Raw genomic sequence first — 288,358 nt, forward strand, 5'->3', positions numbered from 1 at the left:
GATGGAACCCAGAGCAAACATGAAATTCTTGTTTCTTAAGCACACTCCTCATTATAGTAACCTCCCAGTCATGTCTCTGACGTATCCACTTACCTGATGTGCAAGCCTAGGAAGCTTTTTGAAGATCTAAGTGTCCCTCTAGGTCCCAGCTCTCAGCCACAACAGCTAGTACGTGGCTGGTGAGGGCTGAGACTTGACGGCGTTCAGGGTGGTCAGCAGCACCAGGTACATACAGTCCTTTCCAATGAGGCTCGAATGTCTGGGCTCAGTGTCGTCATATGTAGCTGAGTCTCTGACCTGGAACTGGTGAGATGTCTCAGGGGTCCCCAGGCACAGGCTGCTGTCAGCTGTGACCAGATTTCTTTTTTTTTTTTTATTTTTTATTTATTTATTTATTTATTATATATTGAGTACACTGTAGCTGTCTTCAGATACACCAGAAGAGGGCATTGGATCCCTTTACAGATGGTTGTGAGCCACCATGTGGTTGCTGGGAATTGAACTCATGACCTCTTGAAGAGCAGTCGGGTGCTCTTAACCGCTGAGCCATCTCTCCAGCCCGTGACCAGATTTCTTTCTGTATCACCTGTAGGTCTTTTTGCCTGGCATATAAATCATTATTACTATGACATGTTGGTTCAATAACATCATCTAATACAGTCAGAGGAGCTGAGGTTCCATATAAGATCTCAAAGTGGGTAAGGCTGAATCCGGAATGGGTATTTCTTGCTCTAAAGAGAGCAAGAGGGAAGGAGTGCCACCCAGTCTGTGCCAGTCTCCATGGTTCATTTGGTCAGGGTCTCTTTTAGAGTTCTATTTATTCACTCTACCATCCTGAACATTGAGGTCTGTAGATACAATGTAATTTCTAATCAACCTCTAAATACCTGGTCACACCCTGGTTTACCTTGGCAATGAAAGCAGGGCCATTGTCTGACCCAATTACCTTGTGCACTCCAAATAGGGGGAAGATTTCTTCCATTATCTTCTTGATAACTACGGAGGCTGTCTCTCGCTTTGGAGTAAAGCTTCTATCTATTTCTGAAGAGGTACCTACAAGCACTAGGAGATACTTTTAACCATGTTTTCTCAGTGAAGTTTACTTCGACTTCTCACTAAACTTGCTAGGTCTCTTTGCCCTGTTGGCTTGCTAAGCATTCACTTATTGACATATCTTACACATTTTTACTGCCTCTCTGGCTAAAATCTTAAAGTCTATTACATATACCTTAACTATTTGGACAAGCTTCTTATCTCCTAAATGAGTCCAGTTGTGTATTTGGCAAAGTGAGTCTTTTGTTTCTCTGGGGAGCACAGCTTTCCCTCAAGTGTGCCATTGTCTTTTCTTTTTTTCTAAGCAATTTGGGCCTTTTGTTCTGTTGTACATTCTAAGTGAGGCCATCCCTTAGTCCAATCTCAGTTCCCAGTGGCTGTCTCTTGCAGGCCTGTAACCAGGATAGACTCCTGCATAGCCATTTTTCAAGCCACTTGATCTGATTTGTTATTGCCCCATGCCACTGAATCTCTTCCCTCCTGATGCCCTGGGCAATGAATAATACTCACATTTGCTGGCTTCATCAGGGCATCCAAGAGATGGAAAAGGCATCTGCGCTGTTGTGCTTGTGGGTAGAGGTTCAGCCATCCCAGATGACATTTGTATTGTCCAGCAAGGCAGCAGCACCCAGTCATCTCTGACCTTCATGAAGAGAACTGTTCCTGTCTGTAGACAAGGTAGCCTTGGTTTTCAACAGTGGTCAGTTGGTCAGTCTCAGAGGTCTTTCCTCCACCCATGGGCTTCTGCCAGAACTTGACGCTCGTGCTGTGGTGGCTCCAGGTGAGGATTGGGCAGCAAGGTGACCAGATTGCCCCAATTGCTCCAATTGGAGAATCTAGTCCATGTCATCTGACCAGTGGTCCCATCCTCTGGGACATTCCATTCAAAGGCAAAACATCAGCCATTCTACCACAGTTTTAAGTCCTGGATTGGGTAATAATTGTTAGTGCCCGGCTGGCAGGAGTGGTGTGTTCCAGGCAGAATGGCACTAAGCCACACATCTCCCAGCATCAGATACTGGTGCACTGAGACAGGTCTTAAGCTCCACATACACAGTCTGCAGATATGCATACACATGGCATCACACAGCCATTTCAGCACATGCAAGCCATTTTGGATAGCAGATTTCTCATGAGCAAGGGATAGGGACAGTCAGGGATGGCCATGAACTAGTGGGTTACCCGGCCCACGCCAAGGTCCACTGTTCTTCGGGTAGTCCATAAGTATTGTTTGTTGTCGGTAGCCCCTTGTACCCAAGGTCTTTGATGGATACTGGCCCACTGGGGCATAGGAGCACTGAGCGTTGGGTCCCTGTATCCACAAACACTGATTGTGCTTTCCGTCTATCCTGGGGCAGTCCCTGACCCAATGCCCTTTTTCCTTGCAATAGGCACACTGATCTTTAGCCAGGAATTCTCTTCTGTTACCAGGTACTGTCTTCTTAGTCTCTCTAACTACTGTGGCCAGTATACGTTTTTTTTCCTGCCTTTTATCTCTCTTTAGCTCTCTAGCTTCCTCTTCTTTCTGTCTTTTTAACTCTTTCTCTTCCTCAGTCTCTCTGTTATGCACAGACAGTGAACCACACATCAACCTTACTTTCTCTGCAACTTATACTAACTCTCTCAGCAACTTAGCTTAACCCCTCAAGTTTCTTTATATCTTTTTCTTACCTTAGCCAAATTGGTGGGGCGTTTTCCAGCCCCTCAGAAACCCACCATTGGAGTCTGGTGAAAGACTTGTAGCATTCCCTACCTTCAGGTGTATTGAAGTCAACAGGCAGAAGTGAGGGCCTTCCATCCATGTCTGGAACATTCTTTCTGGCATCTAGTAGGATTCTGTATTTCCTCAGTAATAAAGAGGACCTGTAACAGCTAGTAACAAGCATCTCAAGTGGGATGGTGAGAAAACAAGAACAGAGTCCAGAAAATAAAGGTTCACCAAGAGGACAAATAGCATTCAGTCACACAGAAAGACAATCAAAAGATTAACAGACAAAAAACAAAAAACAAGTGGCCACCGCGAGATCACCACAAAACTGAACTGATTCAGACAGGAGTTTCTGTGAGCTCACCAAAGACAGATGAAGAGGAGCAGATTCCACATCACTCTTCCTTCCCAACAAGACTGATGAACAAGAGCAGATCAAAAATAATGGTTAAGTCAAAGATGCCCTCTGGAGACATCAGCCGACATCAATCGCCGGGCACTCTGAGGAGCAAAAAGTCTGCCACAGTCCTTTCTTAATCTTAACTGACAAATTGTGTGTTCTAGTCCTAACTTTAGTCCAGTGGTCTAAAGTCAAACTCAGAGGAGTCCCATCGTCAAAGTCACAAGTAACACAAAACAAAGACCTAAGACACACAGACAAGGACCACTCTGGAAATACAGACGGCCGGGAGGGCGGGTCGTTTCTCCAATCCAGGAGAATCACCGAATCCTCACCAGTACTCAGATGGGAACCTCCCAGGCATCCCTGGGGTCCCTCCTTGCTTCCTGGGACGTCTCCCAGGGCAGCATAGTTGGTGAACCCCTGGCACGTCTACCAATACTCACACTCCCCATCTCCTCCCGAGATGTAAGCCTCTGCTCCACCCAAGACAGAGTGACTACAAACACAGTACTCGCAAGAGTAACTACAAACCCAGAGTTCAGCCTGCACGGATACATGAAGACACAACACAAAGACACAGACGCTATCTCACCTCCAAGTCGGTCTTCGGATATGAGGGTGGTCACCGATCCTGGACGAGCCCCCAAATGAAAGACCTCCAGAGTGGGGAGACCCTCACTCAAATCTTGGGATGACAAGACCCCCCAAGAACTCACACAAGACCGTCCTTGCTGTAATTTACACGAGTTTTATCGATAGGAACCAGTGCACTGTGGTCAAGACTCATATTCCACGCAGGGGCAGAGGAGTTTGACCGTCCAGTAGCTAAGAGAAGGGGAATTTAAAGGAAGAAACCACAACCCAAGATTGTAGGGAGGGTGTCATTGGAAAATGTTGAGAATATCAGTGAAAAAATCACAAGGAGGAGCTTCCTGTTTCTCAAGATTGTTGAACTTTATGGTCCGCCAGTTCCTGGGAGAAGCTTCCTATTTCTCAAGATTGCTCTCTAAGATTTTAATTTAACTTTATGATCAGCTAGTTCCTGGGAGAGTGTTGTCAAACCGGCTGGTGTAATTGTAGTTCCAGGGCCCAACCAGTTTCTTTCTTCTGCTCTAAACTTTTGTCTAGGGGGACAACCTCAAAACTTCTACCTTTCAATGTAAATGGCCTTCATTTTCCTTGTGGTGATTAGTGTAAACATTGAGTTCAGTCCTGATCAAAGTAGTCCTGGAATGTACATCCTGTATAGCCACCGATACCAAAAGGAGCAATTGCTATGTTGTCAGAGGGTAAGATATCACAGTTCTCCAATCTCCAAGGGGCAAGGAAAATCAGTTTGGCCTAAGCATTAAGGATCTTTAGCACCAGCTCCTGGGGGTGGGAATTGGGGATCTAACCTGGTTGTAGTTTACCCTTAGACAGGCTGAGCTCTGGTCTGGGCTTCTATCTCCACTTCTGGATTCTGAAGGTCTTTCTAGTTCTGCACATTCTTTAACATCTGGGGTATCATATCATAGAATATGCAGTCTTCGATGAAGAGTGTTGAGCCATCAGCTTGTGTGTCTTAGTAGAATTTTAGGGGAGAAAAAGGCTAACAGTTTTATGAATGCTTGAGGAGAAGAAAAGTCAAGAACAGGAGAGAAGGTGAAAGAGTAGGAGAAAGAGGAAGCCTACGGCAGACTTTTGACATACTAGGGATCCAAACAGGTCCTCATGTTTCCTTAGCTCCAATCCTAGAATTAGCCTGCCAGCTCCCAGTCCCTACCCCCAACCCTCATGCCCATCACCCACTCCCCCACTCTCCATTCCCTCCACCCCACCCCACCCCCACCTCAACCCCTGCTGCTTCTGCTTAAGAGTAAGACCAGCAGTACTGGTCTGTATCAGATTCTCTGCACACAACGCCTTCCAGGTCCACTGATGTTATAGATTATAGAAATAACCCCTCAGGCTCATATTTTGAATGCTTGGTCCCTAGATACTAGTGCTATATTTATTGAAACTGGCTGGGTGTGGTGGCACATGCCTCTAGTCCCAGCACTTTGGAGACAGAGGCTGGAGAAGCTCTATGAAGTCCTGGCCAGCATGATCTACATGTGAGTTCCAAGCCACCCAAGGCTCACTACCCAGTAAGACCATGTCTAAAAATAATAATAAAAGTAATTTATTATTTTCTAAGTAAATTAAGTAATTAATTAATTTTTCTAAAATTGAGATTTGAGGAGGTGAAGCTGTACTGAAGGAAATAGGTTACCAGGAAAGGACCATCCCAGGCATAGTACCCCTGTTCTATGTTCACTTTTGAATGAGCCCTCTGAAGACCTGAGCTAAAATAAACCCTTCAGGGCTGGAGAGATGGTTCAGTGGGTAAGGGTATCAGCTGCTCTTCCAGAGTTCCTGGGTTCAATTCCCAGCTCCCACGTAGTGGCTAACAACCATCTAATGGTAGTTCCAGGGGATCAGAAGCCCTTTTCTGACTTCTGTGGGCACCAAGCACTCATGCAGTACACAGTATATACATTCATATAATGAAAATAAATCTAAAAATAAGTCTTTCTCCTCTGTTGTTTCTATCAGGTAGTTTTGTTGCAAAAGAAAAAGAAAAAGCACATGCATGATCATAAGTGACAAGATCTCATTCTTTTTATGGATGATTATTTTACCATGTATACACACTGTATTTTCTTTATTTATTCATCCACTAATGGGCACCCAGTCTGATTCTATATCTTGAAGTAGGACAGCAATGGATGCAGGAAGCCTGATGCCTCTTTCATATCTAGTTTCTTTTTCTAAACCCATAGTAGTATACAGGGAAGTAGTACCTCATTAGGGGAAAGCTGAACTAAATGGATTAATGTTTTGTTTTTTAATTTTTTTTTTCAGAGCTGGGGACCGAACCCAGGGCCTTGCGCTTGCTAGGCAAGCGCTCTACCACTGAGCTAAATCCCCAACCCCTGGATTAATGTTTTTAATGGCTGGGGCTGAAACCAAGTGAAGTATAGGCACAGTATAAGTTTTAATAGAGACTGCCAAACCACCCTTACAAAAGAGACTATTAATTCTCTCACTCTCTGAGGGCTCGTGAAGGATTGATGAAGTTGGGGTGGAGACTAGGGAAATGGCGCCATAAATAAAGTGTCTGTTGTTCAGTGACAGAACATGAGTTTGAATCCCCAGCACATACATAAAGCTGGGTATGGTGGCGCACACTGCTTATCCACACATTCTTATGAAGATATGGGGCAGGAGACTCCCAGGAATATAGGAGCTAGGTAGCCTGGTGTTTGAGGAAATGAAGAACAAAGACACCTTGCTTGTAATGGCATGGACAGTGAGAACAAATCCTGCTATGGTACTCAAGCATATGTGCACTCGTGCATACATGCAAACAACACACACCCACATAAACATACACATGGGGAACAAAGATAAAATAAAATAAGAAACCAGTAAGCATGGGGAGGGGTCCCACTCTTCCATGCTGCTGAAACACTGATGTTCAGATTGGCTCTTCCTGTTGTTAAAAGTCCGATTTCCCATCCAACTTCTTCCACAAGGCTGCAGCCCTCTATAATGAAACTCATTTTGAGTTCTTGTCATGTCAGGGGTTCAGGTAAAATTTCCCATCTCTATTTTTTCATAAGAAAACACCATCAAGTGCATCAAGGATGTGGCTGTTATAGAGTACTTGGCAATTATGCAGAAGGCCCTGGGTTCTATCCTTAGCAGCACAAAGATTCCAATTCTTTTTCTCATGATAGCTCTGCAGACACATTTGCAGCTGTAGCAGATGTCATCTGAAGATGCTCCTTCTGACAACACCCCAGGCACCCCACTCACAACCTGGCTGTGAAAACAGTGTTCTTGAGGCCCTCTGAGCTCAACACTCCACCATGAGAACTTTAGGGTCTCATGGGCTTGGGTTCAATTTTCTATTATCTCCTTTCCTAGTTGTCACAGCTTAGCCCAGTCTCTGTGGAATGTGGGTGAGGGGGTGAGGGGTGGAAAGGGTTGGGGGCTATGCTATTGTTCAGTTGTTTTCTTGTTGCTGTGATGAAATTGCATTACTGAAATCAATTGACAGAGTTTGTTTTGGTTTGTGGTTCCAGAGGGTAAGAGTCCATCATGAGAGAAGCCATAGTAGTAAGTAGCAGTGTGGCTCCAGGAGCAAGAAGAGAAGAATCACGTCATCCACGAAAAGGAATCAGAAAAGATCAACAGGGAGTGAGGCAATAAACTCTTAGTGTCTGGCCTCAGTGGCATACTTCCTCTATCTCCTAAAGGTTCCATAACTTCTCCAAATCTAACAAGGAACCAAGTGCTCAAAAATAAGAATCTATTTTTATGTGTATTTTGCCTGAGTACATGTCTAAGTATTACATGCCTATCTGTTGCACAAGGAACTAGAAAAGAATGTCACATCCCTTGGCATTAGAATCCCAGATGGACATTGTTATGTCTATGTGGCAGAATCCATAAAGTCATTTCATCCGCCAGATCCCATGTAGGAGGTTTACTCAGGGAACTGACTCTCACAGTTTTCATGGATTGGCTAATCTTAACAAAGAGATTCAAGAAATGGGGCTCTTGTCAGGTTAAGTATTCTTTATAAGAAAAAAAAAAGGTTTTTTACCATTAAAATAAGAAACATACTAGTGAGAGGTAATTATAGGAGTTTGTGGAAAAGCTTACTAAACACAGTTGCCTCTGAGAAAGACTGCTTACTATTATTCAGGTGGGTCCCACTTTGTACCACTAACTAGCTCAATATGTCTACAGCTCAGAGATTCAGCTGCCTCTGCCTCCCACATGGTGGGATAAAGGTTTATACCACCACTTCTGGCATCAGATTGTCATGGATAGATAGCATAAAGAGAAAAGGGACAGGACTGGGAAAACAACCCAGTTGATAAAATGCTTCCTATGTAAGCAAGATGATCTGAGTTTGGATCCCCAACACCCACATAAAAAACCAAGTCCTGCTTATAATCCCAATGCTGGGGACTAAGACAAGAAGACTCCTAGGGGCTGGAGAGATGGCTCAGCGGTTAAGAGCCCCGACTGCTCTTCCAGAGGTCCTGAGTTCAATTCCCAGCAACCACATGGTGGCTCCCAACCATCTGTAATGAGATCTGATGCCCTCTTCTGGTGTGTCTGAAGACAGCTACAGTGTACTTATATAATAATAAATGAATAAATCTTTAAAAAAAAAAAAAAAAAAAAAAGAAGACTCCTAGAGCTTGCTGGCAAGGAGTCTAGCTAAACTGGCAAGCTCCAGTTTCAGTGAGAGACTCTGTCTCAAAGATATGGTTATGGGGCTGGACAGATGGCTCATCAGTTAAGAGCATTAGATGCTCTGCCATAGGACCCAGGTTCAATTCCCAGGACCTACACAGCAGCCCACAACTGTCTAACTCCATTTCCATGGGATCCAACACCCTCACACAGACACAGGCAAAACCCCACTGTGTTGATGTGTTGGGGACGGGGACCAGACTGCCGGACTAGGCAAAGCTAGAGCCCTGCGCTGAGCAGATTCCTGAGAAGAGCTTGACCTTTTCAAAGAAAGAACATGTCCCTGGAAGACTGTTGCCTCATTGTCTAAGGAGAACATCTTGGGGTTTAATGATTCACCTTCTGTCCTTGGGCATTTCCCAGTACTCCCCCACTCCCCACCCCTCACCTCCCACCACCACCACCACCACCACCACCACCACCACCACCACCCCCGCCTAAGCTTCAGTTCCTGCTTCAATTCCTGCTTCAGAGTTTTAAATGCTGTACACTCCTCTCAATAAACAGACCTTGACAAGGACACTGCTTGGTCTCACTCCTCTTTCTCACCCATTCTCCCCCAGATCTGGGTCCCCCTCGACCCCCACGAATAACTGACTCCCCGCTGGCGGGAGACAAGTGGCACCCAACGTGAGGCTCGAGGTACCGACCCTCACTGGACAGAAAAAGAAGTTGAGGACCGGGGTTGGGGATTTAGCTCAGTGGTAGAGCGCTTGCCTAGGAAGCGCAAGGCCCTAGGTTGATCCCCAGCTCTGATAAAAAAAAAGGAAAAAAAAAAAAAAAAAGAAGAAGTTGAGGACCCAGTATTTGTCCAGAAACCGATGCAGATAAAATGAAAGTAGCTGTGCCGATCTGGTGTTCATCGCCACGCATTCTCACCGCTCATGAGAGAAAGACGTAGTGAAAGAATAAAAAATGCAGCTAAGAAGTCAGAAGTTTAAAAATGCTATCTCACCCCTAAGAAGCCCTAAATACCTCAAATTCCAGTCCCTGCCCCCTATCTGTAAGTAGGTAAAAGGTCACATTTCTTGAGCCTGCTCTCCCTGGAACTAGATAAAAGGACTTAAGATAAGGCCCTTAGATATGCGATTCCTGACCTAGTAAAGATAATAGAAAGCTTCTCCAAGGAACTAACTAACCATAAAGTTAAATTAGAATCTTAAGAGAACAACCTCGAGAAGCAGGAAGCTTCTCCTAGGAACTAAAGGGAACACAAAGTTAAGCAATCTTGAGAGACAGGAAGCTTCTTGTGATTTTCCAATGACACCACCCCTGCCCCCTGGGGTTGTGGTTTCTCCTTTCTCCCAGCCTCTCAGGGTCGAACTCCACTGCCACTGCGTGGGATATGAGTCTCGACCCCAGTGCAAGGGGTCAATATCATGTGATTACAGCAAGGATGGTTTTGTGTGAGTTCTTGAGGGGTTGCGTCATCCCCGAGACTTGAGTGAGGGACTCCCACGCATTAGCAGGTAAGAGTTTTCTGTCTAATTGAGAATGAGCTAAAGATGTCTGAGGAAGAGGTCTTTATCAAAGACCTTAAGGCTTCTCTCAGGGAAAGGGGAGTAAGAGTTAAGAAAAAGGATCTCGTTAAATTTTTTTTGTCTTTGTGTCAGAAACTTGTCCTTGGTTTATTAGTGAAGGACCAGAAATTAGCTCCTATAGTTGAGACAAGATTGGAAAGTGTTTAAATGACTTATTGTAAGAAAAAGGATCTGAGGCGGTTCCGATTTAGGAGATAGCATCTGTGTCTTTGTGTCTTTATGTTTTGTGCCGGCTAAACTCTGGGTCTGTATTTGCTACTCTGGGTCTGTATTTGCTCGAGAGTTCGGGAGTTCTGGTTTTGCAGTTGCTCCCATCTCGGGCTGAGAGGGAGGCTCGTGTCTCAGGACAGACTCGAGTGTTAGCGGTAGACGTGCCAGGGGCTCACCGATTTTGCTGCCCTGGGAGACATCCCAGGAGGTGAGAAGGGACTGCAGAGATGCCTGGGAGATTCTCGTCTGGGTGCTGGTGAGGATTCGGTGATTCTCCTGGATTGGAAAAAAGACCCGCCCTCCCGGCCATCTGTATTTCCAGAGTGGTCCTTGTCTGTGTATCTTACGGTCTTTGTTTTGTGTTACTTGTGACTTTGACAATGGGAAGATTCTGGTTGGGAAGGAGGAGTGATGTGGAATCCGCTCCCCTTCATCTGTCTTTGGTGAGCTCATGGAAGCTCCCATCTGAATCAGTTCAGTTTTGTGGCAATCTTGCAGCGGCCGCTTGTTGTTTTTGTGCGCACTTCTGGTTTTTTGTCTGTTAATCTTTGGATTGTCTTTCTGTGTGACTGAATGAATGCTTTTGTCCTTTTCAGCAGACCTCTATTTTCTGGACTCTCTTCTTGTTTTTTCACCATCCCACTTGAGATGCTTGCTATTAGAAATCTATAATGCTCACTTGAGGAGTGTGCTTTAGAAATAAGAATTTAATGTTTGCCCTGGGTTCCGTCGGGATAGGTGTGGGGATAGGCTTGATTTCTATTGCAAATGATGTAACATTGCATATGTTAGTACTCCTAATACTTCTTGGGACTGTGCCTCAGGGATCACAACCTGTATAAGTTTAGAAGTTCTAAAAGGCAGTCATGACCTTTGTGTGTAGGTTCAGAGAGTGTCCCAATTGGAATCCTGATGCTAAAGACTTAGTAAGACACGAAAGAGAGTTGAGAATTACTTAGGGCTATCTTAAGGCTGAGTTTAGGTGCTGCAAGGGCAGCTACAAGGACATCTGCTGTTGTCCTGCAACACAAGGCTTATGGAGAATTCAGAACTGCCATTGACTTAGATATAAAAAGACTTTTTAGCTGACCTACAAGAATCCCTAACCTCCCTCTCAGAGATAGTCCTTCAGAATAAAAGAAGATTAGACCTGATATTCCTTAAAAAGGAGGTCTGTGTACTACACTAAAAGAAAAATGTTGCTTCTATATAGACCATTCAGGAATAATTAAAGACTCCATGAGTAAATTTAGAAAAAGGTTAGACAAAAGACAGAGAGACCAAGAAGCACATCAGGGATGGTTCAAGAGCTGGTTTAGTAGATCTTCTTCGATGACTACTCTGATATCTTCCCTTATGGGACCCTTCTTAATTTTGCTTCTGTTTCTGATTATAAGTCCATGTGTGTTAAATGAGCTGGTTACCTTCATTGGAGAAAGAGTAAGTGCTGTTCAGATTTTGATGTTACATCAACAATATCATGTTTTAATTTAGTTCTATGATTAGAACTGGCCACTGGAGGAAGTGAGGAATAAAAGGTAAAAGTTTTTGTGTCTAGAGGGGCAACTTTAAGTTTAGAGCAGAAGAAAGAAACCAGTTAGGTCCTGAGATTGTATGTTCCAGGAAGCTTCTCCTAGGACTATAGAATGGGTAATCACATCAGTGGGTTCCGCAACTCTCTCCCAGGAACTAGCGGACCATAAAGTTAAACAATCTTGAGAAACCCAGAAGCTCCTCCTTGTGATTTTTCACTGGTTTTCTTGACATTTTCCAATGATGTCCTTTCTACCCCCTTTTCCCCAACAGCAGTTTTTTGGCAGCAATATCCTCTTTACTGGATACATTTACCCACCTCCTCAACTAGGATCCTTCCCACCTATCCCTTGCTGGTGGCACAAATCATACGTCTTGGAAGAGAACAGTCCCATAAGCTCTTTGGAAGGGACCCTGATGCTTTAATCTTACCCTATAGCCCCTCCTAGGTCTCTTGGCTCAGTCAACATGTAGACGCATTGCCTTTCAGGGAAGATAGATAATCTTTTTTTTTTTTTTTTTTTTTTTTTTTTTTTTTTTTTTTTGGAGCTGGGGACCGAACCCAGGGGCCTTGCGCTTCCTAGGTGGCGCTCTACCACTGAGCTAAACCCCAGCCCGAAGATAGATAATCTTTACCCCTCAGATAAGTTGATAGAGTTTTTCACAAAATTATAGTCCTAGTGGTCTCTCCAAAGATAACACGTGATCACCCTATGTCGGGAGTCTACTTTGTCTTTACAGACGGCTCCTCTAATGGACAAGCCACATTTTCCATTGATGGTCAAATACAACAGTTTTCTACCCCTTTAGATTCCGTTCAGCTGTTAGAGCTTCAAGCTATCCTCGCAGTATTTTGTGCACTGCCCAATGCACCCTTTAACCTTTATACAGATAGTTCATATCTTGCATTTTCTATCCCCCTGTTAGAAACAGTGCCCTATATTTGGCCTACCACCAATGCTGACCCCTGTTTGCCACCTTACAAAAGTATATTCAGAGGCGTTCTTGCCCCTTCTTTGTGGGACACATCTGAGCTCATACCAGATTGTCAGGCCCCTTGGCCGATGGTAGTGATGCCATTGATCGCCTCACCTGGCTGGTGGCCTTGGCCCAGGGGGCCTTTTCTATGCCCTTTACACTTGCCCAAAAAGCACATGACTTACATCACCTTAATGCGCAAACCCTTAGGATTAAATATAAGATCACCCGTGAAGAGGCTCGCCAAATAGTCTGTAATTGCAAAGGCTACGTGACCCTACAGCCTGACCCCCACCTAGGGGTCAACCCCTGTGGGCTGGTTCCTGGAGAGCTCTGGCAAATGGATGTCACCTATCTTCCCTCCTTTGGTAAATTAAAATATATTCATGTCACCATTGATACCCTTAGTGGCTATAAAGCTTAGGGCTATGCATCCCTGCAGACAGGGGAGGCCACCAAACATGTTATAAGTCATGTTCTGGCTTGCCTCACAGTTTTACCTCAACCTAAGATTGTTAAAACAGATAATGGACCTGGATATACTAGCTCTAATTTTAAAGACTTTTGTTCCCAACTCAGAATTAAACATGTCACGGGCATTCCCTATAATCCTCAGGGACAGGGATAGTTTAAAGAGCTCACCAAACCCTTAAAAATATGATCCATAAATTACAGTCAAATGCGGGAATATTATTCCCCCTCCCCGGTAATCGCAAAAATTTAATAAATCATGCACTCTTTGTTCTTAACTACCTTGTCATAGACAAGGATGGAAAAACTGCAGCAGACCGCCTGTGGCACCCCCATACTTCTTATGATTACGCACGAGTCCTATGGAAGGACCCGTTAACATCCCAATGGTATGGCCCTGATCCAGTCCTCATTTGGGGACGTGGATCAGCCTGCATTTATGATTCAAAGACTGGGGACACCCGTTGGCTACCCGAGTGCCTTGTTAAGACCTTTAACCCACCCAGGGACAACCCTGAGGAAAAGTCTAACTATGCTTAATTACAGATCATGCTGACCATGTTCCCCTTCATCTGGATCCCTGGAAGCATCATCACGTCTGCCCTTGCTACATCGCCTCACCAGATCTTCAACTATACCTGGGTGATTCTTAATGGCACCAGAGATGTGGTGTCTGCCAACTCCACCACTGCTGCACGAGTTCCCTGGCCCAATCTTGAGTTCCTGCAGTTCTGGGAAAGAGGCACCTCCATGCATACAAAGAGAGAACCCATCACTGCTGTGACTCTTGCAGTACTCCTAGGCCTGTCAGCTGTGGGGACAGGAAAGGGGGTTGCCTCCCTGATCACCTCCCAACAGAGTTATCATCAGCTCAGTGCCGCCATAGACAGGGACATCAGTGAGCTTCAACAAGGAATAACCTATCTTAAAGATTCAATCGCTTCCTTGGCTGAGGTTGTTCTACAAAATAGAAGGGGATTAGATCTTCTCTTTCTCCAACAGGGAGGGCTCTGTGCAGACCTCAAGGAGGAATGTTGCTTTTATGCTGATAAGACAGGATTAGTAGAAAACAGCCTAAAAAGTTAGAGAAAGTCTATAAAAGAGACAAAGAGAAAGAGAAAAGAGTGAAGCCTGGTATAAAAATTGGTTTTCTGCCTCTCCCCTGCTCACCACTCTTCTACCCAGTATCCTGGGTCCCTTTATAGGACTCCTGCTGCTCGTCTCCTTTGGTCCATGGGTGCTTAGAATGTTAACTGATTTTATCAAGGCCCAGGTAGATTCAGCTACCAAGCAGGTCTCAGTCCATTACTACTGCCTCCATTGTGAGGAGGCTGAGACAACCGGGGATGTGATACGCCCCTTGGGTTGCCCACGGCTGGCCTTGACTTCTCCACCCTAAATACAGCCTAACTCAGGCTGGAAAATCAGTCACTGGTGGAAGCGTCAATGACGGGAATAATATGGTGCCACATACCAGACGCACACCTCACCACTGTGAAGTAACCCTATGAGGGGATTAGCACGGGTCCATGATCTGGGTTACCCACTCTCACAAAACACACACGTATAGCCCAGAACGGTGTGTTAAAGCATAAGATCATTCCTAGCCATTGGGGTGCAGTCCTAACTGCAAGAGTGGCTCGCCATGGCCGAGCTGGGCACTCTGTGAAGCATGTTTGATCTCTCTCAGACCACTACTTCCACCCTGGCAAGAATAATAAAACCTAGTGAGAGTGCCAGACATGGTGAAAGAGCATACCCCAAAACGGGGGACGTGTCTCTCGCTCCAATTGTGGGATGGGGTGCCCCCAGGAACCACGAGTAGCCATTCTTGATGTAAAAGCACGAGGTAGCTTTATTAACGAGATCCTGGGTCTTAGCGGGATCCCGGGTCAACACGTATCTCACACAGGAGACAGAGGAATGGGCCCGAGCCCCAAACTCAGGGGGTTTATATAGGAAGGCTAGGGGGTTGGCGCGGTTACACACAATTGGCTAATTTCTGGCGCGGCTATAAGTGATTGGCTCATTTAAACATGGCAGTGAGATTACAGCACAGCTGGAGAGTGCGTATTGACTGGGCGTACAGGATTTTTAGGAGCTAGAGGCGTATCAGGGTTTGAAGGACATCTGGTTAAGGTGTGACTCTGAGTAAGCTGGGGGAGGTGCCCTTCTGCCAGATGGTTTGGGTCAGTCCTGATAACTCCAGCTGGTTCCTGCATTCCTTTTCTTTATCTTTATGGTCTGTTAGTCCTAGCGGCAGGGCGGGGCTGCCTGGACTTGCTTTTCACAGTGTTTAGTCCTGAGTCTGAATTTTGAAACTTATTCTTTTAACTTCATATTTTTAAACCTTAAATCTGAATAATTTTCCTTTCCGTGGGGGCAACCTGTGTAGCCTAAGACTCCTTATAGGTGCTGGTCGTGGATGCACACCATATAGCCCAAACCTTCCTCCTACTGATAGTTAAAGAAAGGGGGAGATGTTGGCGACCAGACCGGACTGCCGGACTAGGCAAAGCTACAGCCCTGCCCTGAGCAGATTCCTGAGAAGGGCTTGACCTTTTCAAAGAAAGAACATGTCCCTGGAAGACTGTTGCCTCAGTGTCTAAGGAGAACATCTTGCAGTTTAATGATTCACCTTCTGTCCTTGGGCACTTCCCAGTACTCCCCCACTCTCCACCCCCCACCCCCACCCCCCACCCCCGGCCTAAGCTTCAGTTCCTGCTTCAATTCCTGCTTCAGAGTTTTAAATGCTGTACACTCCTCAATAAACAGACCTTGACAAGGACACTGCTTAGTCTCGCTCCTCTTTCTCGCCCATTCTTCCGCAGGTATGGGTCCCCCTGGACCCCCACGAGTAACTGACTCCCCGCTGCCGAGGGCATTGATGATGATGGTGGTGGTGGTGGTGGTAAGAGAAGCTGTCAAAAGCAATTGCTGTTCTTAGCATGTGTGTTTGGTTCTCAGCACCAACTACAGGCAGTCCACAACAACCTGTAACTCCAGCTCCAGGGTAATTCTTCTGGCCTCTAAGGGACCTAAGCTCACATGCACATTTTCCCCTAAACAAATATAACCATAATTTAAAAGAAATCTATTAAAAAGTAATGGGACAAAATCATTGCAGAAGACACCTAAAGATGGCTTCCAGTTTCCACACGCATAAACACAACTTCACACTTAATACATGTGAACACAAAAACATGCATGAGGAATGGGAGTTGTTAAGCTCACAGTTTTGGAAGCCCAAGATAAGGTGGTTGGTCCTATTGGTTTATTCCTGAAATTAACAAGAGTTCCCACAAATAAGGGCTGTCCTAAGGAAGATAACTTACAGTTGGGGGTATGTAAATGAGGCACTTGTAAATGCCTCCCAGGAAGGAACACAAGCTTCTCAGCCTTAAGGAAACTTCCTGTGTGTCCCACAGCCTGCCTTGCTCTCCAAATGCCCCTTGTGCTCCCACCCTGTGACTGAAAGCAGGAGAGAAGCTTCTCAGCACCTGTCCTTGATTAAGTCCAACAGGCTTAGAATTAGGCAGAAGTGTAGCTAGGAAGAGGCGGCAGTTCCTCCCATTCATCCCTAGTAGACCATTTATGCTGAGTCATGGCTATACAGCAATAGGGAGATTCCAAAGGGTTTAGTCACGTATTTGCCCTAACTCAAGCCAGGGTCTTTAAGTTCCTTCTAAAAAATGGCCCTGACTTCTTCAGGGCAAACAGAGTCCTCTTTTTTTTTTTTTTTTTTTTTTTTTCAGAGCTGGGGTTTGAACCCAGGGCCTTGCCCTTGCTAGAAAAGCGCTCTACCACGAGGCTAAATCCCCAACCCCCAGAGTCCTCTTAAGCTCAGAAATTCCTTAAATGAGAGAGAAATGTTTTTTAACACAAACCCAGAAAGCAGCAGGCCTGGGAGGCCAAGGAAGGAAGATCACAAGGCCAAGGGTAGCCTGGACTCCAGAATGAGTTCAAGGCCAGTCTGGGCAAATGTGACTTCTCAAAATAGTGAAAAGAAGACTTGAGCTATGGCTCAGTGGCAGAGCAATTGGGGGAGAAAAAGTATCAGCAGGTTGGCTCAGTGACTCAAAGCACTTGCCCACAAAGCTGAGCTCAATCTCTGGAAATCACAGTGAAAGGAGAAAAATTGTTTCTGTCTGCTGACTTCATATGGCTAACTTGTCATTTTGTGCTCTTATTAATATAAGGAAACCTTTTCATATGTTGTTTCTGATGTTACTAGGTAACTTTCTCATGCCCAAGTTAATTACATTTTCTCTTATGTTCTTTCTGTGCCCTTAGAAACCAATCATGATAGAAGTCAGTAGAACTGCTTTGTGTAGTGATCCGCAATAAGCTTGGAACTGAATCAATCCCCCAGAGGCACTTCCTGCACCTGTGTATAAGCTTTTATTGTATTTGCCTGACACAGTTGAATACCCCAACCAACAGGAACAGGATAAATGTACAGCAAAGACATATTCCTAAGGGAGCCCCTATCCCTCAATTGGTAGAAAAACTTGACACAGATGTTTATGGATTTTAGGCTTAAAAATCCTGTAGGATCTTAACCTAATGTCAAGGTTCAGTTCTGTATCTGGACTGTGGCCCTTATCAATCAGTTCTGGGGCATATGCTCAATAAACTATCCCTGTATGACTGAGATGGGTGTCCCTGTGGTTTGTGAGGCAATTCCTGGACCCCAACACATGCATACACAAATACATGCATGTATGCATACATACATACACACACATAATATATGAATACATTTAATTATGATGATGGTTTGATTAAAATAGTCATAAAAGGGGCTGGAGAAGTGGCTCAGGGGTTAAGAGCACCCGACTAGTCTTCCAGAGGTCCTAAGTTCAATTCCCAGCAACCACATGGTAGCTCACAACCATCTGTAAAGAGATCTGATGCCCTCTTCTGGTGTGTCTGAAGACAGCTACAGTGTACTTATATATAATAAATGAATAAATCTTTAAAAAAAATAGTCATAAAAGAAAATATATTCCATAAACCCAAATTTTTGGAAACATTCAGAGACAGAAAGTTGGGGTATGCTACAAAAGACTGCAGTCATTAATAGGAACAAAGTTACTATAGGGCGTGATGAAAAAGTTCTGGAGGTGATAGTGTGGAATTCTGTTCTCTGGGCATGGAATGGCTGTTGTCCATTTAAAATCAGAGCAGCTGTGACCACCAGGGAAGACATCCATCAGTCTGAACACACTGATTCCATCATGGAATGAGTCAGAACTCAGTAGCTGCAAGAGTTTGTCACAAGTCCTCACCCCTTCCCATAACATACAAATAGTTACAGTTGTAGCACATGGGGAAGGGTGTCATGAGGCTCTGGCCTTCATTGGGATATACAGGTGATTAATGGTTACTTGAGGAGAGGGCCTCTTCAGTAGCATAGCTACCTGCTCATGGTCCTGTAAGTAACTCTAATCCATGCACTGTTCACTAAGCTAGATTCATGTGTAATAGTTTCTTTGGTCTATCTTCAGTGTCCAGTTAAGGAGGAATAGGTATGTGCTCACACACTGCCAGGAAATTGTATAACATATGGTGGCAATATGAATTTACTTAAGGACATTTGAATTGGTTAAAATGATAAATTGTCCATATATCTATGTCACCACAATAAACTAATACAATAAGGAGGCAGAAAAGAAAGTTGGAAAGAACTGATAGGGTATGGGAGGGGAGACTCTCACCTCTAGGACCTAGTTTCCATTTTGCACTGACTAGAATTTGCAATTTGACTAGAATTGCCACACAACCAACAAAACCCACTGTGTAGATTGCCTGCATAGAGAAGGTACTTTCTTCTCTGAGAGACAGCTAAGTGTTAAAACATCTAGAGAACCTCACCCACAAAGCTTATGCAGCCTCTAAGTTCAACTTTGCCAGCATCCCTTCCTCATAGTAAACCTATTCATTGAGAATGCCATGGTCCTTTAACCTGTTTTCTGTAGCTGCCAGTATTGTGAACCTATTATGTATTAGGTTCCCCCCAAAACTGTTTGCACACGTCGTTTCTGGGAACCCCCCCCCTGTTGGTTCTGATTGGTAAAGATGCCAGCAGCCAATAGCTGGGAAAGACAGACAGAGGTGGGATTTTAGGATTCCCAGGCTTGGGACCAGGAAGAGGAGAAGAGGGCAATCAGCATGTTTTAGGAGAGTCTGGATAGGGGAGAGACAGAGGTTGCCATGGGGTAGAGTAGCAAGGATAGCGCCCCAGGCTCTGGACTAAGAGCAGCCAAAATGGAACACAGAAATTAGTAACTTGTAACTCAGAAGTATTGGTGGGAAGTAGATACTAGCAGCATGGAGACTAGGCAGTGTCCCAGCGATTGTACTGCTTAAGGCATACTATGTTTCACTTGGGAACATAAACTACTGAAACAGGTAACAACCCACACTGGGCATAACTATAAATAGTTCAACACTTTTATCAGGGTTCCTTTTGTAGCTATAAACCAGAACACCTGCACCTCATAAAAGGTCTCGCTGTCTCACCTGCTAGAGAAACAGAAAACAAACAGCTATACCAAACACTTTTCCTTAGTCTTGTCAACCTGGACAGAGAGAACATCCTCTGAACAAGGCAATTTTAAAAGCCACCAAAATCACATATATAGATATTGCTGAGATACCTCAGTGGGACTTTCTTTCCAAGGGCTCACATTTGTTCAAATGTGTACAACTGTCTCTCTTGTTTATATGTGTGTGTATGTATATGTGTGTGGGTAGATTGTGTGTGTGGTGCAGACACGAATGCATATGCATGCACATACCTGTATATACACACATGTGGCATCCAGAGCACAAGTGTCTTATATCAGCCAGGTGGTGGTGACACATGCTAGCACTTGGGGGCAGAGGCAGGTGAACCTGAGTTCAAGGCTAGCCTGGTCTACAGAGTGAGTTCCAGGACAGCCAGAATACACAGAGAAACCCTGTCCCGAAAACCCAAAACAAACAAACGAAAACAAATGTCTTCTATTATTCTCTACCCTATTGACTTGAGACAAGCCTCTCATTGAATATGAAGCTTACTATTTGGGTTAGTGATTTTGGCTGGCCAGAAAGCTCTGGCCAAAAGATCTGCCTGTTTTCCATCCACCAGTGTTGGTGCTATAAAGGACACATGGACATATTCACATTTTTACATTTCTAGTGTGGATTCAAAATAAGGTCTTCATGCAAAAATGTTCTTAGCTGCTGAACTTCCTCCTGAATCTCTCTCCTTCCTTTCCTCTCCTTCTCCCTTCTTCTCTCTTTCTCCCCAATCCCCTTAAACTTAGATTCTCACCCAAGCTAGGTAAACTCTTCACCAGTGCTCTTAACTATTGCACCATTTCTCCAGCCCCTTGGGGTTTTTTGTTTGTTTGTTTTTTTGTTTATGATTTTGCAACAGCATTTTACCATGTAGCTGATACAGCTAAGACTGGTCTGGAACTCTCTATAGCCTAGGCTGGTATGGAATGTGTTATCCTCTTGCCCCTCCCTCCTGAGTGCTGGAATTACTGGCATGAGTCACCCTGCCATTTAAATAAATCTGTATGGTTTAAATGTGAAATGTTCCTTATAGGCTGTGTTTGAGTACTTGGTCCACAGCTGGTGGTAGGCACTGTTTTGAGAGGCTATCGAATCTTTAGAATCTGGGACCTAGGTGGAGGAAGTAAAAAGACACCATGACCATGACGACTCTTTTTTTTTTTTTTTTTTTGGTTCTTTTTTTTTTGGAGCTGGGGACCGAACCCAGGGCCTTGCGCTTCCTAGGCAAGCGCTCTACCACTGAGCTAAATCCCCAACCCCGACCATGACGACTCTTATAAAGGAAAGTATTTAATTTGGGTCTGGTTACAGTTTCAGAGGTTTAGTCCATTACCATCTGTAGGATGTCATAAATGTAAGGCAGTTTTTTAAAATTATTTTACAGCAATAGATAGCAAACCAACATGTGGGCAAGAATCCACTAGTAATCCTAAGAGTTGAGAGAAAGTTTTAATTTCTAAGAGGGGGCCAGCATCATGTTGAATCACATGATCACCCAAGCACAGAAACCTTAAACAAAGGCTTTGGGCTGTAGGTCCCCTGCTGTGTGATAAATAGTGACAGCTCAGAGAGTTAGAGATTAAAGCTGCTTTTTTTTTTTTTAGATTTATTTATTTATTTATATGAGTACACTGTAGCTGTCTTCAGACACACCAGAAGAGGGCATCAGATCACATTACAGATGGTTGTGAGCCACCATGTGGTTGCTGGGATTTGAACTCAGGACCTCTGGAAGAGCAGTCGGTGCTCTTAACCGCTGAGCCATCTCTCCAGCCCTAAAGCTGCTTTTTAAAGAAAGTTATTTAGAAAGTCAGGATACTCATATTCCTTCTAACGTGGGCTCCACGGGAATTTTGTGTTGAAATCCTAGTTAGACAAACTACTTCCTAATGACAGGCATATTAGAAGCTGATTAAGTTTGTTTTAAGGAGAGTACAGAGATTACCCAAATCATGTGATGATTTTCATCCACAGTTTGGAACTTAGGGAAAAATTAGTCACTGACTCCAAGTAGAGAATTGTGGTATTTACAAGTTATTAAGGTTAAATAAAATTCTATGGCTCTGGGTAGAGAGCTTAACAGATCAATATATTTTGGGTATTAAGGTTAAATAAAAATCTGTGGCTCTGGGTAGAGAGCTTGACAGATTGATATATTTTGGGCTAAAGTCTTGGTTTTATAATAAGTTGCTTATTGGTACTTGAATTGATAAAAGGTGTTTGTTTTATAAATAACCCCACTAAAGGCCATATGGCTCGTTGACGCTGGCTAGCAAGGGTTTGTGGTTGTTTTTGATATTTACCACAACAGGAAGCTCAGATTCTCTTAACATGGGCTTCACAGGAATTTTGGGTAAATTTCCTGATATGACAGATTAGAAAAGCCTATCAGGCTCATTGTTTGACACTACAGTTTAGTTTACTTCCTTTTTTAAATTTGTTTAATCTTCATAATGGGTGTGACTTTGAGTTTTATGGTTATATGCTTTCCTGATTACAGACGAAGTATCACAGTATTCTGGGGAAAACTTTTTATTTTTGTGTTTTTAAAAAGTGTGACTAGGCTCTGGAAACCTCACAGAATCATACTGATCAGATTTGAGAGAGGGCGACTGCCTGAAAAACTAGATTCAAGAGAATCAAACAAAAAGATCTCTATTCTAAACTTTTGTCTTGAGAATTATATTTTACAGAATGTACCTACTTGGATTCCTGGTCTCAAGGACTTTAAGCTGGGTCCAGTCAAAAAACACATCTGGCTAAAACATTTACTTCATTCTTCCTACCTACTACATTCAAGGATATCTCAACACCCATGTACAGCTTGAAGAAGTTATAGAAGAGTTGTCACACCAATTCCTTGGACTTTTAGGGGTTATTCTAAGGTTGTTTTTATGAGGAATTTAGAAATGGTTGTAATTTAACAGGGAGGAATTAGCTAAATTGAGTTGTACAGCCATGATCTCATTTGGTAACTAAGCTAAAAGCATATCTTTGCTTTGGTATAGAATTTATTTGTTAAAAAAGTTTAAAAGTACAAGGTCGAGAGCCAGTCCTTCTTTTGATGCCATTACTAACTTCCGAGTTGATTATACCTGTGAGTTAAGGAACAAATAGCAAATTCATGGCTCTGAGTTTGTGAGAGGACTTTCAAGATAATATATTAAGATATAAGGACAACAGTACAGATTACCTTACATAGATAAATGTTTTTCAAAAATGTCAGAAATCCACAAAATATGAAATTTAAAGTTATTTATCTTTTGTTGAGACATATCTGCTTCTAACAGTTCCCCTTTGGCAAACTTAACAAAAAAAAATTGAGCATCTCTACCTCCAGGTGAGGTAATACTTTGTGGTTAGGCAGTCACTGGGCAGAATCTGCCTGTTTCATCTGCATTTGATACTATCCAAAAAGGGACACTTGATTAAGAATAGTTGTTGACTGATAATCTCTACTGAGCCAAAATTATCAGCCCTTCAGGTTTCTGCATTTCAAGATTCTGTCAGTTGATTTTGGGCAAGAAGGCTGAAGACTTCTGTTGCTGACAGAGGACTGTGTTTGTAGAGATTTGTCTCCTCAACCTCTCAGTTCTGGAAGCCATGTTAGACTTCCTACATTTATAGATATTTGGCCATTCTCAGATTTCTGAAGGAGTTGAAGACTGATTATAGTCTCACAGCCTATCAGGCTGTTTAACTCTGAAAATACATATTTTATTAGACTATTACTAATAAAGTAAGTATAGTATACAAGCTAAACAGGATATAACATAGATTTTAAGCCTTTCTTAAGCTGGAATAGATAACTAAATGTTTTGTTTAACTGATAAAGTGTTGGACTGGGTGTTACATATATTTTATGCTTTTAATTACAAAATAATAATAGTTGTGCTCAGCTTATATTTGAGAGAAAAGTTTTTTTTAATTAGACAAAAAAGGGTGAAATGTAGGATGATGTCATACAAGTGAAGACAGGTACAAGATAGAATGAGGCCTGTCATTGGAGGAGAAGGAAGAATGGGCAGGAGAAAAGTTTGAGGGAAGAGGAGGAGACTGGAATGGAGAGAGACAGGAGAGAGAAGCCACCAAGAGGACATGGAGACTGACGTTAAGATTCCACTCTGTACCTTTACAGGCTGTTATGAATATTCTTAAAGGATGGATGTGTATAGGGTTTTGTATGTTTAGGTGGGCAATTATATCTTATCAATTGGATCAGTGTTGTGTGTTCCTTCATATGATGATTTAAGTTTAAGAGAGTTTATGGTGGTGGAGACACTGGGCCGCCATGGAATTGAGATGTGTGTTTCTGGCATGGTAGCATTCTGTCTTGGGAACTAGATAGGTAGAGAGATTGCTGCCAGGCTCAAAGAAAAGCCTTCGGCAGTGTGATATGGAATGGAGCAGAGCGGGTGAGAGACTTTGCTGATTGAGATTAATATCTATCAGGTATCTTGGGCCACTGCTGTGCCAGACCTAGTGGGGGGATAAGAGCATTTTATATAATTTTACAGCAACCATCATGTGGGAAACATGGCAGCATCCAGGCAGACATGATACTGAAGAAGAAGCTCAGAGTTCTCCATCTTGATCCGGAGGCAGCTGAAGGTAACTATGTACCACATTGGGCATAGCTTAAGCGTTCCTGATCTCAAAGCCCACCCCCACAGGGTCACACTTCCTCTAACAAGGCCACACCTCCTAGTAGTGCCACTCTGTATGGACCAAGTTTTCAAACACACAAGTCTATTGGGGCTACACCAATTCAAAGCCCCACTAGGTGCTGAGGATCCAAACTCAGATTCTCATACTTGTAATATTACCACTATGCACACCGAGCCATCTCCTCAATTACTAAGGTTCATTTTCTAGGTAACATAGCAATGAGGTAAATAATCAAGATTCTGGGCTTAATTCTCTACTAATCATGTTCTGACTGGGCAAGTTGTTCAACTTCTCTTTGCTCTAGTTTTTCTAAGTACAAAGCAGAAATGACAACAGTAATTGCTACATTGGGTTGTGATAAACATTAAATGAATATATTCAAGGAAAATGTTACATCTGTGTGTGACATAGTACTAGGTAAGTAGTGGATACTACAGTCACTGAGTCGAGTGTAAATTCCTGGACTGTGTCACTACCCTCTAAGCTGAGAGAGAATACATCATCATGGCAGCCGAAACAAAAGAGACCCTGCTCAGCCACACCAAGTGCTGGCAGTGCAGAGCTGCTCCAGCACACTTACCAAAAGTATTAACAACTAAGTTGGACCTCATCCAAATTCAAAACTTTCGTTCATTGAAGAATATTATCAAGAGAATACAGTAGTAACCCGCAGAATGGGAGGAATTATTTATAAATTATTGATAAAGTGGGCATAGTAGCACATGATTGTGATTCCACCATATGGGAGATTGAGGGCAGGAGGATCAAGAATTTGAGGCCACACTTGACTAGGAGTTTGAGACCAGCCTGGCCTATGTAAGACTTGTCCCAATAAACAAACAGGTAAATAAAATCTGATAGTCATATTTTCAATCCTTTTAAAAGGGGTGCCCATCTCTCCAGCAAGTGATAAGTGGATATTTACATGCAGTTAGTTCTGTGAATAAATGCTCCATTGGATAGGAAGGCTGAAGTCCCTTCTGTGTGTTGTTATAGCACTGGGACTGTCTTCTCAGGAAGGGAGATGTGTGTTTAAAATTGAATGTCTAGAGGGGCCTGTTCCCTTGCTCTGCTCAGTGACCCCATAGAGACAAGCTGAGGCAGGCTATGAAATGCAAAGAGAAATAACTGTGGGCACAGGCAGACATCAAGTCCTGAACCCACCAAATATCTGGGCACCCAATGATGACCAATATGAACTGGTTTTAACAAAAAAGACTATTCTAGAAAGAAAGAAGAACATAAGAAAGGAAGGAGGGAGGAGAGAGAAAGAAAGAGAGAGAGAGAGAGAGAGAGAGAGAGAGAGAGAGAGAGAGAGAGAGGGAGAGAGAGAGAGAGAAGAAAGGAAGGAGGGAAGGACAGTTGGTCTAACCAAAATTATGTTTTGTTTTAGTGGAGGAATAAAAAATAGAATGAGATGCACATGGTACATGCCTCTAATCCCAGTACTTTGAAGGTGGAGGCAGAAGGATCAGGAGGGAAAAAAATGAAGATAAATCACACAATTAAGTGCAGATTTGGCATGATCATCTTGCCTACTTTTAGGCAAAACCTGCCCAGATATGCCCAAGATCTGTCCATCCTCTATGTGGAGGTCAGAAAACAATTTTCAGGAGATACTTCTCTCCTTCCACCATGTGGGTCCAGGGATCAAACTCCAGTTGTATGGTTCAGTGACCACCTCACCAGTCCTAATCATATATAAAATACCTCCAGAAACTGTTACTTATTTTCTACTAATGTTTAGCTCATCATTAGAATCCATGTTAGTACTTGCCACATTTGCCTGGGGAATGGCTAGTGCTTATGAATGTGCTGTTCAGTTATACTTGAGCCTCAAATTTAATTTAACATCTGTTCAAGAGAATCAATAAACAGACAATACTGAACACACAGAAAGAGGAAAGGAAGGAAGAACATAGAAAGGCCCAGTGACATGCTGGAGGCACTCAAATGACAACCAATGATAAGAATCTTAGCTGCAGCTGGGCATGGTGGTGCACCCCTTGAATCGCAGCAATTGGAAGGCAGAGGCAGGAGAATCTTTAAGTTTAAGGGCAGCCTGGACGACAGTGTGCATTCTAGGACAGCCAGTGTTATAGAGAAAAACATTGTTAGAAAAAAAAGAAAGGAAGGAAGGAAGGAAGGAAGGAAGGAAGGAAGGAAGGAAGGAAGGAGGAATCTTGGAGGCTAGAAACAAATTCAAATCAACATGATTTGTTTCCTGAATCTAACATATGCAGTGGCAGACTTGGCTTTAATTGGATGAATTCTTGAGAAGTTTTTGGTTTTGTTTCTGTGTTGGTGTTGGTGTTGGTGTTGGTGTTGGTGGTGGTGGTGGTGGTGGTGGTGTTTTGAGCTGCCCAGTGTAGGTGCTAGGCACTGAATGACGATCTTTTACAAGAGAAACAACTGTTCTTAATCACAGGGGGCCCCACTCCCCAGCCCTGATTATTGTATGCATGTATGCCTGTATGTATGTGTGTATATATGATGTATGTATATATGTATGATGCATATATGTATGCATGCATGTATGTATGTTCCTGATTAAGGAAGTCAGGACCTTAAAGGAATCAAGCTACATTTCCAATTCCTCAAAAGTTTATTAATACATTGGTTTAGATTTAATATATTGGCTTCATTTCCACCTTCCCCATTGGCCTGTGTGCTAACCATTTTATACCAACTTAAATAGCTATAGTCATTTGAAGAAAAACAAAAAGCAAGGGAACAAAACCCAATTGAGAAATTTCCTACACCAATTTGGCCATGAGCAAGCCTATGGAGGAGTTTCTTGATTGATAATTGATGTGGGGACCCAGCTCACTATGCATTCCTAGGCAGGTGGTTTGTCCTGTGTGCTATAAAAAAGCAGCTGACAACCATAACTGTCCCAACTTGAGACCCATGCCATGAGAGAGAACCCATCCCCAATAGTATTAATGTTATTCTGCCCTATTTTCAGACAGGAACCTAGCATAACTGTCCTCTGAGAGGGTTTACCCAGCAGCATCTGAAAACAGATGCAGAGACCCACAGCCAAATATTAGGAGCCCAGGGAATCTTACGGAAGAGGGAGAAGAAGTATTGAAGGAACCAGAGGAGTTAAGGAAACCTCAAGAAAATCTATAGAATCAACTAACCCATGCCCATAGGGGTTCACAGAGAGTAAGAATTTTTAATAAGAAGAAGAAAGAAAGAAAAAAGAAAGAAAGAAAGAAAGAAAGAAAGAAAGAAAGAAAAAGGAAAAGGAGGAAAAGGGAGAGAGAGAGAGAGAGAGAGAGAGAGAGAGAGAGAGAGAGAGGCTGAGCACCCTGCATTCCTCCATTGCCACTGAATCAGTTCTTGCCTCTAGAATCCTGCCTTGAGGTTCTGCGCTGACTTTCCTCAGTGATGGACTGTTATTTGGAAGTGTAGGATGAAATAAATCTTCTCCCTAAGGTGCTTTCGGTTATGGTCTTTTTGTAATAGCAGTAGAAACCCTGACTAAGCCAGCCTGTAAGCTCTAAGTGAGTAGATACCCTGGCTGTTCATTCCAGCATTCTTGGTATTGAGAGATAAAATTTTAAATTAACTCAAAACACAGTAACAAGATCGGACTCAGGAAGACAGATGGTTGAAATTGCAGAAGAACCGATACTGACACATTCGCTTAATCACCAGTGTGAGTAGCTGTTCTGTCCCTGTGATGTTTGTTTAAGCCCCATTGTGCCTTGCAGAGAGCATTCCAGGAAACCAGCCGGCCCCAAAGCCTAACCAGATGTGTTTCAGATGCAGAGATGTGTTTCAGACACAGATGCTTCATCAACTCTGACAAACATTTACTCTGACAGGACAAGAGATAAGATTTGCTCTCAGAATAATGAGGACCTGAGGACCCGACCCTTCTCCTGATTTAGTAGCTCTGTTCCAGGAACGGGGGTCATAAAACCTTTTGGCATTCCCCTCATCTCCTGGGGCCATAAAATCTTTTGGCGCCTTGGTGCCCCCTTATCTTCTGGAGTCATAAAACAATTGGACAATCTTGTAACTTGTGGTATCTTTGGCATTCCTCTCTGATATCCCCTCATTCCCTGGGGCTCACAGCCTCTCCCTTTAAAAAGCCCCTCTCCCAGCCACTCAGGGTGGACATCCCTGTCTCCTGCGTGAGATACATGTTGATCCAGAGATCTCTGTAATAAACCTCACCTTCTGTGTTAATTCAAGATCGGTCTCTCGTGTGTCTGGGGTCCGCGACTTCTCAATACTTGAGGGAGGGTCTCCCTACGGAGATCTTTCATTATCTAACACTCTGCTAATCTAGGAAGATTTTGGTTCCAGGGACAGGGAGAGGGACAGTAGAGAAGAAGCATAGGATGAGGCATGCTGTCACTTACTGTGTGTCCTGGGTACCATGCTAAGTGCTGTTCATGCATTGACCAACTTGATACCATATCATCATCCCAAGAGATAGGTACCATTCAAGGGGCCTATCTCCATCTGAGACCCAGTCTAGCTATTATCTAGTGTAGGCTGATCTCAAAGTCAGTCTTCCAGACTGCCCCCTACCAGTGCTAGGATTAGAGGCATGCACTTCATTCGTGACTCCAAATTTTGATAGTTGCTGATATCAAAGTTCAATGGAAAGACCATTTTGCCAAAAGCCACAGGATTATCAGGATTGTCACCCAGTCTTTTATGATTACAGAGTTTGTACAGAGAAAAAGGGCTCTGCAGCTGGGCAGCTGGGTTCTAGTGGGAAGCCAGGGCTCCATGGGGATCAGGAATGTATTTGTTCAGAGACAGAGTCTTGCATAACCCATCCAGATGGGCCCTTTGCTGGCTGAAGTTCTGGTCCTCCAACTTCCACTTGTGAAGTGGAAGATATGACATCCCAGGCATCTCCACTACCCCATTTTTAGGGAGGGCTGAGGATCAAACCAAGGACCTCTTGTATGCTAAAGCAGTTTTTCTTCACTGAGCTACACACCCAGTACAAGAAAAGAAAATTCTTGCTGGGTCACAGGTCAGGAAAGTTTGAAGAAACTTTAAAGAAGGGTAAATCAACTCTACCTAACATGGAAAAGTCCTTATTCTGTTCATTCCAATCACTATACTGTTAGAAGTTAATGATAGCTTACATGAAATGAACCAATTCAAACCAGATTAATATAGTAAAGGCAGGCTTATTGGGATGCTATTCTTGAGTAGAAGAGTTCACTGGCCCCAAGGAAAGAAGCCAGGGAAGTTGCCATGGGGAGATGTGGAAGTGGGAGTGGGACACCTATGCAGAGAAAAAAGAAAGAAGAGGAGAGTGTTGTTGTAAAAATATATAAAATAGAAAAGAGTATGTTTGTCTTTTACCCCGCTAGGTCCGACCACCCTGCCCCAAGATATCTGCTAGATATCTTGACGGAAACACATCCCAGCCACACACTTTCCTACACTCAAACCCTCACATAAAAGAACACACAACACAATAATCTTTGACCCAATTGGTAAGATATAATTGCCCACTTAAACATACAAAGCCCAGTACCATCCATCCCTTGAGAACATTAATAACAACCTGTAAATACACAGAGCAGAATCTTAACATCACCTGCCATGGCTTCTCACCCTCTCCTCTCCTGTCTCCTCCTCTCTCTTCTAGTCTCCTCCTCTTCCTTCAAACTTCTCTCCCGCCCATCCTTCCTTCTCCTCCAATGACAGGCCTCCTTCTATCCTGTACCTGCCCCTCACCTGTACTTTACAAATTCAATGGCAAGGTTCCGGTGAAGTCACCTGATTCCTGAGTATGTGACTAGGAAGCTGTCCTTGGGGCAGTGGAATTAGCATCAAAACACAGATAACTTCAGGGCAAAAACCACAACGGAGGAGGTGGAAGAGGAGGGGAGGGGAGAGGGAGAGGGGAGGGGGAGAGGGGAGGGGAAGGGGAGAGGGAGAATGAGAGGGGAGAGGGAGAGGGGAGGGAGGGGAGAGGGAGAGGGAGGGAGAGTCTGGATTATATAGGGAAAAGCCCTATATAACAATGGGGAAGGGCAGATCAGCCCCTGGGCTGTAAAGTTCAAGGTTGGGAACAGGGTATGCCCGGGAGGGACTGAGGGATGCTGGGAGAATCTGGAGGCCGGGTCTGCTTTGGTATGTAAAATATGTATCTCAGTCCCTTGTCCTAACAGTTAATGTATGCATGTAGAAAGGAGCCCAAGGGAAATTGCCTGTCCTGTGAGCTTTATGAGGAGAGCTTATCATAGACAGTCTTGATTGAGGTCTTAGGGTGTACTAATGTTGACATGTACAATGTCATAGGAGGTCCTGAAAAGAGTTTCCAGAATATCAAGAAAGAAATCACACCATGACCACACTGGCTGGGGTTTTGAAGAGAGAGTAACTTCCCTTCAATTCTAGAGAACAAAAGGAGTTTCTGAGTCTTAAAGTTTTTGAGGGAAGCAAGGACAAACTTTGCACCATGTGATCTAGCCTGGCTTATGTGCTAGGAGTCACAAGGCAGGAAGCCATTAGATAAAACTGAAGTTATAACTCAAGGCTGTTCTTGTTCTAACAATTAGGGAGGTTGGGCATGCTCACAGCTGCCAGTGGGAGGGTGCGAACTGAACTTTTTTGTAAGAGTCATAAGGACACAGCACACTTTATCAACTCCATCCAGAAAAAGAGGTTCCAGGGGTAGCCCGGCCTGATTTCTGGGAGTGTCTGTGATCGTTTAACACATGGCTTAGATATGTGTAGCCTAGCTGGCATCATCAAACTGTTTGGGTCCAACTGTGTGGCCTTGAGTGGGTTCTCCCACTCTCCTGAAGCTTGTTATCCTTTTCTTTCCACCAGTCTCCTTGGTTCCTGTGAGAATGAAATGGAATGATCCACATGACATGTTTCCTATGAGCTGTCTGAAACTAACAGCCACTCCTTTTCCAACATTGCAAATAAAGACAGAGGTTATTTTCTTGGTTACTAAAACCAGGAAGAATGTGGACCCCTCAGGATTCTGATGATGCCTTTGAATCAGCAGGCACTTTACCTATAGAGTCATCTCCCCAGCCTCTGCACTGTGTTACCTTTGCGCAAGTTACCTTGGCTTGTCTTCAAAGAAATTGCTATTTCCCAAAGCTGCTGCCCAAATTTGTAAATTTCCACCTACAGGAGGATTTTTCCAGTTCTCTCCGGCCTCTCATAGCAGCTTCACTCCTGGAAGGAAACCACTAAGTCTTGGTGAGAGGATGTTAAACTCCTCTGAGCCCAGACCACAGCTTTGTTAATCTGTTTTCCTCTAACAGCTTGCATTTCAACAAAAATTACCACAAGAATTTCTTAATCTCTAAATCACTTGGTAAACAAGGCTTTAATTGAATTTCTTGCTCGGTATCATTTTACCAGAAGGACCCATTTTGTTTGCTCTAAAGGATTAACATAAATATCCACATTTAAAAACAAAGAAATAAAATCAAATACCTAAGCAGAACAAAACTAAATTGTACTCTAAAACTTTCTTCTTGACAACATTTAAATGTTTTTATTCTTTGTGAATTCCATGGTCTCATTGGGAGAACTGACCTTTAGGCTCATTAAAATCTGAATATAAATGTCACCCTCCCTAGTGCTCTGATTGCTTTGAGTCGGTGACTTCATATTCTATAAAATGTTTTATCTGTGGGGTAAAATGCCTAGTGAGAATGCAGTCAATCATTCTGCAAATACCTGCTCTCAGAGACACAGGTGAGATAGTCAGGGTTTCTGTCACTCAATGCAACTGACCTGGGCACCTGCTGTAGAGCAGAGAGATAGCAGGCAGCACACTACCCAGGCAGCCCTCCATGGCATGGTGCTGGTGAGTTCAGCCTGTCTGTTGGTTCCAGGTATAATGCAAGCCACCCTCTGCTGTGACATGACTGATCCATGAGTCACCTGACACACCTTGGGGAGTAGACCCAGATGGGGATCAGAGGCAACTGACATGTCACTGGAATAGAGTGCCAGATTCTTTGAGAAGTTCCAGAGGAGGCCTCGTGTGTGCTAAAGACTTGAAGGAGGACTCTTGGAATCAATACTGCAGGGTGGTCTTCTAAGAAGCCTCAACATAGCCTCCATCATCCTTGGGTCCATGTTAAGGGAATTCTACATGACTGACCCAAGCTCCAACTGACTCCAAGAGGGACCAGGCACTGAGAGATCTTGTCCCTAAAATGCTGATATAACCTTGGCATTAGGGGTGGGTCAGTGTGATGTAGATCTACATGGAAACTGTCTTTTAATTTGTGCCTTTCCCCATTCTCGACCCTACTCACTCCCAAGATAGAGGAGGAGCCCACTTTGACCCTAGAAGGTTTAGGAAGAAATGACTGTGTAGCCATGAACTAGAACTAAAGACACTGTCCAGACAAAGGGCTGTACCAAGAACTGAAAGGAAATGAGAGAAAGGGAGGGAGTGTGATGTGGAAGAGGTAGACATAAAAGACAATTTGGGAGAGGGAAAAGGGGGGAAGAAAGAGAGGGAGGAAGGGAGGGAGGGAAGGAAGTGAAGAGAGAAATAGAGCAGAAAGGTAACTGGGCAGCTGCCTACCCTCCATGCTGTTAGAATCTACTTTCCTATCAATAACCCCAAATTTTACTTACGATTTACTATGTCCCATCTGGGCTACTCTTTGCTCCAATTGGGCAGCCCTAATGGCCATGCTCTCTTGACTCTTAACCCTTAACCTATAGCAGTTTCTTCTTTCTCCTCTCCTGCACCTTTTTCTTCTTCTATGGCCCTCCTCTCCCCCCAAGCCTATGAAACCTACCCGCCACCCATGTCTCTTCTGCCCAGCTATTGGTTATTGGCATCTTTATTACCAATCAGAAATAATTTCGGGGGAAGGGTCTCATGGACTATGTGCAGACCCCAGGTCTTGGGGGCCCGCATTTAGCATTACAATAGCTAGCATGGCACATCCTGCTAGCTCTCTATCAAGGCAATGCATGTGATTAGTTAAAAATATCAGTCATGGCTCAGAAGGTAAAGATAGTTGGTACACAATCCTAGAGATCTGAGTGTGATCCCCAGAAAACCTATGTAAAGGTGGAAGGAGACAACTGACTTTATTTATTATCTGATTTATTTCCACATATTCGCCATGGCATACCAGTGGTTCTCAGACTGTGGGTGGCAACCCCTTTGAGGGTCACCATATCATATCCTGCAGCTCAGATATTTACATTATGATTCATAACAGTAACAAGATTACAGTATGAAGTAACAATTACATAATTTTATGGTTGGGTTTACCACCTGAGGAACTGTATTAAAGGGTCACAGCATTAGGAAGGTTGAGAACCACTCATATCATGTACACACATATAAATACTAATCTTTAAAAATATAAATCAACTTAACACTAGGGAATGGAGGCAGAGGTAGAAGTTCAAGGTCATCCTCAGCTACATAGTAAGTTTCAGGCCAGCCTAAGATCTTGAGATACAAGAAACCTCATTCCTGCAACCCAAGGAAATCAAAATGTATGGGTGGACCAAGTAACTCTATTCTGACAATTGACCCTTAGTCACTCAGTCCTCCTCTGGAACAAGGTTTTATATTTTCCTGTGTGTATTTTCAGAAGAAGCCAAAGCATATTCAGGCAAATAAATACTTTGTTATCTCCTGTGTTAAACCTGTGGTACCTTTCACAACTCTCGTGTTTGCATTTTGATGGTGATAAGTGTTTGGAGATCCTTCTGTGGAGAAATGCAGAGCCCAGCGTGGCCCTTGTGGGGACAGAGTGACATGGTTCCTGCCCCTGGAACAGGACCCCGGTGTGAGCCTCCAGGAGTGTTGATGGCTGCAGTGGGCATAAGACTTGTTTGTGTAATACTGTACATCTTTTCTGGACTTACTAGCACTGAAGGACTCTTTCCTTCCGAGGAATGTCCTCCCTGTTAATGACTCCATGATAATTAGAAGTAGCACAAATCCAAAAGTCAGGGTATGACTACATCTTAGAAAAATGGTAAATTCTGGGGGTTGGGGATTTAGCTCAGTGGTAGAACGCTTGCCTAGGAAGCGCAAGGCCCTGGGTTCGGTCCCCAGCTCCAAAAAAAAAGAACCAAAAAAAAAAAAAAAAATGGTAAATTCTGGACCCTGCAGGACAGCCCTTAAGGATGTGTATGACTACAGCTTAGAAAAATGGTAAATTCTGGGACCTGCAGGACAGCCTTTAAGGATGTGGGAAAGAGCTCTAAATACATGAGTTCAAAAAATATAATTTCTCAACTATGCAAAAAATAAAGATGCAGTATGAATTATATGAGGAGTTTCACGAATCTAAAGGAACAGAGTAGCTACACAATGAGCCAGCTTATCAAAAAGAAAGACAGGCAGATACAAATGCTGAAAGGATCAGTCTAGGACAGAACAAAGTTAGGCTCAGGCATGGTAGAAATGGTCATTTCAGGGCAGGGTCCCACCCAACTAGCTTATCATCTGTGCTTAATGAAGGCAGACAGTTCTCTGAATTCTTTTGCAATGTTAAGGGAAAAAGAAGTTTGCTGTCTCCTAAGAATCAAAGGGCAAGGAATCACAGTTTGTTGGCTGATTTATAAGATAATCAAAAGAAAACCTGGAATAAATGATTAAATGATATGTTAATAATATAATATGTAAAATAAAAGAGTGGACCTGTGCTCTGCAGGAGATGAGCTATGTAGAGAACTTTTTAGGATAGAGAGAACTGCTTGGAGAACACACACACACACACACACACACACACACACACACAAGCAACTAGGGCATGGACAAAGAGATCTCTTAGAATAGCAAGCAAGGAGAATATAGACAGAGATTTCCGATTTCCATAGAGAAAGAAGAACATAGAAGCAGACTGGAAAGGCTGTATCAAGCAGAACACAGGTTTTTAGCTTGGATCCCTGATTTGACTTTGCTGCTCTCAGTCACCCCTTCTCTCAGAAACCCTCTCCAAGCCAAGGCTGGTTTTTGGCAAAGAAGGTGCTTCTGATGTGGTTTAGCAAAATCCACTAACCCAGTTCCTGCGCTGATCTGGTATTTTTTTTTTTTTTTTTTTTTTTTTGACACAGGTTTCCTATTAGCCCAGGATAGCCTAAAACTCATGATCCTCCCATCTCCACTTCTGTAAAGCTCACCCTTTTAATTACTGGAATCAAAGCTCACCATTGATTCCAGTAAGCATATTCGATGGTTTAATTATGTTAAAGACACGGAGCAGACTTATCACTCTCCCAGAGTTCCCTAGAGAATTCTGAAAAACTAATCCTGAACAACTGGTGATTGCTGATGGCCTCTGTGGTGTGCCTTTTCTTAAATACCACATAGAATGCAGTAGTTTGACTCTAGCTTCTTTCACTGAGCATGTGTGTTTGAGCATCAGACATGTCTCACAATCTCAGCTCCTTTTCATCAATACCCTATGGAACACGCCATGGTTCATTTATCTGTTCAGCAGTTGTAAGACAGGCTATTTCCAAACTGGGGCAATTGTTGTAAACAGGCTTTTACATGAACATGTTTTCACTAGTCTTGAATAAACTCCTAGTACTGGGAATATAGCATTGGCAATACATGACTGATAAGCATTTGTAGAGCTGTGTTCCAAAGTAACCCCTATCATGCCACTCATATAGTATCCTGGACAACACTTAGGATTGTCAGTCTTTCTTCATTGATATTTATTCTTGGGGGGGCGGGGAAGATGTCACAGTGTACATATGGAAGTCAAAGAACGACATTTGAGAATCTGCCGTATGGGTGGAATCCAGGGTCCAAGCTCAGGTTGTCAGGCTTAGCAGCACCATTACACATGAGCCTCTTACCAGTCTCATCAGATGCTTTTATTTGAATCTTCCTGATTCTGTGCACTATTCTTATAGATACGTCCTTTTCTATTAGCTGTTAATAAAATACATTGAAAATAAGAGCAAGTAAACTAAAGGGTGAGAAATCTTGGTGCCAATATGTTCACTTACCAGTTAGCATCAGTAGTGTCTGCCTTCCCCATCCTCACCAACAGCGTTCAATGGGAATGGATGTTTTATTTTTAAATTCTATTTAAAGAGCTAGTAGCTTTTATGTTACTGTTGTGTGATTTTTCTAAGGAGGTGTAAAAAAATATCTATTCATCCCAAATAGTGAAGACCAGAGAAAGATTTTATTGAGTTCAGCTTTGTGAGTAAATGAGTTTAGGATTCCTCACAAGAATATGGGTGATTCAAGGCAGGTGCACCACTGCAGAGTCCCACTCCTCTGTCATTTTTTTTAACCTTTGATATATTTTAGCATTTCCAAGATTCACTATAGCTGGAGCAGATATAACTGTTTATTTTGTTGCCATGGCTGAAGTCTTCTGTAAATCACCATAGCACTCTGCTTCATGATGGTGTTAATCATGTCATGCCCACAGAAAACACCACCATGATTGCCCTGAGTGACTGAGCGCCTGGCTCAAGCAATCATCTTGTCAGCACACAGAGTAACTGATCCTGTAGATATGCTACACATCCAGGAAAACCATTATTTTTTTTTTCAAGTTCTGTCAATTTGCCTGCGAATTTCATGAAATCATTGTTTGTTTGTTTTTGGTGTTTTTTGGGGGGTTCTTTCTTTTCTTTCTTTATTAACTTGAGTATTTCTTATATACATTTTGAGTGTTATTCCCTTTCCCTGCTTTCGGGCAAACATCCCCTCCCTCCCCTTCTTTATGGGTGTTCCCTCCATCCTCCTCATTGCCGCCTCCCCCCCAACAATCTAGTTCACTGGGGGTTCAGTCGGAAAACCATTATTTTAAAGGAAAAATTTGAGATGACTGCAGTGTATCAATTTTTGGTGAGCAGAGTGATAAAAATCAGTCACATTCTGCTTTGCCTCTGGAATTCCTCATCAATGTATTCAGTAATGCTGTTCTCGCCTGTAGAATTTGGTTAATCCTTCTAATTTTCTGAGTTGCTGACCAGGTATTCATGCACCATGGATTCACAAAATAGAGAAGCCTAACTGAATAAGATCATTCTAAGGTTACAGGTTTCTAAGGCTACTCAGGTCTTCAAATTTATGCAGCAAGAACTTTCAAACTTTAAATTTTAAAATGGCTTTCAAACTTTAAAATTGCTACCCACTTTAAGAAATATCTCAGGAGCCAGGCATGGTGATCATTGCAGCACTTGGGAGGCTAAAGAAAGGAGGGCTAATTCAAAGCTATCCTATGCACTTCAGAAAGAAAAAAAAAAAGACAAAGCTAACCTTAGGAAGAATAAACATCTATCTTCCCGAGGCAAATTTAAAAACAAAAACAAGTTGTGCCAGTATGGGGGCAGTTATCACTTTATGAGACTGAGGCAGGAAGACTGTTGTTAGTTCAATGACAGTCTGAGCTACAGAGTGAATGCCAGTGGACTATATGATAAGGCAGACAAACAAAAACCACCACCACCAACAACAACAACAAAACCAAAACAACGCAAAACAAGTCTATATTTTTTTATTTCTTACAGTTCATTTCCTTGAAAATTTGCTCACTGGCATCCACTCATAGACTTCTACTATTGGGCTGTCCAGAATTTTAAGGGTCCAGTGTCTGAGCTTCCCTGGAGAGACAACTGCCATTATACTGCCTCACATCGTTTTTAATGTATCATTCCCATGTTCTCTCTTCTCGAAATGCTATATCTTAATCTTTTATCCGTTATTTCCACAAATAACTCGAGGATTCCAAATGTACTCGGTGTTAACCCTAGTGTAGAGAGCAGGCTTTAAAGAGACACAGGGGCTGGGTTATCACTTCCTCCACCATTTGGTGGTGATCTTCCTTTAGAAAACTCAAGTTCCTCCTCTGTAAAACGGGCATCATTGACTGAGGCGTGTAAAACCTTCCTAGTGTTCACCTTAGAGTGGGTGCCGTGTAAGACGATTTTTTTTTTTTTTTTTTTTTTTTTTGGTTCTTTTTTTCGGAGCTGGGGACCGAACCCAGGTGTAAGACGATTCTTAAGGTGGTATTTTGCAGACTAACAATCTCCATCCATAGCATTCTGGAACTTGACAGCAAAACCAACTCTTGGTCCTCGCCTCAGAAAGACCCAAGGGTGGGCCAGAGCAGTCTGTTCTAACCAGTCTTTCAGGTAATTCTGACTCTGGATTGAGTCTGGGACTCGTGCTGAGCACGTAGTACCATCCACAAATTCTGTCAAACTGAGGTGAAGTGAGCAGTGAGCAGTGAGCAGTGAGCAGTGAGCAGTGAGCAGTGAGCACTAAGACTTCAGCGGCTACAACAGGCAAACCCAGTTCTACACGGATTCGGGTGTGGCTCCGATCCCTTTCCCGCATGTTGGCCCGCCTCACACGCTTGCTGATTGGTGGAATCTCTTGTGGCGGCTAGCCAATCACCGGAGTGCAGACACAGACATGGTCTGGGCAGAGCCTGGTGAGAGCAGTACTCCTATTGGTTGGAGACGGCGCCGCAGAGCGGCACATACACACTGGAGAGGCGTGGCACCAGCGGCCGTTGAAAAATGGCGACTGTTACTGAGCTGAAAGCTGGTGAGTGCATTGGGATGCTCGCCTGTGGGAAGCGTCGGGCCTTCCGTATATAATAGAGATGGGACGGAAGGAGAGCTCACGGAGTCCCGACTTGTCTTTTTCCCGGGTCGTGCTGGGGTAGCAGGGGGCCGCCGGGAGCAGCCTTTGCGCATGCGCTTTGTTAGGGCCAAACTTGGAACTGGAGGGACTGTTATCTGTGGTCCCCTCAGGACCTCTGGGCATCTCTTAGGAACCCCCCCTCCCCCAGTCCGACAGCGCCTAAAGGTCTGCGTTTTCTGAGCTGACCATGACAACACCACAGCCACGACTTGGTAACAGACACACTTCTCAATGATTTGCGCGGCTAGATAGGTCTACTTTGTCCTTTGGGAAAAACCTGAGACAAAGTTGTCCATCCCGGCTGCTCTTCAGGATTTTTCGGAAGAGTTTTTCTAAAATGGTTGGTTGAAGGGTGCGTGCAGGTTCCATCCCCAGGACTACAAAAACAAGGAGTAGACATAAATGATACGTGTATACTGTTAACTCTGAATTAGACTTAATGCTTGAGTCGTAATTGGAATTAGTTAAGGTTCAGTGTGTGATTGTATCAGACACTTCACAACTCATCTAACAAGTACTTGATTCTGTGTCCATTTCATACATGAGGTGCTGAGAGGTGGAATATTTCACCCGAGATAATTTAGATAGAAATAGACTCATGTAGAAACCCCATAAGGTACAGTGGTGCACCAGGTCTTAATCATGCCATTCTGCTTCCCGTATAATAAAAAAGAGTTCTGAGTTTCAAAGAATTCAGAGACTAAGCGAATGGAAATGGTAATGGAAATCTGGAGAGGACCAAGTAGGATAGTTTGGAGACTAAAATTTAGTAACTATTAACTGCATATGTATGTACTAGGGACACTGTGCTGGTGAGCATTCCAAAAACAGACATGTCAGTCCCCATGAGGGACTTCACATGAGTCAATGAGCTCTTCTGGAGGTGGGAGTATACATAGTACATGTATATTATGTAAACTTTCCATAGAACTTCAAGGTAAATTTTGTGGGAAATAAGTTGGGTTAAGACCAATTCCTGAAGACATTTTTATAATAGCAGCATTGTAAGCATAAGACTACAAGTAGTAAAATGATAAAGATCCCAGGGGTTATCCCTATAAATTTAGGGGATCTCCTTATGTTTGTTTTTCTGCATTCTCTGGTTCTTGATATGCTTTGTGTCTAAGAGAAAAGTAATAAAAACTTGTTAACTAATCAACGGTCTTATATTTTATGGGCTTTTACTCATTTAAAACATTCTTCCGGGCTGGGGATTTAGCTCAGCGGTAGAGCGCTTACCTAGGAAGCACAAGGCCCTGGGTTCGGTCCCCAGCTCTGAAAAAAAGAACCAAAAAAAAAAAAACAAAAAAAAACATTCTTCCATTTCACCTAGATCTTTCTCTGAGAGGTAGAATTCATTACCTCAGAGAAGGCAACTGAGGTATGGGTTAAGAATCTGCCACCAAGTATGAAGGACATGCTACATTTCCCAATACCAGCTTCATTACTTTTCATTTTCTGCTAAGTTTGTGAAGTACTGTGTGTACTTCATAGTAATTGGGACAGGATGCTCGCCAGTAGAAAAGAATCTCTCAGTTTCCAAAGATGGAACTAGAGAACAAGGATTGTGTTATGATCCTAAGTATGATAAAGCTTTCCTTTTATGGACCTGTTACAAAGTATAATTGATTGACAACTGTAATTAGTATACCTGCAGAAAGGTTGAAGGAATGCTTTAGAAATAAAGAAGAAAAATGAAAAGTCTAAGAGTGTGTATCCGTAATCACATGGCCAAGGATTATTGCTATTTACCAAAGATTAGAAACTTTGCTGTATGTAACTAAATGTATGCAAGCTGATTTGTGGATTTTAATTACTGTGGCATTTTGATGCTTTTGCCATTGACAGAGCAAAGTGCACTGTTAAATTACATTTTTTTTATTATTATTTTTTTATGTATATGAGTAGTACACTGTAGCTATCTTCAGACATACCAGAAGAGGGCATCAGATCCCATTACAGATGGCTGTGAGCCACCATGTGGTTGCTGGGATTTGAGCTCAGGACTTCTGGAAGAGCAGTCAGAGCTCTTAACCACTGAGCTATCTCTCCAGCCCTAAACTACATTTTTCATCAATAATGTAAGGTACTATATTATAAATATGTTATATTTAGTGAGCTCTTACTGTATTCTAGGCATTATATTGGTTTTCTAAAGTTGCTGTTTAGCCACAAAGAACTATTTGAAATAGGAAGGTTCCATATTACTGTTAAGGGATGATGACAGCTCAACCCAAGCCCATCATGTATACTAAGTCTGTACACTTAAAGCCTATTAGCTCAACTTCTGATGTTTGTCACAGTATAACTTTTCAAGACATAAGGTCACATTTCACATGCATACTCCTGACTCCTTAAGTTAACAGTGGTATAGTCCCTTATTAGAGTCTCATTAAGATTTATTTTTGCATTTGTCTCTCTCTTCTCTGTCTTCCTTTCTCAGCCTGTGTGTGTGTGTGTGTGTGTGTGTGTGTGTGTGTGTGTGTGTGTGTACCTACATGCGTACAAGAGTGTAGTTGCCTAAGGAGGCCAGAAGAGGGTCTAGAGTTCCCCAGGAATTACAGATGGTTGTGAGCTGCCCATGTAGGTGCCAGGGAGCAAACTGAGGTCCTCTGCAAGAACAATATGCATTCCTCACTAAGTCATTTCTTCAGCCCTTTGTGTTACATTTCTAATTAGGCTGGACATTTCATAATTCTACTGTTGGGCTAGATGTACCTTACCTGTCATGCATGAGGCCCTGGGTTTCAATCCTCAGTAACACAAGCATTGGGGGTGGTAGTGAACACCTATAATCCTATCATAGCCTACCTGTGAGATAGAGACAGGAGGATTAGAAGTTCAGGGTCACATTCAACCTACATAAGGAGTTTAAAGCTAGCTTGGGATACAGCCTAGGTATGAGGCCCAAGCTGTTCTGATTTCCCAGCCTCCCAAGTACTGGGGGGAAAAAAAAGCTTTGGATCTCAAAGTTTCTCTGCATTAATAGTGATAATGACACATAACTTCTTTTGTGGAGGGCAGGTGGTTTTCTGTAATCATCCTGGATTAAAGTGCTGTCTAAATCCATGTGGGAACTAACTGTAATTGTGTTCATCCTTTTCTCCCATCAAACTATCGTCCCTAACTAGAGATCCAGCATTGACAAACTTGAATTTACACAGATATATTGAGGGGATCTTTACTAATGTCATTGTTCAGCTTGTCTCTGAATCAAGAACTGTATTTGTGTCATTCTCCCCTTTTTTTTTTTTTATATTTTTTTATTCAAGTACACTGTAGCTGTTTTCAGACACACCAGAAGAGGGCATCAGATCTCATTACAGATGGTTGTGAGCCACCATGTGGTTGCTGGGATTTGAACTCAGGACCTCTAGAAGAGCAGTCAGTGCTCTTAACCATTGAGCCATCTCTCCAGCCCGTCATTCTCCTTTTAAACATTATTCTTTAGCACATATCTGAAATATCAACATACTAACAGAAGCATTTATATTTTATATTTATTTAACAGTTTTAAAGGACACCTTGGAAAAAAGGGGAGTGTTAAGACATTTAAAAGCAAGGATCCGTGCTGAAGTTTTCAATGCTCTGGATGATGATCATGAACCCCGACCATTGTTGTCTCATGAGAACCTTCTAATTAATGAATTAATTAGGGAGTATTTGGAATTCAACAAATATAAATACACAGCCTCTGTCCTCATAGCAGGTAAGTAGTTATTCATCACTGGGGAAAAGATCTCCTTTTTCCCCCTAATTCTTAGAAAGCATTTAGCCTGAATATGTAGTTTCATTGCTGTGTCATGCAGGTGACTGAACACTTAGTATCCCATAGGCTCTTGTCATTGCATGAACAAATTCTGGTGAGCTTTATGCTGTCAAGGAAAGTTAAGAACTAGGGCCTTTTACTGCAGGTTCTTTGTAGTGGTGGGAGCTTTGGCTCCCAGCAGGTTGTGCTTCCAGCCACCAGCCCAAGAGCTCTCTGGATTCTCAAAGAACACACACACACACACACACACACACTCACACACATTTGAAATCTATATTTCATCTTTGCTGCTCTATTACCTTCTGGGAAGGCCCCCCTCTCCAATAGGGCCCACATCCCTTTCCATCTACATTACTGGATGGTTTCTCTCTTGCAGCTCTTAAATCTGATCCTTCTCTCTCCTAGTCATGGTGACATGATGATTCTCCACCACCACCACCTTACCCCCTCTCAGTCTCTTGTCTAAGCAATCTAAAAGTCCCACCCCATCTCCCTGGCCAGCCAATGACAATTCTTTATTAACAATTGAAGCCAGATGAGAGCAAGGATTGAAGCCAACTGGGGGCAAGGACCCCTCAGTCTGGAAGCGTGGCTTTTGGGAGCTGAAATAAGACAAAGTTCTTCACGTGATGTTAAGCATACATTCTCATAAAGGATAATGATTCTGCTATGTTGAAGGAGCTCTAAAGATGAGTACTCTGTCTGCATTTACACTTGCATTCCAGAGGAGGGCATCAGATCCCTGAGCCATCATGTGGTTGCTGGGAATAGAACTTAGGACCTCTGTACGAGCAGCCAGTACTCTTAACCTCTAAGTCATCTCACTAGCACTAAATGGATATATTTTTAAAATGAGTTATTTAGTATTACCATGTGTTTATGGTCTATAGACGTCTCAGAAAACATACTGAAGTCCAGCATTGTAGTTGCAGAAACCATATTACCAATCACAAATTAGAGATATAAAAACTAGGTGTGTGTTAAGCTGTAATTAAGTTCCACATTTAATTGTTTGGGTATATATTGACATCATAAACTCATGTGTATGTTAGATCTGTCTTGAATGTGCTGTCAGCATTCTTCCAAAATCTGAGAAATGAGAAATGTGTCACCTGGAAGATATGGTTGTTATTATCAAAATTGAATTTACCTTTTAGATTAATAGACTCAGTGTTTTCCTGAATTTTTCCCTCCAGAATCTGGTCAACCTGTAGTTCCATTGGACAGACAGTTTCTCATCCGTGAACTAAATGCCTTTGAAGAATCAAAGGATAACTCAATGTAAGAAGTTTTTAAAAAGAGGTTTGCACATGTTGTAATTAGATCCTAATGTCATAGTGCTGGCTATGATTTATTTTAACCCAACAGGAACTTATTTAGGTTTATTGTATATTACACATTGTATGAGATCGAACAAGTGTAGTGCAGACATCTGAGGTCTCTGGTGCAGCTGAGCTTGCTGTGGCTTCAGGCGACTCAACACTTAGCCAACCATCTGCTTCCCTGCTCCCTCCCTTACTTTTCCTCCCTCCCCTCTTCCTTCCCTTGGGGACTTCCCTCAATCTGTTTCTTTCAATGGTGGTAATTGAACCAGGGCCTTGAGTGTGTACAACAAGTCCTTTATCCTGAGCAGTGTCCCTGGCCCAGCTCTCTACTTCTTTCTTTTTTAAACTTTATTTTCTTTCGATTTTTTTTTTTTTTTTAAATAGTCCCAGTTGTCTTGGAACTCTAGCTCTGTTCTAGCTTGGCCTCGAACTCACAGACATCCATTTGCCTCTACCTCCTGAGCGCTGGGATTAAAGGCATACACCACCACCAACTGGCTTTTTTAAACTTAAAAAGTTTTTTGTTTATGTGTATAGATGTTTTGTCTGCACGTATGTCTATACACCACATACATGCCTATACACCACGTACATGCCTGGTTCCCTCAAAGGGAATCATGCCTATACACCACATACATGCCTGGTTCCCTAAGAGGCCTTGGAGCTGGAGTTACAGGTGATCATGATCCAACATATGGTCCTCCAGAAGAACAGCTTGTGCTCTTAATGGCTCTGAGCCTTCTCTCCAACTCCTCCCCCTTCCTTCTTTCTAAAAATGACTCCTCTTGGCCTCTAGATCTTTTTGTCTTCTTTCTGAAGCTTTGTTCTCTGAGTTGTTTCTTCTTCATATTTAACTCTTCCTCCTCACTGCTTTCTTCACTTCAATGTAAGAACAAACTCAGATCGCCTCTCTAAAAGGGCCCTCCAATCAGCTTCCTCTTACCTCACCACTGCTTTATAGTTTTTTATTGCCAGACCTGTTTTTATTGCCTAGCATCAAGTATGTGTCCAGTTTTTGCAGTTGTAATGCTGACTTCTTTTCTCCACGTGGCTTCCTGTCCAGTGTTTCTTGTGGTTCTTCACTGTTGTAGGAGTCCCCCAGTCTTATTTAGTCTCGCTTTCTTCATTGACTCCTTTAAATTTAAATGGGGACTCCATAGGTTCTGTCTTCTGTTTTCATTTCTTTTCACATACCCCATACTCTCGAGTCTCTAGGGAGGTCTGTATGGGGCAGATGTGCTCAGACCACTTTTCTGGTTGGGCCATATTTCTGTGGCATCCCAAATGTAGTATGCTCTACTACATTTGCTCTTTTTGCTGACTCACATGTTCCTCACAGGCTTTTCTTGTGGCAGCTCAGGTTTTTAAAGGCAGAGCCAACAGGCAGTTTAAAGACAGGTTTTCCCTGCCAGTCCTTCACCAGCACTGTTGATTCTGCCTCTGGTTATCTCTCCAGTCTCAGTGCCCTGTGCCATGCTGTTCACACTATTTAGGAGTTAGGAGACTCATTTTATCCTGCCCTCTGTCTTTCTGAGGCAGCTATTGTATTGTTTAAAAACATTCAATAAATTTCCATGGTGCACATGAGCGAGTCAAGCTCCAGTGGCTTGACCCACCTCTTAGTGGCACACAGTTGATTACATGGTCCTTTGCCTTTGCACCAAATGTTCCCTCTCCTGGAAGCCTGAGATCACTCTTCTTCAAACTTCTGTGGGTTTACCCTTTATCTTCTTGGCCCTGTTTAGATGTTCCCACAGGAATTGGAAGGGAGAAAACTATCCACAGGTTCATGGCTATGAGCAGTTTGTGCTCACTGCATTGAATTTCAGCTACCAAGAAAACTGATTATCTGCATACAATTCAGGTGATATGGAGAAGAAAAAAAGAAAGCATTTCTTAGTTCCATAGTTTCATGTTCTCTTTATATTTGTCTTTGTGCTAACATGACAAGACTGTGGCAGATTTTAACAGCAATCTAAACAGACTACAAAGGATTATAATGGCTATTATGCTAGATTTTTAATAAATAAAATGATTCAAATGAGTGCTGAGTACAGCAGTTGACTGTTATTATAGCACTGTATATTTATCTGTTTCTTACTGCACTTGGTCATTGATTTGCATGGGGTATCCAGATTGTTCAGCTTTGTGTTAGTCAGCTGAGGAGCTGAAGGAAAAGCTTTGAAGCACTAGGTGTGAGAGAGTACAGCGAGCTGACTGCTTGCCTACACTAAATTTGACTTTGTATTAACATAGTGTTTGACTTATGCATTAACATGGTTTGAACCCTTAGATAGGGAACAATGGCCTGAATGAGAAGTCTTTTGAGGGGTCATAATGAGAGTATTGGTTTTTTGCTGCAAAACATCTAGGCGATATAGAAAAGTGTAAGGTGGTCACCAGTTGCTGCCCACTGACACCTCTCACTTCCCAAAGATGACCCAGTGAACATTTTCCACTTGCATTATTCAGACACAAGCACATAAAGTACAACTGTGTGTTTTTTTCTTCCACATATGCGGGAATTGTTTGTATACATCTCTTTTTCAACACTTTAGTATCTCTTATTTGGGGGTCACTGTAGTTTGTCTCAGAGTTTTGGGTGTCTATTGAAGGCTGTCTCTGCTTCCTTTCCTTCCCATGCAGAGTCACATCTTCCCCTTTAATTGCATTCTTGTGTTGTGGATTTCCAGCATTTTACTGTTTTGCCAACATTTATCTGACACTTGCTACAATGTGGGGCACTGTAGACACTGAAGATGTGGCAGCATGGTTTTCTTGTCATCTGACTTGGGGTATCCATATTTATTTGGTGAAAAAATTTTAAGGGGGGTGTTATCACTCTTTTACAGAGCTAGAGGTCATGAGTATACTAATCACTACATTTGAGTGTTAAGCAAAACAGTAGGTAATAGTTTAAACATTTGGACAGTTTTTGAAATGTGTGAAGATTCTCAGAGTAGCTGTCTTAGTGTTCTATGGCTGTGAACAGACACCATGACCACAACAACTCTTAGAAAGAAAAACATGTAATTGGGGCTTGCTTGTAGTTTCAGAGGTTTAGTTCATTCTCTTTTTGGTGGGAAGCATGACACCGCATAGATAAGCATAGTGCTGGAAAAGTAGCTGAGAGATCTCCATTTAGAACTACAGGCAAGAAGAAGAGAGAAGACACTGATACTAGCTTGACTTTTGAAACCCCAAAGCCCATCCCCAGTGACATACTTCTTCCAACAAGGCCACACCTCTTAAATCCCTCTCCAGTAGCACCACTCCAATTCAAATATATGAGTCTCAGGGGTTCATTTTTATTCAGACTACTGCAGTAGCTAAGAAGGTATAGTCATTCTAGAAGAAGACATTAGTTTTTTATTTGAAGATGTTAGGAGCAAGTAGCTATTAGATTTTTTTTTTCCCCTAGCCCTTTGGTAGCATTTTGCAGCAGTTGAACAAGTTAAAAAAAGAAACTAATAACCAGCTTTATTTCTAGAAAGTGAGGGAGCTTCTTGTAGCCCTTTAGGAATGTGTGTGTGCTGGGGCTGGGAGTGTGGGGGTGGAGATCAAGCTTGGGGCTTTGCACATGCTAGGTGAGTGTGTGTCCACTGAGCAACACCCCTAGCTATACCTTTTAATTTTTTTTTTTAAACATGGCCTTTTAAAACTTATTTTTGGAAATAAAGTTTACTGTCTATTAAATTGTACATTAAATGTGCTAATTATGTATCATCTAAAGCAGTTTAAGATATCTGACATGTAGATTTTTCTAAATCTGAAGCAGATTCTATCCTAGGTCAGAAGTAAAACTTTTTATCAGTCTCAGACAAGCTGACTGGAAGGGGCAGAGACATGGAGCCTGTCCTGAGAGTTTTCTAAGGCATCTGTCTCACTGAGAGCCTGCAGGTGCTCTGGCCTGGAGGAGCTGCTGCAGAACACACGTGCTCCTGCCCCACACATTACTCCAGAACTCACTGTGTGCTGGGTATTGGTAACTGGGTTTACCTGACTGTACTTCCAGATATCTTTAGAGGTTTCAGGCTTCTGGAGGTTCAACTGAAGCCATGGGATCTGCTTTAGACTTCCTCAGCTCCTCATATATGTGCCTGTGTGTGGGACTGCTTGGATGTTTGCAGGCTGTGCCTCCCCCAGAGAGTGATCCAAGAAAGCAAGTAATTGCTCCTTGACACCTTGTCCCATTGGTAGAAATGAGTGTGGCTCAGTCAAGCATAAGATGTTTAGACTCTGTTCTTGATAGGAGTGTCATACTTTGAACCATTTTATCAGCTGGGCAGGAGATGGATATCTCAAAAATAAATGCATTTACTTCTGTTTTCAGGGGTAAGATTGGAAGCGAGGGAACACTTCTGTGCTGTCAGTAGAGTAGCCTTCAGGGTCAAGGGACCACCTAACAGGACTTTGGGTGGCATATTTTAAGAAAGAGCACATAGGAGTTGGTTATGAGTGTAAGTGTTGTTTGTTTACTCCTGAGAAGCTCTAGCACACTCCTGAGCTGTGGTTTTCTCAGTCATGAGTTGGTAGTGCAGTGATGGGAGAGAGGAAACTACAGAGTGACCTTGTAGATATTGGTTACTACCCAGTTTGCCTGTTAACTTATGTGCTGTTCACTATGCACAAGGTACACAGCTAGAGACTCGACATTATCAACAGCAAACCAAACATGTGACCTGGGGATTGCTTACACCCTTTAAGGAAAAGAAACATCAGGGAACTTTAGGAACCAGATCTTCAGGGTCCACAAAAGCAGGATATGAAGGCAGACCACGAGGGTTTTGTTTTTTTTTTTTAATTTATTTTTTTCTCCATCTTTATTAAATTGGGTATTTCTTATTTACATTTCAATTGTTATTACCTTTCCCGGTTTCCAGGCAAACATCCCCCCCAACCCCTCCCTCTCCCCTTCTATATGGTTGTTCCCCTCTCCATCCTCCCCCCATTACCGCTCTCCCCACAACAATCATGTTCACTGGGGGTTCAGTCTTGGCAGGACCAAGGGCTTCCCCTTCCACTGGTGCCCCTACTAGGCTATTCATTGCTACCTATGAGGTTGGAGCCCAGGGTCAGTCCATGTATAGTCTTGACCACGTGGTTTTTAAGCATAACCTTGGCAGGACAGTGGGTACTGAACCAGTTTTAGGTTCTAGAAAGGTTTTAGGATGGCCTTGGAGTTGACAAGCTGAATTCCAGTGTGTTATTTGAAATTCCATTTTAGTTTAGATGATTTTAATGGTGGTAGTGTGTTTTCAGAGGATTTAAAAAAAAATCTCATTCAAGTTAATTGGTACTTTTAAATTAAATGAGCAGTTGCCACTTGGATAATCTATTTTTCTTCCCTATCTATTGAGTTAGATGGCCATTTCTGTGTCAGAGTTTACCTTTAAAGTGAATGTCTTAAGCTTTTCCTACTTATGAGAAGTGAATTGATTTTGGTTTTGCCTTCTTCCTGAAATAGTCCTCTGTTATATGGAATTTTAGCCCATTTCTTGCGTGGTCCTCCAGATGGAGCCCAGAATGTGCTTCTGACAGAATCAACACTGCACCCTGCAAACAAGCATGTCAACTGGAAGCCCAGCAGAAGACCAGATGGTAGGAGCTTTTACTACTTCTCCTTAACTTCTTTGAGTTTGTTCTCTGGAGCTTGTCTAGTTCAGCATTAGCCTGTACTATTTAACTCCAGAAAGCCAGTGCTTTGGAGAAAGAAAATGTCGACTGGGTTAAAGTACTTAGATACAATGTTAAAGCAAGGTCTTGAAAGACACCTCATTTCCACATCAGCATGGTCTTTGGAGCAGCCTGGCTCAGCACACTGTACAGTTTTCTTTGAAATGAAGAAGTCACTTGCCCTCTCCTCCCAACCCCCTTTCCTCCCATCTTTCCCAGACTGAAAAATACAAGATTTCTACTGTACAGAGAAGCCATGTCTCTGTACCCATTACATTTTCAGGATACTTTCTGTGGTAGATGACAGTTAACTACAGATAATAGATTTCTTTTTCCAAAATGCTTTTGAGATAGGCTCTCACTCTTGTTCAGATTGACCTTGAGTTTACCATCAGTCTTCTTTCCTCAACCTGACAGTACCAGGATTAAATGTGTGAACAGCCATGTCCTTCTCACCTTTAAAATGAGCTTTCAGAGCAAAGCCTGACGACTCAGGCTTGTGATCCAGGCAGTGAAGACTGAGGCAGGAATAACACAAAGCTGAAGTTAAGTAAATAAAGTAGAAATGAGAAAGTGAAATGAGCTTTATGTTGATTTGGTTATGTTGGCAGCAGGTCCTGAGTTTGCTCGTGTGAGCTGGGTGTTTCCCCATGTAGCAGACTTGGTGTTTTTTTCTCAGAAGGGTGTTTACAAGTGGGGTTCAGGCAGCTGATATGGGATTTGAAGTAAATTCCTAAGAAATGTCCAACATGCAGATTGCTCTGTATAGTTTTTCTAAGCTGCTACAACCAATGCTGCCTCTTTTGAGTTACTTGCTGCTTCTTAAGTTCTGAAAGCAACATACTTGTGCTTTAGGATAAGCCCTCAAGATATTTGTGACTTGTTTTATTCTCTTTTTGTTGGAATGCTGAGCTGACTGGGTTAAACTAATGTTCTACTAACTTGTACTAACTTTCTAGAGAGCGAAGACTGGGAGAAAAGTGACTCAGTGCAGGCCAAAGTTTAGCACAAGGCCACTGTTCAGACACACCAGAGCACGAGTGTAGGAACTTTCCAAGTTCATGCCAGAAATCGCTAAGGCTCTGACACTAGTGTAGAATACTAACCCACTAACCCTGCTAATGCATGCAGAAACCTCTGAAAGTCTCAAGGAATGTACAGTTGCCTTTAGCCTTCTTTGCCCTGACCTTCTTGACTCCTCAGACCCACCTCTGGAAGATGCTCCTATTGGCCTTTTACTAGTCATTCGGGACTAATTCTATGTGTTCAAGGATCCAAATATGTGTTACCTTAGAATGTGCTTATGGATCAGTGGGTCTGGGTCTCTACAGTGTGGTATTGCCACAGCTGTTTTTTGTTTTTTGTTTTTTTTTTTTTTTATTGATGAACTAAGGCTAAGGTTTCGGTTTTATAATTGTGTAAGGTTGTATCTTTGTCTGTATATAACATCATCTCTCCTGTGGCAGTACCTAAGGCAGAATTGCTGGTTCACAGACAGCATGGGATATTTAAGTATATATAATTTCATATTATTTAGTTCCCTACAAAGGCTTTACTAGTTTGTACACTTAGGAAGAATGCATGACAGTCCTAAGTTCCTGTGCCTGGTGGATGGTGATGAACCATAAATACTCGTTAACACAGCAACCACAAGACTCTTTAGTGTTATGAAGAAAAAATAGTGTTTTGGGATCTAACTTTTGGTTTTTTTTTTTTTTTTTTTTTTCGGAGCTGGGGACCGAACAGGGCCTTTGCGCTTCCTAGGCAAGCGCTCTACCACTGAGCTAAATCCCCAACCCGGGATCTAACTTTTGTACTGTGTTAGAATCTCTTTAATATTAGTGTAACGGCAGTAGAATGCTGAAAATGAGAAAATTGATCATAATCCAGGGTCAGTTCTTCTAAGGTAAAGGTTTTCAGATTAGCTCTGATAACCTTCCACTGCAGGGAGAAAGGAAGAGGAGGAGGAAAGGAGGAAGCAGGCAAGCTGGGGAGAGAATCCCCCTTATATGCTCAGTGCTACAAGCAGTATGAGGCCACTCAGTAAAATGGGTTTGGGCACCGCCTCTGTAGAAAGCCTAGAGAAAGTTTATGAATGAGGGTGGCTGTGGAGCTAAGAGACAGGGACAGTGATTTTACAGATACTTTATTCTTGTTTTTGTTTGTTTGTTTGTTTGTGACAGAGGTTCTCTATAGTCCTGGCTAGCCCAGTACTAGCTAGCTATGTAGACCAGGCTAGCCTCGAATTGAGAGATCCACCTGGTTCTGCCTCCCTAGTGTTGGGATTAAAGGCTTGGATCTCTATGCCTGGCTTACAAGTTATTTTCTTGATCATCATATATTTTTCTTGACACACAGTGACCTCTTTGTAATGCCTTGAGAAAAGCCTCAGTCATAAGTCATCATCTGGTACATGGTTCTCTGGGTCCACCTACTACAAAAGCTGCATGACTCCTGCCTGGCAGCTCTTCTAGCTTTAGTGGAAGGTGTGAAATGCTGGAAAGAATTGCATAGGCACCCACCTTTAGCAGGATAGCCTTTCACTTAACTCCTGCACTGAGCAGATGTGATCTTTGAGGCAGGGTGGATTTTGTTCTAAATAAAAGTTAAGGCTTTTATGATCAGTATACTTTAAAGTGCAGAAATAACACCATTTGGGCCAACAAGCTGGCTCAGTGGATGTAGATACTTGCTGCCAAACCCAGCAACCCAACAGCCTCAGGACCCTCACAACAGATGGGAGGAACCAACTTCTAAAAGTTGTCCTTTGATTTCCATGTACACCTGCTATGACCTGTGTATACATGTGTGTGCACATGCATATATACACACAGAGAGAAAAATAAATTTATAGGCTTTCATTTTGAATTTTATGTTTGTGCTTTCTTTCTTTCTTTTTTTTTTTTTAAAGATACAGGAAGGTATAGGGTCTTATCATGTACCCTAGGCTGGCCTCACTGGTGGCAATCCTCTTGCCTCCATTCCTTCAGCTGGGATTAGAGGCATATGACTCAGACATCCTTTTTTTGTTGTTGTTGTTTTTTCTCCATCTTTATTAAATTGGGTGTTTCTTATTTACATTTCAATTGTTATTACCTTTCCCGGTTTCCAGGCCAACATCCCCCTAACCCCTCCCCCTCCCCTTCTATATGGGTGTTCCCCTCCCCATCCTCCCCCCATTACCCGCCCTCCCCCCAACAATCTGTTCACTGGGGGTTCAGTCTTTGGCAGGACCCAGGGCTTCCCCTTCCACTGGTGCTCTTACTAGGATATTCATTGCTACCTATGCGGTTGGAGCCCAGGGTCAGTCCATGTATAGTCTTTGGGTAGTGGCTTAGTCCCTGGAAGCTCTGGTTGGTTGGTATTGTTGTTCATATGGGGTCTCGAGCCCCTTCAAGCTCTTTCAGTTCTTTCTCTGATTCCTTCAACGGGGGTCCTGTTCTTAGTTCTGTGGTTTGCTGACATCTTGTTTTTTGTTTTTTTTTTAATAAAGTTTTATATTTGTTTTTTGTGGCAGTGGTAGGGGGTGGTATTTACCTGCATGTATGTCTGTGTACCATATACATGTCTGGAAGGAAGCCAGAAGATGGCATCAGATTTCCAGAGACTAGACTTACAGAGCATTGTGAGCTGCCATGTGTGTGGTGGGAACTGAACGTGGGTTCTCTAAAAGAGCATCAAGTGCTGTGAGCCAGCATGGCATGTGCACCTATAGCCCCAGCATTGGTGGAGCAGAGACAGGTAGATCTCATTGTGGGTTCCTTCCCTAGTGATGGCATTAAAGGTATATCTCCCCATGCCCAATTTATCTTTGGATTTTATTTAGTTATCATTTTTATTATACTTACATGTATTTGTGCATTTGTGGACTATAGGAGTCAGTTCTGTCCTTCCATGTAAATTTTAGGGATCGAAGTTGGGGTCAAACTTTGTGGCAAACATCTTTACTCCCTGAGCCATCTTGCAGGCTTTAAAAGCACTTTTCACTGTTTCCTGGATAGTGTTATAGCTTTGATAGAAAGATACAAACTACCCCTCTTTTTTTGTGTTCCACAGGAAGGCTCAGCTAACAGGCAGTCATGGTGGTTTTATTGGTCCTCCAATGCTGATTGTACACTTGTCCTTTCTCTGAGCTCATTCCTTATATCTGAGATAGTGGCTCACAAAGTTCTATGCTGCACTTCACTCAGAAAAAAAGAAAAAAGGAAAATCAAGCTGAGTATGTGCTGGAAGCCTGTGACATCAGCACTCAAACTGAGGCAGAAGGCCAGCCTGGGCTAAATAGTGAGACTCTGTTGCTCCTCTGCCCTCCAAATGAAGAAACATTTGAATTATTACAGTTAGTCTCTAATAATAAATATTTATTATGTCCTCAATGATGTTTAGGAAATGAGAATTCACAAAGTAGAGTCAATAAGATATTTCAACAGGTTTGCTGCCAAGCCTATAATGACCTGACTTCAACTGATTCCCTCAAGTTGTGCTCTGACTTCCACATGCATGTCAATACATGTTATAAGAAAAACTCATAAATTGCTAGTATAATGCCTTATAATGTGTACAGGTATGCTTGCCTGTCTGCCTGTTTTGATTTGGAGTGAATATTAACACCTGCATATTTTCCCTAGATGACCACCTGAAGAAGGACACAGGGCCAAGAACCATGACTGAAGAGCTTCATGCTGCTGCACAAGCAGTCATTAGATGATGTGTACACCAGGCTTTTCACCTCGGCTGTGTGTGGAGTAACTAACTTATTCCCAATGCCATCAATTAGACCACCACTGTCTGTAAATGTTTGAATGTCTACAAACATTCAGCCACTCGTGGTTTACTGCATCTGTAGAATACTGATCTGTCATCTAGTTTGCTGGATGCCACTGGGGGAATTTATTGTTTTCAGGATGTATTTTTAAAGTTCTCATTTGTGAAATCTGAAAGGTCTTTTTAGTACTTTGCATAGTTTGTTTTTTTTAAGGCCAGCTCTAAGTGCTGTTGACGTGCCACTGGTAAAGCACTCACCTCCCATGTGCAAGGGCCTGGGTTCAGTCCTAGCACCGAAAAAAGAAAACACAAGAACAGCTCTTTGTCCATATGCTCTAATCATTAAACTTTTTCTAGCTAGAATTATATGGACCTATAGGGAAAGTCATTCATGTTTTTGAAAAAATATTTAAAGGGGCATTAAAACCAGAACTTAATTCCTACAAAGTTTGATTTTTTTTTTTTTTTTAAATCTGAATTACTGTCTGCCCTGGCTAGTTTTTTTTTTTTTTTTTTTTTCGGAGCTGGGGACCGAACCCAGGGCCTTGCGCTTCCTAGGTAAGCGCTCTACCCCTGGGCTAAATCCCCAGCCTGCCCTGGCTAGTTTTATGTCAACTTGATACAAGCTAGATTCATTTGGGAAGAGGGACTCTAAATTGAGAAAATCACTCCATCAGATTGGCTTATGGGCAAACCTATAGTACATTTTTTTTTAAATTAATGATCAATGTGGAAGGATCCACCCCACTGTGGGTGGTGTCACCCTTGGGGAGGCAATCCTGGGTTCAGTAAGACTGAGCAAGCCGTGGGGAGCAAGTCAATACATAGCACTCCTCTGTGACCCCAGCATTAGCTTCTGCCCTGTTTTCTCTCAGTGATGAACTGTGATGTTGAATTGTAAGCTGAAATAAACCCTCTCCTGCCCAAGTTGCTTATGGTCATGGTCTTTATAACAACAAGGAACCCTAAGACACCGTCTAATGCTGATCTTTAAACTAGATAACAATACTTGATTCCCCAAGAACAGTTTAGCTCTATTAGGGGATTTAATGAAAAGGTGAGGGGGGAAATAATTACTTTTATTTTGCTTTAAGTAAACAAAGAGTTTATTATATAAAGAATGTAAAATTAAAGTATGTGCTGGGATCTCAGCATTGGAAACAGGTGCAGGTTTCTAGACTCAGGGTACTCCTCACAGCCTAGGTTCAGAGTAGTCTCTCAGCTTCTAGCACTGTGGACTCACTCATTCAGGAACCAATGTTTAAGGCTGCACACATCCCCATTTCCATTTTTAAATCTGCACTGACTAGAGTTATAAATTCTATTGTGTTCCCTGTTCAAATATAAATATCAGCTTTTCCCAGAGGGCTTGGGTAATGTTCAGAAGTGTCAGCTATGGAAGCTGTGCTATCTTAGGAATTGCAGTTATGTAGGGCCAGATGAAGGGAAAATGCTGGTGTTATAATTTTGGATATGGATGTAAAATCATCAAAGTGGAAGGTACAAATTGTCAAATGTAGCCTTATGCATTCCTGAGTCTTGATTCTAACCTGTCTATGCGTAGGCCATGTTTTACTCTCAATAATCATTTACTGCATCTCAGCTCAGTTCTGTGTAGATTGTCATCTGAAGAGGGGCTGACTGGAGCAGGATCACTGGGCAGGTGGGGACTGCGAAGGCAGGACTGGTACGTGTGTGCACTTGATACCTATTGTTCTTACAGGATGCCACAACCTGGGGAACCAGGTATGTATGAAGAGCTTATTTGAATAGAAACCATCTATTTTTAAAATGTGTTACCATTTTTGTTTTTTTTTAAATTATCCAAATAAAGAAACATTTTGTATTTTTAAAAGCTGAGGAAGAGCCAGGTTGTGGTGAATGCCTGTAATCCAGTTAAGTACCTGAGGTTTAGGCAGGAAGATTAGTAGTTCTAAGCTAGCCCTAATCTGTAGCCAGACCCTGTGTCCAAAGAAAGAATCAAGGGGCTGAAGAGATGGCTTAGTGCTTAACACTTTTGCTCCTTCAGAGGATCTGATGCCCTCTACTGACCTCTCTGAGCTTCTGCTCTCACATGTTCCTATACATACATAAATATACATAATTAAACATAAAAGAAACCATAAGGATCTCTTCTTTTTTTTTTTTTTTTTTTTTTTTTTTTTTTTTTTTTTTTTTTGTATTTAGGGACCGAACCCAGGGCCTTGCGCTTTCTAGGCAAGCGCTCTACCGCTGAGCTAAATCCCCAACCCCCGTAAGGATCTCTTAAACAACAACAAAACAAAGAGTTGAGACAGTCTACTATAGCTGTCTCTTCATCTAGGATTTATGAACACTGTCAGCTGATTTACTTCCTATGGCTTCTTAAAAAAGGTTTGTAGACTGGAACATTATTTGTTTTCAAGATAAGTTGTCACTGTATATACCAGATGATCTAAAACTCTTAGATCTCTGTGCCTCTGTCAGAGAGCTGTAATTAAAGGTATGCACCACGGCTAAGCTGAGATTAAAAAGACTACCAAGAAAGGAAAAACAGGCCCAGAAGACTATCCCCACAAACAGTATTGATATCTCACTGTGTTAGTCTTGAGATTGGGGGAAGTTACCTACTAGAAATGCAAGAGAAGTTTATGGGAAAACTTGAATTCACACAAAACATAGGATGGGAATAGGACCAGATGGCTATAGGAGACTTGATTTTTCAAAACTTGGGCAAAGAAAAAATGCCTATCAAGCCTAGGGCTGGCTTCTCAAGATGACAAGTTTAAGCCTAGTGTATATGTTTCTGTAGAGTAAACAGGTAGCTCTATAATTATGTGCAAGAACACATTTGTATATGATTTGCATGCCTGACTGATTATGTAAACCTGAGTGCTCCTTTAGCAAAAGCCAAGTGTCTGGAGGACTGATGGTTAAGAATGTGCCTTTAAAGGCATCTGGGACACTGCTTTCCAGATACTTGGCATTCAATGTTTGTGGCAACCACCATATGAGGACTGTGGTCTGGGTGGAATATTTCAAATAAAAGTAAGACCAAATTTCCTGGAGGTGGCTCAGTCTGGGAAAGTGCTTGCCATGCAAATATGATCAAATCCCTAGACACCCAAGCACCTAAGAAACTGGGCACAGCTGTAGGTTCCTACTGTCATAGAGCTGGGAAGGTGGCAACAGGATGACCCTCCAACATTGTTGGCCAATTTATCCAGCCATTTTCATGATCTCTGGGTTCAGTGAGGGAACTTGTCTCAAAAAGTGAAATTTTGGTATGGTAGCCTATACTTTTGTGTCAGTACTCTGGAAGCAGACACAGTAGATTTTGGAGTTTGAGTCCAGCCTGGTCTACATAGCAAATTGCAGGCCTGCTAGGGCTATATAGTGATGCCTTGTCTCAAAAAGAAAAAAGTCATGTTCTTCAACACACACACACACACACACACACACACACACACACACACACACACACACACACACACACACAGTCTGTCTGATGTGAAAACTTTTCAATTGCCTGACTAACAAGAGAAGTGTGAAGCACTAAGTACCCTCACTCTCCTCCCACAGGTCCTGTCTTCTCTCACTGTCTGAATCTGTTTGAGAGCTGCAGTTGTTAAAGCTGCATGTCTGTCACCTGACAAAGCATGGTGATGGGAGTTCACGGTGGCAGCATGACACACTGCCCACCTTTCCCAGGACATCGTGTGACTTGAACTATTTCAGCCTTCTAGGATTGGCAGTGTGCCATGAAGGGTCTCCCTCTCCCATATCTTTGTGGTTTGTTAGCTTTCTAGAAAGTGCAGAGTTCTGACTTTTTATAAGTTATCTGTACACCTATTAGAAAAATGGCCCGACTGCCTCCAGGTGCCTGCAGTTAGTAAAGCTGCTCAGCTGGAGTTTTGATGTTCACTTTTAAAGGTCTGGGCTACTTGGTGAGATGATGTCTTTAAAAATACACTGCTATAAATGCCCCTGTACAGAACTGCATGGAGATCAGTTCATCTCCTTTGGGTAAATTCCTGATAGAGTGTCTTAGTTACTTTTCTATTGCTATGGCAAAGTATTATTACCAAGATATTACTAACTTATATAAGAAAGGATTTATTGGGGCCTTACCGTTTCAGAGCCCATCTGGAATCTATGACCATCCTGGTGGCAATATGGTAGCAGATAGGCAAACATGGTAATGGAGCTGGATCTGGGAGCTCACATGCTGATCCACAAGCATGAGGCAGAGAACACTAGTTGGAATGGCATGAGTTTTAGAAACTAAGAGCCTACCGAAGTGACATACTTCCTCCAAAAGACCACAGCTCCAACAAGGCTACAGCTCCTAAACCTTCCCAGTTCTACTGTGTGCCTATGGGGACATTCTCATTCAAGCCACCACACAGAATATGTTTAGTTTTATAAAAATATTAAGGCTCCTGATCAATTCCTATGGAACTTATCTATAGTTACAAGAAGACTAGAATTGGACAAGAGTGAAGAGGAAACAGCACAACAGGTGTAATCTCCTACCTTGAAACTCAGTGGTGACGAGTGTTTGTGCTTGTAACAGTTCCCACTGATCTGTGCTTGTGAGGAAAGATTATTCTTCATGATGAGGCAGATCTTAAAACACATCAACCTGGGCTGAGGGGATGTGTGTCTCTGTGTCTGTGTATGCACATGCATTTGAGGCCAGATGAAAATGCCAGATGTCCTCTCACTGCTTTATTCCCTTGAGACAGGGTCCCTCACTGAACTTGTTGGAGCTAGGCTGGTAGCCAGCAAGCCCCAGTGGCCTTCCTGTCTCTATCTCACACAGCACAGTATGTGTGGCCATGCTCCACTTTTTTACATGGAAATTGGGGTCTTCCAACTGGGGTTCTCATTTGTGCAGTGAGCACTCTTCCCCACTGAGCCATCTCCTCAGGCCAGCTGATATATTTTTAAATAATTAAATATTTAGCACATGCCTTTAGAAGCCAATAGCTATTTAAAGCTGTTTGCTTTAAAAAAAAAAAAGACTTCATTATCCCAACACTTATGAGGCAGAGGCAATAGTTCCAAAACCAGAACCAGCCAGGGCTACACAGTGAGACTTTATTTAAAAAAAAAAAAAAAAAAGAAAGAAAGAAAAAAAAAAAAAAAAAAAAGGCTCCAAAGAGAAATTTCCCCTTCATCATCTAATCACAGAAAAACAATTTATTTATTTGACATCACTCAGTCAAAGGAGCTTTTGTAAAGTGACTTTTCTTCTCTTCTTAAAATAAGTGACCTTTCCAACCACAAAAAAACAAAACAGAAACCTCTGCCCTGTTCTAGAGTCCTTTTGAAGACTTCAGATACCTGAACAGTGGACAGATATTTACCGAGTGACTTAAATGAACATACTGTCCCTGGGTACTGCTCAAGCATGCCGGGAGAGCATGGATGGTTTATGCAAGGCTGGCACTGTCATTAACAACTCAGCAAGGCGGAGAAGACAGAGAGCCTATCCTAAGACAATGGCACATAAGGACATGGGTAACCCCAGAGGTTCCCGGCTAGTACTTAGCAGAGCTGAGATCAGACTTGGGCCTCTGTGCTCGCTTGCCTAGTGGGCAACACTCAAGACTGGGGTAAACAATAAGTTGATCTGGGAATATGGCTCAGTAATCACACCGAGAATTCAACACTGGGAAGGCAGAGGAGGATCCCTGGGATTGCTGCCTGGCTCTCTAGTCTAGCAGCCTAGCAGAATCAACAAACTCCAGGTTCAGTGAGAGATGCTCACAAAATAAAATGGAGGAGCAACTGAACACACTCAGTGTTGACCCCCACACACACTAAAGAACACGTGTACACACACAGACACAGACACACCATAACCTACCCATGTTGTGTATGGACTCAGCCAGCCCAGGTTGGAAACTCAGTTCCTCTGTTAACTCTTTCAAACCTGGGTCCTCAGCAGTATGTGCTGGGGAACCTACTTCACAGCATTATTCTGGGCATTAGATGTAAAGAAAGCAGTAAAGTTTCCCTTTTCTTGACTGAGGTGATGCGAGAATGAGGGCCTGAATTCCATCTCTAGGACTCACATAAAGACACCCAGACTGCACTGGCCAGTAAGCCTCACCTATGCCTCCAAGCCTGAGAGACTGTCTCAAAAACAAAGTAAAAATAACAAAATCAATGTCAGATGTGCACACATCGAATCCCAGCATGTGTACGGCATGCTTGCAGTCAGCCTTGTTTACAGAGAGTTCTAGGCCAACCAGCTATACACAGTGAGACCCTGTGGTAGACAGCTCCTAAGAACTGACATTTGTGACTGACAGATGTGCACATCTACCATATGCACATCACAGTTTCCATTTTACAAAAAGGTTAACACTAATTGATTAGGGAGTGGGGCGCCCCACTGCTACATGTGAAAGCCAGAGAATGATGTGTTCCAGTCGGTTAGTTTTGTCCTTCCACCATGTAGGTCCTAAGAATGGAACTCAAGGCAGTCTTGGGCAGCAAGTGCTTTATCCATAGTGCCATCTTATTGGCCCAGTCTCTCCTTATAATGAAATTATTTTTGTTTCAAAGTTGATGTAATTCTTTAAAAATCAGCTGTGCTCCTTGGAATTGACTTCACTGAAGCCTGCTATGGGAGTGCCCTTCCTTCCTAACACTAGGATGGCCAGCTCTGGGCTGGTTTCAGACTAGGGTAGGTGCAGGTGGGCCCTGGGCTTCCCTCCTTCATTCCTCCTGGGCTCAATGCCAAGCCGGTTTCCATTCCTTTTACGTGCAGCTGAGAAGAGGCTTTGGGGAAGCGGCCTCATCCATCATGCAGAGGGCTCCTCCCCCACCTCTACAGAGAGCCAGCCAAGCTGCTGTCCTTGGCTCTGCTCTGTGCCACCCTGTGAGGAGGCTGGGATGAGGTTGGGGATGGGGAGGATCAGGATTCAGATGTTTTCAAGTCTGAGAAGCAGGTGAGCTTGGTCCTAGAAGAATATGGAAGGGGTCTACTGGGGTTGAGATATAGATCACTGTATGCAAAGTCAACAGGGGGGCTGTGTGGCTTTTCATATCCCAAAGTCAGCTTGGTGCTGGTTTCCTAGGCTTCCTGAGTCCACAAAACTGCAGTGTGTTAATCTCACACCACTTCAAGGACTGTTACAAAAAAAAAATAGGAAGGAGCTGGTATTCGCCCCTTTTTACAGGCAGGGTAACTAAGAGCCGGTACTTGCCCATGGTCCTGCTGTTATAAAGAGGCTCAGTAGACTCCCATTCAAACAACTGTGCTCAGAGGCCTTCTGTCGTCCTGTGGCCAATTCCCCTATTGCTCTCTGGAGTGAATATTGAGATATTAAACAGTACTGAGCTTGCTGAGGACCCTCAGGGTACTCAGTCTTCTGGCCTGCAAAATGGGGCTGGGACAGGTTTGGCCAGGGTCATCCTCCGGTTGGGAGAACCAGCTGCACGTGGGTCTGGAGCTCTTGTTCGTACTGGGGTCCCCATAACGCTCCATGGGCTCAGCGGGAGGCTGCACGGGACCATATTTAGTCAGGGGGAGCCAGAGCCCTGCTGGTATGCCAAGCTGGGAATTCTTGTTTCGAGAATTGCGCCTGGCCTTTTTGGGTTGTTTCCCGCCCAGGCCCAGGAGGGAGGACCAGCTCAGGACCTCGAGGGTCCGTGCGCGGGGAGCGAGGCGTCCCCGGCCTGGCATGAGGCCAACTCTGCCTCGACTTCCTTTTATGGCCTGAGTGTGAGTGCATGGAGAGAGGGAGGGAGGGAGGGAGAGAGGGAGGAAAGAAAGCGGGGATGGGGTGGTGGGGGGGGTGCGGAGAGCAGAGACAGAGACAGAGAGACACACAGAGACAGAGACAGAGAGACAGACAGACAGACAAAAAGAGAAGAGAGACAGAGACTTTAGGGACGTAATCATCACAGGGAAATCAAAGCTAAGAGTGTGATGAAAAGAGTGTCAGGTCAGACGAAAGAGACAGGGGCCAAGATCCGTACAGGGCTAAGGGACAGAGATTGAGAACACCGAGTGGTAAGGGGGACAGCTGACAGCAGGTCCCCCACATTCTCTTAGAGTCTTAGCATGCATCCTCCAAGTGCCATAACGCACTCTTCCCAGTAGCAATCCGCTTTTCAACGATGCTCAGAGAAACCATGTTATTGGTCCCAGGCACCCCGGTTGTAGGGTGAAAGGAGCTGCAGAGAACAAGTTGGAAAAACAAGTTTCCCAGCAGTCACAGAGGATATGCAGTGACTGTGCCGACTTGTTTGTTTTTTTTTTTAAGTCCCCTTCCCCCCCCCCGCCCCGCCCCCGGTTGCTAAGCACAACCGGCTTCGAATCTTAGGAAGTGGCAGGCGAATGAAGAGGGGATGAGGGAGAGAGGGTGGCATCAAGTCTCCAGTATGTATGAACAGAAAGAGGTTAAAATCCAGCTGGAATGGACCTAGGGGAAGAAATTCTCAAGTTTCCCTACAGACTCTGAACACCGAATCCCTTTTCTCTAAGGACGCAGGATCTGGGTGGCTGCAGGGAGCGAGGCCTGAGGCTGTGGGTCAACTTGCCAGCAGCCCCCCTGCGCCTGCGCTAGGTGGTTCCCAGAGGCTCTGTTCCTCACCTGCAGGGGGCGCTGGGAAGGGCAGAGGACCCTCCCACCCCGCCCGGCAGTCACCTCCCCTTCCCACCCTCGGGTAGCGCTGACTCTATAAAGCCAGATGTCCGAAGCATACAGAGAGATTTGGACCATCCCAGCCTGGGATCAGTGTCAGATCCGAGCTCTCCATCCGGTGTTCTCCTGCTAGTCCACCCCAGTAGCAGATCTGTAAGTAGAGTTGATCCCTTAGGGGCAAGCCTGGGCGGTGAGCTTGAGCAGCTTCTAAAACATCCTCCAGGGAGTGGGGACCCCAAGGGGTCCAGATTGTCATCTCTTATAAGGACAGTGGGAAGAAGCCCGGTACAGGACCACCCTAGACCTCCCGTGATTACTCCCATTCTCCACACCAAACCAGCATCCTCAGGTTGCCTATGAACAGAACCACCTGGGAAAGTGGGGTAGGTAATTAAAGGTTCTGGCCACTGGGCCCAATTCCAGGTATTTTAAGACTACAGTCTAAAAAGCAAACAAAATGGCCTACTTAAAAACTAACTAGTGACACAGTGGACAAGTGAGCTGTGGTGGAACACTGTGGGTCCTGAGTTCAAATACCAGTATTGAGAATAGTAGGAGGTCATGGGATAGATAATCCACTGACCATCGCACAAAGTAACTCAGAAGCATGGGTGAATGTGTTAATAACTCTGAGCACAGGCTGTGTGTACTTGTTTTCCATCTGCTTAGTGGATTGTGCTGTTGATAGTTACTGGTAGACAAGACTGCTTATTGTAAGATAAGGTCCGTTTCTTTCACTCTGTTACCTTCGAGACCACAGATTCTGCGAATTAACAAAGGAGCTCTATTCCAGGTTGGTTAGGGCCCCAGATGCCCAGGTGGGTGCTGAGGCTCCATTTGCATCCCCCACACTGAGTGAGCAGACGATGGGTTTTGGGGCTCCTCAGTGGGAAGGTTACTCTCAGGTCAGGGAGAGGAGCTAGCAGGAGAAATTTCTGCTATTCCAGTTCAGAATTGGAGAGGTCTTGCCATGTCCAGAAAGCACCCTTCAAAGTTATGTCTGTCAGAGAACAGAAGAAATTTTTTTTGAAAGCCAGGACAAGGCTGCTTTGGTTCTACTACTAGGAACTGAGAAGCTGCCGAGCTTGCTGGGAAAGAAGGGAAGTCCGGTTGTATTTGGTAAACTACTCTGCTTCGTTCTGTTTCCTCTGGTGAAGGTTCTTCTCTAGTTCAGTTTACTTCAAGATGCTATTTTAGACTCAGAGAAAGACAGGTCTGAAAGTCTCTCATAACAAGAAACACTTTCTCTTCTATGATGTTGTTGATGGCACACTTAACAAGCCAGGTACTTTAACAGCATTTAGATGGAATTGAGTTCTTTTAATCATCATATACACCTCACCTTGTCTTGACATCTCTGTCTTTCCCAAAACCAAAATTTGTTGGACTCCTGTTTCTGATGGATTCAGTGTTTCCAGCTTCCATCACTTTTTGAAGAAGATTGAAACTGATCTTTTACCAATTTAAAATGACAGAGACTGTCTTTTAAATTTTGTTGATGTTGTTGTTGTTTCCCTGTGGATGTGGTAGGGTTCCAGGAGGCTGGCGTGATCTCAAACATGCCTGGGCCAAGCCACCCTGGAGAAACCTGGACTTTTATTATCAGATCTGAAATAGAGCCTCTTCCGTACAAGGTAGTCACTATGGATTTATCATTACTTTTCTGTGGGAGGCTGGGCTGGAGGCAGACATGCCCTTGTATGGTAGTGTTTTCTATGAGGCCATCCCCAGTCCCCCTTGGCCAATCACCCAGCCTTTCGATGCAGCCTGACTGGCTTGAGTTCTGGGTACTTCTCTGTCTTTCCCTGTAGAGATGGACAGTGAAGTTCTTTTTTTCCTCTCTTTTCTTGTTTGGAAGTTCTATTTGTATTTTTTTGGTGGAAATTATATTCCACATATCTAATAAGAACGGGTGGTGTTTACATCTAATAAACCATTGAATAATTTTGAAACAGGATAAAGACGATCCTTTTAGAAAACTATATCCCGTTTCAAATACTCAGAATCAGAAGGTCTTAACCACATTATTTTGCCAGGTATGGTGGCTTGTGTCTAAAATACTAGCACTTGGGAGGCTAAAGCAAGAGAGTTTGAGGCTAACCTGGACTGTATAGCAAGTTCAGGCCATCCTGGACTACAGTGGGAAACACTATCTTGGAAAAAATAAAAAATCAAAATCAAAACCCAGCCTAATGGTACATAACTTCAATTCCAGCATCTGAGAGGTAAACCAGGAAGCACAGCTGATTAATGAACCCAAAGTCAGCCTGGGCTACCTAGGAATCCTATCTTTTACAATTTGTTGATGCTGTTGTCATTTTCCTGATCACTTTCCCATCTGCAGAATGGGACTGTTGAGAACAGCCAGCGTGTTAATGTTTCTGTAGCACTTGCTTAGTCTTCTGAGAAGTAGAAGATCACTTAGCTAGGGTTTGATCTCCATGACTGCAACAAAAGAGGAAGACTCATTAATTGGAGTCTTCACAGTAGCCCTTGGAACCAATACTAATAGCCTTCACTCCATTTCATAAATGTGGGCTTTGAAAACTTTGTTCTATCTATAAAAGATGGGGGCTCTTACAAACTAAGCTTCTTCTAACTCCAGAGCCTAATGCCCTTTTGGGAGCTTTCAATAGATAACCCATGTGAAGGGTCTGACACAAGGCTGGCACCAGCAAAGTTCAGCAGATGGTAATTTATAGTAGTATGACTAGGGACGTTTAAGAGCATGTTCTGTGTGACACAGCTGATATCAAGAAACCAGAAAACCCAAACGGTGGCCTTTCCCTAAAGCAGAAACTCACCCCTAATTTTCCTTTAGTGTAAATCTCACAGTGGATTCTTTGCTCCCTGGTTCTCTTTCTGTCACTAGTGACCTTTTAGTTACATTGATCTATAGGCTTCAAGGACCAGGAGGCACAGAGTCGGAGAAAGGCAAGCAAGAATTTGAAGTGAGAAGGAATTTGAAGGCTCAGCACTGTAGCAAGGGGAGGTCAGGCAACCATGATGCACCTGCCCTTCAGGGAATTATCCTCATCAGAATGGCCAACAGGGTAGGGACCTGGCCTGTTCCACTCAGGCCCATTTGAACTTTCTTTCTGTTGTATGGGTCCCTACAGATGAATTCAGCCCACTGTAAACTGGAAGTTCATTTTTAACAGCATCCAAACTGAACACATACAGACCTTCTTTCTTGTCACTGTCCCTGAGTCAAGCAGCATAAGAACTATGTTTGCCAACCTGCAAGGGGAAGTTGCTCAAGATGCTATGCAAACACTACAGCTTTTCATGGAAGGGACTTCAGCATCTATGGATGGTGGTAGACAAAGCACTCTTCAAGCTGATCAAAGAATAACTGTCCCTTCCTGCCCCTCCCCTAATGAAGCATGCAGTCAGTGACAGAGAACCTCAGAAGTGTCTGAGGTCACCAAAGGTCATTCTTGCCATCCCACTGGCTCCAGATTAGCATTTTCTCCCTTTTTATTTCCCTCCATTTTGCCTGTCTGCATATGCACTACTAACAAACATTCTTTCATTCTTTCTTTCTTTTTTTTTTTTTTTCTTGGAGCTGGGGACTGAACCCAGGGCCTTACGCTTGCTAGGCAAGTGCTCTACCACTGAGCTAAATCCCCAACCCCTAACAAACATTCTTAAATAGAATTCTAAATTTTTTAAAGTCAAATTTCCCTTTTACTCAAACCCTGGCATTTTACAAAACATTTTTCACCTTATCACAAATCTTCACTATCTTTTCTATATCTTTATATCATTGTATGTTACTTTTTATCTGCTACATAGTATTCTGTTACGTATTTAATAAAATATACTTGGTGCATGATGCCATGTATAAATGGCGCTTGGGGAAGTACCTGTGTATTAGTTAACTGTTGCCTATCAGAAATGCCTAGGACCAGAAATGTTCCAGAGTTTTCTTTTCTTTTAAATTCTTTTTGATTTTGGGATATTTGCATATAAATAATGATATATCCTGGAAATGAGCCCCAACTCTGAGCACTAATTCTTTTTTTTTTTTTTTTTTTTTGAAACATGGGGATTTTATTTGCGGAGTTTATACAGCTTTATATATGAAACCAATTTAGGACACATGTTTTGGGCATGCTCAGTTTAAGCAGTATTTTACTGAGCATGTTCTTAAGGTTATAATTCAAAAGGTACAGATGACTGATACAGTTTTGGGCATGCTTACATCAAGTTCATACAACTGATGTGCAAAATACCAAGTGATTGACAGGAGCAGGTCTAAGCATCTGTGTCACAAAGACTTTAGAAAAGGATATTTTTGGACATATCTGAGCACTAATTCTTTTGTTGCCTGTCTTCTGGGTTTTTTTTTTTTTCTTTCCTTCTTTCTTTTTGTTCTTGGCCATCCTGGAGCTCTCTGTAGACCAGGTTGTGCTTGAACTATAGAGATCCTCCTGCCTCTGCTTCCCACATGCTAAGACCAAAGGCAAGAGCCATCACACCCATCTGTGAGCACAAATCTTGATATTTCACCTTTGCTTTATACAGATGGTTGTATAGTCAGTCGTTGTATTCGATGTTTTTAATTCTACATTTTCACTGTGACCTGCTACATGAAGTCAAATACAAACTTGTCCACTCACACAATATTGGCCCTCAAAAAGCTGTGAGCCTTTGAACTTTTGGGGTTAAGAATGTTTAGCTTGTATCCGTATTCTTCGCTTGTAAACTCTCTTCCCGTAATCACATGAGTTCCTAGCAAAGAGGTGAATAGATAGCACATTGGGAATCAGCATCTGTCTCTAAATGGTCTTTGAAAGAAACTGTAGATACCTGCCTGGACCAGCCAGACCTGTGTCTTAGCACCTATTTTAAACATTGTTCTACCTGAGTTGTAAGATGCAAAACATAGTGGGGCTCTGAGGGCCCAAAGGCCCTGAACAGGGGTGACCTCAGTTGTGTGGAATAGGGAGAAAGACAGCAGAAGGAAGGGAGGAAAGACGGGCAAGGAAGGGAGGAAAGACGGGCAAGGAAGGGAGGAAAGACGGGCAAGGAAGGGAGGGTGTTCATGTGTATGGGTGCATCTAAATAGAAGCCATGAAGACTAGCTATTTTTTCTCAGGTCCTTCCAACTTGCTTTTGGAGACAGGAACCCTCACCAGCCTGGAACTTGCCAAGTAGGCTAAATTGGCTAGCTCTTGAGCCCCTAGGATCCCTTTCCCCTCCACTCTAACGTCACAACATACAGCTCTCTCTCTCTCTCTCTCTCTCTCTCTCTCTCTCTCTCTCTCTCCTCTCTCTCTCTCTCTCTTTTATTTTTTTAAAAAGATTTATTTATTTATTTATTTATTTATTTATTTATTTATTTCATGGATGTGAGTACACTGTCGCTGTCTTCAGACACACCAGAAGAGGGCATCAGATCCCATAACAGATGGTTGTGAGCCACCATGTGGTTGCTGGGAATTGAACTCAGGACCTCTGGGAGAGCAGTCAGTACTCTTAATGCTGAGCCATCTCTCCAGCCCTTTTCCCCTCTTTTAAAACACAGTTTTTGAAGATCTAGCGCAGATCTTCAAGTGTCTGTATGGCAAGCACTTTGCTGACTCACCAGCCCATGACCTTCTCCCTTAATCTCCAAATCCTTTTAGTGGGAGAGACACAATCGTTTTACTTTAGCCATTGGAAAGAGCTTCCTTCTAAAGCAGCTTGAAAAGCCATTGGGATTTCCAGTGTGTGTGTGGCAGTGTTACCAGGTTATTGTGATGGGACAAGTTCTTATTCTCTTTCTTCTGAGGAGGTACCCTGGAGACGTTGGGGAAGTGGGGGTGGTAGGGAGGTTTATGGCATTGGGGCAGGGAGTGAAGAAGAGATTTACTGCTGAGAGCAAAAGGATTGTTAGATCCAACAATCTAACAAAAAAGGTCAAACTTTTTTTTCTTTTATGACCTTAGTTGTGATAACAGAAAAATAGTAATGTAAGTGATGTCCACTTCACAGAATCCTCATAAGATATTCAAGATCATAAATGTGGGCCACTCCTACTTTGATGCCCAGTAGGGGGCCCCTGAGCAGATGCAGCTTAGTTAATAGGATGCTTGCCCACCGTGTTTTGTACATGTGTTCCACCCTCAGTACACAGCCAGGCATCGTAGGAAACACTTGTAGCCCCTAGCATTTGGCGGGAGGACCAAGAGTTCAAGTCCATTTTTGATTATGTAGTGAGTTCAGGGTTAGCATGGGCTATAGGAGACTGTAGAGGGCTATGTGATTAAGAACAGATTTGAGCCCCAAAGGGCTCCTGGTGCAGCATGAGTTTGAGGAACTAGTGTGTATAGCATGCTTTTCCCTCTCCTGGTATGTCAAGTGACTTTCCAGACCCAGATGTGGCATCGAACTAGAACTAACATTATTGGGGCCTTTTTGGATTGCTTACTGAGCTGCAGCTTTGGCTCCAAGAACTTATTATGGAGATGGGCATGGTGGTAACAACTACACTACAGAAGACTACTACTTTGAGACCAGCCTGTACCAGAGCCTGGTGGATACAGCTCAATGGGAGAACACATATTGAGCATGTACACGTCCTGAGTTCGATCTTCAGTACCTCGAATATTGGCCAACTAAAAGGAATGAATTTAGGGGTGGGAATAAAGTTCAGATAGTAGAGTGTCTGGCTAGCATTCACAAAGCCCCAAGTTTGACCTCCAGCACTCCAGAACCTGGATGTGGTAGAGTACATCTATGATCCCAGCACTCAGGAGAACTTCAAAGTTATTCCAAGCTACATAATAATACGAGACCAGCCTGGGCTACACAAGATCTTATCTCAAAAAGCTTTGGTTTCAAACTGGGGACAGTTTTCCCTCTGGGAGTGATATCTGGCAGTGTCTGGACCTCCTTTTGATGTCATGACTAGGAAATGGTGGATACTGGCATAGAGTGGGCTGAACTCACACTGAACAGCACCAGAGAACCAGCCAGCGCCAAGGCCAATAGTACAGGGGCTGAGAAAATCCACTGTAAATCAGGAGTCAGAACAGGACCAGGAGTTAGAAAACCAAATGTTACTTCAGTCTGTCTTGTGGGTCTTTAATGGCATTGTGATTTTGGTTCTAGCCATCATTTCTTTTTGGTATTGAAATTTGAACTAGGGTCTTGTGCATGCTAAGTAAGAACTCTGCCACTGTGCCATATCCCAACCTATGTGATTGTTTTGTATCAGGGTCTCTCTTTGTAACCCAATACTCAAACCCATCATCTCCTTCATCATGGGAGTACACATGTGAGCAGTTTTACTGTTTTTCCTTCTTCCTGTGTTTTACGCAATACCTGTCCTGATATTTCTTGCTGTATTGTCACTGTCCCCATCTTTTGAAAATTTCAGGCTCTGAACAGAGGTGAGGCAAATTCTTCTGACAGTAAACGGAGTTTCCCTGAACTTCCAAACTGCCAGACAGAAGCAGAATGTGTCCTCTGTATGCCTGTAATTTTTTCTGTCCTTGAGTTCTCTGCCTGCCTCCTCTAAATTCTAAAAAAAGAAAGAGCAAAAACAGACGATAAAAAAACCTTGCAGCTTCCTTCAGAAGCCACAAGACCTGCTAAAAGGACCAACAAACTGCTTTGCCTCTGTGTGCCTTGGTTTCCTCATTGGTAACGGAATGGTAACATCTCTCCTGGGTTGTTTTGCAATGCTGGGGATAGAATCCAGGGCCTAGAGTATATTAGGTTCCCTGCCTCTAAACTATATTCTCTAGTCTTAAAAGTATTGTTTGCATTGTTACTGTGTTTTATGGTAGGGGGATGGGAACCCAGGGACTGGAGCTTACTAAGTAAGTGTTCTGCCTCTAGGCTATACCCCCTAGCCACCTCCTAGGACTTTGCTGTTTAGTTAGTTAGTTAGTTTAGGGCTTTGTTATTGATTTATTAGTTAGTTAATTTAGGGGATTAAATGAGAGAGTAATTTTTTTTTTTTTTTGGTTCTTTTTTTCCGGAGCTGGGGACCGAACCCAGGGCCTTGCGCTTCCTAGGCAAGCGCTCTACCACTGAGCTAAATCCCCAACCCAAATGAGAGAGTAATTATTACCTCATATGGTTTAGCAACTATTACAACCACTGCTAGTATCATTAATTTGTGGGACTCTGAATTCTTTCCAAGGCAAGTGTGTGTCCAGTATTGTTCTGGGAACTCCTCCTTCCCTGCAGGTTCATAGGAGCAGAGTGGTTTTCTGGTTGTAAAATCTGCCAAGAACTGGAATGTCCTGTCTAGGCTCTGCATCTTAGTGATGGGCAAAAAAGATGTAGTGTGTGTGACATTCATGTGGTGGTGCATGCATGTGTGTACATGAGTGTACATGCTTTAGCCCTGAAACAGGATTTCTCACTCAATTGCCATCAAGCTTTGATGTCCCTAATCCTTCTCCAATACTAGGTTGTAATAGTATACATGGCAAGGCTAGCTTTTTATGTCAGCTACTGGAATTCAAACTCAGGTCTGGACAGCTGTTATTGTCAGCTGAGCCTTATCTGCTGTCTTTGTCATTATCAGCTGGGTTTAAAAAGTATCCTTGATCCTATTCTCACCATTCCCCAAACCCAAACATTCCTGGGCACCAGGGTTCCAAAGCATTCAGTGTGGAACCAAAGTTTCAGCTTGCTTGGCTTTGACCAAAGCAGTCTTGTGCTTCACAACTGTCATAACTGTTGTCAAGGGCAGCAAAGCCTCAGGGAGCAGCCAGATGACCTCACTCCTTTTTTGGCCAGAGATACAAACTTTGCACTTGATCTTGTTTGTGCTTTTAAGCCCCGTTTTAGATGAGGTTCCTGGAAAAGCTAATCTCCACGTCTTTTCATTTTTCTGTTGAACCTTTCGTGATGCTTTCTAACTTAATTGCAATTTAAAAAGAGGCAGCTTGCTGTCCAGGAGGAATGACACAAACACTAGGCCTCTGAGTGACCAAAGACCATTTGAAATGGGTCGTCATCTATTACAGAAAATGTAAAATATACTTTACACTTCTTAACTATGTGCCTAAAGTATGTTTTATTTTGTTTTCCTCTAAAAAAAGATTTATTTATTTTACGTATTTGAGTACACTGTAGCTGACTTCAGATCCACCAGAAGAGGGCCTTAGATTCCATTACAGATGGTTGTGAGCTACCGTGTGATGGGAATTGAACTCAGGACCTCTGGAAAAGCAGTCAGTGCTCTTAACCACTGAGCCATCTTTCCGGCCTTTATTTTCCTTTTAAAAAAAAAAATAAATGAAAAATTAACTTTTATTTCATGGGTGTATATATGTGTGGGCTCAAACATGATATATGTGCATGGGCTCACACATGCAGTGGTGCATGTATAAAAGTCAGACACAACTTGCAGAAGATGGTTTGCTCTTTTCATCATATGGGCCCTGAGGATTAAACTCAAGTCATCAGTTTTTGTGCCAACCCCCTTTGCTCCCCGAGCCTTCTCTCAACAGCTCCTCGCTTTATCTTTTTATTTAAAAAACAAACAAACAAACACTAACAAACAAACACCAACCCAGCCTCCCACACAACAACGAAAAGATCTCATGTAGCCCCAGGGTGGCTTTGAACTCCCCATATAGCTTAGGATGACTTTGAATTCCTAATGTTCTTGCCTCTACCTCCTAGTTACTATGCCTGGCTTCTTACCATAGAATTTAAGAAATTATCTAAGGTAAAGTGGTGTTATGTGCTTATAAGCCAGGCACTCAGGAAGAAGCTAAGGCATGATGATTGTGAGTTTGAAGCCAACCCAGGTTACAGAGGATCTCATCAAGAAATCAACATTCAATTTTCAATTCTTAAATTTTTTGAGGTTGGGGCTGGAGGGGTTGGTTAAGAGCACTGGTTGGTCTTCCAGAGGACATGAGTTTGATTCCCTGTACCCCACATGGTGGCTCACAACCATCTGTAATTTTAATTCTAGGGATCTAACGCCCTCTTCAAGCCTTCTCAGGCAGGTACATAAGTACACAGACATACATGCACAGAAAACACATAAACATAAAATAAATAAATTAAAATTTTGAAAGTTTTTTTTGGGTGGAAGGTCCTTTTAAGTAACATTCTATGTTATGGAACAAGTGCATTCAATTTTACTAAGTTTTTAATTTTAGGCTTTTTGTTTGTTTGTTTTCTGTTTGGAACAAGGTCTTGTGTATCCCAAGCATCCTCAAAGTTGTTGTGTAGCGAAGGATGACCTTGAATTTTTTTATACTACTGCCTTCTTGAGGGCAAGCATTTTAATATAGGCAAAATAAACTTTAAACTTTGTTTGCTGTGCAGGTATATATGGTGTGCAAGTGTATCTGTGTGTGTGTGTGTGTGTGTGTGTGTATGTGTGTGTGTGTGTGTGTATGTGTGTGTGTGTGTGTGTGTGTGTGTGTGTGTGTGTGTGTGTGTGTGTGTGTGTGTGTGTGTGTGTATGTGTGTGTGTGTGTGTGTGTGTGTGTGTGTGTGTGTGTGTGTGTGTGTGTGTGTGTGTGTGTGTGTGTGTGTGTGTGTGTGTGTGTGTGTGTGTGTGTGTGTGTGTGTGTGTGTGTGTGTGTGTGTGTGTGTGTGTGTGTGTGTGTGGTGTGTGTGTGTGTGTGTGTGTGTGTATATGTGTGTGTGTGTGTGTGTGTGTGTGTATGTGTGTGTGTGTGTGTGTGTGTGTGTGTATGTGTGTGTGTGTGTGTGTGTGTGTGTGTGTGTGTGTGTGTGTGTGTGTGTGTGTGTGTGTGTGTGTGTGTGTGTGTGTGTGTGTGTGTGTGTGTGTATGTGTGTGTGTGTGTGTGTGTGTGTGTGTGTGTGTGTGTGTGTGTGTGTGTGTGTGTGTGTGTGTGTGTGTGTGTGTGTGTGTGTGTGTGTGTGTGTGTGTGTGTGTGTGTGTGTGTGTGTGTGTGAGAGAGAGAGAAAGAGAGAGAGAGAGAGAGAGAGAGAGAGAGAGAGAGAGAGATTAGAGAATAACTTGTGGAAGTTCTCTCCTTCTACCCTGTGGGTCCCAAGGGTAGAACTCGGGTTATAAGGCTTTGCAGCCCTTTTTCCCACTGAGAACTTCTTGCTGGCCTCACTCCCTATTTTAGTTTATTGGTGGCAGTACTATTGCTTTTGAATCCCATCTGAAGGCTTGTTTTTGTTGTTTGGTTTTTAAGGCAGGTCTTAACTGTGACCTAAGCTGGTTTAGAACTCACAGGAATTATTCCACCTCCTTCTCCCAAGTGTTGGGGTTACAGATGTGAGCCCCCAAGCCTGAGTGCTTCTGAAAGCTGCTTTTTTTTTTTTATTTCAAAACTATCTTTTCTCTGTGTGTAGGTCTGATTAGTTGTGGGGTTAGGTGGTGTCAGCCTGATCCATCACTCTCCAGCTAGTAGTCTTAAAATAAAGGGTCTGGTGGCTGAGGAAAAAGCTCAGTTGCAAAGAAAACATGAAAACCTGAGTTCAGATCTGTAAAACCCACATAAAGAGCCAGGCATGGCGGCATGCACCCATAACCCCAGCACTGGGGAAACAGAGACAGGAGAATACCAAGAACTTGCTGGTCAGTCAGTCTAGTTTAATTGGTGAGCTCCAAGCTCAGTGAGACCCTGTCTCAAAAATAAGATGGAGATGATCTGTCATCAAGACCTGGCCTCCATACATATATGCACACATGTGAGCTCCCTCACATGAACATATTTATAAACAAACATATGCACACACTTGTGCATACATGAACAGATATCTATACTGGCATACACATTAAAACACACACACACATATATATATATATATATACAAAAGTGTGTACAAACATATGCATAGTATACAACCATGCATAAATGCACAGTCACACATATGAATGCATTCATATTCACACATGGACACATGGACACATACATATATGCTATATCTTATATTATACTCCATTACTATCCCCCAGTCCAGGTTTCAAATATTTACAAACAGAAAAGCGGGCTACTACCTGTACTTTTTCCCAATTGCCTTTGAACAGAGATCTCTCGACACCTGATCCCCGCAGCGCTCCCTGCGGCAGAGCTTCATCCGGAAACAACCCCCATGCACTCTATTGATTTTAATACTGGGGATTACCTGGAGCTTTGTAAAGCTAAACACACTGTCTACTGCTAAACACTTCATTCTTTGCCCCTTTCCCATGGGGCGTTTTCAATCCAGTTATTTTTAGTGTGTTCTTAGATTTACGCATCCACTAGTACAGACTCAAGAATATTTTTATCATCCCCCAAATAACTGTATCTGTTAGCTGTAACCTTGTAGTTCTTCCCCAGTTGCTAATTTACATTGTTTTCATGACTTGCCTATTCTGGACATTTCTTATAAATGTCACTATGCTGTATGTGGCCTTTCAGCATTGCAGCACTTTGGTTCCTTTTTATGGCTCAATACTGCTCTACTTATGGATCTACCACACTATCTATCCATTCATCTCAACATAGTCATGGGTGGTATTTCTACTTTGGGGCTATTATAAGCTTGCTAGGAGTATTTATGACCACATCTTTAGATGCACTGATGCATTCATTTATCCTAAGAACAGATCCTGGATCATATGGTGGTTCTGTGTTCAAACATCAGAGGCACCACCATTTATTTTATAATAGGCATTTAAGATTTGGGTATCTTCTAACTGGGTGGTGGTGGTACACGCCTGTAGTCCCAGCTCCTGGGAGGCAGAGGCAAGTAGATCTCTGTGAATTAGAGTGAGCTCCAGGACAGACAAGAAAGCCTATTTTGAAAAAACAAAAAGCAAAACCTAACAAAACAACATCAAAAAAAAAAAAAAAAAGATCTAGGCATCTCCCTGTGTCAAAGTTTGCAGACGAACGTCTTAAGTACCAAGTAGTAGTTCACTGTAAGAAACTGTCTGTTTTATACTTTGTCCCACAAATGCACCCATTACTTTGGATTGCCTGGGTTTCATTCTGAGTCTCTCATGTCATTCCTTACCTGAAGGATCTCAGGGTTACTGCCCTCTTTGATAATATAAGCCAAACTGCAAGGACCATTCTTTTTTTTTTTAATTTTTTGTATTTATTTATTATATATAAGTACACTGTAGCTGTCTTCAGACACATCAGAAGAGGGCACCAGATCTCATTACAGATGGCTGTGAGCCACCATGTGGTTACTGGGAATTGAACTCATGACCTCTGGGAGAGCAGACAGTGCTCTTAACCTCTGAGCCATCTCTCCAGCCCTGCAAGGACCATTCTTATTCTTTTGTGTTTGTACTCTACATCCCAAGATGCAGAGAGTGAGGTGAGGGCCTACTTGTCTTTGGTTTTACTCTGTCCCTGTCTTTTCACTCCACAGGGGACCACCAAGCACAATGGCACAGAAAGGGCAGCTCAGTGATGATGAGAAGTTCCTCTTTGTGGATAAAAACTTCATAAACAGCCCAATGGCCCAGGCCGACTGGGTAGCCAAGAAGCTAGTATGGGTCCCTTCAGAGAAGCAGGGCTTCGAAGCAGCCAGCATCAAGGAGGAGAAGGGTGATGAGGTGGTTGTAGAGCTGGTGGAAAACGGAAAGAAGGTCACAGTGGGCAAAGATGACATCCAAAAAATGAACCCACCCAAGTTCTCCAAGGTGGAAGACATGGCCGAGCTGACATGCCTCAATGAGGCTTCTGTGCTGCACAACCTGAGGGAACGGTACTTCTCAGGCCTCATCTATGTGAGTATCTTGGGGTGATGAACTTCTTTCAGCCTCCTTGTGGAAGAAACGGTGATTAGAAATGTGTTTGTGTGACCTGGTATGGTGCATGTTTGTAATCGCAGCATTCAGGATGTTGATGTGGAAGATGAAGAGTTCAAGGCTAGCCCGGGCTACATAGTGAGACCCTGTCTCCAAAAAACGTGCTTCTTATGTATATAAGAGGACCTGAGTTTGGATCCCTAGCACCCAATTAGAAAGGACATGACAACATGTCCTATAACCCCTGTCCTAGGAGATACAGAGAGTAGGCTAGCTGAACTGATGAATTCTGCATTTAGTCTCAAAAAATAAGGCAATGAATGAGGACGACATCCATTATCAACCTCTGGTGTGAACATACATCTTCATGCATAAATCTCACACACACAAACATGCACCACATATACACAAACAAAATTGTGTTTAGGTTGTAGGTCAAAATTCTGCATATCTGACTACAAGTTGGGGTCACACTTCAAGGTGGAGTCACGCAGACCTGAATCACAGCTCTATCCTGCCCTGCCTGGTTCAAGGTGTAGAACAGGCTATTGTATTCTTCAGCCCTCTTGTTTGTAAAATAGGCATACTCAGAATCTACACCATCATCCACTCAGCTTTCGAGCACATGACAGGGTACAATGAGTGTTGATGTCATTCCTGGCCCTTCCTCCATCTCAGTATTAGGAAAAGCTCCTCAGAGAGGCTGGTGCCTTCCTGTTCCTGGAGAATAGGTCACATAAGGATCTAAATAGGTTTTCTGGAGGGCCTCTATGCCACATAGAAATAACCACGTTGGACCTAAGACTCTGTGGGTCCACTCCAAGTATGACTTGGAGTCATACTTTCCAACATGGCTACCTCTGAATACTTGCCTCTTGACTAATTGAGATGTGAGTCTGTTTGTTTATTTGCTTTTGTTTGTTTGCTTTAAACGTGATTATTTATGAGGTCATTTCTTCAGCTATATCTTGGCCACACGTCATGAGTATGCTATACTAGATGTGCAGCTGCTATACTAGATGGCATAATTTGAACGCATTCTCACCATCGAGTTCTGTTTCTCAGCCTGACCTACCTGAGGATGGTTTAACTAGAGGACACAGGTTCCTTGTGGATTGGACCAGCTCCTCAGAACACAAAGGACACAGATGCTCCCAGTGTTCCTGGAGCAGAGGCCATGTCGGCAGGTGCTGCTGAGTCCTTTCGAAGGTTTCCTTTTTCCCCAGCATGGTCTTCCCTTCTCTGAACCATGAGGAGCGATGTCAATCTTATGTACTGAGGCTCTTTCTAGAAAGAGATCAGAGATACTTCCTGGCCGTTGGACCCTTGAGAATGCCAGGGTTCTTGTTCTTGCTTTTGTGTCTGCTGTGATTGGCTGTTACTGGTGGCTTGTTGGGTTCCTTGCATATCCTCTGAAAAAGGATGCTCTATGGCCACAGCATCGTTTTTCAACCCTTCAAGGTATCCAGCCTTTAACAATGTGGCACAGTATAGTCACTTATAGATGTGTTTAGCCAAGTTTATTCTGGGACTTACAGGGCCCGTGGGCTGCAAGTTAGACACACACTCCTGTTAACAGTTTGCCTTTTGAAAATGATAAGAAGGACTTCCCCCTACCCCATGGGGGTGTAAAATGCTCTGCAGATAATTTTTTTCCAAATTAGGAAAAGTAGTAGTACTTGCTGAAGAGAGCACTGCTTTCTAGGACTCTAATCTCCCCTCAAGATGCAGTGCATGTGTGGGGACAGAGATGGGCCTATGTGCTCATTTCACCTAACAATTCTATGACATGGTGGAAATCAGGAACTATAGGGGCTTGGGAAGTTCCCAAGACCAGAGATCATTAGAAGCAGATTAAAGTGTATGGAGGCTTCAGATCCCTGCCCTGCTTCTCTGGATTAGATCAATCCTCTTGGCCTCAGGACTACGTGCCCACTGCTACCTAGTATCATTCTGCTCAAATGAATCACTTCACAGAAACTTCTGCCCACCGTGAAAATTAAAGCTGTACAAGTTTGGGAGCCAGAAGTGAACTCCAGCCTACAACAACATAACATAGGGTTTCTGTTGACTGAGTGTGTCAGAGAATTCTGAACCCTTGACTCAGGAGGCTAGCCAGCTGATATTTTTTCCCTTAATGATAGACTCCTTCCACTGGACTCATCTTAAACAAAGAGCCTTTCAGAAAGTTGTGGCAGACCTTTTGCCGTCTGACATCTAGAAGGTTCTGTCTAAGACAGAGGGCTTGCTTCCTCTTTTGACCACAGGTTCGTAGTTGCTTCAGCGTTTAGGACACACCTGGCACACAGCTCGGATCCCTGGTCTCAGGCTCTTCCTGCACTGTCATTGGCTAAGACATCTCTGTCTATAATTTATTACAAAGGACATTAGCAGTTAGCAGTGTTCCAGGCATCGTGCTAGAGTTGGGGTGGAGATAGCTAGGGGAGAGGAGAAGGCTCAACTTTGGGTCTGTCATATGCCAGGGACTTTCCTGAACAGGGACACTGTGGAATCAGTCACTCTACAGGGCCTCAGAGTACAGAAAGAAAGAGTAGAGCTGCAGGCTACCTCTTGGGAAACCTCATAAATTATTTCTTATAATCTTACTACTTCAAAGATAAAGCACGGCTGTCTGCTCAAAAATTATTTTTATAAAATATATTGAGGCTTGGCAGGTAGCTTAGTAGAGAAAGTGCTTGCTGAGCACACATGAGGACCTGAGTTTAGAAACTCAGTGCCCATGTAAAAAGCCAGGTGGTGGTGTACCTCTCTAATCCTAGCACTGGGTAGAGACAGATGGGTTCCAGGACATCTCTGGGTGCCAGCCTAGGCAGTCAGTGAATGCCAGAATCAGTGAGATGCCACTAAATGATAGTGGAAGATACTCTATGTTGACCTTTGGCTCCTACACACATGCACATATGTGCACACATGTACTGATTCACATACAATGCATACACTCCCAAAAGAAAGTCATATGTCTCAAGAGGTAGGAGTCCCTCCCTCCCTTTTGTCTTAAGGACAAATGTGGCTGACAGGGTCATTGTGCAGGTCTGAGACCTAACATCACATCACTCCCTCCCTGTTCCTTGTGCAGCTCATTCCCTTTGCTCAGCTGTGCTGTGGCCTTCCACCTCTCTGTGTCAGTACCTAGTTAGATCAAGGCCTATTGAATAGCTAGGGGATGCAGAACTTCCCCTTTTATCCCAGCCCTTATCCTTCCCAGCCTTTCCATTGCCTTCCACCCCCATCCGCCACCCCCCACCCACCACTCCTCAGAGACTAGCCCCCCACCGCCCACCCACTGCACCTCAGAGAGACTAGCCCACCGTTTGCTCAGAGATGAGAATATCACTATTTAGCTCAAGCTAAACTTGAGGTCCTCCTACCTCAGCTTTCCCAGTGCTCCTTTCTTTCTCACCAAACCCCAGACAATATTTTATACATATATAAATTCAAAATACTTTCTGCTTCCTTTAAGTGGCAGCTTGGGCCATGTTCTATTCTTATGTTCTTTCTCTCTTTCTCTCCCTGTCCCTGTCCCTGTCTTCCCCCCACTCCACCTCTCTTTCTCTCCCATCTTAACATGTACTTTTCACAGCAGAGCAGAATCTCCTGCTACAGCCATGAACCATACCAGCAAGGCTATCCCCCACTGTCAGGCACTTTGGTTGTCACTGGCCCCCTAGTCACAGCAGAAGTACATCCTTCATGGTTTGTCAGTCTCCAGCACAAAAAGTGCCGGATGCCATAGACAGCCTTGTAGAGAATGCAGGGTTGTGATTATTCTCTAGAGGAGAGAGGGGTCTCAGGGTTGGGTCATGTACACATCTAGTGGGTTGTGAGGCAAAGCTGAGATTGCCCCTGGCATGTGGCTTTCACTCAACTTCTTCCTCATTACTACCAATCCTCTTCCTGAGGCCAAGGTCTTGGGAGCAGCTCCTGCTTGGTGCTCTGAGCTGACCATATAAAGCATGAGTGAACAACCAGGCCTGCTTCCTAATACGGTCAAAAAAGGGAGATCCTACTCCAGCTGGGACCTGCTGGTGGCACTGGGCCTTGAGATGCCTTGCTAGAACAGGAGGAGGGATCTTGGGACTTCTAAATTCAAGCATCAGGAGAGGGACTATCCTGGGCATGAGACCCTGGTTTCCTCCAGAGGATTTGCCAGCTGAGCAGACTCGGATCTGCCTGAAGCATGGATTAAGTATGTGCTATGTGGTTCCAAAGGAAAAGTAAGCAGGCAGGAGGACAGTACTTCTCTCCCTGGGAAACTGGAGGTTATTAAGTCTCAAACTCAGGAAAAATGGCTGACCAAGGGGCCTATTTAACATATCAAAGCTGATACTGAGCCCAGGTTCTCCCAGCATCTTTCATGTACCCATTAAAGAGTCATTCTAGTACACAGCTATTTTGGCTACATGGCCCCTTTCTTTGCCTTGTGGTCTCTTGGCTTCTTGTGGTCTCCTGACTCAGCCCTGGCCTCTTAGCTCCTAGTTCCTTTCTCTTCCTCTCTTGCCTGCACCAACCCCAAACCTTTTCAGTCCAGGCCCTTTCAGGTGCTTCTGGTTTGTCTACCACAAACCTTTTGCTTAGCCCTTATCTAGGGGTGTAAGGTCCTCGTTTTTTTTCCCTTTTCAGACGTGGAATCAGGAGGACTTCTTTCTTTTACAGATTTTACTCAGCAAATATTTACTGGATAAGTGTTTACCCTGTGCTGGGTGCTGTGCTGGGTACTAGAGATGCACTAGTATAAAGTTCAGTCTGGGAGAGTAACATTGAAGCTGAGCCCTGACAGCTGAGATGGAAATGGGTCTGGAAAGACCAGGGGAAAGGAATTCCATGCAGTGGGAACAGCATATATAGAGGCTCCAGATTTGTCCAGAGGCTCCCAGCTAGAAGATAGCAAGGTGAGGGTTCAAATTGAAGTCCCCAGTATCCTTAACTACTGATTGGGTTAATTATTACCTACTATATGCCAAGATTTGGGGCTGAAAAAGACAATAGGAGCTCAGGTGGTGTGGGTGACTGTAGTTGGCCCTTTCAGGTCAGAGAATGACCTGGGAAACACCAGGCAGATCTCCCACCAAGCTGGAGCTTCTCCTGGCCCCTGCTGACCTTGAAAGATAGCTCTTCCTCTGACTGTTCTAGCTGCCTGTACCTAGCCCACATCCCACTTTTCTGCCTCCCCCTCTGCCTCCGAGCTTTCTCTCTTTTCATCTGGATTGCCGTCATTGTCCTTTAAGATTTAGCACCCCAGCAGTCCCTACGGTCACCCCAACACTGTTTAGGGGTTCTCTTGTTCCTGTTCCGGTTGCTTGATGTGTCTCCTGTTATCCTCTCTTCCCTCACTGGTAGCCTATCAAGCTTGGATATTTGGGGTTCAGTGGCCCCGAGAGTCCTTCTCTTCAACCCTGAACTCTGCAGCTGTCAGGAGCAGAGGGCATGGCCTTGTTTCTCCACCACCATCCCTTTTTTTAAGACAGGATTTCATGCAGCCCAGGTTGGCCACACACTTGCTTTGTAGCTGAGGATGACTTTGAACTCCTGATGCTCTGAGTCCTGGGATTACAAATGTGCACTACAATAGCTAGTTTATGTGGTACTTGGGATGGAACCCAGGGCTTTGTGCATTCTAGACAAGTACTCTACTCACTGAGCCACATTACCAACCTTTGTTCCCTTTACACCTTTGAACATGCAGTATGTCAACTCCTCTCCACTGGGAGTTGGTTCCCTATGTTACTTTATTTCAGTGACATCTCTAGTTTGTGATATGCATGTCTCACTTCTCAGCATTTACATTCCTAAATTATTAAATTATGACTATGCGGCTGGGCATGGTGGTGCACACCTTTAATCCTAGCATTCAGGAGGCAGAGGCTGGCAGATCTCTGTACATTCCAGACTAACCTGGTCTACAAAGAAAGTTCCAGAATAGCCAGGGCTAAACAGAGAAACTCTGTCTCAAAATAACCAAAACAAACCAAAAAATTACTTCTGAGGCCTCTTCAATAAAATAATAGCACATTTCCTCCTTCTACATAAGGTTAGGACCATCCTGCTGTCCACCCCCTCCTCTTCAGGGTCTTGTGTTATACTTTTCATTGCTGTTTTTGTTACAAATTAAAAACTACATTGTTATTGGTATTATTTTGGCTTGTGTTGTTTTTTGAGACACAGTTTCTTTTTGTAGCCCTGGCTGTCCTTGAACTCACTCTGTAGACAACCTGGTATGTTCTCAGAGATCTGTTTGCCTCTATGCTAGGATTAAAGGTAGGTGCCACCACCACCCATTGGTATTCTTTAAGTAGCATTCTATCTTTTAATCAAATAAAAATGAGATAAATAACAAAAGGAATTTTAGGAGAGCTGGGGAGATGGCCCAGTTGCTAAGGTACTTGCTGCTCGAGCATGAGAACCTGAGTTGATTTCCCAGCACCCACAGGGAGAAGCTGGGTGTAATGAGCCACACTCCTGGCATTCCAGTGCTGGGGAGTGAGAGATGGGAATTCTTGGAGTTTATGCTTACCCACCTAGCCTGGTGAGTTCCAGATTCAGTGAGGGAGCCCATCTTAAACAACAAAGAGTAGACAATTGGAGAAGATGCCCCATGCTGATCCCTGTTCTCCACGTGTCTTCAAAATGTGCATGTATACCCTACATATAAACATGTGCACAGAGACATACAAGTTATCCCCCAGGCTTAGTGAGGTAGAAGGCAGAGGTAGCTTGGGAGCTTAGAAGTGAGTTCAGAACTGGTTAAGTCTTAACCACAGGTTGTTTGGGAACCCAATCTTGCTTTTTTCTTTCGTGTGTGTGTGTGTGTGTGTGTGTGTGTGTGTCCTGAATACAAGGCTCTTTGCTTAGCTGCTGAGGAAACCCTTAGTTTCCACACCATGATATGAGGCTGCTGATTGTGGGTGTGGGAGTTCCCCCACCCATCATAAGGAAACTGAGCCTGGTTCTCTCTTGCAGACCTACTCGGGCCTCTTCTGTGTGGTGGTCAACCCCTACAAGCACCTACCCATCTACTCAGAAAAGATTGTGGACATGTACAAGGGCAAGAAGAGGCATGAGATGCCGCCTCACATCTATGCCATTGCTGATACGGCCTACAGAAGCATGCTACAAGGTGAGCTGCCAGGCCCCCAGAACCACCTCAGGCCTCAGTACCCACCCCCACCTGCCTAAGTCCCCAGCAGGAATGTGGAGTTTGGCAGGCAAAGCCTTGACTAAAAAAGGGCAAAAAGCAAAAAGAACATCAGTCTGCAGCAAGGAGAGGGGCAGGGAACTCAGGGCTTGAGCAAATATGGGCATCGTCCTCTCTGACTTCTGCCATCCCCGTGGCTGTTCCAGAGCCCTGACCATATATGCATGATGAGCATTTGTGGGGTTGAAACTCAAATCTAAACAATGTTTATGTTTTTATCTCTATTTTACACAGTTCTAAGGTAATTTTTGACAATGTTTCAAACAATTTTGTTTATGAAGTAACGTTTTGTCAAATGGAATTTTCCCATTGTGGTTTCATGTTTGGACTAAAAAATGTTTCAGATTTTGGATTTTAGGATTCTCAACCCAAGTGACTGCTATTTTGAATGAGCATTCCTATTGGGATAAAATGGCAGATACATAAATGAAATAATAGGGAAAGTGTTAATTTAAGAGTCCCACTGAAATTAATTCTTATTCCTGATACAGTAGAATAATTACCATTGAGATGAAGATATGAATGAAGTATTCTAGAAAGTTCCCATGACTTTTTCCAGCCAGTACCTCTTCAGTGCATGCCTCCTACCTGCTAAGGTCACTGCTGTTCTAATTTCTGTCACCATCAGCTTAGCTTTAGTGAAAGATACACTTATGTTTCTTACTTAGTACTTTCTAGAGGAGCTGCTTTTCCTCAAACCTCCTCAGAAGAAGCAGTAACATGTCAGTCATAGCATGAATTCTAGGGTCATGCCATGCTATGTGACTGTGAATGATTCTAAAACATCCTCTACCTCTGCTTTTCCTCTGTAAAAAGAGATAGACAACTGGGTCTTGATCAGTGTGGTACACCAGGCCATAGGACACAGACACAGGATGATTGCAAGTTTGAGACTATCCTGGGCTACACACTGAGTTTGAGGTTAGCGGGGGCTACAAAATGAGATCCTGTCTCAGACAATCAATGCACCTTCTAGGGCTAACATGAGCATTAGATGAACTATTACATCTTATGTTTTCAAAACAGTGGCTGGTACTTAACAATCAAAATCCTTTCTAAGCCTAAGACACTACAGGTCAAACATCCCTAATTCTAAAATCTAAAAACTACAATGATCCAAGATCTGGGATAATTTCATTGCAAATTCTAGGAAGTGTAAATTCTAGGTTGTGAAATTTTGTTTATGAGCAAAGTTATTTAAAACATCCCATAAGGCAAGCAAAACAGTGCATGAGTAAAATCCAAACTCTGGAGAGGCAGAGGCAGGCAGAGCTCTGAGACTTTGAGGCTAGCCTGATCTACAGACAGAGCTCCAAGGCAGCCAGAGCTACATAGAAATGTTCTGTTTACAAACAAACACATAAAACACATGGAATGACCTCCAGATGGGCTGGAGAGATGGCCCAGTAGTTAAGAACACCTACTGCTATTCCAGAGAACTTAAGTTTAGTTTCCAGTACCTAGGTTAGGCAGCTCACAAATTCTTGTAACTACAGCTTCAAGAGATCCAATGCACTCTTCTGGTCCTATGAGCATCTGCTTTGGGTGGAAACTCCCTAGGCTTCCATGACTAAAGAAACAAAATCTTTAAAAATTCAGATAATATCTAGAAGACATATGTGAGACTTGCCTCCCATCTGCAGACTTATCACCTCGCCAAAGGGAGAGAAATCAAGGGTGGAGATTTGGAGGGAGACACATTTGCTCAGACCATGGTACCTTCTAATAATTAGAAGGAGGTTGATCATGGCTATGTTCTCTACCTTCCTGATTCAGTCATTACTGCCCATTAACATTTCTCTGGGTTACTAGTTTCATTCAGTCTTCATTCATTCACTCACTCATGCATGCATTCATGACAGAGTTATACTATGCAGCCCAGAATGCCCTGGAATGTGAAGTCTCCCTGCTCTGGCCTCTCAGGAACTAGAATTACAGGCATATATGGCTACATCTGGCCCCAGATCCTTGTTTTCAGTGGTGAAGATAGAGGACTGGGATAGCTCAGTAGGTAAAGTGGGGGTCTAAGTTTGATTCCCAGAACCCAGTGTGAAAAACCTGAGTGTGGCAGCACCTGCTTGTAATTCCAGAACTGAAGAGGTGGAAACAGGTGGATTCTCACCAGTCTAGCTTGATCAGTGAGTTCGTGAGAGCTTGTGAGAAACCCTGAGAGAGGTAGCACCTGAGGTTGACCTTTGATCTCCACATGCATGTGCATGTATGTATGTATGTATGTATGTATGTATGTATGTATGTATGTATATAAATAAAAGCACACACCAACATGCTACTGACAGTTAATACAGTACTCACAGCTCTGAGCTGTGTCATAGGGATCTTCAAGCCACTTGTCAGAGCCCTCTGGATTCAAGAATGAAAGGCACACACAGGCCAGTAAATTTTTCTTCTTCCCTGTCATGGAGATCCCACCCTTCTTCTCTCCCAGTTCCTAGCCTGAGTTAATCTCCAAGTTCTGCCTCAGTCTACCTGCCTAGCCATTGGCCATCTCTTTGTTTCTCAATGTCTTTGTGGTCTGTTCCAGGTTATATGAGGATCACTCTGAGCCATGCCTGAGCCTTAGCTGACATCTGCCCTGGTGTCAGAAGAGGACCCAGGATTGACAACTTTGCATTAGCCTCACACAGTGTGTAGAACCTTCTGGAAGCTAACTTCTTGGGGGATATAAAGTAGGGAGTTGTTTGCTTTGGGCTTGGGATCCTCCCTGCCCCTGTCCCTGCCCCTGCTCCCACTCTGTCATATCTACAGCTGGCTGGTACCAGAAGGAAGAGAGGCGTGGAGTCTGGGATGCATTCCCAGCTCCACTTTCCTTTTTCCTCTTATGGGTAGCCTACAGGTAGTCTCAGCAGCCAGCAGCAAGAACTCCCGGAGGAATCAACCAAAATAGCCAGCCCATGAGACTCTGAGAGGCTGGACACCTCCAAGGAGTTCTTGCCTGCTGTGCCTCAATGTGACCCTGGGCCCATTATCCTACCCCTCAAGCACATCACAAGACCCAAATTTCCAAAGATAAGTCCCCATGCCAGGTAGGAAGGGTAGATAGGGGTAGATAAGTGGTGGAGGTGAGTCCCAGGACCCAAGCTAGAAGCTGAGCCACAGGAAGGCTGTCACTACCCATAGGTGCACAGGGTACATTCTTCCTGCCTCTGATCTGCTCTGGTCAGCTTGGGGTTTTCTGCCTACCACCACCCCTCCTGCACATAGTTCATTACAGGCATAGCATGAAAGGCTTATTGTTACTCTGGGAAGCCTGGGAAGCCACAGAGGTATACAGAGGTCTGTGGACTGGTGCATGCCCTGGTTACAAGTGTGGCTACAGCCCTCAGACATTTTCTTACATGTTTGACTCCTGTCTTAGTATTCTTTTGTTGTGAAGAGAGCATGCCAAAGCAACTCTGATAAAACACGGCACTTGGCAACTGAAAAGATGGCTCAGCAGTTAAAATCACTGACTGCTCTTCCAGAGGACCAAGGTTCAAATCCCAGCCCCCACATGGCAGCTCACACTGTCTGTAACTCTAAGATCTGACACCCCCACACATACATACAGGCAAACACCAATGGACATAAGATAATATAAAATAATTTTAAAAAATAAGGCAAAACAACAGGGGCCTGGCTTACAGTTTCAGATGGTCAGTTCATGATCATCATGATGGAAAACAGGCAGGCATGACATTGGAGTAGCTGAGAGCTTTACATCCTGATCTGCAGGCAGAGAGAGGTACTCAGAGAAACCTCAGATCCCATCCATCATGACACACCTCCTCAAACAAGGCTCTATCACCTCCAGTGAGGCCACATCCAAAAGGCCTCGCCTCCTAATCCTTCTCAAACAGTTCTAACTGGAGACTAAGCATTCAGACATATGAGTCTATGGGGGCCATTTTCATTCAATCCACCACAACTCCCATACTTCACCATTTGTGACACAGAAACAAGAACAGTGGCTCTTGTTGGCTTATGTTTCCAGGCCCTGGTGCACAGCAGAGCTTACCCATGATGGTATAAGCCAAGTATGATAGCAATGCCTGAAATCCCAGTTCCCAGGAGGCAAAAACAGGATGATTGTGAATTTGAGGTCAGGGCTACATAATTGTTTTAAAAACAGACATAGAAGGAAGTACAAATTTAATTGTCTTTTTAAAAAGTCTCTATCTATCTATCTATCTATCTATCTATCTATCTATCTTTCTATCTATTGTATGAGTGCTCTGTTGCATGTACACAACTGTTGTAGCAGGTGTCAGCACTTTTTCCTTTTCATGGCTGAATGAGCATACAACATTTTCAAGTCCATTTGTTGGTTGATGGATATTTCCTTTCCTTCTCTGAGGTGAATGTGAACATAATACTGCACAGTCTTTTGTTTGTATATTTTTTTTACCAACTTGGAAAAGAAAACAAGAACAAAACTGTATGTTATATATATATATATATATTCTTCCAAAAATATATTGAAAAGCTAACAAGTTAAATAATGACTGTGGGGAAGTTAATTGCTACAATACAGAGAATCTTTGGTCTAAGGGAACCAGGGAGAACATGAAGCCTTTACAGATATAAGGAAAGACATGCCTTTCTCAATATACTTTCTTCAATCTTCAGATAAGTTGTTTTCATGAAAATACAAATCTCCCAAGAATCTCCCCTAGAGTTAAACAGTGTGCGACTTGTGCCACTATCCAGAGCAGCACAACAGGCAAGGTGTCCAGTAGATAGGTGTGGATTCTCAGCCTGTCTCAGCCATAGAGAGGTGTGGAGTCAGAGACAGTATCACCAAGGCATTGGCTCTCAGATAATATAACAAGTACTCAAAGAAAAACCTATATGTGCAACTCCACAGCAGTACAATTCACAAAAGTCCTAAAGTAGCAACCACCCAAATGTCTATCCATGGATGAATAAGATGTGGTCTATTATACAATGGAAGATTACTTGACTGTGAACACGAATAAAACAGTAATATATACTATAATTCAGATAATCCTCCCTGTGAAATACCCAGGACAGGTGAACATGTGCACACAGATGCAGCTAGGGCATACAGTTGCCAAGGGTTAGTGGGACAATTCCCTGGTGGACAGGGATGGCCTAATAGGTATAGGGTTTTACTTGGGAGTGACAGAATATTCTGGAATTAGATAGAGAAGGTGCTCATGTGATGTGAATATCCTTAGTGAGCTCGTTCATGTGATGTTAATTTCACAGCCATGAATAACAGAAGGACCTGAATAGACAAGGAGATGTGTGCTGGGGCAGAAGGCCTTGCTCTCTCTTTTTTAAAAAAATGATAAATTACATTTATTGGTTTTGCATGTGTGCAGTGGCATGTGCACACATGTGGAGGTCCAACTATAGTTTGTGGAAGTCAGTTCTCTCCTTCCACCAGGTGGATCCCAAGTTGTTATTTAGGTCTTCAGGTTGACCACACGACCTTTTATCCACAAAGCCTGGCTCATCCCCTGGCTCTCTCCAAGACTGGGCTCAGTGAGGAAGCAGAAAGTCCCAGCCATGGAAAGTTTAGGCAAACTCCCCTGGGTCAGGTTGACAACTGACCTAGAGAAATACTTATTTTGCCCAGAGTTGTTCTTCCCATGATTGTGTTTCTGATGGGAACATCCTGGGCCAGGGAGCTGCCAATGGCCCTCAGCACAGAGCCTGCTCCTCCTCCTGGGAGGCCTGGGAGCCTCTGACCCTATAAATCTCTGCTGCTCAGGAACCAGCTCTTGCCAGGTTGCTGAAAAAAAAAAAAAAAGCCTGGTGCCCTCCCCAAGTCAGATGAAAGAACAGAACCCATGATCTGCCAGTGTCCAAGCCTTTCCTTAAAATAATGGAAGCCAGGGCTGGGAATACAGCTTAGAGAACAAAGTGCCTGCTTAACCGACATGAGGCATCCGTCCCCAGAGCTGCATCAACGGTGAGTGCTAGAGACCCGGAATCATAGAACTGAGAAGGTAGAGGCCAAGGCATCAGACATTCAGAGTCATCCTAGCCTACATAGTGAGTTTGAAGTTAACCTGAGCTATGTGAGACCCTGTCGGGGCCTCAGGCTGCAGAGACAGTTTTGCTGCCTGTGTTCTAGTCACAGGGCACTTGTTCCTCTAGCCCTCACCTCAAACAGTTAGTATGTATTGGGTTTCTTTTCTCTTCCTCCTTCCTTCCTTCCTTCCTTCCTTCCTTCCTTCCTTCCTTTTTTCCTTTTCTTCTTCCTTCCTTTCTTTCAAGATAGGGTCTCACTGTGTAGCCTTAGCTACTTACTGTATAGCCAAGGATGACCTTTAATTCCTGATTTCCTGATTCCATTATCCATCTATCCATTCTCCTGTTTCTCCTTTGATCTGTGTCCATCTATCCTATAAATTATTAAAAATAGATAACAGTGCTCCCAACCACGTGCTGGGCAGTAGAGGTACAGTATTCTGCGGTGAACTGAGGCTGAAGGCATGGAACTAAGAATAGATGGTGCCACCTCTGGCATTGCCCATTGGATGTGGCACTCTGGTATCTCTGCTCTTGGCTGCTGGTTGGAATGTTGGTCACTGTTCCCATGTTCCTCAGAGGTTCCTGGCTGGCCCTCTGGGGCACTTCCTGAGTAGAAAGCTGTCAATGATGCCTGATTGACCCTTGCTCTTATGATGTACTCTGTATGGGGGGGATGATGTCTCTGGTACCATCAGGCACTGAACTGTCACCTTCCAGAGAGAAAGAGACTACCTAGGAGCTTGCAGATTGTGGAAACAGTGGCATGGGTCAGAGGAGGTTGAATAGTAGACACCAAGTGCCTGGAGGGAAGCAAGAGAGGCCTCTGTGGTACTCTATCTATAACCAAGTACTAATTCTAAGTCAGATGATCCAGTCAACCTAGCTCTGGGCATATTCTTAACTCTTCCCTTGGAACAAAAGGAACCACCCCAAGGCTTCTATTTCAGTTAGAGCAATTATTGCTGTGACAAAACACCATAATCAAAACAACTTGGGGGAGGAAAGTGTTTATTTGCTTATACTTCCATGTCACTGAAGTCAGGGCAGAAACTCTTTAACAGGGCAGGATCCTGGAAGCAGGAGCTGATGCAGAGGCCATGGAGGGTGCAGCTTACTGGCTTGCTCCCTGTGGTTTGCTCAGCCTGCTTCTTTTAGAGCCCAGGACCACAAGCCCAGGAATGGCCTCACCCACAATGGGCTGAGCTTCCCCACATCATTAATTAAGAAAATGTTTTACATCCGGATGTTATGGAAGTATATTGTAAATTGAGATTTCCTCCTTTCAGATGACTCTAGTTTGTGTCGCAGTGACATAAAATATCTAGCACAGCTTTCTAGAATGATGGGAGTGGTGTAGGGACAGATCTAAAAAAAGCAGCATTGCTCTCCTCAGAAGAGAGATGAGTGCTGGTCACAACCCAAGGTTGTTCACGATAATACATCACAGCTGATGGAGCTGACACAGCAAGCTAGAGCACTTACTTCAGACCTCAGAGCAGAGAGACCTACAGCCACAGGGTACCTGGTTAGCCTACACCCAGAGTGTGCCCAGTCTATTACCTAATCAGGAGGGGTGAGCTCTTGGAGACCCCCAGAGCTGGTGTGGCTGGAGGCCTGCACTCCTTCCCCCGAGTGCATCATGCTCAAAACTCTTTCGAGAGACATCTCAGGGACTGCTGTTGTCCTTGTGAATTTGCTTTGGCCTCCTATGTCCTGGGTATCCAGTACAGCTGGCCCCTGGCCACTTCCCAGTCTGGCTAGCATGTGGGAACTTGAGAATACAGCCTTGTTTGAGCCAGGTCCAGACCCTTGGATTCAGGGCTCAATGTAATTCACACTCTGTTTTTTTTCTCTATTTGCAGATCGTGAAGACCAGTCCATTCTGTGCACGTAAGTGATACTATTTTTCTTTTGTTGTCGACTGAAGCCAAAGATATCCAGGATGGGATCTTTGATGTGTTCATCATTGTAATTGCCTAATCTTGTCCCTGGGACAGGGTACATGTGATGGAAACCAGCATACTTGAATGCCTAAGGATGCTGGCGCTGTTCTATTTTTGATTACCTTTTTAAAAATGTATCATGCAAGTGTGTATGATGGTTTGTATATGCTTAGCCCAGGGAATGGCACTATTAGGTGTGGCCTTGTTGGCATAGGTATATCCTTGTGGGCATGGGCTTTAAGACCCTCAACCTAGTTGCCTGGAAGTCAGTCTTCTCTTAGAGGCCTGCAGATGAAGATGTAGACCTCTCAGCTCCTCCTGTACCATGCGTGCCTGGATGCTGCCATGCTCACACCTTGATGATACTGGTCTGGCTCTCTGAACCTGTAAGCCAGCTCCAATTGAAGTTGTCCTTCTAAGAGTTGCCTTTGTCATGGTGTCTGTTCACAGAAGGAAAACCCCAATTAAGACAGTGTGTAAGGTACACAAGTGCCATGGTACACGTAGAGGTCAGAGAACAACTTTCAGTAGTCATTGATCTCCAACCATGAAGATCCTGGGATCAAATGCAAGTCATTGGGATTGGCAGCAGGTACCTTTACATGCCGAACCAGCTCATCAGCACTGGGACACAATGTCAGGCATAACTAAAGATTTATTGATGTTGTGCTCACGATTTCAGAGAGTTTGGTTCATAGCTACCCAACCCCAAATGCCAAATGCTTGGACAGAATATCATAGTGGTTGGAGGACATGGAAGGTTCTTCACTTCTTTTTTTTTTTTTTACATTTATTGTGTGTGTGTGTGTGTGTGTGTGTGTGTGTGTGTGTGTGTGTGAGAGAGAGAGAGAGAGAGAGAGAGAGAGACAGACAGACAGACAGACAGACAGACAGACTAGGGATTGTTCGTCTCAGGGATATAAAAATCAATAAACATGTTCATCCAGGATCCCAGGGGTCCTTGTGTGTATTTGTACATAGAGTTTTATTGAAACATATCTGTAACCTAGTTGTTTACACACTGGCTTCCACACTAGAGTGGTCATGCCAAGTAGGTATGAGGAGACTCCATGACCCACTTTCTTTTCTTTTTACTGTGATGAAATACCATGACCAAAAGCAACACAGGGGAAAGGGGGTTATTTAGTTTACATCTATCAACAAAGAAACTCAGGGCAGGAACCCAAGACAGGGAAGGAAGCAGGCAGAGCCCATGGATTAGCACCCCTCATGGCTTACTCAACCTGCTTCCTTATTCACCTTACTCACCTGTCCTGGGGTGGCACTCACATATCAATCACTATTTAAGGAGGAGGTTTTCTCAATTCAGAGTCCTTCTTCCCAGGTATGTCTACATTTGTGTCAAGTTGACAGAAACTAAGGAGAACACCCACAAAGCCTGAAATGCTTGCTGTTCAGCCTTGGACAGAGGCAGCTCTCCCACTCCGCCCCTAAACAAGGGGAAATGTGGTAGGTTTATGGGTTAACACTAGGACCAATGATGGAGATCATGGTCCTGACAGAGCATATAGATACAAGGAGGAAGTGGCTGTGAGAGGAAAAGCAACAATGGTTGTGTGTCAGTCACTATTCTGAGTGTCACATTCTCTTGTTTGTCCCTGTAGTAGTCATATGGAATACCTGACATATACCTATTTTTTAGGTAATAAACAGGCACAGGAGGTTAAGTAACTTACCAGAGCCCATGAAGGTGACTGGTTGAGCACATACTTGAATGTAAGCTGTCTGATCCAGGAGCTCCCTGTGCCATTCAGCTAATAAGGGCTATAGGGAACAAATACCTTGAGTCACATATAATATTCAAAATGGATGATGCTTTGCAGGATGTATAGGAGTTGGTATTGGACACTGATACCAAAGGACACAGCTAGCTTGCAGTAGGGGTGGGACTTAGGAGGAACTGTGAGCATACAGCCAATTGGCTGACTCAGAGAGGCAGGACTACCACATAGTGATAAAATTATTTAAATGAAGGGCTAGAGAGGTGACTCTGGGTTAAGAGCATTGACTGCTCTTCCAGAGTACCTGGGTTCAATTCCCAGAACCCAAATGGCAGTTTACGTGTGCCTGTGACTCCAGTTCCAGAGGATCTGTCACCCTTACATAGACATACAGGCAGGCAAGATAGCAATGGACATAAAATAATATTATTCAAATGAAAATGGACACTTCCATGATGAGAAGTCATTAAGAATTTTCAGAACTTTCTATTAAGTACAGGAATCTTCTCAGAGTAATCTCCAGAGACTATGCATGTCATACATGCCAAGAAAGAGAACACAACCCAGGAGGTCCTGTCTAGCTAAGCCAGGAGTAGGAAGCTGGGGACAAGTTCCTTAGAACATGGCAGGGACTTGGATGGGGACAGCACTGTCACCCAGAGTTCCAGGGTCAGGAAACCAGAGATAGGCATGTCTCTGGAACCACACAGAGTCTGTGGACTTCAGATGCCTGGAGCCTGGTACTTGGGTGTATTTGTTGGCAAGGCCCCCTAAGACAATTTATTTTTATTAGCGAACCTTGGAAATAGTTGAGCCTAGAAGACCAGAAGGGAGAGAAGTGTTCCCCGAGTCTGTGGCTGCTGATGTCCCCACTGTTGTCAGGAGCAGAGACCAAAAGTCAGATGACAAAGGATGAGACGGTAGAAATGGGGTAGGATGCTGGTGTGCCAACTGTGAGGCTGTATTCAGAACTCAGGGCCTTCTTTCTTTGGCCTGACCAGGATCTTTCTCCTTCAGGTGGAAGGGAAGTCTATCCACTGTTTTGACATTAGTTCAACTGAAGTAATTTATACTATGGTGCAATTTATACTATGGTGTACATCTGAGAACATTCAAACAAAGAAAGGAAAAATAACAAGCAATTCTGGTGGAAGATGATGTGGAAGCAAAGTTAGCAGAGACCTGCCCTTTTTTTCTCAGCAGACATGGAGAACCAGAGGTGGTACTGGAGCTGGAGCGTAGAGAAGCCCCTCTGCAGTGATCTTTGGTGACCCAAGACAACATGCTCTAAAAAGAGTCTTAGGTCAATAGCATTTCACCAGTGGAAAGCTGTCTTAGTTTGAGTTTTATTGTTCTGAAGAGACATCATGACCAAGGCAACTCTTATAAAGGACAACATTTAGTTGGGGCTGGCTTACAGTTTCAGAGGTTCAATCCATTATCATCATGGCAGGAAACATGGCAGCATCTCTGCAGACTTGGTGCTGGATGAGCCAAGAATTCAACATCTTGATCCAAAGGCAGCTAGGAGGAGACTAGATTCCACACTGGGTGGGAGCTTAAGCATAGGACATCAAAGCCCTCCCTCACAGTGACACACTTCCTCCAACAAGGCCACACCTCCTAATAAATAGTGCTATTGCTCATGGGCCAAGCATTCACACACATGAGTCTATGGGGGCTAAACTTATTCAAGCCTCCACAGAAGCTATCAGCTACATGTACTTAAGCATAAATTTCTTCACCCTAGGAAACCATTAGCTACTCATCTGAGATTATCAGCTAGCTGCCTGATATTCCAAGAATTCTGCTGAGGATGAAGGGGCTTGCTTCTGCTCTGGGACTCGTGGGATAAGATTCTCTTCTCTAGAGTTTATGCTTTAGACTCTGCTTATTTGAAAAGTACACGTTCCTCTTTAGAAGTATCTTTCTTGTCCAGGTCTTCTGGGTCCTGTTTGCTGACTATGCCTCTCAGTAGACAATGCAGATAGACTGGAGTTTGATCCTTCATAGCAGAACTCAGGTTGTCCTCCCCTCTTCTGGGCTCTTCCCTGCAGAGTAGAGAAGTTCCTTCTAAAGGAATATCCTGGCTTGTGGACCTGGGCCTATTTAGGTTCATTTGCACTGGTAAGAAACCCAAGCTCAGGGCTGGAGAGATGGCTCAGTGGGTAAGGTATTCGTTGTGAAAGCATGAGGATCTCAGGTAGAGCCTCAGGACCCATGTTAAAAAAAAAAACAGTTGGGCAGAGTAATGAGTTTGTAACCTCAGCAATGGAGAGACACAGACAAGCAGATCCTTGGAGTTCACTGCTCAGCCAGCTTAGCCTAATTGGTGAGTTCCAGCCAAAAAGAGATCTGCTTTTTTTTTTCTTTGTTAAAGGTGCGTGAGAACAGAGGTTGACCTCTACCTCCATACATATGTGCACAAACTTTCGCCCAAACATATGTGCACTGCACATAGCTAGTTAATGCCCCTTCCAGGAGGAGCTTCAGTTTCCTTACCTGGGAAGTGGCAGTGATGACCATGAGAGTCACTGTTCTCATGTTTTTCAGAGGTGAGTCTGGAGCTGGAAAGACAGAGAACACAAAGAAAGTCATACAGTACTTGGCTGTGGTGGCATCCTCCCACAAAGGCAAGAAAGACAGCAGCATCACGGTAAGTGACAAGTGCTGCCACCAAGGCCACCCAGGCTTCAGCATACTCAGAGTGAACAGAACCCCTGAGTGAGAGAACTCATTCTGTTTTTGCTGGGTTGGTCCCTCTGGGTAAAGTGGGCTGACTCTGGGGACCCTCTCCCCCTGTCATAGATACACAGTCTGAGAAGTCTGCAGACTTAGCCTCCTCCACTGGGATCTGCCATGTACCAAAGTGACTCTGTCGTAACTTTGACCCAATTTTCTGTATAGGGACTGTTCTATGAACTCCAATGCTCTTGGACACTTGTCTCTGTTCCTATATATCACAATATATTTGGAGCCAGCAAATATGCTCCAAATACTGTTAAATGTTCCTAGGGGGTAGGACTCAGTCCCAAATTGGAATGACCCCCATGTCCCACCCCAAGGGGACAAGAGTGCTGACGTCACTCAGCATGGGTCACTGATCCACTATTGGCTGACCTTCTTGCTGTGAGCCAGATACAAGGATGAGGTTCTACAGGGACATGTGGTTACATTATTATACCTGCTAGTACAAACAAAGGACAGGCACAATGAGAACAACAACAAAAACATCCCACTGGCCCAGTGGGAGGAGGGTTTACAAGAAAAGTTCTAGAACCTTCTCTTGCTTCCCTTCCTCTCTCTCATCAGTCCTCTGTGGGACCAAAGATCCTGTCAGTTCCACTCTGTGGATGCTGAGGACAGGACATGATGAGAAAGGCTTCTGCCACCCTGCATCTTGTTTCCTGTCTTTAGGGGTAGCAGACTTGCACAGTGGCCAGTAAACCTGGAGCTTTCAGGGACCTGGGGTGGGTGTTGGAGATAGCCTTGGAACCTGTTCCCCTTAAACAAACCAAGACTATAGATCAGTCTGTCAGGGTTGTGTAGGGACCAATAGCCTAAGCTTGTATATATCAGAGAGAATTCTGCTTCTTCCTCACCTAGCCTGTTCCCATGTAGTGAAAATGACATAATAGTTACAATGATTCAGCTTTGTAAGGGCTGGACACTCTCTCCCTGTATATGCAGGCATATTTCTTTCCCCATAAGATTAGAGGTCAGTGTGGTGGGTGAGGGGAGATGGAGGGATTGGTAGAATGCTTGCCTAGTGCTTGTCCCCAGCATCCCATAAACCAAAAGCAGTAGTGCACACCTATAGTCCAAACACTTGGGAAGTAAAGGCAGGAGAATTATAACTTTAAGTTCATCCTCAGGTATTTAGTAGGTCTGAGACCAGCCTGGGATATATAAAACCCTATCAAAAGAAGAAAGGAAGGGTGGAAGGGAGGGAGGGAGGGAGAGAGGAGAGGAAGGAGAGGAAGGAAAAAAGGGAGGGAGGAAGAAAATGAGGAAGCCAGGGAGGGAAGAAAGAAGGAAGGAAGGAAAGAAGGATGGAAGGAAGGAAGACATTGAGGCCCTAGCAATAAGAAAGTATGAGATATTTGGGTGTCTAAGAAAGTGGCTAATGGCCAGTTGTGATGGTGTAAACCTGTGAACCCAGCACTCAGGGTCTAAGGCTAGCCTGGTACAGTGTCTCAAAAGGAAGTAAGGGAGTAAGGGAGGAGGGGTCATAGAAAGAAGAAAGAAGGAGAGTCTAGAGAGAACAGCAGAGTATAAGGGAAGGAGCTAATCAATCACTGTGGGCTGGAGCTAGTCACCATGGAATCGATGAGAAGGAGCCTAGCCCAGGGCTCCCACTATGGGGCGGGCCTTGGATGTGAAAGCAGAAGCACTGACCTCTGTTTCGTACTGTGCTGTCCCACTGCAGCAAGGCCCATCTTTTGCCTACGTGAGTAACAGAGTTTTCCTGGTGTGACGGGAGGCACCGAGTGAATTAAGACCTGCATGCATCTTTTGTTGCACCCACGGGTTCCTAGTAGATGTGGAAACAGGGCAGACTCATGAGTTCCTGGCCACAGACTAGTAGAGGCACCAAAATATCATGGTGTGCATGGGTGGGGGCTGGGGGTGATACCAGAGTGCAGAGTGGGGGGTGTTAGCTGTTCAGGGCTTATGCCAGAATCCCTGGAGCTGTACTCTAGTCTGGATAGATTGCTTTAGTTCAGTGTAAACTTCCTCATCACTTCCCACAGTACCCACCATCAGTACCCCTATCCCATCTCTTGAGCATTGTAGGACCATCAGGCTCCAGAGTAGCCCTGGCTTGGTCAGTAAATTTACCCTCCCTGGCTTCCTGCCCCAGCTCTGTCCCCTACACCTGTGTGTCTTTGTGCACGTGTGTGTTGTGCTTGTCTCTTCTCCTGCATGCCAGTTGCCTCACCTGAGATATTTGAAACTTTCTTGGGTTTGTGATGCACTAGCTTTGGCGGCTTGGTAAGGCCCCGGCTATGCTACCCACAACCTACCCTGCATGGATCTCTGTGTATGTCAACTGAATTCTGACGCAGAGCTGGCACATGGATCCCAGCCTAAAAGAGACCCTCCAGAGTGTTCCATGTCACCTAGTCTGTTATAGGTAGATACTGGGCCACAGTACTTTGTCTCATACAAGAAGCAGGATGTTACTTGACATGAGCTGTGTAACCTTTGCCCAGTCACTTAATAGCTCTGGGCCACAGTCTCATTATGCATCAGATGACATCTCTATGTTCAAAAATCTCCCCAGAGAACTGTTTAATGTGCCCCACTAGAAGACCCTTTCTAGAAGAGGGAGATTAGAGGCAGGGGGTAAGGGGATACCTTTGGATCCCATTACTCTAAGTTTCTTCCAACTAAGGTAAGAAAAGTGGATGCCTCTTTTTGTCAGTTACCTCAGTGGACTAGGACTGGAGTTTCCATGAAGACAAGGTCTTCTGCATCTTAATTTGCAGGCTGCATTGCAGGGGGATGCCCAGGCCAGCAGTAGTTGCTGCCTTCTGTGGCTTGGCATCTCTTTGCTCTCCTGGCATGGCTTACTTTGTTGGCCCTTTCTATGTCACTATTAATCATGTTACTGCATTTGCACACAGGGGCCCTGTAGAGGGGCTTGATGGGCTGCACTCAGTCTCAGCTGCATTTAATCTGCTACGCAGCACTCATGAAGCTTCGAGGCTTCATTCTGCAGCTGCTTAAAAGAATTTCTGATGGATTTGGAGCCTCCAAATTATCTTCCATAGGAAATATCAGGAGTGGCCAGTCTGGCCAATGAAATGTTGCAAGTTTCATAAAAATCACTAAAGCAGTTGGGAGGGTTGTAATGGTTTAGCTTGAAGAAAGCAGCACAGCAAATCTGAACTGTGGTATTACCATAGACAGCAGGAAGACTGTACACTGCATACTCCTAGGGGCATCCCAGCATAGTACTATGAAATGACCTTTGTCTCTGGAAGGAGTGGGATATCTTCTCTGTCAGAAAGCTCTTCTGAACAAATCTTGTATATCTGGATGTGACTGTTGGGGTCTTAGAGGGGCTGAGGACAGGAGAGAGTCTGAGGCTGAAGGACAGATTTTGTGTCAGGCCTTGTACTGTGTTCCCCCATAACTAGATATGAATGAATTTTAGGGGGAGCTGGAAAAGCAGCTTCTACAGGCAAACCCAATCCTGGAGGCTTTCGGCAATGCAAAAACTGTCAAGAATGACAACTCCTCCCGCTTTGTAAGTAGCAGAGCCATATGGGCTTTTCTGGGACTGAGTGGCCACCCAGTGTCATATATCCCCTAAGAACACAGAGTATAAGGAGAGTTCTGACTAAAGGACTAGAGGCAATAGAGGATAGCTATATATACTCCCTGTCTTCCAGTCCTCACCCAACATTTAACATTTGTGATTTATCTAACATTTGCTGAGCACCTAGACAATGTTAATACTCATCCACACATTCAACAAAGCATGAACTTCTCTATAGTACATACATCTGTCCACTACCAAATATCGACTATGCACCAACTACACAGACTCATTCTGGTGAACACTTTTTATAGATCGTTCCCTCCCATTTTCATTTGTTGAGTTGGTTTTTTATTAAGCACACAGACTTAGGTACCAAAAATCACAATGAATAATCCGATGTGGCTCCAGACACAGAAAGAAGACCTGCTTTGGGGAGCAGCAGCCAGTGAGGACTGCTGTAAACCCAAGGTCCTGAACCTGTAAGAAGAAAAAGCAAGACATGGTGACATGTGCTTACAGTCACAACACTGGGGAAGCAGAGACAGGGCAATCCCTGGAACTGCCTGATCAACTAGCCTAACTTGCCTAGAGAGTTCCAGGCTAGTTAGACTGGTAGTGTGTACCTCAAGTCCCCACCCACTCACCCCCCCACCCTTGCTACCATCACACACACATGAACAAACAACATTTCAGTCTCTCACTGCTCAGGCCAGACCTTGGTGTAGAAAAGCCTGTGACTGACTGAAGAGCAACATCCTGCCAGGCCACTTAACCTATGTCAACCTCAGTTTCTCTACCACTTAGAGACAGCCATGAAGGACTTAGTTGTTTCTTGAGATGATGTTTCCTGCATGGGTTTGGGAGGCTTCGGGAGGGGGGTGTCCAAGCTCAGATGCTGGTTGTTGTGGACTGTGAAGTTCTGAGTCCTTTCAGAGTCTCTCCTGCCTCCACGGGGCCCCTGACACTTCCTCACTTGCCTGTGGTGTGTAGGGTCTGTGCTGAGCCTGGCCCACATTGACTTGTTCTTCTCTTGGCAGGGCAAGTTCATTCGCATCAACTTTGATGTCACTGGTTACATTGTGGGTGCCAATATCGAAACATGTATCCTTTGCTGAGCTGGAGCTTCATGGGGGCTGGGGGGCCCAGGAAAAACACAGAACCCCCTCCTTCTCTGGAGACTCTTGAGTTCCTTCTGGAACAATCCTTCTTGTGCTTAACAGGAGGTAGTGTGGGGTAGGGTTACATGTAAATCCTCAACATCTGCCAAACTCTTTGTCCTTCAAGCATTCATCTGAGATCAGTTGCCCTACATAGGCCCACTAATCTGCCAGCTCTTGGGTCCCTTGCAACTTTAAAGGGAGCCTCCCAGGTCCTGGAACACTGTAACAGCTGGCTTAGGAAGGTGGGTTTGGGGAACTTTCTGAGCTGTGAGCTGAGTCCCTAAGCTGGCCCCAGAGCCCTTAACTTCTTGCCAACCAGATCTTCTGGAAAAGTCTCGGGCTATTCGACAGGCTAGGGACGAGAGAACGTTCCACATCTTCTACTATCTGATCGCTGGAGCCAAGGAAAAGATGAGAAGTGAGTCTGTCCTGTGATGGGTTCAAGGGTCACCAACTGGGAAATACTTGATGTTGGGGGAGGCAGGCATACAGTCTCTCACCTCCTGCAGTGAATGAGTGTTTGTTTATTATGTTATCCTCACCAACTCTGTGTTTGATATGGTAGATGACTATTAGTCATACATTAGAGCATTAACTGTTTAGGTCCAATTACAATCTGTGTCTTTAAAGGAAGCAGGAAGCAGGTGACAATGACCTAGATGCTATTTAGAAAACTTGCCAACAAGTTTCTAACTTGTCATTAGAAAAATCCTAACACTCAAGAAGCAGAGACCAGGAGGTCTTATGGGTTTGAAGCTAGCCAGGTCTACATAGTGAGTTCCAGGCCAGCTATGGCTACATAGTGAGACCCTGTCTTAGAAAATACCTTCAGGTTGTTGGCTTTGAGATCAGCTCTTACTTTGTAGTCTGGGTGGCCTAGAAATTGCCGTGTATTCCAATTTAGTCTTGAATTTGTAATTCTTTCTGCCTTAACTGCTCAAGTACTGAACTTGTTGGGTATGAGCTCCAAAACCCAGCCCTATATTTTGAGTTTAGAAGCAATTTGGAGGGGCAGTTAATTCAAGACTTTCCACTATACAAGTCTTGTTGTTTTGTTTTCAGACAGGGTCTCATATGATCCAGGCTAGCCTCAAACTCAACATGTAGCCAAGGCTGCCTTTGAACTCCTCATCTTCTTACTGCACCTCCCAAGTGCTGTAACCACTCCTTTCCTGAGTTCTTTCTTTTGACTCTGGGGATGGAGCCCTGTCCTTTACAAACATCAGGCACATCTTGTCCTATAAATTGAGCTACACCCCAGCCAAACAGACTTTTTCTTTTAAAGGCCAAATTGTTACTGTCCACTGCTCTGCAGGGCACATAGATTCTGGTCAACTCTGCCAATGTACAAAAACAGCTGCAGCAATGCATAAACCAACAGACAATATATGTTTCAATAAAATCTTAATTTACAAGAACGGGAAGCAGTGCTGAAGTTTGCTGTCTTCTATCTTAATGTTTTTCATGTGCTCTTTATATTTCTGGTAAGAAGCAAGCTGCTCTGGCTGTACAGGAATCACGTTGTTTTTTCCAACATAATATTTTTATTGATTATTTGAGAATTTCAACAATGCACCCCTTACCAAGTCCAGTTTATGCTGCACACATACTAACTGGAGCATGGCCAAGCTCCCAGAAGCCATCAGCTGTGAAGAACCACACTTCCGTTCTCTTCAATGGTTTCCTGTCTAGACTGCTTCTGAGGAGGAGGAGGGGATCTGTCATATAAGCCTCACAGTTGAGGAATCAAACATTTTAAAAAAATTAATTTATTTTATGTATATAAGAGTACACTGTAGATACACCAGACTGAAAGAGAGCATCAGATCCCATTACAGATGTAATTGTGAGCCACCATGTGGTTGCTGGGAATTGAACTCGGGACCTCTGGAAGAGCAGTCTTTACTGCTGAGCTATCTCTTCAGCCCCAAGAAATCCAACTCTTAAAGGAACATCAAAATTATAGCCACAAAAGGGACACATCCATCAGTGAATACGGAATCTACGTTCTGTAATTAGGGTTAATTTAGAAAACTGATGATAACAGCACAAACTTGGTTTCCATCAGTTTTTTGCCCCAAAGTTAAATATTTTGGTTAAGAAGATTAACAAAAGGACAGGTGTGACGCACACCTGTCATCTTAGCACTGGGGGAAGGAAGCAGGATAGCAAGGTCAAGGCTAGCATGGGCTATGGAATGAGACCCTGAAAAAAGAAAGGGAGAAAGGAAAAAAGAAGGGGAAGAAAAAGCGAAGAAGGAAAGGAAGATAGGAGAGAAAGTGAAGAAAAAAGAAAGGAAGCTATGAAAGGCTATGATCAGCCCAGCTGTTACCAGGTATTTTGCACATCGCAGCCACTAGGGGCTGTCGCCCCTCAGCTCATTGTTCTTGAAACTGCCTTCTGGAACACTTGATGTGAGAGGATACAGGGTGCTGGGTAGGTGCTACTTCAGCAAATAAGCAACTGACAGTGGGAGGCCCTGGGATAGCTTGCAGAAGCTGTTTACTCTTCTCCCCTTTGGAGTCCCAGCTGCATTTTGCTACATACTCTCTGGCGATAGGCCAGTGGCAGCTGGGTCACAGACCAGGGCAGAGTCTAGGGCCAATTGCATTTCTTTTGTTTTGTTTTGCTTTGAACCGGTATCTCACTGAGTAGCCCAGAGTAGTCTTAAACTCATAGCAATCTCCTTGCCTCTGCCTCTGAAATATTAAGGTCACTATTACAGTAAGAGAGCTCACAAGGAAATTGAGGCAGCCCCATTTTAATAAAACTTTATTTACAAAGGCAACCAATGGGCCAGATTTGTTAACCTCTGATAAAAGGCTTGTGAGATAAAAAGTGAGAGCTAAGTATGTATCAGAATAGGAATTCAGTATATCAGACCTAAATTTGATGTCCTGAAATATCTTGTTATACACAAGGCAGAACATAATATACTGTTTAGGATACGTTAATTTATTATTGTCTTAGTTTACTCTCTATTGCCTTAGATAGTAATTTATTTTTAAAATAAATTTGAAAAATGTGTGTGTATGTGTGATTTTAGGTTTAAACATAACATGCAGGTCTGATGGGCATGGTGGTACATGTCAATGACTCCAGCACTGAGAAGGTAATCAGGACCAACATGGGTTACATAGTAAGAACCTATTTCAAACCACAAAAAACTATGTGTGCATGTGTGCTTATGTGCGCGCGCGCGCGTGTGTGTGTGTGTGTGTGTGTATGTATGTGTGCATGCATGTGTGTGCATATGTGTGTGTTTATATATATGTATGTGTATGTGTGCATGCATGTATGCGTGCATGTGTGTGCATATGTGTGTGTTTATGTATATGTATGTATGCATGTGTGCTTGTGTGTACGTGTGTGTGCTTGTGCGTGTGTGTATGTGTGCACGAATGTGCATGCATGTGTATGTGTGTGTATGTGTGTATATAAGTAAAAGAAAAGATCCAATTTTTTTTTTCTTTTTTTTTTTTCCGGAGCTGGGGACCAAACCCAGGGCCTTGCGCTCGATAGGCAAGCGCTCTACCGCTGAGCTAAATCCCCAACCCCCAAAGATCTAATTCTTTAACCTTGTTTTTGGAGTCAAAGGTTTTGGGAAACTTGGACCAGACACATTCCTCACTGAGCTGAAGCAACCCCATGATAAGGGCGATGGTTGAGTAAATAGTACAGACAAAGCTGGATTTTAGCTGCCTGGTACCCTGGTACAGTACACAACAAACACCACTGCATGAGACCAGCACTGGATGGCATGATAACATATGGGAAGAGTTGTAACTGCCCAAACCTTGAGAAAGGCAGAGAGATGACAATGGCCCAGCTGTTGCTAGGATCTGTGTTGGACTGAAGGTGGAAGCAGGTCTCCACGCTCAGCTCACTTTCTTCCTTCCTTGTAGATGACCTACTTTTGGAGAGCTTCAACAGCTACACATTTTTATCCAATGGCTTTGTGCCCATCCCAGCTGCACAAGATGATGAGATGTTCCAGGAGACACTAGAGGCCATGTCCATCATGGGCTTCAGTGAAGAGGAACAGCTAGGTGAGTTTCATACTTTATATCTAGTAACCTGGATTTGTGATGCTGGGGAATTCCTTACTGGCCCTCATCTTGTCAGGATGCATGACTACTCTCTAGGTTCCCTACCTCCTGAAAGGAGGCAGAGAGGGAGAGAAAACCAAGAAAAAGAAAAGTGAATTCTTCCACATGTGATTTATTAGGCAAGTGGCTAAAGTAAAGCTCTTTTGATTGCAATTGTCCCAAATTGGCAAATTGGCTTAAACAGAAAAAGTGATTCACTCTGTGTTAGTTACTTCTGTTACCCTGGTGACACACCAGACAGGAACAACGTAAGAGGGGGAGAATTTATCTTGGCTTATGGTCCCTAGGGTCTTATTCCATCATGGAGGGAAGGCATGGCGGAACTGTACAGACCATGGCAGTGGGGATATGTAGCAGAGCTCCTTAAATCACAGCAGGCAGAAAGCAGAGTGGGAAGGAACTGCCCCTACCAGCCTACTCCCACAGGCCAGACCCTACTTAGAGGCTTTCAAGAGAGCACCATTAACTGGGGACCACGAGCTGGAGAGAGAAGTCTATGGAGGATGGCCCAAAATCAAATCAATCAATTCAGCTTGTTGCAGGTTCTAGGCTCCAGGGACTCAGAATTTCTCTTAAAAGCTGGTGTCTGGTCCTCCATTGTTCAACACCATAGTCCCCATTAGGCTGTCATTTTCTTTAAGATACCAAGATGCCAAAATGCTCAATGTGTTTTATTCAAATAGTGAATGAAAGGAAAAAACAGGAATAAAGTGAAATGGTGATTAATAAACGTTGTTATCTGCCCCTGTAAATGAGGAGTGGTGGGGCCATTTAAATAGTGTTTTGTTAAAATGACGACATCTGTATAAGTGCTCATAAGAGATGAAAAGAGAAAGTAATAGAGAACAAAGCAAGACTTTAACCTTTTGAGACAGTGTCTCATGTAGCCCAGGGTAGCCCAGAACTTACTATGTTGCCAAAGATGATCTTGAACACCTGATCTCGCTACCTCTCCCTCCTGAGTGCTGGGATAACAGGTATGAACCATCCCATCTGCTTTATGTGGTGCAGGGAATCAAGCCAGGGCTCCCTGCATGCTACGAAAGCTCTCTACCAATGTCATCCTCAAGGAAACTGAGGCAGAGAAGCAAAAAGGTCTACCCAAGAACAAATAGGAAACTGCTGCTGGAGCTCACTTGGGACCCTGATCTTGCCTATAGGAATAGAAGTTTGGGTCTTTAAACTTCTTGAATAATTTATTTCAGGAACCTGGTGGAAAGCAAGGTTAAATGGTCAGGCATAGTGGTACACGCCTGTAATCTCAGCACTTGGGAGGGTTGTGAGCTAGAAGTCAGCCTGGGCTATATAGTGAGCTTAAGCAGACAGTGGTATAGACATGTCACAGAGACAAAAAGAAACAAGCAAACTACACATGGAGCTACACACCTTTAATCCCAGAACCATAACAGAGCCAGAAGACTCTATGTGAGTTCCAGGCCAGCCAAGGCTACACAGAGAAAACCTGATTTAAAAAAAACCAAAACAACAACAACAACAATGCCAACAAACGAAAACAGAATAAAGCCAGGTGGTAGTGGTGCAGGTCTTTGATCTCAGCACTTGGGATGCAAAGGCAGGCAGATCTCCGAGTGGCTAGTGTGGTCTACAAAGAAAGTTCCAAGATTGCCAGGGATATACAGAAAAAGCCTGTTTCAGGAAAAAAAAGAAAAGGAGAAAAAAATGAAAAGAAAATACCAAGAAAGACTTAAATCAATGATGGAGCAGATAGGACACAAATGGTGGTGCATGCCTATAAACAGCACCTGGCAGCGCGAGGCAGGAGGATTGGTCCTAAAGTTAGCTTGAGCTAAGCAGTGGGATCTGTCTGAAAGTAGGAAAATGTGCCAACAATCAATGTCCAAAAGATAAACCTTAACCAGTATTTCCAGCTCTAGAGGTGGGCACTTCTGCCATCTACTGGTGAGTTGTGGGGGTGCTACTAAACATCCTTCTGCCCAAAAATTTCTTCTGAACTCAGCAAGGCTGAGCTGGACTTAGATGGCTCATCCTCACTCAGCAGGCATTTTGGAAATACTTAGCTTAGACTTGTATTTTTGAGGACCTAGAGGCCAGCACTTCCTACTTCACAAGGTTCCTTTTGTTGGTGTTAGTATAAAAGAGAACACCCTTAGCAGTGCCCTGTTTGTAACAGCTTCACAGTGAAGAGGAGTGGGGGATAGAGGTAGGTTGGCAGTTAGCAACTGGATCTTCCTCCTCTTGACTATGTCTGGGCCTTGTGGTGTGAGGCCATCTGCTGTGAAGAAGCTAAAATCTATGTTTTGGCCTGGGGACCAAAGAAAGATGGAGTTTCTAGGCTTTGTTACTGGGACATGATAACTTCTTGGTGACTGATTCCACAGTTCAATTAGGTCTATTGGCCACTCCCCCAGGCACTTTTTACCCACCAGTCTCCATCTGTCTACCCATTTACTCTATCCATTTATCTTTAATCTATCCATTCATTCATCTTTCCATCTCCACTGAGGTATTCATCCTCTGCCACTCTATGAATCCTCTATACATCCATCCTCCATCCATTCATTCTCCCATCTACAACAGTCAGTGAGCTACATTTGGTTCATGGCTGGAGCTTTACAAGTCCTTGCTGCATAAAGAAATCCCAAGTTTTTTTTCAGCAACTTCCTGACAACACTCAGCTCCCACATCTAAGCATCTTCTGCAAGTCAGGGAGTCAGACAATCTTGTCCAGACACAAGAACTCAGAACTTGGTCTACAGAAGGATGACACTGGTTGAGTCTGGGTGTCCAGTGATGGTTAGATTGATGGTTTTCAAAATGCTTTGGGCTGTTACCGACTAATCCACTCTTCTCTCCCTACTTCAGCCATCTTGAAGGTAGTATCATCCGTCCTTCAGCTTGGAAACATTGTCTTCAAGAAGGAGCGAAACACAGACCAGGCATCCATGCCTGATAACACAGGTACTCGTCACTTTTCCCATTGGTGATAGCTTTTGGAATAGGGAGTCAGGTCACATTTAGGCACTGATGATATAGACATCCCCCTTATCTATGGCTACACATGCCAATCAGTTGTGATCTAAAAGTACAAGACAACACAAGGAAAGAGTTTGACAGAGGAAAGCCACCTTCGTGTGACTTTTATTATAATACACTGTTATAATGTCATTTATTGTACTGTAATTGTTACTTTATTAGTAGTAGTTCTTTTGGAGACAAGGCCTCAGTGGATCGTTCAGGCTGGTCTGGACCTCCCAGTTCTCCAGTCTCAGCCTCCAAGTACCAAGATGGCAGGTATGCTTCATGATGGCTGCCTGACTTATTCCTAATTGCTCTTGTTAGCTCCTTATGCTACCTAAACTTTATCAGAGGTCTCTATAAAGGGACGCATCAGCATGCACAGAGCTGGCACCATCTCAGTTCCAGACATTCACTCAGATCTTGGGCCAATGCCCCATGACTATGGGGGCTTTCTTCTATCTCTGCCTCTTCCTTCGAATGTTTCATGGCTGCAGATCCTATAGCACAAAGTCAGAAGCTCAGTGTTTCCAGCCCAATGGGCCTTCCTGGGTCACCTCTTCTGAACCCTCCAATGGTTTGTGTATTGAGTAAGCATTTCTAAGAGTAGTTGCACTCTGCCAGGCCTTAAGACACAACAGAAAGAAAGCCAGCTCTGCTCTTCTTATGGTACAGTCTTGTAAGCAGTCAGGACTCAAGCTCCTTGCAAATGAAGGACTCAGATAAAGCACAGGTGGTCCAACTGAATCCAGATCTCATAACAAGCCACCACAAGAATGTTCCCATGGGGCAGGACAGGCGGCTCAGAGGTTAGAGCACTTATTTCTTTTCTAAAGGACCCAAGTGTGATTCTCAGCACATCAGTCAGGAATTTCACACCTTCCTGTTAACTTCATCTCTCCAGATATCCACCACTCTTTTTAGTACCCACATGCACATGTGCCTACACACACACATATGCACAAATAAAACTAAAACCTTTAAGAAGAGATCCTACTATAAAGTGTTATTTCTCTGAAATTCTTGTTGAAGTCAGAACCCTGGTTCCTCTCTGGATTTTCCACCACTGATTCTAGCATCTTTCTTGAAAATACTCAAAATTTCTGTTTCTGAGAGAATCGCCTGGCTCTCATTATTCTTAGAAGTAGCTAAATATCAGGTTTCTACTTTTGGAGTCACCACAGACCATATATTATATCGCTTTACAGCGTCACAGAGACTACCCTATTGGACATATATTGTGTAATAACCCACCACCCCCAAATGTGGTAAGTGAATAGGATCCAATTTGCCACAAGAACTCAAATACATTAACGGATAGCTTGTGAAGCAATGGAGGAACCCTAAACTTTAGTATTATCTGCACCCCCATTTCCCTGTGTGATAGACAAATCTTTGTGTGTAGAAAGCAGCTGGGGCTGTGGTTCTGTGTGTTTTTGAAAATAAGTTTTTAAATGCAGAAATATGTACAGTAATATAATGAACCACATGTTTATGACTAGAATAGACATATGAATAATTTTTGTTTCCCATGTTCTTCTTTTGTTCAAAGTTGTTTCTGTTTCTTTCCCTGTTGTTTTTTGAGGCAGGATCTCACATAGCCCATGCAAGGCTCAAACTCACTGTGTGGGCAGAGGTGACCTTGTACTTATGATGTTCCTGCCTCCATCTCCCAAGGGTGGGCATGACAGGTGTGCACCACCACACAGGTGCATGAACATTTCTTTGTTTTCAAAGGAAATTGAACAGTAGAGATGACATCACTTGGTCACAGGGGCACCTGTTCTCTTTGGTGGCATAGCTAAAACACTTCTTTTCTCACACTTATGCAGCTGCTCAGAAAGTTTGCCACCTTGTGGGGATTAATGTGACAGATTTCACCAGAGCCATCCTGACCCCACGTATAAAAGTTGGACGGGATGTGGTGCAGAAAGCTCAGACCAAAGAACAGGTAATGATGCTGTGGCTGTTAATGCTTTAAGCCTTCTATCCATTTATCATCCAACCTATAATACACTACATCTACCCAGTCATCCATCTGCCCACATGTCCATCTATCCACCCACCTAGCTACCAACTCACCCATTCACCATCTACCCAATCACTCTTCATCTACCTGTCCATCCAAACAATAATCTGACTAACAACTATCCATTCACTATCTACCATCCGTCATCCACCCAGACATCTATTTACCAATTAGCTACCCCTCTACCAACCTACTCATCTATTAGCCATCCATCTACCATTCCTCTACCCAGCCACATATCCCTCTACTCATCCATCTACCCATTCACCTGTATATCTTCCATCTATCCAATACTAAAATATCTGCAGTCCTATGCTAACTTTTTAGGACACTGCTAACCAAAAGCAGAGTCCTCACACATCACTGACCTTAGAGAACCTGACCTGTGGAAATAAATGACTGTATATTTTCAAGAGGCAGGGCTAACAGCCTCTAATTGATCCTTGAATGGAACAAGCTCCACAGGGTTCTCTTGGGTGGCATTTAATTATCTGTCTAGTCACTCCTTAAATCTGACCACTCTTCCTGCCACTTTCCTGCTGCCAATACCCATGTTTCCTTCATTGCCCCTGCAGGCTGACTTTGCCATTGAGGCCTTAGCCAAGGCCACCTATGAGCGCCTTTTCCGATGGATTCTCAGCCGTGTGAACAAAGCCTTGGATAAGACCCATCGTCAGGGGGCCTCCTTCCTGGGCATTCTGGATATTGCTGGGTTTGAAATCTTTGAGGTATATCTGTGGTCTTGGTCATCTGGGATAGGGCTTTGAGATACTGCTACTTTGTAGAAAGGCACACAAATAAACACTATAGCTAGGAAGCTTTTGGTTAAGGCTACACTTGCATGTGTAAGAGACATAAATCCACTATTTGGATTGTGTAAGTTGACTGGTCAGCAAAATTGGATGCAGTAGGCAGGATTGCTCTGTTTTCCACCTCACTGGTTCCATCTCCAACACCTCTCACTTTATGGGGTTGAAAGGCCAGGGCTCCACATTTCCATTTAGTAATCTTACAAAAAGGAACATCCAGTTCCAAGAGCTTCAATCCAAATCTTGAAGTAGAAGTCACATTGGTTCCTGCTCACTTGGGCTAAGCCAATGGGCTACCTCCAAGCTAAGCACCGTGCTCAGGTTCTTTACTGTATTTCATGTAGTGTACACAGAGTGTCTGGGTCCCACTCCCATGAGTTGGAGGGAATTTCTCAGAGCAAGAGTCTGAGCGATGTATCAAAGAGGTCCTCTGTAGGGATCTCCCTGGTTTTTGAGCCTAAGTTACCCTATCTATGGAATGATGAGAACATGCCTTACATGGTTCATAGACCATGTGAAGGTGAAAAAGGTGAGTACCCTGTGGTATGGGAATGGGTCACTTTTCCCAGCCATACTGGACTTTATACTATCTTAGTCGAGGCTTCTTGCAGCTGAGCTCCCTGCCTTATGAGCTCAACCAGCTCAGCTGCTTTCCCTTTCTATGCACATGCACAGGTAAACTCCTTCGAGCAGCTGTGCATCAACTACACCAATGAGAAGTTGCAACAGCTGTTCAATCACACCATGTTCATCCTGGAGCAGGAAGAGTACCAACGAGAGGGCATCGAGTGGAACTTCATCGACTTTGGCCTGGACCTACAGCCTTGTATTGAGCTGATTGAGCGGCCGGTGAGGGGCTGGCTGGCACTGTGCATGCATGGCCCATTTGTACACACCTAGACAGAAAACGCTTTCCATGTGGACAGTGTTTCTGGGCAAGTCTTGTAAGGCTGTAAATGAACTCCTTGGGAAGTAGGCCATGCTTTCTGTTAATCCAAGTTACAATCAACATTTTTTTCTTTGTTTTGTTTTTTCTTTGTTTTGTTTTCATCTTTGTTTGTTTTGTTTTATTTTTACACCACCCTTCTCCCTTTTTGAGCTAACTCACCTGGAACTCAGTATATAGACAGAGGCTAGCCTCTAACTTAAGAGTCCTCCTGCCTTAGCCCCACAAGTTAGTCATACTGTTCCTGAGTGAAATAATTATTTTAACAATTCTAGGCTTTCAACCCAGGACCTTGCCTACACTAGGCAAATGCTCTTTCATTTAAAGTTTAAAGATAGTTTTATTAGTCTATATAAATTTTTTTGAGATAGAGTCTATTGTAGACCAGGTTGGCCTCAAACTTACTATGTAGTTGAGGATGACTTTGATCTTCCTGCCTCCAACTCCCAAGTGCTAGGATTGCAGGTATATACTGCCTCACCTGGTTGACATATGACTATGACAATCCTTCTGCCTTGGCCTTTCTGTGCTAGGATTAGGGTGTACATCACCATGATGTAATTTCCCCTTTCTTTCTCTTCCTCTCCTCTATTTATTCATTCCCAAAGAGTCTATGCTTTGTCCACTGATATATCCCAAACTTCTAGAGCCACAGTAGACTAATAGTCACCATGTGCTGGGCCTTCTCTTCTAGGGTTGGGGCTGTAACTATGAACAAGATGGGCATGGACCCTCACCCCCTGGAAGGGCTGGTGGCGAAACCAAATGACACTCCTGGCAAGACACTATGGAAGACAATCAAAAAAAAATGGTTCTATGTGGTGGAGTCCTCAAAATGGAGATAGTTTCCCCAGGGTGAATGATACATAGCTCACCTAAATTTAGATCCTCTCAAACACAGAAAGGCTTTGCTGAAATGGATCCTGGGTAAATTTATAAGGAAGCAAAGTGATAGATTCATTTGAAATTCTTGTATAATCTTAACTGGGTATGGTGGTTCACACCTATAATCCCAGCACTCGGTAGGCTGAGACAGGAGGATTGCTGCAGGTTTGAGACTAGTGTTAACTGGATAGTGAGTTCTGGCAGTCTGGGATATAGTGTCTCAAAGTGTATATGGGAACCTGAGATACAAAATAAACCCAATAAAACAGGATCCGCGGTAGAGGGCTTGCCTAGCTGGCTCTAGGCCCTGAGTTCCATTTTTCCCTCGAGCTGGGAGAGAAGAATGCAATCTTTGCAATCTTTGTGTATTTCCCAGTATGGGTATCAGCAAGCACTGTGTCCTTTTGGTTCTTGCTTTCAATCCCTCAAGCTGTCTATTGACAGGAGTGTAATGGTTTAATAGATTTGATGTGGAAGAAAGAGGGTATGGATTTACCTTAGATATAAGCAAAATGCAGTAGCAGTGCCAGCAGGACTCCTGTGAGTAACCTCCAATGTAACTCAGCCTGGTCTTGAACTTGTTTGTAGCTGAATTAGCATTGAACTGATTCTCCTTGCTTCTACCTCTCACATGTCAAGGCTTCAGTCCTGTGCCACCACACCTGACAATATGTGTGGAATATGTATGGTTGACCCTTCCTGATGAGCCTGGGGTCCTCCTGCCTGGTGGTGACTCTGCCTTCCTATATGCCCAGAACAACCCTCCTGGTGTGCTGGCCCTGCTGGATGAAGAATGCTGGTTCCCCAAAGCTACAGACAAGTCTTTTGTGGAGAAGCTGTGCTCAGAGCAGGGCAATCACCCCAAATTTCAGAAGCCCAAGCAGCTAAAGGACAAAACAGAGTTCTCCATCATCCACTATGCTGGGAAGGTATCGGTCAGGGGACTTGGGTGGTTCTCTGTCTCAAAGGTACCTGGGAGGGTGTTCACAGCAAGAGAACTTTGACAGTGGCTGTGCCCTCCAAACACTTGACAAGGTGGTTCTCAGGGGCTCTGTATGATTTGTCTAAGTGACTGTCAGGAGTGGAAATGACCATCTCTGACATAAGTCAGCTGTGCTATCCAGACTGTTCTTCCCTGGGAAGACTCCAAATACTTCTTGCTTCATGGCAAACCCAACAAAGGCAAGGCCCCTGGAGTAAGGGCACTAATGAGTCTTCTACAGATTCACAGGAGCCTCTGACATTACCACTGTGCTTCATCTGGGGGGAACTATGCTGACATCATCATTGTTGTGATCATCATCATCATCATCATCATCATCATCATCATCATCACCACCATCATCTTAGATATTAGTATGTCCTGAATAGCATAGAAATGCCACAGCTCACCTCTCCTGGCACTGCACAACCATGGCACACAGACACATGCAGGCAAAACATCCACACTTATAAAATAAAAAAAATTAAAATAAAAAAAAAGCCACAGCTTGTTGTGGCTTGCAGAAGTATTTTATTCATCCTTCTAGTATCCGCAATGCATTATGGTAACAGTCAGTGCTTCATCCAAACTAAGGGTTGGTAGAATGCAGGCCAAGGACCACATCTGGCCCTCTTCTTATTTCTACCAATGTAGCTCTATTGGAACATAGTCAGGCCAATTTATTTCCTTAAGATCTATGGTTTCTTTGGTGTTAGAAGAGCAGAGTTGAGCAACCAAGACAGAGACTGTATAGCCTACCAAACTGAAAATATTTACACTTTGGTCTCTTTGCCAAAAAGTTTTTGTCTCCTACTTTACACTATACTTGATGGAGCTTATGTTCTTTTAACCATATCCTACTTTTCCCAGGCTCCTACATGTTTTTTTTTTGTCCAGTCTTTTCACAAATCAGGCTTTGCCACCACCATAACAACACACATTCCATCATAACCCACCAGATCCATGCTGTCAGTTCACTCTGAGTTATAGTCATGGTCATTAAAGATGGGCATTGAGCAATTCAGGAATTTCAAAACCCTCCAGTGTCCATTTCCATATATATCCATGTATCAAAACCTCCAATATAGCTCAGTGCAGAACACTTGCCTACTATGAAAGTTAGTCTCAAATCTTGAAACATCTGGAAGAGAGTCTCAACCGAGAAATTACCTAGGTCAGGTTGGTCCATGGGCATGTTGGGATGGAAATAATTATGTTGATTATTAATGAATGGGCAGAGACTACCCTGAATGTGGGTGGTACCACCTCATACATGACAGAAGAAAGCTAGAAGCAGAGCAGGTGGCATGGGCACTTTGCTTTTCAGGGCCCTTCTCTGGATATGATGCTTTGAGTCCCTGCCCTGACTGTTCTTGATGATGGGCCACAGCTTGGAATCCTGAGCCACACGGGCCTTCCATTCCTTAGAAGGTGTTTAGCAATAGCAACAGAAAACAAACTAGAGCATAGACCTGCTTGATATCCCAGGGCCAATCCCTGGTACTATAATGAACTACAGTGCAGTACAGCCTTAGCTCTAAGAATCATATTCATTAGACAGTGGGGGAAGCCCTGTGCTCCATTTAAGAATAGGGGGGACATGGGGTATCTAGAATGGCTTTTGTCACCATTAGCTTCCTTGGTCATTTCTGGGGCTAAGTGTGAGACTCTGGCAGAAGGTGGATCATCTCTGAGGCTGTGGAACAAGCAGAGGTTTTTCTGGCACTAACTTACCTTTGGTAGATGTCCAGTATGGCATCTCTATAGGACCCCTGAAGATTCTGATCTACTGGTTTCTTCCTTAATATTGGTGGCAGCCTCAAAAATGTCATTTCTCATCTGATATCTACAGGTGTGAGAGCAATATGGGAGGATTTGGGCTTTGCAGTGGGTTCTGATTCAGGGAGCCTCAATGGCAGGGTGGCTTTTGGCAGGTGGACTATAATGCAAGTGCGTGGCTGACCAAGAACATGGACCCGCTAAATGATAATGTGACCTCACTCCTCAATGCCTCCTCGGACAAGTTTGTGGCCGACCTGTGGAAGGATGGTAAGCACCTCTTGCCCTGACACAGCTTTATGCCAGAAGGCTGAACACCTCAGACCTACTTCCTGCTTATATATCTGCCCCAGAGTGGAAGGCCTCAAGTGGGAACAGGGAAAGGACCAGGCTGTCACATGCCCATGCTATCCCATCAAAACAGGTTTGTTCATACAAACACAATTCTCTCTTTATAGAAAGTATGAGCTTATCCTTAGCTGAGTGGGAGTGACTGTGGATGGAGAAGTCAGGTTCAGGATATCCCAAATGGCATGTCTCAATGTGAAAACGGTTTTATGAGACTTTAATGTCCTAGAACAAAAGGAAGTCATAAATCAAGGCAATCTCTTAAAGTCTCTGGTGGGGACCTAATAATATCATTAGCTTTGGGGCCAATGGAAGTTGGTAGTCTGTTAAGACAGCCACAAAGGTTTCATATGATAGTCAGATTAATATTAGGTCAGGCATGGATGCAGACAATAAATGGTCATTAGGAGCTAAAGATAGCCCAAGATGATTTGGCTCTGAATCTGCAGCATTCCAAATCTCCATTGTTAACTAATCTGTCAGCCTTGTAGAATCTTTGAAATAGATCTGCCCCTTTTCTGGAAAATTCAGTTTATAGCCTCTTCTTAAACAAGGGACACTAAGTTTCCCCATCCCATTCCTGGACTCATAGAGAAGGTTCTGGTTCACAGTTAAGGAAGTGGTGTAACTGGGCATGATAGAGCAGTCCAGTCCCCTTCTGAAATCAAAAGGATGCACATCACAGACTCTTTTTGTATCTGCCATGTATCAGTATGACCTTGGACATGTTGACTAACTTTGTTGAGCTTGGATGTCTTTTGACCTTCATACTGAAGTCTTTCCATGGAGATCTCTGGCCCAGCCAGATATGAGGGTTCAGACGAAAGGGAGAGAACTTGAGCAGGGAAGGGCAACCACCTCCACTACCTCTGCTGCTGCCACAGCCACTTCAGTTGCCCTAAGCAGGGGGCTGGCTGGCAAGCGAATGAGGGGTGCAGGGGAGCTTCTAGCAGTGATTTCAGGAGAGCAGATCTCTTTCCCAAGTGGCAGTGTTATAGTTCTCATGACTGAGCTCTCAGACTACGGAGTAGTTCTCATATACCTTTAATCCTTCTGGATAGGATTCTTATATACACTTTTGGGGTGGGTCAGGGTCTGACAGCAGGTACTTCCTATTGGCTTGGCCTGAGATCTTGGGAACACCTCATCTACACGTAGGAGGGCATGGTCCTGATTCTACTAACTGATGATCACAAGCCTCTCTACAGTGGCCTCTTGGGGGGCTGTAGCTATGTGCTTGGCCTCCTGGTAGTTTAGGGAAACGCCTACTGTCCCTTTCAGAGTCACCAGGCTTCAACCTTATCTCAACTAGGAACCAGGATACCTTTCACAGCCCGCCACCCAGACGTCCTTATTTGTAAACTGGGTCAATATCACATCTCACTTGCCCTAGGAATTGCATGAAATTGCTCTTACTAGTGGTTCTCAGTCTTGTACCAGGGCCCCTGTATTAAATCACAGGCTGAGGCTAGAGCTGGGGCTCTGTCCCCAGCTAGTGCAGTATCAACTGGGCATGATGGTAGCACCTGCTGGACTCTTGAAGATTCTCATTCCATCCTAGAGAAGGCATGGAAAAACTATGGCTATGTGTCAGGCCACCTGCCCAAAGCAGAAGCTCCCCTGTGCTGAGATTACCCACTAATGCCTGGTCTATCAAGCACTTACCAGTGTGCCCAGTTCCTCCTCAGAGCACTTGCTGTATCTTCTAACTAGAATGCCCTTTCATTGGATAACTGTGTCTGCATGGACAGATGGTAGGCCACCATACCTCCCCCTTTTCTGTATCTTCTCAGAGATCACCTTCTCAGACGGACATTCCTCTTTACCCTGTCACTCTTCCTTCTCCTCTTGTCCCATTCTTTCTCTCTTCTTTTTTGCTCCTTTCTTCTCCTCCTCCCTTTATCCTTGATTTTTCTAACCAGAGCTCACCACCTGATATAGTACACTTCATTGTCTGCCTCCTGTTATAGATCAGTAACCTCTGGGGAGAAATGGCCAGGGTCTTTGGTAAGTGCTTGGGCCCCAGACACAGTCCGTTCTCAGGAAATCTCCGGGGATAAAGGAAGAATTGAAGGCTACTGTGGAGCTGAGAGCTCTCTGCCTTGTGTCCACTTTGCATACTTAGCAGTTAGATACTGCTATCGCTCCCATTAAGAAAGGGAAACTGGAGCGGAGAGATAGCTCGGTGGTTAAGAGCACTGGCTACTCTTCTAGAGATCCTGAGTTCAAATCTCAGCAACCACATGGTGACTCACAACCATCTGTAGTGAGATCTGATGCCCTCTTCTGGTGTGTCTGATAATAGCTACAATGCAGGGTTGGGGATTTGGCTCAGTGGTAGAGCGCTTGCCTAGCAAGCGCAAGGCCCTGGGTTCAGCCCCCAGCTCTGAAAAAAAAAAAAAAAAATAGCTACAATGCACTTATATGTAATAAATAAATCTGAGAGAGAGAGAGAGAGAAAGAGAGAGAGAGAGAGAGAGAGAGAGAGAGAGAGAGAGAGAGAGAGAGAGAGAGAGAGAGAAACTGAACTCAGACCATGGTGCCAGGCTACCAGTGACTTAATACCAAGAATGATACTGACTCCTTTGTTTTCTGTGACAGGAACAGAGGACATTGGCTTATCCTGCCACTCAGGTGCCCTCAAGGATGCCCAATACTACTTAGAGGCTATTTTCCCAGCTCTGACCCTGCTAGCAGTAGAAACACTGACCACCAGAGGGAAAGATAGGGGATGGTACTCCAGATGGGATCTGTCATTTCCCATACAGTATCACCCATACAAAATACCCGCCTTGATCACCATCTTCACAGCTCAGTCCTCTGGCTTGTGGCAGATCCTAGAAGCTGATGTCACCCTTCATGTACCCCACAGTGGACCGCATTGTGGGGTTGGACCAGATGGCCAAGATGACTGAGAGCTCACTGCCCAGTGCCTCCAAGACCAAAAAGGGCATGTTCCGCACCGTGGGCCAGCTCTACAAAGAGCAGCTGGGGAAGCTGATGACCACACTGCGCAACACCACGCCTAACTTTGTGCGCTGCATCATCCCCAACCATGAAAAGAGGGTGAGGCATGTCCTAACCTGGGCCTCCTGCCTATGGGATAGTGCTGGAATGGTGTGGCATGGGGGGGGGGATCTATGGAGAGGAACCGGGGAGACAGCAAGGTACACCAATGAGGTAGACAGGCAGAAAGAGAGGTCTGACCTTGGTTCCTGCCCTGAGTGTCCTCAAGGAAGTCCTGCACCTGGAAAGTTATCTGGATTTGGGCCTACTCCTCATGCCTGAAAGCAAAGGACAGCAAGGAAGGAAAGAAGGGATAGAGGGAGGGAGAGGTCAAAGGAGGGAGGGAGGAGGAATGAGGGGAATCTTTCCAGAGAATGTTCAGCCAGTTAGAAGCATGAGGTGTGAGGCCACCAATCCTTCCATTCTTCCAGGAAATGCATGCCAAGCTGCCACACAGTGTTGAAGAAATCACTGGAAACACATTTGCTTGTCACAATGGGAAGAGGATTGCTACAACATCTAGTAGAGAGAGACCAGGAAGGTTGAGGGACAGCTCAGTATGTTCCCACAACAGAGAATTAGTGGGCCCAAAATGTCATTGATGCTGAGGTTACGAGAGATCACAGGGACCTTGACACATAGGCTAGAAACACGATGGTAAATTTGGAAAATAGCAAAAAATCTGGGCTAGCTATCTCTGCCTCAAGAACTTTAAGAATGGGTAGATGGTCTGGGGAGATAGCTCAATGGGTAAAGGCTCTTGCTGCCAAGGCTAAACCTGAATTCCATCCCTGAGACCCACATAATAGAAGGAAAAACTGGCTGCAGCAGGATGTCCTCTGACCTTCACATATGTACTGTGGCATAGCTGTGCCCATACTTACCCCATATACAACATAAATAAATAAATGTCATTTAAAAAGGCATGGGTATCATCAACCTGGTGAACTGCATAGTGGGGTATGAGTTTTAAGCCAAGATCTCGATAAGAAAATGCATAGAGGTGAGAAATTAAGTCTAGGCAAGAAAACTATAGCTAGGTAATTTTGTATTGCTTTTGTTTGTGTTTGTGTGTGTACATGTATGTGTGGATGTGGGGTATACATACACAGTGTACTATAGAGGTTGGAACACAAGCCCTGGTATCACTCCTGAGGTGCCTTCCACTCTGTGTGGGCCAGCTTTCTTACTGGCCTGGAGCTTTACCATGCAGAGCTGTTGAGCTGGTCTATGAGCTTCTGCAATTCCCCTGTCTCTGCCTCCCTTCTTACAGCTCTAGAATTATAGGCCCAGGCTATGCCCAGCTTCTTACATGGGCTGCATGAATTGAACTCTTCTGGGTCTCATGCTTACAAGGCAGGCACTTGATGGATGGAGGTATCCTCTCAGATACTTTGTTTCATATGAATACAAAAAGGTATTAAATAGGGATGGGACTATAATAGCTTATGGAGTTCCTTTTATGATAGTTGGAGATTGGCATCCTGTCTGTAGGAAACTACTTGAAGGAGTTTAAGCAGTAGGTCATGAGCAAAATTATCTTTTAGACCAAATGAGTTAGAGGAGGCAGTCAGGGCTGAGGGGAAATGATCAAGTTAGAAGGTGCACTTGTCTGGGCAGAGGAGACAGACAATGGCCTAAAAAAGTAGGCTGGGGAGATGCCTTAATCATTTAAAGTTCTTGCCACACAAGTGGGACTTGGAACCCCGGAAGCCCACATAAATACTAGGTGGGTATGGTAGCCCACTTGTAACTTTAATCTCAAAAGACAGAGACAGGGAATCCCCAGAATTCCAGCTAAGAAACTAATGGTACTGGAGACCTTTGAATTTGAGTGAGTGAATGAATGAGTTAATGAATAAGCTAGAAGAGTGATTGAGAATTATGTCTGATACCAATTTTGTGCATCCAAATGTGTACAAAAACACATGAACATACAGACATCACACAATGCACATCCACATCACATCCACAAGCACATTTTACATATGTACATGCATCACACACATCATGTACACATACACGTTTGAACATGTGTGCTCTTGTAGACATGCAAAAACATGAATGTATACATATGTACACCACATCTGTTTTTGTTTATATTTTTGTTTTATTTTATTTTTTTTTTAAAGAAACTTACTGGGGAAGACATGGGAGGCAAGAGCTAAGGGTGGTGATGGCCCAGAAGTAAGGGAGAGGGTAGTGAGGGAATAACAGCTTCAGCTTTTAGCCAAGGATATTGGCACCACCAAACACAATGGAGATTATAAGAAAAATAGTGCCAAATTGTGAAAACCCACACCGGTAATAATGCACACTGTCCCTCAGCTAAACCCTGTTAAGACCCTACAGACTGCCAGGTATGCTTTCTGGCAGGGCTGCTCCATTGATCACTGGCCTCTTCCCACAGTCTGGCAAGCTGGATGCATTTCTAGTTCTGGAGCAGCTGCGGTGCAATGGTGTGTTGGAAGGCATCCGCATCTGCCGTCAGGGCTTCCCCAACAGGATTGTCTTCCAAGAGTTCCGGCAACGGTGAGCCTGCTGGGGTGGGACAGTGGAGCTAGCCTTGGAAAGAGCACAAATGATGGAGATATGTTGGGTGACTTCTGCCCTGTGTTTTAAGCTACGAGATCCTGGCAGCGAACGCCATCCCCAAAGGTTTCATGGACGGAAAGCAAGCCTGCATTCTCATGGTGAGCTTAAGCCTGAACCCTCCCAGAGATCCAACTGTGACCTTCCTGCTGTAGATCATATTGTCAGTTGCTGATCTGGGTGAGATGGTTCTTAAATACATGTCACCACTGAGTAAATGGCCCAGTTGAAAATGGCAACTATTTTTCCTCTCTCCTCAGATCAAAGCCCTTGAACTTGACCCCAATCTGTACAGGATTGGGCAGAGCAAAATCTTCTTTCGTACGGGAGTCCTGGCCCACCTAGAGGAGGAACGAGACCTGAAGATTACTGATGTCATCATGGCTTTCCAGGCAATGTGTCGTGGCTACCTGGCCAGAAAGTAAATACAGTTTACTATATCATATCCTATATCGTAAAACTTACTGCAAATTCATAGTAGAAACATAAGTCCAGAGAAGGAGATTTCCAGCCCTGTACTGAGACTCCCTGATTCCAAGAAGCCATCTCTCTTAAGATGTGTCCTTAATTAGCAGCTTCTGCCTGAGAGGAAAAGGAAGCACCCGACTGAAATGCACATACTGGTTAGAGATGTAAGAGGGACAGAATAACAGCCAATGGGCTTGAGAGTTTCAGATACGGGCTTCTGTTTATTCTTTCATACATTGCATCTCCACTGCACTTTTCTCTTCCTCCTTTCTTCCCAGTCCCTCCCCACCACCTGCCCTCCTTCCATTCACTCTTCTTCCATTTCCCTTTAGAAAATGGCAGGTCTCCCAGGCATATCCACCAAACATGGCATGTTGAGTTGCAATAAGACTAGGCACATCCCCTCATATTAAAGCTGGAGAGGTAACTCATCCCGTAGTAGGAGAAGGTGGACCTGGGCTCTTATTCTCAGTTTCTCATCTAATATGTTCAGATTTTTCCTGAGAGCAGTCATTTCTACCTCAAGAAATTGTTAAAGGGGAGTCAATGAAATAATGTACAGGAAATGTGGCTGGTTTTCATTTCAGAAGTCTTAGAGTTTCAGAGGAAAGATTCTGTGGCTGTATCTCTAGCCCCATGTCCAACTAGGATTACTACAGTAGGACATCAGAAGACTCAATGCTCTGTCTGTTCTGATTGGTGTGAATTCAGGTTCCTCAAAGAAAGACACCCCAGAGAGATCCTTCAGGGTGCTAGCACCTGGAGTGTGTGCTAGCATCAAGAGCAGCCCACCCCACATCTAAAGAGTCCTGATTGGGTCAAGCTGATTATCAGAGAGACTCAATATGGTTAAGGCCAGATATAGGGGCACCCTTAGTACAACAGCAGACCTAATTTGTTAAATGTTATAATTAAGTTCCCTGTTGTCATCATTAAAATTCTCAAAATAATTAGCTGTCTTAATAATAATGGGTTTTCTTAAATGTACCCATAGCCAGTATATCAGCTACTGTGGCGTAATAGGATTACATCATCGTTCTGTAGTTCTTTCTTTTTCTTTTTTCTCTTTTCTCTCTTCCTTCTTTTCTTCCTTCCTTTTTTGTTGTTTCTGTTGTTTGTTTTTCTAGACAGGGTTTCTCTGTGTAGCCTTGGCTGTCCTGGAACTCACTCTGTAGACAAGGCTGGCCTAGAACCCACAGAGATCAGCCTGCCTCAACCTCTGCCTCTGCCTCTGCCTCTGCCTCTGCCTCTGCCTCTGCCTCTGCCTCTGCCTCTGCCTCTGCCTCTGCCTCTGCCTCTGCCTCTACCTCTGTCTCTGCCTCCTGAGTGTTGGGACTAAAGTCTGTACCACCACCACCAGCTTATTCTATAATTTTCAAACTTAGGAGCCCTTAAGAAATACAGTGCTGGTTTGTGTTGAGGTCTGAGATTTTTGAAATACTACCAAGGAGTAAATAAGTCTGTCAGAACTCAACTAGCACTACTAGAGGTAGGAAGGATCCCTGTAGAAACATAGCATACAACTTTTCCGTAGATATCATTTCTATCTTTGATTCTGAGTATTTGCAAGCTTCACTTGCCTACTGAGAAAGGCTCTGGGAGGCATCTTTAAGTGGCTTGGTTTCCCAAGAACATGCTGATACTCCTACTCAAAAGATCTGTGTGGAACGAATGGGAGGTGTCCTATGCAGGGACTGACAGCACAAGCCATTGAGGGAAGCTCCTCATGACTCCCTGCCTCACTTTCCCAGAGCCTTCACCAAGAGGCAGCAACAGTTAACAGCCATGAAGGTGATCCAGAGGAACTGCGCTGCCTACCTTAAGCTCCGCAACTGGCAATGGTGGAGGCTCTTCACTAAAGTGAGTGTCGGCCTTATGCCTTCTAGACCTCCTCCACTTCCCCAACCCCAAGCCCTACTTGGATCTAGATGTGGGAAAGGAGGTGCTCCAAAGTGTCTAGATCTGAGACCTGAAGTCAGACCTCACATGCAGACCTTTGAATGTCTACCCTTTTGGGTGGGTTACAGTTATGACTTAAGGCAGATCAAAGTACTTCTGTCACCTCAAGAATCCATCTTAGTGCACTTCTCTCTGTGGCCCCTGACAACTACATTTCTGCCCCCACTCCCTTCTGAATTTCCACTGTCTCAAGATTTAAATGGACTCCAGTGGCATGGTGCCTTTTACAGTTGGTGTTTTTGCTCAGAATGATTAAGTAGGAAGCCCACACTTGTTTGAGTTCATTTTATTCCTTGCAGCTTGCAGAGCCTCTGGGTACCACTGGTCCATCACTGGCTGTAAAAGTACACATCTCCCTTATATGCCCTTGAGTGCGTGAGTTCTTTCCCTGAGAAAGTATTTATTGAGTATCTGCTGTATGCCAGCCAACTAGAGAAGCAGACGATAATGAATGGTCACAGAAACAGATAATGGCAAGCCCTCTAAGTGTGCAAAGGCAGGCAACCACAGAGTCCTTTGGCAGAGGCTCTGGGTGCCAGTCAAGCTGGGGAAGAAGCTTGAGGAGAAGCTACTCTCTGAAAATGTTCCCACGAACTCACATTCCCAGGAACTACCCTGTGAAAACCATCTTCTGTAAGGAAAAGCAGGATTCCAGGGCATCCTGCACAGCCACTGTGACAGTGGCCACATTTTCTTCACAGACTCATTGGTTCAATTGCTTATGGGGATAGTGGTGGGGAACCAAACTTGTAAAGCACAAGCTAAGAGACTTATGATTTTTAAATAATGAAACAGAAAACTAGGCATTCAATTCAATACTTGCCTTTTTGTTCTCTTTTTTGAACCAATTTCTATGTAGCTCTGGCTTGCCTAGAACTCTCTATGTATATCAGGCTGACCTTGAATCCACAGAGATCCTCCTGCTTCTGTCCCCCAAGTGCTGGTATTAGAAGCAGGTACCGCCATAGCCAACCTTCAACACTATTTTAAACAGGAGAGTGACGACTACATGATATGCACTATTCTGACAGTGGACATAACTGTGAAACAGCAATGAAGGATGAACCACCTCCGACTCCCTTACTTCTTTATTTTTTCATTTTGTTCTAATAAACTGGTCTAATGAGAGGCCTGTGGATTCAGGGTGTAACTCAGTGGTAAAACACACAGCCCTGAGTTCAATCCCCAGCTCTGCAAATATAAGAAACAAAGAAAAAGAAAAAGAAAAAAAGAAACAAAAAAAAGAAAGGGAGAAAAAAAACCCAACAATGTAAGATCCCTCACATTTGCCCTGCTAATAGTTTGGTCTTAGCGATTCTGACTTGTAGACGATATTCCCAGAAATTGTCCTAGACTATAAGCTGTATCTCTGGCCTCCTCTACCCACTGATGCCAGTAGAATCTTCCATTCTAGTTTTGACATCTGATTCTATCCCTGACATTGCCCAGTGTCATCTAGATGGGTGTTGGTAAAATCTTCTGTGATAAAATTTGATGGCAATGGCTTCTTTTCGCCAGAACACTAACATGGCTGTATACGTGCATGCAGGTAAAGCCACTGCTCCAGGTGACGCGGCAGGAGGAGGAGATGCAGGCCAAGGAAGAGGAGATGCAGAAGATCAAGGAGCGGCAGCAGAAGGCAGAGTCTGAGCTGAAGGAGCTGGAGCAAAAACACACTCAGGTACAGAAAGGTGTGCAGTGAGCTATGGGAGCAGCACAGCCAAGGGCTCAGCCCACGTCCTAACCCTGCATCCTCACCCTGCATGCAGCTGGCTGAGGAGAAGACTCTGCTGCAGGAGCAGTTGCAGGCAGAGACAGAGTTGTATGCTGAGGCTGAAGAGATGCGGGTCCGCCTGGCAGCGAAGAAGCAGGAGCTGGAGGAGATCCTACATGAGATGGAGGCCCGCTTGGAGGAAGAAGAGGACCGGAGCCAACAACTGCAGGCTGAGAGGAAGAAGATGGCTCAGCAGATGCTGGTAAGACACTGCAGGGGCAGCTTGTAGCAGGAATAGACTCACTAGATCCTCAGGGAAGGCATCTGATGATAAAAAACATGGCCATGATGCTGGGAGATGAAGGAACTAAGCCTTAGAGAGCAATCTGTCCCATACCATAGAACTAAGAACTAAATATACGTCTCCAGAATCTGCTCTGTTTACTGTCTTGTCTTCTGTATGCTGACTCCCTTCCTGTTAGCAATTTGGTGTAAAGGATAGTTGTGTCAGCTATTACACTGTAACAAAACAACTTGAATATAGCAGCTTCAAATAATCCGCATTTATCTTAGTATTCAGCAACTAGGGAGGGGCTTAGTTGAGTGGTTCTGGCCATGGCCGCTTATAAGGTTGGCAATCAAGATTCCAGCCAGGGCCAGTTATTTGAAGGCTCAATCAGGGTAGGAGATCTTTTATGCCTTATTCACATGACTGTTAGTTAGCAGGAGGTACCAGTTCCTTAGCCACTTAATATGTCTGCTTGGGCTTCCTCTCATCATGGCTGTGGACTGCCCCCAGAAGGAAGAAGGGGGAAGCCATGATGCCTTTCAGAGCCCAGGCCTCTGAGGTTACAGTCTATTACTTCCTTCTAATTGTGTTGAAAATTCTTAACCCCCATACACTCAAGGGGACTAATTCCCTGCCTCTGGAAAAAATCAGCGTCAAAGAACATCTGGAGTATGGTACTCATTCCCTGGTAAACTCAGGACACTGATACAGAGCAAGGCAAAGGAGCCTCCATGGGCTGCCATCTCCTCCTTTCTTAAGGAGACAATAAAGAGCGGGGGGTGTGCTCATCCTAGCCTACACACCGGCTAGCCCCAGATCTCCACTAGTGACTTCATCCCAGCAAAGCTGTGATCCCTGTCTATCCCCCAATAAAGGACCTGGAGGAGCAACTGGAGGAGGAAGAAGCTGCCAGACAGAAACTACAGCTAGAGAAGGTCACAGCCGAGGCCAAGATCAAGAAACTGGAGGATGACATCTTGGTTATGGATGACCAGAACAATAAGCTTTCCAAAGTGAGTTAGATGTGTCAGACTTGCCTGGGACATGGAATGCCAAGCACTAACAGTAGAAGCACCCTAGGAAAAGTGGGGATACTTCAGTTAGTAATTTCAAGCCAGCTGCATTCCATTAGTTTAGCTGGGCATCAGCTAGGCCTTCTGTGGGCTGGGTCATTGTGGATGAGGACACTCATGGAGCAAGAAGGAGGCCAGGGCCCTGCACTGCGGCTTCTACTCTAGTGAGATAGAAGGAACCATTGCCATTGTAACCAGGGTCTGAAGACATTCACCCTGTTAGGATTGCACACTAAGGGATGAAGAGAGAGCTCCAAAGAGACTTTCTGGAGGAGGTAGCATGAAAGAAAACTGAGGATCAGTTAGAAATAGAACAGTGATCTGCTGTGCAAAGGACCTGAGGCACAGACAAGGTGACATGAGGCAGGAATGGGAATGTCCCTTAGCTGCACATGGGTGTCATGAGGTGAGAAGTGGGCAGCGTGGGAACTTCCACCATCCAGAACTCCTAGTGCCCGGGATTAAGATGGGGATTTTCTTGACGTTGTTTTCCCCCTTGTCCCCAAAGGAAAGAAAACTCCTTGAAGAGAGGGTCAGCGACTTGACAACCAACCTAGCAGAAGAGGAAGAAAAGGCTAAAAACCTCACAAAACTAAAGAGCAAGCATGAGTCCATGATCTCAGAGCTGGAGGGTGAGTGGGGGAAATGGGAGGAAACAGAAGCCATGTTAAGTGAAATGAGCTGGGCTCAAAAGACAAATCTCACATTGTCTCTGTGGAATATACATTTTAATATTATGTTTTATAAATTTTTACTATTTTATTTTCTATTTTATTTGAAATTCATTTATTTCTCGAGTGTGCATGTGTGTGGTATGTGGTGTATGGTATATGTGTGCATGTGCGTGTGTATGCATGGTGTGTTTATGTATAGTATGTGTGGTATGGAGTATGTATGTGATAAGTGTGTATGTGTGGAATATATGTGTGTATTGTGAGTATGTATAGTATATGGGTGTTTGTGTGTGATGTGTGTGTGCTTGTATGTATGGTACGTGTGGTATGTGTAATACATTTGATAAGTATATATGCATGTGTATATATGGTATATATGTGTGTATTATATGTATGTATAGTATGTGTGGTGTGTGTGATATGTGTGTGCAGTATGTATATGTGGTATATGTTATAAGTGTGTATACATGTGTATATATGGTATATATGCAGTTTTGTATGTATATATGTATGTATGTATGTAGTGTGTGTGATATGTGTGTTTATATGTGGTGTGTGTGATATGTGTAATATGTGTGTATGTGTGTGCAGTGTATATATGTTGTGGGTATGTATGGTATGTGTGGTTTGTGTGTGATATGTGTATATATGTGTGTGCTTTTATGTGTGGTATGTGTGGTGTGTGTATATGTGTGGTATATGTGTGCATATATGTGTATGTGCTCATGCATATCACATCATGTACATAGAAATCACAAGACAACTTTGTAGAACCTGGGGATTGAATTTAGATTATTAAGCTTGGATGCAAGTGCTTTTATCTACTAAATTGGCCCTATTTTACTTTATTTTTAGAGACAGGGTCTCATGTAGTCTAGGCTTGCCTGAAACTCACTATATAGCCAAAGCTAACTGTGAGTTCCTGATTCTTCTGTCTACACCTCCCAAATGCTGGTATAACAGATAAATACATAGTAATATTACTATGCTGAGATTATGCAGTGCTGGGAATTGAACCCAATTGCATGCAAGACAAGCACTATTAACTGAACTATATACCTAGTCCAGAATCTAGAGTTTAAATAAGTACATATGCATAAGACATGAAAATTGAAGGAGACATATGGAAAAGAAGGGATGTTGTTAGGGCAGGTGACTGAGCAAGAGAAGAAGTAAGGTAAGAAAAAGAACAATACCTTTTCTCTCACATGGAATCAGATTTTTAAAAAAGAAAAGCCATGAAAATGGAAAGAGGAACTATTTGAATAAAGAAAGATGACTAGAGAAGAGGGGAAGAGGGAAAGAGAGCAATTGAAGCAAATACAAGCAAAGCCCTATCATGGGTGTCTATGAAAATGTCAGTCACTTTGAAAACTAATTCCTTAGAGGACCAGAAAGATGGCCAAGCAGTAAAGAGCACTTTCTACTCAATCAGGAGGACCAGAGTTTGGATCCCAGCACCACACTAGGTGGCTCAGAAATGCCTGTAATTCTAGCTGTGCTAGATCCAACAGCCTCTCCTGGCCTCCAAAGTTTCCCTCACACACATGTGCTCACACACATATGTTCACATGCTCACACATATGCCCACAAAATAAAACATTTTTAAAAAGGTTTTCTTCTTTTTTACGTATATAAGTACACTGTCAACCGTCTTCCAACACACCAGAAGAGGGCATCAGATTCCATTACAGATGGTTGTGAGCCACCATGTGGTTGTTGGGAATTGAACTCAGGACCTTTGGAAGAGCAGTTAAGAGTGCTCTTAACCACTGAGCCATCTCTCCAGCCCCAAATAAATCTTTTTAAGAAAACAAAACAGAAAAAGTCAGGAAGGAACCTAGAAAGACAGATTACCTCGGGAAAGAGATTCTACTTGGGCTCCACACTGTGGGAGGCATACCTTGGTAGCATTTTCCCAAGCTCCACATTCCCTCTAACTGGTCTAGGGCTGAATGTGCCGTGTCCATAGCCCAGGTAGAAAGACACATGCTCCTTCCTGGTGGCATCCCTAGGAAGGCATTCCCAACTAAGACAGTCATGGCTCTGTTGCAGTGAGGCTGAAGAAAGAGGAGAAGAGCCGGCAGGAGCTGGAGAAACTCAAGAGGAAACTGGAGGGTGATGCCAGTGACTTCCATGAGCAGATCGCTGACCTGCAGGCCCAGATTGCAGAGCTCAAGATGCAGCTGGCAAAGAAAGAGGAAGAGCTACAGGCAGCTCTAGCCAGGTGTGCTATGTGTGTATATGTGTGTCTGTGTCTGTGTGTGTTCATGTGTTTCCAGAGGCCCTCTGCTTTTTAAGATGGCCACAGGTCCTTGGCATGGATGTCAACTGTCAGACCTGGTTTCCTGCAAGCCTTCCGAACTATGCTATCACCCATTCTCTTCCTTCCAAACTCATATTCTCTGCAATGCCCCTACTCCAATAGGACTGCAGCATCTGGGGTACCCAGAATTTCTGATTTGGACCCCAGTTCTGAATTCCCAGTCACCCATTGAGCCCATCTCTTTTGGTATCATACACATCACATGTCTAGGCTGGAGTGGCTTTCATCATCCCTGTTCTACTCTCTCTCAAATCTTTCTGTGCATGCTGGTTTCTTCCCCAGCTCTGTCCACACGAGTCACATCTCCATCTTAGTCCCTCTGCTCTTCCTTTTTCCTGGCATCCAGTTGGCTTCAAGCCAGGGATATCACAGTTGTGAGTGACATTTACCACTCTATTAAATGTTCAGCTCATTCCTGGAAGCATCCTCAAGACCCCTAACCAGGCTTTCTCACTTCTTTGGAGACTTAAGGAGGTACCTGCTCACACTGCTCCTAAGAGGCTAAGCTGGGACTCAAGCCTTGGGCTTTATGATTTGTCTCCTGGCTCACCTCTCTTTTCTAATTTGGAGTGCATGGCAAAGCTTGGATGACTAATGAAAAACTGTTGCTCGGGGACATCAATCGATGGCAGAACAGTAGCTGGGTCACCCAGAAAGAGCCTGATCTCTCTGGCAGTCACTGGGTGTGAGCACAATAACAGCAGAGCTCCTCATCCTGGGCCTCCCATTCATCATCATCAAGTGGAATAGCAAAGCTGGATGTGATGTAATTCCAGCACTCTGAGGCTGAGGCAAGGGGATCATGGTTTTATGCATATCCTGGGTTCCATAGGCAAGATTCTGTCTTAGACCATAAAACAGATGTTAGCTCCACCATGCACCAGGACAGAGCTCTACCTCTACTGAAGTCCTGCAACTGTCGTGTGGTGTCACTCATGTCCCACCCATGATCACCACCTCTGCTGTAATGGGGAGCTGACTTTTTTTTTATGTTTTCATTATTGTTTGAGATAATTACATCATTTCCTCCCTTCCCCTTTCTCTGTCCAACTCCTATCATACACCCCCTTGCTTTCTTTCTAATTCATGGCCTCTCTTTTATTGTTGTTATGTATATAAGTGTATCTGTGTATATGTATGTCTTCTTAAGTATATAATACAAGCTGTGGTTTTTATACCACTAAGGACACATGAACAAGGATAAGCCATGGACCCAGTCACTGGCTGAGCAAATGAAAGAACAGAAATGTTTGGTGTTCACGAAGCATTTTTCAAAGGTTGGAGTATGACTCAGGGCAGAGGCCTCACCTGGCATAGAGGCACAGTACCACAAAAAGTATATGCGTACACACTTTCTTAGTTAGGGTTTTACTTCTGTGAACAGACACCATGACCAAGGCAACTCTTATAAGGACAACATTTAATTGGGGCTGACTTACAGGTGCAGAGGTTCAGTTCATTATCCTCAAGGCAGGAACATGGCATTATGCAGGAACTATCCAGACAGGCATGGTGCAGGAGGAGCCGAGAGTTCTACATCTTCATCTGAAGGCCACTAGCAGAACACTGGCTTCCAGGCAGCTAGGGTGAAGGTCTTAAAGCCCACACCCACATGATGCCACACCATCTAATAGTGCACAAGCATGGATATACAAACATATCCTTTTGGGGGCTTTCCTGGAACTCACTATGTAATTCAGATTAACCTTGAACTCTCAGCCACTCTCCTGTCTCCCCAGTGTTGAGATGATTGACATGCCTTAGCACACCCAGCTCCTTTGTTTGTTTGTTTGTTTGTTTGTTTCTATTTTTTATTTTCTTGGGGCAGGATCTCACTATGAATCTCAGCCTGGCCTGGAACTTGAGGTTTTTCTGCCTCAGTCATCCCAGGACAAGGATCACAGATGTTTGCCACCATGCCTTGTTTCAGCCTTTTTATATATCCACAATCCATCCTATGTGGATCTCCAACATCAAAAGAAGTACCTGGCTTTGGGAGATGTGGGAAGAATGAGTTCTGACATCTTTGTGTCAGAGATACCATCCCCTAAGCCTGACGACCAGGGTGGGGGGCTCAGGAGAGATGAAGACCTAAATTCAATACAATACCATTTTTACAGGGACTGGGTCAAGATCTCCAGGGGCGCTGATCTCAAGATTTATTTTCCTTACACATTTAAATACAATAGAACTTACGACTTTTACAATAAGAATGAATTCTATTGGCTTGTAAACAAAGCTCAGGACTAGGGTCTAGAAAAGCAGCTGTGATAAGCATACGGATTAACTCTATTGGTGGAGGGTGCAAAGTACATGGAATGAGTTCTCTTCACTGCAGCACCAGGGACCAAATAGTGCTCAGGATATAAGGGATCCTAATAGAAAATCAAAGAATCACTAGGCTAACTGACCACTTTTCAGTCTGGCATTTTAGATGACTAGGTGTCGTTCATTTCCTTCTGTTGAAGAAACCAGGCCTGCATAATTGACAATCCTTGTTTTTTAATGCCTTCTTTAAACCAAGCCTCCTACACATTGGGACACAGGAGTCAGACCCAGAATAGTTTTTGGTGACATTAGATAGCCTTGGCTGTGGGGGTCTTAATCCTCAGTGCTCCATTTTGGGCAGGCTCGATGAAGAGATCACCCAGAAAAACAATGCCCTAAAGAAGATTCGAGAGCTGGAGGGCCATGTCTCAGACCTACAGGAGGACCTGGACTCAGAGCGAGCTGCTAGGAACAAGGCTGAGAAACAGAAGCGAGACCTGGGGGAGGAACTGGAGGCGCTCAAGACAGAGCTGGAAGATACACTGGACAGCACAGCTACCCAGCAGGAGCTCAGGTACTGGAAACTGGGCCTCAGAGGCCACTGACCACAGCAGATCTGAAACCACTGGCTTTCCTGATTGTGTCTAGAATATGAGTCTGCTTAATTCTATCTACAGCAGAGTAGAGGAGCAGCATTCAAGAACAACTTAAGCATGGTAGAAGAACAGGTGTCAAAAAGAACATTTCCTCTGGTTTCATTCATAGGATTTTAAAATAACTTCTTTGTCTCTGTGTGTGCATGTGTATGTATTTTGTTAAATTTTAAGAATAATACTTATCAGATTTGTCTCCAATTCAAGAGTCACTATAAGTAATCACTATAAGAAACAACATACAACCATATCCTAGAGAATATAGTGTTTGTGGTGAACACAGATTATTTAATAAGCATACAGATCTTTTGAGCATATCTTATGGGGGGGTGTCTGTTAATTGTGACCCAGTATTCAACACACTTTGGGTTTTGTACATGTACCAAAGGTTAGTCCTGCCTTTTTGTTCCTCTCCTACCCAGCTGGAGATATAGAAAGACAGTGGTTAAATGCCAGGCTCAAAGCCAGGCTGGCTTCATGTTATGGCTCTGTCACAGAATGTTTGGGGCCCCATGAGTAAGCTGTTTACCCCCTTAGCCTGAAAATAACATCACTGCCTCATAGGGTTGATCTGAGGATGAAATGCTAGTATGGGAAAACAGGTCCAGTTGGGTCTGATGGCTCATGCTTGTAATCCTAGCACTCAGAAGTGGAGCCAAGAGGATTGTGAATTTGAGACCAGCCTAAGCTATATGTAGTGAGCAAAATCCTGTCTCCAAAAGAAAGAAAGAAAGAAAGAGAGAGAGAGAGAGAGAGAGAGAGAGAGAGAGAGAGAGAGAGAGAGAGAGAGGGGGGAGAGGGAGGGGAGGGAAGAGAAAGGAAAGAAAGAAAGAAAGAAAGAAAAAAGAAAGAAAGAAAGAAGGAAGGAAAGAAAGAAAGAGAGAATAAGATCTTAGCTCAGGCCCCAGCATATAGTAAGTGCTGCATAAATCCAATCAGTGTTCATGTTTAAGGAACATCTGTAGACCACAAACATGTTCTTGCTCATGTCTTGTATGTTGGTTTACCAGCCTTGAGAAGTTCTTGGAGCAGGTACCACCCTCCCCATTTCACAGGTGAGACAAAACTGTAGGGCTAGAGAGGTTAGGCAAGCTGCTATGGGGCACACAGCTAAGGGGAAAAACTTAAGCTCTGGGTACCAGGAGACCTCTTGTCCCCTTGCACAGTACTATCACAGGCAAACCTCTGTTTCCTGCCTAAATGTCATCTACTGTGTTCTTTCCCCTAGAGCCAAGAGGGAACAGGAAGTGACAATGCTGAAGAAGGCCCTGGATGAAGAGACTCGATCCCATGAGGCCCAGGTCCAGGAGATGAGGCAGAAGCACACACAGGCAGTGGAGGAACTCACAGAGCAGCTGGAACAGTTCAAAAGGGTGCGTGTTTAGAAGACACCCCAGAAACCATGTCATGATGGCAGACTTCACCCATTCTTGTTTAGAATTTTGGAATTTGAAATGCTCCAAAAAACTAGAACTTTCTGTGTATTACAAGTAAAAATTCCTACCCCAGCCTTCATGAGATGGGTCATTGTTGGAATGCGAGTACACCAAGTTAATTGATAAAATGATCTTCAGGCCATGCAGTGTCTATGAAAAGTAGGCAAATCATGTTCAGTCTGAGTCCTGGATCCTATTCCCCAGATGCTTCTTTGCATACAAATACAAATATCCTACAACTCAAAAACCTGTGAGACTCATGATTCTCAGATTTAGAAAAACGGTATAGCCCAGCTATGTCGTGTGTGGCTCTGTGTGGGGTCATCTGGGAGCAGGGGAATGCGTGCGGGAGGGTGATCTGGAAGCAGGTGCTTTGCCTGGGCTCCAGGAGCCGCATGGTTCTCTCGTCTTCTATCCTCCTCACTAACTCAAGTCCATCTCTTTTTCCTGTTTTTATCTGAACACTTTTTCCTTAGGTGACTCATATATGTACAGGAGCTGGTTAAGTAAAATAATGTGATTACAGAAATAGCAGGGCAAATTAGACAATGATGCAAGAGATAAGAGGAAGCGATGGTAATCAGACCCTTTCAAAGGGAGTGGAGTTATTGCACAAACAGCAGTCACTGCCTAGATCTGCCTGTTTTCTACCTTGGGGGAAGGTAAAACTTCTGTCTCCAGGTCTTTAGCTTGTCCTTTGAAAGTCAGAATTATTGAAATATGTAAACAGCACACACACACACACACACACACACACACACACACACACATTTCTTATTTTTAGACAGAGTCTCATTCTATAACCTAGGTTGTCTTGGAACTCATAATAATCCTCCTGCTTCAGCTGGCATGCTGGGATTATAGACAGAAGCCATCACAGCCTGCCTCCCTTTTTCTCTTTCCATTTGTTTCTTTCCAGCTCCCTGTCTTCCCTCCTTCCTCTTTCTTCTTTGAGACATGATTTCATGATACCTCACGCCTCACCTATGTCACCATACCTGGCTAAATTCGCCAACTTTAAGTGTACCTTTCAATGCATTTTGACAAATGTGGCAAATGAGCAGAATGCTACAGACACAAGATAGAACATGAAGTTGCTTTAAAAAGATCTGGGAATTCAGATTTTTTCCTGGGAAATGACCTACAATTTGGTAACCTGTACAGAATAGGCCTCAAGGACGTGGGTATGTTTTGATTTCATTCCTATAGTTAGAAAACTAGAATTTCAAGAGTCCTGCAGAAGTTCTATGTGCCCCTCCTCTCTTCCTTGGACTGGAAGCAGAGCAGGGAGAGGAGACAAGCCCACCTCCCTCTGCTTCCCTTGACAGGCCAAGGCAAACCTGGATAAAAGCAAGCAGACGCTGGAGAAGGAGAACGCAGACCTGGCTGGGGAGCTGCGTGTCCTGGGCCAGGCAAAGCAAGAGGTAGAGCACAAGAAGAAGAAGCTGGAGGGGCAGCTGCAGGAGCTGCAGTCCAAGTGCAGTGATGGGGAGCGTGCCCGGACTGAGCTCAGTGACAAGGTCCACAAACTACAGGTGAGGGCACCATGACTAGGATGCTGTTCCACTGCAACAGACCTCTTGCTCAGCCTCCCAAAAGCTGGCTCGTGCTTCTTCTTGTCAAAACCTCATGCATATACTTAATGAACACATATTGAGCACCTACTGCATACCAGACACGGCGCTTAATCCTTAGACAAAAAATGCAAGAAAGAATATAGATTGTCTCTGTCCCATCTGCACTCCAGCCTGGTGAGGTAGGAGAGAGGGTCACAAACGCAGAGAGGAAATCTGAAGGAGACACACATAGCACTACTATAAGGACAAATATAAGGTGGCCTGGAGTACAGTGGTGGGACAGGGTCAGGAAAGGTTGCCCTGAGGAGGTCTAACATCAGATGCATATTTATGCAGAAGGTATAGTACATGCATGGTAAATGGGAAAAGTAGAAATAGTCAAGGGCCAGCAGTGCTGACAGGATGGGAGAAGAAATGGTATAGAATAGGACCAGAGAGGGAAGCTGTGGCCAGATTACAAAGGGCCTGATACCCCAATTAGATGTATGTTGATATTTACTCCCAAGTAACAGAGGCAACTGAAGCAGATGAATGATAGAGTCTGATTATCTTTGGTTTTAGCTTCAGATACACACTTAGCCTGAGTTTCCAGTCCCAAAGAATGGTCCCAGGTTTGATGAATATTTCTTGTGCTCCCAAGCTAGAACAAGGGAGCAGGGAATACTGCAGTTGTCATTACCTGCAGTTGAGAATAGGGGTTTGCTACTCTAATATCCAGTGACACTTAAGGCCTCATTATAAATGAGATCAGTAAGATGGGGGCTGCGGCCGCACATCCTAGACCTGGGCAGAGCCACCAGCGCTAGTGTCAGATGCAGAGATGCAGGAAGGTGCTGTGTTCTGTGCCTTTAGCTTCCACATCTTGGGGGATGGCCATGAGAGTCGTGAAAAGGCAGGGAACTAGACCTGCGTATAGTCATGGGCCATTCTGTTTCTTCTGCAATGGTAAGGACTGACTTTCAGTACTGGAACTCTCAGATCTGCAGCTCATCTCTGCCAACCTTGGGAGATTTGGGATCCAATAAGGTGGATCCTAACTGCACCCAGTCAATACAGTGGAAGGTTCTAGAGCAGAGTATAGGGCCAATGGACCCAGCTTACAGATGATGGGTTCCTGAAGTATCCACAGTTGCCCTTTGCCTCCTGTGTATTTTCTGTCACTGGGTACCACAGGTCCTATCCCACAAAGGTGCATGATATATTCTGAGTAAAAAGGACTCCTCTTACTGATCTGTGATATGAGTTTTATCTCACTGGTCTCTTACTGTCCCCACCCCCAGAATGAAGTGGAGAGTGTCACAGGCATGCTCAATGAGGCAGAAGGCAAGGCCATTAAACTGGCCAAGGAAGTGGCTTCCCTTGGATCTCAACTTCAGGACACCCAAGTGAGTATTGCACTGCACCATCTGGTAGACCTGGAGTGCCCCCATCCTTGGGAGCATCCCTGGGACCACCACGTGTGCTCTCTCTTGTAGGAGCTGCTTCAAGAAGAAACCCGACAGAAGCTCAATGTGTCCACCAAGCTGCGCCAGTTGGAAGATGAGAGGAACAGCCTGCAGGACCAGCTGGATGAGGAGATGGAAGCTAAGCAAAACCTGGAGCGCCATGTCTCCACCTTGAACATTCAGGTGTGGACAGCATGCTGAGGTCCACAGTGGGTCCTCTCCTCACCTCCAGGGTCCATTGTGACTCCTGTCTTCTCTAGGGTCCCTATGGGTCTCCTCTGGGCCTGTGTGGTTTATTTGTTCAGTTGTTCCCTCTGCTGTTGGATTTCCTCAGTTGGAGGAAGAGTGTTCATTTCTCGGGTTTCCACTCTTGGCCATTACAGCTCTCAGACTCTAAGAAGAAGCTGCAGGACCTTGCAAGCACTATCGAGGTCATGGAGGAGGGGAAGAAGAGGCTGCAGAAAGAGATGGAGGGCCTCGGCCAGCAGTATGAGGAGAAGGCTGCTGCCTATGACAAACTGGAGAAAACTAAGAACAGGCTTCAGCAGGAGCTAGATGACTTGGTCGTGGACTTGGACAACCAGCGGCAACTGGTATCCAATCTGGAAAAGAAACAGAAGAAATTCGATCAGGTAGGGCTGAAAGTCCTTCACATGGGGTGAAGTCAGTCCTGTGCTGTACTGGAGAGGTGCTGGGAATCTGAGTCTCATCTGGACTTTGCTGGACACTGTGGAGGGCTATCTTGTCTCATCTTAGGTGACCGTAACATATGAGGACTGCTGGGTCAGGAGATGAACACATCAGAAGGCTTAACATTGAGACTTTTCTAGGTATAAGCACTGTGAAACTTGCTAACAAGCATGGTCTCAGGGCTGGCACCAGCTCTAATCAACTGAGGGTCATTTATCCCTCCACTCATTGGACACTCAGGAGCGCTGCTGGGAGTTACAAGTAACCCTAAATGTCATTTTTTGGAGCACATTATTTAATTTCTTCTCTTTAAAAAAATACGGTTTCCTGATGACCAGGTTGGCCTTGAACTCATTATGTAGCTATAGTTGGCTTTGAACTTCTGAACTTGTCATCCTCCTGCCTTCACCTTTGTAATGCTGAGATCACTGGTGTGCCAGTGAGTGTAGGGATAAATGACCCTCACTTTATTGAAAATGACATTAGAATTATTTTTAACACTCAGCAGCGCTCCTGAGTGTCCAATGAGTGGAGGGATAAATGACCCTCAGTTGATTAGAGCTGGTGCCAGCCCTGAGGCCATGCTTGTCAGCAAGTTTCACAGTGCTTATACCTAGAAAAGTCTCAGTGTTAAGCCTTTAGTCTAATAGTAAGACATTGTTGGTTTTGAGTAATAATGGAGAGAGAGCCAGGGTAGGTAAACACTCTACCAACTGAGGCCTAGGCCCTTCCCTCAAAATGTATCCTTGGCAATACCCAATGCAGTCACTACCAGATTCAATCATTAACATCATGCTACATGCCTTTTGCCTTACTTTTGGAGAAGGCAGTGGGCAGAGGGTATTACTATGCAATTCTGTCTGGTCTAGACCCATAGTGTAGGCCAGGCTGGCCTCGAACTTACAGAGATCTGCCTGCCTCCAGCTCCCGAGTGCTGGGATTAAAGGTGTGTGTCACCATGACTAGCCCTATCCTAGTTATTTATAATAAAGATGAATCACAGTAACCCAACATATTTCATTTTTTCGGGGTGCATTTCAAAGCAAATTAAAAACATCTATTCCCTTCTCCTTTAACATTTAACATTGCGTGTTAAAAAATACCCGGGCTGGTGAGATAGCTTACTTGTAACAGATCTTGCTGCCAAGATTCATGACTTAATTCCAGTTCCTAAAACCTTTGGTGGAAGTAGAGACCAGACTTACACAATTTGTCCTCTGGTCATCATGTAGCACACACACACACACACAAGTACACACACACACACACACAAATAAAAAATACTTTTACTTAAAAAATAGTTTTGCAGGCAGGAATAGTAGCACAGGCCTGAAATTCTGAGTCTCAGAAAGACGAAGCAACAGAATTATGATGAATTTAAAGCTAGACTGCATAGTAAGACTTTGTCTTAAAACACTAATATTAAGTAATATTGTTTTCTATCTTTGAGGTAAATTTATATGTGCTGTGATGAATACATCTTTTCAAATGTGCAGCCATACTGTTCTGATAAGCATACCTGTTATGACTGAAATTCCTAAACACTCCCTCTAATATAGACTAACCATACTTATTAAACATGATTTTATTTACACACGATATAGGGTTATTCCAAAACTCAATTTATAGATTGTGTTGTGAACCCAAATACTAGAGATTCAGGGGCTACCACTCACCTTGACAGGCCTCACCATGTTGAGCTTCTGGGACACCCTGGTGCCTCTGTTTTTCAGCAATCTCTCCACTTTGGACTGCCATTTGCCCCCACGGTCTCACTTTCCACTAGAGGGCCAGAAGTGATTTCCACTACCTTCCTGTTGATCTTCTGTGGGGTTTGGTATCACCTGTGCTGTTAGGAGATCTGCTGAATTTTGCAAGTCTAGGTTTAGGTACCATAGTTTGTAACATACTGCCCTCTTCTCCATCAGATGAAAGTTGTGTTAAGATGGAGCAGTCATCTTTGACTTTTATCCAAGTAAGGTGCATAACCATACACCCTTAATATGGTGCATGGGTAACTTTGTAAAAAAAAATATACTGTGGCCATGCCTCCATAATCATTCAGTAGCAGGATGTGCTATCCCAATGGGCAGTGAGAAAGTAAAGAACCCAACCGACTTGTACATGTATCTAATGTATCTAAATGACTGGCACTTCCACTAGGCACACTCAGCATGATCGGGTCTTTTTTACATTTGGAGTTTGGTGAGCCCCAGGTGTGCTGGGGATGCCTCTGAATCCTATGTTCTTTCAGTTGTTAGCTGAGGAAAAGAACATCTCCTCCAAGTATGCGGATGAGAGAGACCGAGCTGAAGCAGAGGCCAGGGAAAAGGAAACGAAGGCTTTGTCTCTGGCCCGGGCCCTGGAGGAAGCCCTGGAAGCCAAAGAGGAACTGGAAAGGACCAACAAGATGCTCAAGGCCGAGATGGAAGACCTGGTCAGCTCCAAGGATGACGTGGGCAAGAATGTAAGTTGTTCTGCATTTCACCAACGGGTGCCTCAGCAAGGTCAGTCTGGGGCGGGCACAAGAAACCCAAGAACAGCAGCTGAGGCTGAGCCATCAGGGGCCAAGTCAGACCCTGGAGGCTAAGGCCACTGCTCTGGCTCATGAACCCCTATTCCATGAGGGTAAATCTCCCTTGAACAAAAGCCCTGCGCACTCTGCCCGCCAGGTGCACGAGCTGGAGAAGTCCAAACGAGCCCTGGAGACCCAGATGGAAGAGATGAGAACTCAGCTAGAGGAGCTGGAGGATGAGCTGCAGGCCACTGAAGATGCCAAGCTGCGGCTGGAGGTCAACATGCAGGCCCTCAAGGGCCAGTTTGAACGAGATCTCCAGGCTCGGGATGAGCAGAATGAGGAGAAGAGGAGGCAGCTACAGCGGCAGGTGAGCCAGCTCCCGTCTGCGCCTGGGGACATCCCCATCCTCCACTCCCACTTGCTGCCAAAATTCAGCCCCTAAAACCTACTTACTGGAGGCAGTGGACACCCCTTCTCCCAGCAACACACATTGTGTTATGCTGAGTCTCTGGGAACTCAGGGAGTAGCCAAGTGAACTGGGGCTCTGAGAGCCACCCTTATAGCTTGTACCCCCTCTTCCTGGCTCAGCTGCATGAGTATGAGACAGAACTGGAAGATGAACGGAAGCAAAGGGCTCTGGCGGCAGCAGCTAAGAAGAAGCTGGAAGGGGATCTGAAAGACCTGGAACTCCAGGCTGACTCAGCCGTCAAAGGGAGGGAGGAAGCCATCAAGCAGCTTCGAAAACTGCAGGTTGGTGATGCTTGTGTTGAGAGAGGAGGGAATGCAGGGGACGGGGAAAGGCAGCTCCCCAGGCCTAGTGCAGCATCAGCATGGAGACTTCAGGAAACAACCCACCTCTGTCAGAGGCGTAGGTATGCGGCAGACTCCGCCACTGTTTAGCCACAGGTGGTTGGTTTTCTGAGTGAGGTACTGTTGCTGGACTCTTGTTCACTCCCCTCAGTTCACATGGAGGATTCTGCCACTGGAGCCCTGGGGCCCAGCCTAGTACTAGGGATTCACCAAGATAAATTGGAATTCCAAGGGGGTGGTATGCAGAGGTAAGTCTCCCTGTGCCAGGTGAGGAAAGTGCACTTTGCTTGTCCTATTGACTCATGCAGGCTCAGATGAAGGACTTCCAAAGAGAGCTGGATGATGCCCGTGCCTCCAGAGATGAGATCTTTGCCACCTCAAAAGAGAATGAGAAGAAAGCCAAGAGTCTGGAGGCAGAGCTCATGCAGCTCCAGGAGGTATAGGTTTGCCCTGCTGGCAACAGCCACTCACATTCCTGGTGGGACCCACACTGGTTCCTCAGGCCTAGGCACCCAAATTTCCTTCCTTTCTGTCAGCTTTTGTCTGAATGAGTGGACCTCCCTCATACAAAGAGCAAGTGGAGCCTCCCTGAGCTCAGAGGGGGAGCTGCACTTCATCTGTGTAGGAGCAGGATAGCCAGAACCTCTCTCCTGCTTTAGGACCTGGCAGCAGCTGAGAGAGCTCGCAAGCAAGCTGACCTGGAGAAGGAGGAGCTGGCTGAGGAGCTGGCTAGCAGCTTGTCAGGAAGGTAAGGATATAGAGGAGGCATCTGTACTTAGGGTGAGAGAACAACCAGTCTTAGCGTACCCTGGAAACCCCACTTCAATGATAGCAAACCCAATGCTCACTGAGTCTTGGTTGGACAGACCCATGCTGAGAAAAGGATTGATCGCAGGGTTTTCCCACCTACTTACTGACTGGAAATGTGGCACTTCATTCTGAGTAGCGGCAGGGGCAAAGAAAGCCAGAGGAGATTGTTGTCACCCCATTCTGGTTTTGCTAATGCTGGTCTGTGTGAGTCCCGACTCACCTCTTCCTAGCAAGATGTGGTGTTATGGTCAAATACTCAATGGATATTTAAAGGAGAAAGGTTATTTTAGCTAATGGTTTCAGAGGATTCAGCCTAAGGCCTTTGGCTTTGCTGATCCTGGACTCAGGCTAGTATTGAGCATCATGGTGTTGGGTGCACATTGAAAAGGCTGTTCACCTCAAGGTAGACAGGAAACAGTATGAATCAAGAAGGGAGTGGAGACCCCAAGGACACAAGTCCCCTTTCCTCCTGTGACCTGCTTCTTCCAACAAGCCTCCATTTACTGTTTTTTACCATCTAGGAATTCTATCATGTTCTGAAGCCATCAAGGAATCGATCCATTTATTAAGCCAGAGCCTCAGAATCCAGTCACTTACCAGAGCCCACCAGTCAATAACCAAGTCCCCAGTACATGAGTTTGTGAGGGACATTTCCCCTTCAAACCATTGATAGCTGATCTTGGGTGACTCTAGTCTCCCTTGAGCTTATTTCCCCAGTTAGAGAATGAGGGCCACCTGAGACAACACCTTTCCAGAGAGAGTGGCCCAAGACTGGGTAAAGCCCATGGGTCCCCAAGGCAGCTTCATTCCCTCCAGGAATACACTGCAGGATGAGAAGCGCCGCCTGGAGGCAAGGATCGCCCAGCTGGAGGAGGAGCTGGAGGAAGAGCAGGGCAACATGGAGGCCATGAGTGACAGAGTCCGCAAGGCCACATTGCAGGTAGGAGATACTGAGGTTGGGGTGAAGGGATAGAGAGGGAACACCTACTCAAGCCATTTAAGTTAACACAGAGGGCTCAGGTAATAGCCTGGCCCTGCCTGGGACTCCGCCCTTTTAGCTCTGGGTGGTTGCTTCTGCCCTACACAGTGGCATTCAGCCACTGGACTCAAAATAATAGATCATCTGAGGGCTACAGTGAGGCAAGATCACTTGGCCATATTCTCCACACTGGAGGGGCAGAGTGCCTTGGGTTTCCCAAAACAGGAGCTAGGTGCAGCCCAGCATTGGCTACGTAGCATGTACCACAAGTATGCTATAAGGCACAGGGTCCTTACTCCTTGTCCATGTGTGTTGTGCCTGCATCTGCCTGTGGTTGTCAGAAAACGGACCTGTAGGGTTTTCTGTGAGGCAGCATCATCTTGCTTGCTCTACTGCATGGCCATGGTGAATGGCTCTGGTGTTTTCCTTCACTGCTCTTTGCCCAATCCCAAGAATCCTTGGTGCCACTTTGGAATAGAAGCTTCCTGAACATCTCTGTGATGGGTGCCAGGAACCATCCTGTAGCCCCTCAGGGTCTGGGCTAGGGAGCATGGGCAGAACAGAACAGGTTTCTGTCTTGGTCTAGGTGACACAGGAGGCTTCTGAGCTGAGTCTGGAGGCGACAAAGAATGAGTAGAAAGAGAGAGAAGAAGCAGATGCTCTGGCCTTAGGGAATAGTGATGGTAGACTTGTTCTGATACCCACCCAGTTGTATGCCTTCTGCCTCATGGCCATTCCTCTTCCTCAGGCTGAGCAACTGAGCAATGAGCTGGTCACTGAGCGCAGCGCAGCTCAGAAGAATGAGAGTGCACGGCAACAGCTGGAGCGCCAGAACAAGGAACTCCGAAGCAAGTTGCAGGAGGTAGAAGGTGCTGTCAAAGCCAAGCTTAAGTCCACTGTTGCGGCACTAGAGGCCAAGATTGTGCAGCTGGAGGAGCAGATTGAACAAGAGGCCAGGTATGGGGGTTCCAGAGCTCCAGCTTTCTGGAGAGCACCTGTAGTTGTTGCTTTTCACATCTTGATGGATCAGGCATCAGAGAGTTTGGACTGAATCAGAGGCAAATATCACCTTTAAGTCCCATCCTGCTAGTTGGCCACATCACAAAGGTTCTATAACTGTGCCAAACAGCCTACCCTGATGGATATCCAACATTTGCCTATGGGGCATCTTACATCAATGGAGACTTTTTGTGACTGGCTCATCCCTTCATAAGAAGTCATTTGTGCTGTAGCATGCATTGTGATACCTCAACTTTCTTTATTCTACTTCTGGCTGATTCTTGGGATGACTCTTGATTCTGGGCTCAAGGAAGCTGGGACACCATGCCTTGGTTAACATGCCATTTACAAGGATGCCATTTCAATTAGAAACTACCTTTCTTTCTTCCCCATACCAGAGAAAAACAGGCAGCCACCAAGTTGCTGAAGCAAAAGGACAAGAAGCTAAAGGAGGTCCTTCTGCAGGTGGAGGATGAGCGCAAGATGGTGGAGCAGTACAAGGAGCAGGTAGCCACAGTTGGTGCCTCTTCCTAACTACCTGGTCTCACCCAGTGCTTCACAACCCCTTACATTGACCTTTGCTGACAAATCGTCCTGTCCTTGGCAGGCAGAGAAAGGAAACACCAAGGTCAAGCAGCTCAAGAGGCAGCTGGAAGAGGCCGAGGAGGAATCCCAGCGCATCAATGCCAACCGCAGGAAGCTGCAGCGGGAGCTGGATGAGGCCACTGAGAGCAATGAGGCCATGGGCCGTGAGGTGAATGCTCTCAAGAGCAAACTCAGGTAAGAATCCAAGGTAGCTGGAAGGGCCTTACCAGCCTAGAGTGCCTGCCCTGAACCCATGCATCAGCTTCCCTGCATCTCTGTACCCAACAACACCTTTAACTTCCTCCCATCTTTGTGATTCACTGAACATTTTTATAAGTCCAGCATTGGAGCAGGCATAGAGCTGAGCAGGGTATGGCCTCTGAGAAACTCATCTCCTATCCATTAACCCACATGTCCCATGCCCTTCTGTGTGGAGGAGGTGGAGGAAGATCCCATTTCGTGAAGCCTGTTGTTCATTGCAGGATGGATAGCTACCAACCTTTGCTTCTTATCCTTCCCTGAACCTTCTGTTTCAGGTTCTCACACTGCTGTGTCAGGTAGAGTTGGGCTGTGCATGTAGGGTGTTTAGCAGGCCCATCTACACAGCATTGGGACAAGTACAAATGTCTCCAGAAGTTACCAGGTGTCCCTCATGAAGATGACCTGCCCACATTACTGTGGGAACTAGGTTTGGTCCTCTTGCTCAGGGCTGCCTCTCTCTTTGTACCCTGTCATTCTGGATGCTGTTTCCTTCCAGTCTCTCTTCACTCCACTGTTCTCTGTGACTTTCATATCCCATGATACTTGCTTTCTGTCACTTGATCTTGCTATACTCTGGGATGTGATGAGAGACTCTAGACTCCAAGTGTACTGTGGGCATCCTGATGGCTGGACCTACCTGTTTGCTCCCTTCGCATTTCCTTCCCCAGCAGCCCCAGGTTCCTTTCAATGGTCAACAACCTTCACCTGCCCTTGTTCACCTCCTCACAACCCAAAGTCCTCCCTTGCTTTTCTGCCTTCATTTGGCTGGTACCCAGCCTGGCTCTAACTTAATACCTTCTGCACAGCCAAGACACAGATAAGCCAGATAATACCCCCCAACTGCTGCTTCCATTCTGAGTGTGCTGATGAACACTGAAATTGCCTCCATAAGTGGTCTCTCATCTCCAGTTCACTTCCCACTGAGGCCCTCACTTCTGTTTTAACTGGAAAGCAGAAATGATCATGAAATTCATACCTGCTTTCCCCTAAACCTGTCCTGACATCTGTGCTGAGCTATATAACAGAGCCAAGGTCTTGTAAACTTGGTCCTCATCTGCTTCACAGGCCAAGCATGTGCCTGGGTGCTGCCTCACTCTTCTTCACTTATTCCATTGAGTAAAAACCTCTAGCCCTGCTCCTCTGCTGCCCCTATCCACACACAATGCTCAGGTAGTATCAATCACCCTTCTTTAAGGCACACCATGGTCTACAATAGCCCAGGCTATTGGCCTTCACAGGGTCTACTCATCTGACTGCCCATCTTTCTCTATCAAAAACCCACCAGGCACTGGACTGCCCAGGCAAACCCACCAGGCACTGGACTGCCCAGGCAAACCCACCAGGCACTGGACTGCCCAGGCAAACCCACCAGGCACTGGACTGCCCAGGCAAACCCACCAGGCACTGGACTGCCCAGGCAAACCCACCAGGCACTGGACTGCCCAGACTCCATCTTGGTCCCTTTTTCATCTTTCTACTTCTAAAGTGATCCGTCTTGAAAGGAGCCTCCAATCCCTCAAGATGACAATGTGTGATGGTTCCTACTTGACAGGCAAGAAACCATCCTACTTAATTTCTCCAATCTAGTAGGAATATAAGAGCTATTCCAGCACTGAGAGCTCAGTACACAGGACCTGTTTCCACAATGACCTGAAGAATGTGTTCTGGTGGGTCTTGTGCTCTCTGCCCTGAGTGAGTTGGGTTGGAGGATAGTCACCTCAGCTATCTGAGGTCTCTCTTCTCTCTTAGACTTAATGGCTTTTTGGGATTATATTGATCATCTCTGTGGGTTCTACCCCATGTACTTGACCTAAGGTGGTATGGGACAAGATAGAACCAACTCCTTTTGAGGTACCAGTATGTACCCCACATTCTAGGGCCACAGAAACACGAACTCATACACTAGAGCTGTGTGAGGTTGGTAAACAGACAAGAAATCAATGAGCAAGTTTTTGTGTTGCTGGCCAGGTAAATGGCTTTCTACATGCCACAAGCATTTGCCATGTTGCCCATCACTTCCCACTTAGCTGCCACCAAAGGTAAATGGAGACAGACCACTTGGTTAAAGGGCTTGCTTTTGAGCATGAGGACCCAAATTCAATCCTGTAAACAAACTAGGCATGGTGGCCCAATTTTTGCACTCCCAATACTGGGACTTCTGATCAGCTAGCATAGTCCAACTAGTGAGTTCCTGGCCAGTGAGACCACGTCTGAAAAATACAAAGTAGGCAATGTTCATGAAGACAACATCCACACACAGTCCACACACACCCGCACATTCATTCTGGTCTAACGCTGATATTTCAGACCTTTTTTTTTTTTTCAGATACCTTTACCTTTATACAATGCTGGAACTTCTAAGTGTTTCTCAAGGGACTCAAGAGGACAGAAGTTTAAATGGTGCCTGTCCTTATTTAAAGTGCCAACTCCTCCAGGCTGGCTCTCTGGTTCATATTGACTGAGAAGGACCTTTCATTACTTGATTGAAGCTAGTGCCCTTATCATACTTAATCAGCTCCTTCCCAAGCATGGATGGTAACCTCTGGGGACTCTCTCTGTTTCAGAGGGCCCCCCCCACAAGAAACTTCGCAGTGAGCCACCAGGTACTTTGTGCCTCCAGCTTTACAGCTCGTGTGTCACACTGTCCCTTATATCTCTATGCCCAGCACCCCTTTCCTTGTCCCCATCCCTCTGTGCCCAGCACCCCTTCCTTGTCCCCATTTCTGTGCCCAGCACCCCTTCCTTGTCCCCATTTCTGTGCCCAGCACCCCTTCTTTGTCCCCATTCCTGTGCCCAGCACCCCTTCCTTGTGTCTTCCCTTTTCCAAGTCCTTGCAAATTTCTGTGAGACCTCCCAAATCTAAAGGCTTGGCTTAGTTCAGAGCTGAGAATGTAAGCAGACCTCATCTCTTGAGTCATTGTCCTTCCTTCTGGCATTTTGTCAAACATGGCTTCTAGTAAAACACTTTGATCCACATCTCCATGAAATTTTAAAATACTGCATGTTGGTTTGTTGTTGTTGTTGTTGTTTTGAGACAGTGTCTTGTGAAGCTCAGGTTGGCCCTAGCTACAGATCTTCCTGTTACTGCCTCCCAAGTGCTGCAATAACAGGTGTGTACTGCTCTACTCTTTTAAGTGATGCTTCAGATGGAACCCAGGGCTTCATGCATGGTAAACAAGCACCTTACCAATCGTGCTTTTGCTGACATTGTTCTTACTTGCATGCTGAGCCACTCTTACACTGTCAGGACGCTCAGCGGTGTTGTACTGGTCGATACCTCACTGAGTACATATGCATTTTCCTCTTTGCACACAACCCTAAAGAATGGACATGGTTTCTAACTGACTGGCCTGGGTCACAATGACTACAGCCCAGAAACTAAACTCATGGTTAAGCTTGTCCTGTGGAAGGACATGGGCAATCCCTGTCACAGCAGAGATGCCAGGGCTTCAGAGGGCTTGTGCTTGCTAACTGTATTTTCAGTGCATGAGGGTGGGGATTGGACACTACCGATAGGAACATGTCCAGGGACAGGAGAATGAACTCAAAGCACACGTGGCCCTTGTCAAGAAGGGTGTGTGTGTGTGTGTGTGTGTGTGTGTGTGTGTGTGTGTGTGTGTGTGTGTGTGAATTCTGCTACTCTAGGATTTTAAGCACCTTTATTCCCCCATAGTGTATCCAGGCAATGATAGCTCAATGGATTCCCCAGGACCTCATGCAGAGTCCAAACACATCCTTGCTTATATCCATCCACCCGTTCGTTGTAGAATTTCAACTTTGCTCTTGCTGTCAAATATTTAAAACTAATCGAGGTCTTGCAGAGAGCATCCCCAAGGATATGAGGGGGTGCAGAGGAGTCCCCAGTCAGCAGGAAACAAAGTCTGATCTTCTCAGGAGGTCTGGACTTCTTATAGTGCCTAGAATAATCTCGAAGTGTTTGTAAAGATCCACAATTCTCCAGGATGAGATCCTGGAGGTTTTGGAACAAACCTCTATTGGGGGCCCCTATATCTGAGAGTTGGTATCAACCTTTTGTCTCACATTTAGAACTGCTTTCTCCAGTAGTGACCCCTAAGCTGGAACAATGCCACTGTGGTCTCTTGATCAGTAGGGCATGACTTGTTTCTGAGATCAAGGGATAAACCCTTTGAGTGAACATATATAGACTGTTCCAAAAGGTAAACATTCCCAGAGCTTTGATGTAGATTTAGACATGGTTTCCAGCTCCAAGACAGTACCCATTGGGTTCAGATGCCAAGTACAGCCATGAGGAGAGAGGCACTAAGTGTCATCTCTATATAACACAGTCCAGGCCCCTTCACCCTCTCAAGGGAAGAAGTGCTTCCAAAATGGTCCTCTGAAGCTGGCCCTGGTATCTTATTTTGGGAATGACTACAATTTTAAGTATTTATTCCTGATTGCTACATCTTGGGAAAACCCCAAAATGTTTACATAAGGAGTTCCCCTACCTGCTGATCATAAATCTTTGGGTCTGCTTATGCTTGTGCCTCTGGTGTATTACCTGTCTGATATGTTCCTTTGGGCTAAAGAATGGGTCAGTGGGTGGGCATGCATATCCTCACGGCTTCTCCCTCCAGCCTCCAAATGGCCAGCAAGTTGTTTTTGTTACTCAATGTTGGTTTTCTCAACTGTACTAAAATGTGTTAGTATCTGTATTCAAATTCAGGTCAAACAGGACTGGGCTGATCCAACAAGATCACATGTTAGTTCACTGAAAATCCATATACTCTTCTGTGAAATAGCAAAAGCTAGCTGCAAGTAAACTGACCTTTCCCTCCTTTCTGCCCACTTTCCTCTCCCCCAAGGCTGCATTCTACACATCTAGCCCTTCCTGTAAAATCAGGTAGACTTAGATAGCCAGGATGGGACATGCAGAGGCTGAAGACATGAGTAGTGAAGATTAAGGGCTGCCCTGCCCACTAGAACAAAAATGCACCTCAGATTAACAATTTTTCAACTATTCATTTGAGTACCCACTTTGTGTTCTGCATTATGTGACCGTAGTGAGGAAAATACACTCAAGCTAGACACCATCTCTCCACCATGGGGAAGATGCAGAGCAGGAAGTTCCACACCAGCAGAGGGCGCTATGTCACCCTTCAACTAAGGCTTGTCCTTTGAGAAACTCTTCCTTTCTACTTTGAAGACCTAAAATCATGCCTTTTTTATTTCCATGGACAGAGATTATAGATAAAACAGCACCAGGTCTGTATACGACCTTCCATCTGATGACACCAGGCCAGTGTGCTACCCTGTATTGACTTTTTTCTCTTCCCAACCCAAGGCAGACCAGAATCTTATTTAAATTATATTTTAAAACCAAGAACCCCATGCCAACTGCATATAACCACCCAGACTTTTAAGACTGGCTGGGACTCACCCTGAATTTGTTTGAGACTCATTCATGTTGAGTGTGTGTTTAGTCTCGCCCTAGATAAAAAACCTCTTCTAAACTACTGGGAGATTTTCTTACTAAAAACTCATGTGTTTTCTGTTTCAAACCCATAGGAGAGGAAACGAGGCTTCCTTTGTTCCTTCCAGAAGGGCTGGAGGCCGTAGAGTTATTGAAAACACAGATGGTTCTGAAGAAGAAATGGATGCTCGGGACTCAGACTTCAATGGAACCAAAGCCAGTGAATAAATTCAGTTGGACACTATGTCAGGGAAAACAAAATACTAAATGACAGCAAAGCCCAGCAGACTGATTAGCATTTGTCTCCATTCGTTCTCAAGTCATAGACATTACCCCACCTCTCACCAGGAGTCAACCACAGCCCTGCACAAAGGATGTGAATTTAAGTTTTTAAATGTGCTACCAGAGAAAATCCAAATAGACGCAGGTCAGGAGCTGCAGTCGCCAGTGCCTTTGTTTACATGAAATGAGAACATTACATGAATGGGTGCCCCAGCCCTCAACCCACTCCCAACCATTCCCTGAACTGCCTGACCTTCCAGTTTGGGAGGAAAACCTGTTTGAAAATTCCCTTCCCTTTCCTGCCTGCCACACCTCAGACACACAGTTCACTAAGACCAAGTGACTTTTTCAGTCATCTGAATTAAGGAAGAAACACTGCTCCCAGGGCGAGCAGAGCGAGCGCACCGCCTTATTTGCACCCATGGACACTTTCACTAATAAAAGGTTGTAAGTCATGAGAATGGAGTTGGCTCTTCTGTCTAGCTGTAATCTTGAACAAAAGAACAGGAGGGGCATTCTTGATCTTCTCACTGATCCTACTACATGAAAAGGTATACGTGAAGCCCAGATGAATTCTATGTTTAGAATTGGGTCCTGCTTCCAAGCTGCACAAAGATTACAAATCCCAAATACACAAAGTCCTGGGTACTTCTGGACCCAAGCCTTTGAAGGGCAGCACGTTCAACCAATATTTTAAGTACAGAGTTTCTTTGATCTGTTTAAATTGTACATTTTTGCCTGGCAGAGGAATCCAGCTCTATACACACCAGACATTTAGTAGTTAGCACTACTGCTAACTACCAACATTTAGTATTAACTACCTACATTTAGTAGTTAGCACTATTGCTAACTACCTACAGTGCAGGCCTGATGACCTGAGTCTGATCCTTGGAATTCACAGTTACGCTCACTCATGAGTGCTGTGGCCTGAACTCTTTCACGAACTAATGGACTTAAATATTTCAGATTTGTAGACCACATCTGCCTCTATAACACATTCATCTTCAAACAAAACTGTTTAAAAAAAAAAAAACAAAACAAAGCAAAACCACCCAAACACTTAGGGCATAGTAGCCCAAGTCTATAATCCTTGGGCTTAGAAGGCTGAGGCAGGGCTGACCATAACTCCAAGGCTCTCTCACCCCACCCCCAATAACCAGTTTAGAACGTGTTCTTCGCATGAAGACCCTACAGAAGCAGGCCAGGGCCCTTTAATTCTCCAACTATTGTGCTTAAGGAAGACATGCTTTGCAAAAGTTCTAACCATGCAAACTTTCCTAAAGCCCAACTCAACAGGTTAAAAAAATAGGAAATACTGAAATACTGAAAAGCCAATTCTCCCACCGAGTGCTAATATGGCTAGAATGATATACAAACATTTACCCAACATCGCTGCTGAAAAGCTGACTTCAATAGAAATTTTTAAAAATCAGATTCAGTGTGCAAGGTGCTTGCTTTGCAAGTAGGATGAGGCTCTAAGTTCCGATCCACAGAACCCACATAAAAGCTGGGCATGATGGCATACTTCTATAACCACCCTACCCTGGAGAACAGAGAAAAGGAAGATTCTTGGAACTAGTTATCAGCCTAACCTGGTGGGTGGAGTCAGGCTTAATAAGAGACCTACCTTAAAACTAAGGTGGAAAGCAATGGGAGAGACACTAAACACAGATTTACCTACACGCCGATATACACCACACACACAATTAAGGGAGATACCAGATGTTGACTTCTGATTCCCATACATGTATATACATGTGCCTCCAAATCCACAAACTACATATACCATGCACAAAACACTTTTTTTTGTTCTATTATTTTATTACTTGGTTGAACAAAAACAAACTTCATGGCCACGTGCACAGACATGGAAGGACTGACACACACATCTATTGAGCAGGCATTTCTTTTGGTTTTATTTTTTATAAAAAATAAAGTCCATCTTTCCCCAGTTATTATGTCTAAGGAGAACAAATAACCAAGCAGCTTAAAATCACCCTGTGAATGTCAGTAGCACACACAAAGTTCTAGGTCTGATGCTAGGCCAGTTTTGCTCATCAACTAGGAAATAAGTTAGTAGCCAAGTGGAGGGTGTCAAGCTCTAGTATAAGTGTGCTTTTCTCATTGTGGATCGAAGTGTGAGGCAGCGAGCATCACACACCAGAGATGAGGCGAGCTGGCATTGTAGAGCCTGTGCTGATTTTTCCACATCCGATGGAGCAGCTGGTGGTAATCTCCATTTCGTGCTTCAGTCACCCTGGTTGCTCTGTGGTGTCTGGAAGAAGCCCTGCTGGCTAGATGAAGTTCTGTTCTTAGGGATGGTGTAACAAAGGCCAGTCCAACGCAAGCTGTCCAGGGTCCTGATGCACATGCCACTCCCAACATTAGGGCAGGGGACTCAGGAAAGACACGAGTCAAGGTTTATCTGTAGAGGATAACCTCCCACTGACCTATGAGGCCAACAGTGTTGAAGTGTCAAAGGTACATGAGTAGTACTTTTAGCAGGTAGTTTAAATATAGCCTTTGCCTCTATAATCTCCCAGTCCTAGATAAAATGTAATCATGCTTTAAAAGCACCAGGGAAATGTTCCAGAAGATAGCTTCAGCTGGAAGTAGGCTGCAGAGAGCTCCTGAGCTGGGCTTTAGTCCTGCTCTGAAGATTATGCATATTCAAAGCACCTCTGGAGGCCATTAAAACTCTAGGTAGTCAATGAAATCATACCTTAGAGCTGCCTGGTTGGGGTTGGGGAGCTCATTTTAATGACATCCACTGCTAGGGACTGGGCCACACACAGCCTTAGCTTAGGCTGCATAGCACAAAGTAAATGCTGGTGATGTGGTCTCTAATTTCTCAAATTACCTTGAAAAAAAATAACTAAAAGCTGACTATAAAGTAGGGAAGATAGGTGAGGGCGCAGTTCCCACTGGTCCTAAAGCAAAAGCTTGACCACACCCTGGGTGGATGGCAGCGCTGGTGATGAGAGCTGTGAGGACGGCTTCGCAAACTCCAAGCGTTTTCCTGACCTTCAGACAGAGCAAACGACATTTAACAGATGAGACAGCAGTATCCCAGTGGCTAGCACAGGGCCCCCAAGGTTTTAAGAGTGAATGTCAAGAGTGGGAACAAGGCTCACGGGGTCTCAATTTTCTCTCCTGTGAAATGAAGAAAACAATACTAGCTATCTGGTTTCCTGATCCCCAAGGCTGCTGAAAAAGCTCTCAATCTCAGAAGACCCCACAGAAGCATCTACTTCTTGGTCACTTCATTTGGGTAGGGAGTACTTAAGAGTTGAATGCAGGGGCTTGCTACTAGGCAACATTCCCAGCTCCTTGGATTAAAAAAAAATTCTTTTAGGCTGAAGAGATGGCTCAACAGGTAAAGATGCTTGTTGCTTAGCAGAACAATCCCAGAACCCGCAGAGTAGGAGGAAAGAACTGACTTTTGCAAGTTGTCCTCTGACTTTCACATGTACACTGTAGAAAGCACGTGTGCACCTGTGCACATGCATCCAATAAATGTAATTGAAAAAAAAAATTATTTTCAATAAATATTTTGACTGGGCATGGTGGTATGTATGCCTTTAATCCCAGCACGAAAGGGGGTAATATACCCCGGGCTCTTCAACCACGCCCCCCCACCCCACCCCACCCCCGCGCCAGGGCTACACAGGCCTAGTCTCAAAAATAAATACATACATCTAGAGATGTGTGTTTAAAGGTACAGAAGCTAAGTGTGCACCACAGATCAATCCATTTCCCTCATGCATTTGCCTCATGCTTGTCACTATGACATGGCCTGGGGCTCAAGGGCAATGCAGGCTCCTTTCAGTGAACTCCTAGATACAGAGGTAGCTGCAGGCTTCTAGTTTGGAGAATCTGATCTGGCTGGACTGATCCTTGAAGAGTCTACAGATTCAAAACTAAGGGTTTGGAGATAGCTCAGCTGTCAAAAGCACTTGCCTTACAGCAGTTAGGACCTAAGTTTGATCCCCAGTACCCATGAAAAGAGTCAGACATGACAGCTCATGCTTTTGATCTCAGCACTGAAGGGAGGCAGAGACAGGTGGGTCCCTGGGACTTAGTAGCATACTTGGTGAGTTCCATTAGGTGAGACTCCTAAGGAGCACCACTTATACAACTATCTGGCGTACCCCAACTCACAAAATGTTCTCAGAGAAGTGCAAGTCCCAAACAAGGGATTTAGACAGGGCCTCCTCACAGCACAAATCATATTACACACACAGCTCTCTATTGCTCTACATGCCCAAATTCAGATATCATCTAATTTGGCCTCAAGTGAGGGGTTTATTCAAGGCCAGCCTGGGCTACCAAGGGAGTCTGTCTCATGAAAAGGAAGTAGAGGTTACAGTTCGCTGAAATGATCCTACAGCCTTAAAACAAAATAGACTGCATCAAGGCTAGGGCTAGTGTCTGATCTAGAGCAGCCTGGTATTTTCTGACAGAGTATCAAAGGTACTGACCCTTTATCGCCCACAGCAGTGCTGCCTGGCCTTCTGTCAATACCGTCTCTGTTTTTGGTTCCTCGGCCCAAGGCTGGCCCGCTTTTCCGGCTTGGGGACTGATCATACATGAAGTTCTTGCATGATGCTAGTTTGGACTCCAGGGCCTGAGAAGAAATTGACTTTCATCAGTCAAGTTATAGACAAAAGGCTGGAGAAGTGGTCAGTTTGGAGGTCACTTGCCAAGTGTGCATGAAGTCCTGGGTTTGATCCCTAGTGGCATATAAACTAAGTATGGCATACCTGTAACCTCAATACTTGGGAGGTAGAGACAGGAGGGTCAGAAGGTAAAAGTTATCTTCAGGTATACAGCAAAAAACTTGAGACCAGCCTGGGCTATGTGACCCTGTTCCTATCATACCCTTCCATAACCTTCAAAGGGGGGGGGGAATCCAGGAACACAAAAGTATGAGAGCCACTTCAATATGGGGGCACAAACCTTTGATCTCAGCACTCATAAGGTAGAGGCAAGAAGAGCTCCTAGAGTCCAAGGCCAGCCTAGTCAACATAATGAGCAAACTGTGAATTCTAGGACAGCCAGAGTTACATGGAGAGAACCCGTCTCAAAACAACAAAAAACAAAAAACCACCACCACTACCAAAACAAAACAAAACAAAACAAAAAAACAACAACGACAAACCCAAATAGAACATGGGGCCATGGCAGAGAAAACAATCTAAACCGTGGTTCCAAAGATACTAAGAGGTCCTAGTGGAACCCAGCATATCTACAAGTACTGAAAGCTACCCATCTAAAATATCCAAAAGAGTCCCAGAAAATTAACTCTACCTAGTGAAATATGAGCTAGGCATGGTGGTACAATCCCAGCACTCAAAGGACTGAGGTCTGTACATATTCCAGACTAGCCTAGGCTACATAGCAAGACCCTGTGTCAGACAAATAACAACACGAGAACCACCCTCAGCAGATACTAACGCTAATATAACTTCTGGAATTGTTCCCTTGTTTACCTCAATTAAACTTAAAGAGAGGTTTGAACAAGACCCTGAACTTGGAGTAAACAAACATAAACACTTACAGACCTGTGCAGGAGTAGTTTCTAAAAATCAAAGTGCAAATACAAAGAGTTCTGTTGCTGCATAGAATCCTGTGGACTCTCCTGGTAACTAACATAGAGCAGAAAGGCCAAGGCCTTAGCTCTCCATTCTTAAGATGTTCTACAAAAGAGAGACAGGGATGAGAGGTCTAACTCATTTTTAAATGGCTCTGGGATTTTTCTCAAGAAGTAACAGCTAGGGCAGGTAGTCTACATCTATCATCTCAGAGTCTAGGAGATTGAGGCAGGAGGGCCACTGCCCAAGTAAGGATGAGACCCAATCGAAAGAAAGACAGAGATACCATCCTATTATCAAAATTGCTTGGAGGAAAAATAAAAGATCCCTGAAAAGGGAAAAGGGACCTGGATTCTGAACACAAGGCTCTCATCTAATGAGCTAAAGGTGCTCAGAGGCATAGATAAACTGGCCACATTTAAAATTTAGGAGGTCTCTATAAAAGTGAAGAGAGGGGCCATGTCTAGACAAACCTTCAGACAAAAAACTCTGCAAAAGCCTAGACTTACCCCAACTTTCCGAAGCAGGTCCCCAACGATGTTTAAGGCTGATATCCGGGCTGCAGGTGTGAGTGGGGTTCCACTACTAGGACTGTCCAGACCTGAAAGTGCAAGCAGCAGCATGTGTCGCAGGATCCTTTTGGTCTGTGTTCTAATGTCACTACACTCAACTGTGGGGGTGGGGATGAAAGCCAATACCTTCCCTTTGATTCTGATCACCATCTTGTTTCATTAAGGAATTAATTGGACAACAGGCCAAGAAAATACCAGTCTATTTTTTGAATCTTAAACATTTAAAAAAAAAAACAAAAACCAAAAAACAGGTTAATCTTTTTAAACCAAGCCAAGGTACATCTAAGAATTCCATATACCTTGTTAACACTAACAGTGATCAGGACAGATACATAAATAGTGAAAAAAAGCCACATTTTGGGGAAGAAGAGACTGGGTCCCTCTGTGTCTGCTGGGCAGTCTTTGCTGGTATTAGGATTACAGTTTGGCATCACCACAGCCAGCTAAGCAATCCACATGAAAAACATCTCACAGTCAGTGACAACTCAGTGGGTAAACCCATTTGCCAAACCCAACTTGCACACATAAACCCTGACAACCACCCCCACAACACAGCTGATACAACTGTAGGCCTCACTAAGACCAGATGAGCCTGAGCCACTAACTCATCCTAAGGTGTGACGGCTTGAATATCAATGGCCCCAACAGGCTCACACACTGAATGTTTGTCACCAGAGAGTGGAACAGTGGAAAGGATTGTAAGGATTAGAAGTGTGGGTTTGTTAAAGTAGGTGTAGCCTTGATGGAGGAGGTATGTCACTGGGCTTTGAGATGTCAAACGCCCATGCTAGGTCCAGTAACTGCCTCTACTTGTGAATAAGGGTATAGCTCTCAGCTACTTCTTGAGTACCATGCCTGTCACCACATTCTTTGTCATGATGATAATGGAGTAAACCTCTGAACCTCTAAGCAAGTCTCCAGTCAAGTGCTTTCTTTTGTAAGAGTTGTCTTTTTACAGCAATAGAACAGTAATAACATACAAGGTTAGTCATGTAAATCCAAAAATACAGGGAACTGCTCTGGACTAGGACCGGAAACCACAACAATCTTTATCACCAAGGTACAAAGTGTGAGCTGAGGTTTATGCCCTGGAACCAGCCTATCTGGCTGAGAACCTTAACTCTGCCACTTATCTGTTCGGTGACTTCAAGGACATCAGTGAACACACCCACAAGATGGGACTACCACCTGTGGGGTAGGCTTGTTAGGATAGTTCTCCGAGGTCCTAATATGAAGTGATGGAAACAATGTCTAACATATAATGAGCATTCAATAATTGTCTATTTGCCTTTGGTGGCCTGACTGAATCAGTCAGGAGGCTGGGGGCAGAACTCAAATATCTCAGTTTTAACCATACCAATTATTCTGGGTACATTTCCAGATAGACCTATTGCAGGATGGCCCTTGCCCCTCATAAATATTTACTTATGAGACAAGTTCTCACTAAGTAGACCAGTTTGTGATGGTTTGTATATGCTTGACCCAGGGAGTGGTCCTATTAGAAGGTGTGACCCTGTTAGAGTAGGTGTAGCCTTGTTGGAGGAAGTGTATCACCGGGGACTTGGGCTTTAAGACCTTCATCCTTGCTGCCTGGAAGCCAGTATTCTGCTAGCTGCCTTTAGACGAAGATGTAGAACTCTCAGCTCTGCCTGCACCATGCCCGCCTGGATGCTGCCATGCTCCCACCTTGATAACGGACTGGACCTCTGAACCTGTAAGCCAACCCCAATAAATCTTGTCCTTATAAGAGTTGCCCTGTGTAGGGAGCTGACTTTCCCGAGACCCCAATATTGAGCTAATTAGGACAGACAAAGACCATATGAAAGTTCATCTAAAGGACAAGCTCAGTGGAAAAAACCTAATGTTCTAGTTAAACTTACAGAAGTGCTGATACCAATTTGGTGGTCAAACAGGCTTACCAAGTAGAGGCTCCTGACCTTTTGTTGGGAGCTAGCTTCATATAGACCTAGGGCTCGTGATCTTTGCAAAAGAGCCAGCTTCCTACAGACCCCTACAGACCCAGGGCTTGTAACCTTTTGCTGAGAGCCAATTTCCTACAGACCCACAGCTTGTGACCTTCTGCTAGGGGCCAACTTCCAACAAGACCTAGGCCAACATCCTACAGGGGTGAGCCAACTACCCTATTGGCGAGTACATCAAGGTCTCCCGGCCCCCTGAAGACCTCCTCCTCCCCCTGCCTTACTACTGTACATAACCAGAGCCTTCGAGCATTGAAATTGTTGCCTTGCTCAGACTCTTGTCTTGGCGTCCTTCTTTGTGTCTTTTGTCCCCCATTCTCTCCCAGGTACCCTCTGAACCCTCGTTGACTGTCCTGCAGAACGGGACAGCCTTGGTCTTGGTATCTGTTCACTGTAGTAAAACAGTTTAAGGGACTAGTCTTGAACTCTTTTTTTTTTCTTCCTTTTTTTTCTGGGCTGGGGCCCGAACCCAGGGCAACCCCTCTCCCCCTGAGCTAAATCCCCCCCCCCCCCTTTTTTTTTTTATTCATTTATTATATATAAGTACACTGTAGCTGTCTTCAGATACACCAGAAGAGGGCACCAGATCTCTTTACAGATGGTTGTGAGCCACCATGTGGTTGCTGGGAATTGAACTCAGGACCTCTGGAAGAGCAGTCGGGTGCTCTTAACCGCTGAGCCATCTCTCCAGCCCTAGTCTTGAACTCTTCTTCGTTTTCTCTTTTTTTTTCAGAGCTGGGGACTGAACTCAGGGCTTTGCGCTTGCTAGGCAAGCGCTCTACCACTGAGCTAAATCCCCAACCCCTAGTCTTGAACTCTTAATTACAGCTTCAGCCTCCAGAATACTCGGATTACAGATAATATGCCACCATGCCCAATTCATGATGCTTTTGACTTTTGTGTGTAACATTTAGACCTTCAGGTTTCTGGCCTCTAGGGGTGCCTGGAATGGTCTACTAGGATGGACCCATGTCCTCTGTGGCAGAGGTTGCTGCCCTTCTAGATGGTTTCTGTTCTATAGCACAGGATCTGCTATGCCCTGTCTTACTCGAGACTCTCCTATAATATATCTTAACAGCCTGCCCTACTGAGCATTCCCATTGAGCCAGACCGAACCCATCTCACCCAGGACCCACACTAGGTTCTTACCAGGCCAAACTATTTGTTTTTTAAACTTCTTCCTTCCTTCCTTCCTTCCTTCCTTCCTTCCTTCCTTCCTTCCTTCCTTCCTTCCTTCCTTCCTTCCCTTTTCCTTCTTTCCTCCCCTCCTTTCCCCTCTTCAGCATGGTATTTTTACATAGCCCCAGAAGTCCTAGAACTCCTTATGTAGACCAGGCTGGCCTTGAATTCAGAGCTCTACCTGCTTCTGTCTTTTAAGTGTTAGGGTAATTTTACCACCATATCTGACATGAGGGCAAACTCTTTAAATCAAAGAAAACCTTCCCTCTGCCCCATCTCCTCACCACATCTGAACGTTTCTGGTGTGTTCAAACCAGAGCTGGATCCTTGGTGAGTTATTGGAGTAGATGGTGCAGAGCCTGTGGCCTGTACAGCCATGTCTGTCCTTTTGGTTTCCCCTGAGCTGGGCATGGGTGTCCGGGGCTTGTCTTGCTTCTGCTGCACAGCCAATTCCTGCCGAAGATCTGTACAGGGAAAGGATCCAGAATGTGAGTTCTTGCTTTGGGGTAAGGATGTTGTAGGAATGCTACAACCTAGAAATAACCTAGAAACCCTGAATGGAGGGGCACCTATGTTCTCTCCTTAGCAGCTATGTAAACAACACACGCTTCTTCTGCATAACATACAAAAGAACTTAAAAACTACAGCTTTTACATATTCGTTTAAAAAAAAAAAAAAGATTGTGCAACATTGTGGTACAGACAGAGCCCTAAGTAAAAATTTGCTTTCCCCTAGTTCTCTTCTGTCTGGAACACATAAACAAGTTTTTGTGTTTTGGTTTTCTTTTTCTTTCTGTGTCTATTGTTGTTTGTTTTCTTTGAGAAGCTCGAGGACAATTTTATTAGAGTTTAAGAGAAACACCCTGAGCAGGCAGGCTTGAAATCTCAGCAGCTACCAGGAGTTAAGAGAAAAGGAAGAGAGAAAACCAGAGTTTTTGAGTTAGGCCAGTGCACTCAGCAATGGCAAAAGCACGGTGGAGAGTTACGGAGAAAGAGTAAGGAAGTCCAGCATGCCTGGGCTTTGGCCCGTATGGAAGGAGATGGAAGGGACAAGGACAGGTAAGTCAGAAAACTGGGCAGACTTCTGCAGAGCTGCAAGTTTGGTTCAGCAACTGGCTGCCTTTCTGCTATGTTTCCAGGATGAAGTCAAACACTAAATCCTCTCAGAGCCCCCTGCGCTCTGGGACTCCAGCCTAACCTTTCAGTTCACGTATGTGTGTTGGAAACTCCTACTGAGTATTGTACAGATGATTCTAGATTAGTAGGTGGACAGGCCTGTCTATATCTAGTTCTCTCCCCTTCCATGACCACATATCTACCAATGCCCACTCACTTTAAAACTGTTTAACGGGGTTGGGGATTTAGCTCAGTGGCACAGTGCTTGCCTAGCAAGCGCAAAGCCCTGTGTTTGGTCCTCAGCTCCGGAAAAAACCAAAACCAAACCAAACCAAACCAAACAAAAAAACCCCCAAAAAACTGTTTAACATTCCGTAAAATAAATTCCTGTGATTTGCTGGTATCGTCATTACTAATGGCTATAGGTTGAAGAGGCCAGTAGCTCTTATCTGAAATGTTTTGGACCATATGTGCCGAGTTCTTTAAACTTGGTAATATTTGCATAGATAGACTTTATCAATCACTTGAGAATTTCTTCCATTTTGTTGTTGTTTGTTTTAAGTTGTTTGTTTTAAGATGTGATCTTTGTAGCCCAGGCTGTCCTTGAGACCAAAGATGACCTTGAACTGATCCTCCTCCAAAAATGCAGGGGTTACAGGTGTGTACCACCACATCCAGGCCCACTGAGCACTCCTAATAGACTTCAACATGTTCTGAAATAAAAAAACTTTTTAAACCTTATCTACTGACTACACCATTTGATATCAAATTCTTATTTAAAAAGAATTAAGGACCAGGCATAGTGACACACACCTTTAATCCCAGCAGGCAGGTGGATCTGAGTTCAAGGCCAGCCTAGTCTACAAAGCAAGTTCCAGGAAGCCAAGGCAGTTATACAGAGAAACCCTATCTTGAAGAAACAAACAAACAAGAAACTAGGACTTTGGGGTTGGGGATTTAGCTCAGTGGTAGAGCACTTGCCTAGGAAGCGCAAGGCCCTGGGTTCGGTCCCCAGCTCCGGAAAAAAAAAAAAAAAAAAGAAACTAGGACTTGGAACAAACTCTCAAGAATGCAGCTATGATGGCTTACCAAAGAAGGTCCCATGAACCTAAAAACTCCATCTCTGGCACAACAGTCAAAAGCTGGCCAGCAATACAGTGGCATTTTACTCTCCAAGAAGCTCTTGTGCTTCTGCCAGGGCTTAAGCCTGTCTGGCATGTGTGGGAATCATTCCCTGAGGAAACATTTCTGAACTAAGGAAGCAAAGTCCACAAAGACAGAATTTGTGAACCTCAAGGTTTTTCCTGCAAACACATGAGGTGTTGAAGGACCCTAGTTCTTACTAAAGTGTAAGAGCTATTGAGACTTGGCCTCGTAGAAAGTAGGTAGGTTATGGGGTTCCGGTGAAGGACCCTAAGGGCTTTCACCGGCTTTACAGCCACTGCCTCAGGTCAAGATTAGGCCAAGTACCAGCTTCTCACCTTGGATCAAGGCTAGACCAAGTTCCATTCTTCACCCACAGTTCTTGGGAGAAGTAGGGACAGGACATTCTTGAAAAACCATAAAATGTACTAACTGATAGTCACCTGAACCTCTGGTCATAGAATTGAAATGAATATCATAGGCTTGCTAGCCAATAGATTCAAAGGTGAATATGCTTAGCCAATAAGTTTAAACTGTAACCTTGCTGATGTAACCTGTACCTCTAAAAAGAATACAAACTGCTTGTTATAGCCATTTAGGGTCACCTTCTAGTCACTCACTACAGAAGCTGATTAAAGGTCAAACCTGACGTGACAGAAAATAAACCTCTTGCATTGAACTCCGTTCTCGTGTCTCACTTGGGGGGTGGAGTGGGGTGTCTCCTGGTAGTTAAGACTCACTTTGAGCCTTACATTTGGTGCATTGACCAAGAAGCCAGACCCTCCTATGAGTTCTCAAGGAGCAGTGGTCGGAGGAACAGCTCGAGCTTGATGTCAGGTACCATGGTTGTTTGTATCCGTGTTGTCTATATCTGTGTTGTCTATATCTGTACTGTCTGTTTTGCTTGTTGTTTGCTCAAGAGCATCTGTAAGGCTTAGCGAGCCTCTGTTCTGGCCTGTTCTAGAGGGAGTCGGGAGGACTCTGCTCACTGGTTGGGGGGTGGGGAGGGGGGGTCACCTGATTTCTGTGCCTGTGAGAGAGGCAAGCTTGTCTGTGTGTTGACTGTCTTTCTCTTTGTTTTTAGATTTCAGTATTTGTAGGAGCTGATCAACTGAGTCTTGCTTTGCAGGGTTGAACTGTCTGTGTGTTGATTGTCTTTCTCTGTGTTCTTAGACTTGGACTGACATTATTTTTGGACATGGGACAGACTGAATCTGCCCTGTTAAACATCCTAGTTAAGAATGGAGGGAAGTTAGGGAAAGAGGAGGAAACTTGTCAGTAGTATTAAAGAAGGGCAGGTTAGTTACTCTCTGCTCCTCTGAATGGCCCACCTTCAGAGTAGGGTGGCCACCTGTAGGGACCTTCAACTTGCAGGTGATCAAAGCAGTAGAGGAAAAAGTCTTTAGGCCAGGATCCCTCCAGTACTCGGACCAAGTACCCTATATAGTTACCTGGAAGGATCTAGTAGAGAACCCCTCCTCCCCCATAATCCCCCTGGATAAAAGCTTTTTTGTCTCCAAGACTCTGGCAGGTCCTGGCCATGAAGGAGAAGAACCCTGTAGAGACAAATGAGTCTGTAAAGAACATCCTCCAGGACCCTTCCACAGTGGATCTGCTGCTGCTGGATCTTCCAGCTCTTTTACCCTCCCCCCCCCCACCATGGCCCCAGTTCCCATGGCCCCTCCTGAGAGATCTCCTTTGAGCTCTCATCCAGCATCCCTTTATCCCACTCTTTCTCAGGCCCCAGCAAGGGGGGAGTGTGGTGAGGGACCCTCAGAACTGGGACCGGCCATGGGGACCCAGAGCAAGAGGGCCACTTCACCTGATACAACAGTGGCTCTCCCCCTCCGTCCCTATGGGCCCATAGATGAGGATGGCAATCATTTCGGCCAACTTATACAACTGTAAGGCCCAACACCCCCCTTTCCAGATAACCCCAAGGGGCTGATTAATCTCAGACTGTTTTATTTACTCATCAGCCCACCTGGGATGATATCCAACAACTCATGAGAGTGCTCTTCATGACCAAAGAGCAAGAGAGGATAATGCAGCAAGCCAGAGAGAATGTCCCCTCAGACACAGGGGCTCCATCGATTGATCAGACTGTCATCGACAGTGGGTTTCTCCTGACTAGACCTGGCTGGGACTTTAATTTGCAAGGAGGTAAGGAGCACCTGAAGGTCTATCACCAGACTCCACTAGCAGGTCTCAATGGAGCTGCATGACAACCAACCAATTTGACCAAGGGACATGAGGTTAAGCAGGCCTTTCTAGAGTGGCTCGTGGAGGCATTCCGCCAATATACACACCAAGACCCCAGCAGTGAGGAGCACAAAGCTACTGTGACTATGGCTTTTATAGACCAGGCTAATTAATAGAGATATCAGGAAAAAACTTCAGAGGCTAGAGGGACAACAGGATAAGTCATTGAGGGATTTAGTGCAGGTTGCTGAGAAAGTCTTCCATAACAGGGAGACAGAAGAGGAAAAGGAGCAGAGAAAGAGAAAGGAAGAAGATGAAAGGGAGATACAAAAAGAAAGGTGACAGAAATGGAATTTACAGAGAATCTTGTCTACAGTAGTTAAGGAAAGCAGAGAAGAAAGACTCCAACTAAAGAGACAGAAAATCCATTAAAAAAAGGACCAGTGCACATATTGCAAGGCACACTGTGCCCGAGAGTGCCCTAACCAATGGAAGCTGGGGACAGGAAATCCCGGGTCTTTGGAAAAGCAAGCACTCCCAAAGGCAAAAGTGTTAGCCCTGGGAGAAGACAGCGACTAGAGAGAACAGGGTTTGGACCCCCTCCTCAAACTAAGAGTAAGAGTAACTCTGTGGAAGGGAAACCCACTCAATTCTTGGTGGACACAGAGCCACAACACTCAGTCCTCCTCCAAGCTGATGGCCCTGTTTCCAAAAAAAAAAAAAAAAAAATCTTGGGTCCAAGGAGCCACTGGCACCAAAATATATTCATGGACTACCCAAAGAACAGTGGACCTAGGGATGGGCCGGGTATCCCATTCATTTATGGTCATCCCAGACTTCTCCTACCCTCTGTTGGGGTGAGTCTTGCTCTCCAAGAAGGGGGCCCAGACACACTTCCTGCCCAACAGGCTGAAACTAACTGGCCCAAAAGGAGAGCCCATACACATTCTGACTACCAGACTAGATGATGAGTATAAATTATTTGAAACCACCTTTACTCAGAGCCAGGACTTGATCGGTGATTGGAAACATTCCTATCAGCCTGGGCAGAAGTGGCAGAGATAGGCAAAGCAAAATGTCATGCCCTCATGGTGGTAGAACTCAAGGCACAGGCTACTCCAGTGTATCTCAGGCAATACCCTATGTCTCGGGAGGCACAAGAAGTAATTAAGCCACACATCTCCAGGCTCCTCCAGCTTGGGGTGTTGTGTAAGTGCCACTCGGCCTGGAACACACTGCTCCTGCCAGTTAAGAAGCTGGGTACTAATGATTACTGCCCAGTTCAGGACTTAAGAGAGGTAAACCATCAAGTGGCTGATATCCACCCTACTGTGCCTAACCCTTACACTCTGTTGAGTTCTTTCCACCTTCCAGAATTTAGTACACTATCTTAGATTGGAAAGATGCTTTCTTCTGCCCACCCTTGGCACCCCAAAGTCAAGAATACTTTGTCTTTAAATGGAAAGACCCAGAGGATGGGACCAACGGTCAACTGACATGGACTAGATTACCCCAAGGATTCAAATACTCACCCACCATCTTTGATGAGGTACTTCACCCGGACCTGAGGCCCTATCAGGAGGCCAACCCACAGGCGACTCTTTTGCAGTATGTAGATGACCTTCTCCTGGCCACTGAAAGCAAGGAACAGTGCCTTGAAGGGACTAAAAACCTGCTATCAGAGTTGGGCACACTGGGATATTGGGCTTCAGCTAAGAAGGCTCAAATTTGTCAATGACAGGTAAATTACTTGGAGCACCTCCTAAAAAATGGGCAACAATGGCTCTCAGGAGCCAGAAAAGAGACTATATTCCATATCCCTTCACCTTCAGGCCCCAAGCAGATGCGGGAGCTCTCAGGCATGGCTGGATTTTGTCGCCTGTGGATTATAGGGTTTGCAGAATTAGCAGCCCCTCTCTACCCGCTCACTAAGTGTAATGAGCCCTCTAAGTGGGGAAAAGAGGAACAGAAGGCATTTGAGAACATTAAGTGGGCCCTGCTGTCTGCCCCTGCACTTGGGCTCCCCAATGTCACCAAGCCCTCTCAATTATATGTGGCTGAGAATAGAGGGACTGCAAAAGGGGTTTTGACTCAGAGGTTAGGCCCCTGGAAAAGACCAGTAGCGTACCTATCCAAAAAGCTGGATCCTGTGATGACTGGGTAGCTTCCATGATCTTAGAATTATTGTAGCAGTGGCCACCTTGGTCCGAGATGCTGATACATTGACTCTGGGACAAAACTTGATGGTGGCAGCACCACATACTCTGGAGAGCATGATAAGGGAGCCTCCTGATGGATGGCTGACGAAATGCCAGGATCACCCACTACCAGACTCTGCTTCTGAACTCTGACCAAATCACCTTTTCACCTCCAGTTGGGCCACCTCAAGCCACCACTGCACGAGTGCCAAGAAATCCTGACAGAAGCTGATGGGTGGAAAAAGATCTCTCCGACCGATCCCTGCTGGGAGCTGAGGTTACCTGGTTTACAGACGGGAGCAGTTTTCCCCATGAAGGTCAGAGACAAGTGGGTGTTGCTGTGGTAGATGGCACAAATGTCATCTGGGCTGAACCTCTACCCCCTGGCATGTCAGCACAGAAAGTGGAGCTAATTGTGCACACCAAAGTCTTGGAACTTGGGGCCGGCAAGAAAATTAACATCTACAGGGATAGCAGGTGTGCCTTTGCCACAGCCCATGTTCATGGGGCTATATACCAAGACAGAGGACTGCTCACATCAGAGGGAAAAGGAATAAAAAACAAGCAGGAAGTCTTAGATCTCTTGGATGCCCTGATGAAACCAGTAACTGTGAGTATTATTCATTGCCCAGGACATCAGAAGGGAAGAGATTCAGTGGCCCGGGGCAATACCCAGGCAGATCAAGTGGCTCGAGAAGTGGCTATACCGGAGCCTATCCTGGTTATGAGCCTGCAAGAGACAACTGCTGGGAAATGGGTCTGGACTAAAGGATAGCCTCCCTTAGAATATACTGATGAAGAGAGGACTCACATTGCCACCCTACCAACTACTACCTAGAAAAGGAAGGACAATGGGGCACTCAAGAGGGAAAAACTATACTCCCTAGAAAACAAGCTGAGGATTTACTTGACGAAATGCATAGATGGATCCATTTAGGGGATAAATTCATCCAAGCAGTCAAGGGATCTAAGGTATATGTAATAGATCTTAGCTTTTAGCCAGAGAGACAGTACAACAGTGTAAGATATGTCACCAAGTAAATGCTGATGTAGCCAAGAGCAAATAGGGCAAGAGACCTAGGGGAGAGCGGCCTGGGGTTTATTGGGAAGTCCATTTTACAGAAGTTAAGCTGGGAAAATAGGGTTACAAATACCTTCTAGTGTTTGTAGATACTATCTCTGGATGGGTTGAGGCTTTCCTCACCAAGTAGGGAACAGCTACCATGGTAGCCAAGAAGATATTAGAAGAAATCTTCCCAAGGTTTGGGGTGTCCAAGGTAATTGGATGGGACAGCGGTCCTGCTTTTGTTTCTAAGGTTAAGTCAGGGATTGGCAAAGATATTGGGGACTAATTGGAAGTTCCATTGTGTGCATACTGTTCCCAGAGCTCAGGGTAGGTAGAGATAATGAACAGAAACCTAAAATAGACCTTAACTAAATTGACCTTGGAGACTGGTGCTGACTGGGTGGTGCTCCTTCCCCTGGCCCTGTTCTGAGCCTGTAATACCCACTACCATTTTAACCTGATCCCTTTTGAGATCCTGTTTGGTACCCCAACTCCCTTGGTGTCTACTGGGCCCTTCCTAAAGGTTTCTCAACTCACTGATGGAAACCTCTTAAGGCTCCAGGCCTTTCAGTCAAAACAACATGAGAGTTGGCCTAAACTTATATGCTCCAGAAATGCCAGAGACCCCTCATCCTTTCTAGACTGGTGACTGGGTCTATTCTAGAGGCATTGGGCACAGTCGCTGGAACCCTGGTGGAAGTACTGTTAACTACTCATATAGTCCTTAAGGTGGACGGTATTGTAGCCCTGGTGCATGCATCTCATGTGAAACCTGTAGACGCCTCACTCCCTGGGGTCTCCTGTTGCACCCATGTGCCAGTCCGTCAAACGTGGACTGTGGTTTCCACTGGAACTGGAGATGAGGTCGTTTCCCTGACTGCCTCCAAACCCTTCAACACCCGGTGGCCCAACCTTACTTTTGACCTGTGTTAGCTGGTGACAGAACTTGACTCGTACGACACCCCCACCCATGACGGGAGTGCTGGTGGAAGCAAACTGCCCATATGGGAGAAAGAAGGCTCTGGGCGGGGGAGGGGGATATAAGATGTGCATTTCCTGCACAGAGGTGTCACTTGTGGGAGAACCTCCACTTACATTTACCGTCAGTCAAAGAAACCAGGCAGAAGTTCACCGATGTGGGGTCCACACCAGTTTTATTGAGCTGCCTGGGGATTCGAGACTACAGGAGACACCTACTGGAACCCCTCCTCCTCTAGGAACTTGATCACGGTAAAAAAATTACACTACCAGGGAACCAAGGGTATTGAGATACCTTCTGTGCAAATGCTACCTATAACCCAATAATCAGATTCACTTAGAAAGGCAAAGAACCAACGAGATGGCTAAGGAGAAAAACTTGGGGACTCAAGTTGTACAAATTGTGATATGATGGCCAAGATGAGAGAAGAGCTAGCCAAATGGAAGACAGAGAACAGTCAGGGCTGGTTCAAAGCTCGGTTTAATTCATTCCCTTAACCCTCATCCACCTTGTTAAGACCCCTAATTGTTCTGCTATTGTTGACCTTTAGACCCTGCATATTGAACAAGTTTATAGCCTTCATAAAAGAGAAAATAGGTGCAGTATAGCTGTTGGTCCTGCACCAAAAATATGAGACCCTGAGGACAGGACCTAAAAAATGAGTTAGTCACCAGAGACCCCCGAGCGTAGATCCAAGATTGGAGCTTGTACAAGGAAAAGGGGAATGAAGGACCCCAGTTCTTAGTGAAGTATAAGAGCTATTAAGAAGCTTTGCCTGGTAGAAAGTAGGTAGGTTATGGGGTTCCTGTGAAAGACCCTAGGGGGCTTTCGCCAGCCTTACACCCACTGCCTCAGGTCAAGATTAGGCCACGTACCAGCTTCCTGCCTCAGGTCAAGCTAGGCCAAGTTCCATTCTCCACCCACAGTTCTCAGGCGGAGCAGGGACATTCTTGAAAATCCACAGAATGTACTGATAGTCGCCTGACCCTCTGAGTCCCAGATAGAGTTTGAATGCATGTCGTATGCTGCTAGCCAATAGATTCAAAGATCAATATGCTTAGCCAATAAGTTTAAACTGTAACCTTGCTGATGCAACTTGTACCCCTAAAAAAGTATAAAAACTGCTTTTTATAGCCATTCAGGGTCACCTTCTAGTCACTCGCCATGAGGGGCTGATTGAAGGGTCAATCCTGATGCGCTGGAAAATAAACCTCTTGCGTTTGCATTGAACACTGTTCTCGTGTCTCACTTGGGGAGTCTCCTGCTAGTTAAGACTCACTTCAAGACTATTGTCTGACAGCCATTCCAATAATCACCAAGAACTGCTGACAATCCAAAATATCCACCTTGGCTATTGTTTACACAGAGCTGCTCCTCAGCCTCTTTGAGGTCCGCTCATGTACAGAACAGCTCCAGACTACCTAGAAAGGTAGTGCTCTGCAAGGCCAAGGGCAAATGTTGTCTTAGATGGAGAAATACCATTCAGGGAGAAACAGGGAAAGCCTCTGACCTCGAGCTTCATCCTTCAGTCTCTGCACAGATTCTAGAAGATTTTCCTTCTCATCCAGCTCACTCTCTAGGAAGGCATTTCTTTCAATGGCTTGATTCAAACGCTGCTCAAAGTCTTCCAGGGACATGATTGTGGCTCTGGGTAGAAGAAGCACACAGTTATCTAAAATAGCAATGGCAGCATCTGTCAGTGTCTGAAGACCTGGAAGATGTGAAACAGAGGTGCCTGAATGACCGTAAGCAGCACAGGGCCTCCTGGGCCTCAGGCTCCTCACCTATAAAAATGGAGTCATTAGGGCTAAGAAGATACAGCATGTTGTCTTAAGGGTCAAGTCTGGTAATTTCTACATGGCAGTAAAGCCTATGATGACCTACAGCTTTGTCCATTAGGACCACTTGTTCCACCCAGTCACTGACAGCAACTACCCTCAGTTTGTCTAGGAATGCTAATTAGTATTCCGAACAGCCCAATACAGACAGACAGACAGAGACAGGCAGACACAGAGAGAGAAAGAGAGAGGGAGAAAGACAGAGACAGAGAAGAGACCCAGCATTAATCCCTTAGTGACTTTAAAGAAAGTGATACCGTGGACACTAAAGCACTTGAGCACGAGTTGACATAAAGAGCTGGGTACATGGAATAAGCCTTTTATCCCAACATTAAGTGGCTTTGTGGCCACCCAGACAGCCTATCTGGAACAAAATATTGAGGAAAGTGATTGAGGAAGACCCTTGATGTTAACCTCTGCCACCCTCTCTTCTGCATGCACACACATGTGATAAAAACTAAAGTTTCAAGAGCTCTGGGCACTAGACCCCTAGCCAGCTGCCTTTCAATGGCCACTTCTTTGTGAACAGGGCAGGCATTTCAATAGGACATAGTGATAAAGGCACAAAGATTGCTGTAACTTAAAAATGTAATAAAAAGAATCTGTTAAGTGCTTAACTCTGGCCTAGCTAATTATACTGGATCTGTTTTCTCATATATAAAGCAGGGACAGTAAGGGCACCTCTGTCATGTGAGACCAAGAATAAAGTAGACTAAACAGCAGACACACACACTTCATATAGACATGGTCAGTCAGTGCTGGCACTTTTAAAGGCCCTGTGTTTATCCCCAGAAAGCATCTCTTAGTGCAACTGCATTTTCTGCAGATGAAAGCAGGTTTGGAGTGGGGTCCAGAGCTAATACCCTGCTCTTCCCTATAAGACTCACTGGGGTTCTTGTTTCTTCAGCTGGGAGAAAGGCTGAATTTGCTAACTCACTCAAAATTTCCTCTTAACACCTGCTCTCAAAGGGTCGTTAGAGAAGGCGATTAGGATAAAGTTACCTAAGGTGCCTTTCATTGTCTGTCACAACAGTGAAAAAGATCAACCATCTAGGTATTCCTAGATGGAGGGACATGGATGCTTCTGAAAAAGCAGGTGAATGCTCTGTACTTAGGAGGCCCATGAGGGGAAAAAACTGGTCCTCTGGGATGGAGGGGTGGTTCAATGGTTAAAGCAATTGCTACAAGCACAAAGGCCAGAGTTCAGATCCTGTGAACCCATGTAATGCCAGATGGACATGGTGGCCTGCTTGTAATTTTTGTCTGGGAAGGTGGAGACAAAGGATCTCAGAGCATGCCGACCAGCTAGACCACCAACCATTTCAGTGAGTGCAGGGTTTGATTGAGAGAGTCTGCTTCAATGAATAAGGCATAAGAGCAATGAGGATTCTCAACATCAACCTCAGGCCTCACATGCATATGAACACACATAAAACATACACATATGTACACTGCACATATATGAAAGTGGAAAAGAAGAAATTCTTTCATAAGTTAATGATAAGCTGTTATCATCTTATAAAGAAATAACCAATTGGTGTTAGTGGCGGGGGTGGAGTGGGGCACAGCCAATACAAGAGGAGGCAGACTGGAAAGACCAGTGGTAAAGAAATCACTACAGGTATGATGCTCACACCACTCTAGGGTCTCAAAAATAAACAACAGACCAGGTGTGATGATATATTCTTGCAATCCTAGCACTTAGGAGAATAATACATGAGGATTGCAAGTTCAAGGTTAGTCTGAACTATATATAGAAACGCTATCTCAATCCCCTGCCCAAAAAAAAACCAAACAGAAGAAAAGGTTTTTAGAAGATTGGACAATAGAAGGCTCACCTAATTGTTTGACTGCCTTGAATACCCAAAAGTCAACCCATGCCTAGCAAAGCACACACTAGACAAAGCCAAAAGATCTTCCAGATACTTTCTACTCATGTCATAGACAAACAGATAAGTAAGTCTCTTAGAAACAATGAAAACCACACAAATCCAGTTTCAAAATACTGGGTGGAGTGACACATCTTAATTTCCAATACTTAAAAAGGTAGATGTGGGAGACTACAGAGTGAGCACAAGGTCAATCTCAGCTATGTGAGACCCTGCCAAATGTTTAGAAGACGCCCTCCTTTCACTCTCCCTAAAACTTCACCTTCAAAATGGACAAAACAGCATGAGAGATGCAGTTCAGTGATAGAGAGGTTGTCCAGTATGTGAAAGCTCTGGACTTGATATCAAATACTGAATTGGCAGGGAGGAGGAAAGGAAGGAAGAAAGGAGGGAGAGAGGGAGGGAAGAGTAAGTGGGAGAGAGAAAATGTAGCTCACAGAAAATGAAATACCATAGCTCCAGGTCATTTATAATTCAAAACTGAGGTGAACCCATTTCTCATCTATTTGATTGGCAGAAATCCTAATTGTCTACTATGTAAGCCCAGTGTGTTAATAAGGAAGCTATTTGGAAAATGAGGAACTGGTACTCTGGGAATTGGCCACTGGGAATAAAAATGAGTAAAATATAAACAGATGGACAATACTTTTCCAAGTCACACAGGCCAGTGTTCTCAGACAAGGTCATCCCATGTATGGAACCCCACTACACAGGTACACATTGTGGTACCATGGGAGGTTGTTTGTTACACAGACTCTCTGATCAGTAAAGAAATTAAGAATAGCAAGACACATCCCCAGGAACCTGGATAAGTAAGTCATCATGGTTCTCAGCCAATGTTAACCATTCAGTAGACAATTACGTATGTGTTTGGAAAAAAAGAACAAGGATGTTTTGTATCCTTCAACAGACAGATATCTCCAGCATCCATTGTTAAGTGGAAAAGCAAGATGTACAACTCTGAATACAAAGTGTTCCATTATGGGGGACCAGAGATGGAAGAATAACAATGCCTTTTGCTGTATTCTATCAGCATATATTAATTACACATAAAGGTCTTTTTATGTTATTTTCATACATAAGCATCATTTTGATCATATTAACCATAACCATTCATTACCCTTTTTTGTCCGTTACCCTTTCCCATTATCTCCTTTTGTTTATTTTTAGTATGTGTGTGTGTGTGACCCAACAAGCCAGTAAGGGTGGCCCCCTCGGGGTATGGCCGTCTTAGAGTGCTGCATCACTAAAGAAAAATCTCCGCTCCTAGCTGCAACCATTAACAACTCATAAATTCTCAGGGAAAAGTGGGGGTTTCATGAGACCCTTCCACTTTCATGACAGAGTGCTAAACAGTATCTGTTTTCTATTTGTTTGAATTTCCATTAAAAACAAATAGGGTTAAAGAGAGAGCTCAGCGGTTAAGAGCACTCTCTGCTTATCCAGAGGTTTTGAATTTAATTCCCAGCAGCCACATGGTGGCTCACAACCATTTGTAATGAGATCCAATGCCCTCTTCTTGCATCAGGTGTTTATATATAGAGAGAGCTCATATACAATCAATCAATCAATCATAAAACCAAGCCAAACAAACTCCCCTGGGGTTAGAGATACCTTAGTGTTAAGAGTTCGTGGTGTACTGCCCCTTTAGGAGACCAACATTCAGTTCCTAACACCCATGTCAGGTGCCTCTAACTCCAGCTCCAGGGGATCCACACCTCTAGCATCCTCTACTAGCACCTATACTCACATATAAATATCTATACACACAATTACAATCTTTTAAAAAGGATCTGGAGAGATAGTCCAGTGGTTAAAATCACTGCTCTTCTAGAGGTTCAATTCCCAGCACCTACATGGCAATTTATAATTGTCTCTAACTCTAGTTTTGGATCAATGTCCTCTCTGTCCATGCACACAAAAATTTAAAACCTTTAAAAAATTCAACAAGCAAATACCCCTTGAGCTGGTGAGAATGGTTCAGTGGTTAAGTGTGACTACTACATGGGAGAGGATGCACCTAGTCCTGCAGAGACTCGTTGTACCAGGATGGGTAATACCCATCGTGGCCTCCTACTTCTCAGAGGAAAAGTGGATGGGGCTTGGGAGAGGGGTTGTGTGAGGGGGAGACTGGGAGGAGGGGGCCTGATATTGGGATGTAAAATGAATAAATAAATAAATTAATTAATTAATGAGAAACCACACTAAGAGCACAGTCCAAACTACAGGAAAAAAGGGTGGTTGCTGTGTTTATAAAGAACTGAGTTTGGTACTCAGAACTCAATAAAGTGCTCACAATCTCTCTGTGGCCCCCAACTCCAGGGGATCTGAAGCCTCTTTGGGCTTTTGTATTTACCAACACACAGGAGCATTTATACATACATATAATTAAAAATGAAAAGAACAAATCTTGGGGGGGGGGAACCTCTAACCCTTCCTTTCATAGTTTTGAACTGTGTGAATGGACTAACTTCTTGTGGAAAACTGCATTATTGATCCTAATTCTTTTTTTTTTTTTCTCCATCTTTATTAACTTGAGTATTTTTTTTTTTTTTTTTTTTGTTTTTTTTGGATCTGGGGACCGAACCCAGGGCCTTGCGCTTCCTAGGCAAGCGCTCTACCACTGAGCTAAATCCCCAACCCCAACTTCAGTATTTCTTATTTACATTTCAATTGTTATTACCTTTCCGGTTTCTGGGCCAACATCCCCCTAACCCCTACCCCTTCCCTTCTCTATGGGTGTTCCCCTTCCCATCCTCCCCCATTACCATCCTCCCCCCAATAATCATGTTCACTGGGGGTTCAGTCTTGGCAGGACCAAAGGTTTCCCCTTCCACTGGTGCTCTTACTAGGATATTCATTGCTATGTACGCAGTTGGAGCCCAGGGTCAGTCCATGTATAGTCTTTGGGTAGTGGTTTAGTCCCTGGAAGCTCTGGATGGTTGGCATTGTTGTTCATATGGGTTCTCGAGCCCCTTCAAGCTCTTTCAGTCCTTTCTAAGATTCCTTCAACTGGGGTCCCATTCTCAGTTCAGTGGTTTAATGATGGCATTCACCTATGTATTTGCTGTATTCTGGCTGTGTCTCTCAGGAGAGATCAACATCCGGTTCCTGTCAGCCTGCACTTCTTTGATTCATCAATCTTATCTAGTTTGGTGGCTGTATATGTATGGGCCACATGTGGGGCAGGCTCTGAATGGGTGTTCCTTCTGCCTCTGTTCTAAACTTTGCCTCCCTATTCCCTCCCAAGGATATTCTTGTTCCCCTTTTAAAGAAGGAGTGAAGCATTCACATTTTGGACATCCTTCTTGAGTTTCATGTGTTCTGTGCATCCAGGGTAATTTGAGCATTTGGGCTAATAGCCACTTATCAATGAGTGCATACCATGTGTGTTTTTCTGTGACTGGGTTACCTCACTCAGGATGATATTTTCCAGTTCCATTCATTTGCCTATGAATTTCATAAAGTCATTGTGATTTCCAGAATGGTTGTACCAGTCTGCAATCCCACCAACAACGGAGGAGTGTTCCTCTTTCTCCACATCCTCGCCAGCATTAGGCAAGCACACACTCTGAATATCACACACTCTGAATGCTGTATGTGATGTCTCACCACAGGCCCAGAAGCAAGACAGCCAAGAACTGTGCATTGAAGCCCTTGAAACCACGAGCTAACGTGCATCTCACTTTTAAATTGTTCACATTCGGTATTATGTCACAGCAGTGTAAGAATGCTAACAGAATTATCAGTAGCATTTGCTTCTAAAAGGTGTAATATGTAGCTCACAAGGCTCATCTGCAAGTCTAATGTGCAATCATATTAGATCCAGAATTGCTAAGGTCAAAAGGAACAAACAACCAAGCTAACATAACCAATAAGGGGATGATGCTCCTATGAGGCTAATGCTGTCACCACATGCTGCACAGAGACCCACATCAACCCAGGTCTTGTAATAATCCTACCGATTGGGTGACATTATTTGGGGTGGTCTCCGCAAGCACTACCACCAACAGAGAAATGATCTGGATGAGGCAAGGAAGTCCGGTTCAATACAACTTACTCAGCCCGTGCTAGTTCAAACGTCTAGATTCTGTCACCAGGCAGATTATTCCAGACATATTAAAGAACAGCAAAACTTTGGGAAAAAAGTTCTCCCAGTGACAATTATCTCAATCAAGCTTAAGATTGACTACATGGAAACACTTGCAAAGTACATGTAGTCTCTTCCATAAGAATGGGTTTTATGGTTGGGGATTTAGCTCAGTGGTAGAGCACTTGCCTAACAAGCGCAAGGCCCTGGGTTTGGTTCCCAGCTCCGAAAAAAAAAAAATGGGTTTTATAGCTTAGGGACTGAGGGGAAGATCTGGGGTGGTCTAGGTCATCCCAGAGGTCACCAAGTTACAAAGTCTATGTGACATCTTCATTAGGTACTGGTTCTATTGACTGAGAAACAAAACTGAACATGAAGGTCTAGCAGGGAAAGTCTGGGGATTCAGGTGTAGCCCAACCTTACAGGTAGCACAGACACAGGCTAATAACAACATCCACTCCCTGCTTTCTGGTTTAAACAGGTCTACATCCTTCCTCTTGAAGAGACAAGCTTGTGTCCTAACATTCCTGGTTTTGCTAGTGTTTATCTGGAAGCACAAGATTCCCATGCCCTCCACAGTTATTCTCTTCTTATATGCTGGGAAATACAGGTACAGAGCAGTTAAGTTCCAGTGACTGGGAAGGGTGGAGGCTGGATTTACAATGAACAATTTGGTCCGTATCCCCTGCTCTTTATCAAAGCTGGTTAGAAGACCTTTGGAGTTATAGGCAGTTAATGGCTGTTGGAAGGCAGTCATTTCCTTTCGGTGTGTAGTCCTTGGCATTTTATTCGATATTAGAATGGCTATTCCAGCTTGCTTCTTTGGATCATTTGCTTGGAAAGTTGTTTCCCAGCCTTTCACTCTGAGGTAGTGTCTGTCTTTGTCTCTGAGATGTGTTTCCTGTAGGCAGCAGAATGCAGGGTCCTCGTTGCATATCCAGTGCCCACCTGTCTGGGCAGTAAGCTCTCTCTCCCATGGGGTTTGGGAGCAGGGAACTGTGATCCTAATTCTTCATCTGTTCCTGCACCTACACCCTTGCTGGAGCCTTACTGTGGGTAGAATACACTCACCCTCTGAATATGTGACCTGCTTTTTATAAAAGATGTATGTGTGGAAATGACACTGGCTTGCTTCATTATGTGGCTTCACATACTATCTTAATTACTATCACTGGGGTGAAAGCCACGGGCCTAGGGAGGAAAGGATTTACTTGGCTTACATTTTCACATCATAGTCATCACTGAAGGAAGTTCGGGCAAGAACTCAAGCAGGGCAGGAACCTGGATGTAGGAGATAATGTAGAGGCCATGAAGGAGTGCTGCTTACTGGCTTGCTCAGCCTTCTTTCTTATAGAACCCAGGACTGCCAGCTAAGGGATAGCATAACCCACAGAGGGCTGGGCCCTCCCCCATCAATCACTAATTTAAAAATGCCTTCCAGGCCTGATCTTATGGAGTCATTGTCATTGAGTTTCTCTCCTTTCAGATGACTTTAGCTTGAGTCTAGTTGACATAAAACCAGCCAGGACATATACTACCAACTATAGACTGGACCAAATATGAACCCAGAAATAGATGCTGGGATAAATAAAAAATTAATGTGCAATGGAGTGGAGTTCAGTATCCTAGGGGAAATAAGGAAAGGTTGAGTAAACAGTGTGCATCCATGTGAAGAAAAGCAAACTGGAGCAGCGTCATATTCTAACCATAAGGATAAAAAGTAAACATGACCGTGAAGGCTGTCATCCACAGGCAGGCAAGACAGAGACTCCCCAGCACTGGGAACAGGGAGCAGTGCTGTTGATTCTGCATCATTAGAGAATTTTACTTTTAAAAACTGTACTGACAGAAAATGAGCACCATCAAGGGGGCCTCAAAACCTGCACAACCCTTGCCCATATTTCTGGCTGACCTCTGAACCTGAGCACACAGGGGAAAACTCTAAAAATAACCAAAGGCATTTCAGCTACTACCCACCACAGACAGAAGACGGTGTGGAGTGCAAGCTCTGCTACGTGATCTGCCTGGGAAAAGGAGACAGAGGCAAACAGGCTCAGGATACATGGACTACAGTGTTCAAACCCAATCCAAACCGACTGGGCTTAGACAATGAAAACCTGACAGAACTCAAGAGAAAAATACAATTACTGGATCAACACTGAGATGATCTTGCTGGAAATAGGTCAAAGGTTAAAGACAGCCACTGTGACTATGCACAGGATCCGAGACAGAAAGAAAGCTCAGTGTAGGAAAAGAGATAAAACAAAACCAAAAACAAAAAAACAAAAAAACAGAAAACAAAACAAACAAACAAAAAAACCCCCCAACAAAATGGAAATTCTAGTTCCGAAAAAACAATGTTTAAATCAAATTTCATTTGATTCAGTGACTGACTGGCCTCCAGGCCAAGCAACAGTCATCTTGGAGAGTTCAGACACATCTGCCTGCATCCCCTTGCAAAGGCTTCATCCCAGTCGGGCTTGTTGAGTGTTTATAGCCCAACATGGAGGGTTGTTACAAGACCCTCACCTGAGTATCAGACTCCCTACTACCTAAAGCATGCAACTACAAAACTCTGCCTTAATTACATATGGCCTCACAGAAGAGCTAGAAAACAGAAGTCTAGGGGAGGAAGGCTCCATTTATGTTGCTACTGGGAAGCCTTCATCCCTACTGGGTGTGCCTTTTGGGGGAGAAGCACCAACATGCTGTAAGTGACCTATGCTCTGTAAGGAAGTCCAATGAACTCATTGTTTCCCCAAAGTGAACTTAAAGAAGAATCATGCCTCAGTTTTCATTTGGACCTTAGAAGAGGTAACTGTGAAGGAATTTTAGCAATATCCAGCCTAATAGCAGATTAAAGGAAAGAGAATTTTTAATTAAAACAATAGAAACAGACAAGACTAGAAAAACAAGTGAAGGGTTGGGGAGATGGCTCAGTGTGTAAAGTGCTTGTGTGCAAACGTGAGAAGCTGGGTTTGGATCTCCAGCATCTGCACAAAAGCTGGGTATGGTGGCAAATGTATGAAACCTCATTGTGTGCAAGCTGGAGACAAGAGAAACCTAGGAGCTGTCTAGCAGTCAGTCTAGCCAGAACAGCAAGTTCCAGGTTCAGTGAAAAATCCTGCCTCAAGAACTATGATGAAGAGTAACAGACGAAGATGCCCGAAGTCGAGCTCTACTCCCTGCATGTACCTGGCACAACCATGTCAACATACTGCATAGACCAGGGAGAAAAAAAGAAATGGGAGGAACAGAACCTCTGAGATCCATGACAGGATTCATGTCTGGACAGAATCCAGATCATGCCTCAAAAGGAAAGAGGAACCAGGGAGATCTTTGTAAATCTGAGGAGAGCCTGGTCTCCATATTGAGTCTAGGACAGCCAGAGGTGCTTAGTGAGATTCTATCTCAAAAGCAATCAAACAAACAAACAAATGAAAAAGAGTGACCAAAGTGAAATTTGATGAAAGAAAAATTTTAGCTCCAGTCTGCCTTCAGCACCTCAGCACCAGCAGCCAAGTCACCAGCCACTAAATGGGACACACACCCTTTTAAAGGGTCCCTGGTATCCACTTTCTTGCTCTGTCTCTGTCTCTCATGACCTAACTCTGAGACCCACCTTTGCCTCAAATAAATCTCTTGCATGAGATTTGTTGTGTTGTATAATCTCTTTGGCATACCGTGGCCCCAACCTGCCAAGGAGTACAGTCCACCAAACCACAGAAAAACACAGGCAGGAGCACAGTCCACCAAACCACAGAAAAACACAGGCAGGAGCACAGTCCACCAAACCACAGAAAAACACAGCCAGGAGCACAGTCCACCAAACCACAGAAAAACACAGCCAGGAGCACAGTCCACCAACAGCCAGGAGCACAGTTCACCAAACCACAGAAAGCCACAGCCAGGAGCACAGTCCACCAAACCAAGGAAAACCAAAGCTGAAGAGAACCCAAGAGCAATGATAGAAAATAGTTCTTCAGACACAGAGAAGCAACAATTGCAGAAGATTGCCTTCAAAGTCCAAACCTGTCAGGCTAGAATTCTGCATCTAATGAAAATATCCTCCAAGCCAGCACAGTAGTGCATACCTGAAATCCCAGCACTGGGTGATGGGAGTGTCGATTAGGAGCCTTGTTATGAATCTGAGGCCAACCTGGTATACACTGAGTTCCAACCCACCAGAAAGTCTGTTTCAAAAAAAAAAAAAAAAAGGCAGAGCAGATCCTTGAAGACAAGTCAGGAAGCAACACAGCAGTGAGCTGGAGGGTACACAGCAAGACCCTATCTCAAAACTCCACAGAGAGAAGAGCTGATAGGGACTCACAAGGGTGAAGATCTGAATTCTAATCTCCAAAACCCATGTAAAAGCCATCTGTTAAAATTGAGTGTCTGCAGCCTCAGCCATGCCTATGGTGAGATGGTAGGCAGAGACAGAAGATAAGATAATCTGAAAGCTCACAGACCAGCTGACATGAGTCTAACATGGAAGGTAAGGACCAGGAATACTCAAGTTTGTCCCGATTTCTGTTAAGTGTGCACTTACATTCACAAATACAAATGTTCATGGGTATACATGGGTATTTACACATGCATACATGTATGCAAGAATGGAGAAAAAATAAAGACATTTTCAGGTAAGCAAGAGTGTATAATAAACAGTCCTATTCTATAAGAAATCTAGAGGGCGGGCTGGAGAGATGGCTCAGAGGTTAAGAGCACTGACTGCTCTTCCAGAGGTCCTGAGTTCAATTCCCAGCAACCATATGGTGGCTCACAACCGTCTATAATGGGATCTGATGCCCTCCTCTGGTGTGTCTGAAGTCAGCTACAGTGTACACACACACATGAAATAAATAAATAAATATTTAAAAAAAAAAAAAAAAAGAAAAAGAAATCCAGAGGGCAATCCTTTAAACTGGAGGAGGAGAACAAAAACAAAACGCTCTCATCTTTAGGAAGGCAGGCAGAACAACAGAAATGGCAAACATACTGCATCTGGCCCATGAGCCATTAGAGCTTTGTCATGCTCAGCACTGCGTTCTTTCACACTCAAGTCTGTGGTTGTCACCTCACAAAACTTCCCTTGCCCCACCTACCGTTTGGCTCTTTCCAGGTCATCATTGGCTTGTTCCAGTTCCCTGATGTATTTCTGCAGTTGGTCTTTAATGGCTTTTGTATGAGCCAGGTCATCCTCCAAGGCCGAGATCTGCCGGTAACCCTCTGAATGCTGCATTTCAAACTTCTCCTGCAGGACAGAACAGAAAGCCTGGTCAGTAACTGAAGACTGTGACAATCCATGTTTGTATCTCTTCCTTATTATCCCATCAAACACGGGATGTCACTGATGGACAGTGCTATCTACCTGTACAAGACATTTGATGGCTTTGGCCACTGAATGTATTCTTCTTCCTTCTACCCCAACAACAGTACCTCATCTTCTTTCCTTGAGATAGTATTTCATGTGTGCCAAACCAGCCTCAAACAAACTATGTACCCAAGAAGCAAAGGATACTCTTGAACTGCCTGTCCTGTCCACCTTGCATGGATAGTCATGAGCTACCATGTACAGTTTATGTAGTGTTGGGGCTTTTGTGCAACCATTCTCAGTTCCCACCTGAGGCACAGCCTCAACATGACCCCAACATCGTAAGGAATGTCTCTCCATTTTAAAGTCTCTGAAGTATTTCTTCAAATGACCCCTATGAGGCAGCTTCAGGCCTCCTCTCCTAGCCTCCCCTGAGCTCAGTTAACAGAACCTTCTCTCCATAGACCTAAAATTTCAGAAGAGAAGCAGTTGTTGTCCTAGTTAGGGTTATTATTACTGTGATGAAACACCATGACCAAAGCAACTTGGAGGAAAGGGTTTATTTGGCTTATATTTCCATATCATGGTTCATCAAAGGATGTCAGGACAGGAACTCAAACAGTACAGGAGCCTAGATGCAGGAGCTGATGCAGAGGCCATGGAGGGATGTTATTTACTGGCATGCTCCTCATGACTTGCTCAGCCTTCCTTCTTATAGAACTTAAGACCACCAGCCCATGAATGGCCCCCTGTGCAATGGGCTAGGCCCTCCCCCATAACCACTAATTAAGAAATGCCCTATGGTGGAGACATTTTCTCAACTGAGGTTCCGTCCTTTCAGATGACTTCAGCGTGACAAAAAACTAGCCAGGACAATGGAAGATGCTGTGAATGGTAAGTGACAGTCATCCAAAGAATGTATGCCCCAACTTTCCCAACCACGTGCCTGCTAATCCTCTCACTACCTGCTACCACCATCCTGTCCACTCTCACCTGGTCCTTGCAGAGCCCATGAACCTTCAAATGAATCATTCAAGGTATTCATAGCCACAAGCACTCACCCAGGCCCCAGCTTCATTTTTACCGAGAGGACACATTCTAAGACATTATGCTACATCCCCCCAAAACTTCAGAGACCACCAAACCCTATACATGTTTTGTTATTCCCATGTTTGCTGTCTTACCATATAATACTTAGTTTACAAACTAAGAAATTAGTAATAATTACAAAATGGAATAATTATATTATACCATAATAAAACTTATTTAAGATGTATAACTTGTTTATTTCTGGAATTTCCCATTTAATATTTTTTGGATTTTGTTTGATTACTGGTAACCCAAACCATGGAAAATAAAGCCAAGAAGGAGTCCGAGTAGGACTATTGTAGTGCCCAGTTAATAAACCTGATTATGACTGGCATGGTCCAACAGACTGTTCTAGAAGAGGATATTCTGTAGTCCCTGTACCCAGAAGTGAAACCCGTGAGTTATATGTGGCTACAGAACACTTGAACTGTGGTAATGTTAGTAGAATTAATTGTTTTCCTCATTAGCTTTCATTTCAATAGCCATATTCAGCTAAGAGATGCCATACTGTACCTTGTAATATACAAGTAGGAGACATTCTAGAGCCAGGCAGGATGGTGATTACCCTTAATCCTAGCACTTAGGAAGTGAATGCAATGAGTTCAAGGCCACCCTCAGCTACATGTAAATTCAGGGCTGGTCACAGTGAGCCTGGGCTATCTGACTCAGTCTCAAAGAGCTACAATTCTGACACTGCAGTCTCTGAAGAACTCTCCTTGCCATGTCCCTTGTGAAACCAGTACAGACACCACCAAGAAGGGCTGTAGGCCATGTATATGGCTTGCTCATCACAGATTTCCACCTACTGGGGAAGAAAAGATACAATAACCAGACACAGGGAGGACAGAAAGTAGTGGGCCTGGTGCAGCCACTTCCTTGCTTCTCCAGCCATGCAAGGAATGCCACAAGCCATTCCTTCCTGTACACATGTCCCCTGGGGCCCCTCACCTTCACAGACTCCAGCTCCATTCGAAGGCGGTTATTCTCTGATAATAGGTCCCGGTTTCTGGTTTCAGCTTGCTGCAGCTGAGTTTCCAATTCAGCTTCGTATTCCCGGCTTCCTTCCTGGAATTCTCGGAGTTCCTCCTGAGTATTCTCTGCCCTGTAGCAGTATTACAAATACATTTATCACAGAATTAATGATGCTGGTATTGGTGTGTGGATCATGACTTTATTCAGCTACCATTATTCCCATTTTATGGAAAAGATGACAGTTTATAAGAACTGGCATTGAAGTACACAGCTATAATCTTAGCATTCAGGAGTCTGAGGCAGGAGGCTCAAGAATTCAAGATCAAATTCAAGATCAGCCTGAGTTACACAGTGCTGAATCCATCTCTCCCTCTCCACTATTAGATGCGTGCACTGAAACACCAGTTTTCAAGTTCAAAATCTTCAAGAGGCTAACTTTTTTCAATTTTATTTTCTGTGTACAAGTGTTCTGCCTACATGCATGTATGTGGACCAAATGCAAGCCTGATGCCCAAGCAGGTCAGAAGAAGGCATCAGATCTTCTGGAACTAGAGTTAAGGTTGGCTGTAAGTTACCATGTGGCTTCTGGGAACTGACCCTGGATCCTCTACAAAAACAAGTGTTCTTAACCTTGAGGCATCTCTTCAGCAACGGCCTATTTTGATAGGCACAGGCAAACCTTCTCCATAGAAGACCTGATATAAAGACCCACCCAGAACATACAATGATATGTTAGAATGATTAGGTGACTCAGTTTGTAGTTCAAATTCCAACTCTCCCCCTCACAGCTGCTCCATGGGCAGGCTGTCTGAGCTCTCAGTTGCTCGGGGGCCTCTGTAGAGAACGGTGATCCTAGTTTCTTCATCTCAAGATAAGGCATGGTGCCCACCACCCTCCCAGGGAGAACACGGAGGGAAGCTGCAGGACTGACCTCTGCTTGTAGGTCATGGCCAGGTCTCTCCAATAGTTTGTTTCTTCCTCCTCTGATCCAAAAGTCTTTCCTGAGTCCTCCATGGTAAAATGGGCAAGAGCTCACTCTTCCTGTGGCATGATGTCTAGGAGTAAAGTTTGAAATTAGCAGCTTTTCTGGGTAGCAGCTGGTCTTTAATTAAAAACAAACAGCAAAACATAACAAAAAGCAACACTAAAAGACTGAACTTCATGCTAGATCAAATTAGGAAAAAAAAATGCTTCCTCTCAAATCAAAACTAAATCCAAATAAAAAGTAGTCTATCTTCAGTTACAGCCCAAGGCTTACGTTTATCTCTGCACAAACATTTAACATCTGGCCCTTAGATCAAAACAAGGTATCTTCAAAACCCCTGCTCCTCTTGTGGCAGAAGGAAATGGAAGGAAGTTCTATGTAGGACTGCACAGACCTAGGTGAGCACAGGGACAGAACTCTATACACACACACACACACACACAGACACAAATATCACTCTTCAAGACAAAACCAACACTACTGCTTGGCTCTCATTACAAGAGACAAGAGACAGGATTCTCAGAAGCTACATGAGCCAGCTAGCTTGGCATACAAGCTACAAACAAGAGACCTACTCTCTCCCAGTTCAGAGAAAACATGTCACTTTTGTCATCATACCCATAGTTGAAGTGACAGAAAGTGAATGATTTATAAACACCCCCCTCCCCCCATTGCTCACTGATTCTGCCATCTTCTTGTAATAGTACCCCAATGCTCCATTCTCATTCTGTGTGGTTCAGGTAGCCGGGACAGCATCTGGGAAAGACCAAGCCTAAACATGCCTCTACATCTATGAATGGCTCAGCAATGGGTCTAACTTACACTGAAACACCAGCTCAGGAGCTGAACCAAGCCCAAACTGAGCCCATGCAATAAATTTACGTACAATAAACCAGGGCTAGGTGATCCTCTGACCCTGAATGTCTAGATCGAGGCCTTCTGCATAGCTACAGATAGAAACTCACAAGGAACAGCCTGTCTGAGAAAGGATCCAATAGGAAAAGGTTGCAAATGAACCTAGAGAGATGGGATCCTGTCAAAATCATCACCAGAGAAGCTATAATCAATTGAAGCTTATAGCAGAGAATCCACTCCCTGCTGGTACTGGATACAGTTCCCAGTTTAGTAAACATAGCTAGTACTGCTGCCAGAGGAGTTTTAGAAAGGGGCTTCCTGAGCTGAGGAGACAGGTAACTGGGTAAAGCGCTTGCTAAACAAGTGTGACAAGCTGAGTTCAGAGCCCCAGCACTGAGGTAAAGTCAGATGTGGTAGCACATGTTTGTAATTCCAGTGTTCTCTCAGCAAGATAAGAGACAGACAGGATCCTCAGAAGCTCATGAGCCAGCTAGCTTTGTATATAAGCTACAAACAAACAGACCTTGTCTTACAAGATCTGATCTCCATATGAACATACACCTGCACACACATGAACATGAACCCATACAGGGAAGAGGAAGGGCAAGGCAGAGAGGGAGACAGGAGTGGGAGGGGAGAGAGGATTTTGAGACAGGATCTTACTATGTAACCCCAGCTAGCCTGGAACTCATTATGTATTTCATGCTGACTTTGAATTTATGATATTTTTTGCTTCAACTTCCTAAATACTAGGTCTGTAAGCATGTGCCAAAGTGCTTGGCAGAAACAACAACAACAACAACAACTTCTCAAATCATTATCTTGCCTAGTGAAGTTTACAACTTGATCTTCAGGAAAGAAACTGATGGAAGTTGTGTGTGTCTTACTTAGGGGAGATGTTTATCTTACTTAGGGTTTTACTGCTATGAACAGATACCACGACCAAGGCAACTCTTACAAGGACAAATTTAATTGGGGCTGGCTTACAGGGTCAGAGGTTCAGTCCATTATCATCAAGGTGGGAATATGACAGCATCCAGGCAGGCATGGTGCAGGAGGAACTGAGAGTTCTACATCTTCATCTGAGGGCTGCTAGCAGAATACTGGCTTCTAGGCAGCTAGAAGGAGGGTCTTAAAGCCCACACCTACTCCAACAGGGCCACACCTTCTAATAGTGCCACTCTCTGGGCCGAGCATATACAAACCATCACAGTGTTGCTCTCACAAATGGGAGAGAGAGGCCCTCATTATAGAGAGAAGAGTCTGGGGGTTGGGGATTTAGCTCAGCGGTAGAGCGCTTGCCTAAGCGAGCGCAAGGCCCTGGGTTCGGTCCCCAGCTCTGAAAAAAAAAAAAAAAAAAAAAAAAAGAGAAGAGTCTGTGAATCTAAATATCAGGTACTGCAGAGAAACTGAGCAGGACCAGGACTCAGTTTGATAACTCCCATACCAAGTAACAGCACAGGAATGGCATTTCCATCAAAACCATTTACATTTTAAAAAACACTTTAAAGGAGGAGGAAAGCCACAAGAGACAAGTGACAGTTGTGTAACTCTTACTTATGAAACTGCAATCTTCAAAATGTAAGATTTTTCTTTTTATTTGGAAGCATCTCACAAATTCCTGCAACACTGCTCTCTACCACAGAAAGCATGCAAGATGTTCATGAAGAAGTCATTTCTTTCAGAGTTATTTATTGAAGTTTACTGTGTAACAAATTTTCAAGAGGCATTAGCCTTGTTAGGCTGTTCTGTTCCAGGAGATAGGCAAAGCAATCACTGATGCTTAAAGGAGATGCAGAGACCTGGATGAAGCGCAGTTGGTACAGAGTTTACCTAACGTTCATGAAGTCCTGGATTTCCTCCTTTGCCTGCTTGTAATCTCAGCATCCAGGAGACAAAAGCAGGAGGACCAGAAATTCAAGATCATCCTTGAGAAGGCCAGTTGAAGGTCAGCCTGGGGCACATAAACCCTGAGATGATAGTGAGGAAAAAAATGAGGAGGAAGAGAAGGCAAGAGAGAAGGAGAAAAGAGAGAAAGAGGAGGGGGAAGGAGGAAGGAAGAGAGGCAGGAACAGCCAGAGGCAGTAGCTATTGCACCCATCATCCATCTCTAACAACCATGAAGCAGTGGTGGAAGCAACTAAACCCAAATGTAGTCTTTTTGAAGTCAAGTTCAAGAACTGCAAAGTTGCACATAGATTAGCAGGAAGTCAGTTTGGACCACAGTCTTTTAAAACACCATTATAATAGGTGTTAATACCAGGTTACAGTACACATAGCTTTGTGCCTATCTTAAAAATGAACACTAGAGCAGAGTGGCGGTCCATGCCAACAATCCTAGCTACTATGGCACGTGAGGCAGAGGATTCTTTACTCTTTTTTTTTTTTTTTTCAGAGCTGGGGACCGAACCCAGGGCCTTGCGCTTGCTACATAAGCACTCTACCACTGAGCTAAATCTCCAACCCGAGGCAGAGGATTCTTAAATGTGAGCCCAGCCTAGACAACTTAGGAAGACCAAGACCTTATCTCAAAAATAAAATTGAAATCAAGAACCAGGTAGGTAGCTCAGTCAGGGGAGTACTCAGCTAGCACACAGAGGTTTAATTCCCAGTACTCTCAAAAACTAAGAGAATATGATTTCCATTTATATTAGTTATGAATTGGTAACCTGCTTCTCAATGTCTTGGTGCCATCCTACGCCTCTGTGGATGAATCTGCCATTCAGAGTCACACAAATATGTTTGGCAGGGCAGGAGAGATGGCTCAACCAGTAAAGGGCTCTCATACAAACATGAGAACCTAAGTTCAAATCCAAAACACCATTGTAAAACGCTGAACATTGATGTTCTAGAACCCCAATGCTGGGTGTGGGGAGATAGAGATAGGAAAGATCCCTAAAGCTCATTGGTCAGACAACTAAGGAGTTTCAAGTTCAGTGAGCCTTAAAAAAAGAAATACAAAAGTTAAGATGGAAAATACTGGGCTGGAGAGATGGCTCAGTGGTTAGAGCACTGACTGCTCTTCCAGAGTCCTGAGTTCAATTCCCAGCAACCACATGGTGGCTCACAACCATCTGTAATGGGATCTGATGCCCTCTTCTGTACTCACATATATGAAATAAGTTAAAAAAAAAAAAAGAAGATGGAAAATACTTGAAGATACCTCTCATACTTCTGGTACTCCACACAGTACCCCCATGCTAATAAGTACATACACCACACAAAATTCAAACAGTAAATTTTAAAAAGCACCTGCTTCCTATAACTTGGTTTTACACTTCTAAGAATTCATTTCAGCATGGTTTGCTGTGTGTGTGCAGGTGTTACAGTGCATGCAGGGCCAGAAGCAGATATCAAGTGTCTTCATCCACTTTTTTTTTTTTTTTTTTTTTGAGGCAAGGTCTCTCACTGAACCTGGGCTCACATTCTGCTCCACTGGCTGGGCAGCAAGCCTCAGGGCCCTCCTATCCCCAAAGCCCAGCACTATAAATCGCAGCTGTGCATCATCACACCAGCTTTTTATGTGAGTGCTGGGGATACCACTTAAGTCCTCACACTTTGAAATAAGAATTTTAGTGGCTGCATCAACTCAGTCCCTAGGATTGGTTTTGTTGAGAGGGGTCCCCCAAAATTAAATCTACAAAACTGTATGAAAAGACACTCAAAACATATACCTCTAATTTCAAATTCCTAGAAAAGATATAAAGTGATATCTGAGTGAACAAAGCTAGCCAAGCTGGTCCTTAATACTCGAACACACACGAACCAATACCCTTCTCAAGCCCAAGTTTATATCTCTATCAAAACAAGAGGTGAATGGGAGTCAGGAGATGGTAGACACCTGTAATCTCGGCACTTGGGAGGCAGAGGCAGGAGAATCTCCATGAGTTTGAGGCCAGCCTGGTCTATAGAGCAAGTTCAGGACAGAGAAAACACACAGGGGGGGAGAGGGAGGGAGAGGAAGGAAAGGGAGAGGTAGGGAAGAGAAAAGAGCTAAATATTCACATAGGACCTGTGTGATGATGGACATGTGGTATGCATTTACAGAAGTGATGTCACTGTGGTCAAACACATCAAGAGTCACTAAGCCTGGGCTGGAGAGATGGCTCAGTGGTTAAGAGCACTGACTGCTCTTACAGAGATCCTGAGTTCAAAAACAAGGTGGCTCACAACCATCTGTAAATGAGATCCGATGCCCTCTTCTGGTGTATCTGAAGACAGTGACAGTGTACTTATATATAATAAATAAATCTTTTAAAAAAAAAAAAAAGTCCCTAAGCCTAGCTTCTGTCTTTATGCTGCTTAAGTACAAAGACATGCAAGGACATGCTCTTGTCTTCAAAGGGCCACTCACCATTCTCTAACATGAACTAGCAGCACAGGACAACTGGGAAACCATGATGATGTTAAATCAGAACTATATGCACTAAGCTAGAAAAGCAGTCTTGACAGCTGTTGTCTCCCTCTCTGTAACAACGATTAGAAAGGATCTAGAAGCAAAGTACCAGAATGTGGCTGAACAGGCACTTAGTTTGAACTTGTACCTGATACAATTCTTTATAATAAAATTTTGGTAAAAGAAACCAAGAGGAGGAGGAGGAGGAGGAGGAGGAGGAGGGAGGAGGAGGAGGAGGAGGAGGAGGAGGAGAAGGAAAAAATAAGACAATTTACAGTAACATTATGAACTGAAGTTTCCAGGAGGAAGGAAGAAAAGAGTGAAGAGGGAAAGAACTAGGGCCAAGTGCACTTATGTTAAAGATTCTACAAGACTAAATGGCTGAACTTCAAGATTGTGGATAGTTAAAATGTTGCAAATCAGAGGCAAATTATCTTGTGCTACTTTTAGTCTCTTTGACTAAAAGTATCCTGTCTTAGTCAGGGTTTGTATTACTGCAAAAGACATCAGACCAAGAAGCAACGTGGGGAGTTTACACTTCCACATTGCTGTTCATCACCAAAGTCTGGACTGGAACTCACACAGGGCAGGAACTTGGAGGCAGAGGCTGATGCAGAGGCCATGGATGGATGTTACTAAAATGTGTTCTGAGTGGACTTCTAGCCTTCCACACCCCAATCTCTACTAGAAATTTCCCTTCTGTGACCCCTAACACCGAGTGTAGTAAACACCTTAATTTACTACGTTCTTTGTTCTGTAATCAATAAGATTTCATGTAAGCAACAGTGGAGCATGGTGCTTGAGGAAACTGGAATCTGTGCTCCTGAGCCACTGTAATTCATACTGGGTTCCAGAAGGAAATGTCTATTATTCTGATTAAGGTGAGTGCTGTGTTTTGAGTTGAAAATGTGGTTGCATTTGAAAAGGGTTATTATACTCGGTTATACTCAGGAATAGAGCCCTGCCTAGAATGCAGAAGACCCTGGGTTCACTCTCATTTACTGGGGGAGGGGGGGATAATTAAAAAAAAAGGAAAAGAATTTATATCTGAGTAAGAATAAAAACAGTAACTATTGTTTGGAGGCCATTTTATTCTATCAATCAAGGTGCTAGGGAATTCTTCCTACCATGGTTTGGGCCCCTCTCCAACATTTCAAAGATTTCAGCTGGGCCATATACAAAGAAAGCACTTGCACCCACAACCCCAGTGCACCCTCAGTACAGGCTACAGAGGCTCATGCTAGGAAATTCCCTTTGAAAGAAAGGGGGTTTAATCTCACCAGGCTCCTAAGTTCTAAGGTAGAACTTTAGAAGTAAAAATAATATCCTTACAGGTTAAGTCAAGGTAGCAAACAATTATCAAATCTATAAAACCTGGAGTTGCCTGCAACTTCAGAAGGGTCATAGTTCTGTAAAACTCCATATGGAATTCTGTAGGGGGAATTACTTAAACCTCAAAACTGGTTGAATACCAGTCAGTGTGTTGGGCAGAGGGGTGCGTGGTCTGATACCCTCAGGCTCTGGAGTAGTTTGTATTACATTGCACTTCAAAAGCACCCCTTCTGAGTTCTTAAAGGTTATCCTAGCACACAATACACAGAAACAGGTGGCAGAGAAAATTACAAACCTCCACCCAGCCAGAGAAGTTGAAGATTCAGGCTAAAAAGTAGGAGGATGTACAATCTGGAACAAAACCGAGATGACTTAGAAGATATAAAGTCGCTCTGGAGACAAGGTGACTCCGGAGTGCCCCGGACCTCAATGAGGTAGGAGAGTTGGGCCAACATCCAAGGTGTGGGGTAAGCACTCTCACACTTTATTGGATAAAGTTTATCCGATCCAAAGTGCTGTCTAGGGAAATTTGAAACGTCCAGGACCGAGACCCATAGGCATTGAGGGGGAGTTTGGATATAGGCTGGTACTCGTGTGGCAGCAGTTGGGGACCCGAGAACAGTGGGATCGAGGAGCAGGGGAAGAGACTGGGGGCCGTGGGGCGGAGCGGGCACCGGTCTTGAGGACGTTCTGAGGGAAGGGAAGCAGCCAGCAGAAGAGGTACAGAGTTGCCCAGGGCGAACAGCGGAGCTCAGGGATGGAAGGTGGAAAGCTGGAGAGGGCAGGTTTGGGGGACGCGTCGGCTTGGTCACTTACCCAGCTCGGGCGGCGAAGATCCCAGGGAGGCGCGGGCTAGCAGGCCTTTCTTGCCGACCAGCCCTATCGGAACCGCTCGGCCCGTGCCTCCCATTGGCTGTCGCGCTTGGGACGCGTCTGACTCGGCCAATCATCGTGGAGAAGCAAGGTTTAGAAACTTTTTCAGTCTCTTCCTCCCCCTCGGCCCCAGGAGCTGCTCCGCCAAGCCAAGGAGGTGCCCGGCGGGAGGAGCTGCAGGAGGCGCGGGCCACTTGGCCCATCGGGCGGGCGTGAAGAGGGCCTGCTGGAGGCTCGGTGCTCACCGTGCCACACACTCTCCCGCACGCCCGCACGCCTCTCCTTCACACTGGTTGCATTTATCTGCCCTTGCTCCTGCGCAAGAATAGACAAAGGAGCAATTGGTCGGAGAAACCCGGGCATTAGGAATAGCTGGTTTCAGGTTACACTTGAAAGTGTCCTACCCAATTCCAAAAATACTATACTAGCTCAGATTGCATAGAAAAAGACAAACTTCCGCCCAGCCCACAGGGCCCTTGTCCCACAACTTTACACCCCAAATAGAATCTTTAACAACTGATTTTTCTAATTAGTGTGAAAGAACTTGACTTTGAATTCTACCTCCGCCGCTTATTAGTTGGGTGAATTTGAGACAAGGTATTTAATTGCTCGTGGATAAAACCAGGTTTCCCACAGAGCTAAACAAATAAGTTTAGCTTTGTGCGGTGCTTTGTAAATATTAAGTACAATTAAGTATTAGTTAAATGACCATATGTTGAACGACCAATGTGTCTCAGACACAGTGCTAAGTTCTTTTGTGGATGGTAGTGGATGGTTGTTAGCCATCATGAGATTGCTGGGAAATCAGTCAGTGCTCTTAATTGCTAAGCCATCTCTCCAGCTCCTTTTTTTTTTCTTTTGAAATACTTTTCCTATGTAACTTGTGCTGGCCTCAAACTTCTGAGCATTACCTTAGCCTTCTTTTTCAGTGGGATCACAGGCTCAGCTAATAATAATTTCTTAACATCAAGCCATTCTAATTGATCATTAATTATTGAGTACTGTCAGGCACAAGGTAATAGTACAACTTGGTGAATAAGACAAATAATCTGATCTCAAAGGGTTAATACAGTAAACAGAAACAGAATTTCAGATGCCAAATGTTGCTGACTATTTGAGAGACTGGGAAGCCAGAGAAAGGCATATTTAGCTTACATTTTTGGCAGTGCTGGGCTTGAGTTTACTCATTCAGCAGTATCCCCAGCCTCCTATAATTGTTTAAAAGAGGAGAAAAAAAAGTATAGGAAATCCAGGTGTTTTAATTTGTAGCTAACAAAAAGAGTTTTGACTCTTACAATTATGCTCTGCCCCATGCCCTTATGTACTTGTGTACAAGTAATGTCTCCTGCCCCCTGCCCCTCTTCCCCTAGTAGTGTTGACTGAAATTAAGCCACTCTAGGCAAGTGCTCTACCGCTGACTTATACCTTCAGCCCCTTTTTGTCCTTTTGAGTTAAATTCCTTCTAAGTTGCCCAGGCTGGACCTAAACTCACCCTATAGCCTAGATAAGCCTCACCTGGTAGGCATGCTCTGAGATTAGATAATTGGGCTGCTTCTGGCTTTTTATGTGGGTTCTGGAGATCTGAACTCAAGTTGTCAGGCTTACACAGAGACTGGTTTATCCAACTGAATCTTCTTCCCAGTCCTGGAAACATTCTTTTAGAAAGATTAAATTGTGCATTTTCATTCATCCATCCATCTTCTTCTTGGCCTACATTTTTTTCTTATTCGTGCATTGTGTATGATGTTTCACCAGCATGAATGTCTGTGTACTATGTGTGTGTGGTGCTCAAGCAGGCCAAAAAAAGGTGTCAGATCCCTCTACACTGAGCTCAAAAAACTACTCTAAACCATTTGGACACTGGAAGGGGAACCTCATCTCATCATCACTACCACTACCTCCTTCTCTGGAAGTACTCTTAACTACTGTACCATCTCTCCAGCCCTTGGCCTGGTTTGTAGAGAAAGCAAAATTGAGACCTTTAAAAAAGTATTCTCTCTTTAGCTTTTCATTTAGTCTAGCCAGCTGGCCATATTTATTACGTTACCCATTGACCCTAGCATACCCCGAGTAGAACAAAATGCCAAGCAAAGTCAAAGGAAATTGTTGCCTCACTCTTTTATGTTTTGTAGCTAAAATCTGTTCAAATAACTTAAATATCACAATTACTTTTTTCCCTTATGTTTTTAGTTAGTATTGTTGGTATTCAAAAATAGCTAGAATAAAGTAGAGGTAAAATGGACACGTACAGTGAGTAATCAACTTGAGAGTCTAGAAAACAAAACTAAAAGCTACTGGAATCTTTTTTATTTGTTTCAATTCTCCCTTGGAAAATTCTGCCCCCACACGGACACAATGTTGTTCTTAGCAATAACAGACACCTGAGCAGGCACTCATCACTTGCCTTCTGGAGAATTCAATAGGAACACAAAGGATTCGTCAACTACAAGTTTAAACTCACCCTCCTGACACAGGAATTCAGGGGTGCCAAGTTCATTCCACTTAATGCAAGTCTTAATGCATATACAGAGACCTAGGAGAAAAACTTGCCATTTTCTGCTTCCTAATTAGCTGACAAAGGTCCTTTGCTTCCTGGCAGACTTATAAGTATAAACTAGCTAAGACACAGTAAATCACGCATACATTTAGGTTATATTTTTCCCCCTAATTTGCACCCAGAAGTAGCAAAGAGCTAGAGGTTTCAGAAATTATCTTCCCCCGCTATGGAATCCTGAAAACTCATATTTAAGCCAGGCATAGTGGAACTCGCCTTTACTTTTCGAACTTGGGAGTCAATGACAGGCAGATCTCGGAGTTTGAGGCTATTCTGGTCTACAGGGAGTTCCAGGGCAGCCAGGGCTTTCACACAGAGAAACCCTGTCTCAAAAAACAAACAACGAAACAAAAAAACCTAACTCATATTTAGGTCAAGTAAAAGTGAAGGCTGCAAGGCTCAGTAGAGAGGATACAGAACAGAGTTTATCTGTTTAAAACATTAAGTATTTTGATATCACAAAGTTTTTATAGCTTTGGTGTCTTCTTTTTCATGGCCAACCTGTCATCTGAAAAATATTCATGTTACAAAGCACCTGGTTTATTAAAACAAAAATTTTGCCAGGCCACACGAACACCTTTAATCCTAGCACTCAGTAGGCAAGGGGATGTGGGTTTGAGGACAGAATAGTCTACGGGGCAAGTTCCACACCAACCCAGGGATACACAAGTGAGATACTATCTCTAGAAAGAAAAAATGGGTAGGATATTATGTGTTCTTAATTGTTGGTTTCAATATTCAGCAGCAGTCTTTGCATGCACTTTATCAGCATTGAAACTGCTAGAGACGACAGGTCGGACCTTGCCAAAAGCCCATTTGGCAGGTTTTACAGTTTTTTTTTCTCCTTTGGCCACTAGGTTGCGCTAAAAGATGCTATGCAACTTGCACGACTTAATTTGTAAAAATAAGAGTTATTATGTGACCAAGCAGAGCGTTAAAAAAGACACAACGACACTTTATTTCACATTAATCTTGTCTCCTTAGTCCTCGCTCCCAAGACCTCTTGGAGCTTGGACCCTAGCAATTTCCACCTGGCAGGCCTTTCCTTGCCTCCATCACAAAAGCCGCTTAGTTCTCCGCCTGGAAGCTCCGTTCGACCTGGTGTCATTAAACCAGTGATGAGAACTCCTAAGCTGGGGTTCGCGCTAAAAAAAGTGCCACTGATCCCCCAGATAACCCCCTATTTTGAGGTTTATCGGGAGGGGACTGAGCCTGACGAGGCAGCAGGGCCGCGAGGCCCCGCCCCCCCCTTCCCTGCGTGCCCTGCGCGGAGAAGACGCGGAAGCCAGGGCAGGACGGAAAAAAAAAAATTGGCCGAGACACAGGGAGGGGAGGAGCTAGAAAGGGAGGAGCGGGGGGAATGGGCGGGGCTAATGGAGGAAGAGACCAGGTGGAGCGGGGACCCGGTAGGAATGGGCGGAGAAAGGGAGTGGCCAGAGGAGGAGAAGCAGAGGAAGGGTACGATGTGGAGGAAAAGGGGAGGCAGGGAGATTCGGAGAGAGGGGCGGAGCTAGTAGTAGAGAAGCGTGTCGGTTTTGCGACAGGGGTGGGGCGGGGCGGCGCGGAAGCGGAAGTGGAGGGTGCGCTTGGCGGCGGCGGCGGGAGCTGAGGAGTCGGGAATCAAAATAAAGGGACTGGGGGGTGGGTGGGGGAAGGCGGAGGTATCGGAATGTAAGCGGAGAAGGAGCTGGTGGCTGAGGTGAGTCTTCTGTCAGTTCAGGGACTCCACTCGGGCGCACCGGGTGCTCTGACCAGCAACGTAGCTGATCTGGGAGCGGCGCTTTTTCCCCCAGACTGATGGTCCTGGTGTTGGAGGACCAGAACTGGGACCCGCGGAAGGGGCCGCGCGAAAAAGTCGGTCTCCAGTGTTCTCCAGGTCTCTTCCGGGGCGTTTAGCTCCCAGCTTGCGCTTGTCTCCCTGGTCGTTCCCTGGCCCTCTAGGTGTCAGTACCAACCTTCACAGGATATGCAAAGTTGGGAAGTTGAGAAAAAGGACAGTGGTGATGAGTCCCTTAGTGTTTTTAGTTTTTGTGTTTTTGCAGCTCTTCTGAGCGGACGGTCTCTTAGCAGCCACTTTGTATGCAGTTTCAATTTCAGCCGCTTCCCCAAGTAATTATAGCTTGAACGTGGTACTTTTTAGTTACACTAGTCTCTTTTGGACTTCCCAGGATCTTTCTGTTTTGCATACAAGGAAATAAATGGTCAGCTAAATGATCTTCCTTCACCTTCAGTGAACTCTTCATTTGTTCAGGATCATTTATTGGTATTTGTGAGGCCCGATGGAGGTGCTAGGTTGGGATACCGTGTATTCACATACAATCACTGCTGTCGTGGGATTTATATCTTAATGTAGGAGAAAAATAAATCACCAAATAGTCATTTTAGGTAAAAGGTAGAAAACGAGCAAATACGTAGGACTGGGAGTTTGTGGCACAGGGGAGGTCATTTGAGAAATAATTCATTCTCAGGTATGTCTTGTCGCCAAACCACAACTCTGTAAGTAAGGGGGCTGTCGTGATGATCAGACTCACAAGAGATGAACCTTATGTTTAGAAAGATAACTTGCCCACAGCTGCACAGATAGGTGGCCTTCAGAGCCAACAGGCAGGCAGTACAGTGTCACTTTGCATTCTCAGCTAGTGTCTAAGTTGCTCAGAGACTGAGAGTTTCAGGAGGAAAGACTCTCACATTAGATCTTCTTCTGACTGATTCAGTTGCTTAAATGGAATTCCTAGGAATATTTTGAAAAATTTTAGGCTGCAGGCCACTGATGTTTTTCCTTATATTTGTTTGTACTGAGTAATCTCGCTGTATATGCCTGCCTGCCTGCCTGCCTATCGACAGAGTCTCACTGTGTGACCACAGCTGCCTGGAACTTGGCTGCCCTTAAACTTACAGGTATCCTCCTGCCTTTGCCTCCTGTGCAATATTGAAAGCTATGAAGCTTTAAAAAGTTTCTGGTTCTCAGCGAAATGTTCGACATGGTAGTTCATTTTAGGATTTGGCTTTGAAAAGATCGAAGATGCTGAAATTACGAACACTGTGAATATGACAAGTTCTTAATTAAAACTGGAGTGTGTTGGGTGATTTACAACCTAGATTTTTGTGGGGTTTGTTTTTGTTTGTTTGTTTGGTTGGTTGGTTGGTTGGTTGGTTTTGGATTTTGAGACAGGGTTTCTCTGTGTATCCTTGACTGTCCTGGAACTCTGCTCTGTCGATTGGGTTGGTCTCAATTTAAACATATCCACCTGCTCCTGACTCTCCAGTACTGGGCTTAAATGCATGCCCCACTATCATCTGGTACAACCTGGATTTAATGATTAAAAACAGGTATTGTAATTCAAGTAATGATAGTAAACTTTGTCTCCAAACTATTTTCAATTGTATTAGGCTACTCCTCTGCTAATTCTTTCATTCAACAAATGATTACTTTGTGATTACCACAGAAGAGCTTTGGGCTGAGCACAGGATATAGTGATGAAAATGGACAGTGCATGCATTTTCCAATTCTCTTTCTATATAATGCTGTACAGACAAGGAAACAAACTTTTCTCTTTTGCTTTTCCCTCTCTGCCTCTCTGTGGTTGAACCTAGAACCTTCCATATGCCATTAATCTCCATACATTCCTTAGCCTACAAACAGAAACTTAGTTTCAGCACACTACCTAAATAGTAAATATATTGGGTTTTACAACTGGATCACATGTCAAAGACTCAAGTCTTAACTATAGTTCAACTCAGCCATAGATAGTATTTAGATGAAGGAGTGTAACTGTGTCCTAATGAAACTACAAATATTAAAGTTTAAGTTTCATGTTTAAGAACACTTTCTCAAGAATTTAAGAAATTCAGAATATATTCTTAGTTTACAGGTCACTTAAATACAGGTGTGCCATGCTTCACACCTATAGTCTCAGCATTTGAGAGACTGAAGCAGGAAGAAGAGTGTTATAAGTTTGAGGCCATCTTCAAGATTATAGAATCTGATCCTGTCCAAGAAAAATGAGATAGACATACACAAACACATGCGTACAGACAGCAGGCTGACTTTGGCTTGCAGACTGTAATTTACTATATGTGAAATACACTGTGAACCATTCTCCACTCACCCTATCATGAAGATGTAAAATCTCAGAAACATCTTACCAGAGATACAGCGGAAAGAAATTATATTCTACATTCACAGATTAAATCTCTGATAAAGAATCACTGAAAGTGGTCAGGGCTGGTTTGTTGCACCAAGAACTTACAAATAAGAGTTAGTTGTTCTCATTACCAGCTTTCTCCCTGCTCAAAGAGTGTACATTGGCTTTGCCTTTGGTATACTAAGACTCAAGAGTGTCTAGGGTAAAGTACATCTATGGGTTGTGACTTCCTTAATTGTTCCATGTTTGGTTATAATATGCTCTTTCATTGTAAACAAACCAAAAAAATCAGTTAGCTTCATTTGTAGAATAGAATTCAAAGTCCTCAGAGGTCATTTAATTTGGCCCTTCTGTACTCATATTGGGCATAGAAAAAGGTTGACACTGTGGTTGTTCATTTACTAAGATCAGATGCTATCTGCTGGTAACTACTTTGCTTTCTAAGCCAAACTTATAGGAAGAAATATCTGAAAGTTAAGAAAAACTATAGGCTGAGTGTGGTGGGCCACACACCTTTAGTACCAGCACTAGGGAGGCAGAGGCAGACAGATCTCTGAGTTTTGAGGCCAGCCTGAACTACATAATGAGTTTCAGGGCAGCCAGTGTACACAGAGAAGCGCTGTCTCAAAAACAAAAACAAAACAAAATAAAAAAGGAAAAACTACAGGCAAAGTCTGATTTAGCCTGGAGGCTTATTTCAGCCAAGTGAAGAGGGAACTTCTCACCTAGAGATGTGCACTGTCCATGATTTGACTCTGTCCTTCAAGAATGCCTATGTCCATTCTCATTTGAAAAGTTCTAGTGGCTGGGGAGCTGGTTCAGTAGGTAAAGTACTTATTTCATAAGCACATGGACCTGGATTTAATCCTTATTACCTACAGAAAAGCTGGGTATGGTTGTAACATGTGCTTGAAATCCCAGTGCTGGGAAAATAGAGACAGGCAGACCCCAAGGGTTTATACCAGCCAATCTAGCCAAATTGGTAAGCTCCAAGTTCATTGAGAAACCCTGTCTTAAAAAGAGGACAAAGAAGAGGAAGATCATAGATTGAAGACACCCAAAGCTGACCTCTGGTCAGTACACACATGGGAGCATCTCCCCATTTCCACATACACAGAAAAGAACTATGGGATATGAGGAATGCAGATCATAAATGGTATGTGTGGTGTATGGACATGTTCATGTGGGTGTGTGCACATGTGCAGGCATGCAGGTGCACAAGTACATATGTACATTCATGTAGAGACCAAAGGTGGTTGTTGGATATCTTTCTCATCATTCTCTAATGTTTTTAAAAATTACATGTGTGTGTGTGTGTGTGTGTGTGTGTGTGTGTGTGTGTGTGTGTGTGTGGTGTGTAGTGTATACACACGCCATGGCATAAGTATGGAAGTTAGAGGACAACTTGTGGGAGTCAGTTCTCTCCGATATGGTGATCTCAGGAATAGAACTAAGGTTGTCAGGCTTGGAGGCAGTCAACTTTAACCACTGAGCCTTGTCAATGACTCCTCCCCACTTTAGTTTTTGAGTCTGTCACTGAACCTGGAGTTGATTGATTTGGCTGGGCAGGGTAGCCATTAAACTCTACAGATCTGGCTGCTGCTTCTTTCTCAGTGCTGGAGTTAGTTGCGTGCCTGTCTTTTATAAAAGGGCCGGGGATCTGAATTCAGATCCTGATTTTTGTGTAGCAGATACTTTTTTCAACCATCTCCCAGCCTCAGATCATAGGTTTTTTTTTTTTTTTTTTTTCTCTAAATCAAATTTATAGAGTTACAATCTACCAAGCTTACCAAATTTTAGAAGCCTGTAGTGAGCTGTGATATCCATGCTATCTTTGTTCTTTGAGGTCTGACTCTTTGAGAGCTGTTGCACCATGAGCACAGCTGTGGTCTCATACTTTAACATTATAAAATGGGTACTTGTGCAAAGAAGTAACATAGATGTTGACTCATTTTTAACAGGGTGGAAGAATGAAAGAAAAGAAAGATGAAAGAATGTTGAACCATATTGTCTGGCTATGTGATGGAAGGGAACGGAACTGAGAACCCTTGCAGCAGAACACTTGGATGGTTACACCAAAATAACGATGCTAAGCCGTGGCTTTGGAAATTCTCTGGTTGCTTTTCTCTTCCTGAGCAGACATTGCCTCTTAGTTCCCAAACGGTAACTATGTGCAGGACATGGCACATTGAATAGACAGTGAGTACAGGTGGTCTAGACAGTCTCTCCAGCCAGTTTACGCTCACTCACTCATTAAGAACACACTTGTTCAACTCAGAATTCTACTCTGAGTGGCAGAGGTTTTAGGTGATTAAAATTGGGAATTTGACTCCTTATTAAAGTCCCAAGTTCCAAAGCTTGCATAGTAAAATCAATGAAAAGTGTAAAATAAATTGTATTTAACTATACTTTCTTAAGTGGCTTTGGAGATAAGTTTTCTTTATATAGTTCAGGTTGGCTTTGAATTAATGATCCTTCTTCCTTGGCCTCCCAAAGTCCAGGATTACTGATAGGTGTGACCATTGCCCCTGGGTCACCCTCTTATGAATTAGAAAAGATTGACAATACATTTTTGTTCAGGATTTCATTCCTTTTTGGTGGTGCTGAGTTTGAACTGAGAATGGATAGTTCTAATCACTGTATCTTTGCACTGACCACAGTATAAAAGCTGCATTAAGACTTCAGTGTTTCCTCAGTGCTATCAGCAGCACATGTGGGCCCTTTTGGGCAATGGCAGGTGTCATTCATACTGATTGGAATACCAGTCTCCTCCTTTAAGGAAAACCCTACTAAAACCTGTTACTCACCATTTACAGGAATAAATGAAAGGAAGCCGCCTGCTTATAAACCACCTTCCTTGAATGCTGGCTGTGAAATCATGGTTTGCATATCTCCATTTTCTTCTTTAGACAGTGCTTTGAAGCAAGAAGTTTTATATATAGTCTCTGAGGCCTGATAGTTAATCTGTCTTGCTAAAACAGACCCTTCTGCCTGACTGCACTAAGATTCTGACAAACATAGTGTTTAGTTGTATGTTTTCTTTAGTTGACATCCTGCAGACCTTTCTTAAGGTTGTCCCTTGTCTTAGCTGGATGCTGTTCTATTTCTTCAGTTATGACTAAATGGTATAAAGAGAGTTGAACGTTATTTTCCATTTTTTAATGAAGTAGTGTATGAAAGAACAAAACACAGTGGCTCCAAACACTCACCTGTGTTCTGATCTCTCCTCAGAAAGAGTACATGGAGAACAAGAAAGCTGCTGTGGAGTTAAAGGATATACCATCTCCCCTTCATGTTGGCTCTAAATTTTTCCCAGCAGTCCCCCTTCCTGATATTCATTCTCTTCAGCAACCTAAAGTACAGCTCTCAGCTATTCCCAAAGTAAGCTGCTGTGCTCATTGCCCTAATGAACCCTCTACTTCACCCATGCCTTTTGGTGGTGGCAGTGGCAGTAGTGGACGTTCTGGGAGCTTGATTCACACAGGCTCACTATTAGACTCACCAAGCACTGGGACAGTCACGTGTCAAGTAGGGTCAGATTTTGCTTTCCAGTCCGTGTCTTCATTGCAGAATGCCTCAGCTAGGAACAACTTGGTGGGCCTTGCGAGTGACCTCCCCAGCATGTGTGTAGACAGTAACCTACCTTCCTGCAAGCACCTGTCGTGTTGTGGGAAGTTCCATTTCCAGTCATGTCGCAGTAATGTACACAAGCTGCATCAGTTCCAGACTCTCCAGGGCTGTACCTCTGCTGGCTATTTCCCCTGCTCTGATTTCCCAAGTGAGGCTCCTGGGCATTTGGAAGAGCACCTTTCCCATTCAGAGCTTACACCTCACTTGTGCACCAACTCTCTCCACCTAAATGTGGCACCTCCGGTTTGTTTAAAAGGCTCACTTTACTGTGAAGACTGTCTAAACAAGGTCTGTATCTTTTATTCTTTATCTGGGGGAGATGAGGTTTGGTTCTGTTAAATGTCTTACCATATCTTTATTGCACACTGGGTTGAAGATTTCTTCATGATGTGGATCACACTCCATCAGGATAGCTGCTTCTGGGGCTGAAAGATGCAAAGGGTAAAATGGGAGGCCTTCCAAAAAAAAGCCTGTGCTTTTAGAGCCTCTGGTCATAAGAAAGTCATGTCCTATAGGACACCTTAGCTTTGCAGTCTGTGATCTGTTTCGCCCTTCTCTAGGATGCGGTTAGTTGAATTCTTATAACTTAAGTTTAGTTTATACGTGGGGCCTTTCTCAGCAGGAAAGTAAGTACACATTGTCTTTTTTGTAATATGAGGAACTTGAAACTTGACTCCAATCACACTAGTGTTCAAAGAAAAGTTCTTCTGCCATTTATGGGAGGTGCATGTAAGCTCTCCTTCACATCAGATACATGTCCCAGGTTGAGCATTTGAACAGGTTCCTGATCATTTCAAGTTCCTTCTTGAGATGAAACTGGATTGGTAGCTGATTGTTCTGATAAAGACTGTTTGAAAATAAGCTTTATCAGAGGTCAGCAGGTCAGAAGGTGAAAAGTTTAGAATGATGTTTCAGTTGTATGAGTTCAGTATTGATGTGTCGAAAACATCTTCCTTTTTTTTTTTTTTTTTTTTTTTTTTTTTTTAATTTAAACAGCCAGCAAGAAATAGTATAATTGATGCTGCTAAAATCTGGCCAAATATACCACCTCAAGTACTCAGCCTGCACCTCGAGCTGTTCCTCTGTGTAATCGCTGTGGAACAAAAGGGATGGAAAAGGAGACCTCATTGTTGGCAACCAGTCTAGGCAAAGCTGCTTCTAAATTTGGTAAATAATGGTGTAGCATTAAAAGGTGCATTTAAGTCCCCCCAACCCAGCTTTGTTTTTATTTTATGTGTACGGTGTTTTGCATGCATGTGTGTAAACCTACTGAATGCACCTGCAGCTTCTGGAGGCCAAAGGAGGGCACTGGATCCCCTGGAAGTGGAGTTACAGAAGATCATCAGCCACCATGTCTATGCTAGGAACTGAACAAATGTTCTCTGCAAGAGCAGCAAGTGTTTTGTTTTGTTTTTTTTAAAGATTCGTTTATTTATTAAATATAAGTAACACTGTAGCTGTCTTCAGACACCAGAAGAGGGCATCAGATGTCATTGCAGATGGTTGTGAGCCACCATGTGGTTGCTGGGAATTGAACTCAGGACCTCTGGAAGAGCAGTCAGTGCTCTTAACCACTGAGCCATCTCTCCAGCCCGCAGCAAGTGTTCTTACACATCTTTACAGCCTCCATTTGAGTTGTTTTCAATATTTGACACAAATGTTGTATTTAATTGCCTCTAAAAACTTCCTTGTGATTCTAAGGGTGCATTTGTGTTTTAAAAGTATATGTGAGACTTCCTTTTTCTCATTTGGCAAAAATATTTTTGATTATAGGCCTTTGTTGGGTTGAGGCTGTTTGAGACCAGAATCTGTATAGGAAAATGGGGAGTCTATTAGATTAAGTGCTCACTTGCGTTGTATGTTTGGTTTTATTTTTTGAGACAGGGTAGGGTCTCTCTGTGTAGCCCTGACTGTCCTGGAACGCTCTGTATAGACCAGGCTGGCCCCAAACTCAAAGAGGTCCACCTGCCTCTGCTTCCTGAGTGCTGGGATTAAAGACTTGTGCTATCATGCTTGAACTCAGCTTCAGTTCTTAATGCTTCCTACACGTTTTTAGTGTTTAGAAAAATTTAGTAGTGTCTTGATTGTTGTTGTTGTTGTTGTTGTTGTTCTTGTTAGTTTTGTTTTGTTTTTTTTTCAGGACAGTGTAGCCCTGGCTGTCCTGGAACTCAATCTGTAGACCAGGCTGACGATAAACTTAAGAGACCTCCCTGCTTATGCTTCCCAAGTGCTAGGATTAAAAGGCGTGCATCACCACTGCCTGGATATAGTGCTGTTATTAATAGTATTTGAAACCTGAGTGTTCTCAGTCAAAATCATTTCCCTAAAAAGCAGTTACTGTGACATTTTATTGAGAACATATCTGAAAGGTTAAGCCAGATGTACATTAATGTACCAGAGTAGTTTCAAATGAGAAGCAGTGCTAGTTTCTCTTTTCTGGTCTTTTCAATGTCTTCCCTACCCAACAGGAAGCCAGGCCTATACTGAGGTGGAAGCAGGTCCAGGGACCTTAGCATCCACTTAGTTTCTGGTCATCATTGGAGAAATACCATGGGCCAGCTGGAGATGGTTTGTTGCTACTGAAAATAGAAGTGGTCTCAGTATGTCACTGGGAATGTCACTGCTGCTCCTTAAGTTAGCCAATGAAGTTGGTATCCTTATACTTAATGGCAAGCAATAATTTGATGTTTCTGCTATTTAGAGTGTTGGGAAATTACCTATTGTAATTTAGCTGTTTCTTTTGCACTTTGTATAACTCAAAGTACTAACATTTCTTAAGGGTCACCAGAAGTTGCAGTCACTGGACAGGTGCTGGAGACCCTCCCCCCCATTGGTGTTTTCTGGGATATTGAAAACTGCTCAGTCCCCTCTGGCCGGTCAGCAACAACTGTTGTACAGAGAATCCGTGAGAAGTTTTTTAGAGGACACAGAGAAGCAGAGTTTATCTGTGTGTGTGACATCAGTAAAGAAAACAAGGAAGTTATTCAAGAGCTGAATAATTGTCAGGTAAGGCTTTTTTTTGTTGTTTGTTTGTTTTTTAAGCTTTGTAAACTGCTGAGGGCCAGAGCAGTTTCTCTGCCCTGACTTCCAGAGGACTGGAGTTAGTTCCCAGAACCCACATGGCGGCTAACAGCCATCTGTATGTAACTTTAGTCCCAGGCATCTGACACCCTCTTCTGGCCTCTGTAGATGCCAGGCACACATGTGGTGCACAGACATACATGCAGGCAAAACACCCACAAGCATACAAAATTTAAAATAATGAAATTTTTAAAAATGTTAATTTGCTGTGTTAGCAGAAAAAGTATCTGTGATTATTTGGGGAATTGTGTTTAAAATTCCAATTCCAGTTTGGTTGAGTGATTTTTTTTTTTTTTAATGCTGTTTTCAAAAGATAGAAAGCTGCACACAGTTTTTCCTAGAATGCTGAAATTTAAACATTTGATCTTTCAGTAACTCTGCTTGTATCTTGACACTATGCACTGTAGCGACTGCACGTGCTGTCTGCTTTACCTGCTCTGTTAACTAGGCATGCAGAATGGATGTAGTATTTGTAGATGTAATTGAAGATCTAAGAAGTAAACCACTTCTTTGTGATTGTACTGCCAATAAATGAAAGAATTAGAATATTTATTTAGAGACAAAAGTCTTAGCAGATCACCCTGTCTGGCCTAGAAGTTGGTATGTAGATGACTGTAGCCTTCAGTTCACAGAGATCTGCCTATTTCTGTTTCCTAAGTGCTGATATTAAAGGCACACACCATCATGTACAGCATTAAGAACTAAAATTTAAATCAAGGTAGGCTGGGGCTAGAGGGATGGCTCAGTGGTTAAGAGCACTGGCTGCTCTTCCAGAGGTCCTGAGTTCATTCCCAGCAACCACATTGTGGCTCACAACCATCTGTAATGTGATCCGGTGCCCTCTTCTGGTCTGTAGGCAAACATGCAGGTAGAACACTGTATACATAAAAAATAAATATTTAAAAACAAATCAAAGCAGTCTGACCTCAAAGTCTGCTGAGAAGTTAAAATAGAATCCAAATGTTTTGACTTTTGAATAAATAATGCCATTAACATTTCGTATTTTGCATAGAATTCTTTTATATGCAACACACAGATATATACTATATATCCTATGATATACATACTTACACAAACTGTCAAATCTAAATGAAAATTATATGTGGTTGAGGTGCTTTGCTTTGGATACAGCTTTGTTTAAGTCTTAACAAGAGGGGGTTGGGGATTTAGCTCAGTGATAGAGCGCTTGCCTAGCAAGCGCAAGGCCCTGGGTTTGGTCCCCAGCTCCGACAAAAAGAAAAAAGAGAAGAAAAAAAAAGTCTTAACAAGAGTCAGTATTTTTGGCTTCCTCAGGGATGTTATTCTCTCTTCCATCTGTCATGCAACCCAGATCTGTAGGCTACAGATAGTAGATGATAGACTGGTGATAATATGGAACTCACGGTGTACCTTAACCTTACCACTTGCAGATTGTGGACAAAATATATCATGGAAAGCTTGGTGACATGGAAGTTGACTACCTGTGCTTCCGAGGGAGAAAAAAGTTTAAGCAATTAGAAATGAAAGTTAGGACAGTAATTTCTCCACTTTTTATATGGAGAACTAGTTCTGAAGTTGAAATCCAGTTGTAAGCTTTCCATTGCCAACAATAATAATGGAAGAGCTTCTTTCCTTGTGTGTTATCTACTAGGGGTAGGCGTTATGGCATTTCTATAAACCCAGTATTCTGGAGGCTAAGCGGGAGGATCAAGAATTTAAGGCTAGTCTGGGCTGCACAGTGAGATCTTTGCTTTTAAGAACTGTGGGCCAAATGTGTGGCAGTTTCTGACCCTAGCTCTTGTTCAATGATCCTTTTGATAAATGATCACAGGTAACTGTTGCTCACATAAACGCTACTGCAAAGAATGCTGCTGATGATAAACTCCGTCAGAGCCTGCGAAGGTTTGCAAATACGCACACTGCTCCAGCTACTGTGGTTCTTGTGTCAAGTAAGTGTTGAAGTATCTGTTGGTTTTATCCACACTGATTGCATGGGAATTACCAGAAATGGCAAGCCAGAGAACCACAGAGATGCGAACACGGGGCATACAGTGATGATTGCTTGCAGCTATTTAGAGAAACGACTGAGTCTACAGCCTGGTGTGGATTACCACTATAATCTCAGTATGTAGGAGGCTAAGGCAGGAGGATTGAGCATGCAGGGCTGGCCTGGGCTACATAGAGAACACTTAACTGAAAAACTCTAAAGTTTTAGTTTTCTCCATGAATTATTGAAGAGCCAGTTTATTCAAGAAAATGGTTTGTTTTATGTTGTGTGTATATGAGAGTGGGTGCTTCCCCTCCCTCAGTATTATAACTTAAAAAGTACAAGATGAATAATTTTCAGATTTGTGTTTCCCCAACATGTTAATACCTGCTCCCTGTTAATATTAGAAGGTAATCAAGTCTTGGGTGTGTAATATGACTGCCCTGTCATGTTTAACCCTCCATGAGAAAATGTGCTCCTGTTCAAAAAGGGGAGAGTGATTGACCCTGAGCCAGGCCTGCCTGTCTTGGACATGGCACTAGCTGTCCAGGGCTGTCTCGGTTGAATGTTTCTAATACTGGTTTGTTTGGTTTTTTTTTCTTTCAGCTGATGTTAATTTTGCATTAGAACTCAGTGATCTCAGGCACCGGCATGGTTTCCACATCATTTTGGTACATAAAAACCAGGCCTCTGAAGCCTTGTTACATCATGCTAACCAGCTGATCAGATTTGAAGAGTTCATTTCCGATCTACCCCCCAGGTTACCACTGAAGATTCCTGTGAGTGGGTTTCTGTTGCTTTTGTTGTTTCCTAGTGATAGATTTTGGAGGCTGAGAGACTGCCCTTGCTTGGTAAGGGCAAGTCCAGGGGTGTTGTTTTTTTTGAGAGGTTGATTAGAGTTTGAAATAAGCTTTAAAACCACAAAGTCTTGTCTTGAACAGGTACAGATGAGTTTTCTTGTAATGGTTTAGAGAGCCAACTTTACTTCAGAGATAGGCACTTGCCATTGTCCCCAAGCCTAGAGGCACTTTATGTCTAATGGATGAGACAGTGGAAGAAGCATCATTTGCTTCAGGCATTATGAGTAAAGAACATGGCAAGACCTCACATACTTGTGTGTCTGCCTTCAAATAACAGAGCAATTGCCCATCTCGGGGAATTTTTTTTTCCTAAGTTGCCAAAAACTGCTTCTTTTCAGTGTATTTCTTGTCATGCATGCATGTCATTGGGTGTTATACATATATTAGGAGAGTGTGAACACATTCCCAGGCTCAACATTTCTGCTAGAATCGATTTGGGATAAGGATGATTGACACAGTGCTGAGTCATGTGTATACTGTTGGGGGAATGCATGTATAACTCGGAAAGAAATCCTAACACTGATGAAAAAGACTTCCATGTAGGTGCACCAGGAGAATGACAACCCCATACATTAAATGCATTTTACTATATAATTTAATAAAATAACTATAGTTGCAGATGTGTTTTATAAAAGATCATGTCCTACTCAGTACTTGGGACATGTACTTATAATCTCATAATCTCAACATTTACAAGTTAGAAGCAGTGTCTCACAAGTTCCAGGCTAACCTGGTCTGCATAGGGAGACCTTATCTCAAAAACAAGAAGGATGGCATCCAGTGTCATCACAGAATGAGGTAGAAGTTAGTGTTTCCTGCTAGTACCAGATGCCAGCAAGCCCAGGGTCTATCCTAATCAAAACCATGTGAGGGATGATTCCCAGTTGGAGGTTGCAGACTGTAGTCCAAGGGATAGCATCACAGCCTACTGCAGCCTTTTGAGCCTCTTTTCTCATCACTTGTGTTTTGGGGACCTGTGGCCAGAGCTGCATTACCTGCCTTCTATATCTGTCTTGTGCTCTCTAACTGTACATGGTCATTGAATCAGTTGTATTTTGGCAGAGAGCTTGCCCATGTGGGATGTCTTATGATTTAAAAAGACCAATTATCCAAAATATTCAGTCATGTGGGATGGTTTCTCATTCACCAGTGGTAATGGCATAGCTTTTCTTTCCTGTGTTTCAGCCCAGCCCTTTAATAAGTTGTGCTAGCTTTGCCTGGGCTTTGAGTTGCAGGTGTCACAGGAAAGAGTGAGGTTTTATTGATGACTGGTTGACACAACCCATGTAAAAAGGAAGTTCCCAATACAAAAGTAATGTCAGTATAAAAACAAAAACAACATTTAGAGCACAGAACCTCACCGGCCTACCTTGAGGGGACTACTGTTTATAGGTTAGTGTTGTTCTCCAAATGTTAAAAAAAAATTGTCACATGTCTTTTTTCTTCAATCATAATACAATATCCTAACTTAATATCATAAATGCACAGAAATGGGTGCATTTCTGTGACCACATAAAATATTGGTATGAATCTCCCATTAGAATGCTGATTGACAAGCTGGGTAGTGGCGGCGCATGCCTTTAATCCCAGGACTCAGCAGGCAGAGGCAGGCAGATCTGTTGAGCTTGAGGCTAGCCTGGTCTACAGAGCTACTTTCAGGACAGCCAGGGCAACCACAGAGAAACCCTGTCTGTCTCGAAAACCAAAATAAGCAAAAATGAGCACAGACTGATAGCATGCATGGCTGGCCATTGGTTTGTTTAAGCAGTCTACCTATTACCAGACATGTTTCTACAAAGTAGCTCATCCAGGGAGGCTTTGGAGCATACATTCTCAGCTGTGGTAGGTCTGGGTTAGAAGTCACAGGCAAAGACTTTCTTGTCATCCAAGAAAGTTGTATTGATGCCTACTCTTAACATTGAGGAGTACAAATATCTCCTTGAGACATGTGACAGGTTAAAAAGTACTATGTCCATATGTAGTTGAACTTACTAAACCTTTTTTTTTTTTTTTAAGCAAATCTTTTCTTTTGCTGTTGGTGCCCTTGAATATTTTTCTGTGGCTCCCAGTTTTAGTCTCTGCACAATTATCTTCATTTTCCTAGCATTTGAGTTGTTTTATTTCTGATGCATGCGTTCCAGGTTATCTGGAAGGGTTCTAATCACAAAAGTTATATAGGCTATTGACCAACAAGTACATTTCATTGATTTTTAATATTCACTGGTTGTACCTTCAGTTTGCAATGGTTTCCATGTGATGTCTGCCGGTCATTGGTGTTCCCTCCTCACCCCAGGCACCAGTGTCTAGGTTGACATTTTCTGGACATTGAATAGAAATGGAATTTCTCACTATAGCTATGCCTAGCTGATTATTGGGAATGACATTACACTGAATAGGTTTACCCTCTCCCGTCAAAGTCGCTGTTTTTTCCTCTTGTGTATTAGCTGCAGTGGAAATAGCGCTTGTTCTGGTTTTGAAAATGAATGTATACTTTAGACTAAACATGATCTAACACTTTTCTTCCTATGCTTGCAGTGCCACACTCTACTCTATGTTTATAACCTGCCAGCAAATAAAGATGGCAAGAGCATCAGCAACAGGCTCAGGCGCCTCTCTGATAACTGTGGTGGCAAGGTGCTAAGTATCACAGGCTGCAGCGCCATTCTCCGCTTTATAAACCAAGACAGCGCAGAGCGGGCCCAGAAGCGAATGGAAAATGAAGATGTCTTTGGCAACAGAATCATTGTATCCTTTACTCCAAAGCATAGAGAATGCTTTGAAGCCAAGAGTTCGAATGCTGTTGTTGATAAAGCAAAGTCTCCCAAAAAAGTCAAGAACACAAAACTGTGCCTCATCAAAGACACAGGTGAACAGTCACCCAGTGCCAAAGCCATGCCTGGGAAAGGGTTGCAGGCAAATTCTGGATCTGCTACAAAAAACACAAACTTTAAAGGTTTACAGGTAATTTTGACCTCTCTCGCTTTCTGAAGCTTACGGCAGCTTTGGTTTCTTTCTGTGTGCTCTGGGCCTGCTGGCTCCTGCTGTACCCTCTTACTTGTCATTTTACTCTGTGTAGAATGTCACTCATCTGAGGTACCGAGGTTTAAGGCTGCTGTACTTGCATCTTGACAGGAGCTGTGCCGAATGGAACCAAAGTCTGGCAATAGAATCCGTGACCATCAGCAAGGCCATGGGAGCCTGGCCACACTGCCTAACAGTGGCCCAACCGCTTCAGTGCCCACACTGAAAAACACAGGTGTGAGGGAGACACTTCACAGAAGCAGTCAAAAGTATGTCCAGTTTTTCTTTTGTAGGAGTTGCTTCTGTGAAATTATGGAGACCTGTGACATTATTCTTAAATTCTTGCTCCTGCTAGAAAAGAGAACCTCAGTTCCCAGAGCATTGCCAGCTCTCCCGCACAGAAGAAAAAGAGAGAGGGGACTGTCTTCCAAATAAGCTACCCATCTGCATTCAGCCAGCTGATCGCCTCAAGGCAAGTCAGTCCTCTGTTCAGCTCTCAGTCTTGGTCTCCGAGGTAAGTTCAGCTTTTTCACCCATGGGATGGCTATGCAACAGGAAGGTTCTAGATCACTGAGTTAGAGACCCTCCTCAGACCACTATAGCTGATATTCCCAGGCCCTCCCCTTCAGGCCGCCATAGCTGTATTCCAGGGCAGTGCTTTCCTCCGTTGTCCTCTCCATTTGGAAAGCTAGGTGAGTCCATGTGAACAGGGAAGAGCATTAGGATGTCCTCATGGTCAACTGTGGTATGCACGCCTGTATTTTCAGAATTTGGGAGGCTGAGGCAAGAGGCTCACAAGCCTGATCAGTTCAAGGCCAGCCTGCGTAACTTATCAAGACCTGGAATATAACCAACTAGGCAAATAGTACCTTACACTGTTTTTGTTTAGGGAAGCCAAAGTGATATGTGCATTGGCTGCTTGTAATATGGCACTTCGTAGAAGGCTGCTGGAAACCCACTTTGTGAGAATTGGCAAACGGGGCTGCTATAAAGACCTGTTCTCACACTGCATTTTCTGTAGTTAAGATCACTGCAAAAGCCAAGTACAGTTTTGCACATTGTTGATCCTAGCGCTTGAGAGATAGTGATCTTAAATCTCTGGGAGATGGAGTCCAGCCTGGTCTACATAGTGAATTTTAGGACAGCAAAAGCTATATAGTGAGTCTCTGTCTCCAAAAGTTTTTTAAAAAGTACTACAGAAAGGAAATGTATAATTTCTGGTGTAACGGTTGACACTAGAGCCTGCCTTCAGTCAGAGGAGGTTAAAATTAAGCATTAGAGGCTAAATTTGTAAGACTAAAATGCTTGGAGTAGAATTTCAATTCAGCAAGGCTTCCTAAGGAACATTTATTCCTTTTTGCTTTAAATATTTCTGTGAAATAACATTTGATATTGAATAATTTTTTTATTGAGGTTCACTCGTACTTTAGATATTAAGCCTAGATCAGTATAGGTTTAAGGTAAAACACATTGCAAAATCAAATAGGAAAATCTCTTCATCAGTAGCTTCTGACAAAGCGAGAGTAGCAGAACCTCAGACCATAGAATGGTTCATCTCTTATGTGTTCTCTCCAGGAGTATGTCTCCAAACCTTTTGAACACCGCCTCGCCACTTGCTTTCAACATTGCCAATCCCAGTAGCGCTGCTGACAGCTCAGACCCATTTGCAAATGGTGTTGACATCCAGGTCAGCAATGTGGACTACAGGCTGTCCCGGAAGGAGCTACAGCAGCTCCTCCAAGAAGCCTTCTCCAAGCATGGCCAGGTAACTTAAGTCTTGTTATTTGGGTAATTGGTTTGGAATTTTGGGAGTGGGTCTTATTTTCAAGACAGAATCTCAACTCTGAGCTCAGACTGGCTTCAACATGTAAGAGTCTTTCTGCCTCAACCTCCCAGTTGTTATGATGAAAGGCATAATCCACAATACTCAGTTTCACTCTTTTGTTTTTTAAAAAAGATTTAGTTTTAAATTAGTTATATGGATGTATTTGTGTGGGGTGTGTGCACATATATATGGGTGCCCTTGGAGGCTAGAGATGTCAGATCTCTTGGAGCCAAAGTTTCAGGTGGTTTTAAGCTGCCCAGTATGGATGCTTTGACTGAACTCTGGTCCTCTGAAAGACCAGGGAAGACAGTGGTGTAAGCTCTTAACTGTTTAGCTCTTTCTCCCACCCGTTGCCCCACTTCCTGCCCTTGCTGATTTTATTGAACTGGTAGAGCTCAATGCCAGAGTGCCTAATTGGACACATAGCCATAACTGGGACATGGGAATGGCTGGGCAGGTTTGAACTTCTATGTCCTTCTGTGTGTTAGAAGAAATATAGAGGGGGCTGGAGAGATGACTCAGCAGTTAAGAGCACTGACTGCTCTTCCAGAGGTCCTGAGTTCAATTCTCAGCAACCACATGGTGGCTCACAACCATCCATAATGTGATCTGATGCCCTCTTCTGGTGTGTCTGAAGATAGCCTCAGTGTACTCATATAAATATAAGTCTTAAACCAAAAGAGAAATATAGAACACAGTTTTTATGACATCACCCCATAGAAAATAAAACTAGCCATGAGAAGTGCCTGTCATAGATAAAAGGACTTGCTTAGAGCTACATGCAGAAATACAGAAAGTCTAAAGCAGTGATTCTCAATCTTCTTAAGACTGATCCTTTAATGCAGCTCCTCATGTTGTGGTGACTCCCAACCCTAAAATCATTTCATTGCTACTTCGTAACTAATTTTGCTACTGTTATGAATCATAATGTAAATATCTGATATGTAAGACATCTGATATGACACTCCTGTGAAAGGGTTGTTTGAATACCAAAGGGGTCTTGACCTACAGGTGGAGATCCACTGGTCTAAAAGAATGTTGGCTACATCTCAGTGTACCCAGCTTACTTATAAAACAAACAAACAAACAAAACCCTTCTATAGACCTGATATTTTGCAGCATTGGAGAAACTCTGAGTCTGCCTCTGAGAATGGTAATGTGAGCAAAAAGGCAGACTGGCCAGGATAGCTTCTTTGAAGATCACTTTCACTTTGTCACTTGCAATATCTCATTCAGACAAGTTAACCTTGTGTTAACCATCTGCTAACATATTTCCTACAGTTCACTTTAACTTTTGAAGCTGACAGGCTCTAGGTAGATACTGGTAGTGCTGTTTTATTTTGTCCTGTTGTAGGTGAAGAGTGTTGAGCTCAGTCCCCATACTGATTACCAGCTCAAGGCCATCGTGCAGATGAGAAACCTGCATGACGCAATCTGTGCTGTGAACAGCCTCCACAGATACAAAATTGGCAGCAAGAAGATACTGGTGTCACTCTCCACAGGAGCTGCCAACAAGTCACTCTCTTTACTAAGGTAAAAAAACAGCATCCTAGCCATTTACTTCAGGACATAACAACTTGACCTTCAGATGGTTTGAAAATAATAAAAATATATTTTATCACATTCCCATTCCTCCTATATTCAGTAATGTTTATTGTGAATTGATGGGGTTTGAAATCTGCCCTCTGCCTTTTGTTCCCAGTCATTAAGCAAAAGCCAAACACAGCTTGAACTTGGCAGGCCCTTGGGAGTGAAGTAGCATGCTGCACACCCAGAACAGGTTCTAAGACTCGAAGACCTCTAGAATAAAGCACAGAATCCTGAAAAGTGTACCACAGTCTGCCTCAGAATTCCCGTGCAGAGTCTTTCTGCTGACCGAGTCAGTGAAGGATTTTGCAACTCGTAACATAGCAGGTCCTCGTGCTGCTCTGGGGAGCAAGTGAAATAAGATTCACCCTGAGTTTGGGAAGATCAGGGGTCTTCTCTGTGATTTGTACTTGGCTAGTAGTTAAAGTTGTGGGTATTTTTTGTTTGTTGTTGTTTCTTAGAATAAAAATAATACTCAGGTTTTTGCAGTGTTTGGGGAAAGAAGAGAAATGGAGAAAAACCACTAATTCTGTGGCTCCTGGCTAATCACCTTAATGGGTTCACTTTTTGTTTGTCTTTGAGTATTTTTAGTACCATTTTTTGTAAAGGGTGATGAAGATGATACTTTGTACAGTTACATGTCTACTCACATGTAGAAATTCCGGTCCCATCCATCTAACACATAATCCACATATGGCAAGAGATAATTCAAGCTATTCTTCCTTTGCTTTGAGTTAAAAGTACAGTGTTTGTGACCCCTGTCCTTAGGACAGCCCATGATTTTCTGCTACACAGATATGTGACATGGTGTTTCTGAGTCCCAGGGAATCCCAGGGAATGAATTTATCATTTTTCATGGCTTGTCCCAAAAATCCTTTTGATTTTCCTTCTAACTTTTCTGAAAAGTAAACTGTAACATATAGAAACTAGTAAGTTTACTTTGCTTGACATTATGTTAATTTTATGAATCTTTAAAAATTATACTTTGTAATATATGGGAGTGGCCTGCACTTTAACTCATGGATTTTGTCCCACAGTACAGAAACAATGTCTATTCTTCAGGATGCTCCTGCCTGTTGTTTGCCTCTCTTTAAATTTATAGACATCTATGAAAAGAAGTAAGTTCCTTTTATTGTTCTGTTGATGCACTAGTGATTGGTAAATTTCAGGCAAAAAAGCTGCCATGCTCACCCTTAAGGAGCTTCTCACCAGGGAAAGAAAAGCAGATTGTGCTGTTTAGACTGGAAATGAACCTAACATTTTTTTTTAACAACTTTTTAAAACAAATTTAGACTTAAGTTCCTGTCATGGTTAGGGTTTTCTTGCTGTGAAGAGATACCATGACAATGGCAGATCTTCTAAAGGAAAACATTGAATTGGGGCTGACTTACAGCTTCAGAGGTTTAGTCTGTTGTCGTTATGGTTGCATGCAGGCAGACATGGTGCTAGAGAGAGGTAGCTGAGAGTTCTACATCTGAATCCCTGGGCAGCAGGAAGATAGACGTTGGACCTGGCTTGAGATTCTGAAACCTCGAAGTCTACCCTTAGTTGACACACCTGTTTCTGACAAGGCCATACCTATTCCAACAAGGACATATATAGGGGCCATTTTTATTCAAACCACTACATTCTACTCCCTGCCCGCCATAGACTTGCAGCCATATCATAATGCAAAATTTACTCCAACTTCAAAAGTCCCCAAAGTCTTTCACAATCTCAACACTCCACTGTTTAAAGTCTCTGATATTCATGGCAATCTCTTTTAACTGTAATCTAGAAAATCAAGCTAAAAGGCAGATCGCACACTTCTAACATACAGTGGCACAGATTATACCTTACTCTTCCAAATGGGAGAATAGGATATAATGAGGAAATACTGCACCAAAGCAAGGCTGAAAACCAGCTGTCCAAACTCAAAACTCTGCATCTCTGTGTCTGATGTCAAAATGTTCTTCAGATCTCAAACTTCTTTCTGCTTTGTTGACTGCAGTACACTTCTTTTTCTTGGGCTGGTTCCACCCACTCTTAGCAGGTTTCCTCAGAAAGTATCTCATGGCGTTGGCATCTCCAATATTTTGGGGTCTCCACATAATCCAGGTGTCAACTTCACACCATGGCATTTTTATTCCTTCATGCAGAGACACTCCTGACATATGCTTGACTTTAGTTGTGTTCCTTAGTCTTGGCAATAACTTTCTTCTATCCTTGAGTCTAAGTAAGAACCATGTGACCAAAGCTGCCAAATTCTGCTGTTTCCTGGGCCTGGAAAATGGTACCTTATTCAATTACATTTTCACCAGCTTTCTGTTTTCAGTGATTTCTTTCTTCCTAAGCCTAGCTTTCTGGAACTCACTCTGTTGACCAAGCTAACCTCAAACTCAAAGATCAACCAGCCTCTGCCTTCTGAGTGCTTGGGATTAAATGCCTGTCTGTAAATTTTCTTTAATTCCTTTTTACTTTTTAGTTTCTTTTCACAAAGTGGAAGTTTAGGTGGGTGAGGGTCTTGCCCTGAGGTCACCACTCCCTTTATTCTGCTTAGCAACTTCTGTCTTAGGTAGGGCTTCTATTGCTGTGAAGAGACACTGTGACTATGGCGGCTCTTAAAAAAGAAAACATTTAATTGGAATTGATTTATAGTCCATTATTGTCATAGTGGGAACCATGGTACTGGAGAAGGAACTTGAGAGTGTCACATCCAGTTTACAAGAAGAAAAACACACACACGCACACACGCACACATGCGCGCGTGCACACACACACACACACACACACACACACACACACACACACACACACGGCCTGGTCTGAGCATCTGAAACCTCAAAGCCTATCCCCAGTGATGTACTTACTCTCACAAGGCCATGACTTCTCCAACAAGGCCACACTTCTGAATAGTGCCACTTGGTAAGAGCTTAGGGGGACCATTTTCTTTCAGATCACCATAGCTTCTAAAGCTAAGTCTTCCATATTTTATTTTGCATGTAGTTTATTACTGTTCCAGTGGCATTTGTGAGCTTGCTCCATACTTTAGACAGGAATGAGAATCTTCAGTTTCCAGTGTAAAGTAGATGCAGAGCAGGTGTTTTGGAATGAAAAAGCTGAGGCACTGCAGAAAATACGGATTTGCATTTGTTCTGTATCCAAAGAGTTTCTTAGAAGGAAAGAGAAGCTCTCACAAATTCTTCTGTGAATCAAATAGAAATGGCAATCAAAAGGAGGTATAGGGATGAGAGAGTGCTTCAGAGGTCCAGGCAGCATGGGGAGTAAGGCAGTTACTCTGAGTGAGTCCTTGTGTGGATTAGAGGAAGGGAGGGAAAGAGAGAGGTATGGTTGTAAGAACTGTTCTCAAGGAGAGGAATAAAAGAAGCAAAGTTCTACACTAGTCCCAATTTTGTGCTGATGTAATTGGACTACAAAGAACTATGTGCCACAAAATTGTAAGCCTCTTTGAGGCCTGGTGGCTAGCATTTGGGTGTGGAGGCCAGAGGAGTTTGAGAGACATAATCAGCTGTGCAAGGCCAGACATCAGATGGCTCTCAAAAATTAAGTAAGTGGATGGATGGATGGATTTATAGATGGATGGATGGTAGATGGGCTAGAGTAGAGGTTCTCAACCTGTGTGTAGTGACCCCTTTGGGGGTTAAATGACCCTTTCAGAGGGGTAACATACCAGATATCCTGCATATCAGATATTTACATTGCAATTCATAACAGTAGCAAGATTACAGTTATGGAGTAGTAACAAATAATCTTATGGGTTGGGGTCAGTACAACATGAGGAACTGTGTATGTATTAAAGGGTCACAGCATTAAGGTTGAGAACCACTGAACTAGAGAGATGGCTCAGCAGTTAGGAGGAACACTGGCTGCTCTTGCAGTAGACCCAGATTCAATTCCCAGCACCCACATGGTGGCTAACACCTACTTATAACTATCTCTAGTGGATCTGATGCCCTTTTCTGACCTCCAAGGGTACTGTACACATGTGGTGCACAGACATACATGTAAGCAAAACATGTATACACATTAAAGAATAATTTTTAAAGACAGTCCTTTTTTTAAAGGACTGGTGTTGGGTAGAAAGCAATATGGCAGTATAAAACGTGGGACAGTTAAACAGGAAGCAGTTTGTTGAGTAGAAGGTTGTGTTTGGTCTTGGTTTTGGACATAAAAGTTCTAGGGCATCCTTGGAGTCTCAAGATAGAGAGTTGGAGTGCTATTTTGTAGGCTCTGTGTGAAAGATGCTGGCTCTGAAAGTAATAGCTGCTATTTGTTGAAGAGGCATTGTTTATGATGGGCAGGGAATCAGAACCAGAAGAGGGAGGGAGCGCTGGATGGAAGGCAAAGAGTCAAGCAAGGTCCCAGAGGGTAAGGGTAAGTAAGGAAAGTGTGTGGAAAGAGAACATGCCAGACACTGGGGAGGGTCAGGGGTGAGGTTTGAGGACTTAGTGACAGGAAGAGAAGAGACTAGAGCCTGAATAGATGTCAATCATGAGAGGTTAGTTATTTCCACTCTAAAGGAGTTTAAGACCAAGAATAAGAGAGCACAGAGAGAATGCATATCTCCCTATGTGGGAGACTCCAGGGACTGGTGTTGGTAGGGAAGAAGCTTGATGGATGTAGGACACTAGGAATAGAACCTGGAGAGTTAGGAAGGAATTACTAATACCCAGGCCTAATCATACTCAGCCCTCATTTATTTAGGAGGTGTGATGCAAGTTATCGCAATATTTAAAGTCAGCAAAATTGAGACTCAAAACTGGTTGTGTATCTTAATTAAGTTATGAAAGGCTGAAGCAGACAGAGACTGCATATAAATTCAAATCTGTCTGAATACAGAGCTTTGGCCAATATGCTCCAGCTATAGCAGTTCCAGGTCAGGGTTGAGTCCAGGTACAGAGGACAGTGGTTCAAAGTTGAGGTCAGTGTGGTGCAAACAGGTCTCAAAAGGAGTACATTTCAGGGGGCAGTGGTTGGAGGTGACACATGTTGAGAGCATCTTGGACACTGGCATGGGAAGGAGCTATGAAATGGTAGTACTGTTGTAGTCAGCAGGGAGCCATGTGGCTTCAAAAGTGAGTGAGTGAGCTCAGTCAATAGTTTCATTTTACTCTTGGTGAGATGGGAAAGCCATTCTGTGTTGTATTATTAAACTGGTCTGGTTTGTCTACATAATCAAAGAAAAGCATTCTAAACCAACATCTCTTTCCTGTTCTTAGGTATGGACACAAGTTAAATGTGTCTGATTTATATAAATTAACAGACATGATTGCAATCCGTGAACAGGGAAATGGGCGACTAGTGTGTCTCTTACCCAGTAACCAGGCCCGCCAGAGCCCACTGGGCTCTTCCCAGTCACATGATGGCTCCTCTACAAACTGCAGCCCAGTTCTCTTTGAAGAGTTGGAGTATCACGAATCTGTGTGCAAGCAGCACTGCTCGAACAAGGACTTCAGGTACATCAAGGCACTCCAAAAAGTGTGAACAGGGAATGCTTTTCACTCCTGAGAACTCAGCTCACTGTTTGCTGTCTTTCCTGCAGCGAACTTGTATTTGATCCAGACTCTTACAAGGTTCCTTTTGTGGTTCTCTCTTTGAAAGTGTTCGCACCTCAAGTTCATAGTCTTCTGCAGACCCACGAGGGCACTGTGCCTTTGCTGAGGTGAGCCATATTAGCCATTGGGAGTGGAGTGCTTGTGGGGCCATTCCTGAAGTCTGCCTACTGATGGAAGCAAGGATTAGAAGCAGGGCTCTGTCCTAGGGTTGAAACTTTGAGAAATGAATCATGCACTTGGTATTTCAGCAAGCAACTGGGTCTATGTTGGATTTCACAAACATAAAAGTGAGAACAGTTTCTTCATAGCAGGAAAGAGATGCTTCCAATTGGAAAACTGCACAAGTGCCATGAGAGCACATCTTTTCACCTGTGTTCAGGTGCCACGGCTGGAAAGCAGTTCAATCGTTAGAGTATATTGAACTACTCTGGGCCACAAAGGCCAACTCGAGATTTAGTGGCCTTGATAACCCACAGTGCTTTATCTAATTCCCTACTGAACACTGCCCAGGGATTTCTACAGCTATTAGAACATGTCCAGCAGCTACTACTCACAAGATACACTGGTTAAAGCCTGCTGCTCTGCCTGCACTGCCATTTTCCTGCCCTTTTCCTTATTCTCACTTAACCATTCATCCCTTCAGCTTTCCAGATTGCTATGCTGCGGAGTTTGGTGACCTAGAAATTACGCAAGACAGAGACAAAGGTGTCCCCTTAGAGCACTTCATCACCTGCATTCCAGGAGTGAACATTGCCACTGCTCAGAATGGCGTCAAAGTAGTGAAGTGGATTCACAACAAGCCCCCACCTCCCAACACTGGTAGGTGGGCCTGTGTCAGGGATTGAGCCTTAAGCTCCCACCTGTCTACAGGGAGGACAGGATGAAGCTCTCTCTGGCTTTGATTTCAAACAGTAGCACCATTTTCACCAAAGTATCTCCACTAATCTTTGTTGTTGTTCTTTTTTTTGGAGCTGGGGACCGAACCCAGGGCCTTGCGCTTCCTAGGCAAGTGCTCTACCACTGAGCTAAATCCCCAACCCCTCCACTAATCTTAAAACTTCCCAGATGTTAAGGACTTGGTAGAACCTGACTTCTGAAGATGCCAAAATTGGGCCAGCAAGATGGCTCAGAAAGTAAAGGTGTACCCACCATGAAGCCTGAAAACCTGAGTTTGAACACCAGGATCAACATGGTGGAAGAAGAGAGCCAGTTCCCACATACATGTGCGCACGCGCGCGCGCGCACACTCACTCACACACACACACACACACACACAATCAACACTCTCTCTCTCAGACACTCACTCACTCACTCTTCCTTTTCTTTGGCCCTTTCTTCCTTCTTAGGCTTGCACCTCTGTTTAAAGGTAGAAGGAACTGGAAGCCTGGTCTGAGTCAGCTGCTCTGGGGGAGCCCTGGACAGAAGCACCTTCTTAAACCCATCTTTTCCTCTCAGTCTTGGGCTCTACAGGGCCATGGGAGACTCCCATCCTCCCTCTTGTGCTATGAGCCCACAAATTTCTTCCTTCTACTTCTCCATAAAGATTTTCATCTGATTTTTTTTTTTTTTAGTTTTTTTAATTATCATCATCTTCATTATCATTATTACCAGAGATAGTGTCTTACTTATATAATCAAAGCTTGTTTTAAATTCATAATCCTCTTGCTTCAGCCTCCCCTGCCCCAGTGCAGAGATTAAGGACATTTGTCACTATGCCAGCACTACTTAGGCTTTTTTTAAAATAATTTATTTGATTTTTTATGTTCATTGGTGTTTTGCCTCCATGTATGTCTGTGTGAGGGCGTCAGAAGCTCTGGAACTGGAGTTACAGACAGTTGTGAGCTGCCATGTGGGCACTGAGAATTGAACCTGGTCCTCTGGAGCCGCCTGTGCTCTTACCCTGAACCATCTCTGCTGCACCTTTTTTTAGATAGAGCTTTTTTCAGGTGTGAGCACCTAAGGTTTTCAAAACTTGATGGTGCAGAGCTCTTTCTTTAGCATTTAAGAGACAGTCAGGAATACTGCTGTGAACATGTCTTCATAGGATGGTCCAGTCCTGCTAGGGCTGTAATGAGGTAGGTGGATAAATCTGGTTCCGCCTCAGTTTCCCATCCAGTTCAAATTACTGTTTCCCATAGCTTTCTGGGTAAAATTTCAGCTCCACTATTGGTTAATTAATGTGCCACCTTCCTGATGCCTATCTATACTGTGTCTGTGGGAGAAATATGATGAGTAAATTACAAATGGATTCTTGAAATATAGCCAGTGTAGTCTGGGAAGTCTTTGTTAACCTCCACTTCTACCATAACCTCAGAGTGCTCTGTGGTTTTCTATTTTTGACACCTTTTGAGAATTAAGACAAATAGTTTGCCTCCCTGTAGTGAAAGGGTCTGGTCATGTGGTCCTGTAGTGCCTGTGTATAGAAGCTGAAACTTGAAACAGCTGCTTGCTGCATTGTGATCCTGAGCTAAGCACACAAAATAGTCTTTGAGCCAGTGAAATCACGCCTAAGGCCTCATGGTGTTTTTCTTTTCTAGACCCTTGGCTTCTTCGTTCTAAAAGCCCTGTGAGAAATCCTCAGCTGATTCAGTTCAGCAGAGAAGTCATTGATTTACTAAAGAACCAACCATCTTGCATACTACCAATCAGTAATTTCATCCCTTTGTACCATCACCATTTTGGAAAGCAGTGCCGGGTTTCAGACTATGGATATTCCAAGCTGATTGAACTACTAGAAGCCGTGCCTCATGTGTTGCAGGTAAAGGATACAAGAGGTTACTTATTTAAAGGAGGGTTCCTCCAGGACTTTAGCTCTACAACCAAAGACTGAAACAAAATAGTTCTCATTTCTCAGAAAGTCTGAGCTAAACAGCCTGTAAGAGCTTGCTTCAAAATGCACAAGCTACTCGAGTTCTCAAGAAACTACAAATTTCCAACCTAAAAGAATTCCTTAGAGGTCTGTGGGCATTTTCCTTTTAGTCTTTAGGGGCTGATGCCTGCTTTCCAGCAATGTTCTTTATGATGTTCATTAGTGTATGGGGCCGCTGTGAGCATAATGTACTTACAAAGTTGGTACCTACCAGGGAGTTAAGTGCTCTACTTTTCATGAGTTGGACATTAGTCACTGTGCTAGGGTTTATTGGATCCTATCTAGACTACCTATAACGTCCCTGAATACAGTGTTTTAATAATTTCCTACTTGTTTAAAAAGGCCTGAAAAACTTCATCTGTCTTTTAGAGATGAAATCAGTCATCCAGACTGAACATGTGCACTTCCTCTTTGTGCTCATGACCTTTTGAGGCACTTTGAAAACAAGCAAACAAATGATCTTGGTACCAGACAGGGTCATTGTTCTTTTTAACTGTACTTAGTGAATTGTATCCATTTCACATTGCAAGCATATATTTGAGGGAGATAGTCTGAGGTAACAAGAGCAAGAAAGACCAGAGACAAGGTTGACATATCGTTTGAGTTCTTTATAGTGTTAGTAATTAGAACTTTTCATTTTCAGATCCTTGGAATGGGCTCCAAGCGTCTGCTGACCCTCACTCATAGGGCACAGGTGAAGCGCTTTACTCAGGATTTACTGAAACTTCTCAAGTCCCAGGCCAGCAAGCAGGTCATTGTGAGCGATTTCTCACAGGCTTATCATTGGTGAGTGCACGGGAAGCTTTTCAATAAATAAATAAATAAATAAATAAATAAATAAATAAATAAATAAATAAATCTGTTTTTTGTAAAGCTTGTTATTGTGGCAATGATTATACTGATTCTTTGTCCATTTTCCATGTTAAAACATAGGTGTTTCTCAAAGGACTGGGATGTCACGGAATACGGTGTTTGTGACTTGATTGATATAATATCAGAGATCCCAGACACAACTATTTGCTTGTCCCAACAAGATGATGACATGGTCATTTGTATCCGAAAAAGAGGTATATAGAGGAATGTTGTCTATCTCAGTGGTGCTGTTGTTTGTACTTTTGAGACCCGACTTCACTGTGTAGCCCAGGCTGGCAGTAGCACTCTGACCTCAGTCTCCTAAGTGCTGGGATTGTGGGCTTGAGCTTAGTCATTGTTTACTTTTAAATGGAGTAGTTATTTTAATTGTGTGAGTAAGTGGGTGGGGGTGTGCTTTTCTCTCCCTTTCCGTGGCTCTTAATTGTTCCTTTGAAAGTGCAACTTGTAACATTACCTGGTGCACGAAACCTGTGTTCTTTGGAAGAGGGGAAGTCATGTGCCCTGTAAGAAAGCACACTGGTTAGTGGGGCTTCTTTAATCCCAGCACTTGGGAGGCAGAGGCAGGCTGATCTCTGTGAGTTCAAGGCCATCCTACTCTACAGAGTGAGTTCCAGGACAGCCAGGGATACACAGAGAAACCCTGTCTTGAAGAAGGAAAAGGCAGGCAGGCAGGCAGGCAGGCAGGCAGGCAGGCAGGCAGGCAGGCAGGCAGGCAGGCAGGCAGGCAGGCAGGCAGGCAAAGAATCTACTCAAAGGAGAAGAGCTATAACCAGCATTTTGTTAAATGCTTCTCAGCTATGTGCATGTTTCTAGAGTCTGTGTGAGATGATGGAGAATCAATTTTAGCTCTGAGAATTATTTCACTGTGCATATTTTGGAAGAAAATAAACACAGAGGAATGTGGCATTTGTCTTTGTAGTTGTTGTAGTTCAGCTAAGTCTGGGAGATACCTTATTCTGCCCATTACCAGTGAGAGGGTCTCTGTGTCCCTGAGGTCACAAGCTTCCAGTATTAAAACAGACTCCATAAAGAAGGGGAGGGGGGAGGGGTTGGGGGATGTTTGCCGGAAACTGGGAAAGGGAATAACACTCGAAATGTAAATAAGAAATACTCAAGTTAATTAAAAAAAAAAAAAAAAAAAAACCAGACAGTGTCCTTTTTCAATCAATTTAAAAATTAACAGATAGGAAGATCAATATTTAAGTACTTTTTTTTGTTTTGTTACAATTTTGATGCATAATAACTCCTTTCTCCTGACAACTTTTAACTGGAGATCAAATGAATAAACAAAAAGCACGTGAGTGTTCAGAAATAACACTTACTGGTTGGAGCACCCAGACTTCTATGTCTATCTTGTTCACATAGGTGTAGTGGACAGGATTTATAGAAACTATCCCTGTCTTGTAGGTGAAGACAAGTGTATCTTTCACCTCCCACAATAGCACCTTTGCTTCCCAGGATTGTGCCTTAGCCTGTATGAGAACCACTGGCTCCAAGAACCTAGTTCTAAGTTTAGTGTGGGCTGAGGAAGGCAAAGCTGATCTCTTGTGACCCTGACAGAGCCCCTTCAGGGTTGCTACTAAACACAGCATGTGGGTGCCTGATTTATAAGGTGCTTTATTTTTTAAAGAACGAACTCAGGATGAAATAGAAAGGACAAAGCAGTTCTCCAAAGATGTTGTGGACTTGCTGCGCCACCAGCCCCATTTCCGAATGCCCTTTAACAAGTTCATTCCCTCTTACCACCACCACTTTGGCCGGCAGTGCAAACTTGCATATTATGGATTTACCAAGTTGCTGGAACTTTTGGAAGCCATACCTGAGATTTTACAAGTAAGTGAAGAGATTCTAATTCTTTAACTGTTTTTCTGAGCAGTGTATTTTGGAGATGTTAAGTGTTTATAGTTATGAATCTGAAATAGCCTCATCAGAAAAAACTGTATTGTTGACCTAATTAGTAAATTTAGGTAAATGTGCAATTTGTTCTGTAATCTCAGAATTCATGAGGTGGAGCCTGGGGAGTTCTGTAACTGAAGCCAGCCTAGTGTAAACAGCAAGAATAATCAAAATTAATCTTCAGCTTGTGTGAGAGTAATTACTGAAAATAGGATGAGGTGATTTATATAGTAAACTGGATAATTTGAGCAGCACTGTGCTTCCCTAACTGCCTTGGAGGAGGAGTGGGAATATTCATACCAAGCTTTCCCAGCAGGTCTGGGTTTCTCTTACTTTTTTTAACATTATCTTTGACTCCAAAAATGTTAAAAACTTTGTTGTTATAAAACATACATAACAGAATTTACTGCCAGGAAAAAGAATGTCTTACATGTGTGTTTGAGTGCTGAGGGATGAGCTCTTTGATTTTGCTGAAGTGTGCCTTTATGACACATTCCCATCTTAAGTGAGCAATGTGTTGTGTTCCATATCACTTAACTCTATAGACAATCATGTGTTTAAACCTCTCCTTCTGCCCTCTGTGTTTCTAAGGTGTTGGAATGTGGAGAAGAGAAAATCCTGACTTTGACTGAAGTGGAGCGATTCAAAGCTCTAGCTGCCCAGTTTGTTAAGCTTTTGCGTTCCCAAAAGGGTAACTGCCTTATGATGACAGATCTGTTCACAGAATATGCTAAAACTTTTGGTTATACATTTCGTCTCCAAGACTATGATGTCAGTTCAGTCTCAGCTTTGACACAGAAGCTCTGCCATGTTGTAAAGGTAAGCCAGTGTCCTTTTACTGACAAGGCTGTGGCATGGTCTGTGTGAGGTGTTGTATGTACTACAACATTTCGTTTGTGTGTACCCTGTGGGTCCTGCTGATGTTTCATAGCTGTGGGTCATTGAAACCTTAATAGGTACTAGGAAGTGGCTTAGTTTGGCACATATACTCAGGTATATATTCTCAGGTATAATAACCTCTGCCATGCTGGAATCTGGTTATATATTTATTACCGACAGGTTAGAGGTGGAACCATTACAAGAGATAGGAAGGGAGTGACCAGTAGCATCCCATGAGACTTAGGTAGCTGGAGGGGACTGTTGTGCTGCTGAGAACCCCACTTAGAAGAGACTGAACAATGAAGTATCAAGGCAAAGTGGAAGCAGTATTTGCTACAGCTTTTGGCTAGCTTGCTTGTGAGGGGAAGTGGGAGAGCCACAGCTAATCACATGGGATGATGTCCAGGTACTGGAATTAGGTAGGTTTAAAACTTTCAAAGAACAATGATCTGAGAAGCGTTCAGACACAGGCAAGAAGCACTTCTGGGGTAGTCTGATGAGGAGGTGGAAGGTGAGCCATGAGAAGGGACTGCCTTAATCTTTCACAGGAATTGGGGCTGTTGGATGGGATCTGATAAAACTAAATCTGGCACCAGGAACTAAATGGTCACCAGGAAAAGGATGCTATGTTACCATTAAGTGGAAGGTTACTGTAGTAGAAAATAGTAGTAAATCTTGTTACTGGGTTTCTTATCCCCCTTATACCATTTATGTTCCCAGATAAAACACACAGCCTTTGATTTTTCAATAGCCTTAGGCAGCACAATAGCTAAGCAGCTGCCTCCCCTCCATGTTAGAATCTACTTTCCTATCGGTAAACCCAAGGTATCACTCACTATTCACTGTGTTCCACCTGGGCTGCTCTTAACTCCAGTTGGCCCTTAGCCCATGGCATCTCTCCTTCTCCCTCTGTTGTTGTAAAAATATAAAAAATAAAAATGCTGTCTTTTATTCCCATGAGGTCTACACCGAAGTGCCCCAAGATAGCTGCTAGGTATCTTAATCTCTGTTAGCAAAGTCTCTGACCCATTCTGCTCCATCTCATATCACACTGCTGAAGGCTTCTCTGAGCCTGGCAGCAATCTCTCTACCTATCTAGTTCCAAGGCAGGTTTCCATGCCAGAAACACACATCCCTACTCCATGGTGGCCCAGACCAGCCGCCCCACACTGCACATGAAAGAACACACAACACAATAACCTTTGACCCAATTGGTAAGATATAATTGCCCACCTAAACATACAAAGCCCAGTACACATCCATTCTTTAAGAACATTCATAACAACCTGTAAACACACAGAATGGTATCTTAATGTCAGCTTCCATTTTCTCTCCTCCGTGGCTACTACTCTCTGTCCCTCCTGTCTCCTCCTCTTCCTTCAAACTTTTCTCCCTCCCATCCTTCCTTCTCATCCAATGACAGGCCTCCTCCTATCCTGTACCTGCCCTCACCTGTATTTTACAAATTAAATCAGGAGAAGGTTCTGGTGAAGTCTTGTGAGTCCTGAGTATGATCCTTGGGGCAATGGAATTAGCATCAAAATACAAATAACTCCAGGGTAAACCACAGCATTCCTCCAGCATGTTGTTTTTCTATTCCTTGACAGCTCTCCCTTTTCCCTCCTCCTGGTCCTCTCTCTCCAAGCCTGTGAAACCTAAACCCCACCGGTGTCTCTTCTGCCCAGCTATTGGCATCTTTATTTACCAATCACAAGTAACCGGGGACCAGGTCACAGTGACTACTGCAGACTCATTACAATAGTCAGTAAAAGACAAAACCTCAACAAGTTAACGTAAATGTTGAAAGAGGAGAGAGATCAGAGCTTAAGGTAGAAGAGCTCAGAGAAGGTGTGACACTGTGGAGTCAGGGAGGCTAGTGCTCACCACACGTGAGTGGTAGGGAGGAGTGTGCCATCCGAGTGTAGGTCCACTGGTGCTCACCACACGTGAATGGTAGGGAGGAGTGTGCCATCTGAGTGTAGGTCCAGAAGTTGATGGTTGGGTTCATGGTAGGAGCTGGCCAGATGACCGCAATGGAAAGGACTTAAGGGGCAAAAGAACTTAAATTATTGACAGGAATGCCAGTGAACCAGTGGCCCCTTAGTGCTAAGATGGGCAGAAAAGTGAGTAACAGAGGGCTGGCCTATAATCCCAGGGCCTAAGGAGGCTGAAGCAGGAAAACTTGAAATTTAAGGACAGCCTGAGCAACTTAACAAGACCCTATCTCCAACTTTAAAAAAATAAAAATAAAAAGACTAGAGTTAAGCTCAATAGTAGAGTTTGCCCAGCTTGCAAAGCCCGGCTTTCGGTCCTCAGTACTGGGGATGGGGAGAAGCAGAAGCACATGAAGAAAGGAGTCATGTGAGACTTGAAAGAAGATGGGGAGATTGAAGACAGTAGCACTGTCTAGGTGGTGCAGGAACAGATCCATCCTCTCCTCTCTTTATGTACTTAAAAGGCAGCAAGGAGTGTTACCAGAAGTCCTAAGGAGTCCTAGCCGAGCCATCATTGCTATATGAGAAATGGGAAGTCTGAATTTCCTCTTGGGGTTCTCAGTCTCATGTACAAAGATAAGAATAGATTCAAAATAGAAGCTGGAGGTCACTTAGAGTTTTAAAGAAAAAGTCTCCAGACTGGCAGTGCCTTGAAGAGGATTGATTGGAGAAAGAGGATGGGGGAGGAGTTGGGGGCTGGCCACGCCATTTGGGAAGCTGGCACAGAGGTAAGCCACTTGGTGGGGAGGTAGTTTTACAGAAAATGTAAGGAAGTTCAAAGTACTAGGGAGCACATACTTAGGCTCTGGGCTATCTGGAAGAAAATACAGAAGAAAAAGGAATAGTTAGGCTTTTCCAAATCAGAACTCCGAAAGATGGGCAGACACACCTAAGCTTCATTGTTGGCTTATGGGTGGGGGTTGGAAATTCTGGAAAGGAAAAGTACATTGTTTTATGATATACCCACCTATCATTTAGCTAGGTCTTTGTCCTGCCCAGCAGAATTAAATGCTATCAAAGAATAGTTATTTGTTTATTTGTCTATTTTTATGCATATGGGTGTTTTGCTTACATGTATTTCTGTGCACCACATATATGCAGTACCCGTGGAAGCCAGAAGAGGGCGTTGGGTCCTCTGGGACTGGAGTTACAAATGGTTGTGATCTGTTCAGTTCACCTCTGTCTTCCATTCCATGTCTACCCCAGACACCCTATGATGTGTGAGAATGTGCAATTTTAGAAGTGGATAAACACAGAGCCTGGAATGTGTCTCTCTGGAGTGGTGTCTGCAGTGGAATCAATTAGAAGTTGAGGGATTGAAAGGACATGGTATATATGACAGGTCCAGGTCTCCCCAGTTTCCACTGGCCAAGATGTTAGTGGGAGCTGGGGGGAAGATCTCAGGTAGATAGGAAGGTTGTAAGCCAGGACTAGGGAGGGATGTGGATCAGTTGGTTGAGTGCTTGCTCAGTATACACTAAAGCCTTTGGCCCAATTCCCTGTGCTGCACAAATTGGATGTGGTGGTATACTTCTGTGGTTCTGGCACATGGGAGGTAGAAACAAGGAGGATCTTGAATTCAAGGTTATTTTTGGCTATGTAGACATCAGAGAAATGCAACCTTCCCTGTGTTCGCTAGCTTAGCCACAACGCGCCAGCTGGCCTGCTGTCCCTCTGCCTAAGGGGAAAGCAGCAAGGAAGGGAGAACACAGAAGTAGAGAGAACCATGGCAGTGTCTTCCAAATTTCTTTAAGATGAGTAGGAGGAGTTTGAGCTTATAGACTATAGGGAGGGTAAAAACAATTTCTGCTCTAGTCTCTTTCTACGTGTTGGTCTGCTATAAACAAGAAACGCACTGCTGTTTGTGTGTGGGTTCCTCTATTGGTCTCATTAGCCAGAATGAGATGATCTGAATTGGACTTGTATTCTCCTTTTTGTAGGTTGCTGATATGGAGTCTGGCAAACAAATCCAACTGATAACCCGGAAGTCTTTGCGGCCTCTCACTGTTCAGTTGCTAGTGTTGTTGATGTCTTGGGAAGGAGATGCTTATCTTCCCATTGATGAGCTCAAGAGACATTATGAAACCACTCACAGTACTCCTCTCAACCCCTGTGAATATGGTTTCATGACTTTGACTGAGCTACTGAAGAGTCTACCTTCTTTAGTAGAGGTATGTGTGTGAGTCCATATCAGAAGCTTCTCAGCCTGTTAGATCTACCTTAGTATGTGTAGAGCTGGAGGGGCACTAGAGCTCTTAAAAATGGCTGGCTATTTTTCTTCCTCTTAGTAATGCTTTTATCTTTTTGAATTAAAATATGATCTCCCGGGGTTGGGGATTTAGCTCAGTGGTAGGGTGCTTGCCTAGCAAGTGCAAGGCCCTGGGTTCGGTCCTCAGCTCCAAAAAAATAAATAAATAAATAAATAAATAAATAAATAAATAAATAAATAATCGATCTCCCTTCCATTCCCTCACCTTAACCCCTCTCATGCTCTCTCTCAAATTCATGATCTCCTTTAAAAATGTATCATTTACTGTTAGATTACTTTATGTGTACAAGTGTTTTGTTTGCATTTATATGTATGCATCAAATGTATGCCTAGTGCCCACAGAACTGAGAAAGAAAGGAGGCTTTAGAGCACAGGGAACTGGAGTTAAGTTACAAATGGTGGTTCATCATTTAGGTGCTGGGAATTGAATCCAGGTTCTTTTCAAGAGTAGCAAGTGTTCTTACTGCTGAGTTATATCTCTCCATTCCCTCTTTTCTTTAAGTGGTGGTGTGTGTTTGTGTGTGTGTGTACATGGGAACACACACACGGTAGCAAGTGTGTGGAAGTGTTTCCAGGAGTGGCTGTATTTGTACACTTGCTGAGGCATTTGAAGCTATACATACATACACTCATGCACACAATAATGTTAAAAAATAAAAATTTTTAAGTGTCAATTAATCCTGAAAAAGTAGATAACTGTAGCTTTTTAAAGATTATTTTTTTAATTTTATGTGTATAAGTGTTTTGTTTGTTTGCACACTGTGCCCATGGAGGTTGGAAGAAAGTTTTGTGTACTCTGGAACTGGAAATTCAGATGGTTGTCAGCTGCCATGTGGGTGCTGGGAACCAAATCCAGGTCCTCTGCAAGAGGCGTATTACTCTTGCCTGCTGAACCTGCAGCTACCTAACTTCAGCTTTAGAAAACCAAACAAGACATTTTAGGGCATGAAAAAAAATGTGGTAGAAGGTATAATTTACTTTTTTCTTTTAATTGCCTTTATTTGTTTATTGTGCTGTGAATCAAACACACATGACTATGTGGTAGGTCAATAATTAAAGGAAGTCAAGTCCTTCTTGATATCTAAATTATATTCTAAGTAGGCATTATGCTGAGCTTTACCCCAGCCCCCAAGTCTGACACTTTAAAAACTGTGAATTACATTCCACCAAATGCAAGTTCTGAGCTTCAAGATAAAGAGCTTGTCATGGTTTGGTGACATTAGTGGTGCCCCTTCTTCTGGTAATATTAGCATATCTGCTGCTTAAACAGTGCTGGTTAAGTTTTTGCAGTTCAACCCTTGGTATGGAACTATGTAAGACAGGTATACAAAGCAAATATTTGTTTGATGATAAATGATAAGGAAATTTGTTTTTAAATGACTGGTTGGTATGAATGCTTTACCATTTACACATGGTATTTTGTTTTGCATATTGAGATGGATGTGCTTGTTTGTTTTCATGTAAAGGAATCTTGGCTGGATATTGAAACTATAGGATCTAAAGCATCTTCAATGTTTTTCAGAGTTGAATAATCGTAGAAACCTGATATGAGCAGAAGAGCACAGCTATTAATAGCACACCTCAGATGCAAACCTAACTATGTCCTTTAGGCAGCACTTGTTGGAGTTGCATGGGTGGCACTGAGTGTGTGATGCTGCTGCAAACACCTTGGATTCATTACCACTTTGGCTCTTGAAGTACTTGTTGATTGTTGGGATTCAGAAACATTATTTTAAAGATTTATTTATTTATGTATGTGAGTGCTCTATCTGCATATGTTCCTCCATGAGAGAAGGTATCAGATCCCTTATAGATAGTGTTTGCTGCCTCACATATTCTCTGGGAGATGGAGTCTAGTACCAACAGCCACTGTGTGTGTGTGTGTGTGTGTGTGTGTGTGTGTGTGTGTGTGTGTGTGTGTGTGTGTGTGTCTATCTGGCTTGCCTCACCTTTCCTGTCTGCTTGCATTGGGATTACAGATTCCCTACTTTTCTTCCCTGCACTTCCAGTTTCTTTAAGCTTCAACAGTATTACACCTGCAGAGAAATCAAAATTGCCCTGGGACTGTTAAGTCTTGCCATGAGCCTCTCCTGGGAGACCCTTATTATTTAAAAAATATGTATATATATTTATTTATTATATATAAGTACACTGTAGCTGTCTTCAGACAACTCCAGAAGAGGGCATCAGATCCCATAACAGGTGGTTCTGAGCCACCATGTGGTTGCTGGGATTTGAACTCAGGACCTCTGGAAGAATGGTCAGTGCTCTTAACCACTGAGCCATCTCTCCAGCCCCTGGGGGACCCTTCTCTGAGTCCCTTTGAAAGTTCCTTTAGAAGCCAAGGTGATTTGGGGCCTTCTGAATGTTCTTGGCAGGAGGCCTCACTCCAGAGCAGACAGGGCCTGTCTCTCAGGAAGTGTCTAACCTTCCTCTTTCTTCCGGCCAGGTTTTTATGAATGATGAGGCAGAAGAGTGTGTGAAGCTCACGAGCCTATACTTGTTTGCAAAGAACGTGAGGTCCTTGCTTCACACCTATCACTACCAGCAGATTTTTCTTCATGAATTTGCCATGGCCTATACCAAATATGTAGGAGAAACACTGCAGCCCAAAACTTATGGCTACAGCAGTGTGGAGGAGCTACTGGGAGCCATCCCACAGGTAGGTGTGTTCCTCAGCTTCTGGGAAAGTGTCTTCCCGAAGAGCCATTGCTGATTCCTGATCATTGATGTAAGGTGTTACCTGGATGCTGCCAGATATGAAGAGTGAGTTTAGTGTTTCTCAGTAACTTTTATAAACATTTATTCCTGTGTGCCAAGTAAGTAAGTTTTGGGCCTTCCTTCTAGAAATGTGCTCAGTGGTCACCTAACCAGACAGGACACCTAAGCCGATGTCCTGAGTGGAATATGTCTAGAGCACCAGAGCCGTGACCCCTGTGATCATTTGATAGAGAATGGCCCAGGCAAGGCCCACTTCCTCCTGAGCATTTAACAGTCTTGCAGGAGCAGCATCACAGATGTCTGTGAGTTACTGTATAGCAGAGCGGTGTAGGTTTTCATGGTAGATAATGGGGCATGCACAATGAAGAACAGCCAGCAGCAGTGAGAGGCAATGAACCTGTTCTGGGAGATTGCTGCAAAAAAATAAAAGTGAAAAATACAAGTATGCTAGAGCCTAGAGTGGGAGTTGTTCCGAGGTCCTTGCTCCCCCGGGCATGAGCTTCCCTGTACTGTGGAGAAGGCAGAGGAGCCCAGCTTTACCTTTGGAAAGCATTACTGCTGTCCACAGTAGAGCTGAGGGAAAGTGGAGTGGGGGAAGAAGCTAATGCAATATCCTAACTGCTGCCCAGGCTCCAGAAGATATTGGTAAAGGAGTTGGGCTGGGTTAAAATAAAATCTAAAACCCAAAATACTTTAAAACCTTCTGAAGGCAACATGACACCACACTGGACAGCCCACACCTGACCTCCTGTGATGGATTGCAGTGAAAACACTTTTTCACTATTAATAAAAGGAAAAATTCATTTAAAGTGCCTTCAAGCTATGTGCATACGATGTTTATGAGATATGGTTGAATTTCTAGTTTCAGTGCTCCCAGACCCTGAAGGTACCTCACTAGATATAGTCAGATATTCCCAAATCCGAAGTCCAGACTCTTGAGTCCAAGCATTTGAGACAGAAGGTGCTCAGCCTCCGATGTAGGAGTGGAAGAATTCCTGGAAGCTGAGGGCAGGCGTTAGGTGGAGAGCCCTAGGAGACAAGGCCTACTTCCATCCTGACTTGGCTGAATAGGTGGAGTGTTGCTTTAGAAGCTAAGAGAAAGCATAGAAAAACTGTTGGCATTTATTGAGTTCTCACTCTGGTATGTGAGACGCAGGCACAAGAGGCCCACTTTCCTGAATGTTAGGGTACTTTCCTTTCCTTTTCCACTGCTTAACCAGAATATGTCTTGTGTGCAGGTGGTCTGGATAAAAGGACATGGTCATAAGAGAATTGTAGTGTTAAAAAATGACATGAAAAGTAAGTAAGCTCCCATCCCCTCCCCTGACTGCCTTGTGGTTCTCTCACTGACTTTCCTCTCTGATGGGCACTCTTGTCTTCTAGACCGGCTAAGTTCATTTGACCTTTCCCCTGTCAATCATGAAGACCAGCCTGCAGTCAGCAGGCAGATCCTGGAGGTGCCAGAACCCCATCTAGCCTCAGAGCTCCATCTCAGAACAGGTACTGGGTACTAGAGGGAAAGCAAGGACATAGACAGAGCCTTAAAGGTCAGGAAGTGCTTGGGGTAGGACATGTGGAGGAAACAGAACAGTGAGCAATTTCATTAAAGTTAAATAGAGATTAAAATTTTTTAAGATATATTTTATTTTTATGTGTATAAATATTTTGCCTTGCATGTATGTGTGCACTTGGTGCTTAGGAGATGGGAAGAGGTCATTGGGTCCCCTGGAATGGGAGTTAATGGATGGCTGTGAGCCACTATGTAGGTGCTGGGAACCAAATTCAAGTCTTCTACATGAGCAACAAATGTTCTTAACTGCATGAGCCATCTCTCTAGACCTAAATATTCATTTTCCCCCAGTGCGGTTTGGTGTGTAGTTAACAACTGGTATTGAATGATTATCTGTGTAAGTTCCTTAAAGAATATCCTAATTCCTTTTTGGGCCTCTTCAGAGTCTTCTCTTCTAAAGAGCACAAATCTTTAGCCATCTACGCTGGCTTTGGTGTGTTGTTTACCAGGGGTCTTGTGATAATGGCGTTGCTGCTGTTGTTGTTGTTGTTGTGCGTGCGCGTGTGTGTGCTTGATTACTTCATGCTGACTTCTGAGGCTGAGAAAAGCCCCAGGAGCAGACCTTTGTTCCTGTTTCAATATAGCTAGCTGCCTGCCTTCTCTCTGCAGGACCCAGCCAGATGGAGCAGGAACTTCTGCAATTGGCCAACAGCTCCCCTGTTGACCTTCTCTGTGCTCCTGTTCCTTCATGCCTGCCATCCCCTCAGCTAAGACCAGATCCTGTCATCCTGCAGCCCACTGATCTCATTCAGTTTGAGGAACACCCTCAGGAGCCTTTGGGTAGGTTGCACCCCATGTGCTTGGGCACTTGTCTGTGGGTTTGCAGATGACCCATGATGCCAGTGTAGGAGGTGTCTGATGAACATAGGGAAAAGCAATACTGTTTGTTTCAGGTATAAAAGTACCTGTGCTGATTATTCAGCTCATTCCCTTCCCTGTTGGGTTTGCTGCTAATAGGATTTATAAATCTGGTATAATCTCGTTGAGGGCTAATGGCACTGGGCTGTGGAAGAGCCCTTGAGTAATTAAGTCCTGTCCCACAACCTCTGGAACTTTTGGCCTTCGTACCATGTCTGAGTTCAGCTGCTCCTTAGGCAACACTTGTCACTTGCTACATAACATTTACTTAGGTCCCAGTGGATTCTGGGGCTTTAGGAAGCTGGTTTGAGCAAGGTACTTATGGTTTGAGGCCCTGGAGTCCTGTGACCTAAAATCCAAGAAGCGTGACCTCTTTGGTTGTTGTTTTAGGACAGGGTCTTACTACATAGCTTTGCTTGGACTGAAACTTGCTTTGTAGACCAGGCTAGCCTCTAACTCACAGAGATCCATATGCCTCTGCCTCCTGAATGCTGGAATTAAATGCTGATTTCTTAACATAGTAACTTAAGGTTAGCCTGAGGTGAAGTCCATTCAATTTCTTACCCTGTGTCAGGTGCTGGGACTGATGGACCATACTACTAGTGGGGCCACCACCTCTGCTCCACAGGTTAGGTGACTAAGGCCTTTTGATTGTTAGTCTGTCATTCTGCCTTTGAGGAGTCCCAGATGCTCTGTGGAAAGCCTTCACTTTCCTCTCTTCCCACTTGACTCTGACTCTCTTCTTTTCTGCCTGTACTTTGTTCTCTGCTGTTGGCGCACTTCCACTGTCTACAGTCTTTGTAAGGCAGTGTTTGACAAAACTGGCCCCAGATAGAGCCAGGAGAGTTTGACGTTGCTTATGACATGAAAAGAGCAGTGATACCATACGTTCACTGTGTACTCTGTAGAGATGGAGAGCTGCCTCTTCATGGGTGCTCACCTTTATGCACATGTACACAAGAGCTCTTCCAAATGCTTGTGACAGAGGAGAAGAAGAGCCTGAGGAACACAGGCCCTGCCCATCTGAGGAGAAGTTGAGGCTGTGTCATCTCTCTGTCACTATCATTTGGCCTGTGCCTTTGGAATCGGATTTCTTGCCATACACAGGTGGCTTCTAAGACACAGTGGTCTGTCTTTCTCCAACACATGTGTGATACATGTGATCTAAACTCTGAAGAAAACCAGCTGACCTTCTAACGTGGTTCCAAGTGACTCTTCCCTTGTCTCTGGCATCAACACCATGGCAAGCATGTGGCCTCTGTAAAAAGAATGGGCAGGTATTCACTAGCAAGCACTAAGGTCTTTCTCCCTGTTGCTTCAGAACATTCACAGATTTAGGAGTCTTAATCACAAGACAGAGGAATGAAGGAGCAGAATCCGAGGAAGAAAAACTGGCCTTTATAGGTGGCCAACAAGACATATCTAACAATTTGCAATCTAAAGAAAAGTGATGTATCACTTATAAATATTTTATTTTTGTGACATATCATATTCACCATGTAGCCAATACCTAAACTGTGACATAAGTGTGACATTTGGTGCTTTGTTTGGTTTGGGGGTTTTGTTTCTCAGTATAACAGCCCCAGCAGCTGTCCTGGAACTTGCTCTGTTGACCAGGCTGACCTTAAACTCACAGAGATCTGACTGCCTCTGCCTCTGCCTCTGCCTCTGCCTCTGCCTCTGCCTCTGCCTCTGCCTCTACCCCCTGGGTGCTGTTTGTTGGGGTTTTGTTTGTTTGTTCGTTTGTTTGTTTTTGAGACATTGACTTGACTTGTAGCCAAGGCTGGCCTGTCACTATGGTAATCTTGCCTCAGCTTCCTGAGAGCTGGATTTACAAGCCACCTACCACATCTGGCCCTGGTGGGGTTTTATAAGCTTGTTTTTGTTTTTTAAATGCAGATGAACTGAAAACAAGTACTTCTTATGAGCCCTAGAACTAAATAAATCTATTTATGTTTCTGTCTTTCTAGGAGTTTTATTTTTAAACCAAGAAGAAAAAACAGAAATTCCAATACCAGTAAAGAAGGGGAACCTGTCCTGTAACTCCTCACCCAGTAGCCCAGCATCCGCTTCTGCTCCTCCCAAACCCTCCTCAGAAGCCCCCGGGCTACTGCTTAGCAAGGATGCAGTGGAAAGCCCAGCAAAAAAGCAGCCCAAAAATAGAGTCAAATTGGCAGCCAACTTTTCTTTTGCACCTGTGACCAAGCTCTAACTTCCAGTTTGAACACAGAATTAAATTAGGATGGGGGGGAAACTGTCTGATTCTACACACAAAAATAGGCTTAAAAACCTCATTTTATGTCTTGACCCCAGAAGCCACTTTTATTAATGGTCCATAGGAAAATGTTTGTTTCCAAATTTCAGATGAACTTTTTCTTACTTTATTTCTTCCAGTTATTTGAAAGAACTCCATTAAGGAATCTGTATTATATTTACCAAATTTTTCTAGACTATTGTGAATTGTGGTGGTTGGGAAGAAATAAGCAGAGATCATTCAGCAGGAAGTGGATTGAGTCCCATTGAGCAGCCTCATCATTTGTTTAAGCAAATGTATTTGTGGTTGTTCAAGAAGCCAAACATGTCCTTAAACCTGCGGGTCACACACTGGGGCATGAGTGAGTGGCAAGAGAGTCATTTTCCGGTTGACAGGAAAGTTCCTGGCTTCTAGGTGACTTATTGGTGTGCCTTGTTTTTTATGTAACTATGTCTGTGGTTAACCAATGTGGCCTCATCCCATTTTTTAAAAAAGTTTCCATTTGGGGATTCCATTTAATTAAGAGCTTTCTAGAAAGTTATTTCATGCTTCCCTTCTCTGTCTGTCTCCGTTTGATAAGGGTAAGGTTTAAGGAAAAGAGATGGTCTCGATGTCATCCATTTAAGTCAGCATTTGAATGACATATTGTGTATTGAGAGGTAATGGTTAGAGTCTGATTTTTTAAACTATGCATTAAATGCATAAATTGTAAATCAGCTGAGTGGTGAAGTGCTTCAAATGGTGTGGGTTCAATATTATTTCCACTAAGAAGAAACCAGAGTTTTATCTGTAATTTGAAGGTCAAGGTTGATCCTTGTTCTTGTGATTTAAAAATTGGCTGTAAATCTGGGAAGCTCTCCATGTGAAGATGTGTGTGTCCATGTTAGTTCATCTTGACGTCTTTAATAGTGTCTAGCTTTACTGTTACTGTTCACTGTTGGAAGCATGTTTGGGTTTTTATTATTGTGGTAGCTGATGTTGGCATTTGGGAAAAGCTAGCCTTTGCGGACACTGCCTTGTGGAATGGCCTTCTCTTCTGGGTGCCTGAGGTATCCACTTATGAGTGGCCTCTCACCGCTGTTGGAGAGACCTGACATTTACAATGGATTGTATCTGTTGGGCAAAAAGGGCAAATCCATTCATAGAGCAGAGAGAACCTGTTGGCACACAGTCTTCCACTAGTCAGATGACTTCTTTCGTGGGAAATGTTTATATTAATTTTTTTCTAGAAAGCCAGAAAATGGATTCTGATTTCATAGCCAGCATTTTGATAAAAATGTCACAAAATTAAAGGTTGAGAGATTTTTTTTACCAGTTGAATTTTTTTAATCAATATCTTTTAAATGAAGCCAGTGATTCCCAGTTCTCAGCACTATGACCTGCCCCAGATGGAGCTGCTCTAGAAATGTTCTGCAGGCCTGCCACTCTTTGTGAAATGCCTGAAGGTACTTTCTATGCAGGCCTGGCTGCACTTCTTTTCTGAGACCTGATAGCACTTCCTCTTTAAGGCCACATTGCACTTCCTCTGCAATCTTAGTGCACATGTGCAATTCTTTAAGGCTTCTAAGCAGTGATAAAGTTGCTGTTAGGAGTGTGAGTTGCCTCTTTTGCAGACGTCCTAAGGTTAAGCTTGCCTGATCAGACTAAAGGTTTGCAAGCATAGACGGGACTATGGACTTTGAAAACACTAGGTTTCACTAAAGTTACTTGGAGTCATCTCAAAGGTCAGGTTCTGTGGGCAACAAAGAAGAGTTGTGTACAGTGAATGGGTGTGTGATCTGGGGAGTGACTAACCATTGCTGTTACAAGATGTCACAAGATGTGAAAACTCAATTGGAAGCTCTCAGAGCGTGACATGCCCAAGAGGCCAGTCCAATCACTATTTCTTTATCCAGAGGCTTAGATAATGATGCTATGATGTATGTACATGGAGATAATGAGACACTTTTTCTGGGTGGAAGGATGTACCCAGTTAGATTTATCTGTTGAAGAGACAAAAGTTATCACCAGAATCCCCTTTCCCATCCTCCCATCCTACACTATTTGCTCTTGATGAGGCTTGGGAGACAAGAGGTTTTTCTTAACTGTCAAATTTGAACACTTTTTTTGGGGGGGGGTGTGTGTGGGGGGTTCAAGTGCTGTTTGTGTGTTGGGACCAAACAGTTGTCAATAAACTTTATGAGCAAGCATCTGTAAAGAGTGCTTTTGTTTGTGGGGTGGAATTATTAACCAGTCTAATCAGCTCATTTTGGGTGGCCTCTCCTTTTCTCTCTCCTGAAAAGTTATTCATTGAAGTTGGAGCTGTGGGTAGCTCAGTGGGTGGAGTGCTTGCGTAGCATTCACACAGCCCTGGTTCGATTCCTGGCACCATATAAATCATCTCGAGGTGGAGGCAAGAGAACTGGAAAGTCATGTCAGCAACAGAAAATGTAGGCCAGGGCTGGAGAGCCGGCTCAGTGGTTAAGAGCACTGACTGCTCTTCCAGGAGTCCTGAGTCCAGCAACAACATATGTGTGTGTGTGTGTATATATATTATATATATACATATATGTGTGTGTGTGTGTGTGTGTGTGTGTGTGTGTGTGTGTGTGTGTGTGTATATATATATATTTATTTATTAAAAAAAAAAAAAAAAAAAAATGTAGGCCAGTTTGGAGTGCATCAGGTAAGTTGGATGGCATTTAAGGGATGCTGAGGGCTGAAGCAGGAGACTAGACTGTTGGCACCATGTGAATACAACTTGGATTTTCCAGCTCTTATCCTGTTCCACAAGTGGAAGAGAACCTCCCAGTTAGAGCCAGGATGAATCCTAGGTTCTCTCTTTGAGACATGTGTACTGTCTGTATGTCAGGTTTCTGCTTTCCCATTATGTCTGGAAAGGAAAGACTTCTTACATAGTTTTAGCTATGAAGTCCATATCCCATCCCAATCTCTACCACCTTGGAAAGAACAAGACAAGTTGCTTCTTGGTTTAAAATTTGGGAAAATCTGTGATACGCGCTTCCAAGGGCCACTGGACAGTGCCTTCAAAACAAATTTTACCATAGCAAAGTTTTGCACAAAATGGTGGAGTTGGAGAAATGGCTCAGTGGGTCAGGTGCTGACTGCACAAGCATGAGAACCCAGTTTCACTCTCCAGCACACCTAAAATTCTAGGGATGGTAGCCAGGCCTATAATCCTAGTCCCGGGGCAGACAGGCACATCACTAGAGCTAACTAGCCAGCCAGCCAGCCAGTCTAGCAGTAGGTAAGCACCAGGTTTATTGAGAGACCCTGGCTCAAAAGCCAAGGTGGAAAGTAGTAAGACAGCCAATGTTGAACTCTGGCCTGTGTGCGTGTGCATGCATATGTGTATGTGTATGTGATTCCTTGCTCAGAAAGTCTGAACTCTAGAATGTGAGCTCTCCTTCCACATTCCCACAGTCTCTGCACCTTTTAATTCTGCAGCAGGACTAGGGAAAACAATTGTTCAGGATACCCCAAACAGTACATAGATATATGGTCCATAAAGAGGAAGGTAGGGAGAAATCTTCATCCTTTCCTAAAGAGCCTGCTGGGTAGGAGCAGGTGGGACCTGAAGCTGCCCTTGGAACTTCTCAACATGAGAGGGAGATTTTGAGTTGTTTGTTGAAGTGTGAAGGGACCTAAAGCAGCAGTTTTCAACCTGTGTGTCACAACCACTTTAGGGATCGCATACCAAATATACTACATTTCAGATCATTCTTACTGAACACAATTACTGGGAGGTGTGGCCTTGTTGGGGGAAGTGTGTCACTGAGGGTGGGTTCTGAGACCTTCTAGCCACAGGACACAGTCTGTTCTTGGCTTCCTTTCAATGAAGACACAGAACTCTTGGTTCTTCCATCACCATGTCTGTCTGCGTGCTGCTGTCTGTCTGGAAGTATAAGCCAGCCAAGTAAATGTCCTTTATAAGAGTTGCCTTGGTCATAGTGTGTCTTCATAGCAATGGGAACCCAAACAAAGACAGCTATGAAGTACCAACAAAATAATTTTGTGGTTGGGGGGGTCACCATAACATGAGCAACTGTATTAAAGGGTTTGTAACATTAGGACGGTTGAGAACCACTGACCTAGAGTGTTTTCATTAAGGAGAAAGGAAATTGGTAGAGTGGTGGGGATACAGAGAGTGGTGGAACTGTTGGAAAAAGGACATCTAATTCATGGGTCGGTCTCCTCCCATGGTAGAAACTCACTTCCTCCTTCATATACATGCTGGAAGTTTTGCTTTGTGTTCCGAGGCCGTATGCAACTTTGGATCCTGGGGTGTAGGGAGAAAAGGGGTCTGAACTGTGTGTCTTATCATACAAAGGATGGGAGTGTAGACCTGTGGCAAATCCTATACTAGCAGATGCTAAGGTTCAGAGATCATTCGTCGTGGGTCCAGCCCTGGGGAGGTACAGGAATCTTGGGTACGTGGCATTGGGCCTTGGCTTACAAAGGTGTTTCATCTGTGTTCCCCTACAACACCCCTTCTGCTTACCTTTTGAGAGCAGAACCTACTCTGTCAGAACACTATCACAGCTTGTTAGCCTTCCTATTTGTAGTTTCCTGTCTGCTGGTTTGCTGGTGTCAGGTTCATTTATCACATGCCTGACTCTAAGCTCCCCCTAGTTGTCTTGTACCTGTCTGTGTCTTACAGGGTGGATACTGGAGGTGTAGAGAATGAGTACAGGGAGACCTGAGTTCCCTCAAGGGGAGCATCACTGGAGTTTTAATCTGAGCAATATAGCTCTGCTGTGAAGCCCCTTTCTTTGGCTAATCCTACTATGCAAGGAGATTCAGTTATTCCCAGGTCCACGCTGACCTCTGTCTCCCTCACTAGGATACAAGGTCAGTTATTCCCAGGTCCACACTGACCTCTGTCTCCCTCACTAGGATACAAGCTTCACATAATCTATTTCCCAGCACCTGGCAAGGACTGCATTGACCAGTGGAATTACCTCACACATCCACAAGTTGAAACATGCCTGATGTTTGTTTAAGCCTGCAGGTCTCAGCACTCTGACCCAGCCCTGATGCTCACTTCCTGCCTTGTGCAGGACAGCTCAAGATTCTGGTGCCTAAACCCAACCCACACGTTATATGGCTTCGAGTTCATCACCTCTCCATTCTGAGCCTCAGTTTCTCCATCTATGAACTGGGGATGATGAGCCTACTGCCCTGCAGTATCACAGTGAGAAAGCTTTTGCCTGTCTAATGCACCGGCTTCCAGGCTAGTGCTTTACTGGGTGTTGTACAGCGTCCCCTCCTAGGCTTCACTCTGCACTTTCTTCCTTCCCTGGTAGTTCCTGCTCAGTTTATATCTGTTCCCTTAAGTCAGAATGAACCAAGACATGAACCTAGGACTGAGAAGAGGATGCAGAAAAGGATTGGATTGGGGAAAGCTAGCTTGGGTCCCTGGACTTTCTCACTGGGCTCGTGGGAAGACACAGGAGGGTATCGAACAGCAGACCTGGTTACATTGGTGCTTTTCAAAGATCATTTCAGCTGTAGAGCACAGCATGATTTGTCTAGAGGCAGAGATGTGGGAAGAAGGGCTGGCTGGTGAGGAACTCGAGATGTCCTTGGCATGGGAAATGGTGCGTGAAGAGCTGGGAGTCATGCCAACAGAGAAGGTGGCAAGAGGAACCAAGGAACTGAATGGAACCTGTGGTCCTAGTATCAGGAGGTAAGACTCGGGTACAGGAAGAGGGATAAGCTGCAGAAAGGAGTACTGATTTTTCTTTCTACCATGAAAATAGCTTAGGAAGAATCTGTAGGCTGATGTGGAATGAGGAGTAATGAAGGATTAATGAGTGGTTGTAGTTGATAAAAGTTGATAAAGCAATGACAGTGGCTACCATAGGAGAGGTCACACTCTACAGATAACTTATGAAGTAGGTGCTAAAGATGTAGCAGTTGAATAGAAATGAGTAATAGGTCAAGGACAAGAGGACATGTCCTTAGGTAGGTGGGAACAGAGAATACCCTTCGCCAACATGGAAATACTTTGAAAAAACCTAGTACCAAGTTAGACCAAGTTAAAAACTTGGCTAATTTTTCCAAAGATTAATTAGTCTGTAGAGAACTGTTGGGAATATTCTCATGATGCAATATGAGTCTGAAGATCAAAGGAGAATTTTCAGAAATCAGTCCTCTCCTTCTATAGAGGATCCACTCGGGTCACCAGGATTGTGTGGCAAGCACTTGGCCTGCTGAGCCATCCTGTCAGCCTGAAGTTGATTAATTTCATCTTAAGACCAAGAGACTAAATATTTTGGGTCTTGGGGACCATGTGCTCTGTAGTAATCAGCTCTACCATTTAGCAAAGAAGCACCCAAAGATGATCTGTGGCTGAGTGAAACTGGCTTTTTTCCAATAAACCGTATGAGGGCAATGTTTTGCAATAGTCAGGAACACTGGCTCCTCTTCCAGAGGACCTGTGATCAACTCAAATGGTGGTAACAGCTGTCATAACCCCAGTCCCAGGCAAGAAATCTAATACCCTCTTTTGGTCTCTGTCAGCACTGCATGCAGGCAATGCACAAATATACATCCAGGCCAAACACCCATACACATAAAATCAAAATAAAGGTTAAAAAAACTTTATTTACAAAGAAGGCAGGCGGGCCTTAGATGGCCACTTGCCAATCCTTGTCTTAGGATATGTTATTTTAATGTGCACATTGTATTCCAGTGTTGATTCAGGGCAAATCTGAGTTTTGGATAGATATCCAGGTTGAAAACCAAGTCTAGGAGTGTACTTGGCCATCTAATATGTTTGAAAAGTGGAAGAGAGAAAAGACCAGACTGGTGAAGATCCCCAAGCATCAGGAAGGTTTAGCAGAGACTAGAAAGTCTATAACCCTGGCATTAAAGGGGAAAGAACAGGACAGTTACAAGTGTGAAACAGCCTGTGGTCAAGCTTGTCTAGGTTTAACTGACCAGAGATACATGACAAGATGCCATGTAATAAGAAGCCAGAAGCATGGCTCAGCAGTTAACAGTGTCATGTTTTAGAGGACTCTAGTTCAGTTCCCAGCTCACAACATCCTATAACTCCAGCTCCAGGGAGGGAACACCCTGATACCTTCTTCTGGCCTTTGAACATGCAACATACACATACATATAAATACATAACTGTAAATAAAAATGCAAAGTTCAAAATTAAATAAGTAAAATAAAGGGGGCTGACAGAGGTGTTCCTGGGAAGTCTGAAGCACACCAAGACATTGAGATAAAGTATGTGTGTGCCTGTATCACAGGCCAGAGACCATGAGACTGACTGATGTGTACCAGCCAGATGTAACCTAATGATTGTATTCTTCATTAGAGGAGGCAGCTTTGAGAGAGCATCAAAGACCAGAATAACAGATTCAAGAAGTTTGCCAGTTGCCCAGTAGTAGAGCACTAATGTAAGTCCCAGCCCCAGAAGGAAAACAAATACATTCAGGAGGCAACTGGAGATTAGGAAGATGGACATGGCACGTCTATGGCCACCTCTAAAGAAGTAAGGCTAGGATAAGATGCTGAGAAAGATGGCAATGAGAGCAGAGAGATATTTGTTTAAATGGGAGATGTGTTTAAATGCAATAAGAAGAAAATGGACTGTCAGGGATATAGGAGCATGAGCAATGAAAGATGATTCTCCTACTAGCTGCCTTAGGACTTGAGCCATGGAGTCCTGCACAGTGGGGATAGTAATAGGATCTGCCTCTGTGGCTGATGAGATGCTAACAAGTTGATGTGCATGTGTTACTTAGTGTAATGAATAGGATTCCTGTTGCCATTCCCCTTGATGCCGTCCAGAAGGATCAAGAGCATCCCATGGTCTTCAAGATTCCCCAGCTTTGTGGTAGCCCTGGTGATCAGAGATTGTCATCTCTTAATCTCATTTGATCCTGTCCCACTTAAAGCCCAAATAGATGTTAGTGTTACAGCCTTTATAGTTTTTTATATGAGATACACTGTGTGTGTGCAGGCACATATACAAAGGTGCCCACTGGATGTCAGAGAACAACTTTCAAGAGGCAGTTCTCTCTCTTGAGGCAGGGTCTCTTTGTCTTCTGTGCAGTGTATTTCAGGCCAGCTGACCAGCGAGCTTCTGGGTGAGTATCTGGTTCCTTCTTCTCTCCTATAGGAGAGAATGCTGGAATTGCAAATGACTTCTATTTCACCTGACTTTTTAAGGTGGGTGTGGTGGTTTGAATGAGATGTCCCCCATAAGCCTTTTGCCTTTGAATACTTGGCTCCTATTTGGTGGCCATTTGGGGGAAAAGGGTTGGGAGGTGTGGCTTTGCTGGAGGAAGTGTCACTGGATGTGGACTTTGAGGTTCCAAAAGACCGCTACCATTCCTAGTGTGTCTTTTGTTCCCTCTTGTGGTTCAAGATATGAGCTTTCCTCTGTTCCTGCCACAATGCCTCACTGTATCACCATGGACTCTAGAACCATAAGCCCAATTAAATGTTTAAAAAAATATAAGTTTCCTTGATCATGGGGTTTTATCACAACATTATGAAAGTCACTAATACAATGGGCTATGGGCATGAAACTTATATTATTAGGCTTATGTGACAAGTACTTTTACCCATGGAACCATCCTGCTGGCCCTAGATACCCATTTTCGAAACCAATAAAGCAATTGCAGGAATATAATACAGGTCTGCTAGGAACTCAGTGGGAGTACTGGATGCTGGGAACTTAGTGGAGTAAGTACTGGAGGCAGGATATCTGTGAGGGACTGTTCTTGGCCCCTTGGCTTGTTATGTTTTCCATGGAGAAGAGACAACAGAGCCCGCCGTGTAGTCTGAGTGTTTTGAGTTAGATGTGAAGGAGTCTAAGAAGTTGGATAAGAAATCTGCTCCAATTTCATGTCTACCTATGATGGTTTATCATATCAGCTTGATTGGGTTAAGAGGCACCTGAGGGACCAATAAGACATACCTCTAAGTGTGTCTATGAAGGTAGTCTCAGAGAGAGAGAAGACCCTGAATATGGCAGAACCTCATCTTACAGTTGAGGGGTCCCAAATGAACTAGAAGTGGGAAGTGAGGTGAGACAGGCATTGCTATGCACTGTGAAATGTGGTGCTCTTCCAACATGCGAACACTGCCATCCTGTCCTGCTCAAGTATATAGAGCTAAACTACAAACAGATCCCTCTGAAACCATGCACCCAAAGTCTTCTTCCTCTAAGCTGTTTGTATCATGCATTCTGTCACAGCAACAAAGTCTAATTGAAGCAGTCCAGACTTTAGAATGTGGTCTCAACTGAAGTAGGATCTTTACATAAGATAATAAGGTCGGACTTAGTTAGGGGGCCCTAAACTCCACCACTGGTGTCTCATGACGAGAGGGGATGTACAGAGGAGAATCCCTGGAGAGAGAGGTAGGGATGGGCACATTGACATCAACCAAGGTCCAAGATTTCTAGGAACTAGATGAAGCAAAAAGGGTTTCTGCACGTACATAGCCTTAACAGTGAAAGCCATAGAGACCCCTTTGGGCTGGATTTCTGTGGTGCTAAGCCCCCAGTTTTTGCTCACTTATTATGGTTGTTCTAGGACACCCATGTAGCCCAGCATCATACATGGTCTAGGGTACTGAAGGAGGACACAGTGTCTCCTAAAGGTCAGTATTTTGACAAATGCCCTAGTGAGCGTCTTCACTGTTAAGTTGTCAGGGTGTAACATGTGGGCTGAAGTAGAAACTCACCTGAGACAGTGTGCAGGGTTTGATGCACTCTCTCCACCTACCAAGATGCCAAGTCCAAAAGCTGAAGTCACCTCTGTTGTGATGGCACTACTGGTCCACTCCAGATTTAGATTTTTTTTCAAGATAGAGGTCTTATTTAACTTTAAATTCAACATGCAGCCAAAGAACTTCTGAACCTCCCACACTCCCACTTCCTCCCTTTCCCCCAGTTTTAAGAGTCAAGACTTGCACTACTGCATCTAGTTTCACACACCTTGGGATGTGAAACTAGATGACAAGCACTCTACCCACTGAGCTATATCCCAAGCCAGGTTTCCAAATATTCTGAAAATTATTCTCATTAATGGTCCAATAATGTTACTTCTAGTTTATCTTTAAATAAAGAAAAAGACAAGTTCAGATGAACTTTTAGCTCCTCAGGATGCTGATCATGACCTTATTTATAATGTGGGAAAACAAGGGGATGGTCTAAATGTCCAGTATTGAGGCAATGGTAAAACAGACAACACCATGTCCACAAGATGGAGTACTAAGCAGCCAGTATAAATATGAAGCATGTTTAATGTTAACAAAGAGCTTTGAATGATGGAGTTGGAACCTACTTGGTACAATAATAACTGAAAAGAAAGCTGGGTATAAAATGTTCCAATATGATGCAAATCATGACAGGAGAAATGTATGAGAAGACCTGAGGACAAAGGTCAGAATGTTAGAGGTCACAAGAAATTTTTATATACTTTCTCTATGTTTACAATGATTTTCAAAGTACATGAATAATATCTATAATCAAAAAAGGTAAGAACTCATAAAATGCTGTGTGTATGTTTTCATTTTTATTTTCTCTGATGTATAGTTTGCACATCAGCAAATCCTGGACAGTGCTGAATACTTAGGCCAGTCAACACACATACACGCACAGAGATCACACAGGCTGTGCCAGGCTGGCCGTGGCAAATGTACATCAAGTTACACAAGAGAAATTGTGGGGCTGGTTCAAACAGGCCACCAGACAATGAGACATAGTTGGGTCAGGCTTTCTCTCCTGTCTGTCAATGTGTGTTGGGCCAGCAATGTGACCTCCCACTTGCACTCTCTTGCAGCAGCCCTGGGTGAAGGGGATGTGGGTTGGCATCTTTTCTGGGTCCCCTTCTCATCCACTCTGGCCTTGACATTGGTACCTGCAGCTCTCCGCTACCTGGTACAAGCACTGGATCTGCTCTTGGCCACAGCTCCCCACTCTGCTCCACTGTGGGCTGTGTATTCCATTGTGTAGATGTATCACATTTTCTTTACCCATTCTTCAGTTGAGGAACATCTTGGTTGTTTCCAGTTCTGGCTATTATGAACAAAGCTGCTATGAACATAGTAGAGGAAGTGTATTTGTGGGATGATAGACACCTTTTTGGAATATGCCTAGAGGTGGTATACCTGTGTCTTGAGGTAGAACTATTCCCAGTTTTCTGAGAAACTGCCAAATTGATTTCCAAAGTGATTGTACAAGTTTGCACTCCCACCAGCAATGGAGGAGTGTTTCCCTTGCTCCACATCCCCAGTGGAGTATGCTATCACTTGAGTTGTTGATTTTAGCCATTCTAACCCACCAGAAGATAGAATCTCAGAGTTGTTTTACTTTGCATTTCCCTGATCACTAAGGACTTTGAACATTTCTGTAAGGGCTTCTCAGTCATTCAAGATTCCTCTGTTGAGAATTTTCTGTTTAGAGGTGTATCCCATTTTTTCTTTCTTTTATTGGATATTTTCTTTCTTTACATTTCAAATGTTATTTCCTTTCTCAGTTTCTCCTCCAGAAACCCCTGTCTCATCCCCCTCCCCTGCTTCTATGAGGGTGCTCCCACACCCACCCACCCACCCACTCCCACCTCACTGCACTAGCATTGAGGCTCCAAAGGACCAAGGGCCTCCCCTTCCATTGATGCCAGATGGAGCAATCCTCTGCTACATATGCAGATGAAGCCAAGGGTCCTCCCATTTGTACTCTTTGGTTGGTGGTTTAGTCCCTGGGAGCTCTGGGGTGTCTGGTTTGTTGATATTGTTGTTCTTCCTATGGTGTTGCAAACCCCTTCAGTCCTTCCCCTAACTCCTCCATTGGGGACCCCGTTCTTAGTCCAATGGTTGGCTGGGGGCATCTGCCCCTGTATTTGTCAGCCTGTCGCTGACTCTCTCAGGAGAGAGCTATATCAGGCTCCTGTCAGCATGCACTTTTTGGCATCAGCAATAGTGTCTAGGATTAGTGTCTGCAGATGGGATGGATCCCCAGGTAGGGCAGTCTCTGGATGGCCTTTCCTTCAGTTTCTGCACCACTCTTTGTCCCTGTATTTCCTTTTGACAGGAGAAATTCTAAATTAATGTTTTTGAGATTGGGCGGGTGGCCCCACCCCCCACTTGAGGTTATACCTTTCCACTGTATATGGTCTCTACAGGGTCTCTTTCTGCTTTGTTGGGAACTTCAGCTAATGTCCTCCCTGTTGGGTCCTGGGAACCTCTTGGGTCCCTGGCATCTGGAACTTTCTAGTAGTTACCCCCTATTCCTCATCCCATTCTCATGGAGAAAATTCCAGCAGGACCGATCCTAAGGGGTATTTACAGGTTGGCACAGTTGGTCTGATTAAGAGGGTCACAGTGGGCCAGGGAGGTGACTCAGGATAAAATGCTTGCTGTGGCAAACAGAGTTCAGATTCTAGCACTCACATAAAAGCTGATTGTGGAAGCAAGCACCTGTAACCCCAACAGAACAGAAGCACACAGATTCCCTGGGCTCGCTGGCCACTAGTTCTAGATTTAGTGAGAACAGTCTTGACAACAGTTGAAATGGAGAGCAATAGAGAAAGATACTCAAAGTCAACCTCTGAACTCCACATATGCCAAGGCTAGCATGATATAGTTAGGCCAGCTGGTTCAGACGTCTAGAGTCTGACTCCAGGCAGTTTATTTTATACATAATTAAGTACAGCACAATTTTGAAAAAGAGTTTCCTGATAACAATTAGCACAATCCCATGTATACAATCCCATTTGACTACAAGGAAACTCTTTTGCAAAGTACATGTGACATTTATCATGAAGATGGGTTCTATAGCTTAAGAACCTAGGGTCTGGCATGGTCTCTGACAAAGATAACATAGATATCAGCAGGCTATGACATACACATGACATCTCCCTTAATGATGGGTTTTATTGACTGAAAAGCAAACGTAATAGTCTGGGGAATCAGGTGTGGCCTGGCCCTACATAATAGCAAAAGATTGCCAGGCTAATAACACCCATTCCCAGCCTTCTGGGTGGAAAACAGGTACACATCCATTCTATTGAAGACACAAGCTTGTACACTTTAACATCCTTGACATCTCTAGTGCTTATCTGGGAGGCTGAGGACTTTGTGCCCTCTACATCTAGTGACACAGATTTGGAGTTCCAGTTACTCAGAGGCTAGAATGAGGTCAAGACCAACCTGGCAACTTAATGAGACTTCAAAACAAAAAGCACAGTCTGTTTTGGAACGCTTCTCTAGCCTGCTCAAGGTCCTCGGTTCAATACCTACTGCAGTAACCAAAAACGTTATCCTAGGACGTAACTATTCAATAAGTAGCAGCACAGTTGTTGCTGATGCAGAGTATGAAGAAGGTGCCAGGAAGATTTCCATCCAATGTGTTTCTAAGAAGCCACAATCCTATGTTATACTATTTATTTATTTATTTATTTATTTATTTATTTATTTATTTATAAATGAATGAGACAGGATTTACATATAGCCCTGGCTGGCCTCAGAATGGAATTTCAAATGATGGAATTATAAACATTTGCTACCACATCCCACCTGTGCTTTTAGAGAAAAACAAAACAACAACAACAACAACAAAACCCCACTGAACCCCACTGTTGGAATTAAGGAGATGATTAGACAAACATACTTCTCCATATCCTTTTGAGTGCTTTCAGGTCTGCCCATGAAAGCACAAACATTTATCCTCATTGCTTAACTATTTTATTAGAAGATCATTTAATAAAGTTTCTCATGTTGTGGTAACCACACAATTCATAAAATTATTTTCGTTGCTACTTTATAGCTATAATTTTGCTATGGTTATAAATTGTAACATAGATGTCTGTGTTTTCTGATGGTCTTCGATGACCCTTTGAAAGAGTCATTCAACTCCCACTCCACCAAATGGATTGTGAGCCACAGGTTGAGAACCAACCCTTAGGTTGTGATTTGCCCTGCCAAATGTTAACCAATTTTGTATGTAACTATATATCTTATGCTAAGAGCTTCATGATGTCCCCCTATAAGCCCAGCTCTTCAGTGCTGCTGACTGAGCTCTGACTATAATACTGGTTCCTTCATTAATGAATTAAAAATTTTACAAGTGTTCTTAAATCTTGAAAATACAAATGCCTGCTCTTCTTCTCTTCTTGCTTCCACTCTCTCCCCATTCCCTTCCCCTATCTCTCTCCACACATGCTCATGGCCAGCCTCTACTCCTCTACTTCTCCTCCCTCCCCACGTCTACTACCCTCTTGATTCCCCTCCCCATGCCCTGAATAAACTCTATTCCATTTAAAAAAAAAAAAAAAAGAAGGAAAGAAACGAAAAGAAATGAAAAGAAAAGAAAAGTACAAACTACCTCAGCAGTAACACAGCTCCACCAGGTTCCAGTAAGTTCTCTGAGCACTCACAGAGTGTTTTTTTATGCAAGTTGTCCTGCTGGCTACTGAGGAAACACAATAGACTGCTCCCCATAAGTCAGGATTTCAGAATGACTTCTAGGAGTTAGGATGTATAAAAATTGCTTCTTCCATTAGGAAAAAGAGAAAAGTGCAACCAGGACCTAATAAGGCACTCAGAGGTCTGCCAAGGCATTCTTCTAACAAACAGATAATTTTGCAGGTTGTTAAGACCACAAAAGACAATACTAAGACAGTGATATATCAAAACAAATATGGAATTACATCCCAAGCTTGTTAGAACATACACAAAGATGTGAGTATTGTTAAAGCTTCAGAAACAGGCAGTTATCTGTCCTCATCTGGTTTGTGTTCTTATAACAAAATACCCAATACTGAATGATATGTATATTTTTAAAGAGGTTTATTTGTTTCATGATTCATGTAGCTAGTGCACAAAATAGGTATCTGTTGAGGGCCCCCTCTCATGGCATCACTACATGGCATATGGCATCACATGGTACAAATGTGTGAGACAGTTCTAGAGTCACATGGTAAGAGGATGACACTGGAGAAGCCCAGCTCAGCCTTCAAACCAACCATTACTATGAGGCCCAACCCACTCCCTAAGACTTAGCATTAATCCTTTCCAACCAGAGTCATTTCTATTAGCTACCTTTAGGTTCTACCTCTTCAGAGTTGCACTCCCTTTTAGTTTTTTAAATTAGGGGGATCAAGTTTCTAGGGCATGAACTTTCAGGAATCAAGCCATATTCAAATCATAATAATGTCTATATCCTAATCTGATTGGCTACTGGTCCCTGCCTCCTTTCAGGCTTGCTCTTTGCAATTTGTTTCCACAGTAACTTTTTATTGGACTTATTTAATTAATGTGTGAGTGTTTTGCCTATATGTGTGTAGTCACAGCACACATGTATGTATTTACAGCACATCTGTGCATATTTATACCACACATGTATGTATTTGTAGTACACATGTGTTTGGCCCCTGTGGAAGTCAGAAGAACAGTAGCTGAGAATTGGACCTAGATTCTTTGCAAGAGCAACGCATGCTCTTAACAGCTGAGCTATCTCTCCAGCCCCTTAAGTACATTCTAATTGAAATAGAATTATATCACTTTCCCCACTTTTTCCTCCCTCCAGCTCCTTCCAGGTACCCTTCCTCCAACTCTCTCCATGCTTCCCCCATGTGGGGTCTCTGCAACCACCAAGGCCAGAAAGGTGAGAGATAAGAAGTTGGTTCAGTTCAACATGATTCAGGAGCAAGTACTGGTTCAGATTTCAAGAGTCTGAGCCCAAGTCGTTTATATTTAGGCTTAAACAGCACAGCACAATTTGGTGAAATTAACTTAATCTGTGTACAGAGTAAAGCCTAAGACATGACTACATTGAAACTCTTTGTAAAGTGCATGTGATAGCTTCTATAAAAATAAGTTCTATAGAATGAACAAAACAGTTCATGATAAAGGTCTGGGGAAGGATCTGTTGTAGACTAAGCCACACCAGATTGTGCGAAGGTCACCAGATCATAAATCACCTTCATTCCCTGTGTGTTTAACATTCCTGGTTTCCCCCAGTGCTTACCTTTGAGCACAAGATTATGCTTGAGCAACAAACAATTTATAATGGTTCTATTTTGTTAAACTGTGATCCTCAATTCTACTATGTCTTGATTAATTTCTATTAATGTTTTTGCTGTAATATTAGTAGTTTTACTAATTGTATAGGCCATCTCTGAGACTTCTCTTTGTATTCCTGGAAATGGCAATAAAAACTCTAAAAACAATCATATTGTGTCCTATTACAGGTGTGCCTTTTATCCTCCTCAACAAAAGGCATTTGGATTCTGCATTGACATGCTGAGAATTAATATAGCCATCAAACATAATAGCATCATTTTTTTGGGTCAATAATATTGTGTCCTTGTTGTTTCCCCAAAGTTTTGGCTTGAGAAGTTAAAGTCTTGATGTTTTCCCAAGAGTCTGGCCTACTTCCTTTTGAGATGTCTCCTCTTAGTGGGTTCATTTGTCTAGTGGTCTTCAGAATGCTGTCCTGGTTGAATGCATCAGAGTGGTAGACATGTGGGACTTTATTCATTTTCTGGAGAGCCACAACCATATTCTGGCCTAATATTAAATGAACATTGGGCTCTTTCTATCGATTAGTTTCTAGATCTTCCAATTTAACATACACTTCAGGTTGTGGTGAAAGAGTCAGAGTTGGGGTCAATCTGAGGCCAGTGGGAAAATTCCACCACAAACCTCCAAGCACAGAAAGACCCTTCCTTTCCGGATGGGTAGAGCTTGTTTAGTTCCTGGAACAGATACAAGCCAAACTGTTGAAAAAAGCCATCTTTAACTCCCCATCCAAACCCCTTGGAAAGTCTACTGACCAGGAGTCAGTTTGGAGGTCATTTTGCCCCACCAATAGTACCCTGCCTAGTTACCATTGTGCAAATTCTGCCCTAGTTGTTTGAATTCTACCCCAATTGTTTGCAAAGTATATAGCTCCCTGCTAGAGTCTTCTCAGGGTTGTCTCCCCTTGAAATGGGATAGCCCCAACATGTCGGAATGATTAAACTCTTGCTTTTGCATCAATCACTGCCTCCGTGAGTCTCAAGAGATCCTGCAAGAGGTTCAATTTGAGCCTCACAGTACTTCCTGTAGGGCAAAATTCTTTGTGGCAACAGAAAAAGCATTATTTCTGAGGCTGGACAGATGAGTCAGCAATTAAAAGTGCTGACTGCTCTTCCAGAAGACCTGGGTTCAATTCCAGGCACCCACATGGTAGCTCACAAATGTAACTCCTTCACACAGACATACAGACAAACCACCAATAAAAATAAAAATAAAGTGAAATGAAAGAATTTTAAAGAAGCATTATTCTTTAAGGTGAAAACTTTAAAGTTAGCCTATCTAAATGTAGCATAGTATGTAGGAATTTATATATACACACACACCAAAAAAATTTTGTCATTTAAGTATTTGATAGCACTGTTCCACAACAGGTTAACCCTGTGGATTGTAAGGGCTTTAATATAATGATTGTAATGATTAATATTCTTTAAATTACAAAATACTCTAAAGTGTTCACTAGTATGAGCAGGACTACTATCAATTTTTAGTTGTAATGGGAGTCCCAGGGGAAAAATATATATAAAGAGCTACTTGAGAAAGTCAAGTTCTAGATATGATTTTTTATTTTCCATTTGCCTCGAGAATTGATAGATTTCCAATTTAGAGCAAGGGGAGATAAGGAGAGAACTGGAAAATGGATATATATAAAATCCTTAAAAATAAAAAAGGACTCATCAACCTCTTCAGTAAGCCAATACCCTACGATGAATCTCCATGTATGTGTGTACCCAATAACACACAAGCATTGCTTCCTGTTTTATGTACTTTCACACGCACATACAATGCTTCAGCCATAGCATATTAGACTGCAATGTCCCACTTCCTGGACCCCTCCCAAGGAGCCCCCTTCTATTTTTACTGGTTTTCTTCTTCTTAACCTAGATTTTGAATATGACAGAAATGCAATACTTAACTTTCTAGGTGTTTTATTTTGCTTAAGATGATGATCTCCAGTTTTATGCACTTCCATATAAATGACAAAATTACATTCTTCTCTTTAGCTAAATAAAGCTCTACCGTGTATATTTATGATGCTTATTTAATTAATTAATTCCTTCCAACTCTTAGTGGTGATTAGTTATCAAGTACAGCGTCTCCTCTCAGTGGCTAAAGATCAGTATGCAGGTGACTTTCTCTACAGAGAATTAACATGATACATACTGCTGGGTTCCCCTCACGAACATTTTAGACAAACTTGACTACTGTAACAGAACCACAATGCATAGAGAGATGCATAACCATTTTACTAATTTCTATCTCTGTTATATTTATATATATAATTTATATACGTTTATCTCTATCACTGTCTGAAAATACAATCTCTTAAAAGCACAACCTAAAGACATATTCTAAGTTATTTTAGACATTTGCAAACACTGTAGGGTTAGTAAGACACAATCTGTATGTGAGTGTTGCTATATAAAAGTCCTATGGCATCGTGATACTGCAGGTGCCCTCAGCAGTTACAGAGTATTTGCTGCTCTTGCAGAGGAATCAGGTTCAGTCCCCAGCACCCACATCCTTGGGCATTGACACACATGGTGCAAAAAAAAATACTCACTTAAAATAAATCTTTATTTAAGCCTTCCATGGACATAAAAATCAAACTTAAGTTATGATGTGTTGATCCAAAACCACTCTGACTTAATGATAGAGAGATGTTTAAGCAAGGAAAGGATGAAAACAACCCGAGCGTCTCAAGTTCAAGTCCAACAGACTTAAGTCAGACATCTGGGCAGCAAGTTGGAACGGATGGATAACAGGTAGAGAGGCACCCTGGGCTCTTGCTCCATGCTTAGCCAAGTAGACTTAGGAAAGTTATTTAATATCTCTGAGTCTTATTCTCCTTGCTTGACAAGTGAAGAGAGCAATACTCCACACCTTTGCAGAGAAATAAGGGAATGAGTTTAGTCTCCTGTCTGACACACAGTAGGAGCCTCCCAAAGCTTTGGTACTGTGATAACATCATCATCATTATTTCCTACCCATGCCCAAGAGGGGCACCTGATAAACACTGGTCTACAAAGAATCAAGTCATATCCCAGCCTTATCACCCAACATTCATCTGGTGCTAAAACCACCCCACAGCCCAGCTGAGCCCTTGAACCACCACAGCAAACACTTCAAACCCCATGGTGACCTGGCCCTAAAATCAGGCGAGCCAAGAGATCAATTCCCCCATAGTTGGTCTCCTTTATGTCTTGAGAATTTCTACTTCTGGTTTCTCTACCCAAGACATGTTTTTGTCTCCCTGCCCTACTTAGCCAGGCGTCAGAGTTAATGCTCAGGCACTACCTCCTTGGACAAACCACACTAGACAACCAGACCAGAAGAACCCTTACCATGCACTCTTGTGTGCCTTACTGCACCCGATTATTAATATTGGCTTATTTTGTATTATGTTTAACTTCAATCATCAGCTTGGCACAAACACCAACATCAGCTGTTGTACACCAGGAACATATTAAATCTAGAATCACCTAGGAAAAGAGTCTCATAGAAGGATTATATACACTGGGCTGGCCTGTGGATTTCTACGGGAGATTGGTCTTAAGTTCATTGATGTGGGAAAACCAAACTCACTGTGGGTGATACCATTCCCTAGGCAGGGTTTTGCGAGTCAAGAAATTGACCTGAGGATAACAAGCAAGCAAATAAATAAGCATGCGTGCATGAACTCCTCTCTGCTCCTGCTCTGTGATGTAACTGAGTCCTGACTTAGCTTCACCACAGTGGTGGGCTATGGCCTGAAACTGTGAGCTATAATAACGCTTTCTTCCCTAAGCTGCTTTTTGATAGGGTGCTTTATCATAGCAACAGAAACAAAATTAAAACATCTGGTTAGCATCTTCTGTTTGAGTGAGAACTCCAGGAGTGATCATCCCTGAACCCTCAGCATTGAGTCTGGAGTCTAGAGTTAATGGGCTTTTGGTGTGACACCTCTCTGTATCTGTAGGCTGCACATCCATGCATCCAACCAACCACAGGCAACTTGGAAAGAGTCACAACTATGCTAAACATGAATAAACTGTCTCTTGTCAAACTATTCCCCCAGTGAGCCACAGCTAATGTTCACATAGCATGTGCCTTGTGTTAGACATCGAAAGTCTCCAACGATAGTTCAAAACTGCAACAAGACTCCCCAGGTTCTATGTGAAGACCACACCATTTCCAGTTAACATTTTTGCTCCGTGGCAGGAAATAAAAGCCAGGGCTTTGCCCATGCTTGGCAAGCGTGTGATCTATTCCCAGCCCACTGTGTTACTTTCTGCAACATACTTGAGAATTTGCATATTAAGGCAGTGTTGGGGGAGGGGAGCTGGAGACAATCCTTCATGAATACCGAAGGATGACTGCATATAGTGTGAAAGACTACATGCTAAGAGAAATGCCAATGCCCTGGCTTTGGCCATTGGGATGAGACTGGGGTGTGCAAGGGGAAAAAACGATGCTTAATCTCCTTGTCAACTTTATGTCACAGGCCACTGAGGACAAAGATGAACTGCAGATGAACAGGTCAGTGTGTGCAAAGGTCCATCTGCTCGGGCACCAGCCTGGGGCACCTGCTGACACCCGCCATGTGAGGACTAAATCTAGACTTCCTAGGGTAAAGTTTCTGGTGCTGACCAAGGGTTTACACAGGAGCTGGAGAGTTTCTTCTTTCGTTTTTATTATAAAGGCAATGTAAGTACAAGGAAGGAAAATCAGACAGAGCAGAGGTGGATAAACAGAAAACATAAAAGGTGATGCTGACCTCTTGTCTTAACTCCCAGAGATTTCATTTCTTTCCAACACTTTTCATGCAGCCCTGTGAAAATACTATTGATATTTTTAGACAAGTGGAACCATGCTATCGATTTTTGCTCTACAATTTCTTCAGTATATATTAGATATTGGTCCCTGTCCACATTCAGTCTTTAATAGCTCTCTGGGAGTCTGCTTACTAGGGGTGCATGAAAAATTTTCAAGCACTCTCTTGTGATTGGACCATTAGGAATGTTCAAGAAATAACCACAGTTCGCATAATGAGAGGATCAACGGACTTCTTCATACACTAGCTCCCTAAGAACAGAAGACAAGGATTTTGCCTGCTTTGCTCCCTGAGACCCTAGCACTTGGTACAGCACCTGACACATTGTATGCTCAATTAACATTCACTGGGAGAAGGAATACTGCATGCATATTTATGCATCTCCATGGCTATTGTATGTGCATGTGTGCACTCACCCATATATGTTCATGTATATGCACTGAGTGCACACACATGTGGAGACCCAAGGTCAACTTTGAGTGTCAATTCTCAGTCACTGTCCACATTGGTTGTTTTTTCTAATTACATTCATTTATTTACAAAATTGAGCCACAGCACAAAGGTGGAAAGCCCGAGAACTACTTTCAGGAGTCAATTCTCTCCTTCCAGCATGTTAATTCCTGAGATCAAACTCAGGTCAGCAGGCTTAGATGACAAACTCTAACAGCTGAGCCACCATGACAACTACTTTGTGTTAGAGACAGGCTCTCTCACTGGCCTGGACAGCAAGCCCCAGGGACTGTCACTGCCTCCCAGCAGCAGAACTACAGCCTCCAGTGCGACCTCTCACCTGGATTCTAGGGATCACACAGGTACCCCTGCTTTCACATTGAGCACTTCCTCAGCTGAGCTCTACCCCACCACTGTATGTGTGCTTGAATTTTCAATAAGTCTTGACCTCCTAAAATAATTGCTCCCTCGCATGGCCCTATCTACAGCTTTGTTTGTTTTTCTGTTTGTTTGTTTTGATAAGCCGGGAGCTTCATCTTCAAAGTTCAGTGTGGTCAAAATAAGAAAAGCTTGTGCATCCCTTTCCCATTAATGCTATGACAAAGCACCCCAAACCGAGGATTTTAAAAATAACACAAATGCAATGGCTTCCCGGTCTAGGCACCAGAAATGCACAATGGGTTGGTGATGGTGGCTGGGTTATTTCTTGACATTCCAAGGGAGAACCAAGGTGTTCCTCTGCTACTCAAGGCTGTTTTCCTGGTCCTTCTACTTCACTCTGGCCTTAGTTTTCCTTCACAGTCTCCTTGAAGCTAACTCCCCTGCCTTCCCTTTACCCCTAAACACATCTTTATAAAATATTGGGCACACCTGGATAATCCAATATCACTTCTCCATCAAAAGAGTTTAGCTTAATCACATCTATGAAGTCTCCCTTGCCATGAAAAATAATAGGTTCTGGGAGTTCAGTGTGGGCATCTTTGGGGTTGCATTGCTCTACCTGCCACAGCCTGGGGGGACTCTGGTATAAAGATCAGCACTGTGACCCACGCACCCACCTCTGAATGTGTGCTGGGTGCCTACGTACTGCACCCTGAACTAAGCCTAAGAAACGCGCCATCCGGGCCTGTCCCCTTGCCTGATTATATAACCTGCTTGCTGAACTCAGGCATTATCTCCTGGCTCTCAGGAATGCTGCACGGAAGCCATCTGCAGGCGTCTTTGTCCACTTCAGGAAGATTCAGGAATTGTTATATGCCATTCTCATTGTGACTAAGCGTAAGGAAAACGCTGGAGAAAGCCAAGGAGGGAGGAAAAACAGATCTGCTCTCAGACGGCTGACGTGGAGAATGGCGGACAAGAAGGCAACGTAATGAGGGTTGTGCAGACTCAAATAAATGTGGTGACCTTTTTACCCCACTAATCATCCACTCCAGAAATAAATGTGGTGTCCTTTTTACCCCACTAATCATCACTCCAGAAATGCACCATGAGGGCTTGGTGAACTTTTGTATAAATGCAGCTAGTGAAATGCTGTAGAATGCTGGTGGGGAGGAGTGGGAGTCAACTAACTGTTCTCAAGGAAGTAGTGACACAAGCATAGGCCTCTACATTACAGAAAACCCAGCCACGTGAAGGCCTTTAAAAGACGATTACATCAGAGATTTGAGAAGTATTAGTGACAGACTCAGGATCTACCACTAAGGTCCCCATCTCTAGCTCAAGCTGGCCTTGAATTTACTCCATCCAGCATGTGGGGATAGCGTGTCCCACCTGGATAAACCAAAACTTGGGTTTCGAATCTTGGTTGTTTATTATTTCATAAAGAGGGGTGTGTGTGTGTGTGTGTGTGCGCACAACGACACGGTACAGGGGGCACTAAAAAGTATAGATTTCATGTTGTTAACCATGGCTGCTCCTGAGTAATGGAACAGTTTTTATTTTGCCTTCATTTGTATTTCTTATGGGCTGACAATGGAGGGGAATAGGGGATTCTGAGAGAGAATGTCTCCTAGATTGCTTACCTGGGTTTTTGTTTTTTGTTTGTTTGTTTGTTTGTTTGTTTTTAAGTAGTTACAAACGTGACCCAAGATGTCCCTCTAGTGGAAGGTGGAACGTGGCTGTAGCTGGCACCTGAGTGCGGCTTTGTAAAATATCTTATTATATTCCAGCCCTTTGCAAACAAGAAACTGAAACTCATAAGGTATTATGCTTATTCAAAATTTTCAAGGTGAGGGAGGAAATACTTGTAAAAGTAGAGACTAAACCTGCACGCTAGAAAAACAGTGTCAATTCTGGATGCACTTGGAATACTGACAGCTAACATTTGAACTGTCGGTATAAGGGATCACGTGGATTAGATTTCTCAGTTTGTATTTTGTTAGTTTATGTCTAGGTCCAGAGAACTAAGGGATGGGGAACCCCGACGCCCTAACGCTTTTGGTACCTCTTGGCTGAGTTCAACTAGATCTGCCCTCTGGCTCGGACACATTCGGGCCACACTTGTCCCCCCTCGGCTCTTCTTCGGCTACAATCGGCAGGCTGTCCTCTTGAACTTGGCTCCCTTCGGCCACATCCGGCCTACTCTCAGAGTTGGCGTTTGCAGCCACCTCTGTTCCAAGCTCCTCCCACCTTCGCTTCCCTGCTCTGCGTTCGGCCAGCGCTCGGCTCGACTCGGCTCGACTCGGCTCTTTCCGTCAACGCGCGGCCGCGGTCCCGGAAGGGCGCCCATGGAGCCCGGCCTGCCGGGCGAACGCCAGAGTATGGCGCCTCTGTTGGAGTACGAGAGGCAGCAGGTGCTGGAACTGCTCGACAGCGACGGGCTGGTGGTGTGCGCCCGCGGGCTCGGCGCCGACCGGCTCCTCTACCATTTCCTGCGGCTTCACTGCCACCCTGCCTGCCTGGTGCTGGTGCTCAACACGCAGCCTGCCGAGGAGGTGCGACCGAGGGATGGGTGGACCGGAGGGTTTGGGGGACATCCGAGCCGAGACTGGTGCGGCAGGAACGCGAAGCTATACGGTTGCAGGGACCCCGAAACCTGCAGGTCTCAAACAGGGCAACAAAAGGAATGAATTAAGATCCCTAGGGGGAGATACGAGACACCTACACAGTTCCAGGTCGCTGCGGAGGAGGGAAGGGAACCCCAGGGAAGTCCAAGTGACTGCCACGACATGGGAGGGCATTGAGTGAAGGTGCTTGAAGGAGATCCAGGACTCTGACACTGCGGGATGACTCTGCCAAGTATGGAACACATCCCAAAGAAATCTTGGGTTCCTCAGTTGACATGGGAGAGCGTTGAATAGAGGTCCTTGAGGGAAATACAGAGCCAAGACACAGTTCGAAGACACTGGGAAAAAGGGTCCCACACACTCCCTAACACTAAATAAGAGAGGGACGACTAGGCCACACATTGAGGTAGAGGAGTGGAATGGATTGCACTAAAAGGAGAGAAGGTATCGGAATCTGTGTAGGAATAGCGTCTGGATTTGAAGTTGGATATTAAGTGTGTTTGGGGGACAGAGTGTGGCCCCTAAAAGGGCAATGATGGGGATGACAGGGTCTCTGAGAGTGATTAGAAAGTGGAAAAGGAGATCTTGAGGTTGCACAAAAGAAGAGGGACTAGGGAAATAAGGGGGTGGGGGAAGACTGGAAGTTAAAGCTAAGGGAGCGATTAATCTGGGTTAAGGAGAACTGGTGATCCCGAGGACAATGGAATGAGTCCTGCTTTGATGGGGACATTGAGAAATGGGGACTTAGCCTAGCATGATAAATCCGACGATCCCCTAGGTATATTGGCCAGGAAGAAAATGTCAGCTGAGAACAGTCACCTTTAAAGGCTGAGGCCCTGTTGGATGCCCCTAGGAATCTCGCAGTGCTTGGCAAAGGACTTCGTGCAATGTACGATGCCCGGAAAAGTGGCGTTGGACTGAGAGACTAACGGGCCATTGCGTCTATGGACATTCTGGGGTCGCTCCAGGAAGCATCAATTCTGATGCATTGTCTGCAGAGAGGAATCCCTTGTCTCACCCGGCTTAGGCCGGAAGTGGTTTCTAGGTAGTAGAAAACTTTTAACCCATGATTTTAAAAGGTTCTGTGGCTTGGTGTTGAAATGGAAATAATGACGGAAGCACAGTTATTTCTTAAATAAACTCCAAAGCACAACTTAAGCTTACCAAACTTAATTAAAGTGACCCGATTGGCTGATGGGTTGTATATTCTCTGTGATGCTCGTGAGCTCTGAGAACCGAGACCTCACTTTAAATCCCTGCAGCCTGTTTTAAAAGTGCCCTGCTCTGTACCAAACAGCTTACTAATGAGTTTAATTTGATTCAGGAGTACTTTATCAATCAGTTGAAGACAGAAGGAGTCAAACACCTTAAAGTAAAAAATTTTAAATATCTCAATTAGACATTGACCTCTTGATATAACCAAGAGACTAGTAAATACAGCTGTTTGGACCTAATGCCACTATTAGCACGGCTCACTGTTTGACGGTTGGCTGGTTTTTATAAGTAGGAGACCTCCAAAATAAGGAAGAAAAGTACAGAACTAGACAGTCGTTTAGTATATTACTGAGTATTGTGCACAGTGCACACAATTGTACATATTGTATGCTGTGTGACCACTGGCACAGTGGCACATTTGTTTTAGGTATTTCTAATCTTTATTTTTTATGTTCAGAGACGTTTTGCCTGCGCACATGACTCTGCACCACATGTGTCTGGTACCTAAGAGGTCAGAAGAGGTTAGACTCCTGGAACTGGAGCTATAGATAGTTGTACTGGGAATCAAGCCTGGGTCCTCTGAGAGAATAAATGATTGTAGCCGCCAAACCCCCTCTCTGGCCACAGTATTTGTATTTGCATACAAACCCAACTACTTTTTTATAGCATTGCAAACAAGCTCCCATGACTCCCAGGGATAAAACCTATTTCCAGCATTATATATCAACAAGTTACACCTCGTTAAAGAAAAGAGATTGTGGGCTTCAAAGATAGCTCATAGTGAAGAGCACTGGCTGCCCTTCTAGAGGACCCAGGTTCAATTCCCCACACTACCATGTTAGCTCAGCCATCTGCAACTCCATTTCAGATCTGGCATCTGTTCTACACCAGACACACACATAGTACACGGACATACATGCAGCTGAATCACCCACACACATAAAACTCAACAAAAAGTACATTTTTAAAAGGATATGTGCTGAATATATGTAAATGTATATTTTAATTAGTATATGAAACATAAATGTATATATACTTTTATATTTATGTAAGTAAAATTATATAAAATATGCATTATTATGTTTATTATATAAATATATTTGTATATATTTATATATAAAATAAGCATATAATAAAGTAAATAGTATAAATAAAAATATATTAAAATAAATATACATTTACATAAGATAAATAAAGATAGGATGAAAAATAAACATTTTCATGTTTTAGAGAGCATGCAGAATATTTCATTACAACATTGTTAAACATATATCCCATGACACTTGGGTCATATTTGTGCCTCACCCATCTTCCCTCCTCTGGATCCTCTTGCTTCTCTCAAATAAACCCTTCTGTTCTCAGAGTGTGGTCATCCGTGTTCTGGAAGTATAATTTGGTACTAAGACATTATTATATTTAAAACTGCATGTTAATGCTTACTTTTAAAGATTTATTTGTGTGTGTGTGTGTGTGTGTGTGTGTGTGCGTGTGTGAATGTGTACACATGTGAGTGCAGTGCCCAAGGAGATCAGAAGGTGGTGCCTGGCAGGGGTGCTAGGGACCAAGCTCAGCCTGGAGGAGCAGTGCTGTCAATCACTGATCCATCTCTGCAGCCCCAGCGGGGCCAATTTTAAGAACTATAGTTCATTTTCAGATGCTTCTAAGTGCCTTCTCGGTGCATGCGCCAGGGGAGTCTCTGTTCCCACAGATTTGTGAGTGACAAGGAAGAACTGTGACTAGTTTCCAGGCATCTCGTCCCACTAGAGAATGCAGCTCCCGGAGAGCTGTGGCCAAGCAAACTCCATTCTGCTGTTAGACGAAAGGGTTCCTGGGGTTCTAGGCTACAGTAAAAAGGAGTCAGGGAGCTAACGCAACAGGCCAAGGTGCTGCCACCAAGCCTAATGACTCGTGAACACAAATAAATGTAATTTCTTAATACTTTAAAATGGTAAGCGAACAAGTCCTAATGAAATGTTGGCCCAGCCTGTCGAAGTCACACTGGGGGCTTTGCCTGTCGTTTTGACTCCAGAATCTGTCAGCAAGAGAGCACCTCTTGCTTAGTCAGGGCTTGTCTCCCTGTGCAGCTTTATTTCTGGGCAGAGCTGCATGCAGTGGCTGCTGAGGAGAGAGTGTGGGACGCATGGCAGGGCAAGTCTGCTTTCTGCATCTGGCAAAGAGCCCTCTGTTTCTGATGTGCCACACAGTCCAGGTCATCAAGCCTCACTCAGTCCTGCAGCAATGAGAATTCACAGGCAGAAGGCCACAGCAGAGATGAAAGTGCTCCAGAGATCAGAGGAAGAAGTCACAGCCACACGGGGCCAGCCAACACAGAGCAACTGAGTTGGGAAATGGCTAGGACTTGTCAGACAGATGTGGGGTGCACACTTGGCCCATTGGACCAGATTAGCAGAGGAACAGGTGGGACTTGAGCTGTGCTGGTCAAAGAGCCATGAACTGCGAAGCAGGAGCCACTGTGATGAAGTTGCTCACATGGCTTGAATGCAATGACACAAGCATACACAGGATAAACACACACACACACACACACACACACACACACACACACACACTCTGAATAAACTTGAGAAGGGATTGGGTAGAGAAAATAAAGATGGATTTTTGCGTTTCTAGCTTGTCTAGCCTCTTCTAAAGATCATCATTTGTGTTTTATGTCACCCCTAACCTGGGATGGAACGGCAAGCCCCAGTAAACCACAGTGAGCTCCTTTCTCCTGCCTGCTGCCTTGCGACAGCACTGCTGTTTGGCTCTATGGTCTGTGGGTGTTGGAAGGATCAGCCTAGAACCCCTTTACATGTGTAAAGTGGCAAAAAAAAAGCATCTTGGTAGGTGGAGTTAATCAGAGCACAGAGTCTCAGAGGCGGGGTGGCCCAGGGTGTGGTTTTTGTTTGTTTGTTTTTTTTTAATGTAAATATCTTGATTGGAAAAATATGAGCATGTGTCTAGACATGGGTTTGCTTATGAGCTTCTCAAAAATATGTAGGGCTTTTCTGCCTTCTAAAACACTCTCAGTGGATAGTAAAGAGACCTTTTCTTTTTTTTCTAAATAGGTATTTTCTTGGGGACACCTGCTTCTGACAGCTAGCCTTATGAGAAAGGGCTTTACTGCTTTCAGTTTGATGGCTCACCTTACTCCAAAGGCTTAATTATTTCTTTGATTTTCCCCACAGTTTCCATGTAGCCCTTGTCTGTTCCTATGGTTGTCTTTTAACATATATGCACATCTTAGAAAAAAGGCTTATTTTAGTTTTAATTCTATGTATATGTATCTATGTGGGGATATGTGAGTATAGGTGCCTAGGAGGCCAGAAGAGGGCATCGATTCCTGAATGTGGAGTTCAGGAGGTTGTGAGTGCCAATATCTGGGTGCTGGGAACCCAAACTTGAGTCCTTTGCAAGAACAATGCATGCTTTTAACTGCAGAGACATTTTCAGCCCCATGTAAGTGGCTTGTCTTTGTCTTCAAATCTCTGTCAGTTTGTGTGTGTGTGTGTGTGTGTGTGTGTATGTTTGTGTTTGTGTGTGTATGTTTGTGTGTGTGTTTGTGTGTGTGTATGTTTGTGTTTGTGTGTGTATGTTTGTGTGTGTGTGTGTGTGTGTGTGTTGTGTGTGTGTATGTTTGTGTGTGTGTGTGTGTGTGTGTGTGTGTTTGTGTGTGTGTGTGTTTGTGTGTGTGTGTGTGTGTGTGTGTTTGTGTGTGTGTGTGTGTGTGTGTGTGTTGTGTGTGTGTGTGTGTGTGTGTGTGTGTGTGTGTGTGTGTGTGTGTGTGTGTGTATGTGTGTGTGTTTGTGTGTGTATGTTTGTGTGTGTGTGTGTGTGTGTGTATGTGTGTGTGTGTGAGTGTGTATGTTTGTGTGTGTGTGTCTGTACACCTGTCAGTGGTAGCCAGAAGTCAATTTCAATCATTGCTTAGATAACGCCACCACTTTTGCCTGGCTATCTGCCAACAAGCTCCTGTCTCCCTTGCTGTCCCCCACCCAGTGGTGCTGGTTTGGATTTGGGGGGTGTTTTGTTTTGTTTTGTTTTGTTTTGTTTTTGTTTTGTTTTGTTTGTTGGTTGGTTGGTTGATTGGTTTATTGGTTGGGTTCTGAGCTCAAATTCAGACCCTTTGGTTTACACAGCAACCATTTTACCAACTGAGCCATCTCCCTGGTACTCAACAAGTGCTTTCTCCTTAAAACCAGGGTCTTCTAAACTATTCCTTAGAAAAACCATGCCAAGTGTTCAAGAAACACCAAGGTGTCTACTGTGTGCGGAATAGTAGAACATAATATGGTGGAGATAAGATGTGATTATTATTTTCCAGGCCCTAAAGAATCTAAGAAGTTACATTGTAAAGATGCGCTCACACTGGCACGTTCCTGACACTTTGAACAAATTCTGGTTACCTCGGAATGATCCAAAGGACAGAGTGTTCTGATGTGCTTCACAGGGTTCTGTGCTGTGAAAACGAATTATAGAAGTTGTAAACTGATCCTACTCCATGGCAAACCATTGGGCAAGGCCTCGTTTCACATTAATTCCTTGTAGGACTAAAAGAACAAGGATGTGTGTCCTGACCTGTAGGAGAATAAAGGAGTAACAGGTCTCTGCAGTATTTCCCTTGGGTGTAGTAGAGAGGGTTTTAAGATGGAAGAGAATTTTTTTAAAAAAAGATTCTGAGGTGGACTTTTGAAATGCACTCCTCATAGGCGTTCTGGAATCATTATTATTATTTTGTTGGTAGGGGATTCCAAACTGTTGTTCTGTCTCTTTGAATGGAATGCTTAGTATCTGGTCTACATGCAAGCTTCATCAGGTTCCTCTAGTAGATAACCACATTCCATTTGTTATCTGATGTTTACTGTATTTTTAATTTGGCCACCAGTGCATAGAATAACAGTAATCACATGCTTGGATTCAGTGAAGCACATTATTGGTCCAAGCATGACCTACTTTAATTTAGTTAGTTGCTTTTTAATAATTCAGAACCATACTCCTCTGCCTTGACAAGACTATCACCTACATGCAACCCTGTGCATATATCTGTCTGTGTGTATATCCATCCATGTGTATATCCATATCCATCCATCTGTATATCCTTTCGTGTGTATATCCATCTGTGTGTATGTCTGTCCATGTGTATATTTGTCCATGTGTATATCCGTCTGTGTATATCCATCCGTGTGTATATCTGTCTGTTTGTATATCCATCCAAGTGTATATCCTTCCGTGTGTATATCCATCTGTGTGTATGTCCATGGTCCATCCTGTCTTCCTCCCCCTGCCAATCCATCGTCAACCTGCATTATGTTTACTACTGCTTGCTCTCTTTTGCATGAGATGGTACTCTTTTGTTCTCTTTATGTTTATTTAATTATCTTGTGCGTGTGCTCTTAAGTGCACACAAACCTGCCATGGCATACATGTAGAGGCCAGAAGACAGTAAATAAAAATATTATGAGGGTCAATGGATCCGTAAAAGCTTCTAACACAGTCCTCTGGTATTATCAGGTTTAGTTTATGCCTAGCAATTTCAAGTTAATGAGTATCACATAATTGATACTAGCATCTTCACAGTCGTGCCAAGCATCTTTTATAGGTGATCTTGGGGTTGGGCCCCTACAAGAAGGGGAGGAGGAGGAAGAAGAGGAGGAGGAGAAGGAGGGAAGGAAGGAGGAAGGAAAGAAGGAAGCAAACAAGCAAACAAATAAACAATACATTTTGAAATTGTGTCACTCCTTCTACCGTGTCCTTCCTGAGGATCAAACCCAGGTCATTGTGCTTGGCAACAGGTCTGTTTCCCCACTGAGCCATCTTGGCTCTCCCCTCACTAACAGATGTCTCACTTGCTAAAGCTTCATTCGTAGTCCTAATATACAGTAGGGCCAGACTGCTCTCTCTTGTTTTTCTTCAAAAATGTCCTAGTGACTCCGGACCCCAAATAAAATTTAGAATCATTTTATCAAGCTCCTTAAGATCCTTCTTGTGACTTTAATTGCAATGACCTTGAATCTAAATTCAGTCTTCACACTACTCATGAGCATAGAATGTCTCTCTACCTGTTTAGCCTCCTTTAACATCTCTTAACAAAGCCTTATCATTTTTTTCAAGCAGGAATCACAGATATATCATATTCAAATTATTTTAAGATATTTTACATTATCTGATACTGTTGATTTCTTCTGCTTTAGCATGTTAAATGCAATCAGGATTCTCACTTGAATGTGATATTTAGGAATGTGATTAAATTCCATGTATAACAACTTAAATCTTAAATGTGTGTGTGTGTGTGTGTGTGTGTGTGTGTGTGTGTGTGTGTGTGTATATATATCTCCATATTTTCACCTTGCTATTTTCTTTATCCCTCCTTTCTAATCTCTGTGCCTTCAATTGGTTTTTCTTATTAAGTTGTCCTGGACACTTCTCATACATTGCTGGATGAAGTTGGTGTCAAGTTCCTTTGTAATGCGGCATATAAGCAAATATTTTTTTAACATTTTGGTGTGTGCGTTGCTGAGGAACAAGCCTAGGTTTCAGCATGCTAGCCAAGTGCCCTACCATTGAGCTACATCCCAGCCAGTTAGTGTGTGGGGGTTTGCATCAAGTTCCTGGAGTCCCTGTAGCTCATCACCACACATGCCCCATTTCTCTATCTCCTTGGGGAGCTCTTTATTTAAGTGATGCATCTCTGTTTAAATTTCAACATGTCAGATACTGCTGTCAGGATATTTATGAATTATACGCCTTGAGAAGGTATAAGCCTGTGATTTGGTCCTTCAGCAACTGAGGGAGAAGGGCTACACATTCCAAGTGAGCCTAGACAACCAAGGCAGACCCTGGCTCCAACAACAAGCACCTGTGTAGGGCGCATTGTAACAATTCACAGTCCATCCAGGTTTGCTTTTGCCCCTCCTCATCTTCCTTTTACTTATATTGTTTACTTTAAAGGTGTAGTTATTTATGTGTTTGTGTTTGTTTTTGTGAGGCACAGCGTGCCTCATGTGTGTAAGTCAGAGACAACTTCTGTCCTTTGGCCATGTGTCAAATGCAGGTCATCAGGCTTGGCAACAAGCACCTTCGTCTGATAACTGTCTCCCCAGCTCAGCCTTTCTGTTTGTTTGTTTTGTTTTTAGAGATAGCGTTGCATAGAACTCACAGAAATCCCTCTCCCTCAGACTGCTGGAGTTGTGATGACAGGCGTGCACCGTGACAACCATCCAGACCCAACTTGTTTTCCTCATAATCTGCTAGGAAGTTGTAAGATGCCTTGAGCCAAATCCCCAGAGAAGTCCCAAGACAAACCACAGTGGGGAGCTTGGAGACAGGTGAGAAACACCAGCTCTGTACTGCCTACCATGCTAATCCTGGCACCTTACTACAGAGCTTTCCAGAAATTCCTGCAAGGCTGGAGGAGGGATGGACGGAGCCAAAGCACTGCAGAGTGATTTCCCTGTGGAAAATGAGGAAATGAGAAAGGCAGAGACTAAGAAGCCCCTTCCTTGGGCCTCCTCTCTTCTCCCTCCGTCTCTGAGTAGCTCAAGGAGCTCACAATATCATGGCAAGGCAGACACCTAGAGTGGCGACTCCTCACTTCCAGAGCAGTAAATATGCTGGGACACAGGGCCTGTGTCTAGTCCTGTAGGTCAGCAAAGGCTTCTTGGAGAAAGAGAAGCCCAAGGTGAAGCCAGAGCTCTTACAGTAGCTCAATGATTGCGGACCTAGAATCTGGCTCTATGGTCAGGTTTATAGTATGAGCTCTGGGCTTCCACAGCCCTACCCTTAAAAGCATCCATTGTTTTCATTCATAAAAGGGAGACAACAGTACAGAAAGCATACGTTTATTAGAAAAAAATTAAATAATATGCTGGGTATATAGCTCTTAGTCAATTCATTTTATGACCAACTCACAGAAAATTAACTTACAGAAACCCAATTTGCCAAATGACCAATATACTGAAATCTGCAAAGTCCCAACTATTTTTTAAGATTTATTTATTTTATGCATTTGAGGACACTGTAGCTGTCTTCAGACACACCAGAAGAGAGCATCAGATCCCATTCAGATAGTTGTGAGCCATCATGTGATTGCTGGGATTTGAACTCAGGACCTCTGGAAGAGCAGTCAGTGCTCTTAACCACTGAGTCATCTCTCCAGCCCCCCTGCATATGGCTTTAATTGGAATATTTGAGTACTATCCTTAATTGAGAGGCAGTTTCTGGCTATTGACTCAATTGAGACTGACAGCTAAAAGTGAATGTAGCAAGTGACCTTATAGCATGCTACTTTGTTATTTTTTATTTGTTACTGTTCTTTGTAGCTTCAAACCTGTGGGAATTCTCCTGGCTTAAGCTCTCCAGTTCCATCATTAGAGGCATGAGGCGCCATGCCTGATTACTTTGTACTTTCTGTGGTCTTCTCTGGACTTCCCTACTGAAGACAGAACACAGGATTTATACAATGCTTGACATGTGCTCTGCCATTGTATACCCGCCCCGTAAACATTGCTCCAAACAAGAGGCCGAGGAGTTGGTAAAAGTGTTTGCCTTGTCTGATAACCTGAGCTGGATCACAGGGCCCCATATACATGTTGAAGAAGAGAACCAACTTGCAAACTTGTTCTCTGACTTCCACACAAGTGTTGTGATAGACATATGTCATGCCCACATACATGATTAATAAATAATAAATTAATTAATAAAAATTTTCAAGAATTTTTTAAAAGGTAGCATTGTGAAGCCCTCAATTAAATCCTAAAATAATAAAAAAATAGCAAAGTAAAAACAAATAATTTTTACAATTAAGTATTGTTAACCCACTAAAACAGTTTTTAATTTTTTTATTATATGTATATTTTATTTTTAAGTGTGAGCACATGTGTGTGTGCATTCCATTGTGCATGTGTGAAGGGTAGAGGACAACTTATGGGAGTCAGTTCTCACCTTTCCCCAAGTGGCCCCTGGGATCAAACTCAGGTCACCAGATATGATGGCAAGCACCTTTATCCACTGAGCCATCTTGCTGGCCCCTACCTACAAAAATTAAAGCATCGCCTGTCTCTAATTCCTGTTTCTTCTATTCCTTTCGATACTTTTGAGCGTCTTCTGTATTTTTCAAAGTGTAATCATTTACAATGTTCTCTGTTCCTTTCATGATATTTCAGAGTAAAATGAATTAAACTTAAAATTGAATTTATTTCAAATTAAATTTCAAATATATCAAGGTTCAATACACATCATAGCAAGGGAATCTGAAATCTTAATAAAACGTGAAAACAGACTAAAGAAGGCTTGGCTCACTGAAACTGTCCTTTCCTGGAAAATGTCGACATTTCAGTCATTTTCTCAGGGATCATTTGGGATAAATGAGTGAACAACAATTCACATTCAAGACAGACATGAAACATCCTAAGAAAGTCAAAGGAAAGAGAATTAATGTCCCGATGGTAAATCCTCATAGTGGATCATATCAGTGGTTAAGAGCACTGGCTACTTCTCTAGGGGACCAAGCTTTAATTCCCAGCACCCATGTGGCCATTCACAACTGCCTGGAAGTCCAGTCCCAGGGGATATGATGCCCTCCTCTTGCCTCTGTGGACAGCACACACACACATGACACATAGTCATACATGTAATTAAACACTCATACATGTAAAAATAAATTAAAAACATTAAAAAGAAGTAACACCACTAAAGGTCTACTTTTTCTCAAGAACTCAAACTTAGCATTCCCTCTGGGGCTACTGAAACTTTGTTTCAGGAAATATGCAAACTGCTTTTCCAGCCAGTGTTCTTGGGGGAATTGGGGGTGGGGCACTTTTGGGAATTTACCAGGGAAGATCAGAACTGGAAGAAGAGAAAGCCTCCCTGGCAGGAAGACTGTGTGGATACAGAGAGGAATTAGGGAACAACAGGGTGGAAAACTCTGCAGCCTGGGAGGAAGAAGAAATATCCAGACACCAGGTTCTGGTGGGATTCACAGAGCACAGCGTTATGATATTTACTAGCTGTGCGTGGTTTCTTTCTTGGTCATAACAAACATAACTTTATCTTGTCGAACTTGAGATACAGACAAAAGTCTGTAGAGAAAGGAAAGAGGATGACACTTACAACCCCATCATAGCTTTTCATTGTGTGTACTCAGAATCTCATCTCGTGGTATGGTGTTCTTCTCCTGAAAGGTTAGAAGCCCTGATACAGCCTAGCACTGTAAACCAGGACATAACCCTGCCCCCTGCCCCCAACCAGCCGGATGCCCCTGGCCCTGCAGGAGCATCTACCAGTGTTAAGTTTTTAAATCTTGGATTTAAATCACTGTATTTTTTCATGTGCATGCATGTTCAGGTGTCATTCCTTGACTGTCATCTACCTTGTGATGTCTCTCATTGTCTCTCATCAGCCTGTGACTCACTTTAGGCACTTGATTGCCGGAGCCATTTGTCCTAGCCCAGCCAGTCCCATACTGTTGAGTTTGCACTTGCAGGTTGTGCTTTTCTGGAAACAGAGAGGACACGAGCATCTTTTTACAATACAACTTTGTGCACAGTTATGGTCACTTTCTCAGACTTTGTTTTGTTTCCAAAACAAAGGTATGATCCCAAGAAGGTTTTCTACTGGGCCAGTAAGATGGCTCTGAAGGGGAAGACAAAGTCTCAAAGCTAAAGGTCCTGATTCAACCCCTAGTACACATGTGCTGGGAAAAAGGACCAACTCCCATGTTCCCTGATCTCCACACATACACCTTCACATTCCGGTGGCCACGCACATACAATAAATAAGTGCTATACACTATGCACAGAGTTTCATTAACTCACACTCAGTCATGAGAGTGCTTCTGACTCAGCATCCCTGTTAAGCACAGTCTCACCCTGGCTTCTCACATTGCCTCTAAGGCCACACAGTCTTATTATCCAGTGTGCAATGTCTTCAGTTGCTAAGGATACATTTTTCACATGTCTATCATTTGTGTTTGCTTGTCTCTGGAGTGGGTGGGTGTGGCTGTGGGCGTGTGTACATGTGTGTGCCCCAATGGTGTGTGTGTTGGTGGGTGTGGGTGTGTACAGCCCAGTGGTGTGAACGTGACTCTGTGTGTGTGTGTATGTGTGTGTACACAGACCAGTGGGGTGAACGTGACTCTGTGTGTGTGTGTGTGTGTGTGTATGTGTGTGTGTGTGTACACAGCCCAGTGGGTGTGAACTGTGTGTGTGTGTGTGTGTGTGTGTACACAGACCAGTGGTGTGAACGTGTGTGTGTGTGTGTGTGTGTGTACACAGACCAGTGGTGTGAATGTGACTCTGTGTGTGTGTGTGTGTGTGTGTACACAGACCAGTGGTGTGTATGTGACTCTGTGTGTGTGTGTGTGTGTGTGTGTGTGTGTGTACACAGACCAGTGGTGTGAACGTGACTCTGTGTGTGTGTGTGTGTGTGTGTGTGTGTGTGTGTACACAGACCAGTGGTGTGAATGTGACTCTGTGTGTGTGTGTGTGTGTGTGTGTGTGTGTGTGTACACAGCCCAGTAGTGTGAACGTGACTCTGTGTGTGTGTGTGTGTGTGTGTGTACACAGACCAGTGGTGTGAATGTGACTCTGTGTGTGTGTGTGTGTGTGTGTGTGTACACAGACCAGTGGTGTGAATGTGACTCTGTGTGTGTGTGTGTGTGTGTGTACACAGACCAGTGGTGTGAATGTGACTGTGTGTGTGTGTGTGTGTACACAGCCCAGAACGTGTGTGTGTCTGTGTGTGTGTGTGTGTGTGTGTACACAGACCAGTGGTGTGAACGTGACTCTGTGTGTGTGTGTGTGTGTGTGTGTGTGTGACACAGACCATGTGTGGTGTGTGACACAGACCTGGTGTGAATGTGACTCTGTGTGTGTGTGTGTGTGTGTGTGTGTGTACACAGACCAGTGGTGTGAATGTGACTCTGTGTGTGTGTGTGTGTGTGTGTGTGTGTGTACACAGCCCAGTGGTGTGAACGTGACTCTGTGTGTGTGTGTGTGTGTGTGTGTACACAGACCAGTGGTGTGAATGTGACTCTGTGTGTGTATGTGTGTGTGTGTGTGTGTGTGTACACAGACCAGTGGTGTGAATGTGACTCTGTGTGTGTGTGTGTGTGTGTATGTGTGTGTACACAGCCCAGTGGTGTGAATGTGACTCTGTGTGTGTGTGTGTGTGTGTGTACACAGCCCAGTGGTGTGAATGTGACTCTGTGTGTGTGTGTGTTTGCACAGCCCAGTTGTGTGAATGTGACTCTGTGTGTGTGTGTGTGTGTGTACACAGACCAGTGGTGTGAATGTGACTCTGTGTGTGTGTGTGTGTGTGTGTACACAGACCAGTGGTGTGAATGTGACTCTGTGTGTGTGTGTGTGTGTGTGTACAGACCAGTGGTGCGGTTCCTCTTTTTAGCTTTTAAATGTTCATTCATATTAATGTGTAAGTATTTTCTATCCATCACAAATACTATTTAAACATGTCAAGTCTTTTTTTTAAATTTGCCTTATTTCTTTTTACTGTTTTGCATTTCCCATTAAATGTGGATGCTGTTAAATCTCATTGTTTTTCAGTCCCCTTTTGTTTGACAGGTAAAATACATCCAAATTTTTCTGGAACTCTTGTTCTTGTTTTTATATTTGTCAGTATTTCATTTAAAACATGTCAGTGTGTCTGGTGAGGAGCAGCTTTTAGGATGGGAAGCTACCTGCTGAACTATGTATGTTGTTTCACTTTGTTTTGTGGCACTGGGGTTGAACCCAGGACCTTGTGCATGCTAGCCAGCCACAGCCCCTGGCCAGCCTGCTGATTCCAACCGTACCTGTGTGGTATTGCACGGACATCTCAGCTGTGTGTGTCTCTGGCTTTACATTCGTCCCTCTGTTCTTGTTGCATGCATTTAAAGACCATTCTTGGTTCCGGCTTCCTCTCTGTTGCTATGACATAACCTGGCCCCCCTCCAAAAAAAAAAAACCAAAACCAAAAACAAAAACAAAAAACTAGGTGAGAAAGAGTTTATTTCAAGTGGCAGCTCTGGAAGTCCCTCACTGCAAGGAAGTGCCTGGCGGGAGCCTGAAGCAGTTGCTCACCCAGTCCCCAGTCAGGAGTAGGAGACTCAGTGCCCATGCGCTCACTTGCTTGCACCCAGCTACATTCCTTCACTTTTTAAAAACCTTGTTTTGAAGTTTATTTTAAGTATTTTGTCTGCATGTACATCTATGCAACACTTGGGTGCCTGGTGTCCAGAGAGGTCAAAAGAGGGCGTCATGTCCCCTGGAACTGGAGTTAAAGATGGTTGTTAGCTGTCGTGTGGGTGCTGAGAATTGAACCTGGGTCCTCCAGAGCAGCCAGTGCCTTTAACCACTGAGCCACTTCTCCATCCCCAGTTTCTCTACTCTTATACGGTTCAGCTCACTGAGGCAGTGGTGCCCCCGCTACAGGCTTCCTACACCAATTAACTTAAAACGTGTTCACAGGTCAGCCCAGTGTAGACAATCCCTCACTGAGACTGTCTTCCCTTGTGATTCTAGCATGTGCCAAGTTGGCAAAGCTAACCACAAGACTGCAATAAATGTAAATCATTTGCTGAATGGATGCCACTCTATTACCATGGCCTGGAAATTTTTATTAGCTAACCAAGCATCCTCAAGCTTTTATTCTTTGAGATGCTGAATGCTTAGCATTATTTTTTTTCTGTTTACTTTTTTATCATTTTTTTTTAATACAGGTTCTCACTGTGTATCCCTGGTTGGCTTGAAACTCTCACCATGTAGACCAGGCTGACCTCAGCCTCACAGAGATTCACCTGCCTCTGCCTCCTGAGTGCTATGGTGTTGTTTTTCCTTTGTTGTTGTTGCCCTAGAACTCACTGTGTAACCCAGCCCAGCCTCAAACTCACAGCGATTCTGCTGCTTCAGGTCCCTGAGTGCTAGGATGGCAGCATGCATGGAAGGATTTTGTTATTGCATTCATGTATTTATATATCTACCCCTGATCCTTTTAACTAGATAAACATCAGCATTTTTTTTTTTTAACGCATAAAGGTCTTTTCAGTGTTGAAAATGAATGGAACTGTTTAAAACTCAGGACAGGTCAAATACAGCATCTGGTGGTTAGACTCAGCCCAAGTTCATAGCATCCTCTACTTTGGCTAGAACTTCTAAAATCTCAGAATGTATTGAGTCAGAATATCAGGATTTTAGTTCAATGGGTGAAGTTGCTGCCAAGCCTTACACCCAGGTTTGATCTCTGGGACCCACGTGGTAGAAGGAAAGAATCAATACCCTAACTAAAGTTGTTCTCTGATCTGCATACATGTGCTGTGGAGTGCATGCCCGTGTACACATGTGCGCGTGCACACACACGCGCGCGCACACACACACACACACACACAGCATGCACCCAGGCACATAAATTTCTAAATAAAACATAATTTAGAAGATTATACCAGGCTTTCTTGTCTGTCCTGCCCTTCATTCACCGGGTGACAAGTTCACCCAAGATCCTAGACTCCTTGTATGTCTCCCTGCAGTTTGTGTTCTGGTGACTCCAGAATATGATACATGTTGGGTTGCTTAGTAAAGCAGATGCTATGTTGTTATGGTTTCAGACACAGAAGCCTGAGGCTGAAGAATGGGCTCTATAGGGAACCCTGCCTTGCATCCGTATGGCTCTAGTGTCCCCTCACCATCCTTGGCATCTGCCTCATGCCAGTTTCTGCTATCATTTGCATGTGCCCTCTCTTCAGATGAAGTCACCAGTTGCTAGACATTTGTCCTGTAGGATCTCCTCTTCATAGTTACATCTGTAGAGACCCTAGTTCCAAATGCAGTCATAGCCTGAGGGTCTGGTGGACACAGACTTTGTGGGGGACACTCTTCAGCTATGCACTTTACACCTGAGTAAGTGGAACCTATGCTATTGAGTTTCCTTTCTCTGTCTCCTTGGTATTTGGTATTCTGGGTAGAGTTTCTTTGATAAAGTTAATTGGAGTATTTTTATTTTCTTTATACTCTGGAACCAATTAAATCCTTGAGAAAACACTTTCTCCCTTCATGGGGTTTGCTCCCTGCACCCCAACTCCACACTGGGAGTTTTTTATTTGATTTGGTTTTTTGTTTTTTTTAAAGATTTATTTACTAAGTGCTGTCTATCACTGTCTTCAGACACACCAGAAGAGGGCATCTGATCTCATTACAGAAGGTTGTGAGCCACCATGTGGTTGCTGGGAATTGAACTCAGGACCTCTGGAAGAGCAGTCAGTGCTCTTAACCGCTGAGCCATCCCTCCAGCCCCTGGTTTGGTTTTTAAGTCAGGGTCTCACATATAGTCCAAGCTGATCTTGAACTACTGCCTCTACCTCCCAGGTCCCGGGATTGTAGCGTGCCCCACTATATCAGCTGAGTGGTTCTGTGTGCACGTGAAGGCCAGAGGTCCATTTCGGTTGGCTTCCTGTATCTCCACCTTATTTTTAAAGCAAAGTCTCTGGTCCCAAAGCTCAAGTGAGCTGAGTAGCCAGCATGCTCCAGGCAGCCTGCACCCTGCTTCCCATCACTAGGGTTATAGAACTGTACAGCTTCTCCTGGCTTTTCACATGAAGTTGAAGACCCTAATGGGTCCCTCTAGCCCCATGTTCACTCTCTCTTTTAAAACAAGCTCTTCTATAACTTCCTGCCTCATCCGACCTTTCCCGTGTGGGTTTAACTGGTTCATTTTAGTCAATGTTGCAACAACATACATTTAAAGAAGTACGCTTTGCACGTTGATGATCTACATCTGCTTGGGGGCCCTTTTGAGTTCTAGCATTATAGACTCCTCCTTTGCTCTTTCTAGTGTGACACACAGAAATGTCCATTCACCCATGACAGACCAAAGTAATGAGTCTATCAAAATCCAGCATGGAAAGCAGTGAGTTTACTGGAGTTGCTTACTGGAGTACGGTGAGGAGCACAGGTAACTCAAAGGCAGCTGCATCACCTGAGAGGCCACCCCAGTGGGGGTTGACAAAGCTGCACTGTGAGGCTTGCTTGCATTTTTCTTATTCACATGGGTCCTGATGATGCAAACACAGGTTTTCCTGCCTTGTGGAAAACACTTTAAGCACCAGGCCATCAACTAGCACTCTAAGCTTCACTTTTAGCAAAATAGTCCTTAATTCTACTCATTCAAAACTGATCAGTACTAACACCGCATCTACAGAACCATTGATTTGAGCCAAACACTGTGTTTGTATTCCTTTTCAATGGCTTTATTGGAATAGGATTCACACAGCATGACTTGACCATTAAAAGTATCATTTGAAAGTCAGAGGCAGGTGGATTTCTGTGAGTTAGAGACCAGTCTGGTCTACATAGCAAGTTTCAGGACAGCCTGGATTCTGTAGAGAGACTCTGTCTCAAAAGTAAATAAATAAACATTAAAGTATCTGATTCAAATATTTACAAAAAAAATTATAGAGTTTTGCAACCATTTTCATAGTCCAGTCTTAGACTATGCCTCCACTTCTGCAAGCTCCCTTATGGCTCTTGTCAGTCTCACACCCTCCTGTCAGCTCCAGGCAGCTATTGCCCTCCCTCTACATGTTTGTCACTATGGGCCATTTCATAGAGATTTGATTATGCAACCTATAGTATTTTGTGTCCATGTGGGTTTATTCACTTGCTACGGTGTTTTTGAGTTTGATTCATAGAGTAGAATACATCTGTATTTTAATTCTTTTTATTGTTGAGTAATATTCCATTATATAGATGTACCACATTTTGTGTATCCATTCGCTAATTGATAGACATTTGGATCACTTCAGCTGATTAGCTATTATAAATAGTGTTGCTGTTAATATTTGCCTCAAGTATTTGTAAGTGTGCTTATGTTTCCACTCCTGGATAGACTCCTTGGAACAAATCAGATTGTATAATTAACTTACATTTAACTTTTAAATAAACTGTACATTTTTATAAGTTATCATACCATTCTATATTCTTAGAGTCAGTACAGACATATTCTGGCTTCTGTACACCATTCTTAACATCTTATATTGTCTGGGGTCTTTTGTTTGTTCCGTTGGTTGTTTTATAACTAGTCTATCATATGCATAGAAAAGGTCAGGCACATTTGGGTATAGTTTTCTATGTGTGTCTTTTTCTTCAACAAATAATACTATGGTCAGGATAGGCCATGTGGTAACAAACCCCCAAAGCTTCAAATGCAAAGGTTTATTTCAACTCTTACTGATTGTCTAGTGACACTGGAAGCAGAGGAGAGGTGGTATTCATCCGTGATTCTGAGAGGGACTATTCAGTGGTGGGAGGTGTGGCAGTGTGTGTGTGTGTGTGTGTGTGTGTGTGTGTGTGTGTGTGTGTGCGCGCGCGCATGTGTCTGTCTGTCTGTCTGTCTGTGTGGTCAGAGGACAACGCTGGGTACAAAAGAGCAGGCTGCTATGTTTTTAATGTCCCTCCGAAATCTCATGGTGACATTTATCATTGTAGGAGGTAGAGAACACTTAAGAGCTGTTAGGACATTACCCTGCTTGATGGAATAAGGCTTCATCACATGACTGTTTCTTCTAAAGTGGTGAGAGGGTGAGCTCAGCTCTCACTGGATCTGACATTACGCCTCTGTCCTGTGGTCTTCTGTTATAGCCACAGCACATGAACACAGCACACATGAATATGAACTATTCTAATGTTGTGTAAACCTCTACCTAATAACAAGAAATCGCTTTCATTTTTATACCATTGGTGGCAACATATGGTCAAGGTTAACTTCAACGTGGGTGAAAATAGACTAATCATCTTTCAGATACCAAAGTGGGGAACACAAATCAGAATATTTGAGAATAGTTATAGCTTACAAATGTTAAGATTAGGGGATGACTCTTTGGGAGAGGTATGAGTGTGTGTGTGTGTGTGTGTGTGTGTGTGTGTGTGTGTGTAGGTCAGATGGCCTTTGGTGTTATTTACCTTTAAATTCTTTTTTCCCCAACATAATATTTTTATTGATTATTGGAAATTTCACACAATCTATCCCAATCATACTCAATTCTCATTCCTTCCTAGGTCTACCCTCCTACCCTTGTGCCTTCCTGCAAAAAGAAAAAAATACACCAAGTCCAATTTGTGTTACCAATATACTCACTGGAGCATGGTGAAGCTCCCAGTGGCCAGCCACTTAAAGATAACTTAGTCCTTCCCCACCCCCCTCTAAGTCCTTCCCCACACCCCTGAGTCCTTCCCCATCCCTCTGAGTCCTTCCCCATCCCCTCTGTAGCCATTAACTTTAGCCACTTGGTCACCATTTTTAAGGACTCTCTTCAAAGGCATCCTATCTAGACTGCTTCTTTTTTTTTTTTTTTTTTGGGGGAGTCATCACATGTGTGGTCACATGTTTCTCATTCTCAGCTACAAGTCCACAGTTATAGATACCACTGCAAAAGAAGCTTCCTTGCCCATAGAAGCCGGCAGCTGCACAGATCATGGACTTCCACATGGTTTCCTGCGGCAGCATAGACCACAGACAACAGCCTCTGTAAGCAGCTGGGAACACTGACCTCAACACGTGGCAGCATGGAGCAGCATAGACAGCATACAGCATGGACCCCAGATACCAACATGGCCTCCATCGGCAGCACAGACCATGGATATGCACGTGACCTTCAACAGCATCACAAACCATGGATATTAGCATGAATCATGAACACCAACATGGCTGTGGTGGCATCACCAACCTTAAAGGCTTTTTGAGGAGGCTTTTAGAGTTGTCCCCATCTTGGACATGCCTGCATTGCTCAATCAGGATGATCATGTGGCTTGGCAGTGAGTTCAGGGGGTAGAGCCTGAGAAGCTCCAGGCTGCTGTTGCACACCCCTGCTGTCCTTACTTGACATACTGCTCCCCCACCCCTCAGTCTTCACCCCTTACCCCTCACCCCAGTTCTTCACAGCTGCACTCCTACACTTGTCACTGCCCTGCCCACCCACCGCCAGCTGCCTATCCCTTGTTCTGCCTCTCCCCACCTCAGGCAAGCACTGCTCCTCTCAGCTCAGCCTCTCTAGCTCACATTTATTCATTCAAGGTGTCATTACAAACTGCAGTGTGTCACACAATGTGTGTGTGTGTGTGTGTGTGTGTGTGTGTTGGCCCAAACAGCTTTACATGAAAATACTGATTACAATGAGTCATTGGCCTGGTTCAAGGTTTCTGGTTCCCGTAACACCACAAGTACTGGATATAGCTAAGACTCTCAGATATCCTATTGTTGCCCAGAGTGAGGTTGATCTTGAGATAGGGTAGGACATCTGGGAGCTCCCGGTTCACTCTAGGCCACTGCACAACTCTCTGCCTTCTGTGACTCTGCAGACTCCTCCTCAGGCACAGCGTCTCTCCTCAGAGCCTCCATGGGTCTCTCAGGCTCCGCAGAGCTGCTCCCTGGTCCTGTGAAGGCTGGAATCTCTTACTGGACTGGAACTCACCAAGAATAGGCTGGGTGGACAGTGAGCTCCCGGGATCAGCATGTCACTGCCCCTGAATGTTGAGATTACAAGTACCACCACACTTAACATAAGGTGTTAAGATTTGAGGCAGGATCTCACTTCATAGCCCTGGCTGTCCTTGAACCCAGGAGCTTCCTGACTCTGCTAGGATTATAAGCAAGTGCTGCCATGCCTGACTCTGATCTTTGTACAGATTAAGAAACTGAATTTCAGATCCTACCCTGGCAACATTTCACTGACATGCTGAAGCCAGGCTTTCTGACGCACAAGCCTGCATTTCTCACTAGCATGGCATTGAGACACTAATAATGTTTTGAGACACCTACATGGTGGAAGAGATGGAAAGCTGACACCTTGTACCTACCTACAGATAGTCTCACTTCTAGAGAAATTGATCTTAGCTATGGCCTTAGTGTATCTTCCTTTTGTAAAGGAAATCATGGGAGGGTCCACCAGAGGGGACACCAGGATTGAATCTGAAAATACCTTGAAGCATCTGGCCCTTGGAGATGGCCAGCCCAGTGCTTGTGTTAACAATGTGAACATTGCAGTCACCAGGTAGCTACACGCGGGCAGGGCTTTATATTTGTTAGTCCTTGAACCATATTCTTTGTTTCTTGGGAAGCTTAGGCTGATATTGAACTTAAAAGCCTTTTGCTTCAACCTTATTTCAACCTCCTGAATCCTGAGACTACAGGCCTGTACCACCGGGCCACACTTTGAGTCAACTCTTAATTGAAGTCATTCTCAGATTCTGTCTCTACCTTGTAAGATCTGCTTTTGTCAGCAGTGGGCCAGAGGCATTTGCAATGTACTGAGCAAATGGAAGAAAATTCAAGATGGCTTCCTGAGAACAGGAACTGGGCTCTTCCAGCCATTAGAAGAATTATGAGTCACTTCCTTGGGAGATCACTTTACAGTTGCACTGTTAGGAATCGAGCTCTGATTCTGGGCCCGGAGCAGGTTGCTTTACCTGTCTGCATGTCCATTCAGAACCTGATCTTCTCTATGTTGTTCCCTTACACATCCAGTGGGATAAGCTATTTCTCTGGCATTGGATTAGGAACTCGAGGCCAACACCAGAACAGAGCATTCCTTTTCTCTCCTGTTGTGTGCTCATGCGCATCCTGTGCACACAAAGAGGCTGGAGAAGGCCCTCACAGGTCCTGCTGTACCATTCAGGCCGTCCCCTTGAGACAAGGTCTCTCTCTCCCTAAGCCTGGAGCTCACTGTTGGTCGGTCTGATTGGCCAGCCATTCCCAGGGATCCTCCTGCCTCTGCTGCCACATGTCACTGGGGTTATAGACCTGTGCACAGCCCTGTTCTACTCTTTATATGAATGCTGGAGATCTGAACTCGGGTGCTCAGGCTTGCACAGTGAGTGCTTTCATCCAGGAAGGTAAACAAACAAAAGTCCTTTGCTGTGTGTGGTAGCACATACTTGAAGTCAGCCCAGGGAGACTGAGGTGGAGTTTTCTGACTTTGATGCTGGTCTGGGTTACAGAGCAAGTTTGCAAACAGTCTCAGCATCTTAGTTACTTCTATAAGAGACACCATGGCCAAAGCAATTTACTGGAATAAGAGTTTACTGGGGCTTACAGTTTCATCATCATAGTTTTGAGCATGGCATCAGTCAGTCATGGCATCGGGAGGGCAGGCATGTGCTGAAACAACAGCTGAGAGCTCACATCTTATTCACAAGCATCAGCCAGAGATAGCTCACTGGGGATGGGGCAGGTATTCGAATCCTCAAAGTGACACACATGCTCCAATAAGGCCGTACCTCCTAATTCTTTCCTAACGAGGAACCAATGGGGAACCAAGTATTTGAAAACAACATATGAGCCTATGGGAGCCATGCTCATTCAGACCACCACATCCCACTTCCCAGCCCCATAGACTCATGCCCATGGACCCTGTATGAGTCCATAGTGCCATGTTAATTCAGACTACCACATTCCACTACCCGGCCCCACAGACTCATGGCTATGTCCATATTCCTCATCTACATAGTGAACCTGACTTTGTCACTTGAGTCTCAAGTCATAGATTTAGTCCCATAGTAAAAATGGATATTCTAGCTAGTATGTTAATAAATATAACAACCTTTATCTGTCTGGATCTTTTTCCTGTTCCCCCATGCTGCTGGCTTTCTGTGAAGAAGGAAATGAATACCATTTTCCTTCACATACATACTCAAGAGAATGGAAGGAGATATAGGAAACACCACTCAGGGTGAGCAGGAACAGCTACCTGACTGGCTAAGCCCAGAGACACTGGTGCCTGTTGTGGTTTGCCCTGGAGTTATCTGTATTTTGACGCTAATTCCACTGCCCCAAGGACAGCTGCCCTGTCAGTACTCAGGAATCAGGTGACTTTGCCAAAACCTTCTCCCCACTGAATTTGTAAAATACAGGTGAGGGGCAGGTACAGGATAGAAGGAGGCCTGTCATTGGAGGAGAAGGAACGATGGGTGGGAGAGAAGTTTGAAGGAAGAGGAGGAGACTGGAACGGAAAGGGGGAGACAGGAGGGAGAAGGAGAAGCCGTGGCAGGACAATGGAGACTGATGTTAAGATTCCACTCTGTGTATTTACAGGTTGTTATCAATGTTCTTAAGAGATGGATGGCACCAGGCTTTGTATGATTAAGTGGGCAACTATATCTTACCAGTTGGGTCAAAGATTATTGTGCTGTGTGTTCTTTGACATGACGGTTTAAGTGTAGGAAAGTGTGCGGTGGCTGGAGACACTGGGCCACCGTGGAGTTGGGATGTGTTTTTGCCAAGATATCTAGCAGACATCTTGGGGCACCGAGGTGCCAAACCTAGTAAGGTAAAAGACAATAATACTTTTTTAAAAATTTTTTATATTTTTACAACAACAGGCTCCTAGACCTTCTTCTCACTGACTGGACAGGCAGTGTGGCCAGCCACTTCCCACTCCAGCTGCCAAGATGCCCCAGCTATGATGGACTGCACCCTCACACTGGGAGCAATAGAACCCTCTCTTACCAAGTTGTCTATGTCAGATGCTGAGTTAATGCAGCAGGGAATCACTAGAAGAATTTTGCTGGTTTCTATTCTCCTTCTCTGACAAAAAGCAACCTCCCTGACAAAAGGACAACTTACGTGAGAAAAGGCTTACTCAGCTCCCAATGTCAAGGCCATAGTTCATTGCTGGGGAGTCAAAGCAAGAATGTGAAGCACCTGGTCACATTATGTCCTCAGTTAAGACAAAAAGCAAGAGATCAATGCATGCGTACCTGTACTCAGCTCATCCTGGACCAAACCCCAGGGAATGGTGCCACCCACAGTGGTCTCTGCACATTCATTAACACCATCAACTCAATCCACCACAGACAGGCCCATGGGACATCCTTATCCAGGTGATTCTAGATTGGGTCAAGTTGACAGTTACAAAAGGGTGCACGGGGGCTCCTGGAAAGGGCGGTGCAGGTGCTCCTGGTTGCTGCCCTAGTGGAGAGCTCATAAGCAACACCCCATGAGCAAACGAGCCTCGGGACCACAGGTAAGACCAACTTTTCTGCTCCAAATGACATGACTGGTGGTCTCAGGACACACAAAGGCAAAATTCCTCTAGGACCGGACACTTCCGGTTTTTAGCTGGATTCCAAACTTTGTTGAGCCCTGCCCACAGCTCACTGCTCCCGAACCTGGTGCGAGAGAGAGCTTACCGCCCGGACAGGCGGGCACTCCTGAGACTGCAGAGCGGGAGAGACCATCAATATTGCACACCCCTGCCCACATCCCTGGCCCAAGAGGAAACTGTATACGGCCTCTGGGAAACAGTAGATAGGTGCACTGGAGCTGCAGACCCCCTGCGCCCGAGACACCGCCAGAACCTAAAGGGACTGGATTAACAGCTCTCTGCACCCAAATCCCATGGGAGGGAGAGCTAAACCTTTAGAGAGGCAGACAAGCCTGAGAAGCCAGAAGAGACTACACTTGGCCCACATTCCTGACTCACAGGAACACACAGGAACTCTTCAGGCCCACAGGAACAGCTGAAGACCTGTAGACAGGAAAAACTACACGCCCGAAAGCAGAACACTCTGTCCCCATAACTGGCTGAAAGAAAACAGGAAAACAGGTCTACAACACTCCTGTCACACAGGCTTATAGGACAGTCTAGCCACTATCAGAAATAGCAGAACAAAGTAACACCAGAGATAATCTGATGGCGAGAGGCAAGCGCAGGAACCCAAGCAACAGAAACCAAGACTACATGGCATCATGGGAGCCCAATTCTCCCACCAAAGC

The 288,358-nt window shown here is 43.9% G+C and overlaps 5 protein-coding genes across 10 annotated transcripts in view; 4 read left to right on the plus strand and 1 right to left on the minus strand.

Moving 5' to 3' along the window:
- The first annotated feature begins 38,867 nt into the window (after positions 1–38,867).
- Positions 38,868–55,059, plus strand: Cep20 (centrosomal protein 20). Of its 2 annotated transcripts, none has more exons than XM_032912728.1 (5): positions 38,868–38,963; positions 42,574–42,771; positions 44,028–44,112; positions 49,624–49,757; positions 54,461–55,059. In XM_032912728.1, exons 1-5 carry the CDS (start codon positions 38,936–38,938, stop codon positions 54,538–54,540), a joined length of 525 nt encoding a protein of 174 aa, XP_032768619.1. In that variant the 5' UTR covers positions 38,868–38,935; the 3' UTR covers positions 54,541–55,059. The 2 variants fall into 2 exon arrangements, with proteins under 2 accessions (XP_032768619.1, XP_032768620.1); XM_032912729.1 differs by having other exon boundaries at positions 49,647–49,757.
- Positions 55,060–63,262: 8,203 nt separating this feature from the next.
- Positions 63,263–151,468, plus strand: Myh11 (myosin heavy chain 11). 5 transcript variants are annotated; one of them, XM_032912443.1, is made up of 43 exons: positions 63,311–63,394; positions 63,513–63,624; positions 76,562–76,922; positions 83,922–84,078; positions 92,022–92,049; positions 96,398–96,500; positions 98,274–98,294; positions 100,008–100,100; positions 101,153–101,216; positions 101,595–101,693; positions 105,181–105,324; positions 108,229–108,324; positions 110,214–110,332; positions 110,986–111,138; positions 111,895–112,068; positions 113,806–113,979; positions 115,967–116,081; positions 119,032–119,225; positions 121,576–121,697; positions 121,789–121,858; positions 122,018–122,178; positions 123,977–124,085; positions 125,734–125,865; positions 125,954–126,160; positions 127,063–127,200; positions 127,769–127,892; positions 129,990–130,161; positions 132,890–133,102; positions 134,410–134,554; positions 135,946–136,152; positions 137,475–137,579; positions 137,670–137,822; positions 138,023–138,271; positions 140,584–140,796; positions 141,002–141,214; positions 141,436–141,597; positions 141,966–142,094; positions 142,317–142,405; positions 143,284–143,407; positions 144,195–144,403; positions 144,844–144,952; positions 145,053–145,225; positions 150,821–151,462. In XM_032912443.1, the coding sequence occupies exons 3-43, from the start codon at positions 76,578–76,580 to the stop codon at positions 150,951–150,953; spliced, it is 5,940 nt and encodes a 1,979-aa protein (XP_032768334.1). In that variant the 5' UTR covers positions 63,311–63,394; positions 63,513–63,624; positions 76,562–76,577; the 3' UTR covers positions 150,954–151,462. The 5 variants fall into 5 exon arrangements, with proteins under 5 accessions (XP_032768336.1, XP_032768334.1, XP_032768335.1 ...); XM_032912445.1 differs by lacking the exons at positions 63,513–63,624; positions 98,274–98,294 and having other exon boundaries at positions 63,263–63,394; positions 150,821–151,467; XM_032912444.1 differs by lacking the exons at positions 63,311–63,394; positions 63,513–63,624 and having other exon boundaries at positions 76,578–76,922; positions 150,821–151,468.
- Positions 151,469–152,804: 1,336 nt separating this feature from the next.
- Positions 152,805–192,696, minus strand: Nde1 (nudE neurodevelopment protein 1). Its single transcript, XM_032913621.1, has 9 exons — positions 192,608–192,696; positions 185,155–185,278; positions 184,200–184,353; positions 181,954–182,102; positions 170,545–170,681; positions 160,616–160,795; positions 157,111–157,202; positions 155,489–155,634; positions 152,805–154,031 (listed from the first exon to the last, which is right to left on the minus strand). The coding sequence occupies exons 2-9, from the start codon at positions 185,235–185,237 to the stop codon at positions 153,938–153,940; spliced, it is 1,035 nt and encodes a 344-aa protein (XP_032769512.1). The 5' UTR covers positions 185,238–185,278; positions 192,608–192,696; the 3' UTR covers positions 152,805–153,937.
- Positions 192,697–196,801: 4,105 nt separating this feature from the next.
- On the plus strand, positions 196,802–241,262 carry LOC116910506 (meiosis regulator and mRNA stability factor 1-like). Its single transcript, XM_032914404.1, is given in 28 exon segments — positions 196,802–196,917; positions 201,325–201,526; positions 202,595–203,281; positions 203,990–204,041; positions 204,044–204,160; positions 205,773–205,999; positions 207,885–208,002; positions 208,647–208,819; positions 211,436–211,861; positions 212,033–212,190; positions 212,277–212,435; positions 213,497–213,686; positions 215,101–215,279; positions 216,371–216,451; positions 220,553–220,789; positions 220,876–220,995; positions 221,532–221,707; positions 223,426–223,646; positions 224,401–224,543; positions 224,691–224,824; positions 226,261–226,463; positions 227,118–227,345; positions 231,340–231,570; positions 234,118–234,330; positions 235,628–235,688; positions 235,773–235,889; positions 236,569–236,739; positions 238,788–241,262. Coding segments are annotated over 27 exon segments (5,205 nt in total). The 5' UTR covers positions 196,802–196,917; positions 201,325–201,385; the 3' UTR covers positions 239,030–241,262.
- A 21,822-nt stretch (positions 241,263–263,084) lies between these two features.
- LOC116909219 (DNA repair endonuclease XPF) overlaps positions 263,085–288,358 on the plus strand; it is a 44,693-nt gene continuing 19,419 nt past the window's right edge. The window contains exons 1-2 of the mRNA XM_032912720.1: positions 263,085–263,320; positions 264,717–264,764. Coding sequence (XP_032768611.1) covers positions 263,114–263,320; positions 264,717–264,764 — 255 coding nt within the window. The 5' untranslated portion in view covers positions 263,085–263,113. The remainder of the gene's footprint in view (positions 263,321–264,716; positions 264,765–288,358) is intronic.

Source organism: Rattus rattus, chromosome 9 (genome assembly GCF_011064425.1).
Source record: "Rattus rattus isolate New Zealand chromosome 9, Rrattus_CSIRO_v1, whole genome shotgun sequence".
Classification (NCBI taxonomy): domain Eukaryota; kingdom Metazoa; phylum Chordata; class Mammalia; order Rodentia; family Muridae; genus Rattus; species Rattus rattus.

Bases quoted from the DNA above. Each gene is read 5' to 3' on its own strand.
- Cep20 (XM_032912728.1), top strand. From the start codon at position 38,936: ATGGCGACTGTTACTGAGCTGAAAGCTG. The intron at 38,964-42,573 runs GTGAGTGCATTG...TTTATTTAACAG, and splicing joins TGTTACTGAGCTGAAAGCTG to TTTTAAAGGACACCTTGGAA. The intron at 42,772-44,027 runs GTAAGTAGTTAT...TTTTCCCTCCAG, and splicing joins AGCCTCTGTCCTCATAGCAG to AATCTGGTCAACCTGTAGTT.
- Nde1 (XM_032913621.1), bottom strand. From the start codon at position 185,237: ATGGAGGACTCAGGAAAGACTTTTGGATCAGAGGAGGAAGAAACAAAC. The intron at 184,354-185,154 runs GTCAGTCCTGCA...ATACTGCTACAG, and splicing joins GCCATGACCTACAAGCAGAG to GGCAGAGAATACTCAGGAGG. The intron at 155,635-157,110 runs GTAAGTCTAGGC...ATTTCTTCTCAG, and splicing joins ACCTGCTTCGGAAAGTTGGG to GCCCTGGAGTCCAAACTAGC.
- Myh11 (XM_032912443.1), top strand. From the start codon at position 76,578: ATGGCACAGAAAGGGCAGCTCAGTGATGATGAGAAGTTCCTCTTTGTG. The intron at 125,866-125,953 runs GTACAGAAAGGT...CCCTGCATGCAG, and splicing joins TGGAGCAAAAACACACTCAG to CTGGCTGAGGAGAAGACTCT. The intron at 127,893-129,989 runs GTGAGTGGGGGA...GCTCTGTTGCAG, and splicing joins CATGATCTCAGAGCTGGAGG to TGAGGCTGAAGAAAGAGGAG.